The sequence below is a fragment of the Pectinophora gossypiella genome, chromosome 15 (genome assembly GCF_024362695.1).
Source record: "Pectinophora gossypiella chromosome 15, ilPecGoss1.1, whole genome shotgun sequence".
NCBI classification, from domain to species: Eukaryota; Metazoa; Arthropoda; class Insecta; order Lepidoptera; family Gelechiidae; genus Pectinophora; species Pectinophora gossypiella.
The window spans coordinates 1,498,687-1,737,952 of NC_065418.1; the positions used below are offsets into that span (position 1 = coordinate 1,498,687).

Consider the following 239,266-nt stretch of genomic DNA (forward strand, 5'->3'; position numbering starts at 1 on the left):
TAGGTACACAGAACTTACCTTGATATTATTTATACATTATACACTGTCTCGCAAAACTACGTCTTACACTTTTGAAATTATAATAACTGTTTAAATACACAAGATACATTTTCGAAATAAAAAGTACCAAGGTACTCGAAATGTTTAGTAATGGCCCCGATTCCTGCAGCCACCTCCTAATTTTATTTTAAGTTATACCTGTCATTTTCTTATGTGACGAAAAGGAAAGGGACGGAGGATTGACAACAGTTATTTTTTAAAATGAATGAGTGAATGTTTTAATAATCCGGGCGAATAAAATAGGCATCTCGCTGATATGTAACCTATTTGACGCGTGCTGTCTACTTAATTATGTCGGGTCTTTGGCCAATATATTTTTTTTAATTTTCTGCACAAAAGTGACGTATGTTCCATAAATTTTATGTCTGTCGATCGCAGTCTCTTTCCTTTTCGGCAGATAAGAAAAAGACAGGTATAACTTAAAATAAAATTAGATGGTGAGTACTGGAATCAGTACCAACGTATGGTTTAATAGTTACAACGAAAGCTGATAAAAATATCTATGAAACGTTTTTTTTTTTATTTTAAATCTCCGACTTCTGTTGTTTAGAAAAAAAAATACGATAAGGTGCAAAGTCCAATCAGTTTCTTGCAAAATAATATATTAACTGGTTGCACTTAAGACCTCCTGGTTACATGTCTTTTCTGTAATAGACCAAAAACACCTACAAAAACATAAATTTTATAATTACGACAACTAATGGTTCATAATTTCACCACTGTTTACAAACAATTTGCTGGGCTCATTGACTGCACTTACGCTCTTTGATTGTACTTGGTTTTGTAAGCCAGTGCATAATAAAATGTTCAACCTAAGACAAGGCATTTGTATGTTCAAAAAGTCTTTGTAGTTAATACACATACCAATTTAATGTTTCTTTACAGCAAAGGGCTTTGCGAACACAGGTCGGGAGGGGACGTGCTGTCATAAGAAAGCCGGGGGCCCTCTCGGGGTCTGCGAATATCAGTCAGACTTTTCCAGAAGTTTCCGAACTAGTCGCCAGTCTTCCATGATGTCTGCGTCGGGTAACATGTACACTACGTAAGGGGGGGTTACAGTGACCTGTCTCTTTCTCCTGCGTTTGCCCCATTCCGCTCCCGTCGACCAGAGGTCTACCGTCTGCCGTTCCTCCTCTAACTTTCTTATTTTCTCAAGGAACTCTTCGCGCATCGACTCGTACGTCAGCCATTTCTCGCTCTGTTGACAAAAAAGAAGGCTTTTGAATACTTACATATGTTTAAATATCCACCAACCCGCATTGGAGCAACGTCAAAATTCAAATTCAAAAATATCTTTATTCAATAGGTAACATAGTTACAGTTTGAATCGTCAATTTTTACATAACGAACGTCTCATCCGCCTAAAACTACTGCAGCTTCTCACAACCTGTATAGCCGGGGAAAAGAAGCTGCAAGAAAAACTTCGGCAAGGGTCCTAGACGTCGTTTAAAAAAAAAACACACACGTAGTAGACTATGCTCCCCCGTTGATTGGAGGAGATCCCTAGTTTGGTTAGGACATTACAGGCTGATCACCTGACTGTGCGAAAGTAAGATGATGTGCTTCGAAAGGCACATTGAGAGCCAAACATTAAAAAGTGAAGTGAAGTCATTGACACTGTAGATTAACACAAAAAACCACTTCGTATTAATTATTTAGACCCATTCCCGTTCTCGTCAAAAAGCCCTAGTGATGACCAAAGATTATATTAAATTGTATTTATTATAAACGGCAGTTAGCAAAGACAATTTGGTTAAACGGACTATCTTTAGAGGTCACATGAAGGTCAAATAAATACACGATTATTGCTAAAATAAACAACATCCGGCTGATTTGAGAGCTAAAAATAGAGAAATAAAGCTGATTAAGACGAAATCTCGAAATGGTTTTAGAATTAGCGTAAATATTTTTTTCCTTACCTATCGAATTAACGAGAATTAATATTATTTATAATAGGTACTCATATTCCATAATTCCTCGAACCTTTAACGTATCCTTAATGGCGAAAAAGATTGAAATGCGATGAAAATGTGACACTAATCAATAAACAAATGACTACTTTAGGAAAAAGAATTCCATGTTTTTAAAATAAAATTAATTTGAAATTAGAATTCTTAACCAAACAAAAAAAATATTTGAAATGGCCAGTACTGCAGAACGGCAATTCCATAAAGACCGAATATAAGAATAGTGCTTATAAACTGTTTTATTATTATATTATTTTGAATAATATCGCATAATATCGTTCTGCAGTACTGGCCGTTTCAAATCAAAATAATTTTTGTTTGGCTAAGAATTCCAATCTCAAATTAATTTCATTTTAAAAAGATGGAATTCTTTTTCCAAAGGTAGTCATTTGTTTACTATTTATATCTTTTCCTTATTGACATTTGGAAATATGTTTTCTATGAATCTTCCGAGCAGCGAGGACGCGGAAGCCAACAATAGATTAATATCTAATTATCATTAGATATATTGTTTATTAAAGATAACTTAGACAACTTCCAATATTTCTAGAATAACATTTCGGTGAAACCGCGATAAATTAAGTGATGAATGATGTAGAAAAGGTTCAGTTCGATCTATTCTGAACCGGCGTGCGTGTATGAAATGATTCATGAATGTAGAGGCAGCAAGAGAAGTGTGTCAAGATCGAAGCAAATGGATTCCCCGGTGGGAAATAGGCGTGAGGTTATGTATGTATGTATGATGTAGAATAAAAATTATACAACCTCTCCTCTCCAGCTATGTTGGCTATGTGCCTACATTTATTTCAATACATTTTGATAAGTAAGTAGGTAAGTACATAAAACTCAATTAAACTTATTAAAATTACATGAAACATATTTTACTTTCAAATGACTAATTAAGTTACTTAAGATTATAATTAAGATAGCCGTTATAAACAAAACGATAAACGCATCAAAAATACATTTCAAACAAAGAACGCTCAGCGTCATTCGAATTAAGAATACGTAGTTGACAAAGGCAAGCTGTACGGATCCGTTTGCGCGGGAGTGGCGTCGCAAGATGGCGGATGCGGCGTTTCCGGGAAACGCGTCGCGTTGGCCGCGGCGCATGCGCTGCGAGCCACGTGATCGCCGCCATTTTAGGCCAGTTAGGGGAAGGCGAAGTGAACGCAAGCGCTTGCGCTTATGCCGAGAGAATGCATCGTTGGTACTAGTTTGATACGTTATGCGCAAGCGACGGTTTCGTGTCAGAGCGGGTGTAATCGTTGCGAAGATGTTACTGGTGATATTTTTATATGTTTGAGCTTTTTATTTATCGACAATTAGGTATAATTAATAAATAAAAAGTAAAATGAATTTAGGTTCTTATTTATTAGTTCTTTCGGAAAGCAAATCCTAGTAAGTTATATTGCTTAAGTACATTATTATGCTGAAGAGGGAGACAAAATGTTTAGCTGATTATCTAAATAAGACAAGACGGATTGTGTATTTACTAACACAATTATAACAACCTCAATGATCTAGACTAGTGGTTAGAGCGATGGTTTCTAGATCTGGAGGTCCGAGTTCGGTTCCCAATTGGGACTCACTTTGTGATAAGTACTGTCTTTTGTTTGTCTAGGATTTTACAGGCTGAATTACCTGGTTGTCCGAAAAAGTAAGATGATTCCGTGTTTCGGGAGGCATGTTAAGCCGTCTTCACCTAACAGTAGAGGAGTAGCATGGTGCAGTATGCTCCATACCCGCTGCGGTTGCTTGAGAGGCCATTGCCCAGCAGTGGGATTTATATGGGTCCTTCTTTTTCATCGACAATAAAAAGTCATTTTCTCGATATATCGGGTTTAACATCTTTAAAATTATAACGGCAATAAATATTTTAAAACATGCTATAAAGATGTGTCTGTAGAGGACTATTTAGTGTTTCTCTTTATCTTGGTAACGTACATTTCTTTGCAGGGGCATTCCTAAAACGTTGTGACAGAGTGACCCTTTTCATCAGAGACAGCATTTCGATTTACCACTCTGTCACAGAATTTTGTGAAAAACAATCAAGCTACGGTAACCACTAATCGAGGAACCGATTAGTATTTTGAGTATAATAAGAATAAGTATATTTTTGGAGAATGGGAAGATTAAATAACATTCTAGGACAGATCTTTGTCGATAAAAAAGAAAATCGACTCATATAGGCTATTCAATAATGTTTATGTACCTTACTTTTCTCATCATTATCAGCCCATTAACGTCCCCACTGCTGGGGCACGGGCCTTCCCTATGGGTGGATAGGGAGATCGGGCCTTAAACCATCACGCGGTCCCAGTGCGGATTGATGGTTATTAACGACTGCTAATGCAGCCGGGACCAACGGCTTAACGTGCCTTCCGAAGCACGGAGGAGCTCGAGATGAAAACTGTTTTTGTGGTCACCCATCCTATGACCGGCCTTTGCGAAAGTTGCTTAACTTCAACAATCGCAGACCGAGCGCGTTTACCGCTGCGCCACCGAGCTCCTCCTTTTGGTTTACTTTTCTCGGAATCTAATAAGTTACAGTCGTTATGAAGTTATTAACTAACGCGATGACGTAAGTACCAATATCATAATAAGTACCAACACACGTAATATTTTTATGTCCCTTCTAGTATACAGGATGTTAGTGACATCGTAACAAAACCTTTGAGGGTTTATTCAGACCATGATTCTGAGTTGATATTGTTTGTGTGGATTGATTATTTCACCACTCGTAGACTATATTAAAGAAACGCTGATTGTTTTGCCACTTCGCATATAATTCAGTTTTACTAAATAATTACAAAGGTTACAAACACGTCCGACAATAAGAGAAGATCGATGAATACAAAATTAATTTTAAAAACAGTAAAGAATTAATATTTTTTAAAAGGTATTTTCACGTGAAATTTTCCATCGCAAAAGTATGGAACTGAAAATAATAAAACACAGAAATAGTCATGAATTTTCTGTCAGGAAATTCCACCTGATATCAACTCAGAATCATGATCTGAATCATCCCCCTCAGTATTCGTTGCGATGTCACTTAACACCCGTACGTACTTGTATGGCTACCTGTAGATACTTGTACATGGTGTTAGTGGCATCGTAACAAATACTGAGTTAATATAAAGTGGAATTTTCCATCGCAAAAATATATAGAATTGAAAATAACTTAATAAAACACAAAAAAATCGTGAATTTTGCGACGGAATGATATTAACTCCGAATCATGGACTGAATCATTATATTATGTTTATTGCACCAGTCCGTGCTCCAATGCATAAACTTCTTTCACCCTAAGGTTGCCTGGCAAAAATTGCTGTTTAGAAATAAGGCCGCCTATTGTGCTTATGTTGTTATTGGTATGTTTATGTCCTTTGTATATGTCGTTGTGCAATAAAGTATTATTGATTGATTGATTGAATCATCCCCCTCATTATTCGTTACCATGTCACTAACACCATGTACAAGTATAGTATTAAACAGAGAGTGATGATATTTCAATAACGATAAAGTTTTACAACAGCTTCAATGCACGATACGAGATAGATCTGTAAAAGCACAGAAGCCAGTGTTGTGGTGTTCATTAGCATAGTGATGTATCAATCGAGATTAGGTTAATCGATTCTGTTCTATCTAACAATGGCCCCAAATCCTGCATACACCTCCTAATTTTACTTTAAGTTATACCTGTCATTTTCTTATCCGCCGATAAGGAAAGGGACAGATGATTGACAGCTCTTAATTCTAGGAAGAATAAGTACCTAAATGAATGAATAGCCCGGGCGATTCAAAAAGGTATCTCGCTGGTATGCAAACCATTTGACGTGTGCTGTCAACATGATTCTGTCGGGTTATTGGCCAATGTAAAATTTTTAGACGTTTGTTTTAGATTTGTGCTTAAAATTGACGTGTGTTCCATAAATTTTGTGCTTGGCGATTACCAGTCCTTTTCCTATTCGGCGGATAAGAAAATGACAGACATAACTTAAAATTAGATGGTGGTTACAGGAATTAGCACCATTAGGTGTATAAAAGAAGAAACTGTACTGATTGATTGACAGACTAATCGACTAACACAAAGCCGAAACCTTTGCAATGTCCTAAGCAACCTGGGTATCTCAAAGCTACTTTTTATGATTCGAACCTAGAACCTCCGGATAAGAGAGCACAACGCTCACCTATTGCACCACAGGGGGCTTTTTATTTTTGTAAATATTTATTTATTTATTACTATAATGAGGAATAAAAATCGTAGCACAATGGAAGCTACGCCATTGCTACGTAGCTACGAGTTCAAAGGTTATTCCGAAAAATTACTACGTTTTCTAAATAGGCAATTAGAAATTGTGTGCGTCAAGCCAGCGGCCTCAAAAAAAAATGGGCACGAAAAAATAATTTGACAATACCAAAAATTAGTACTCTTATTGAAAAAAATAGTACCTGTTGTAAAAAAATTAGTACCATCACGGTTCTGGATTTATAGCCATGTTTTATTGCACTTGCTAGCTTGATGGTGAGCGAAATTTGGCGAGAGTTAACGAAAAGGTCTTTCGCTTTGATTTAAACGCCAAAAAATAGTACCGAAATAGTACTCGAAATTAGTACTTCAACGGTTCCAAAGTTATAAAGGCAGTTCTTTGATCCCGCTGGCTTGACGTTTTGAAAATACCTATTATCTGGGGAACGCTTGCATACTTCAGTATGTAACTAATGATTAGAAATTCGATATTTAAACATACATAAACTTACACCTATGGTCCTTATGGGGCTGGCCAGAGCACCAAGTCCGACCTTGTGGGCGAGTCCTTACTCGGAAGATAATTCGCAGACACTTATCAATGCGAAGTACTTGGGTCGTGTACTTAGGTTCAAGATAAATTGTGAAATTCTGATTACTAAATAAATCAAATCTAAAACTAACGAAAAGCTTTTTAATTTTTCTATTTAACTTATTAATGAATTTTAATCAAGAAAACGTAATAATAAATACGAAATTTTATCACGTTTTTCTATGACGTCACAGTGTGCTTATTCATAAAAATTCCAAAGTAATTATGTGTTTTGATGTTTAGTAAAAAGTAACTTATTTGACTAGTTGGAAACTACCCTATTACTCAGAGAACCAATACGCATACACACATATAAACAGCCTATATACGTCCCACTGCTAGGCACATGCTTCCCCTCAATCAACCGGAGGGGGTATGGAGCATACTCCACCACGCTGCTCCTCTGCGGGTTGGTGTACAGTCATGAGCAATATAATGTACCCCCCTTCAGGACTCTGTCGCACTAACATATTTGACATTTAGTGAGACTTACAATTCAATTTGTGAAAAAAGTTAATGTGACATGGTACCAAAGTGTATAAATATTAACGCTCGTGACCGTAGGTATTTGGGTTAGTAACCCGGGACCAACAGCTTAGCGTGCCTTACGCAGTACGGAATCATCTTACTTATTCGGACAATCAGGTGATTCAAGCCTGCAATGTCCTTACCAAACAAAGGACAGTCTCAGAGTAATTTCAACCATGTCCCCATCGGGAATCGAACCCGGACCTCCAGATCGTGAGCCCAACGCTCTAACCACTAGACCACGGAGGCTGTTGTGTAGTAAAACAATACTACTGAATAATTTGTAAGAGTTATACTGCTTTTAAAAATAGACACATAGACTACATAGTTATAAAACAAAGTCACTTTTTCTGTCCCTATATCCCTATGTGCGCTTAAATCTTTAAAACTACGCAACGGATTTTGATGCGGATTTTATAATAGATAGAGTGATTCAAGAGGAAGGTTTATATGTATAATAACATCCATTAAATAGTGGAGAAATACTGTTTTTTTTTGAGGTTTTTAATGTGATGTAGTAAACAATTTTAATTTTTTCTTCAGCATTGCACCCAAGCGAAGCCGGGGCGGATCGCTAGTAAAAAATAATACTTGAACGAATGAGTTACTGAAACCTAACACCGGGTGAAAGAAGCCTTCTATTAGCTGGATACCGAACGTTCAATAACTATTCTGAAAAGAACAGGCTAGTGCTATAGAATAAAGAACAATTCTACGTATAGAACGGACACTCCGACCTGCTCTAATTGTTATCCGTGCCAAGCTACATTTATTTGTGTACAGTTCTCATCAGAAAATCGAAACATCTCGCAAGTTTATGTATCGTGAGGATTACTTTATGTAAAAAAGCTTATTATAAGATTAATGACTACCTAAATGATCAAAATGTCTGGTATTGAATGTGTTCCTCTAGTTATTAAATAACTTGTAATGTATATCCTCATTGGTTTTTAAAAGATGTGTTGCTGTTGCAGTTTCTTGTCATTTCTTCTCCTCAGCCATAACACCTTGCGAAATGACGTAAATTCAAAAATGTTACATTAACCTTCAACAAGTTTATCCATGATAATTACGTTGAATAAATGATTCTGATTTCTGATTTCTGATACTAGAAACATATCAAATAGTAATGTAATACTAGTACAGATATTGGTCCCGATTCCTGCAGACAGCCCTAATTTTACTTGTCATTAGTCAAGTTATACCTGTCATTTTCTTACAGGCCGACTACGAATAAACCCGCCGAAAAGGAAAGGGACAGATGATTGACAGTGGAGCAACGTGGTGGAGATGCTCCATACCCCCTCCGGTTGATTGATAAAAAAAATAAAATAAAATAAAAAATCGTTTATTACCTCCACAACATACTAGTAATAAGTTACATTTTGACTTATATAACATATGTTTGTGGAGGCTGGAGCGTAAACTAGGTTACCCTGTACTATAGGCTCCAGGCCTCCACCTCCAGAATAAATATGGATACTAGGGAGTATGTTTCTGCATAGAATAATTATGTTTAGCAAACTGAGCAATAAACGTGAAAAGAAAGAAAAAAGAATATTAATAAAAAAAAAATCAGTTAGAGTTTAAGTAAAATAGACTATACAGTAAAGTGTGAGTAAGTGTGTGTGTATGTTTGTGTGTGAGTGTGTGTGTATATATGTGTGTATGTCGATGGGTTTGATGGGATTGATGGGAGGCCTGTGCCCAGCAGTGGGACGTATATAGGCTATTTATTTATGTATGTATGTTAGTAACATAGTACTTAATCCTACTGTTAGTAGACTAATATTTATTTATGAAAAGAAAATCGCAAATGAGATACTTTCTACGAGTACGAAACGTCAAAACGAAAGTTTTCTTTGGAGTTTGTACGGAAATACTGTCCTGTGACGTCATCAATAAAAGCGGTCAAACGTCGTACTCATTGTTACTTAATTCATAAATAAAATTCGAAAATAAGCCGAAAACTAAAATGAGATTGGTTTTGGTCATCTTAGACTGGCTTCTATTTCTAGATAAGCATTTTCTAATTTATCTTTGACCCAGTCAAATACCCTATTATTAATTTTGATAATACCAGCGTAGTGGTTCCGCGACTTGAGCTGAGTGAGGCCCTTTTATCCCAGGACGTCCACCATTACCTTATGAACATTCTAATGAACATCCTCCTATGCTTTTTAGGGTTCCGTAGCCTAATGGCAAAAAACGGAACCCTTATAGATTCGTCATGTCTGTCCGTCCGTCCGTCCGTCCGTATGTCACAGCCACTTTTCTCCGAAACTATAATAGCTATACTGTTGAAACTTGATAAATATGTATATTCTGTGAACCGCATTAAAATTTTTACGCAATAATAGAAAAAAAAAACAATAAATTTTGGGGGTCCCCATACATAGAACTGAAACTCAAAAAAATTTTTTTCATTAAACCCATACGTGTGGGGTATCTATGGATAGGTCTTCCAAAATGGTATTAAGGTTTCTAATATATTTTTTTTCTAAACTGAATAGTTTGCGCGAGAGACACTTCCAAAGTGGTAAAATGTGTCCCCCCCCCCCCACCCTGTAACTTCTAAAATAAGAGGAGGATAAAACTATAAAAAATATATATATGATGTAGATTAGCATGCAAACTACCAACGAAAATTGGTTTGAACCAGATCTAGTACGTAGTTTTTTTAATACATCATAAATCGTAAACCGTAATTTACTTTTATATTATGTTACTTGCTGTTACGGAACCCTTCATGGGCGAGTCCGACTCGCACTTGGCCGCTTATATTGTAATCGTTTTGTGAAAAATTTTAAGTGATGTTATTGTCTTGTCTTTGTGTGTGGCGTCCTTTTAGAATAAACAATTTCTATTCTTTTAGATACTTGGCTGCCTTGGATAAAGTAATCAAATCTTCAAGTATAGACGTGTGAATATACCATGTATTTACTTTAAAATCTTGTCGCATTAAAATGAATGAAATTTAGTTAGACTTACAGGTCAATTTGTCAATAAAATTAATGTGACATGGTACTAAAGTGAATACATATAACTGTTCGTAACCGCACCAGGTAACAAACGTCGAGTAGGTATGTAAATATAAATAGAGCGGTCATGTACAAAGTATATGAAAAGTATCTGCATGGCTCGCACATGCGCAGTACACGGATCGATTGTACCACGTCTGTCGATGGAAATCTTGCTCTGTGCCAAGTTATTATGTTGAATTGCTTATTTATATAGGTACATATATAGGTATATACATTTTGTACCGGGTGAGAGCCGTCAGCGCTCCCCATCTGCGCGGCCAAGTAGTTAATGCCATAAGACATTTATTGCATTCCTGATGTTACTACAGAGGTCTTAAAAATAGAGGAAAGTACAAGGAACCCTGGTAGGATACTACAACAAATTTCTGGTATAAATAATCAAAATTAGTTATAAAGACCTAAAATAGTTATTTTAGTCTTCTTCTATCGTGTGCGTTGTGAGGTGGAGTACCAGCTCCATCAACCCTGGTGTCAGAGGTACTATTGCTGCCGCCAAAGTCCCTTGGCATGGCTCATGTAACGACTCCAACTTACATACGTAAGTAGTACTAACCGGGACCAACGGCTTAACGCGCCTTCCGAAGCACGGATCATCTTACTTTCGGCCAATTCGGTGATCAGCCTGTAACGTCCTAACTAAAATAAGGATCACAAAGTGATTGTCCTGATACGTCTCCACCGGGATTTGAACCTGGGACCTTCGAATCGTGAGCCCAACGCTCAAACGACTGGACCGCGGAGGCCGTTAATTTAGTGATTTTTATTAACATTCTACGGATCTTTTTAGAAGTCGGGAATACTTATTTTTATACTTTTTTCTACTCCTCTACTTTAATCTGGCATTTAAATAACCAAAAAGTCTAATATAAGTACATACATAATTAAACTCTTTGAAAAAGTGTACGCTCTATGGCCTATAAAAGCATTGTTTACAAAGTGTAACTGTACTATAATGTCGCCAAAAAAGCATTGTTGTTGTTTTTTTTTTTTTGACCTGGAAACTGGCACCTTTACTTTGTTTGGTGCCATAGATATACTATAAAAAAAAAGTATACATTTGCCGCCATTTTCCCGCGCGTTGGAAAATAAATTGGAAAATTTTTGTGTTTCGTTTAAAATTACGTCGTCGTAGAAAAAGTATTGTATGCAACGTTGTATAACTAGGTCAAAAAATGCTCGTGGCGTCTCTTATTGCGATTTTCGCCAAGGCTCACATCGCAACTCACGCCACTCGCATTTTTTGACCCTTCTTATACAACTGTTGCATAAAATACTATTATTTACCAAAATAATTAATACATAGCGGTTGAAGTCTCTTTTAAGTAATTAAAACACTTGTGGTAGAGACTTCGCCCCTCCACTGACAATGTTACATTGCTTTTGGTTATATAGCCATAAAAATTAGAAAGTTACAAAACTTGTTATACTTACAAAGAAAAGTAAAAACGAAAATTTAAAGTTTAAAGCAAGTACATACGTGTGTGTGTGTGTGTGTGTGTGTGTGTGTTTGTGTGTGTATGCGTGTGTTTGTGTGTTAGCCCTACGACTATCATGTGTCTTGGGATCGGAAGCTACTGTCATAGGAGCTATAACAGCAGCTTCCACTAACTTCTTACACGTATGTGTGTGTGTATGTGTGAGTCCGTGTGTGTGTGTCACATTGTTAATGCCAGGAATAAAAATAAACTTGCTTTACAAGTCAGTCGATTACATAAGATTACTAAATCTTTTAAGGGGCAATGTATACGTTTTTACAATAAGATTCCCATTGACATTCAGAATTTGCCTTTCAACTGTTTTAAGACACTAGTTAAACAAAAACTTTACAAAAAAGGTTATTATAAAGTTAGTGATTATTTAGAAGATATGAATGCATGGGATTAACTGTCTGAGAACTGATATTAGGCAGCTAAATTACTCAATTGTATACCAATATTTTATGTTTATTTTTATTTTTTTAAAGAACGTCTAGGGCCCTGTGCCGAGGTTTTTCTTGCAGCTTCTTTTCCCCGGCTATACAGGTTGTGAGAATCTGCAGTAGTTTTAGGCGGATGAGACGTTCGTTATGTAAAATTGACGATTCAAAGTGTAACTATGTTACCTACTGAATAAAGATATTTTTGAATTTGAATTTGAATTTGTGGGTGTGGGTGTGTGACTCTTCTAACTTCATGGATAACAGACATAATGCATCTTTTATCTGTGTGATTGGGTATAAATGATGAACCTTTTTATTACACCAAGCCCCAAGGCGCAGTTACATCTTCCACCCATTATTATTCTGATCACAATAAAGAGAAGCAATATAGGTAGCAACTTCAGAACAGGTAGCAACATAATTCTATACATAATATAATCAAAATATCAAGCAACAATTTTTGTTTTAACCATTAACCTTATTATCCTAACCTTATAAGATTAACCAAACTAGGGACCAGAAAGTAATTTTTGTGATATGTCCCCACCGGGAATCGAACCCAGGACTTCTGGATCGTGAGTCCAACGCTCAACCATCGGAGGTCGTTACTTTCGCATTTATAATATTAGTGTGGATTATACTATAAATAATATATCGCTTGCATTCGCGTATGTAAGTCAGAGAAGAGTTTGTATGCGTGTGTGTATGTGAGTTTATTTATTAACATTCTTCGGGCGTCGCGTGAGAGCGCTCCGATTTCATTATATGAAAACATCTTGAATGCGTCTACTCTTGCGCAGGTTGGCAGAGATGTTATGGTGCGCCGTGACCGTAATCGAAACTATTGGATATCCGAAAAAAAATAACGGTAAAAAATAAATAATAAAAAAAAGAAAAGAAAAAGAAAAGGAAAGGTAATAAATAATAAATAAATAAAGGTCGGTGAGGTGTGGTTACTTAGTTTAACTTACGATGGATATTGGATGTACCTCTGACTACCCAATTGGTTGAGCTTATGTTACGTGGATATACGAAATAAATCTATTCATATCCGCAACCGAATCCGAAGTTTCGGTGATTTCTGGTAGGAGTGAAGTCTTTGCGACATATCTTTGTTTGCCAACACCGCTACCCATTCTGTTTATCCGACCAAATAGTTAATGCGTTTGAGCCAAACCTACAATTCATAAAAAAATCTTCGTTTTTTTTTCTTTTTCTTCATCATCAAAGACAGACCTATAAGTATTATACTTCCTTAAAAATCTAATGTCCGTAAACGAAACTAAAACAAAAAAACAATCACTAAAAGAGCCACGCTCTATTCGGTGTAGCATTCTCCATGCTACTTTTTAGGGAAAAGAGGGGAGTAGGTTCCCTGTAGCCAAATTGTGGGATAGGGCATGAAGGAAACGATTATTATTTCTTTAACTTTGTTTATTTTAAACGTTTTATAATTTTGTACGTGTTCTCTTATTCAAACAACCGTCCGCCATTTCCCTGTCATTCCGCAATCCTCTCTTCTCTCTCGCCCACTCGTCGCTCTCTCTTTCACACACCTTTACGTTACGTTTCATTCAGCCTACCGCCTGAACTAAAACGACAATCCGAAATAATTTCATATCCGTATCTAAAACTGATACAATTATTGTATTGCAACGATTACAACATATCATAACATAGCTGGCGAGGAGTGGGTTTACTTTACGCCTCTGCTTGCCCCTTTCGGGGAAAGCGTGATGCTATGTTACGTTGTTTACTACGATATTCGAATCTCTATCCGGATCCGAAAATTCATATCCGTAACATCCCTGGTTGAAGGTAATTATCCGACGCGAAGGGGCAAAACAAACCGAGAAAACAAATGAAATATGAAGGGGATTCTTTGACTCTTTACTAAGCGCTTAAGATAGATGTTTATGTTCCACAACAGCTATATTTAAACACAGCGGGGTAGGCAGGAGGTGGTGGTGTTTATTGCACCATCCCGTGCTCCAATGCATAAACTTCATTCACCCTAAGGTTCTCTCTCTATTTAAAAGCTGCGCTCTTGTCGGTGGAGTAATCGCCATTCTTCTCTTCTTCCCGCCAAAACCTTCACCTCCCGATAAGACAAGACCTGCACCTTCTCATTTATTTGTTTCATAAATGTTATCCTATGTCTACCCCTTCCTCACCCTAAGGTGGCCTGGCAGAAATTGTTGTTTAACAACAAGGCCGCCTGTTGTGCTTATTTTTATTCGTATGTTTATATCCTGTGTATATGTCGTTGTGCAATAAAGTATTATTATTTGATTGAGGTGTATATTTATATAGCAAAATACACCCACTCCAAGCGAGCTATGTTTTATCCCATCTGGTAGGTATTCCTATTGCCAATAACCGGACACTTTTCTGCCATAGAGACATAACATAACAATAATAGTTTTTTTTTACCTTTGATGGGTTTGCTCTTGGCCCCAGACTTGCCCGAAGCCATTGACGAGGCCAAAGATGGAGCGAGCTCGCCCAGAAGGTGCCTGTTCACTCTGGCCTTGAAAGCACCCGGGTTATATGCATTCGGAAATACAGAAGACGGCAAAGAATTCCACTCCCTAGCAGTGCGCATAAAGATAAATGAATGATGAATGAGTTTCCAACTAATTAAATCCATTACTTTTTACAAAACGTCAAAACACGAAATTACTATGTTTGTATGAAAAAGCACACTGTGACATCATAGAAAAACGTCATAAAATGTCGGACTTATTATTACGTTTGTCTTGATTAAAATTAATAAGTTAAATGGAAAAAAGAAAATAATTTTTTCGCTACTTTTATAATTGTATTAATATAATTTATTAGATATGGATATGTTAATCTAAATACATAAAAGGAGAAACTGACTGACTGACATATCAACGCACAGCCTAAACGGCTAAACGTAGGCACTTGAAATTTGGATGGGACGTAGCTTAGGTACACTACAGGTGCACTAAGAAAGGAATTCCCGAAATTCCCACGGGAACGGGAATTAGCGGGAAAATCCTTTTGTATGAGAAAAAGTTCTCTTTTATAACACGCCACGCGGACGAAGTCGCGGGCAAAAGCTAGTCTGTAATAAATGAATTTATTTATTTATTTATTTTATATCTGTCTACATTTGGTAATCAGAATTTCATAATTTATCTTGGACCTAGTACACGAACCAATTGTTGCGTGATACTTGGATCAGATACGTATATAATTATGTTGCTACCTATATTGCTTCTCTTTATTTTGATCAGGATAACAATGGGTGGAAGATGTCTACTGCCTGATTGTAATAACAAGGGTCATCATTTATACCCAAAAACAAATGGATATGTCTATTATCCGTGAAATTAGATGGTTAAACGAAGGCAAATCTGTACAGCGCCATCTGTATTTTTTTTAGGGAACGTAGCCTGGAGAGTCTCTCATGGCCATCAATCGGACACAAATCCTGGAAACCACGAAATATTAACTATCTATCTATCTAACTATCGTAGTCTCCACCAACCCGCAGGAGCAGCGTGGTGGAGTATGCTCCATACCCCCTCCGGTTGATTGAGGGGAGGCCTGTGCCCAGCAGTGGGTCGTATATAGGCAGTTTATGTATGATCCAGACATGAATTCAAACCCATAAAGTCGAATTCAGGGGGGTTAAAATGGCCACATCGAAGCAATCCATCTAAGAAAGCAATATTGCTATTTTTTATCAGTAGAAGAAGCGAAAGTATTGAGTCGGAATTGTAATAAGTTGAATTCCGTAATTTGTCAAGAATAAAGAAAGAAACTTTTATTATACAGGGTGTTAGTGACATCGTAATGAAAACTTTGAGGGATCTTGCAGACCATTATTCTGAGTAGTCATCCACTTCTTCTTCTATCGTGTGGGTTGTGAATTGCAAGCCTCATCAACCCTGGTGTCAGGGTTGTTATTGAGCCGCCAAAGGCTTACATGACTCGTGTAACAACTACGTACTTACATCAGTAAGTGGAATTTTGTATAATATCATGTGGATTTACGGCCTCCGTGGTCCACTGGTTGAGTTCCGAAAGCCCGGGTTCGAATCCCGGTGGGGACATATCAGAAAAATCACTTTGTGATCCCTAGTTGGGTTAGGACATTACAGGCTGATCACCTGATTGTTCAAAAGTAAGATGATCCGTGCTTCGGAAGGCACGTTTAAGCCGTTGGTCCCGGTTATTAGCCGTAAAACGCCTCCACCAACCCGCATCTTCCTTTTTCATTTTTTCGGACAATCAGGTCAAACTCAAACTGGTAAAATCGAATTCAGTAATTGAGAGGCAAAGCCGAGATTCATAGTACTCGTATTTAGAAATTTTTCATGCAATCCTTGGTGGTCTAGTTCGGAGAATGCGTGACTTACATCGTAAAGGTCACAGGTTCGAATCCCGTTTCCAGGTCTAAACCACTGAAGTGGACTTTATGTGTATGATTCATGATCTTACATAACTTTAATCTTAGTCATTTAGGGTGGTATTAATAAACTAATCTCAGCTTCGAGAGTGCCCTAAAGATCATGTCAATGTGACATTTCTCATCTCATATTATATAAACCCATGTACTCACTGACATAGTTGTTCTCCCAGAAGGAGCGCCGAGGGGTAAAAATGATGTATGGGGGTGTGGGAAAAACTTTCAGATCTTGGAAAACTGCTCCGCATCAGGGAGACACCCTTCGGCCTGGCAAAACTATCGCACCTGAACATTTTTTTTTTCCACCAAACCTATTTAAGTCTTAATCAAATTTTATCGCCGGTGAAAAAAATAAACAAAATGGAGGAAAAACAATATGGTCACCATACAAATAGGCAGGTGGGGCAGTTTCGAACAAATACAAGACCACGAACCACGCGAAATCTAGTTTCTCATATAAAAACAGAGACTTGAGCATGATCTTGAGGGCAGGGCAGTCTCAGCTGAGATTAGTTTATTAATACCACCCTTAGTTACTACCCAGAGTGTCAGGTGCCTTATATATATATATATATAATATATTGGTATATTGGTCCGTTTGGCGCGAGTAACAATAAGTAGGTTAAGGAGACACTAATAGGATGTGAGGCCGCAGCTTATGGCCTCCAACTTACACAAAGCCTTCCTTCACTTCCAATAGACTACTCAATATTTTTTGTATTACGTCTCTGGCACTATGCTATATGGGTAATTTGGTATCATATAAGCTATGTACTAATGCAATCCCAATCTCGCGAGATTACGTCAAATTTTTCGCGATCAATCCTGAAGCAAAATATGACGAGGTCCCATTCGAGATTGACGGGATTGGGCGAATCTCCTTGAATTATACTTATTTTTTTGTAATGCTGATTTCCAATGAAATCTTAATTATTTAGTTGGTAATATTGAAGAATAATGGTGTTTTTTTTCTTTTAATCAACCTCACTATCACAAACAAGCAGTTTTCATCGTTTTCAGCCATTCTAACTTCAAATTTTTTTTACGAACTAGACGAGATGCCGAAAATTTCGGTAACACATAAAGTCGAATTCATTGTTTTATAATGGTACGACTGATCACATAAGCTTATCTCTAAATAAATGTTTCTTTTTTCCTCTTTCTACTGTTTCCTTTGTTTGTTCCTGTTGTCCATCTTAATGTGTATATATGAATAAATAATAAGAACCGTACAACATATTGGTATGTATTATATAATACGATATACAGGGGGTCAGTGACATCGTAACGAAAACTTTCGAGGGATGATTCAGACCATGATTTTCAGTTGATATCAAGCGGAATTTTCCGTCGCAAAACGGAACTGAAAATAATTTAAAAATACACTAAAATTTTCAAGATTTTTCCGTCAAATCATTGTCTGAATCATCCCTCAAAGTTTTTGTTATGACGTCACTAACACCATATATAGAGTTAGATATACGTTGCATAAAAATGGCGGCGGCATAAAAAAATCAATAATGTGGTAACCTGTGTTCTCAATGAAAAATTTTACAGTTACTGCGGAAGGACATTTTTATTTATTTTTATTTTTCTTTATTAAGGAAACAAACAGCTTACACAATAGATACTTAAAGATATAAACTTATAATTAAACACATTAAGCCAAAGCAGTTTCCACCGATGTGTCTAACATATATTATATTTCGTTGCAAATTGCGGTGAACTAGTCTATAAATTATATTAAGTTATACTGTTAGGCCCAAGAATTAAATTAATAGGTACAAAAAGAAACCTCTGTAAACAATCCCTCTATATCTAAGCATTCATTATATATCTATCTATTACATGTTTTAATCATTTCAGCTACATTGTTTTACAGCATTGATAAAGGCATTTACCTTACTAGAAAATATATCTATATCACCATAAAATCCATCATAGTTTAAACATGCTCGTACAATAAATCTATTTCTGGCGTAATTGGTGGCTGCATTGGGAATAGAAAAAATTCTATTTGAACGCAATCTTGCAACTGGGCACCTAAACGCAATCTGACTAACCAGGTATGGGGAATCTATTAAATTATTAATAATTTTGTATAAATAAATTTGATCTCTATGTTCCCTTCGCTTTGCCAGAGATACAATATTTTCAAATTTATGGTTCTTAAATTTAAATTTTAACCATCTAATAAATTTATTTTGAATTCTCTCTACAGCGTCAATATACTTGGCGTATTGTGGACTCCAAACGGTTGATGCATATTCTAGCTGCGATCGAACAAGTGAATTATACAATAAAATCAGCGTCTTGGCCTTTTTGAAATTTTTGCCTTGACGAAACATAAAACCCAACATTCTGTAGGCTTTAGAAGTAATTTTGTTAACGTGTGAATCAAACAATTGCTGGACATCTATGGTTGTTCTTCTTTTTCAAATCCTTTTATCCTCTGTTGGGATGTACATACATACATAAACTCACCCCACCCACCCAGGTACAGTCATGAGCAATATAATGTACCCACTTTAGGACTCTGTACTAACATAATTATTTGACATTTAGTGAGACTTACAGTTCAATTTGTCAAAAAAGTTAATGTGACATGGTACCAAAGTGTATTCATATTAATGCTCGTGACCGTACGCAGAGACTACGGAATTCCATTTACTTCGATCCTGACACACTTCTCTTGCTTCCTCCACATTCATCAATTGTTTCATACATACACGCCGGTTCAGAGTAGATCGTACTAAACCTACATATATTTGTATATTACATTTATAAGATATCAACAATAAATTACAGACAGTAGGTACAAATGTGGTAAACTTGTGTATAGATAAGGTTATCAATAAAATAATTCGATAGCTGATTAGTCAATGCTAAGGTTAATTAATTCTGCTTGGAAGTGCCCTCAATTGACTGATATTTTTATTGTTAGCTAATATAATTACTTGTGACTCTGAATATCATATTTGATAATTTTCCTTACTCATATTTATTGAGAAATTATGAATGCAAAGAAATTACGTAAAATACACGAAATTAAATCTTTTATATTTCGGTCTTATGGGAAAAGTTTTAGCGAGTTATGTACGGCTTCTCATAGGGACCATAGCAGGAAAGAGAGTGCTTTTACATTGAACTAAGAAAGTAACGTTAATTATTTATTGTAACAAAAAAAACTGGCAAGCCAACTTGAAATGAGTGAAAATAAGTGAAACGTTGATTGAAATATTATTAAACGTTGACGATACAAAGATATGGTCAACTTAAGTTGGTTATTTCATTAAATGTGACCATTTCATGACATGGTCGAACACATCATGGAATGAACAATTTGAAGATCTGGCCACAACATATATATGTAATCTATGTCTGTAGTGTATTTAAATAATAAAATTTCTTTCTTGTTTTAAATGCATGGGTTGGTTTAAGGTCTCACTGAGTCCGGACCGGCCTTGTCCATCGATCCAGCCCTAATATTTTAATCCATTCATTACGCTCTGAGCGTTCAACGAGCTAACTTAACTACTTTAAATAACGAACTGTGTATTACGGACATATATAAACTCACGCATGTAATCCTTAACGGGGTGGGCAGAGCGACAAGACAACTCTTCCTTAAGAAATTGTCCATCATGTTAGAAAGGACACGCATCCTCTGACTAATATTCTAATCCCCCCCCACCACTGTTGGTAGCCTGGAAGAAATTGCTCATTAGCATTAAGGCCAGCGAGTGTGCTTCTTTTGTCCACTTCTAAAATTGTCCTATGTATTGTGTTATGAAGGTGCAGGTCGTGTCGTATCGGGAGGTGTGAAGGTTTTGGCTGGAAGAAGAGAGGAATGGCGATTACTCCACCGACAAAAGCGCAGCTCTTTAATAGAGAGAGAGATTGTGTTATGGGCAATGAATTCAATATGGAGTAAATAGCGTTGTTATGTTAGGTTAGAGAGACATATCTATAGAACAATAATTGTCAGTGGCTTCGTAAAGGTCTTTAATAGTGCAGGTGTTAGGGCACTTAGGACAGCACAAAAGGTGAGCCATAGCCACTGACAATGCCGTAAGCGTGGCCAATTATATTATTGGTCAGCAAAAATTTAGTATCGATCGCCATCGACTCGCAAAGAAGAACAATAATTGTATCAGATACGTATAGAATTATGCCGCTACCTATATTGCTTCACTTTTTTTGATCAGAATAATAATGGGTGGAAGATGTGTTGTGCCTGGGTGGAATAACGAGGGTCATCATTTATACAGAAAAACAGAGATAAAAGTTGCTTGTCTATTATCCATGAAATAAGAAGGATAAACGCCATGTGGAATGTACAGTCATGAGCAATATCATGTACCCACTTTAGAACCCTGTCGCACTATCATATTTGACATTTAATAAGACTTACGGTTTGATTTGTCAAAAAAGTTAATGTGACACGGTATCAAAGCGTACGGAGGAGCTCGGTGGCGCAGCGGTAAACGCGCTCGGTCTGCGATTGTTGAAGTTAAGTAACTTTCGCAAAGGCTGGTCATAGGTGGGTGATGGATGACCAAAAAAAAAAGTTTTCATCTCGAGCTCCTCCGTGCTTCGGAAGGCACGTTAAGCCGTTGGTCCCGGCTGCATTAGCAGTCGTTAATAACCACCAATCCGCACTGGGCCTGCGTGATGGTTTAAGGCCCGATCTCCCTATCCATCCATAGGGAAGACCCGTGCCCCAGCAGTGGGGACGCTAATGGGCTGACGATGATGGTATCAAAGTGTATACATATTAGTACTCGTGACCGTACCTTGATTTTTACATCTAAAGTACCTACCTACATTATTTATTTATTTAATTTAATAAACACACGTAACAGGTTACAGACATGAATCTTATGAAATAATACACTTTCTGAGGTTCAGACTGTAAAACCCAACTAAACGTATGCAAGTTATACAATACTATGGTGAGAAAAGACGACGAAAAACGAAAAGATATTACAATACTGTGTAATATATCTTCGCACAGCCTCCGTGGTCTAGTGGTTAGAGCGTTAGGCTCACGATCTGGAGGTCCGGGTTCGATTTCCGATGGGGACATTGTCGAAATCACTTTGTGAGACAGTCCTTTGTTTGGTAAGGACTTTTCAGGCTTGAATCACCTGATTGGCCGAAAAGGTAAGATGATTCCGAGCTTCGGAGGGCACGTTAAGCAGTTGGTCCCGGCTATTAGCCGTAAAAACACCTCCACCAACCCGCAGTGGAGCAGCGTGGTGGAGTATGCTCCATACCCCCTCCGGTTGATTGAGGGGAGGCCTGTGCCCAGCAGTGAGACGTATATAGGCTGTTTATGTATGTATGTTAAATATATCTATTCGAAAATAGCCTGTTTCGTAACTAAGCATGTATCTAAGTAGGTACTTTCCGATGCGATAGCACGCGTAAAGCAGAATACAGCGTGTTCACAAGTTCGTATATATATCTACATATAGACTCGTAGACTTTCTTGAAGTGTTCGCCGAGACGCGACGGCCCCAGTTAATAATAATAAAGAGAGAAAAAACGCGAGCAACCGAGGGGCGCGCTCCATCCATAATGTAAATAGACATAACCGCACAAAACAACTTATGTGCCCTAAACCACTCAACAGTTTTAACTCCGAAAATTATCGAAAATTGAGACAATTACTTGAACTTTTCGTCGTATTCTATTATAGAAGTGTCTGAACTAGTAAGAAATGTAAAATTGTTTGGTTTGGAATTGCAAATTCTTGTGTTTTTCGAGGACTGAATTGAGCGGTACGAAAGCACATACGCGTTGTTGCACGCGCAGTCGCCGCGTTCGGGCGCGCTCGGCAGTTTCCGTCGGCGTTCGGCTAACGGCTCTTTTCCCTGTGAGCTGCGCCAGCGACTGACTTTCGCTACAAAAATAACATGCTCCTTGGCAGAATATCAAGGCGAGCCTTCGGGTTTTAATGATATTAGTGCATGTTTATGGGCAGTTTACGTTCGTTCATTGGTCATTATGTTCGACATACTCGTATCTACGCATACGGGCAATGACTTCTGCTTATTTGTGTAAACTGACGCCCACCTACCTACCTACTTCAATATTGATAGCGATTAAAGGTCATTAGAATGTCAAACTGCTCTTTCAAATGACATCGGCTTGATATTTCGCAGTCAAACTTTTTAATCTCGGTTTTGAAAGAGCTATTATTTTGGACGGAAAGAGAATGATAATTCCTTTTATCGCGGTAGGGCTAATTCTAATTAAGAACGGACAAACTTGTTTTGACTAAGATCATTTTTAGGAGCCATTTTGAATCGGAAATATTCGGGAATGTTTTAACACATTCACTGTGTATGAACCACTTATGAGCAGTAAATTTGAAACTCCCACGTATATGTACCATATGTGGGACACTACGGAAAATGGGAAAATCCGACCGGAGGCTGTTAGATTGTTTTTTCTTGCCATAGTGTGTCTATGTGCTTAAATGCCAATGTGTTTATCAAAAACTAACATTGCACGTGAACGTGTTAATATAAACTAGGTAAGTAGGTCCCTTACTTTACATATTTGCAGCTAAGAGACGATTTTCTATGAGGAAAAGTAATGTTTAGCCAATTAAATAGGTAGGCACCTACCTACCTAGATTTATGTATTTGGGTAGGCACCTATAATAGGTAGGTAGGTACTTGAAATACAAGTGCTCTGAGGAATATCGATATTGTATTATTTCTAAAAAAAAAATAGCGTCTCTACTTACCTCATTAGGCATTACCTTATTCTTGTATTTATGCTAACCAGCGGAGGTGCTAGTTTTTTTATAAATAATAAAATTACCTACCTACCTATATAGGTGCCTACCCAAATAACTGAATCTGGGTAGGTAGGAATTAGGAATGTACCTATTTAATTTAATTGGCTAAACATTACTTTCGAAAATCGTATCGTAGCTATAAACACGTAGAATAAGGGACCTACCTATCCCTAATGAGGTATCATTAGGTTATTACCTTATTCATGTATTTATGGATATAGAATAAGAAACAGAATTGAAAATTACAGCAATAGCTGGTAAAGAGTGCACTTATATAGGTACTTACACTATACAATTCTGGACATTCGCCTCTACCTACCCCTTCGGGGATAGCGGCGTGATGCTATATTGTTATGTTTAAATAGACTATTGTTTGCCACTTATTTTTTTTGTTGAGAAGTGTGGCAGGATCGAAACAAATGGAATTCCATAGTCTCTGCGTACCCCGTTGGGAAATAGGCGTGAGTGTATATATGTTGTTGGTTTATTCTGCAACTCTGAATGTTATTCGGAGCACATTTCGCGAACTGGATGCATTTTCACAGTGTTGGCGCATGAAACTTTTACATTGGTTTGAAATTCGAATACGAAACAGATAATTCAAAAACTTTTAGATATTTTAAGCTATTGAAGATCAACGCAACATAACCTTTATGATTATAAAGGTTTTTATTTGGGATTACAAATCCACCAAACCGCAGTAGAGCAGCGTGGTGGAGTAGGCCCCATACCACCTCCGGTTGGTTGAGGGGAGGCCTGTGCCCAGCTGTGGGCACGTATGTAGGCGTATAAAAGCGTCATCATCATCATCATCAGCCCATTAACGTCCCCACTGCTGGGGCACGGGCCTTCCCTATGGTTGGACAGGGAGATCGGGCCTTAAACCATCACGCGGGCCCAGTGCGGATTGATGGTTATTAACGACTGCTAATGCAGCCGGGACCAACGGCTTAACGTGCCTTCCGAAGCACGGAGGAGCTCGAGATGAAAACTTTTTTTTTTGTGGTCACCCATCCTATGACCGGCCTTTGCGAAAGTTGCTTAACTTCAACAATCGCAGACCGAGCGCGTTTACCGCTGCGCCACCGAGCTCCTCTATAAAAGCGTATTAAAATACATTTTGAAAACGTTTAGTACGATCTACCCTGAATCGGCGTGCGTGTATGAAGCGATTGATGAATGTGTAGGAAGCAGGATCGAAGCAAATGTAATTCTATAGTCTCTTGTTACCCCGGCGGGAAATAGGCGTGAGTTTATGTATGTTTAAAAGTATTTTCTAGTATTTGGAAACCCTTTCGTTAAAACTATAGAAGTTTCATACAAACTTTGCCACCCCTTTTCACCCCTTAGGGGTTGAATTTCGCAAAATCTCGTCTTAGTGAGCACCTACGTCCTAATAAGAACCACAAGAAAAATTTGAGACTCCTACCACGTGATGAGTGAATCAGTCAGCAAGTATCCATTCGCTTTATATCTAGACACGCGGTCGCGTGTCAAGCCAAGTTCAAGAAACAGAACTGGCGAGCCGCACCGTGTGTAATATTACACGAACCATTTGGAGCCACTTTTGACCCCCTCATAAATCAAAAACTATTTCACATAAACGCATCAAATTTGGCTCATATATTGAGACTTGCAAGATACATATGTGTTCTAAATTTCATAAGCTTATCTCAAACGGTTATTTAGATATTAATGTTCAAAAATCCTAATTTTTATCATTGACTGACTGACTGACCTATAGATCAAAATTCTAACCCAGTTCCAGATGACCTAGAGAGTTAAAATTTAGTATGCAGATAGGTTATTAGATGAATACAAAGGAAAAAATAAAAAACTGGCAATTTTTAAATAATTAGATTCTATTATGAACGCTTAACATAAATACCTAATTAGTGCCTGTACCTAACTATAGATGTAAATTCTTACATCTCAGAATCAGTAAGTAATCAAAACTCATGACAGCGGGTCTTTATGTGATAGGTATGTGGATTAACTTAACATAACATAACATATAATCACGCCTATATGCCCTATCGGGGTAGGGAGAGCACTAAGTACTTTTAGTTTTGAATTTGTCTTTTTAAAAGGACCCACGGCGTTACGAGGATATGTACTTACCTACAAAAAGTAATGATATCCAATCAAAAACATAAATGTAAAATGACAGCCAAGTTCAATATTATGTTAAATGCCTTGGTTGTCGACATCAACGACAAAAGAAGTGAGATTTAAATGGGTGCCAAGTTCAATGGTCAGTCCTGAAATTTATTTATAAGTAACAGTATAACATATCATATCTTCTTATAACATAAGATAATGTATTGTAGCCTAAGGTCTGTCTTGGCTAGTTTTCATATATGAGTTATAGCCTTCGCAAGTTCTAAACCTACAAGTATTTGTCGGTTATTATTTTATAATTCCGAAAATTTGGATTGTTGGTAGAAACTAGCGATCGAACATAATAATTCGTTGGTAGGTTTATAAAAACTAGCCAAGACAGACCTTAGGCTACAATACATTATCTTATGTTATAAGAAGATATGATATGTTATACTGTTACTTATAAATAAATTTCAGGACTGACCATTGAACTTGGCACCCATTTAAATCTCACTTCTTTTGTCGTTGATGTCGACAACCAAGGCATTTAACATAATATTGAACTTGGCTGTCATTTTACATTTATGTTTTTGATTGGATATTTATTACAGAACCCTTACTATTTCTATAGAATAGAATAGAAATTGTTTATTATAAAAGGACGCCACACACAAAGACAAGACAATAACATCAATTAAAAAAAATCACAAAACCATGTATTACCTAATGTTTTTTTTTTGAACAGCATAGAGAATGTTCATTAGAATGTTCATATGGTGGTGGTGGACGTCCTGAGATAAAAGGGCCTCACTCAGCACAAGTCGCGGCGTGAACCACGACGCTGGTATTATGTGGACCCTGTTGGGTGACGCACGAACGTCGTGTTGCATAAATAATAAGGCGGTTTAAGTTTAAATTCATGTTTGGCCCATAGATAATTGATATCATGTGGTTTCCATGATTTGTGCCCGGTTGATGGCAATAGGCACGCCCCCTATCACACGTGGAGTTAAACATAACTGGCTAGGAGAGGGTGTTTACGAGTATACAGGGTGTTAGTGACATCGTAACGAAAACTTTGAGGGATGATTCAGGCCATGATTCTAAGTCGATATCAAGTGGAATTTTCTGTCGCTAAAGTATGGAACGGAAAATAATTTAAATAAGCTCTAAAATTTTCATGACTTCTCCGACAGGAAATTCCACTTGATATCGACTCAGAATCATGGTCTGAATCATCCCCTTCAGTATTCGTTACAGTGTCACTAACATCCATACCTACTTCTATGGCTACTGTATGTACTTGTATGGGGTGTAAGTGACATCGTAACGAATACTGAGAGGGATGATTCAGCTGATTATTCTGAGTTAATATCAAGTGGAATTTTCCATCGCAAAAGTATAGATTGGGAAATAATTTAAAAAAAAACTAAAAAAAACATGAATTTTGCGACGAAAATTACCACTTGATATTAACTCAGAATCATGGCCTGAATCATCGCCCTGAGTATTTGTTACGATGTCACTAACACCCTGTATGTACATATTATGTACACCTGCCTACCCCTTCTTCTGCTTACATCTGCGGAGATGCAGGAGTGATGCTATGGTATGTGTTCGTTTTCATACATAAAAAGTTTATTTTTTATAAATAATATAGGCGTTAAACGAATTGACTGTGTGCGAAACACGGGTCCGTGTGTTGCTAACCCGGTGTGTTTTGAACTTTTGAACCCGGGGTGTACTAACCCGATTTTCAACTAATAAATTTTATCGTACTAAAACGAAATCGGGTTAGTATACCCCGGGTTCAAAACCCACCGGGTTAGCAACACACGGACCCCTGTGCTCTAAATTTTTTTTTTTTGACGAGATTTATTGTAGATTTGCCGCAGATGATATTATAACTACTTGCCGGAAGAATGGGGAACGCTGAAGGCTCTCACCCGGTACAAAGTTTAAGACAACAGGCCTGAGGGTGCCCAGTTGGGCGCAAACATTGGCTCAGGGCGTCGTCTGAGAGGAAAAATATTTGAAAGAATTAATCGACCCTAGTGGGTCGATAGCGATAAGCGCTGATTGAGGGAAATCGTCGACCACGCCGGCTGGGTCGGTATCGGGGTCCTGAAGTGTTTGGTTTCGCGAGCAGATTGGCCGCCTCTATGGCTGGAGTAGTCGGGTCGTCGGGATCGTATATTACCATCACAGTATCACTGGTGTAGGGAACAAGTCCGCTAAACTGAAGTGGGACTGGGCCGGACACGTTTGTCGGATGCATCCGGAGCGATGGGCACGGGTCGTTACTCACTGGACACCTCAAAGTGGGCATAGAAGTCGAGGAAGACCACGTAACAGATGGTGTGACGACATCGACGCTGGAGAAATTGGCCGGAGATCGCGCAAAGTCGAGAGGAGTGGAAAAATCCAGAGGAGGCTAATGCCTAGCAGTGGCTATCGAATAGGCTAGATGCGATAAGATATAGGCTCGCATTTAAAAACAATCCCCCTGATGGTAAGTGACGATGTGGTCTAGGGTGAACCACGTTCACCTAGCCAATGCCTATTTACAAAAAAAGAAAAAATAAAATAAAATTAAAAATATTTTATAAAAAGTCTCCACGTCATGCGGTAAAACCCGAAACTAAATACACAGTAGGCAAACCCAATGTTTGCATATTTATAGCCGGCTTACAATCGGCTGCGTTTTGGTTATCCGGACCGCCTCTTTCGCGATTTTTCAGGGTTCCGAACCTAAAAAAGGAAACACAGAACCCTTATAGGATCGCTCTTACTTCTGGACAATCAGGTGTTCAGCCTGCACTGTCCTAACCAAACTAGGGATCACAAAGTGATTTGTCCCCACCGGGATTCGAACCCGGGTCCTCCGGATCGTGAGCAGAACGCTCAACCACTGGACCATGGACGCCGTGATCCGTGCTTCGAAAAGCACGTGAAGCCGTTGGTCCCGGTTGTAGTAACTGATGTAAGTACGTAGTCGTTACTCGAGTCACGACAGGGGCCTTTGGCGGCTCAATAATAACCCTGACACCAGGGTTGACGAGGTTGGTGATCCACCTCACAACCCACACGACAGAAGATAGGTTCGCTTTGTTGACCATCCATCTGTGAAGACCTATTTTCTTGAGAACGCAAGTTGAAATTATAATCGAATACTTATGTTTGCGGTCAAAATACACAACATTGGAATTCCTAAAACCATTAACAAGCGCAGTATACTGTAAATGGGTACATCATTTTGAAGTATTTTTCCCTAATACCTTTGTGGTTTTAACTAATGTTTTTGCTTAATAATAAAACAGGTACTAATACATTGGGGTGTGATACATTGCGCAAGGGCCTTAGTCACGTTGCAAACGATTACGACAATCGACAGTGACGGTGATAAAAATATATTACTGTACTGTAGCTGTGTTTCTATATAGGCTGACATTATGCAGCAGGTTTGGGCGGATAAGACGTGTGACAATAGTATTTTATGCAACAGTTGTATAAGAAGGGTCAAAAAATGCGAGTGGCATGAGTTGCGATGTGAGCCTTGGCGAACATCGCAATAAGAGACGCCACGAGCATTTTTTGACCTAGTTATACAACGTTGCATACAATACTTTTTCTACGACGACGTAATTTTAAACGAAACACAAAAATTTTCCAATTTATTTTCCAACGCGCGGGAAAATGGCGGCAAATGTATACTTTTTTTTATAGTATATCTATGGCACCAAACAAAGTAAAGGTGCCAGTTTCCAGGTCAAAAAAAAAAACAACAACAATGCTTTTTTGGCGACATTATAGTACAGTTACACTTTGTAAACAATGCTTTTATAGGCCATAGAGCGTACACTTTTTCAAGTTTAATTATGTATGGACTTATATTAGACTTTTTGGTTATTTAAATAGTCTAGAGTCTAGAGTAGAAAAAACATTATTTAAGTATACAAAAATAGACTCAAAGGGTACTCGAATATTACCCACAGAATTAATACACTTTTGAGTTACAGATTACACTTTAGTTTATCTTAATCGCTTTCACCAATGAGTTATTAATTTATCTGTGCTGTTTTCACTAACACGGTTGACTCGACCGTTATATACTGCGATACGGCTCACCACCTATCACGTTGGTCTAACAGATAGCTCGGTGAGGTGTGGGTACTTAGTTCATCTTGCGATGGATATACCTATGACTACCCCAATTGGCATATTTTTTTTACCTTTGTATGCCCTTGCCCGAAGGCATTGACGAGGCCTAAGATGGAGCGAGTTTGCCCATAAGGTGCCTGTTCACTCTGGCCTTGAAAGCACCCGGGTTATAGGCATTCGGAAATACAGAAGACAGCAGAGAATTCCACTAATATAAAAAATAGTCGTGTGTATATAGTCGTGATGTTATGTTAATCGATTTCAAGTCCTGCTGTCTATCTTTGGACAGAAAGGGTTACAAATAAGGAAGTGCTATTAAGAGTAAAGGAAAAGAGACAAATACTGAGAATTATTGAGGACAGAAGAGGCAAGATGATTGGACACCTAATAAGACACGACGAATTTATTAAAAACATCAAAGAAGGAAAGCTAGAAGGAAAGAGAGAAAGGGGAAGATCAAGAAGAGCTTACATGGAACAGATTAAAGAAAAGGTTAACGTCATGTCTTATAGGGAAGTTAGGGAATTGGCCTTTGATAGACTAGAATGGAAAATGTTACACCGACAAGAGCGTAGCTCTTAAATTGATGATGATGTCTATCTTTAGCAAAATTACGCTAACAGCCTTGCACCCACCCTACTGCTGGGAACAGGGAGTATAGAGCGTACTCCACGTTGCACTAGTGCCGGTTAGTTGTGTTTTACAGTTAGTAAAATTACAATGACAAAGACTACAAATTACACAAGGTTTCATGTGACATATTGTGATACATTGTAGAGCTTGTATAAATATGAATTATTACATTGACTTTTAATGTCATTATCAGTACTTTAAGTGCCGCCCTCTTGTCGGTGTAGCATTCTCCATGCTACTTTTTAGGGAAAAATAGGGCAGTGATTTCCCTCTTGCTTTTCGCCCCGCAGAATTCTGTCTGACGCGAGTGGGATGGCGCCCAGAGTAGTCTATTTCAAAGCCGTGGACTCTTGTCCTCCCCCTCTAAATAGTACTGACAGATACTGCTGCCCCTTGTCAGGTACCAGGTTACAGTCCCTGTGACTTGCCCCTTCCGTCGTGCATAGCCGTACCGATGGCTCCCATCTTCGCCTCTGCAACCGTTGAGGTCTTCACCCGTATCCCTGGGCAAGGGTTCTACGTTATAACCCGTAGGTCTGGGTAAATAGTACTGACAGTTACTGCTGCCCTCTGTCAGGTTCCAGTTTATATTCCCTGTGACTTGCCCCTTCCGTCCTGCATACTTGCATAGCCGTACCGATGGCTCCCATCTCCGCCTCTGCAACCGTTGAGTTGCGTTGCGTTGACCCGTATCTCAGAATGAATCTTTAATGAGAGTGGAAAAAGCGCAAGTGGTGTGTCAGGATCCTGGTAAGAGCAATTTGGGGAGCTCTGCCTACCCCAGCGGGAAATGGGCGTGATCATATGTATGTAATGTACATTTCCCTATTTCGCGTATTTAGACTCTCAAGTCAAATTGGAGATGTCCTTAGAAAAGGTTTAATACGATCTACTCTGAACCGGCGTGCGTGTATGAAGCGATTGATGAATGTGGAGGAAGCAAGAGAAGTGTGTCAGGATCGAAGCAAATGGAATTCTATAGTCTCTGCTTACCCCGGTGGGAAATAGACGTGAGTTTATGTATGTATGTATGTAGACTCTCAAGTGGTCCATTATGTGCCGAGGTTTTTCTTGCAGCTACTTTTCCTCAGCTATAAAGGTTGTGAGAAGCTGCAGTAGTTGTAGGTGGGTGAGATGTTCGACAAAAGTTACATTTAAGTATGTAAAAAATTGACGATTCAAAGTGTAACTATGTTACCAAATGAATTGATATTTTTGCGTTTGGAGAGGATTTCTGCGCTCAAGATACATGGAGGGCATGTTATTAATAATTTTTTCTACTCCTCTACTTTAATCTGGCATTTAAATAACCAAAAAGTCTAATATAAGTACATATACATAATTAAACTCTTTGAAAAAGTGTACGCTCTATGGCCTATAAAAGCATTGTTGTTGTTTTTTTTTTGACCTGGAAACTGGTACCTTTACTTTGTTTGGTGCCATAGATATACTATAAAAAAAAAGTATACATTTGCCGCCATTTTCCCGCGCGTTGGAAAATAAATTGGAAAATTTTTGTGTTTCGTTTCAAAACACTAAAAAGTATAAAATAAAAAGGAAAAATGACGTCGTCGTAGAAAAAGTATTGTATGCAACGTTGTATAACTAGGTCAAAAAATGCTCGTGGCGTCTCTTATTGCGATGTTCGCCAAGGCTCACATCGCAACTCACGCCACTCGCATTTTTTGACCCTTCTTATACAACTGTTGCATAAAATACTATAAATTTACAGTAGGTGTATTAATGTATTTTTATAGTCTAGTATAATAGGATCTGGTGTTCGTTACGTTCGCTACATTCGTGTCGAATATGCGCTCCGTGCTCAACACATTTAATGTCAATATTGTCACGTACAACACTTTATGATTCAATCGGTTAGTTTGACTAGTTGGAAAATAAATTTTACTAAACATCAAAACAAGATATTACTATGGAATTTGTATGAAAAAGCACACTGTGACGTCATAGAAAAACGTGATAAAAAGTCGTACTTTTTATTTTTCTTGATTAAAATACATAAAGAAGTTAAATAGAAAAAAGAAAATGTTTTTCGTTAGTTTTAGATCTGTCTTTAGTCTTAGAGCAGCATGTTGGAGTATGCTCCATACCCCGTCCGGTTGATTGAGGGGAGGGCTGTGCCCAGCAGTGGGACGTATATAGGCTGTTTATCTATGTATGTATTGGCAGTGGGCTCGCCCCCTATAACATGTATTAAACATAGCGAGGAGTGTGTGTAGATTACTGCTAATTTATGTTTTTGACATAACTTGTTCTATTTATTATACATTGTTTTAAGTTTACGCGGTTATTGTCATTATTAAAACACATAATAACGGGTTCTTACCGCGTTTGAAATAGGGATATGAGACTCCCGATATTTCGACACTGTTGCAAGTGCCACGATCACGGGATGACTGATGAGATTGGAGTGGAGTAGGTAGATCCATAATTTTCTACGGGCAGACATATCTGTCTACCCTCTTTCTTTGCCGCTTGTTTATGTATTTGATGTCGGAATGTTCGGTACCATCTGAACTCGCACAAAACTCACTACGACAAACTCACTGTGTCCTCCTGTTTTGTCACCCAGTTTTGTTCTATTTACCCGGACAAGTAGGGGCCTCTTGCAGTTTTCATTCGTTAATAATGCCAACATGTGCCGTGTCGACGTCACATCGAGTGTAATGGACTTTGAACGGTGATAAAGAGTGATTTAAGTCGGTTATTCTGAGCAAGTTGAGTAACATACGCTTTATGTCGTAATACCACGTAATATATGAAGATATATTAAAAAGTATATCTTAAGTGCCTCCGTGGCCTAGTGATTAGAGCGTTGGGCTCACGATCTGGAGGTCCGGGTTGGATTCCCGATGGGGACATTGCCGAAATCACTTTGTGAGACTGTCCTTCGTTTAGGCCATTGCACCTGATTGTCCTAAAAAGTAAGACGATTCCGTGTTTCGGAAGGCACGCTAAGCTGTTACTCCAAACACCTTCAGCAACCCGTAGTAGAGCAGCGTGGTAGAGTATGCTCCATACCCCCTCCGGTTGATTGAGGGTAGGGCTGTGTCCAGCAGTGGGACGTATAGGCTGTAAATGTTTATGTATCTTAAGTGCAGTTTTTACTAACACAGTTCGTTCGACCATTATAGACGTTGGTTAGACGGCATTAGACGGCTGTCAAATACTTAAACCCACGTTCATCCCTGGTTTGTTATTTTTATTTGTAAGGTGATAAGCCTTTAAGTAAGTATGTCGTTCCAAGAGCCATGAGTATTTGACGACTGAATAATAACCCTGATACCAGGGTTACTGATCTCATACACATTCGTGTCAAAAGTGGCTGCATGTTAACTTCTGATTACGTGTCTCTGCGCACCCCTTTCATCATCATCAGCCCATTAACGTCCACACTGCTGGGCCACGGGCCTTCCCTATGGATGGATAGGGAGATCGGGCCTAAAACCATCACGCGGGCCCAGTGCGGATTGATGGTTATTAACGACTGCTGCCGACGAATGAAGCCGGGACTAACGGCTTAACGTGCCTTCCGAAGCACGGAGGAGCTCGAGATGAAAACTTTTTTTTTGTGGTCACCTATCCTATGGCCCGGCCTTTGCGAAAGTTGCTTAACTTCAATAATCGCAGACATAGCGCGGTTGCCGCCGCGCCACCGAGCTCCTCACCCCTTTAGGAACGAGGATTTCTGTCTGTACGCGTATCTATATATAAAAACAAAAGGTCACTGACTGAGTGACTCATTCATCACGAAATCTCAGAAACAACAAATGCTAGGAGTCTCAAATTTTGCATGGGGGTTCCTTTTAGGACGTAGGTGCTCACTAAGACGGGGTTTTGCCAAAATCAACCCCAAAGGAGGGAAAAAGGGGTGACAAAGTTTGTATGAAACTTCTATAGTTTTAATAGTTGGGTTTCACGTTTACTCGAACGATGTCGCGGGTAACAGCTTGTCTATTATATATATATTATATATATACGTATATAAAAGCGCCCATGTATTATTTGGCCCGCCGTCGCTGTATTTCCGTCCACGAACCTTGGACTTTCATTATCTTTATGTCTGTGTGCCTGCGCGGGCGGCGACGCTACGTCACACACTATTAGCTCAAGCGCATATTATATAGACCATTTTTTATTAGCGACGTCAATTGGGAAGTGTCCTAGGTCAAAGCTACATACATAAAGGTCATAAACGGACGGAAGGAAAGAGGGAAACTACTGCACTACTTTTCCCTAAAAAGTAGCATGGAGAATGCTAACACGACAAGAGTGTAGCTCTTAAATTAGTGATGTTGATGATCCTTAAAAAAGTAGCATGGAGAATGCTACACGACAAGAGCGTGGCTCTTAAATTAGTGATGATGAACTTATTTATGAATTTGAATTAAGAAAAACTTTAAATAAGTACGACATTTGATCACGTTTGTCTATAACGTCACAGTGTGTTTTTTTATGCAAATGCCATAGTAATTCCGTGTTTAACGCCAAAACACATAAAAGTTCACTGATTTGACTAGATGGAATGGAAACCATTCTATCCTACGAGCTGGTTTCTCTGCCAATCCTCTTTTGCCCTAGGTGATTGAAGACCAATAAACCGTAGGGGTATGGAGGATACTCCACCACGCTGCTTCACGTCACGGGTTGAACATTCTATACAGCTACTGCACCGCCTCACCAAGCTGTCTGTTAGACCAACGTGATAGGTGATGAGGCGCATCGCCGTCTATAATGGTCGAGTCAACTGTGTTAGTGAAAACTTCACTTAAGATAAATTAATAACTCATTAGTGCCAGTCCGGTACGAACCAGCGCTTCTCGTTTGAGAAGCAAGCTGGCGAACAGGGCTACAGTGACTTCAAAAAGATGATGTCAGTTTATAAATATAAGAGAAGAAAACTCGACCTTACTTCTCCTTATTTGTTTTTGTGTGTCAGGGAGCAGATAAACTTCACATAACTAACCATAACCATAGATTACATTCTCCTTCTTATCGTGTGGGTTATGAGGTGGATTACCAACCTCATCAACCCTGGTGTCAGGGTTATTATTGAGCCGCCAAAGGCCTCTGACATGGCTCATGTAACGGCTACATACTTACATCAGTAAGTAGTAACCGGGACCAATAGTTTAACGTACCTTCCGATGATCATCTTACTGTCGGACAATCAGGTGATCAGCCTGTAATGTCCTAACCATACTAGGGATCACAAAGTGATGTTTGTGATATGTCCACACCGGGACATTTACATGCGTACAATCAAATTCCAATTTATATAGGTTTATATAAAGTCCATTTACATAGGTTAACTGAACCATTTTATTAAATGGTTCAGGTTATTACCTCTCCGTTCTCCGTTGAGTGCAGTCATGACGTCACTCCGCACTGCGAGGTAAACTGTTGACGTCAAATGTTACTATGACGTAGGCTGTGACCTGTTACATATAAGTCTTGGTCGAACGAATAGACACGTGCTAACATACATGCAAGTACAGTCATAAGCAATAATATGTACCCACTTTAGGACTCTGTCGCACTAACATATTTGACATTTAATGAGACTTACAGTTCAATTTGTCAAAAAAGTTAACGTGACATGGTACCAAAGTGTACACATATTAATGCTCCTGACCGTACAGAACTATCACCTTTGCATATATTTTATATGTATGTACCTACTGTGATAGACATACATACATAACAAAGTGATTAATTTTTGGTTTGTCTCACCGAGTTTTGTCCCACATCAAACAATAGCTTACTTCAGCCCAAAATATAATTTCAATCATTTTATGCCGGCTTTGTTCTATTATTTATTCCTTCTCCTAACTCGTTTTTATATGTCAAAGTTACCATATTGTACAATCAGCAAATAACTAAGCAATTAAAACAATTAAACTTTGTAAGGAAATTTGAAAGGAAGTTGATCTTGACTTGTTTAACACCGGTTTTGCAGCGGCGAGGAGATTACTCAGTCAAAGGTTTTTTGATGCCTAATCTTCTTTTTATGTTCTTTATTTTAACTTTAATTTGCCTGTGCACAACTCTCTGATATCATATTTACTAGTTTAGGGTTATCAGTGGAAACCTGTAATTAGTTTTCAACTGTTATGTTTTTTGTCTACTTTCTGTATTTTATAACTGTTGGTTTTCCTTAAATAAAATAAAATAAAAAATAAAATAAACAGACTTCAAACTCTATCTCATAAAAAGTATGAAATTATAAAAGGAATAATTCATTTTTAGTATAAATCGAAATCGTTTGTAATAGACTACTCTGGGCGCCATCCCACTTGCGTCAGACAGAGTACTGCGGGGCGGAAGACAAGAGGGAAACCACGGCCCTATTTTTTCCTAAAAAAGTAGCATTAATGCTACACCGACAAGAGCGAGGCTCTTAAACTGATTATGATGAGTATAAACCGAGTAGCATTTTTTTATTTACAGGGTGTTAGTGACATGGCAACGAAAACTTTGAGGGATGATACAGGCCATGATTCTGAGTAGATATCAAGTGGAATTTTCCGTCGCAAAAGTATGGAATGGAAAATAATTTAAAAAAAAAACACAAAAAAATTCACGAATTTTCCGACAGGAAATTCCACTTGATATCAACTCAGAATCATGGCCTGAATCATCCCCCTCAGTATTCGTTACAGTGTCACTAACACCCATACCTACTTGTATGGCTACCTGCTGGTACGGGGTCTAAGTGACATCGTAACAAATACTGAGGGAGTTCATTTAGCTCATTATTCTGAGTTAATATCAAGTGGAATTTTCGATCGCAAAAGTATAGAATTGAAAATAATTAAAAAATAATAAAAAAAATCATGAATTTTGCGACGGAAAATTCCACTCGATTATAACTCAGAATCATGGTCTGAATCATCCCCCTCAGTATTCGTTACGATGTCACTAACACACAGTATTTTGTTGATTACAACTTGAAAGTACTTGTAATTTGAGACGAAGCACAACTTCAATAGTGATATGGGACAAGCTAAGTTTTTTTTGGAATGTGAGATAAATCTTCTGGACGAACGAAAAAAAAATCATCAGAATGTCATCCGAAGTTTATACCCTAAAAATATCTTGAATAAAATCATTTTTTACATCCCTCCGTTTAAAACCAACTTGGGTTTACAATCACCGATACTACTAATACTTGGGTTTACTAGAATTTTAAACCAGTACAACTTTGCTATGGTCAGGTTGGAAACCTTGATGTGTTCCATAATAAATGTGTTCCCCTAGTTATTAAACAATTGTAATATAACCTACATTGATTTAAAGGTTGTGTTTCTGTTGTAGTTTCTTGACATTTCTTCTTCTCAGCCGTAAAACACCTTGCGAAATTAGGTAGATTCAAAAATGTTAAATTGACCTTCAACTATCTATGATAATTACGCTGAACTAATGATTTTGACTTCTGATATGTATTGAATCGAACTTTGAAATGTAAATAAACTCAATTATGGTGAAAAGAAGCAAATGGCAAGAAAATTAAATTAATGTTACACAAACAAAACGAATGTGTATTGTATGTACAATCAAAGAGCAAAAGTTCAGTCACTGAGCCCAGCGAATTATTTGTAAACAGTGGTGTTATGATATGAACCATTAGTTGTCATAATTATAAAATTTAAGTTTTTGTAGGTGTTTTTGGTCTATTGCAGAAACGACATGTAACCAGGAGATCTTAAGTGCAACCAGTTCATTTATTACTTTGCAAGAAACTGATTGGACTTTTGCAGCTTATCGTACCTAGATATCTAAATCTGTTTAATGATTGTGCGCATATAAAAGTAAGCACACAAGTGTCAAATAGCAATATTGTTTTTTTAGATATGGCCTTTTTAACCCCACAGTTCATGGTCCCCTTAGATGATCCATTATCACTTAACCGACTTTAACGACATGCGCGAAGGTATACTTACACATACACATACACAAACAGCCTATATACGTCCCACTGCTGGGCACAGGCCTCCCCTCAATCAACCGAAGGGGGTATGGAGCATACTCCACCACACTGCTCCAATGCGGGTTGGTGGAGGTGTTTTTACGGCTAATAGCCGGGACCAACGGCTTAACGTGCCCTCCGAAGCACGGAATCGTCTTACTTATTCGGATAATCAGTTGATTCAAGCCTAAAAAGTCCTTACCAAACAAAGGACAAGATACTTACTTACACATAGTATATTATATATACCTATTCACGACTGTGTCCCACGGGGGTAATACTTTCACGTAACTACGTAATTAATTTGTATACCTATTTACATTCTGTCCCGTGTAGGAATGAATAAATACTTAACTATTAACATAACATAGTATCACGCCTGTATCCTCAAAGGGGTAGGCAGAGGTGTAGTATACAGGGTGTTAGTGACATCGTAACGAAAACTTTGAGGGATGATTCAGACCATGATTTTGAGTTGGTATGAACTACAATGTTCCGTCGCCCATGATTCTGATTTGGTAAGTACTGGAATGTCCCGTCACCGGAGTGTGGAACTGAAAATAAATTTAAAAAAAAAAACAAAAATAATTCGACAGGAAATTCCACTTGGTGTCAGCTCAGAATCATGTTCTGAATCATCCCCTCAGTAGTCGTTACGATGTCACTTCTTATCGTGTGAATTGTAAGGTGGATTACCTCATCAACCCTGGTGTCGGGGGTATTATTGAGCCGCCAAAGGACCCATGGCTCATGTAACGACTACATACTTACATCAGTAAGTAGTAACCCCTCACACTCTATATATATTAAACCTCACCAGCTGTGTTTAAGTCTCTTGTAACAGGGTACGAGCACATCACCATTAATCGGCCAAAAATCCTGGAAACCACGTGATATCAATTATCTATGATTCAAACATGAATTCAAACTCATAAAGTCGAATTTAGTGGTTTAGAGCTTACATGGAACAGATTACAGAGAAGGTGGACGTCGTGTCTTATAAGGAAGTGCGGGAATTGGCCTTTGATAGACAAGAATGGAGAATGCTACACCGACAAGAGCGAGGCTCTTAAATTAGTGATAAGAGTTCGAGACGGGTTCCGAACACTTAATTTAGTAAGTTATCATCAAATCAATATATAACATAAACAGCCTACATACCTACTGCTGAGCACAGGCCTCCCGTCTATCCACCAGAGGGGGAACATACTTCACCACGCTGCTACCAGCTAACCAGGACCCACACAAAGTGCAAAAGTAATTGTATTAAAAATCAATTCTGATTCTCTAACCCCCCGTCCGCAGTTAATGATACAAAGTGAATTAATTACCAACCCTTCATAATTATACGCTTCCATGAGGGAATGAATTCATTAATACTATAAATTTATGTATGCGAATCACGGATTTATATAATTATTCGTCTCCCTGGCGTTATCCTGCTTTTAGAGTCCGCTAAGGTAAGCTACTGGGTTAGGTACATACATATATAAACACACGCCTATTTCCCATTGGGGTAACCCACCACCTTCCCATGGTCCTACCAACCTTTCCGTCATACGGACCTAAGGACAGAATCACGGGCGATGCGAGTGGTACTTGCTCGAGGCTCTTTCCCACCCGCAATTCTTGACACCCCATTACCCCATTGGCATAGTCTATGTTATTCCACTTGCTTCGATCCTGTCGTACTTATCTTGCTTCCTCCACATTCGTCAATCGTTTCATACACGCACGCCGGACCAGAGTAGATCGTACTGAATCTTTATCTAAGAACATCTCCAATTTGGTCGATGCACGTCCTTCTAGGTCTTCCTCTGCCAGCTCTACCACCAACCATCGCTTTATATACTGCTTTCGTAACCCTATTCCTTCACCCGCTCTACGTGTCCCAACCAAATTAACATTCCCTTCTTAATCTTAGTTACTATATCGTCTTCTACGACATCTCTCTCTTATCACACTTCTTCTATCGTGTGGGTTGTGAGGTGGAGTACCAACCTCATCAACCCTGGTGTCAGAGTTACTATTGGTTTTCTTATCACACTGTCTCTCACCCTATCATTGAATTTAACACCGAAGTTGATACAAAGTTTGTAACCTGAAGATTTGATAAGTCCGGTTGTTTACAGAAGCGACTGCCTGTCTGACCTTCCGACCCGCGAAGGGAAAACCAGCCCAATACAGGTGAGGTCACTTACCACGTGTGTCCCACAGTCAATGTAAGGTTTCTTCCTCTCTTTCACTCCTCCCTGTTTCCACTCTGGTCGTGTCACCGTTCCAGAAAACTATCAAGATCACAATCATCAAAAACAAACATAAATTATAAAATTTATTCAGGCTATCTAAAACGAATATCCAGCATCATATCCAGCTTACGACATCGTATCAACAGTGGCTACAAGTTGTCTTTGATTACTTGTGGCTCTGCCCAACCCATTGAAGATTACGGGCGTGAGTTTATGTATGTATGTATGTGTTTATCTAAAACGAAGCGGGTTCGACTTTATAAATTTAATTTCATGTTTGGATCATAGATAATTTATATCACGTGGTTTCCAGGATTTGTGACCGGTTAGTGGCAATACCCTACCCTGAGACCAGGGTTGATGAGGTAGGTATTCCAGCACTCTTTTTTTTTAAATGTATTCCACCTCACAACCCACACGATAAGAAGAAGTGGCAATAGGCTCGTCAATTATATGGGACTTAAATATAGCTGGTGAAGAGTGGGTGTAGGTACCTATATCGTCATAAGGCCGTGATATTCAGACATGATATTCAAACAATGTGGTTTGAATTTTAAAACGACTTAAGGCTTTACGACTATACATACTATTTACCTGTGTTATGTTATGTTCAATCTATAACATTATTTCCATTTAACAACATGGCTTTATTCCAGCCCTTGATAGATGCTCAACACTTGCACAGAACGCAGTAATTCTTATTTCTTTATTTTTCATTTTTTTAATTTGCTTTCAAATTTTTACATTTTTTAATTATTTTTTTAAACGGCCTCTGTGATCCTGGTTAGCACATTATAGGCTGATCACCTGATTGTCCAAAAAGTAAGATGATCCGTGCTTCGGAAGGCACGTTAAGCCGTTCTTGCAAAGTAAATATAAAAACATTGGTCGTGGATAATTTATTTTTTACGAACGGCAACGTAGGGTGGGACGTCAATTGAGCTAACCTTGAAATTTTAGCTGTCACTTTTGAGCATACCTGGTCTTCTTTTACCATGGCATACTGTACGAGCATTTGAATTCAGAACTAAATTTAGTGTTGTGTCGTTCACGCGGGAATTAAAACAAAACAACGTAGGTTAGTTCTGAATTCAAAATCTGATAAACAATAAATGTAATCAATCATTCATGAACATGGAAATTAGCATTCCCAATAAAGAATCCCATTGACATTCAGGATTTGCCTTTCAACTGTTTTCAGACAGTAGTTAAACAGAAACTTTGCAAAAAAGGTTATTATAAGGTTAGTGATTATTTAGACGATATGAATGCATGGGATTCTGTCTGAGAACTGATATTAGGCAGCTAAATTACTCAATTGTATAACAATAACAGAATGTTACATACAACATACATTTATGTTTTTTAAAGAACGTCTAGGACCCTTTGCCGAGGTTTTTCTTGCAGCTTCTTTTCCCCGGCTACACAGGTTGTGAGAAGCTGCAGTAGTTTTAGGCGGATGAGACGTTCGTTATGTAAAAATTTACGATTCAAAGTGTAACTATGTAACCTATTGAATAAAGATATTTTTGAATTTGAATTCGTTTGTATTCGGAAAAACGAAGGTAGCCGAAGGACACTAAGAAAATAGAAGCACTATAAATGTAATCCACGTATTCAAGTCATGCGAGTTACTTATTCTAACAAGTAACGCCATCTATCGCTTTCCTGCGAAGCGAGCGCATGACGTCAACTGAAGTAATAAGATACAAAATGTCTGAAATAAAACACTTACAGCAACTTTGATGGAACAGTTGTTATGTAATCATCTCTCTATTGAACTGTGTAAAGGAAAAATAGTCGTAAAAACCGACAGAACTGGCAAATACAAACAAAATAGACATGATAGATTACAGAATTGCAGAATCTTAACATTATATAACATAAGTTCACGAATATATCCCAATTGGGGTAGTCAGAGGTACATCCATAGCAAGATGAATTATGAACCCATGCGTCATCGAGCTTTCTGTTAGACCAACGTGATAGGTGATAAGCCGTATCGCCGTCTATAATGGCCGAGCCAAATATGTTAGCGAAAACTGCACTTAGGATAAAATAATAAGGAGCTCGGTGGCGCAGCGGTAAACGCGCTCGGTCCGCGATTGTTGAAGTAAAGCAACTTTCGCAGAGGCCGGTCATAGGATGGGTGACCACAAAAAAGAAAGTTTTCATCTCGAGCTCCTCCGTGCTTCGGAAGGCACGTTAAGCCGTTGGTCCCGGCTGCATTAGCAGTCGTTAATAACCACCAATCCGCACTGGGCCCGCGTGGTGGTTTAAGGCCCGATCTCCCTATCCATCCACAGGGAAGGCCCGTGCCCCAGCAGTGGGGACGTTAATGGGCTGATGATGATGATGATGGTGCAAGTCCGGTATCGCGGTTCGAACCGGGGCTCCCCGTTTGAGAAGCAAGCCGGTGAACCACAGGATATCAGACGGACATAGGTTCTTTACGGCTGATTACTTGAGGCTCAACAGTCTCCGTGGTCTATTAACAGCCTTCGTGGTCTAGTGGTTAGAGCTTTAGGCTCACGATCTCGAGGTCCGGGTTCGATTCCCCGATGGGGACATTGTCGAAATCACTTTGTGAGACTGTCCTTTGTTTGGTAAGGACTTTTCAGGCTTGAATCACCTGATTGTCCGAAAAAGTAAGATGATTCCGTGCTTCGGAGGGCACGTTAAGCCGTTGGTCCCGGCTATTAGCCGTAAAAACACCTCCACCAACCCGCATTCGAGCAGCGTGGGGGAGTATTTATTTATTTATTTATTATGGTACATCAACAGCAGTACATACACAAACACACAATATAAAATACACATAGGAAAAGTTCCGGTATGCCTGCCAATTATAGACGCACACAACACTGATAATAAAAAGTATAAACTAAAGTTAGCTTAAAAAGAACAATACTTAATTGAAAATAAAATTTAAAAAAGAAAAAACATAAATCGTCTAATATGTCGTCTTATATATGGAGTATGCTCCATACCCCCTCCGGTTGATTGAGGGGAGGCCTGTGCCCAGCAGTGGGACGTATATAGGCTGTTTATGTGATGTATTTAACTTGGAGCTCTAGCTACCCTACGGAATAGAAGTAAGAGGTTGGCCGTATGAGTCAATAGTTCATACTTCAACTTTGCACTCCACTCGTCCGCAAACAAGAAATACTCGTACAGAACAAGAAATCAAATATGAACTATAATTAAGTATTGAGTATGAGTATTTATTCGCATAACAATTACAAGAATTGTGTTCGAAATACTGAAATAGAATGGTAAAAAATAAGTTAAACGACATAATACATAAACTGCCTATATACGTCCCACTGCTGGGCACAGGCCTCCCCTCAATCAACCGGAGGGGGTATGGAGCATACTCCACCACGCTGCTCCACTGCGGGTTGGTGGAGGTGTTTTTACGGCTAATAGCCGGGACCAACGGCTTAACGGGCCCTCCGAAGCACGGAATCATCTTACTTTTTCGGACAATCAGGTGATTAAAGCCTGAAAAGTCCTTACCAAACAAAGGACAGTCTCACAAAGTGATTTCGACAATTTCCCCATCGGGAATCGAACCCGGACCTCCAGATCGTGAGCCTAACGCTCTAACCACTAGACCACGGAGGCTGTTGCGAATTGCAAGTGTATTTGTAAGTTTAAAAAGCAATCAAAAAATAAATGAACTTAACATAATAAAAATCTAAAAGAATATAATATAAAAATGCTACAGAATAAGTAGTCATAAGTAATTTTACAATTTTAGGTCACAATATTACCATCAAACGTGAAAGGAAAACAAAAGTAAAATAAAAAAAATACCGTATAACATTGCAAGGGAGTCGTTAATCACGTTTCAGTCTACCACAATCTCTATCACCAATAAAATCATGAACTGAATAATAACATTTACAGGAAGCATTTCATATCACAGGTAAGCTAAACACCTTAGTTTAAGCGGCTATTTATCACAAAAGTATTTTTCTACATAGTTACTTATTTGTAACTGTCAGTACTATTCAGAGGCGAAAGACAGGAGTCCTAGTACGGCTTTGAAATAGACTACTCTGGGCGCCATCCCACTCGCGTCAGACAGAGTACTGCGGGGCGGAAGGCAAGAGTGAAACCGCTGCTTTATTTTTCCCTAAAAAGTAGCATGGGGAATGCTACACCGACAAGAGCGTGGCACTTAAATTAGTGATGATGAAGTTATTTACTTATTCACAATTTACATAGTCATTACAGGCAATCCCAATTCGACTATGTAATGTAATCATTCTTAACTCAAGAGTTTTACAACTAAGTCACTACAGTTAACGAACACGTTAATAAACCGATGTCAGTATGGAGTTCGGAGATAGTATTAATAGTCTTTAATGTTCATAAGTCTATCTCTATCTGGACGGCCTCCGTGGTCCAGTGGTTGAGCGTTGTGCTCACGATCCGGAGGTCCCGGATTCGAATCCCGGTGGGGACAAATCACAAAAATCACATTGTGATCCCTAGTTTGGTTAGGACATTACAGGCTGATCACCCGATTGTCCAAAAAGTGAAAAGATCCGTGCTTCGGAAGGCACGTTAAGCCGTTGGTCCCGGTTATTACTTACTGATGTAAGTACGTAGTCGTTACATGAGTCATGTCAGGAGCCTATGGCGGCTCAATAATAACCCTGACACCAGGGTTGATGGGGTTGGTAATTCACCTCACAACCCACACGATAGAAGAAGAGTCTATCTACAATCGAAGATAGTATGAATAGTAATAATAAAGAAAAAATTGCAACCTACCATCACCTATCAAAATATACACATACATACATATATACATATATACATAAACTCACGGCTATTTCCCATCGGGGTGAGCAGAGACTATGGAATTCCATTTGTTACGATCCTGACACACTTCTCTTGCTTCCTCCACATTCATCAATCGTTTCGTACACACCGGTTCAGAGTAGATCGTACTGAACCTTTTCTAAGGACATCTCCAATTTGGTCAATGTACAGTCTCGTCACGAGTACTGATATATATACACTTGGAAACCATGTCACATTAACTTTTTTGACAAATTATACCGTGAGTCTCATTAAATGTCAAATATGATAGTGCGACAGAGTTCTAACAGGGTACATGATATTGCTCGTGACTGTACGTCAAAAGCACACTGTGACGTCACAGAAAACGTGGTAAAATGTCGAACTTATTATTACGTTAAAATTCATAAATTACTTTAATAGGAAAAATGAGAATGTTTTTCGTTAGTTTTAGATGTGTTTTTATTTAGTAATCAGAATTTCATAATTTATCTTGATATTAGTACACGTTTTAACAGCCTCCGTGGTCTAGTGGTTAGAGCGTTAGGCTCACGATCTGGAGGTCCGGGTTCGATTCCCGATGGGGACATTGTCGAAATCACTTTGTGAGACTGTCCTTTGTTTGGTAAGGACTTTTCAGGCTTGAATCACCTGATTGTCCGAAAAAGTAAGATGATTCCGTGCTCCGGAAGGCACGTTAAGCCATCGGTCCCGGCTATTAGCCGTAAAAACACCTCCACCAACCCGCAGTGGAGCAGCGTGGTGGAGTATGCTCCATACACCCTCCGGTTGATTGAGGGGAGGCCTGTGCCCAGCATTGGGACGTATATAGGCTGTTTTTATTATATTATTAGTACACGACCCAATTCCCAATATGGACATTATCGAATCACTTTGTGAGACTGTCATTTGTTTGGTAAGCACGTTACAGGCGTGAATCACCTGATTGTCCGAAGATGATTCAGTGCTTCGGAGTGCACGCTAAGCCGTCAGTACCGGCTGCTAGCCGTAACACATCTCTATCAACCCCCGTTGAATGGTGTACCTAGTAGTATGTTCTGATTATTTGTGGCTCTGCCCACCCTCTGCGGCAGATAGGTTGAGGCCTGTGCCCAGCAGTGAGACGTGTATAGGCTGTTTATATACATATCATGCCTGTATCGCTGTAAGGGAAGGTCTACAATATACACACCCACGCCTAGGCTATGTTTAAGTACCATGTAATAGGTGTCTATTGCCATTAACCGGGCACAAATCCTGTAGGCTGTGCACGGTAACCGCGCCGCGCGCGGCTCGAATCATATCGAGGTCTTCGACCAATAGCCGTTTGACGTCCATCTATGTAGATAGCATTCGTATCGTTTATTGGTCGAAGCGCTCAATATTATTGCGCCGCGCGCGGCGCGGATGTCATGCAGACCCGGCTTGAAACCACGTGATATCAATTATCCATGATCCAAACATAAATTCAAAATCGTTAAGTCGAATTTATTTCAAAACAAACCTCAAATACAAAAGAATGTATTCATTTTGTAGCAAAATTAAAATTACAGAAAAAGAGAGACAACTGTGATTGGTAGCTTTATCGTTTATCAACAACCAAATACTACCCACAGCTCCAAAATTGTCAATTACAAATATCCTGCGCGTGAGTTCCGGAACAATTGACTCACAAACCAAAAATGCAGTGGCTCAAATGATTCATGATTGACTAATAATTTTGGTCATGTTCCTCGGAAAATATTGTTGCTATCCGAACCAATTCAATGGACACTTTCAACATTAATATGACGTCATGGGTAACTTACCTATAAATTAAACTACAGATAAATGCGTCTTTTACTCGGACACATATATGTAGGAAAGTGAGAATACTATGGAAGGATACATAACATACATAAACTGCCTATATACGTCCCACTGCTGGGCACAGGCCTCCCCTCAATCAACTGGAGGGGGTATGGAGCATACTCCACCACGCTGCTCCACTGCGGGTTAGTGGAGGTGTTTTTACTAATAGCCGGGACCAACGGCTTAACGTGCCCTCCGAAACACGGAATCATCTTACTTTTTCGGACACCTGATGGTGATTCAAGCTAGGTGGTTCAGGTGATAAATTAATATAATAAGTTAATAACTCATTGGTGTATTTGTGTACTCTTGATATCCATGCTCGGACAACACGTGACCTACATTTGTGTGACGGGTTCGAATAACGGCTCGGGGTCCAAACCACTGAATTGGACTTTATGGGTTTGAATTCATGTTTGGATTATAGATCATTGATATCTCACGGTTTCCAGGTTTTGTGACCGGTTAATGGCGATAGTTGCGTCCCCCTTTACATGGGACTTAAACGTGGCTGACGAAGAGTGGGTATCTACTAGGGTCTCGGAAAATGTCGTCAAAGTTTTCGGGATCAATTCCGAAGCATAATATGACGAGATCCCATTCGAGGTGACGAATAACCGTAAGTCTTGTTGTTTTGAATATGCTGATTTCCAAAAATAAAAAAAAATAGTTAGTAACATTGAAGAATAAAGATTTTTGTTTTCTTTCAAGAAATATTATGTTTTCATTAACCTCAGCATCACAATCAGGCAGTTTTCATCGTTTTCAGCCATCCTAACTTTATGTTATAAACTGATTTTTTTATGGATTGATATTTCCAATCCCGCGGTAACTCGAATTTGCGATCTCGAGTCGGGATTGCATTCACTAGCATCTAGCGTACATTTCTGCCTACCCCTTCGGGGATACAGGCGCGATGCTATACTAGGTTATATATGTATTTGAAAAGCAAGCTGGTTACACATAGCATAAAGCAGGCTAACGTTTGTAATAAGAGAGAAATAAGTTACAACAAAAAAGGGAAGTAACCTCAGGGCTTCTGGGCGAAGGACTTTTAAAGTTTTGTACCTATTTTCACGTATCGTAATTCCCCAACACGGACTAGAATAAAGAGGCTGGAAGGGCCAAGTGAGCCCGAAATGCGCGCCATACAAGTATGAGCAAATAGTCCATAGGTACTTCAACTTTGCGCTCCACTCGTCCGCAAACTTTACGACGCACAGAGCTCTGAGATATTATATTAAAAGAGCGTCTTATGTATTATAACCTGCAGGGAAATAGGTCAAATATCGACTATCATGCAAGGAGATCCCTCCTTACATATTACATAAAAACCTTTAAATGATCGGCTATATGTATATCAAAAAGAAATAAAATTGCGTCCTGCCACATAAAATATACATTGCCGGTAAAGTGGCTATGGAATTTGAGAAGCAGTAGAGTTATCGTAGTTATCTGTTTGCAGGAGTAGTAGTAAAAGGGAGTGGGGTTGAACCGGCGACAGCGGTTCTCATACAAAATGCGCGTTAGGGTCATTCCAACAGTTTTGTACTATTCCGTGGTCACCAAAGTGCACGACAGAAGCAGTACATGAATAATGTAATATTAGTGATGTTATAGTTACCAATTACATACATACATACATAAACTCACGCCTATTTCCCATCGGGGTAAGCAGAGACGGGCGGCGGGGGCGGGGACGGCGGAGGGAGTTACTAATTATTTTACACATTATTTATATTATTAGGTTAAGGTACCTATATTTATATATATTGTTGGTAGAACGCTTGCCTCTCACTTTGAGGTCGCAGGTTCGAATCCAGCACAAGCCTAAACCAATGATTTTCGAATATGTTTTCGAATTCATGTTTAGATCATAAATGATTATCACGTGCTCAGCGGTGAAGGGAAACATCGTGACGAAACCCACATTAAAATGCATTTTCAGAGGTATGTGACCTAACCTGTATTGGGCTGGTTTTCCCTTCGGGTTGGAAGGTCAGACTGGCAGTCGCTTTTGTAAAAAACCTGTTAAATCTTCAGGGTAGGTAAGCGGACCCCGTAAACGAAATAATGCTAGGGAGATGGTGAAGGTCTTTGTCTGCAATAAATAAAAACCTAATAAAACGAACTAAGAATACTAAGTACCGAGTAACAACATTAGTGCTAATAAGCAATTATCTAGACGATGTGGTAAATGTAATTAATTAATACGCGTGACCTTATGTCACTCACACTCTAATTAGGTTAGTATACTCGTAATTTAATCAATATAGAGAAAAGGCACCTCATCTTTGCCCGGAGACCATAAATGTACGTTAGTAGGTACGGTCACGAGCATTAATATGTATACACTTTGGTACCATAACACATTAACTTTTTTGACAAATTGAACTGTAAGTCTCACAAAATGTCTAAAAAGTTTAGTGCGACAGAGTCCTAAAGTACATTATATTGCTCATGACTGTACCTACCTAACAACCTACTTACAAACTTCTAGTGTTCTATAATGTTGGCAATATTATGTAAGAATAAGTACCCGCCTTAGTTGCTTGATAAAGTGTTCACAATATTGTCATAAACTACAAAATGCACGAAACAGACAACATTTTAATACAAAGTGTATTAAACGTCGAAAGAAACATCGAAAGATGTTTCGCTCTATAACGCTCTATCTACTCTCTTCAGTATCTTGAAAGCGAGATCGATTGATATCTACCTGGTAGACATATTGACAAAGAAGCGGTAAAAGGTATGCCCTTTATTGCGCTTAGGGTACGCGCATTATTCAATACGAAGTAGGTAAGCGTCTATTCAATAACACAAGTTACAAAGGGGTTACAATTTCGAAATGCAATCGACAGATCCAAAACGCATCCCTATCGGAAGCTTTTTAAAAATCAATCGTCAGTTTTGAAAACGGAACGCTATGTAAAAAGAGTACATAAACAAAATGGCGGTTTCTGGCCGCCCAATGCACTCGGGTTTTATCGGCCGGGCGTATCGAGAGCCAAGCTGGCAACGTCGCGGCCGCATTCCTGCGAAGCGGCGGCAACGTCGCAAGCGCCTCGCTACCCGTGCCTTTGTTGATTGCGATGACGTAGCCACATCATGATAAAATATTTGCAACGTGAAAATGTCATTTCGTAAGCTAAAGCGCGTCGGTGTTAGCTACCACGCCATGTGCCATGGAATCATTCTAAACGTGTGCCCAGGCGCACGCTCCGCGCTATTTTAAGATAGAGGGGGTGGAAACTCTGCTTTCTCGCGCATAACTCGATTGTAATATCGAAATAAACGCTAGCCGTATTTTGGTTGAGTGTTTTAGTTGCTAGCTGTGTAAACAACATTAAGACTTAGCTATTTGACTTTAAAATGTTAAATTACCCGTGCATTTACATAGTTGGAGTATAAACGTTCTCCTAAAACGAACTGGAAGCGTGCCGAGCGCACGGTAGAAATTGCAAAACATTTTTGGATTGAGTCTTGACTCGAGACAAATCATTTTAAATGCGTACCTATAAATGGAATTCGATTTTTGATTCTTTAAGCATTGGCTGGAAAAAGTAAAAGCATTGACGTTTATTTTTTCTTTTTAATGGTTAAAGAGCTAGGTTTCGTTTCAGACAGGCCTTCGCATAAGTGAAAGCTGGTAACTAGGCTGATTGCGGAGAGACCTTCACCCCACTTCTAACTAAATAAAAGTAGCCGAGGGGAGTTTTTTGCCTGTGTTAGGGGAGACCTTATGTAAGGGCCGTTATTTTTTTACCTGCTCTGTAATTCTGTATCTATCTTAACTATGCAACGTGAAGTTATAGATAGATAGAGCTATCTCTAAAATGTTTTATCTTGGATAAGTATAGATAAAATTAATCTAGGAATATGTACTCTGGGTGTGTTTTTATTATAATTCAACGGGTACAAGTAAGTGCAGTAGTAGACAGGCGGTTGAAGGTCAGAAAACTGTAAATTTTATTAATGCTAGATAGAGCGCTGCGGCTTCGCTCGCGCCATCTAGTGGTTATTACATAACATTATAGTTATTAGCTAGAATCCGTGATAACATAGCTCTGTCCGGATAACGGGAGACTTATACTTATAACGCTAAAGTGATCAAATATTAAAAAAATATATACTTTGTATTCCTTTTATGTTTTCCTCTTTTACACACCCTCTCACACACACTCACGTACACATTCCACACAAAGAGAGGATTGTTTTGATAAGCCATTAATATAAAACTTCTGTATTTGTTTGTTTCGATAACATAATAATAATAAAACACTTTATTGCACACAAACACAAGTACAAGTAGTAAGTACGTATACTAGCTAGCTTAACATAACATAAATATCCAGGAGAAAGGCATCATAGGCTGTAATACAAGTATTTTTACACTTGGTCAGCTATGGTACCTACCTATTTATATCTGTGTCTAATACTAAGCTAAGGAAAGAATTGTACCCACTTTTTTGGCAATAAAAATTATTATTATTATTATCTTAGTGTTAGGGTTCGAATCCCTACGGGCTCTAAACCACTGAATTTAGCTTTGTAAGTTTGAATTCATGTTTGGATCATATACCTACAGGTACCTAATTGAAATCACGTGCCACTGGATGCGGGCAGCGCAGGACCGATCGTCGTGGAGATCCTTGGGGGAGGCCTATGCCCAGCAGTGGGCGTCGTACGGCTGATGATGATGATGATGATGATGGCGCGTGGTTTCCAGGATTTGTGCCCGTTTAATGGCAATAAGCTCGCTACCCTATTACATGGGATATAGCTGGCGAGGAGCGGGTATATGTACAAAAAATTCTGCCTACACCTTCAGGGATACTGACATGTTGCTATGTGTGCTAGGTATGTAGGGAATGCAATCCCGATCTCTCTAATTTTTCGGGATCAACCTCGAAGCATAATGTGACATGATCTCATTCGAGATTGACGGGATTGGGCGAATCTCCTTGAGTTATACTTTTTATTTCGATTATGCTGATTACCAGAGAAAACTTAATTATTTAGTCAGTAATATTAAACGATATTGAAAGTTCATGGTAGGGCTGGCAGAGGAAGACCTAGAAGGAGTTACATTGGCAAATTGGAGATGTTCTTAGAAAAGGTTTAGTACGATCTACACTGAACCGGCGTGCGTGTATGAAGCGATTGATGAATGTGAAGGAAGCAAGAGAAGTGTGTCAGGATCGAAGCAAATGGAGTTCTATAGTCTCTGCTTACCCCGGTGGGAAATAGGCGTGAGTTTATACATGGACTGAGGAATAAAGGTTAATGATTTCTTTCGAATTTTTTTTTGTTTTAATTGACCTCATATCGCTAACAAGCAGTTTTCAAATTTATATTTTTTTATGAACTAAACGAGATTCCGAAAATTTCGGAGTGAAATCCCGAAAAACAGTCCACGGCCTCTGTGGTCCAGTGGTTAAGCGTTGGACTCACGATCCGGAGGTCCCGGGTTCGAATCCCGGTGGGGACATATCACAAAAATCACTTTGTGATCCCTAGTTTGGTTAGGACATTACAGGCTGATCACCTGATTGTCCGAAAGTAAAATGATCCGGGCTTCGGAAGGCACGTTAAGGCGTTGCCGTTGGTCCCGGTGACTTACTCATGTAAGTGAGTAGTCGTTATGTCAGAGGCCTTTGGCGGCTAAATAATAACCCTGATGATAACAACCAAGGGTTGATGGGGTTGGTAATTCACCTCACAACCCACAGAAGAAGAGGCAACGGTACAAATTTGCGGCCTTATTAAACCATTTGTTTACGAATTCATGTTTTATGATCCAAGCCTAGAATAAATAATTATTATGGCTCTGTGGCCGTTGTGGCTCTATGTTATGTTATGTTAGTGGGCTCTGTTTTCCGCATTTAGACTCTAAGATGGCCCATTATGCGTGTAATTGTTGACTACGTAAGCCAACCTATCTCCTTCCAGAAGCTCAGAAGCCTCCTGGGGTTTTCACAGGCTTCGCGGAGCAACCCCATTCCTTTGAGGATTTTTACCCGTTGTGCTGACACTCCCGTGCATTCCAGGATTACATGGGGGGCAGTTTCTTCTGCGTCCAGACAGCCTCTGCAAAGTGGGCTGTTCGTTATCCCTAAGTTAAATAGGTGCTTGTTGAGTGGGCAGTGACCCGTAATACTGCCCACTACTATTCGAAGGTCATTGCGGTTTAAGCGAAGCAGTCGGCGAGTGAAGCTCTTGGATATCATAAGCATGATATCCTTCGACTGTCTGCATGTGGGCAGCTGTGCCCATCTGTCGTTGTGTAGTTGCTGGGTATGGTCCCGTACCCACGAGCGTACCTGACTGAAAGGTATCGGCAGGATTGGTTCGGGTCCATATACCCTGGTGTCTGATCCTCTCCTTGCCAGTTCGTCGGCGGCATCATTACCCAGCGATCCACTGTGCCCTTTAATCCACTGCAGGGTAACCTTGTTGGTTAAAGCCATCTTCTGCAGTTCTCTGTGGCACTCGTATATTAGCCCTGAGGTTATGTTGTCACTATTTAGGGCTTGTAAGACAGCTGCGCTGAGAGGATTCTGATGTTCCGTTGTGGCTCTGTTGGAAGAACGTTTGATTCGCACTGTGAGGTCGCAGGTTCGAACGGAAAAAAAGGGCCTGAAGTAATGTTTTTGGAATTTGTTTTCGAATTCATGTTTGGATCATAAATGGTTATACGTGCTCAGCGGTGAAGCAAAACATCGTGAGGAAACCCACATTCCCGAGAAATGCGTTTTGGAGCTGACCTAACCTGTATTGGGCTGTCGCTCCTGTAAAAAGCCGGACCTATCAAATCTTCAGGTTAGGTAAGCGGATCCTGTGAAAACGGGACAACGCCAACGGGGGTTTAGATTTCTAAAACCACTATACGGTTTCACTTACATACAATGGTGCTAATTCCTGTACACAACAGCCTCCGTGGTCTAGTGGTTAGAGCGTTAGGCTCACGATCTGGAGGTCCGGGTTCGATTCCCGATAGGGACATTGTAGAAATCACTTTGTGAGACTGGCCTTTGTTTGGTAAGGAATTTTCAGGCTTGGATCACCTGATTGTCGATTCAAAGTGTAACTATGTTACCTATTGAATAAAGATATTTTTGAATTTTGTCCGAAAAAGTAAGATGATTCCGTGCTTCGGAGGGCACGTTAAGCCGTTGGTCCCGGCTATTAGCCGTAAAAACACCTCCACCAACCCGCAGTGGAGCAACGTGGTGGAGTATGCTCCATACCCCCTCCGGTTGATTGAGGGGAGGCCTGTGCCCAGCAGTGGGACGTATATAGGCAGTTTATGTAATTCCTGTACACACCATCTAAGTTTAATTTAAGTTATACCTGTCATTTCCTTATCTACCGAAAAGGAAAGGGACAGGTAATCGACAGGCATAAAAATTATGGAACACGCGTAAATTTTAGGCAGAAATTTAAAACAGCCCTCCCAAAATGTTATATTGGCCAATAACCCGTCAGAATTAATTTGACAGCACACGTCAAACGGATTGAACGGATTGGATTGATTATGATTATGATTGCATTTATGAGCGAGATGCCTATTTTAATTAACAGTTGTCAATCATCCGTCCCTTTCCTTTTCGGCGGATAAGAAAATGACGGGTATAACTTAAAATAAAATTAGGAGGTGTCTGCTAGAATCGAGACGAATGTATACCTGTATATAAACAAATATGTTTTGTGGAATAACTCCTTAATATATAAAAGTGCGCTCGTTGATGTCTTTTGTATAAAGATTCGCTAAACTTAGCTTATTAACAAAAATGACTCTGCCTTCCCTGAAAAATTCAGGTCACATTGTTAAAAATGAAGTAATCTGGAAGTCTTCAATGCTAAAGTGAATAGGCATTTGGTAGGTAGATAGTATGCATAGGTAGGATCCACCCTAGACCTCATCGTCACTTACCATCACGTGAGATTGTGTTCAAACGCGAACCTTTATTATTTAAAAAAAAAAACACTTTTCTATCTACTTGTGCGTAGCATGTGTTATATGTATATTTTAAATGTATTCAAATTATATAAATTAACAAAATAAGAAAAAGCAACACCGCGCCGCCATGATGTTAAAAGGGTAGAAAAGAAAAACGCGGTGTTGCCATAATACAAAACATAAATTTTAGTATGTACACACTACTTTTTTTTCCTTTTGTGCCCGTGGCAAGTCTTTTTATGCTGGTCTCTAGGCTAAAGCTACATAGGCTTTAATGCGGCGGTGGTACGGAGCATATTTCACCACACACACTGCTCCACTAAGTTTTGTCAAGAAAACACCTAAACCAGGATTAATTTTAAAATAACATAAACATAAAATAACTTTAACACGTTAACTGTGTAACTGAAAAGCAGATATCAACATGCAATGTTATTTTTCGACAAACTCATTGGAATTTATGTACAATCAAAGAGCGTAAGTGCAGTCACTGAGCCCAGCAAATTATTTGTAAACAGTGGTGAAATTATGAACCATTAGTTGTCATAATTATAAAATTTATGTTTTTATAGGTATTTTAGGTCTATTACAGAAACGACGTGTAACCAGGAGGTCTTAAGTGCAACCAGTTTTGTTTTTTGGCAAGAAACTGGGGGGTTAAAATGGCCACATTGAAGCAATTCATGTGAGAAAGCAACATTGCTATTTGACATTTGTGTACATTGCGCACTTACTTTTATATGCGCAAATGTCAATTTGCAATATTGCTTTCTTAGATTAATAGTTTCGATGTGGCCTTTTTAACCCCCCTGATTGGAGTTGTGCAGCTTATCGTACATCGACTCATTATGGCAAGAAAAAATGTGGCCCACATGTGGGACATGCACTTACGTGTTTCAAAATTATTGCCCCATATGTGGTTCATACACAGTGAACGTGTTAATGCACGTTACACAAGAAATCATTAACCGAACAGGAAAACGAATCGGGCTTTCGTAGATGACACTCTAAAAGTCGACAAAAGGTATAAGGAAAAACCGTTTACGAAAAAAATAGTTTTCCCGAGAGACAACATAGCGCCTGTATCTCCGAAGGGGTAAGTAGAGGACAGAATCAGAATCATTTATTCTCTTTTTTTACATTTGATGGGTTTGCTCTTGGCCCCAGACTTACCCGAAGGCATTGACGAGGCCTAAGATGGAGCGAGCTCGCACAGAAGGTGCCTGTCCACACTGGCCTTGAAAGCACCCGGGTTACGAGTATATGCATTCGGAAATACAGAAGACGGCAGAGAATTCCACTCCTTAGCAGAGCGCATACTGAAGGTATTCAAAGTAATTATCACAGATAACCGTGTTAAAGGTCAATTTAACATTTTTGAATCTACGTCATTTCGCAAGGAGTTATGGCTGAGGAGAAGAAATGACAAGAAACTGCAACAGCAACACATCTTTTAGGGGTAAAGTTGATTCACCCACTCCTTGCCAACTATATTTCAGCCCCATGTTACTTGGCGATTTGCCTTGGGGACTTGTCTTTTGTCTTTGACACAAATCCTGGAAATCACGTGATAATATTTATCTGGGAATGACTATTTATTACATACACACGTATGTTCACACGTATGTTCACGCCTACGTCCCGCTGGGGTAGGCAGACACCACGGAATTCCACTTTCTATGATTCTGACACACCTTTTTCGCTAACGGCCTCCGTGGTCCAGTGGTCGAACGTTGGGCTCACGGCCCGGAGGTCCCAGGGTCAAATCCCAGTGGGGACATATCACAAAAATCACTTTGTGATCCCTAGTTGTAATTAAAGCACATAATAACGGGTTCTTACCGCGTTTAAATGGGGATATGAGACTCCCGATATTTCGACACTGTTGCAAGTGCCATGATCACGGGATGACGGGGTTATTATGTGTTTTAATTATGATAATAACCGCGTAAACTTAAAACAATGTATCCCTTGTTTGGTTAGGACATTACAGGCTGGACATTACGGATGCATACGGCAGACATGTCCCGCCCATTCCCACTTCAGTTTGACGTGATAATATGTCTGATTTATCTTCTTCTTCTTCTTGATGTCACAGTGCGCTTTTTATACAAAGTCCATAGTAATTTTGTGTTTTGACATTTAGTGAAAAATAACTGATTTAACTAGTTGGAAACTAGCCTATTTGAAGAAAACAGACACTTATTTAAGCCGCTTGAGGAAATCAGGAAATTATAGAGTAGGGTTAAGGGAGTAAATTAAACTCATCTTTTTTTGAGGTTATGTATACGTTTTTACAATAAAATACCAAGTATTTTTAATTTGTCAGTACTTCGCGCTCCCTTGGCCCTTCCAACCTCTTTCTTCTATTCCGTGTATAAAACGATTCCTGAATGTGGTGGAAGCAAGAAAAGTGAGTCAGGATCGTAGCAAACGGAACTCCATAGTCTCTGCTCAGCCCGGCGGGAAATAGGCGTGAGAGTTTATGTATTTATGAGTGTATTAATCTTGCACTCGTCGCAAATGAAGGACGCACACACCAAAATTAAGTTTTGCCTCCCAGAATCGGCCCCAATACTGAACCAAAAATGAAAACAAATTAACATTCGACATATTTGTTGCCATATTTATAATTCTTATATATTTTTTGACAGACTTTCTTTGTCGAGGAAGAATCACGAAATAAAAACTTGGCAAGTCCTACTTCAAAAGTCTAGCCGCAAAATCTCCTTAGCCTTCAAGTAGGTATCTACCCATTCTGTTTTATTCCGGTGGTCACTAACCTAAGCTTAAGTCATTTACAGATCCTGTTACCTATCTACTTATTTAAAACAACTACATCCACTCTAATCTTTAACCTGGATAAATCCTTAATAAACCATTTGAATACAAGAACCTATCTATCTATAAAAATATTCCAAAAGAAGCTAAGAATGATAAGTAATGTAAGGGTAACTTTGTACCAGCCAAGAGCCATTTTAGCCCAACAATAAGACCCATCATTAATCATAATAAAACTCAAAACCACTTCGCGAACGCTCAACGAATTTAATCTTTCAACGTCACAATACATCCGCCACATTTTCTCTTACATTACTGTGTTACATTGATGGTATAATTTTCAGTCAAGTACGAAACAAGCGTTGTATGTGCAGCAAGATTAATATTGTTCAAAATCGGAACGTTGACAAGCGCTCGCGCAACTTTACTCGTGTGCGAAGGGTACGACACTTTACCTCGAGGCCCCACGGGGTTCACTACCCGTCTCTCTCGCACTCGTACGTAATTACACTGTAAGAACGAGACAGCAACATCCGTAGACGCAGACGCTTTCAGAACGCTACGCGGGCCGCCATTTTGTTGCTCGATTTCTTGTTTTTTTTTTTAACCTTTTTCGAAGGCAAAGGATTTATGATGCGCATGTTTTTGTTATGATGTTCTGACGTCCTTTTTGGTATGAAGAACGTGTTCTGTTTTCCTTCTAATATTGTTTGTTTGTAACGTAATATAAAAGGGAAATACTTTGCATTATAAATGTATGTAAAAGTTAATGTTTATGGAATAAATGTTCATAATATTTCGATACGTTCTTATCGCTAAGGAAGCGTAGGTCCAGTTGCAATCACAAGAAACCTAACAATAGTCCAACATGTATTGGCTTGGCCTAGAACTATATTTAGTCCACCGTTTGTTCTTACGTAATCGTATAATAATCATTTAGCAATAAAACGCCTTTGTCTCTTATACATGGAGAACTTATCATTTTAACATCGATAAGATAATGAATTCGCTTATGTAAGTGTGATACATGGCTCAAAACAAATACGTCTTAATATTCACATTACAAATAATTATACTACAAGCGTAAAGTTTATATAAATAGAGTGGCAATTCGCTGCCAAATAGTTACATAATACTTGTACATAATCCTGAAAATACTAAAGCGTATTTGATACTTGTGGCGCCATCTGTGGGGTAACTTGGGCAACTTTACCGTAGTACGTACAAGGTTAGGTTAGGTCACACGGGAACGTATACTTCGTCATTGTTTGCTCGTGGGCTTATTTCTTTGTCGTAATACAGTATTATAGCCGGATTTGACTCGGAATAACTTTTATAAGCATCACATTATAGTTTTAGAACAGTCCAACGCTTGTAGCCGCTATTTATAAATAGCTAAATACGATTGCGTCTCATCATTAATTTAAGAGCCACGCTCTTGTCGGTGTAACATTCTCCATGCTACTTTTTTAGGGATAAATAGGGCAGTGGTTTCGCTCTTGCCTTCCGCCCCGGAGTACTCTATTTGACGCGAGTGGGATGGCGCCCCAAATAGTCTATTTCAAAGCCGTACTAGGACTCCTGTCCTCCGCCTATGAATGTTATTGACAGTTGCTGATGCCTTCTATCAGGTTCCAGGTTACAGTCCCTGTTACTTGCCCGTTTCGTCCTGCATTGCCGTACCGTTGGCCCCTATCTCCGCTATATAAATGTAGAAGAATGTAGTTCGATTCCCTATAGAAACATTGTCAAAATAACCGAAATTCAAGATCTCGTCTAGTTCATAAAAAAATATAAAGTTAGGACGGCTGAAAACGATAAAACTGCTTGTTTGCGATATGTGGTTAAATAAAACAAAAAAAAAATAAAGAGAACAAAACCTTTATTCTTCAATCCATACATAAACTCACGCCTATTTCCCACTGAGGTAAGCAGAGACTATGGAATTCAATTTGCTTCGATCCTGACACACTTCTCTTACTTCCTCCACATTCATCAATCGTTTCATACACGCACGCCGGTACAGAGTAGATCGTACTAAGCCTTTTCTAAGGACAAGGTACGTCTTTCTAGGTACAGAGCGTTGAGAGAGGACTATTGAGAATTTTGTTTTACTGGGAAGTTAAAATTCCCAGTGGTCCTACCAGTAAGTCTATTGGGAAGGAAATTCCCAATAGTTCAACTCGTAAGACTACTGGGAATAGGGAGAAATATGTAAGGTAAGACATAAAGACAGATAATTATTAAACCACTACGGGAGATCTTATGTAAATATATAAACAGTAGCTCGTAAAAAATAATCAATATCGGATTGGAGAAAGCCACAAGACATCAAAAGACAAACGAGTCAAACTTGAAATAGTAACCCTAACATCTGCTATCGTGTGGGTTGTGAGATCAATGTCTGACCTCTTCAACCCTGGCGACAGGGTGCTTAACTGAAACACTGCCCTAGACTCAACTATTGAAGCGTAAAAAATGAAAACCGTGTAAGGTATAATCGAGTAAATTCTCAAAGTAAAATGTTTACGAGACATTGCAACACTGGCCGGAATTAAAAATACGAAAAAAAGGAAAATGTTTGGAGGCGGGAGATTGTTTTTTTTTTGGTTGAGGAGTTTGGTTGGAGTTTCGTATGAGAGGAGTGGATGCAATTTTGATTGTTATAAAATTGCAAAATTGTATTATATGCTAATAAGTATTTGATTGAGGAGCTCGGTGGCGCAGCGGTTAACGCGCTCGGTCTGCGATTGTTGAAGTAAAGCAACTTTCGCAAAGGCCGGTCATTGGATGGGTGACCACAAAAAAAAAAGTTTTCATTTCGAGCTCCTCCGTGCTTCGGAAGGCACGTTAAGCCGTTGGTCCCGGCTGCATTAGCAGTCGTTAATAACCATCAATCCGCACTGGGCCCGCGTGATGGTTTAAGGCCCGATCTCCCTACTCATCCATAGGGAAGGCCCGTGCCCCAGCAGTGGGGACGTTAATGGGCTGATGATGATGAAGTATTTGAGTGTCAAAAGTAGAGGAAAATATATATGTTATAAAATTAAAGAAGGTGGGTTTTATTATATTTCGCAATAGACATACTTACTAGTTTCCATCCAGGTAAAAAATATGTTCTCTTTACTCGGATTGAAATTAACTGAATCTAATAATAAATCAACTTCTTTCACCCTAAGGTAGCCTGGTTGAAATTGCTGTTCAGCAATGATTCTTTGTTTTAAGATTTTCTACGTAACTACTACCTTACACACGCCCACTTCCTTAGGAATAGGTATGACGTACAATCAAAGAATTAATAAGAAAGAAACAGCGACAAAATAATGATTCCTGAATTAAGGTAGGAAATCTTGAAAAATTTACGAAATGGTCATATCTCCTAAACCGTAAATCATCGCTAAACATACATGGGGGTGTTTCTGGTAGCCAATAAGCTTCTATAATTTTTCATTTTGAACATGAACCTTTGGGCCACCCTCTATATCATAAAACACATCAACGAGCGCCACGTTCTAAACATCATCGATAAGTCAGCTCAAAAAGACATCAACGAAAAAAGGAACGCACAGACGAATTGATTTGATTTTGACGTCAAAGAAAGTTTTTGCCTAGCTTTCATTATACAGGGTGGCCCAGAAGTTCAGGTTCAAAATGAAAAATTAGATAGAGGGGCTCATTAGCTACCAGAAACACCCCCATGTATGTTCAGCAATTATTTACGGTTTAGGAGATATGACCCATTTTGTACCTTTTTCTAGATTTTCTACTTTACTTCAGAAATAATCATTTTGTCGCTATCCCTTTCTTAATAATTATTTTATTTTACTTCACAACTATGCCTAAGGCTGTGTACCGCTCAATCAAAGATAAATCAAAGTCAAATCAAGTATAAAAAAAAAAGTTATCGGAAGTCAAAGTGAGAATCCGACCAAAATTGTTACAGTTGTTAAAACTTCGCTGAAGAATAATAAACACATGAGATTGTCATGGACCCTGAAAGTATTTCTAAAAACTGCTCCATTTAATAGGCTTTTAGAAACATCCAAAAAAAGTACCCTTAATATGGGCAAAAAACTAAGTAATTTGACCTCAAATATTGCCAGACAGACAGATTTGAAGGAAAATTTGACATTCTCATACAATGTAGCTACTTCTTTCTAACGTTGTTAAAGGTGCTCAAAGACACATTTTCAGTTAAAAGTAAATAAAAATCACGCTTATAATCGCTAACAGGGTAGACATAGCAACAATCCGAAGACAAAACTTGCAGTCACTTTTGGCATTCGTATTTTAATGGAGGTACATAGATTTCAAGGAAAAGTTATCCCCAAACACTGTTGGTGATTCATACTATTTGATACTAAAATAAAATCTGTCTTTGAGCACCTTTAACAACGTTAGAAAGAAGCAGCTACATTGTATGAGAAGGTCAAATTTTCCTTCAAATCTGTCTGTCTTGCAATCTTTGAGGGCTAATTACTTAGTTTTATGCCCGTATTAAGGGTACTTTTTTTGGATGTTTCTAAAAGCCTATTAAATGGAGCAGTTTTTAGAAATACTTTCAGGGTCCATGACAATCTCATGTGTTTATTATTCTTCGGCGAAGTATTAACAACTGTAACAATTTTGGTCGAATTCTCACTTTGACTTCCGATAACTTTTTTTTTATACTTGATTTGACTTTGATTTATCTTTGATTGAGCGGTACACAGCCTTAGGCATAGTTGTGAAGTAAAATAAAATAATTATTAAGCAAGGAATTGCGACAAAATGATTATTTCTGAAGTAAGATAGAAAATCTAGAAAAAGGTACAAAATGGGTCATATCTCCTAAACCGTAAATAATTGCTGAACATACATGGGGGTGTTTCTGGTAGCTAATGAGCCCCTCTATCTAATTTTTCATTTTGAACCTGAACTTCTGGGCCACCCTGTATATGCTTCCTTTCTATGCTAGATTGAGTCCAAATAAAACACATAAACACGTTCTGTTAAAACATACATACATACATAAACTCACGCCCGTAATCCCTAATGGGGTGGGCAGAGCCACAAGTAATCAAAGACAACTTGCAGCCACTGTTGATACGAAGTCCAAAGATGAATATGATGAACCTTATGGTGATAAGGGATCAGCCTATCGCCCATAACATTAGTCCATCATGTTAGAGGACACAATCCCTCTGTCGGTTTTTACGAGATGCCCGGGAAGAGAAGCAGCTGAACGTGTTCTATGTTTTTTATATGCTCCCAGAACAGCATAGAAGCAAAACAAAAAACATACACTATAAAAACCAACAGAGGGTCCTTTCGTACAGGTCTATTGTATGGGCCGCCATACGGTTCATCATACTTAGACTTTACATCAAATGTGGCTGCGAGATAAATTGGCGAGTTTAAATTCTCATTACTAAATAAAGGCAGATCTAAAACTGTCAAAAAAACGTTTTTTATTACTCTTTAATCTATATAGTTACATAACTATTTAGTTTGACTGAAAATCTAGAGGCATTAAGTCATCAATGAACGTGGTCAAATGTCTAACTCAATGAGAGACTTTCCAGGCTACGTTTCCCAAAACAAATATAGATGGCGCTGCACAGAATTGGGTAGTTTCCTAGGTCAAAGATAGAAAAGGAATAAAGATTACAACTAAAGGTGACAAAAAACGTTTTCTTTTTCTATTTAACTTATTTATGAATTTTAATAAACAAAAATGTAATAATAAGTGCGACATTTTGTCACGTTTTTCTGTGACGTCTCAGGTTGCCTTTTCATACAAATTCCATAGTAATCTCGCGTTTTGACGTTTAGTAGAAAGTAACTGATTTGATTCGTTGGAAAATAGCCTATTCAGATAACAAACAACACAACCAAATATGATTTTTCAAAAAAGGCGCTTATGTTTCATTTTAAGGCGAGAATTTACTGGATTTAGGGAATTTGTTTACTAGCGTTTATGTATGAATGTCACATAAACATTGGCCTAAGTTCCTGCAGACACCTCCTAATTTTATTTTAGGTTATACCCGTCATTTTCTTATCCGACGAAAAGGAAAGGGAATTCTTTTGTGTTTTGTTAATTTAAATTCTATACTTTTCCACTTGATATTAACTCGGAATAATGAGCCGAATCATCCCCCTTAGTTTTTGATACGATGTCACTTACACCCCGTACAAGTAGCTATACAAGTACGTATGGGTGTTAGACACCTTAACGAATACTGAAGGGGATGATTCGGCTCGTTATTTTGAGTAAATATCAAGTGGAATTTCCTCTCAGAACATTAATGAAATTGTTTCTGTTTTTTTTTTAATTATATTCAGTACTTTTGCGACGGAAAATTTCACTTTGATATCAACTCAGAATCATTGGCTCAAAGTTTTCGTTACAATGTCACTAGCGTCCTGGGGGGTTAAAATGGCCACATTGAAGCAATTCATCTAAGAAAGCAATATTGCTGTTTGTCATTTGTTTCCATTGCGCAACTTTTTATATGCGCAAATGTCACATTGCAATATTGCTTTTTTAGATGAATTGCTTCGATGTGGCGTTTTTAAATCCCCTGTCCTGTAAAAACGGTTCTGAAGCGTGGATAAATAAATAAATTCAAAATCACATCCGAATGAGATTTTTCAAAAAAGCGACATTCAAAACCATTACCCTCCGTTGTAGTCGGGTATAAACGAGGTTTTCGCTATAAAATGACAGCATTTCTTTATTTATTTAGGTACATATACATCAATACACATAAATTTTACAGATGGCGTTATAAAAAAAAATGTATATAATAATAATATACTTGTGAATACATGCGTACAGAATATTTACCGTAAATGAAAACAAACTAAATAAATACTAAACTATATAATTAAAGGATGTTAACACATCTTTTTATAAACATTTATTATTATTTATTTATTTATGGATCACTTACAGCTATGCACATTATAACATTTAGTTAGAACATAATTAAACAAAGTAAAACAGTACTTATGTGTAAGCCTATTACAAGTGAACACAACATTCACCATAAAAAGAAAACAACATCTAGTCTGTTGAGACTAACTTCTCAACAGCTAAAATCTCACTATTAATAACACTAATATATGATATTATTGCACTAGATGGTACAAAAATAGTATTTTATGCAACAGTTGTATAAGAAGGGTCAAAAAATGCGAGTGGCGTGAGTTGCGATGTGAGCCTTGGCGAACATCGCAATAAGAGACGCCACGAGCATTTTTTGACCTAGTTATACAACGTTGCATACAATACTTTTTCTACGACGACGTAATTTTAAATGAAACAAAAATTATACAAAGAAAAATTTTATTTATAAAAATTATTTTCCAACGCGCGGGAAAATGGCGGCAAATGTATACTTTTTTTTATAGTATATCTATGGCACCAAACAAAGTAAAGGTGCCAGTTTCCAGGTCAAAAAAAAAACAACAACAATGCTTTTTTGGCGACATTATAGTACAGTTACACTTTGTAAACAATGCTTTTATAGGCCATAGAGCGTACACTTTTTCAAAGAGTTTAATTATGTATGTACTTATATTAGACTTTTTGGTTATTTAAATGCCAGATTAAAGTAGAGGAGTAGAAAAACAAATAAACTATACTATATTTTAAGCCACCTTATGACATGACACATTTCTCACGAACATTAGTCTTGCTATTTTGTTATTGTTTTGAGGAAATTTGATATAATATATGTTATTGTCCTGTTTTTGTGCGCCCTTTTATAATAAACTATTTCTATTCTATTCTATTCAAAATATAACTGTAAGTAACGCTTATGAGGATAACCAAAGTGATTTAACACTTTATTTTTGTAGCATCGAGGAGAATTGTTGAAAATATCGATGTCTCGGAATTTATGATAATTACGTTGATTAAATGATTCCGATTCTGATTATGTTCCTAACTATAGAAGCTACTCATCATCATTAATTTAAGAGCCACGCTCTTGTAGGTAATCATTCTCCATTCTTGTCTATCAAAGGCCAATCCTTTCACTTCCTTATAAGACTTGGCATCCTTTTTATATTTTACTATGTAATATGTGGATAGCTGCAAATTGGTCTTACATATTGTAAATGTAATCATACATTGTACAATCTAAATATATAAAAGGAGAAACTGACTGACTGACATATCAACGCACAGCCCAAACGGCTAAACGTAGGCACTTGAAATTTGGAAGGGACGTAGCTTAGGTACCGTAGAGGTGCACTAAGAAAGGAATTCCCGGAATTCCCACGGGAACGGGAATTAGCGGGAAAATCCTTTTGTATGAAAAATCTAAACCGCTTAAGTAAGACGCTTGAAATTTGGCATGCAGATACCTTAGTTAACTTTAAGCTTAGTTGCAACAGGATATTGCAAAATTCCCACGGAAACGGGAGTTAGCGGGAAGAAACATTTGTATGAAAAAATCTAAACTGCAAAAGTTAGATGCTTGAAATTTGATATGCACTCCCACACACACAAAGATCTCTCTTTTATAACACGCCACGCGGACGAAGTCGCGGGCAAAAGCTAGTTAGATATAAGACTGTCGTTGTCCCAAATAAAATAAATAAAAGAGCAATATTGCAATTTGACATTTGCGCATATCTAAGTAAGTGCGCAATGCAAACAAATGTCAAAAGGCAATATTGCTTTCTTAGATGAACTGCTTCAAAAGAAAAAAAAGGACACGACGTTCACCTTCTCTTTAATCTGTTCCGTGTAAGCTCTTCTTGGTCTTCCCCTCCCTCGAGAAGCTTCTAATTGGCTCAAATTTGAATTGTAAATTATAAAAAAGCTATGAGCTCTCCAAATTGTTTACTACTTACGAATTGTATGCAGATAAAATAGATATCTTCTTTACATCTGTTCCTCGAATCAAAAAGACTGTTTTATCGATAACAGATACTTTTTAATCATTGAAGTTGTTACTTTTTCTAGCTCTAATTTAATTTTTGTAATTAAGTACCTAAAGTATTAGTGCATGTTGTGTCCACCTGTAAGTGGCGAGGCGCTTAGTTTTTTTTTTTTTATACGTATTAACTGCAAACTCATGTATCAGTGTACTTGCCGTTGGTTGACCAAATAAATAAATAAAAAATAAATAAATAAATAAATAAATTAAAATAATTACACTGCTCTATTGCTAGTCACCCAGAACAATAAACATTTAATGAAAGACTCTCCATGCTACGTTCCCCAAAAATAATATAGATGCCGTTGGACAAATTTCACGTGATAATTACCTATTTTCTCATAACTCGGGCACGTAATTATTCAAAAATACAACGTTAAGGCAGAAGCATATATAAAAATAATCGTTACTTGATATTTGGATCGCATAATGTATAGAATTATGTTGCTACCTATATTGCTTCTCTTTATTTTGATCAGAATTTGAGCTCGGTGGCGCAGCGGTTAACGCGCTCGGTCTGCGATTGTTGAAGTTAAGCAACTATCGCAAAGGCTTTTCACCTCGAGCTCCTCCGTGCTTTGAAAGGCACGTTAAGCCGTTGGTCCCGGCTGCATTAGCAGTCGTTAATAACCACCAATCCGCGCTGGGCCCGCGTGGTGGTTTAAGGCCCGATCTCCCTATCCATCCATAGGGAAGGCCCGTGCCCCAGCAGTGGGGACGATAATGGGCTGGTGATGATGAATAATGTGTGGAAGATGTAATTGTGCCTGGGTGTAATAAAAAGGGTCGTCATTTATATCCGAAAACAAAGATAAAAGATGTATACGTCTGTTATCCATAAAATTAGAGGATTAAACGAAGACAACTCTGTATCACGAGCTTTAATATGTATACACTTTGGTAACCATGTCACGTTAACTTTTTTGTCAAATTGAACTGTAAGTCTCACTAAATGTCAAATATGTTAGTGCGACAGAGTACTAAAGTGGGTACATTATATTGCTCATGACTGTACAGAGCCATCTATGTTTATTTTTTGGGAAATGTCCCTTATTGGCCATGCGTTCGGTACCCTTAAAATAATTACAAAGATCATTGATATGACCCCTTAATTTGCGTGGTACAAAGTAGGTGCTGAGTACATCAGTACCCTGCCCCCAAATAGGTTCAACGCCCCAAAGGTCAACGACCTCGATACACCCAACATTATGTATTCTTTCAGCTTGAATCTCGATTTGTTATATTTATAATTCAATATGAGTATATTCCTCTTAACAGCCTCCGTGGTCTAGTGGTTAGAGCGTTAGGCTCACGATCTGGAGGTCCGGGTTCGATTTCCGATGGGGACATTGTCGAAATCACTTTGTGAGACTGTCCTTTGTTTGGTAAGGACTTTACAGGCTTGAATCATCTGATTGTCTGAGAAAATAAGTTGATTCCGAGCTTCGGAGGGCACGTTAAACCGTGGGTCCCGGTCACTACTTAATGATGTAAGTAAGTAGTCGTTACACGAGCCATGTCAGGGGCCCACACGATAGAAGAAGCCAGGGTGTGCGAGAAGTTAGTGCTAAATTTTCAGACATCGATATTTTCAACAATTCTCCTTCTTTTTTCAAAAATAAAGTGTTAAATCACTTTGGTTGTCCCCATAAGCGGTAAAATGTACTTGCATTTATATTTTGTTTAAATTGTTTGTAAAAAAATATATATAGTTTAATATTTATATAGTTTGTATTCATTTACGGTATATGCTGTGTACGCATGTATAATTGGCAAGCATATTATTATATACATACACATACATAAACTCACGCCTATTTCCCACCGGGGTAAACCGGGGTGGGGGTAGGGGGGTTCCCGGCTATTAGTCGTAAAAATAAATAATTATCACGGGATGACTAGTGAGATTGGAGTGGAGTAGGGTTGAATTCTGTAGTAGGCTGAGCTGTAAGCCATCTACGGGGTCCACAGGTGGCGGATAGTGGAACGGCCATCAGATACGATGGTTAGCTGCGAATATAAAAATAAGCAGTCCCCGACCAAACAGCGGCAGGATTAGCAGAACGTAGTGGGTAGCTCACTGGGACGGGCTAACCTGTAAATTCTACTTAGGTTCTTAACGATCTTGTGACATAGCGAGTAGGCGCCGCTACTTCAAATGCATAAGGAATTAAGGAAATGCATTCCTGTAGGACTCTAGCTAGAACATCACCGATTGAGAAATTGGTCGGTGTACTGCGGAACGGAAGGCGATTGGGGCAACCACCGTTCTACACGCCCTATCTATGGAGTAATGAAATGGAGGCGATTACTCCACCGACAAGAGCGCAGCTCTTAAATAAAGAGAGAGAGGGTTGAATTCATATTTGGATCATAGATGTCACGTGGGATTTTAACATAGCTGGCGAGGAGTGGGTGCATATGCTGTACCACCGCCAACCCCATCAGCGATACATGGGTGGAGACGCTATGTTATGTTAATGTCAAAATTTTGAAAAATAAGCAGATAACAGGAACATATTCTTTTAAACTACATACAAGGGATAGTAGGATGTTAGATGCCTATACGTTTACGATATTAGTGTTAGGTAGAAAAGAATCGATCTAATCTCTACTGATACATCACTATGATACATAATTGTATAACAATATATTTTTTTAAAGAACGTTAGGGCCCTCTGCCGAGGTTTTTCTTGCAGCTTCTTTTCCCCGGCTATACAGTTTGTGAGAAGCTGCAGTAGTTTTAGGCGGATGAGACGTTCGTTATGTAAAAATTGACGATTCAAAGTGTAACTATGTTACCTATTGAATAAAGATATTTTTGAATTTTGAATTTGAATATATCGTAACGTAACGTAATGAACATCAGAACACTAGCTTAAGTATTTTGACAGATCTAATCCTTACCACGCATTGAGACTATTGGAAAATTGTTTCTTTCTTGAAATATAAGCGTTACCTAATTGTACTGAAACTGGAGTTAAAAAGGCCAAATCGAAGAAATTCAGCTTGTTTGCATTGCGCACTTATTTTTATATGCGCTTATGTTAAATTTGTGACAAACCTTGTGACAAATATTGCTTTTTTGTGACAAACCTTTTTTTACCCCACGTTCGTTCGGTCGTTCTATTTAATATTAGTTACTATTTAATTACGCACTGGGCCGATTGGAGTATGCTCCATACACGCTCCGGTTGTATGGAGCATACTCCAATCGGCCTGCCTCCAGCCTGTGTCCAGCAGTGGGAAGTATATAGACTGTTTATGTGATGTATATTTTAGCTCAATATATTTTAAATTAGCTGATATTTCAAATTATAAACATGTTATAGAGATCTCTCTATAACATGCCCATCATAAAGTAGGTACGTAACAAGATTGTTACGTACCTACTTTATGATGGGCTACTTGTCCAATAAGATACTTTTTCGACGCGTCATAACGAAAGTTTTCTTTGCAGTTTGCAAGAAAATACTGTCCTGTGACGTCATCAATAAAGCGGTCAAACGTCGTACTCATTGTTACTTAATTCATACGTAAGTGACATTATATATTGTCTTTATAAAAAAAAAATGTTTATTCATAAAAACATAACAAAGTTCGTTGACGAGACTTCCCAGTAAGTAACAATAGTACTTGTAACAATAGTTATAGTACTTTATGTACTATCGAATCCCGGTATATCATAAAAAACATGTAGTGATCCCTAATTAATTAGCTCGGAGATTTGCAAAGCTGAAGTGGCAGTGGGCAGGACACATAGCGAGGAGAAACGATGGCCGATGGGGCGGAAGGGTTCTGGAATGGCGACCACGTGTCGGACGACGCTCAGTGGGTAGGCCCGCTACAAGGTGGACCGACGATCTGGTGAAGGTCGCGGGAAGCCGCTGGATGCGGGCAGCGCAGGACTGAACATCGTGGAGATCCTTGGGGGAGGCCTATGCCCAGCAGTGGGCGTCGTACGGCTGATGATGATCCCTAATTGGTTAGATCATTACAGGCTGATCACCTGAATGTCCGAAAGATGATCGCGGTGCCGGTTACTACTTACTGATGTAAGTTAGCAGTCGTTACATGAGCCATGTCAGGGACGTTTGGCGGCTCAATAACAACCCTGTCACCAGGGTTGATGAGGTTGGTAATCCATCTCACAAACCACACGATATGACATAACATAACATAACAAATACTTTATTGCACAAACAGGAAAAAAAACAAAAGAGAATATTTATATATGTTATGTTGTGTGTGTTATGTGTGTTGTGGCGATATATGGTTTTAATATATGTTTTTGTAATCTACTTACTTTTCATAGTTTAAATTTTAGTAAATATTATAAGATGTATTCATAGTCGATGTTGTATTTGTGGGAGACACGGTTTCCGTGCCTCACCTACCTGGGTCCGCATAATACCAGCGTCGTGGCTCGCGCGGCTTATGCTGAGTGAGGCCCTTTTATAAAGGACACCACCAGCATTGTTGACCAGTCCATAGACAAAATTACAATTTGCCTTAATGTTTACTGTCTATTTATTTGTACTCTCTTGTGTAAGTTGTTTTATTCCGTGTTTTGTTTTTTATCTGTTACTGTGGTGTCCCTTTATGATAAATGTTTCTTTCTTTCTTTTGATAGAAGAAGAATAAGAAAAAATATTTTATACCTCTGTATGTAGGTATGTTGACTAGCTCAGTAGCACTGCTACCTTGATTATGAAAGTGCGGCTCTCGCTAAATCTTGCATAATATATTGCACATGCACTGGTGAAGGTACGGTAGGAAATCGTGCTTCCAAAACGTCTCTTGTAAGCACATAAGCACTTTATTAAAAATCACATTAAAATGTGATTTTCTTAAACAAAACCTCGATTTGTTTAAATTAATTTATAGAATAGCACAGAAATAGTTTATTATAAAAGGGCGCTACACACAAGAGCAAGACAACAACATCATATCAAATTTACACTATACAATAACAAAAAAGCAAGACGGATGTTTGTCGAAATGATCATAAGGTGGTGGTATGGCGCCCAGAGTAGTCTATTACAAAGTACATACTAGGACTCCTGTCCTCCGCCTGAATAGTACTGACAGTTACTGCTGCCCTCTGTCAGGTTCCAGGTTAGGTCTTCTTCTTCATAGGATAAAAAATCCAGGAGGAAAAACAGAGCCACCAGAACCAGAGAAGAAAAAAAAATGTAGTTTGCAGTTCTACGGTTTGTAGGAAAGTAGAAAATAACCTCTTGATGGCCTAGAAGGACCTACATTGACCAAATTGGAGATGTCCTTGGAAAAGGTTTAGTATGATCTACTCTGAACCGACGTGCGTGTATGAAGCGATTGATGAATGTGGAGGAAGCAAGAGATGTATGTCAGGATCGAAACATATGGACTTCTATAGTCTCTGCTCACCCCGGTGGGAAATAGGCGTGAGTTTATGTATGTATGTAGAAAATAACCTCAACCAGCTTAAGCATTCATAAGTATTTTAATTATACATTTCGCACAAATTTATTCGATAGAAAAGTTGGTTTCACATCCATATAACGTGTGAAACTTAGATTAATTTATATGTCGAAAGTACACTAACCACATTGTGGTGTGGAGATCATTTAACTATTGAATGGACGTTCGTGCGCGTGCGTCTTTTAAAAGATAATACCATATTAGTGCTGATTCTTTTACACACTATTTAATTTTATTTTAAATATAGTTAGCCGAAAAACATCGCAAAACCCACGTTCCCGAGAAATGCATATTAGGTATGGGACTTAACCTGTATTGGGCTGGTTTTCCCTTCGCGGGTTGGAAGGTCAGACAGGCAGTCGCTTCTGTAAAAATCCTGACCACTGATCTGATCCGGACAGAATCTTTAGGTTAGGTAAGCGGACCCTGTGAAAAACGGGATAATGTTACAGATGATGGTAAGCGGTCTAACAGAAAGCTCGGTAACACGTGGATACTTAGTTCATCTTATGATGGATGTACAGTCATGAGTGATATCATGTACCCACTTTAGAACCCTGTCGCACTATCATATTTGACATTTAATGAGACTTACGGTTTAATTTGTCAAAAAAGTTAATGTGACATGGTTGCAAAGTGTATACATATTAGTATTCGTGACCGTGACCGTGACCTCTGTATATCCCAATTGGAATATAGCCGTGAACTTATGTTACGGTAAGTTTTCCATGGAGATTCCATTATAAGAATAATAATAAATGAGCAAAAGTATTTCGTATCGATATAATTACTTATATACAATGCTAAGTACGTATATGGCGTACAATGAGTCGCATGTCATCGACACGGCGGCCATTCATGAAGCTGTGACGTCACGTCCGGTCGAGCGCTGCGCCAGCGCAACATGCCTTTCATAAACGTCGCCCGCGCACTCGGCTAATTTAAGGGAGTTTGGCAACCGAAATAAAAGGCTTATTTATTTTATTTTTATGTTTGAATGCGTACAATTTAATCGAAATTGAAGTTGTTAATTTATTATTTTTCACGTGATATTGATATCACGTGGTCTCCAGTATTTGTGCCCGGTTAATAGCATTAGGCACAACTTGCACTATGGACTTCTGCCTACCACTTCGGGGATACAGACGTGATGCGATGTTATGTGTTATTTTTTATAAGAACGACGCAGAACTCTTAGTAATCAGAATCATTTATACAACTCTAATCATCATGGATAAACTTGTTGAAGGTCAATGTAACATTTTTAAATTTACGTCATTTCGCAAGGTGTTATGGGCGAGGAGAAGAAATGACAAGAAACTGCAACAGCAACACATCTTTTAAAGACCAATCTTCTTCTATCGTGTGGATTACCAACCCCATCAACACTGGTGTCAGGGTTACTATTGAGCCGCCAAAGGCCCCTGACATGGCTCATGTAACGACTACTAACTTACACCAGTAAGTAGTAACCGGGACCAACGGCTTAACGTGCCTTCCGAAGCGCGGATCATCTTACTTTCGGACAATCTGGTGATCAGCCTGTTATGTCCTAACCAAACTAGGGACCACAAAGTATTTTTTTTGTGATATGTCCCCACCGGGAATCGAACCCGGGACCTCCGGATCGTGAGCCCAACGCTCGAACCACTGGACCACGGAGGCCGTTTAAAGACCAATGATACATTACAAGTTATTTAATAACTAGAGGAACACATTCAATACTAGACATTTTTTATCGTTAAGCTAGCCATTAATCTTATAATATTTTTTTTTACATAAAGTAAGCTTCAGATGAGCAAATTTGAAGCTATGTATACAGGGTGTTAGTGACGTCGTAACGAAAACTTTGAGGGACGATTCAGACCATGATTCTGAGATGATATCAAGTGGAATTTTCCGTCGCAAAAGTATGAAACGGAAAATAATTAAAAAAACACTGACATTTTCGCGAATTTTCCGACAGGAAATTCCACTTGAGATCAACTCAGAATCATGGTCTGAATCATCCCCCTCAGTAATCGTTACGGTGTCACTAACACCCATACCTACTTGTATGGCTACCGTAATGTACTTGTACGGGGTATAAGTGACATCGTAACGAATACTGAGAGGGATAATTCAGCTGATTACTCTGAGTTAATATCAAGTGGAATTTTTCATCGCAGAAGTATAGATTTGAAAATTATTAAAAAAAAAAACTAAAAACAAATCATGAATTTTGCGACGGAAAATTTCACTTGATATTCACTCAGAATCATGGTCTGAATAATCCCCCTGAGTATTCGTTACGATGTCACTAACACCCTGTATGTTAGTAATTTTCGTGCATGTACAAACACAAACTACACAAACCGCTATGTAAGTATTCATTCTGCTATCAAGTTGTGCGACAAGGCGGGTTAAAATGGCCGCTTAGAGGAATTGCCTCAATGTGGCCTTTTGACCCCCAAGGTCAATCAATATAAGATCTAGTCGGTTTGCGATGGTCTTTAAAGTAGTCGTATTGCTACCATGACAATCAATCCCATAGTTTTTACAATAAAATACCAGATAATATTTTAAATTTTTCAGAAAGTAAATTTAAAGCTCATGTGAAGCTTACTTTATGTAAAAAAGCTTATAAGATTAATGACTACCTCAATGATAAAAATGTCTGGTATTGTATGTGTTCCTCTAGTTATTAAATAACTTGTAATGTATTGGTTTTTAAAAGATGTGTTGCTGTTGCAGTTTCTTGTCATTTCTTCTCCTCAGCCATAACACCTTGCGAAATGACGTTAATTCAAAAATGTTACATTGACCTTCAACAAGTTTATCCATGATAATTACGTTGAATAAATGATTCTGATTTCTGAGTATCTGCTTACCCCGGTGGGTAATAGGCGTGAGTTTATGTATGTATGTAAGACATACATAAGACATTACAAATACTGTACACAGTTAGACCCACGGAAAAGAAGAAAGAGGTTGGAAGGGCCAACGAACAGAAGTGAGAACGAAACGCGCTCCATGTAGTTAGCCTGACCAAGTAGTTAATATTTCAACTTTGCACTCCACTCATCCGCAAACTTTACAACACATGAAGCTCCACGATAGTATATTAAAATGTCGTCTTGTGCATTATAACCTGCACGGCAAAAAATCGAATATCCACTATCATACAAAGAGATCCCTCCTTATCACAGGAAAGATAAAAAAAATACTTTTGTATAAAGCCTATCACATAAAATATACATGGCCGATATAGTGGCTATGAAATTTAAGAAGCAGTAGAGCTGTCGTAGTTATCTGTTTGCAGGAGTAGTAAAAGACAGTGGAGTTGAGTTGTCCAATACAAAATGCGCGTTAGGGCCATTCCAATCCATTTCTTCTATTCCGTGGCTCATCATCAACCCATTAACGTCCCCACTGCTGGGGCACGGGCCTTCCCTATGGATGGATAGGGAGATCGGGCCTTATACCACCACGCGGGCCCAGTCCGGATTGATCGTTATTAACGACTGGTAATGCAGCCGGGACAACGGGTGACAGCGTTTTTGTTGTCACCCATCCTATGACCGGCCTTTGCGAAAGTTGCTTAACTTCAACAATCGCAGACCGAGCGCATTAACCGCTGCGCCACCGAGCTCCGTGGCTAGAGCTATCCAACTCCATCCTCATTATTTTTATTGTTCGCTGTAAGTGGCAGAGTAAAGAACTCAATACTAAATAACAGCATATTGAAGGCTGTACATCTCGGATAGCGACTCCGGTCCAGAATAGAAGACAATAAATATCGAGTAGAGTAATCTCTTACACCCCAGGGCAGCGAAACGGCGATCGCCGACACAACTACTAGACTCCTGACTACTAGAACAACGTGGTAGGGTAAGTCGAGTCAACTGTGTTTGTGTTAAAACTTCACTTAAGATAAATTAACAACTTATTGAGGTTAGTCCAATACCGAGGTTTGAACCGGCGCTACCCGTCTGAGAAACAAGTCGGTAGTCCATCATCACTAATTAAAAAAAATATTTAAAAACCCCCGACCAAAAATAGTACTCAATTATTATGACAAAAGGTTTAAAATGTTAAACCCTATAAAAAAAAAAACAAAAAATAACTTATCCCACATATGCTTGCAAGCAAACTGAGCGTGTAACATTCCTATCACACCTAACAAACAACCTGATGACCTTGAACACCTGAACACTCTCGACTGATATACCTTTCAAACAAAAAAAAACCGCATTAAAATCGGATCATCCGTATGGGAGCTACGATGCCACAGACAGACACATACACATTTACACAGACACGTCAAACACCCTAGTCGGGGGTTAAAATGGCTCTTAACGACAACGGTGTAACATTCTCCATGCTACTTTTTCAGGGAAAAATAGGGCTACAAGGAACGGAATGAGCTGCCGGCGTCGGTGTTTCCTGCATCTTGTAACCTGGAGTCCTTTAAGTCACCGGTGATCAGGCATCTTCTGGGTAAGCTCGCTCCACCGTCGACCCCTTCTTTACCTCGTGGAAGAATGGGATCAAGAGCAAACCCATCTAAACCCTTTCACGGGCAGAGACCATGGTATATTGATGGTTCATAATAGATAGTAGTTGTTGAGTAGCTCGGTGGCGCAGCGGTAAACGCGCTCGGTCTGCGATTGTTGAAGTTAAGCAACTTTCGCAAAGGCAGGTCATAGGATGGGTGACCACAAAAAAAAGTTTTCATCTCGAGCTCCTCCGTGCTTCGGAAGGCACGTTAAGCTGTTGGTCCCGGCTGCATTAGCAGTCGTTAATAACCACCAATCCGCACTGGGCCCGCGTGGTGGTTTAAGGCCCGATCTGCCTATCCATCCATAGGGAAGGCCCGTGACCCAGCAGTGGGGACGTTTATGGGTTGATGATGATGAATAGATAGTATGACACATTGGAATCGGAACGTCATTAGACGTTCTGTCCTTGAGAGTGTTAATTAAAAAAGGGCAGTGTTTTTCCTATTGCCTTCCGTCCCGCAGTACTCTGACGCGAGTGGTATGGCCCAGAGTAGTCTATTTCAAAGCCGTACTAGGACTCCTGTCCTCCGCCTCTGTATAGTACTGACAGTTGCTGGTGCCATCTGTCAGGTTTCAGGTTACAGTCCCTGCGACTTGCCCCTTCCGTCCTACATTACCGTACCACTGGCTCTCATCTCCGCCTCTACAACCGTTAAGGTCTTCACTTCAGCCGTATTATTAGGCAAATCCGCCCAAATCGTACTGTATTCATGTGTTATGTCTGTGGGAGGGAGCGGAGAAAAACATCCAAGCCCAATTCCCACTGTTTATTTTTTAAAGTTTTACAACAAAAATGCACTTAAATATTACTTTTGAGTAATTTAGAAAAAAACATTTCTAGTACCACGCGCACACACTTTCGCCATCTTTTCTAATCTCCCGTCCCTTTCACTCCTTACCTCTCACACTTCCGCTATATTCAGTTCCTTCCGTCTTCGCTCGTATCTTCCCTCCTTCTCGTACACCTGTACCTCGCATATCCTGTTTCTCTGTCTTTCAATTCCGTCTCATTCCTTCTCCTTTATCTTACCATCACCTTACTCTCTTACACCTCAAACACCTACACACACTCATACCCCACATGTCTAATTGTTGAAATTTAGTTCTGTGCAATAAAGTATATTTGATTTATTTCGGTCTTTGTTTTTTTTTTGGTTTTGTTTAGCTATAGTCTCTGCTTACCCCGGTGGGAAATAGGCGTGAGTTTATGTATGTGTGTATTTGGTTTGATTATACCCCGTAGGTCGTGATCTGTGACGGTGAATATCCAGGACTATAGTGTAGAAATAGTTTATTATGAAAGGACGCCACACACAAAAAAAAAGACAACAACATCATATCAAATTTCCACTAAAACAATTACAAAAAAGCAAGACGGTTAGTCGAAATGACCATAAGGTGGTGGTGGACGTCCTGAGATAAAAGGGCCTCACTCAGCACAAGTCGCGGCGTGAACCACGACGCTGATATTATGTGGACGCTATTGGGTGACGCACGAACATCGTGTTCCATAGTGTACATACATTAATAAGTGTCTAGGAAAACCCAACATTAGGTATCTATTTCGTTGTATCGCCGATGAAAATGGTGATTGCCGATCTCCCCCTACGCAGACGGTACGATATATACAGGAAGATGTTTGTATATGTTATGGAAAGGGGGCAATTGAAAACTGCCGAATAAATTAAGGTACCTACTAGCCAGTGCCATACACTAAGGAATAAAACTACGTATTGTCCGGCCCGATGAGGAGCTCGGTGGCGCAGCGGTTAACGCGCTCAGCCTGCGATTGTTGAAGTAAAGCAACTTTCGCAAAGGCCGGTCATAGGATGGGTGACCAAAAAAAAAAATTCATCTCGAGCTCTTCCGTGCTTCGGAAGGCACGTTAAGCCGTTGGTCCCGGCTGCATTAGCAGTCGTTAATAACCATCAATCCGCACTAGGCCCGCGTGATGGTTTAAGGCCCGATCTCCCTATCCATCCATAGGGAAGGCCCGTGCCCCAGCAGTGGGGACGTTAATGGGCTGATGATGATGATTGTCCGGCCCAGTAATGCCATCTGCGGCAAATCTACAATAAGTCACTTATAAAAAAAAACGATATTCTTCCAACTGCCAGAAACTAGAAAACAAAACATACAGTAAACCATTATAGACGGCCGCCGTGGTTCAGTGGTTTGAGCATTGGGCTCACGATCCGGAGGTCCCGGGTTCAAATTCCGGTGGGGACATATCACAAAAATCACTTTATGATACCTAGTTTGGTTAGGACATTACTGGATCACCTGATTGTCCGCAAGAAAAATGATCCGTGCTTCGGAAGGCCGTTATGTGTTAAGCCGTTAGTCCCGGTTACTACTTACTGATGTAAGTAAGTAGTCGTTACATGAGCCATGTCAGGGGCCTTTGGTGGCTGAATAATAACCCTGACACCAGGGTTGATGAGGTTGGTAATTCACCTCACAACCCACACGATAGTAGTAGTAAGTGGACACTTTATATTTTGATGATACAATGAAATCTTTATTCAAAACACCCTGCAAATTGTCAGTAAGAGGAAACTTCAGCGTAAACAACAAACGATAACGGGAAATGATAAACATTGATAAAAGTTATTTTTGGATATTGTTACTGCGTATCAAACGGTGAAACACGCAAGTAAGGAATGCAATCCCAATTCGAGATCGCAAATTCGAGATCCCGCGGGACTGGAATTATCAATCCCGCGAAATCCCGAAATTTTCGGGATCTCGTCAAATTCATATAAAATGGAAATTTAGGATGGCTGAAAACGATGAAAACTGCTTATTTGTGATAGTGAGGTTAATTAAAACAAAATATGTTTTGAAAGAAAACAAAAACCTTTATTCTTCAATATTACTTCAATACTAATAATAAAGTTTTTTTCTTTAAATCAGCATAACCAAGACAAAAAGTATAACTCAAGGAGTTTCGCCCAATCCCGTCAATCTCGAATGGGATCTCGTCATATTATGCTTCGGGATTTATCCCGAAAAATTATCGTAAGTAAGTAACATAGTTACACTTTGAATCGTCATTTTTTACATAATGCACGTCGCAGCCGCCTAAATGATGATGATGCTTCACAGTCGATTTCGACTACAGCGACAGCAGCTGGTGGATTCATTGACGGTTGCCATTCAAGAGCTTGGTAAGTCTGCTCTCTGGTGTGCTCTGTGATGGCTCGTATAGCCAATTTTATGTGAAAACGTGCGCCCACATTTTGGACACGTCAGCACCCCCCCTACGTAATTATAGGTGATTGCCGCAGGTGGTCGGGCTTTCAGATCATCACGTTTTCTATCCAGATCTGACCTTCTTTCTTTTTCGAAGTCAGACACCTTTTGTTGAACAAGGCGTCTCCACTCCGGGCGCTGGCTTGCTTGCGCCTCCCAGCATGAGGGCTCGATGTGGCACCGTTTCATGTGCCTTTGCAGCCGCCTAAAACTACTGCAGCTTCTCACAAACTGTTTTTTTTTTTATAAAATTAGGCTCGCGTTTGACCACAATCTCACCTGATGGTAAGTGACAATGTGGTCTAAGGTGGATCATGCTTACCCAGCAAACTGCCTATTCACTGTAGCCTAGAAGACTCCCAGATTATAACGAGTTCAAATCAAATCATTTATTGGACAAATATGGCATATTTGGCGATAACATAGGCATGCAAATTTTTTAGTGTACTACCAAGTCAAGAAAAGAAATTGGAAAAAAACAAAGGATAAACAAAGTTGGAAAATCAAACGCGGTAGGCAGTTCGAAACATAAAAAATTAATGAAAACCTATATAGCCGGGGAAAAGAAGCTGCAAGAAAAACCTCATTATTATTAATAGTTTTACTTATTTTAAACACCTTTTCTTATTATCAATAGGTGGGGTGGGTGGGGTGGTCGAGTAATAGCATGCTGGCCGCTCGCATTCGTCCTAGCGTATAGGGTATTCGAGAAACCGTCTATTTAGTTTTTACACATTTTCTTACTGAGTGAATAAGGATTGGTTTGTTTGACACGTAGAGCGGATGAATGATAATATAGAATTGCGAAAGCGATATTTAAGGCGAGAGTCTATAATCATTGGGTTTGTATTATAGTTAGCCCGCGTAGTGTTAGAAGCTTGGCTCTACATGAGATCTGATAAATTTTTGATATTGTAATCGAAGCACATAATAACGGGTTCTTACCGTCAGTCAGTTTCAGTCATCCCGTGATCATGGCACTTGCAACAGTGTCGAAATATCGGGAGTCTCATATCCCCATTTAAACGCGGTAAGAACCCGTTATTATGTGCTTTAATTATGATAATAATCGCGTAAACTTAAAACAATGTATTGTAATCGATATGATCTCGTCTTGGCCACATTTTACATGAAAACATTTTTGTTGGGATACTTACTTAAGTAAATAGACCGACTGCTTAACGTACCCTCCGAACTCCTGCATTGTCTTAATTAAACTACGGATCACATAGTGATTTTTGTGATGCGGAGGTTCTTGGGCAGAAGGGTCTGCCAGTTACATTGTATTTTTGAATAATTATGTACCCATTCAATGAGAAAAGAGGTAATTTTCATATTAAAACTGTACAACACCGACAACAACAACACAACAACAACAACTGTACAACTGCACTGTTCATCTTATTTTTTTTTTGGGAACGTAGCCTAGAAAGTCCCTCATTCAAACTGATCTTAACTAATCTTCGGTATCTATATCTGCTATTAAGTAAGTGAAATGTTGGTACAATAAAAACCCCACAAAACCAATTCCTCGGTTTGTCTGTGGGAGTGGAGTTCGCTTAAAGTTACTAGGTATGTTTTCTCTTCTCTTCTTCTATCGTGTGGGTTGTGAGGTGAATTACCAACCTCATCAACCCTGGTGTCAGGGTTATTATTGAGCCGCCAAAGACCCCTGACATAGCTCATGTAATAACTACTTACTTACATCTGTAAGTAGTAACCGGGACCAACGGCGTAACGTGCCTTCCGAAGCACGGATCATCTTACTTTTTGGATAATCAGGTGATCAGCCTATTTAATATATATAAAATTTTGATTTCCGGTTGATTGAGGGGAGGCCTGTGCCCAGCAGTGGGACGTATATAGGCTGTTTATGTTAATGTCCTATGTTTTAAAATACTTACAGTTAACTTATAGCTAAGAGATCTTTTGCATAAGATGTTTAAATAAAGATTATAGTGTTGTTACATGCTCGCTCGTCTATGTAACATTTTGAGGACAATGGACATTTTATGAAGCGGGTAATTAGGTTTCTATGTTATTTACCTCGTATAAAAATAGCCTTTGGCAGCGATGACCAACATAGAAACGCTCAAAATACAAAACAATGCCCTTGAAGATAAGTTTTTAAATCGTGATTTCACATTATTGTATAATAATTAAATAGTTAATTAAAATAATGGGATTGATTCTTGTACACGCTACCATCATCTCCCTAGCATTATCCCGTTTTTCACAGGGTCCGCTTACCTAACCTGAAGATTTGACAGGTCCGGTTTTTTACAGAAGCGAGAGCCTGTCTCACCTTCCAACCCGCGAAAGGAAAACCAGCCCAATACAGGTTAGGTCACATACCTCCGAAAATGCATTTCTCGGGAATGTGGGTTTCCTCACTAACCTAACCTAACCTAACCTGAAGATTTGACAGGTCCGGTTTTTTACAGAAGCGACTGCCTGTCTCACCTTCCAACCCGCGAAAGGAAAACCAGCCCAATACAGGTTAGGTCACATACCTCCAAAAAGGCATTTCTCGGGAATGTGGGTTTCATCACGATGTTTGCCTTCACCGCAGTACAGGCCGACTAATTTTAAAATAAGCTATACTTGTCATTTTCTTATCCGCTGAAAAGGAAAGGGACAGATATTTCCACAATAATAATTATTAAAAAACTACTACCGATGTTCGAAACCGGTCGTAACAATTGTTTTTTTTTTTTGTATTAGTTATTTAGGCGCGCTACAAGGTGGAGCGACGATCTGGTGAAAGCCGCGGGCAGCGCAGGACCGATCGTCGTGGAGATCCTTGGGGGAGGCCTATGCCCAGCAGTGGGCGTCGTACGGCTGATGATGATGATGATGATTATTTATTTACTTATTCAAAAAGATACACTGCAGTTTTACAAAAAATGTGTTTCGCCAAACTGCAAAACAGTTTGTTGGCGAGCAAAAACAAATAAATTATAGTTTTGTTAATTTAATAAGGGACTTTCCAGGCTTCGTTCCTCAAAAACAATATAGATGGCGCTGTACAGATTTTCCTTCGTATAACCTTCTAATTTCACGGATAACAGACATATGCATCTTTTATCTTTGTTTTCGGCTATACATGATGGCCCTTGTTATTACACCCAGGCACAGCACATCTTCCTCCCATTACTATTCTGATCAAAGTAAAGAGAAGCAATATAGGTAGCAACATAATTCTACACATAATATGATCCAAATCATCATCATCATCATCAGCCCATTAACGTCCCCACTGCTGGGGCACGGGCCTTCTCTATGGATGGATAGGGAGATCGGGCCTTAAACCACCACGCGGGCCCAGTGCGGATTGGTGGTTATTCTCTCTCTCTATTTAAGAGCTGCGCTCTTGTCGGTGGAGTAACCGCCATTCCTCTCTTCTTCCCGCCAAAACCTTCACCTCCCGATACGACACATGGTGGGCACATGGTGGTTATTAACGACTGCTAATTTAATGCAGCCGGGACTGACGGCTTAACGTCCCTTCCGACGCACGGAGGAGCTCGAGATGATTTTTTTTCATCGGCACCTATTATGTCCGGCCTTTGCGAAAGTTGCTTAACTTCAACAATCGCAGACCGAGCGCGTTTACCGTTGCGCCACCGAGCTTCTCAATGATCCATGATCCAAATATCAGTCGTCAATTGTTTTTATATATGCTTCTGCCATTACATTGTATTTTTGAATAATTATGTACCCGAGTAATGAGAAAATAGGTAATTATCACGTTAAATCTGTACAGCGCCATCTATATTATTTTTGGGGAACGTAGCCTAGGAAGGCCCTCATTGGGATATATTCGAGGATTTATGTTGTTATATTCAAGGTCGATGAAGTGATTAGCTTTCACCATCATATTCATATTTCATATATTCATATATTTATTTGTATTTATCATACTGTTATTATTTATCTATCATACATTATTAACATTAAGTTTAGTTGAACATCATTATTTTATAAAAAAAAAAAAACAATTTAAATTATATACTAAATTCAAGATATTTTGTGTAACAATAAGTAGTTAATATTTAATAAGAACTAGATCAGAACACTTCACTATTCATTCATCAATGAACACCATCGTGCATCATCGTTATCAACGGGCTTTGGAACTATCTCTGTCTACCCCATTAGGGATTACAGGCGTGAGTTTATCTATAGAATAGAATAGAAATAGTTTATTATAAAAGGACGCCACACACGAAAAAAAGACAACAACATCATATCATCATATTTCCACTAAAACAATTACAAAAAAGCAAGACGGATGTTTGTCGAAATGATCATAAGGTGGTGGTGGACGTCCTGAGATAAAAGGGCCTCACTCAGCACAAGTCTATCTATACATTTATCTAATATGCATTAATTAAACATTAATATTATAAACGAATTAAACATTAGAATTATCTACTAATTATGCATGCCCTATTATATTTTTTATATTATTAAAGATATAAATTTATTATTAATAATTGTCAGAATAATATAAAAGTCAAAGTATAAAACATTAAGTCATTTCAGGACAAAAAAATCGTCAACTGAATAGGTGTTGTTAACCAGAAACGTAAATAGTTCCTTTTTAAATGTCAAATCGCATGATATGTCTCTAATTGACTTACTTTACTTTTTTTCTTTAATTAATTGTCTTTAATGTATTTTTAATGTGATTTAAATGCAATAAAGAGTTTTTGTATTGTATTTTTGTATAAATACCAGCTATAAATAAATTAAAAAATCTCCACGTGTTACACTTCGCTCCGATAGAAAACGAGACACCTAGTGCCATCTAGCGGCAGACTCAGGAACTACAACGAGAGACAGGTTTGCTAGTGCTACGTGAATGCTACGTTCAGTTACGTTAACGTGGTTGTAACGTTAACGAGTTAAGTAGTGTGCGGCTTACGTGAGGGATTGAGTATTTGATTTAAAATTGATGAGGGCGCCACTTCTATGATGATATGATAAAAAAAAGTTAAAAAACGTTTATAATTCATGGTTGGTGAGTGTAAAATCAAAATGGCATTACAATTAATGGACTGTATTCTAATATTATGCCGGGCAGCAGCGGTATCAGTACTGGTTGGAGGCCGAGGAAATGGATTCTGGTAGGGCTCTAGCTAGAACATCACCGATTGAGAAATTGGTCGGTGTACTGCGGAACGGAAGGCGATTGGGGCAACCACCGTTCTACACGCCCTATCTATGGAGTAATGGCGATTACTCCACCGACAAGAGCGCATCTCTTAAATAAAGAGAGAGATTCTAATATTATACAATATCTTCATTTGTCTTTAATTTCTTTAGTCTTTGACCGCTCAATGATAACCCTGTCGCCAGGGCTGATTTGATAGGTCATCGACCTTACGTACACGAAAGATTTCATGAAATGACCTTTCTAAAATGTGTGTTATTGAAATATAATCACTAACTACAATTAATGATTGTATGAACTAGTCGTTCTGTCTAATAGTATATAAGAATAACTTAATAATTCCGTGCTTCGGAAGGCACGTAAAGCCGTTGGTCCCGGTTACTACTTACTGATGTAAATAAGTAGTCGTTACATGAGTCAATGTCAGGGGCCTTTGGCGGCTCAACAGTGACCCTGACACCAGGGTTGATGAGGCTGGCAATCCACCTCTCAACCCACACGAGAAAAGACTTACTAAGACACTTTCTGACACTGACATTTGCGCATATAAAAGTAAGTGCGCAATGCAAACAAATGTCAAAAAATTTCGATGTGGCATTTTTAACCCCCCTACACAACAGAACTAGTGGGTGTATAGGAATGTTAAGGATCTCCAAAAACTTAAAGATGGCCATGAACATATTCAATTACATTATTAAAATTAAATACAATAAAGTTTTTTTATCTTGTGCATAAATCTCTAATAATGTTGTAATTGTAACGCTGCTGCTCTCATTTTGTTATTGTTGGCATCCCCAACAAAATTATATTTCATATTTTAAGTATGGCAATACTGGCCTTCTTCTAGAATCTAGAATCTGCGTAACGTGTATCGTGTGTTAAAACTTTATAATATAAAAATTAATAAAAGTACTGTCAAGAACATTGTCCAGCTGTATCATTCATCGCATCGCCAACACCTAGATGCCCACAGTTATGATTTTTAGGTGGATAGCTTGTAATTTCGAGACTGTAATTTATAACTAATTATGCTGTTGTTGTCCCAAATAATAAAAATAATTCAGCAAAGCACTTACCTGCAGCCCCCTCCTTCGCTTTAAAGCAGAAAGTAACAAATATACACACGTGAAAATAATTCACTATTGATACCGTCAGCAACAAAAATATATACATATCATTATTACAATTTGATATCGGCCCCGATTCCTGCAGACACCTCCTAATTTTATTTTAAGTTATACCCGTCATTTTCTTATCCACCGAAAAGGAAAGGGACCGATGATTGACAACTGTTATTTTTTAAACTACTTTATTTTTTAAGCTAGTATGCAACCCGCTTGACGTGTGCTGTCAACTTAATTCTATCGGATTATTGATATTTCAAAAACATTACATAGAACTTTTTAGCAAAAGACGAAAGTAAAAAAGCATTTTTTGAGAATAGAAATAGAATTCACAAAATGTATTTTTGAATTATTTACAAATATTTTATAATTGCAATAAATATAGGTGCATTGCTCTAGTTAAACAAGTTATAAAACAAACAGAAAAAAATAATATACTTACATACAATATTTTACGTATTTTTCCCATAGATAACTTTTGTTGCTGACGGTACTAGCATAGCGTAGCTACGCGCTACGCCGTAGCAATGTTATATTAAATGCAATCAGAACCTGTTGATAACTTGCTGATAAATGTCAGATATCGCATCCAGAACTTATCAGATAGACAGAAGTGCTATCCACCTGTGATTGAACCCTAATTGTATTTCTGTATTGTATGTTTCGTTAATACAATAAGATATTGTATTGTATAATCGAAGGTTAACATTGTATGAGCATGTAATGAGGGATGAAAGGTATATAAGGAGGAAAAGTTATGAGTATGAATATGGAAGGATATAGAGTAGGGGACGACTAAGGAATGCAATCTCGACTCGAGATCGCAAATTCGAGATCCCGTGGGATTGGATTGGAATATCAATCCCACGAGATCCTGAAATTTTCGGGATCTCGTCTAGTCCATAATTTCAAATTCAAAAATATCTTTATTCAGTAGGTAACATAATTACACTTTGTTGTCAATGTCAATTTTTACATAACGAACGTCTCAACCGCCTAAAACTACTGTAGCTTCTCACAACCTGTATAGCCGGGGAAAAGAAGCTGCAAGAAAAACCTCGGCATAAAAAAAATTAAAGTTTGTGTGGCTGAAAACGATGAAAACTATTTGTGATAGTGAGGTTAATTAAAACATAATATTTTTTAAAGAAAATAAAAACCCTTATTCTTCAATATTACTATCTAAATAATGAGTTTTCTTTGGAAATCAGCATAATCAAAACAAAAAGTATAACTCAAGGAGATTCGCCAAATCCCATCAACCTCGAACGGGATCTCATCATATTCTGCTTCGGGTTCATTGGATTTATTTTTATTATTAATACTAGCCTCTGTGATCCCACTGCTGGGCAAAGGCCTCCCCCATAGGTCCCCAAAGGTCTTTCCAAGTATCCCGGTTCTGTGCGAGCTCTATCCAGTCTTTTCGATAACCGTCGAGATCATCGCGCCATCGTTTCCGGGGTCTACCACGTCTACGGTGGCCATCCTGGGCCAGTCCTTGGGGATTTATCCCGGAAAATTAGACGAGATCTCGCGAGATCGGGATTGCATTCCCTAGGGACAACCCAGTAAAGTGTGGATGGATTGTGTAAAGAAGGATATGTGTGTGGAAGGTGTGAGTACTGAGATGACGACTGACAGAGATGGATGGAAGAGGAATACATGTTGTGTCGACCACACCTATAGGATGGATAAGGACAGGAGGATGATTGTATAATCGAAGGACTCTCGAAAAAAGTAATCTCGGTCTTAGGAGGATATACGATCCTGACGACGAGGCAATCAACTCGCGGCAACACTTCCGGAGCTCGATACCGACCCCGCCGGCGTGGTTGATTTCCTCATTCAGCGCTAATCGGATATGGAACTACTCGAGACACTAGGGTCAAATATATCTGAGGTTCGCGCCCAACTGGGCATCAGGCCTGTTGTCTTAATTTTGTACCGGGTGAGAGCTTTTAGCGCTCCCCATTTGTCCGCCCAAGTAGTTAATGGCAAAAACAGTATAGTATAAGCAGTCCTACCTTGAAATGCTGATGCGCAGCCTGCTCCTCCGCCTCGTACTTGTGTTTGATGTTCTCTATCCGCATCTGCTTCAGCACACCCGCCACCTCGATCCTGCACCATAATATTTATTTATTTATTGGCCCCGATTCCTGCAGACACTTCCTAATTTTATTTAAGTTATACCCGTCACTAGCTTTTGCCCGCGACTTCGTCCGCGTGACGTGTTATAAAAAAAGAGATATTTGTGTGTGGGAGAAAGGTTAAAAATGCTTTATTTTATTTTAACAGCGAATAAATAGCCTTAGAAAAAAATTAAGAAATCGTAAAGACTTATAACCTACAATTATTTAAACAAAATTTAGAAATTACAACAGAAAATTATAAGGACTATAATTGATAATGCAAGGGCCGTGGAACGTCCGCCTGGAAAATTCAACAGAAAACTACCTACTAAAGATTTGAACCATCCAAATATATTGAAAAGTTCGCCGCAAAATTCAATATTTGACACGACTATCAACGTCGTCTGCCCTCACGCGTCTGCCGCGTTCCGGTTGCTCACTCAGGTATCTGCCCCCCTCCGCGCCTCGCCACCGCTGTCGCCGCCCACGACCGCCGCCGCGGCCGCGACGTTTCTTGGTTGCCGCTACCGTGAGCTATAAATTTCAAGTCTCTAACTCGCTTCCCTTTCCCAGGGGAATTTTTAACTTTGCATTGACTAAGGTATATGCATGTCAAATTTCAAGCATCTAAATTATGCAGCTTAGATTTTTTCATACAACATTTTTTTCCTGCTAACTCCCATTTTTCAAAATACAGCCATAACTAAACTTTATATTTACTAAGGTATATATGCATGCTAGATTGAAGACATCTATCTTACGCGGTTTAGATTTTTTCATACAAATGTTTTTTCCCGCTAACTCCCGATCCCGTGCGAATTTTGTAATATCCTTTGCAACTAATCTTTAAGTTTACTAAGGTACCTGCATGCCAAATTTCAAGCAACTAACTTAAGTGGTTTAGATTTTTCATACAAAAGGAATTTCCCGCTAATTTCCGTTCCCGTGGGAATTTCGGGAATTCCTTTCTTAGTGCACCTCGACCTAAGCTACGTCCCTTCCAAATTTCAAGTGCCTATGTTTAGCCGTTTGGAGTATGCTCCATACCCCCTCCGGTTGATTGAGGGGAGGCCTGTGCCCAGCAGTGGGACGTATATAGGCAGTTTATGTATGTTTAGCCGTTTAGGCTGTGCGTTGATATGTCAGTCAGTCAGTTTCTCCTTTTATATATTTAGATGTACAGATTATAAATAAAATAATAATAATGAAACAAAGTGGACAGTATGATAGTACTCGAGTATAAGTAAATAAAATTATCAGCATTAATGTAACTGCTCATCTAACCATTTCTTACTTTATTCTCCCTTGTTAATTGGCGATCCTTTTCATCAAGTATGACCCGGAATTTAAATTCATTCAATATGTCTAATATTTATAGAATCAGTATCTCTTTACATACCTAATCCTCATATTCTCCTGTAGAGACCTCAGAGGACCGAGGTACTCTTGCGAGCGTCCTCCACGAACTTCAGCCAGCTGGTACTCCACATGCTTCACTCTTTCATTGTACAGCTGCTCTCTTAGAACGGTGAACTGTCGTTCTAGGTTTGCTGGAATTTATAAAAAAATAATTATTTTTACGAAGCCATTTTGGTCCTGTGGTACATTGGCTTGCTTCTCAAATGGCACCTATGAGTTATTTTATTTATAGTTAAGTTCAGTTGTCACTAACACAGTTGGTTCCACTATTTTAGATGACAATAATGTATCCACCTATCATGTTGGCCAAACAGAGAGCTTGGTAAGGTGTGCGTACTTAGATCATCTTGCGATGGATGTAGCTTTGACTAACAATTGATGTAGGATGACAGAACTTCAATTTACTTTCTTTATCATACCTGGTGAGGAGAGGGTATTCTATACACCTCTGCCTGCCCTTTTAGGGATATAGGCGTGATGCTGTTATGCTTGCTTTTCCCTAGCAATTTTCAGTTTAGTATAGTAGTATACGGTCACGAGTACTAATATGTATACACTTTGAAACCATGTCACAATAACTTTTTTGACAAATTAAACCGTAAGTTTAATTAAATGTCAAATATTATTATGATAGTACGACAGGGTTCTAAAGTGGGTACATGATATTCCTCATGACTGTACAGGCTGGTTATGTTGTATTATTTCTTCTATGGTCATTATCTTTATTTGTATACTTTTTTTAAAGAAAGGTCATTGGGGTCAAATAAACTAAATAATCATCATAAGCATCATTTAGTCATTAAAAGTAACGATCTGCCTGCTTAGCTATCAGTATAATATTTTATCGGATCTGCACTGTACCACCTAGAGCGGCTGTCAATTTTATAACTTAACCTCCCAACTCAACTCAATTGCATGCATGCTCTTTGGTGAAAACTTAATTGGCTACTGTACTACCTAATGTGTGTATTTAATATTTAGATATAAAATATGTGTTATTATAAGCTGTATCTATTCCTTAAATAAATAACATAAAATGAACTTGTGGGTCTATTCCGCCCAATATTGACTAAGAACGTGAGTTAGTGAGACAGACATACGGCCATAGAACAGTTATGAACAGTGGTAATTTAGAATTATTCCTGCCATTGCGTTAACATTCTACACCGTATCGTATAATATACAACGAAAAAAAAACTACAATTCTCAAAACACTCAAAGCACTTATTATAAATACAAAATAAATGCTATTTTTTAGAAAGGAAAAATTGGTAGTACATAATACATACTATTGTTAGTAAACATAACCTATAATTGTACCAACCGAGATTGTCCAGGCATTCGTTCCTTCTGCGCTCACACTCGCCCTCATCCATCTCTGAGGAGTCATCGGAATCCGGTTCATCTGCTTCCTCAGCACTGGAGTCTCGATCAGGACCCCTGGAGGAACCCCCAGATCTTTCTGTATCACCTCCAGACAAATCGCCGTCGCCATCACTGTCACCCTCCACTCTCATCGAAGGCATTTTGACCTGGTTTTCTCTTCACTTCACTAAGCAAGAATAACTAAGATAACTCCAAGAATAAACAACTATCTTAGCGTTTCGCTCCGTTTTACACTTTTGGATTTGGAGAATATGAAACGTCAACGTCAACATCTGTCAAAAACCATAAACAAATTTCTATTTTTGTTACGTATTTAGCTACAAGGCTTTTAAGCTTTTTTTAAGCCATGGCCTTATTAGAGTAAATCAGCGAAACGATTTAGATGTATGGATGTTTGTAGATAAATATAAAATAATAGCAAATCTAGTTGTGTGTTTGCATTAGAGTAGAGTAAAAATACCTTGAATAATGTATAGTAATGGCTTGCGTGATTTGCATTGTGATATGGTTCGTAGCCTGCAGCAGTACCAGGGTAAGCTTAGAGGTGGCTAAACATTGTTATAGCGTAGTTCCTCACATACCGGAAGTCAACATTATTAACGGTTTTTGCAAATATCCGGATATAATTTACACTTACTTATATTTATATACCAATGAGATCAAAAATAAAGTGATGTAGTGGAGTATGGTAGAATGATGGAAAGGACACCATCTTTAATGAGGGACTTTCCAGACCACGTTCTCCAAAATCATGTAGATGGGGCTGTCCAGATTTAACATGACAGTTACCTATTATCTCATTATTCGGGTTCGAATGTAAGTAAAAATAATTGTTGCTAGATATTTGGATTACATTATGTATAGAATTAATTATGTTGCCTCTTCTTTATTTTGAGCGGAATAATATAGGTGAAAATAATTGTAATACCCAAAACCAAAGATAAAAGATGCACGTGTCTGTTATTTATGAAATTAGAAGGTAAACGAAGGAAAATGTTTACAGCGCCATCTTCATTGTTTTTGAGGAATGTGCCTTGGTAAGTCTCCCATTGCATTACGAGGTTATTGATTGCAGTTGATTGTTTAAATAAAACGAAAATTATATCTGATATTAAATTTAATAGGTATTCTATTATTTACATTAAATTGTTCTCTATTAACATGTTATTTATAGTATTTTATTATTCATTCAATTGTTAATAAATTATGTACAGGACTATTTATAAATTAGATAATAATATCAATACTGTGAAATCTCCAAAATCCACAAATCCATGTTTTGATAAATTGCATGAATGATGACTTTGATGAGGCAAAAATACTTTCATAATTAATAAATAATATTTAAGTACACAGTTAAGAACATGTTAATCAATTTACTTGAGAACAGGAACATCTTTCACATTAAAAACTGCACAAGAAGAAATAAAAACTCTTTCAATGACATAGTGTTACCATGATTTGTGAAATTAGTTTTACCCGCATCATTCATGCAGAAATCAACATAACTAGAAGATAAAACAATAAACAAGGTATACATTTAGCACCTGCCGGCTACACTGATCTTATATACTCAATTAGGTACAGAAAACCTTAGAAATAAACACATTATCATGGTGGAAAAAATAGGTACACATTTAAATTAATTAACAGACAGAAATAGAATACAGATTTGTTAGTAGGCGCTAGTAGTAAATTATGTACACAGTGTGACTAGCTGATAAAACTAGAAAATTATTAGGGCATTGAAGTCTCGCATGATAAGTGGTCTAAGCAGGAATTAATTATCGCATCGAATAAAAATATATGGAAGATTTTTTAGTTCCATTGACGTCTGTGGCCGCGCTGTGCAGATTTCCATACATTGTTACTCGAACTTAATACAATAACTTCACTATAAAAATTTTGCTTAAACCACTGCGTACTTTAAACTGACATTTGGCTCCGATTCCTGCAGACACAGCCTCATATTATTTTAAGTTATACCTGTCATTTTCTTATCCGCCGAAAAGGAAAGGGACAGCTGTTAAATTTATGAAGAATGAGTGAATGTATGAATAACCCGGGCGAATCAAATAGGTAGCTCGCTGGTATGCAACCCGTTTGACGTGTGCTGTCAACTTAATTCTGTTGGATTATAAAATTTTTAGAGGATTGTATCAAGATTTGTGCCTAAAATTGACTTGTGTTCCACATATTTTATGCCTGTCGATTACCCGTCCCTTTGCTTTTCTGCGGATAAGAAAATGACAGGTATAACTTAAAATAAATTTAGATGTTGTGTACTGCAATCAGCACCTGATCTTTACGAGTTTATTCGAGCATGAGTCCTAAAATTTTAAGTTTTAAATGCGACAGTTCGGTTGTTTCAAATCGCTCGGATAAACTAGGTGCCTATTATTTTCCACCATGCACAATACAAATAAAGACTCAATTCAAAAATCCCGTATGACACGATACCTCAATAACCACGACTTCAATGTAAATGGTATAACTACAACATACACGATAAAAATAATCTAAAAATTGTGATTATTACAAAAGAAGTATACTCTAAAAAACCGAAGCCTTATTTTTTGGCACTATATTATTTGGAATCCACAACTCTATCTACATATACATATTGTAAAAAAGTTAATGATTCTTTGTAATCTGAATATACAATAAACTGTATAAGTTCTAACGGCATATTAATTAAAAAGGTCAACTTTGATGAAAACTTAACTGTATACAGCGCTACATTAATTGTTTTGTAAGGCATATTTAGTGAATACGGTTTATTTATTACTTTATTTATTAGATAAAACTATATTTATTTTGTATTTCTATTATTGCTTTTTTTATTTAGAAAATTGTGATCATCAGTCGACATTCTCATCAAAGTTGTTTGGCAGCGTTCTAACGTGGCCTAGACGCTCCGAGACAAACGAACGTACAAACAGGCAAACTGGTAATAGCTCGAGAATTTTAAAGTCGAGAATATTCTATATGTTGAAAATTGGTAAATACGAACTTACTTTCTATGGACCTCTAGATGATGATAAATCATGATGAGTTGAACAAGTTGTCCAAGGGACGAAAACTATTAATTATTAAACTGGAAGGTACATTATAAAAACCAGATATGTCATTGAACAGTATGTAAATTTGATTACAGGGATATTATTAAAGTCTTCTACTCGCTACACTTCTTTAAGAGCAGACATGTCAACATTTATTACGTTTCTCTTGAGTATTTGAGCTTGATATCAAGTGAACTCATGTTGAATAAATATGCTACGAATGTAAAATTATCGTATAGAGTTCGAGTAAAAATGTATTGGGGAGCTTTACTTCTATTAGTTCCATTAACGGCCGCGGCGGCGCTGTACGAACTCCCATACATTTTTATCCGAATTAGTTTTTTATTATTCGAATTTGTTACCAGCAGGACGCCTATTATATCGAGGGCTTCGACCAATGGACGCAGCGAATGCTGTCTACGTGGGTAGACGTCGTATGGCTATTGGTCGAAGCCCATATAATTCGCGCCGCGCGCGACGCAATTACCATGCCGCGTGGGCTGGCGGTATTGCCATCCTACATAAGAACTTTCAGAGGGATAGTTTCATTTAAATCTAAAACATTGTTTCCATGTCTGCTTCATACCTCAGTTTATTACGGCGAGCCATCAATAAGACCCGTGAGCACTACAAGACGAGAAAATTTTCAAAAATCCCTATTTTTTTTAATCTACCGTACAAATTTGGCAATAGGATGAATATTTTATTGTTTCACTTATTATTTGTTTCCTAAGCTATCTATTCCCGTACATACGACATTTGCAAACTATAAATTCCTCGGCATCGTGGTTTAACAGCTGTAAAAAGTCAACGATTTAACAAGCCTATTTTTATTTTATTACTAGTTGAATCCCGCGAATTTACTCGCATACGTTGAAAACAGTTGAGCGCCACCTAGCGGACGCCGGTAAAAACGACAGACAAACCAGCTAACTCCAGCATGCAATGGCGCCGATCCCGGCGGACAAAACTTTTTATTTTAGTCTGACAACTCCAAAAATACTGCCGTCCTTCACTTACAACGAGCGCAAGACAGAGATATAACTAGTTTCAGAACTGTGAAGTTAAAAAAGTTTAGTATCCGCGGGAATCAACACCAATATTCACGTAATTAAAGATAAGAAGGAATATTCAATAGTGCCAATATACGAAATAAGGATTACTGTGACAAAATGATACATCCAACAGGCTAAGTATTATATAAATTTATTTGCACCTACTAGTAATGACTGACTCAACACATAATGCAAAAAATTTAATACAATTTAAGTGCCTAAAAACCTTTTTTTTTTAGTCTTTTTTACATTATTTGACTGGTGCTTTTAAATGAACAACAAAATTTACTTTTTGGCGCTCTACAGACGACAATTTTGTTGAACTTGAAATAAACCTTCATCCTCGGTGCAATTTGCCTATTGTTTACGAGAACATAAATATAAGTTTCTTAATACTAGCTTCTACGTCATGCGGTGTGGGGTTCAGCATAAATTCTGATTACTAAGTCTTTATTTGTCTTAGGTCTAAAGGGAAGCACAAACGTCTATCGTCTATAGAGCCCCAATTAATAAGATAAACTCACAAAGTCTAATCAACATATCATTCACATACGCAATTTCGGAAATATATTTCTCTCACAATTATAACTCTACAATCATCCTCTATTCAACTATCATAAGTATTCGCTTCTCACTTGTTCGAATTTTTATTTATTTTATTTTTTTAAATAAATAAGCTCGAATCTATTAAATGTATAATCGATCGATTCATACAAAATCGAAAATTAGAATCTCGGGAATTTTCACACAACAGAGTGGGGGAAAACATTGATTTAATATTTGTTTATGTACATAGGTACTTTGTGATTTATAATGGCCCCGATTCCTGCAGACACCGCCTAATTTTATTTTAGGTTATATCCGTCATTTTCGTATCCGTCGAAAAGGAAAGGGACGGATGATTCACAGCTCTTAATTTTAGGAAGAATGAGTAAATTAATGTGTCGGGTTATTGACTGACGTAAAATTTTTAGACGGTTGGTTTAGATTTGTGCTTAAAATTGACGTGTGTTCCATAAATTTTATGCTTGTCGATTACCCGTCCCTTTCCTTTTCGGCGGATAAGAAAAGGACAGATATAACTTAAAATAAAATTAGATGGTATTTACAGGAATTAGCACCATTATTGATTTAATTTGGCCAGTACTGAGCGGTTTTAACACTAAAAGTTCGAAAACGATTTGCAAGCAATCGACTCGCATTGCTGCCAACCTAACGAAACTAACGTAGGTACGCTGTTTGTTTAAAAACAACAAATCGATCGATTTGTTACCAACCAAACAGCATAAAATTGGCAGCTTTATTGATACGCGAAATGTCATACACACCTTTTATCATCGAAATTCAAATTCTGATTCGAATCTTTCAAACGTTTGCGGAACACATTTCTAAATTCTATATTACCTACCCTTTTAGAATCCCTACAGCTGCTACGATAATGCCTTCCATAATTTGCGAAATAGGCGAGCAAATGTAAAACCATTTGCAGGATAACTTGCATCAGCAAGGTTAGTTTGAGCATTCCGTAGTTCAGGGGTGTAGTTCTGGTTATCACATGTGGTGGGCCTGTGGAAGGCCCGGGGGGTGATTCCCGCTAGGTGTGCTTGAGCCAGTGCGCCGGGACCCACTGGGGCTCCCGCTCGAGGCTGTTGATCTCGTTGAGGAGCTGCTGGTAGGCCCTCTGCGTGTCGTTGTTGATGATGATCATGTCGAACAGGTGGCCCCAGCGGAGCTCCATGTCGCGCGCCGTCGCTATTATCTCCTTCAGCTCCTCCTCCTGGAATTATTATTTTTTTTTTTGTAAAATTTTATATTTAAATTAACGAGCTCTCTATAGATACTCGTATATTCGATTGGAATTAGTTTCTTTTTTTATATATTTAACGTCTTAGCATATAACACGCGTCAAAAGCTTGCGTATCGCCATCTTATAAACTTTGTATAAAAAAAAAAAAAAACATTTTTTGCACCGTTGGCGCATGTATGGGGAACGTATCGAATTTCATACATTTTTACTCGAATATGATAAAACGTAATTGGGTAGTTTCCTAGGTCAAAGATAAATTATGAAATTCTGATTAATAAATAAACACAACTCTAAAGGTGATATATTTTTTCTTTTTTATATTTATCTTATTTATGAACTTTAATAAAGGAAAATGTAATAATAAGGGCGAAATTTTATCACGTCACAATGTGCTTTTTCACACAAATTGCATAGTAATTTCGTGTTTTGACTAAGTGTTGTACCGGGTGAGAGCCTTCAGCGCCCCCATTTTTCCGGCCAAGTAGTAAATGCCATCTGCGGCAAATCTACAGTCACGTCAAAGAAAAAAATCGTGTTTTGACATTTAGTTAAAAGTAACTGATTTGACTTGTTGGAAACTAGCTAATAATTGTTTAAAAGGACATAAGTACTTTCTACTGAAGTAATGTGTTGTAGTAATGAGTAGTATGAGTACTCGTTACATGAGCCATGTATCCTTGGCTTAATAATAACCTTGACACAGGAGCTGGGGTCAACCTTCGGCCTTACAACCCACACGATAGAAAATGAAAATGTTTACCTTGAAAGCCTCTCCATTGCGAATCTTCTTCTGCCTGAGCTTCTCGAGGCTGGGCGGCGCCACGAACACAGTGTAGGGCTTCAAGTCGGAGCCCCGCAGGATCTTGAGCGACTGAGGATGCAGGTTCAACACGCAGATCTTGCCCGAGTTCACCACCTCGCGGATCGCGTCTAGTGATGTTCCTGTTGAGTCGAGAAAATGTATTAGAGTGCAAATCGATAAAAAAATGGCCGAAATCGATCGACTAGGCACTATCACGATGATCTAACAGAAAGCTCGGTGACGTGTGGGTACTCAGTTCATCTTGCGATGGACGTACCTCTGATTACTCTAATGGGGTTTAGTCGTGAGCTTATTTTTTTTTTAATAATATAGGCTCGCGTTTGACCACAATCTCACCTGATGGTAAATGGATCACGCTTACCTAACGAATGCCTATTCACTCTAGCCATGAAGACTCCCAGACTATAATGTCTGGTATTGAATGTGTTCCTCTAGTTATTAAATAAAAAAAAATGAAAATATTGTTTATTGTATCCGATATAGGACTTAATTAGTTACATTCATTTAATTATAAATACAGAGATATATTCAAACTTAGACCCAAATAAATCCATCTCTTAAAAACTGAGCAGAGGTCCCCAAACTAGGCAGAACAACTAACCACTGAATAACTTGTAATGTACCCTCATTGATTTAAAACATGTGTTGATGTTGCAGTTTCTTGTCATTTCTTCTCCTCAGCCATAACCTTGCGAAATGACGTAAATTCAAAAATGTTACATTGACCTTCAACAAGTTTATCCATGATAGTTACGTTGAATAAATGATTCTGATTTCTGAATAATGAGTTGAAAAAACACGACGGCAGGCCTTTTAAATCCTTCGCTGTAAGCATCAAAAAGGAAGTGACTACCCCAATTGGGATGTAGTCGTGAGCTTATTCTATGTTAGGTGTCCTACACGAACCGGGGATTGTCTTTGGATGCACTCCCATAGTGCATACAGGGATAATCGCCGGTTGGTGTCACACCACATTTAGATTAAACTGTCTTAAGGGGCCTCTACGTGTTGGCTTCGGCCCCACGCACGCCTTCCAAAAGTCCGGGCCTCCATAGGCCCGAGATATGAAAAAGACATACTTACAATAATGTTAATATTTATTTTGGCAACTCAGTCCCAATTGTTAGTAAATACAAAAAACACAATACAAGTAGGTACATCGTAATCAAAAGTACATTCATCTCATTTTAATGGGAAGCGATTAGCACCCCCATAAATTGCTTCCATATTGGCAGCTCCAATTTACATGCCAACGCCTTCAGAATACCATTGGAACTGGACCGCAACCTATAGGTTGTATACATCAGGGAAGCATTTTTCTTCCTGATCATAGCATAGAAATCATCGACTCTAGCTTGTGCGAACATGCGAACACAGAAACTGTAGAAGCTAAATATATTATTATAAATAAATAATTAAACTATTATACGCCCACGCAAATACACACACACGCACACACACACACACACACACACACACACACACACACACACACACACACACACACACACACACACACACACACACACACACACAAACGCGCGCGCACGCACGCACGCACGCACACGCTCACAAACAATTTTAAAATTTTTGTCTTATGTATCATCAAATCTCATCTCTGCTAATTTGTGTTATATAAACATAAAATAAGTAGCTATAGACACTAATCATCCGAGGGAGGAGCCTGGGGTTCTGTACTACAAGCTAACGCTTCTCACAGACCCCAGTCTCTCTCACCAACCACTGTATCATAATCTTGTTTTATTGTTAATTACCAATTATCGTGTTGATGTGAGAGTAATAAACATATTTTTATTTATTTATTTATTTAAACGCAGCAATCCTAATAGCATTCTGAAGTTGTTGTTGTACTGAACCCGGAGGGAGTTAAGAGCTGTTTTGGAGCCGCGACCATACATATGGTTACCACCATATGGTTATACTAACCATAATACGCCTTCTCATACTCTCCGTGTTCGACGAACTTCCTGTTCAGGATGTCAGCTTCGAACTGCGTGCGTGAGATGAAGTGATAATCCTGCCCCGGCACCTCATGGTCCTTCCTCGGTCGCGACGTGTCTGCAGGAAACCAGTTATCATTATTGCGTATGGCAGACAAACATATAAGATCCTGCGTGGATCATATATCCAGCTTAAGCTCCCCTAACCGAGTCTCTGCCGCATCCGTCACACAATGCAGCCCGGCTATGCCACCTGGGAACCGGCCCTAACACCTGCACTATTAAAGACCTTCACGAAGCCACTGACAATGCCGTAAGCATGGCCAATTATTGGTCAGCTAAAATTTAATATCGATCGCCATCGACTCGCAAAGAAGAAGAAGGGTAATTTGGCTACCTAATATCAATTACCAGACAGTTAATCAATGCATTCATATCTTCTAAATAATCACTAACTTTATAATAACCTTTTTTATAAAGTTTCTATTTTATTACTGTCTGTTTGGTTAGGACATTACAGGCTGATCACCAGATTGTCCGAAAGTAAGATGATCCGTACTTCGGAAGGCACGTTAAGTCGTTGGTCCCGATTACTACTTACTGGTGTAAATAAGTAGTTGTTACATGAGCCATGTCAGGGGCCTTTGGCGGCTCAATAGTAACCCTGACACCAGGGTTGATGAGGTTGGTAATCCACCTCACAACCCACATGATAGAAGAAGAAGCACGCCATCTTATTTGTTATGGGTGGGATTAGCTGGTCAACTAATTGGGTCCGCCACACTTCTATCTTTTTCGTCATGCGTTCTCCGAACAGGGCTACCACATATTCATAAAAGCCACGGATAAAAGAATCCTGACATGTCCAAATCAGCCCAGTATCCTGTGACCCAAAGAGCATTCTCGGCACCTTTAGCTCCTTCCGCATTTAGACTCCAAGTTGGCATATTATGCGGCTCCTCACTACTGACAAGATAGAAGAAGAGTCTTAAAACTGTTCGAAGGTAAATTCTGAAATGTAACGAAGACTTACGCGGCACTGCGGCGGCGAAGCGCGAGCTGTCCTCCATGAGCCGCTGGCGCAGCTCGTGGCGGCCGATGTTGGGTGGCCCGATGAGCACTATGGGCCGCTTGTGGCTCGCGCGCGGGTAGTACAGCGCCACCTCCTCGTACGTCAGGATCTCTTCCTGCTCGAAATCTGGAGACGACAAGATGCTAATTAGCTAAAAGACCGGGGGCCATCCAAGATACCGCTGGCTCATGTGCATGTTCGACTGGTCCTCCACTCGATTCGGCATCATCTGAGCATTTTTTTTTTACCTTTGATGGGTTTGCTCTTGGCCTCAGACTTGCCCGAAGGCATTGACGTGGCCTAACTGCAGGCAAGAACCCAGTATTGTGTTTTATAATGGAAATTTACCCTAAACCCGGGTATATTATTAAAAGTCAATTATATACAGGAAAAAAATAATAATTAAAAATAAAATTATATAAAAAATAATAAAGAATAATAATATAATAATGTCAATTATATTCGGGTATATTACCCATTTATAGGTCGGTCTTACCATCAGTTCCCGAGGTGGAGTACAGCGGGTACCCGGCCTCGCTGGTGGCCTTTTTGCTCTTCTTCTTCTTGGGAGGCTTCTTGGCGCAGAGCAGGGTGCCCCCCTTGCGGGGCTTGTCCCGCGCCGCCACCTCGCCCGCGAGCGTCAGCTTCATCGACTCGCGTCTGATGGAAATTGTTCTTTTACTATAGGCTCTAAGGACACTAATATAACATACTAGCACCCCTAACATTACAATGTACTCACTATAATTATGTATTATACTAGCTTTTGCCCGCGACTTCGTCCGCGTGGAAGGATTTTCCCGCTAATTCCCGTTCCCGTGGGAATTTCGGGAATTCCGTTCTTAGTGCACCTCTAAGGTACCTAAGCTACGTCCCTTCCAAATTTCAAGTGCCTACGTTTAGCCGTTTAGGCTGTGCGTTGATATGTCAGTCAGTGACTCAGTCAGTTTCTCCTTTTATATATTTAGACTAGCTTTTGCCCGCGACTTCGTCTGCGTGGAAGGATTTTCCAACTAATTCCCGTTCCCGTGGGAATTTCGGGAATTCCTTTCTTAATGCACCTCTACGGTACCTAAGCTACGTCCCTTCCAAATTTCAAGTGCCTACGTTTAGCCGTTTAAGCTGTGCGTTGATATGTCAGTCAGTCAGTTTCTCCTTTTATATATTTAAGATAAACAGCCTATATACGTCCCACTGCTGGGCACAGGCTTTCCTTCAATCAAACTGAGGGGTTATAGAACGTACTCCTCCACGCTGCTCCATTGCGGGTTGGTGGAGTCTAAGTCTAAGAACACTCCATATAAAAATCCTATAGTCCCCGCACTTGGTAAAGACGACCTTACTCCTTGTAAGCTCCAGAGGGGGTGAAGTCGGCGCCCGATCTGGTACACTGAATTGGTGCGGGGCAGAGAGTTACTGTTCTCTGAACAAAGCTAAGACGAGTAGCGTCCTTGAATAACAAATAACGTATTTCTCTCTTTCATTCAGTAGCGACCTTAGGGCGGTGCGAACGGTGCGACCGCACCGGGTGGCGAAATAGGGGGGCTTTGGACAAAATCATCAAGACTGATTCACCCTGGTCTGCAGCCTTGTATCTAGAGGGGAGCCACTGGGTTTTGTATTTTGAAGGGCGCCACTTTGAGGTTCCGCACCACCTAAATATTTTGCATTCTTTCAATAAACTGAAGTAGGACAAAGAATTATACACCACGAATCCGCAATGCATATACTTCTTTCACCCTAAGGTTGCCTGGCAGAAATTGCTGTTTAGCAATAAGACCGCCTATTGAGCTTCGTCTGTACATGTCCTGAGTTTATGTTACTGTGCAATAGAATAAATAACTAACAATTCGACAGTTATTTATTCTAAAGACATGCATTATCACCCACAAACACATATTAAATTCTGACACATATAAAGAACTGTTAAAAAAACGCACTTTCAGCGTACCTTTGCCGACTGTTAACACGGCTTTCGCGGGTAGATTTGGAGAGTTTGTGAGATCTCGCACTTACAATGCAGTAGCTAAGTCTTGCTGTATTATAGACTGCCCTATTCCGCTAGCAAAGTCCGTGTTAACAGACTGGTTACTCACCCTGGACTATACCACTACTGAAGACCTCGTAAAATAAATTTTCTACATACCTCTTCCTCAATTTACAATTATACTACACTTTATTTTGTAATGCCTATCTTTGTTTTCTTTTGTTTTTTGTTATAATTTTACATTGTAAGTAAAATTAAGGCTAATAAAAAATAAAAAAAATATCTGGTTCCCCAAGATTCAGGCATTGCCTAGTTTGGGGACCCCTGTACAACTCCTGAAAAGTAATTAGATTATAAGCACACCTTTAGTTTTAAGTAAACAATTTTTGTATTTCTCCTATTTTGTGCAATAAAGTTATTATTATTATTAATAATAATAATAAAGAATGATTGATTGAATTATACTAACTGATGCTGGAAGGCTTGACTAGGAATGAGTCCCGCGAGGCTCTGGTCCTCCTCTCCCTCTCGGAAGGCTTGCCACCAGTTGGGATCCTCTCGACTGATCACATGTAACACATCGCCTTTCTGGAAGCTGATACCTGGAACAAAAAAGATTGTCATTTATAAACCACATTGTGAACTTAAAACCCAGGACATTCCAAACGTTAGGGCAAGTAACCCACTTTTTACTCATTATGGGGCGGGTAAAGACCTTAATAAGGGACTTTAGGGGGCATTGCAGACTCAACAAGCAGACCCAGTACCGAGGTTTTGTTTTAAGGAGGACGTATTGTATTGTATTGAGAGTATATTTAAATGAAGGGACTTGGTTAGGTTAAGTTAGGTCACATACTTTCGAAATTACATTTCTCAGGAATGTGGGTTCTTGTAGGCTTGAATCACCTGATTGTCCGAAAAAGTAAGATGATTCCGTGCTTCGGAGGGCACGTTAAGCCGTTGGTCCCGGCTATTAGCCGTAAAAACACCTCCACCAACCCGCAGTAGAGCAGCGTGGTGGAGTATGCTCCATACCCCCTCCGGTTGATTGAGGGGAGGCCTGTGCCCAGCAGTGGGACGTATATAGGCTATTTATGTTTAATGTTTATGTGGGTTCGGGTTCCTGTACAAAACCTGTCAAATCTTCAGGTTAGGTAAGCCGACCTTGTGAAAAACTGGATAATGCCAGGGAAATGATGGTGTTATGGGTACTGACCGAGCTCGCGGCAGGGTATGTAGACGTCGTCCTCGGGGTCGTAGTCGAAGTGCGCCCGCACGTGCAGCACGCGCTGCTGGCGCGGCGGCCGCGGCCCGGCGCGCTGCGCCAGCACCACGGTCAGCGTGCCCGACAGCGCGCCCAGCACCTGGCACACCTCGTGCACCGTCTTGCCGCGCATCGGCACGCCGTTCACCTCCAGCAGCTGGGGACGGTCGATCGGTATTTTAGACAGGGTACACGAAATTAATAATTTGTTCACACTGCGCAAATTTCAAATACCTAGATCGCTTTTCAGATGAATAGGGTAGGTAGCTTCCAACTAGTCAAAACAGTTACTTTTTACTAAACGTCAAAACACGAAATGACTGGGATTTGTATGATTAGAAAAACGTGATAAAATGTCGGACTCATTATTACGTTTTTCTTGATTAAAATTCATAAATAAGTTAAATAGAAAAAAAAATTTTTTTTGTTAGTTTTAGGTCTAACTTTATTTAGTAATCAGAATGTCATAATTTGTCTTGAACATAGTATACGACCCAAATATGTTCTTTTTAGCCCTCCAGGAATGAGAGAATCAGAAAAATGCTACACCGACAAAAGCGTGACTCTTGGTTATTAATGATGGTAAAGAAGGTAATAAAGTGAGTCAGGATCGAACCTCGTCTCCTTCGTGGAGCAGCCCGGACTTCTCCGCCGCGCCACCTCGTACTATCCTGCCAATCACAACTGCATCCGCTTCATTTCTCACTGTAGCACCTGGGAACACAAGCACAGAAGTCTTTTATATAACTATTTTCTTTTAGGTTGATGGCAGGGCTGGCAGAGGAAGACCTAGAAGGACGTACATTGACCAAATTGGTGATGTCCTTAGAAAAGATTTAGTACGATCTACTCTGAACCGGCGTGCGCGTATGAAACGATTTATGAATCTGGAGGAAGCAAGAGAATGTCGGGATCGAGCAAATGGAATTCCATACTCTCTGCTTACTCCGGTGGGAAAAAAGGTGAGTTTATGTATATATTTATTTTATTCTAGGTGCAGTAAAGTACATTTATATTTGTAACACAATGATGGTTTGGCATCTAAAGGTAAACTATAACAACCTTGTAATGAAGCAATCAGAAAACGATGCATCAAAACTTTCGTATGGAGTATAGCCCTCTATGGATGTGACTTGTACACTGACACGGAAAGACAGAGAGAGACTCGAGGCTTTTGTAATGTGGTCAGGAGGATGGAAAGAATAAGTTGGCCAGAAAGGGTTACTAATGAGTAAGTGCTAGTAAGAGTCAGGGAAAAGACGCAAATATTGAGAGTTATTGAGGACAGAAGAGGCAAGATGATTGGACACTTAATAAGACACTACGAATTTATTAAAAACATCATAGAAGGGAAGCTACAAGGAAAGAGAGGAAAATGAAGACCAAGAAGAGCTTACATGGAACAGATTAAAGAGAAGATGAACGTCGTGTCTTATAAGGAGTCAAAGAATTGCCGTTTGATAGACAATAATGGAGAATGCTACACCGAAAAGAGCTTGGCTCTTAAATTAGTGATGCGATAAGATTTCTTATCGCCAGTGAACAGATGATATTAATAAATTGAACTTACCAAGTGGTTCATTAGTCTTTTCAATCTTGATAACTTTGATATTTTCGCTAGGATCATCCGGCGAGGTAGCCCGCGCCTTGTCCGCCGTATGATTGCTATTATTTAAAGCCTGGAAATAAAAAAAATATAATTAAACCCTGATTGTGTTCTGTTTGAGGGGGATTCTCTTTAAAAGCCTTTTTTAATGTCTCTTTGAATACAAGTCTGACCTTGTGGTTGTTCTGTTTGAAGGCCTGCGGGTGCAGCAGCGCCGCGGCCTGGTCGTGCGCCTGCAGCAGCGACTCCAGCTCGAGGGCCTCCAGCAAAGCCAGCAGCTCCACGCTCAACGCCGCCGTCTCCGCGCTCGCCCCCGTATGCCCGCTCACCACGTCTATACACTGGAACGAGAAAAGGAAGGTCATTTCAACCCATAAACCCACCCACTCAAATTCAATTCAAACATATCTTTATTCAGTAGGTAACATAGTTACAATTTGAATCGTCAGTTTTTACAACAAACGTCTCATCCGCCTAAATCTACTGCATCTTCTCACAACCTGTTTAGCCGCGGAAAAGACGTTGCAAGAAAAGCCTCGGCGCAGTGCCCTAGACTTTCTTTATATGATTAACAATTGGTTTGATTTGAGGTCTTTGCGTGGCATCTGCGGTGTTGAGTGATAGAGTGAGAAACAGTGTGATAAGACAGAGATGTGGTGTATAAGATGATATAGTGACTAAGATTGAGAAGGCAATGTTAGGTTGGTTTGGACACGTAGAGCGGATGAAGGGTAATAGAATTGCGAAAGCGGTATATAAAGCGAATATTGATGGTGGGGCTGGCAGAGGAAGACCTAGAAGGACTTACATTGACCAAATTGGAGATGTCCTTAGAAAAGGTTTAGTACGATCTACTCTGAACCGGCGTGCGTGTATGAACCGATTGATGAATGTGGAGGAAGCAAGAAAAGTGTGTCAGGATCGAAGCAAATTGAAGTCTATAGTCTCTGCTTACCCCAGTGGGAAATAGGCGTGAGTTTATGTATGTATTTATATTAGTAATTTGGCTGCCTAATCACGTCGTGCATGTCATTTATGAATCAAAACCTAAAAAACCAGACCAACCCTAAAAAATATAAGTTTAAAAACTAAAACCCAAACAATATTGAATGATGCATGTGTGCACTACACGCGTCGTACTGTTTGTATCTGCCTTAATATCGATAAATGCAAATACCTTTTTATCGCGTCGCGCGCGATATGCGAACAGTACTACTGTACTGGCTCTAGGGAAGTTATGACGTCACACGCACCTGTTTAAGCCGGTCAGTAGCGTGGTTGGTGTGTGGCGGGGCCAGCCCAGCTCGCTTGTGCCTCGTGGCGGTGAGCACCGCGGTCCTGGTGGCGATGGCAGTGCGCAGCGCGGGGCACAGCAGCGCCCCCGCCGCGCCTGCCACCCGCGCCGCAAGCGCAGCCTGCCCGTGCGCACCCAGCGCTTTCTGCACTCGCGACAACGCTGCGCATACTTCTTGATATTCTGTAAACAATATATTAAGTCCTGTTAGATGATATGCCCTGCTACAAGGTGGACCGACGATCTGGTGAAGGTCGCGGGAAGCCGCTGGATGCGGGCAGAGCAGGACCGTCGTGGAGATCCTTGGGGGAGGCAAAGGCCTCCCAGCAGTGGGCGTCGTACGACTGATGATGATGAGATGATATAAGACTTGGCCGGCCAAGTAGTTGATGACAATTGGCACTTGTGGCCAATCTACAATAAGTCACGTCAAAAAAAATGTTAGACGATCTTCTCGTGTGGTTTGAGGTAGATTACCGAACTTGTAAACCCTGGAGTAAAGGTTATTTATTATTATTGAGCCACCAAAGGCCCCTGACATGGCTTTTAACGACTACGTACTTTCCAATAAGATTGGCTATATAAGCCACATGCGAGCACATGAACGTCGGAGTTGAAGCAGTCGCCGTAGCCGAAATCGGCTACATCACATCATCATTCACGTACCTACCACTAGCAAGTAGTAACCGACACCAAATGGCTTAACGTGCCTTCCGGGTTTAAGACAAACGGGTCATCAACCTGCAATGTCCTAGTCTGAACCCGGGACCTCCGTATCGTGAGCCCAACGCTCAACTACTAAATACATTATTGTAAGTAATCACTTTGTGCCCTGTCCTTTGCTTGGTAAGGACATTACAGGCTTCAATCACCTGATAGTCCAAAAAAAGTAAAATGATTCCGTGCTTCGGAGAGCACGTTAATCCGTTGATCCCAGGTGTTAGATGAAGAACACCTTTACCAAGCCGCTGTGAAGGAGCGTGGTGAAGTATGATACCACCTCTGGTTGATTGAGGGGAAGCCTGTGCCCAGCAGTGGGACGTATATGGGCTGTTTATGTTCTATGTATGCAGGCTATCTGTTTATAGCTAGCTTGCTAGCTGACAAGAAGTGGGCGCTGGCGGGACCTGGCTACATCTCATCGAGAGAGTACGCGTGGCGCAGGAGCATAACGACATTCATCCGTCAGACACGGCCGCCTCCTGTACCGTAAGGACAAGGACACTCGGTCTTAAGAAGCTTGCCTCACACATTACAATAATTGTATTAATGTATTTTTGTAAAAGTAAAACCGGAAGAGAAATACTTGGGTTCGATCTAAAACAAGGTTAGGGATGTGGTAAATGTTGGAAACATTAAAATATTAATCGACAATACTATATGTAAGTCGTAACATAAGTTTTTTTTTGTATGGCAATACTGCCCTACCGGAGCGTCACGAGACACGCATATTTTTTGTAACAATTATATAAAACTAAGAAAACCCCAATAAATAGTGAAATAAATCAAGGAGTTTAAGTTTTCATCACCGCCAGCACCACGCCACGACAGGAGACACCTCCACTTATAGTGCGGCATGGGCCGTACATTGGTCCTTCGAGAAGAAAAAAATTTATCAGCGATACGTCGCTGCGTGGGAAAGGACAAAAGGAGCGCAAGATTTTACGTGAGTGCATCAAATTACAGCGATCCTGCGACTACGACATTGCAGCAACAAGCATCCCCGTAACATTCGCATCGTTCCTGTGTAAAAATTTAACCCTTCAAGAAAGTTACAACGTGTCATCGTTGGTGTTCCGGCAGCGTCATCGGCAATATTCAACACTGAAACACTCTGAAACATCGTAATTACAACAAGACAAAAGTTACTTCAAGGAATTTAGTGCATGCATACTGCCTTTTTGAGTCGATAATTACAACATATACCTAAAGGTTAGTCATTATTTTGCATTGCATCCGCCATTATATTTTTTCTACGTGTTTCGTCGTGTTCAACTGCTATCAATATCAAGGTCAACAAGATAAACTTTAATTTTGTGTGGTAACATTTTCAAAGTTGTATCCGCCATATTTTTCTGAGTGCTTATCAAACTTCCTTCAATCACGTCAATCAAGTCAATATACTTTATTTGAGCAAGCAACATTAAAAAAAAAAAAATTAAAAAATGGCAGATTATGCCACCTTAGTGAGTGCCAGAGGTTATGTGAAAGCATCTATAACGAGATTATACAATTTTGTGAAGTCTGATGCCTTTGATAAGGCTACGAAATCGATCCTTCTAGCCAAAAGGGAGCGACTTATTTCTGCGTTCAAGGATTACGAGGGCTACAACATGAAAATATTAACTACAAAACCGCAAGGCCCCGAGAGCGCGGAAGATGTCGGCGAGCAAGAAGATAAGTACGTCGAGATATTGGCTAGATTGAACGACGCCATTGCGGCTTTTGATAAAGAAAATGACCAACTCAAGACTAACAAAGAAGCTACACTACCTCTGGCCCAAATTAAACTGCCTAACGTGCAAATATGTACCTTTACAGGGAAATATTGTGAGTATACGCCGTTCATAAACATTTTCAAATCAGTGATCCATAATAACCCCAACTTGGACAACGTCCAACGATTGTATTATTTAAGAAATTTTCTTAAAAACGAACCGTTAGATCTCATTAAGAACTTACCCTTATCAGGAGAAAGTTACTCTGAGGCTTTGTCAATACTTACCGATAGGTACGAGAACAATACGCTCATCATGAATGATCATATTACGCAATTAATTGACCTGCCTAACATAAAGTCTTCTGCGACTAATATAAGGGACTTTGTTTCTCAAATAAAACAACATATAGCTGCATTAAAAAATCTGAATTCGAATGTAAGCAGTTGGGATCCTATATTGTTGTGCATTCTTTTGCGTAAGATAGATACCTTTACAGCAAAGGCCTTTCAGATGGAGAGGGACGTGAAAAAACAGCCTACGTTGATAGAATTCCTAGAATACATGGAAAAGAGAGCCATGGCACTGGAAACTGTAGACGGAGCTCAACAACAGTCGCCGTCGCCGGGCTGCTCTGCAAGGGCACCCGCTCCAAAGCCGCTGAGTGTCTCACCATGTGCTGCGCAACCTCCTCCATGCCCATTCTGTAAGTATACTGGAAATGGTTCCCATAAGCTGTTTGCATGTCCGAAATTTAAATTGATACCTGTAAAAGAAAGAACAGCATTTGTTAATAAAAATAAATTATGTAAAGTGTGTTTGAATGCACACCAAGGCCGGTGTAGATTTTTCTTCAGGTGTAATACCTGCAAAAAGGCTCACAGTACTCTATTACATGATGAAAGTTACACGAACGCCAACGTGCCGGAACAGGCTTCTCCTGTTGTCTTGATAGCTAAAAATAACCTTAATCAAACCTTACTTCCCACAGCACAGGTAAAACTGATGCGCAGTGACGGGACTGAACTACATATCAAGGCGCTGCTAGATACAGGGTCGCAGGTTTCTTTTGTTACTTCTCAGGTAGTACAGGAACTGGGTCTCGAGCCAAAAGAGAGCAACATTGACATTGTTGGAATAACAAATGTCAACGACAAAGTAAAATACAGCATTTCCCTCGAAGTCCATTCTCTCACTTCGCAATTCAGGGTAGCTGTAAACTGCAGTGTGGTCGATAAAATTACATGTAAATTACCACAACAACAGTTCAAGAAGATTACTCTGCCCCCTGGTATTAGGTTGGCAGACGAGAGCTACAATAATCCTAGCGACATAGATATGCTAATGGGATGTGACATATTTTTCCAGATCCTCCTGCCTGATCAAGAGCTGCAGAATGTGGACAGCGGCGCCGCTGCTTCCCTAGCTCCGTGCATCATCAGCACGCAATTTGGCCATATATTAGGAGGTACCATAACTAATACTCAAGTAAGTCATTCTCATTCACAAGAAAAAGTATCACTCTTATGCACTTCTTGTGACGAAAGCATCAGCAAAACAATGAAGCAGTTTTGGCAAACTGAGGATGTGCCTAAAATATTTAATGAGGCTTCAACTGAAGCAGAGTTTTGTGAAGATAACTTCAAAGGCTCAGTACAGTTAAATAATAAGCAATTTCAAGTAGATTTGCCAATTAAGGTGCCTCTAGAGCAAGTCAATGACCATTTAGGCGATTCTTTCAATCTTGCCCTGAATCGGTTTGTCAACTTAGAAAAAAAACTTCATAAAAACAAAGAATTGTTTCAACAATATAAGCATTTCATAGATGAAATCATCGAGCTAGGACATGGACAGTATATAGACATTGGGCAATACGATTTTAAAAATGATCCTATTTACTTTTTACCTCATCATGGGGTCATTAATGAAAAGAGTAAATCAACAAAATTAAGGGTTGTTTTTGATGGGTCTATGTTGACTAATAAAAAGGTGTCATTAAATGACATATTGCTCAATGGCTCTGTTGTCCAGAACGATTTATTCGAAATACTTTTATTATTTCGACTTGGTACTCACATGTTTACCACGGATATAAAGAAAATGTTTCGGTGCATTGCTTTAAATCCTACTCATGCCTCATTACAGAACATCCTGTGGAGAGAGGATCCCAACCAGGAGATCAAATGCATTCAGCTGACCACCGTCACCTACGGTCTCAAAAGCTCCAGCTTCCTCGCGACGCGGTGCCTGTATGAGCTCGCAGATATGCATGAGGGGGAGCTACCTCTTGCTTCCTATATTTTAAAAAATTGTACATATGTTGATGACATATTGTATGCAAACTTTGATCTGAATACTACAATAGAAGCTAAAAATCAAGTAACACAATTGTTAGAAAGGGGTAACTTTCACACACATAAATGGGCGTCCAATGTTCCTCAAATTCTGCAAAATATCCCAGAAAATGAGCAACAATTTGATAATATTGACTTTGAAAAAGATAATTTCAATTTAAAAACATTGGGCATTAATTATAATGTAAAAGATGACTGCTTTATCATAACCTGTCCCACAAAGTTCGGTGACAGGCCTGTAACTAAACGGGAAGTTCTCAGTTTCATATCAAAGTTTTATGATCCCCCTGGGTTTGTAGCCCCAATAATAATAACTGCAAAGAGCTTCATACAGACACTGTGGGCTGCGAATATCAGTTGGGATTCTCCCTTGACAGGTGATCTGAGGGAAAAATGGTTGTTGTTTGTTAAAAGCTTAGATAGCATGGCACCTATTACATTGCAAAGAAATATAAATACTTCACATGCATCGTCAACACAGCTCATTGGGTTTGCTGATGCTTCCAGCACGACGGCTTACGGCTGCTGCATTTATTTGAGAGTGATACATGAAGGTAATGCACGCTTATACTTACTTTGCTCCAAGTCCCGTGTTAACCCGCTTAACAAGCCACTAACTGTGCCCCGACTGGAACTGAATGCTGTACTACTGCTGGCCAAGTTAATGGTAAAAGTACATAAAGCTATTAGCACAAAAATAACAGTGGATAATACTTACTTGTTTACTGACTCAAAAATAGTCCTAGCGTGGATTGGCACACAGATAACGCAGCTTAACGCTTATGTGGCAAACAGAGTCCAAGTTGTAGCACAGTTAACGGCCGGGTGGACTTGGCACTACGTCCCTACTCATGACAACCCTGCGGACTGCATCACGCGCGGCGTGACTCCCCAGGAGCTCGCGGGCAACACCTTGTGGTGGCGCGGCCCTACATTCCTGCGAAATCATGAGTATAGGTTTGATGAAAATATTGACTTACCTGTTAATACTTTACCTGAAATGAAAGTGTCATCTTCAAAAGTTGAAGCTACAGTTTCCAGCTCCATCGCTCTCTCGGCAGCACTAGGCTCTCCTGACATATTTGATAAATATTCAAATATTCAAAAAATTACTAGAATATTCGCATATGTTTGGCGTTTCTATAAAAATTGTAAAACAAAAGATAACAATAAAAGAATTAAAAATAACTTCTTAACAAGCAGCGAAATAAAAAATTCATTGTTATTAATTATAAAACATGAACAAAATAAATATTTTTCTAAGGAAATAAATTCATTAAAAAATAATACAAAATTAAATGATAATTCATTAAAAATGTTACATCCCTTTCTGGATGAAAATGGCATGGTCAGAGTTGGTGGGCGACTCCACAATTCTGCTCTTCCCTATGCACAAAGGCATCCCGTTATTCTGCCTAAACAATCGCGTATAACTGATATGATCATTCATGGTGAGCACTTACGGTTACTGCACGCAGGCCCTAAGCTTTTACTATCAGTACTTAATGAGAGATATTGGTTAATAAATGGTTTAAGACATGTTAAAAAGATTGTTTACAAATGTAATGTATGTTTCAGATTGAAAGCTGAGGCTTCAAAGCAGATGATGGGTTCCTTGCCGTCTGATAGGGTTACCCAGGCTCTTCCATTTGATCGGGTTGGCATAGACTATGCCGGACCGTTCAACATTAAACAATCCAGGATAAGACGACCTGTGATATCAAAAGGTTATTTTTGCCTATTTGTTTGTTTCACAACGAAAGCGGTTCATTTAGAAGTCGTGTCAGACATGACAACCGCATCATTTCTTGCCTGCTTCAAACGTTTTGTTTCGCGGAGGGGTCTCCCCCATGACGTTTACTGTGATAACGCAAGTAATTTCAAGGGGGCAAGGAACCAATTAACTGACTTATATAGCTTAGTCAACTCTCAGAGCCACCAGGCACAGGTCAATAATTATGCTATTCAAAACAATGTTCGCTTTCATTTTATACCGAGCTATTCGCCTGTGTTCGGGGGGCTCTGGGAGGCGGCTGTAAAAAGTACTAAGCATCACTTAAAACGTACCGTTCAAAACGTTGTACTTACCTATGAGGAGATGTGTACTGTTCTCGCGCAGATAGAGGCGATATTAAATTCCAGACCTCTGGTACCTCTATCAAGTAATAGTGACGATTTTTCATACCTCACGCCTGGTCATTTCTTAACTGGCAGGGCGCTCGTTTCGTATCCTGAACGTGACCTAACTAATGTTCCTATTTCAAGGATAAGATTATGGAATGTCACTAATAAAATAGTCCAATCATTCTGGAGCACGTGGAGTAAATATTACTTAAATAATTTACAAAACCGACCTAAATGGCGTGACGAGTGCCGGAATATAAAAGTTGGCGATTTAGTTTTGCTGCGTGATGACGGTACACCTCCCCTCACATGGCCTATGGGTCGCATAACTAAAGTCTTTCCAGGTAAAGACGATAAAGTAAGAGCGTTTGAAGTGATGACTTCAAATAAGCATAAACATGTAAGGTCTATTACAAAAGTTTGTTTATTTCCTATAAACGACAAGTGATAAGTTTCACATAGTTCGTAGGCCATCTTAGGATGTGCAGTTAGTGTTATAATTAACCTAATTTGTGATGCCAAGAACAAAACTAGCTATAAGTACATAATTTTAAAATAATATTAAGTTTATAAGTTGCATAAAACTTTAAAATACTTACCTCATACTTACTTATTGATGTATTCATAAGTTGGTCATTCATAAAAAGGTACTTTGTGTAGGTGCTTTCACTTCATGTAGTAGGTACCTAAATTCTTATTTTTAAATGTTAAATTGTTTATCTGTATAAGTAACTAAGAGTTATGTTTCTTTAACCAAAATTTATTTAGCACTCAGTGTTATGTTAACTAATATGGATATCTTTTGAAATGTTAGTGGTTACCTTTTATGGCTATGAGGATATAAACAGCTAATGTTATATAATCTTAATAAATAGTTATGTGGTTATAAGCAGCTATTGTCTTATGGCTAAGTTATGAGTTAATTTTCTGCATTTAAAATGTATGTAACTTCAGTTATTATTACCGGTGGCCACAATTTTTCTGTTTTACTCGCGGCCCCCAATATGTTGGAAACATTAAAATATTAATCGACAATACTATATGTAAGTCGTAACATAAGTTTTTTTTTGTATGGCAATACTGCCCTACCGGAGCGTCACGAGACACGCATATTTTTTGTAACAATTATATAAAACTAAGAAAACCCCAATAAATAGTGAAATAAATCAAGGAGTTTAAGTTTTCATCACCGCCAGCACCACGCCACGACAGGAGACACCTCCACTTATAGTGCGGCATGGGCCGTACAGTAAAAGTAATTGCCGAACGCAAGTGGAGATGGGCGGGACACATTGCTCGAATGAGCAAGGAAAGATGGACCCGGAGATTGTTAGAGTGGCGCCCACGAGCATTCACAAGACCGAGAGGAAGACCACCAATGAGATGGAAGGACGACATTGTGCGGCACGCAGAATATGGCTGGATGTCGATAGCCCAGGATCGTCGGAAATGGAAAAACATGGAAGAGGCCTATGTCCAAAATTGGATATAAATTTAGGCTGATATAGATAGATAGATTTTTGTAAAAGTAATTTTATTTTTTTTATATAAGGGCGTCATCGAGGCGAGTTCCTGACTATACACTTTATGTACAGCTGTAAAAGCAATTACGTCTCTAAAAAAACAGTTAGTTCTTGGTACAGCGTCTTCGTCGTTTCATCTCCTTAACACACACGAGACAACAAGAGTTAAAGCCATATGGTCAGGAATGCAAGTTGTGTAGTAAGTATACATCATGCACCCTGTCGGCCTAGTTACCAGCTATTTCATTCACCTGGCACTAATCAGTTTCATCGGCCCAATAATAAATATATTACATAGGTAAATCTATGTATATTGCATCGGCCGCTTTAAATACCTACTCGCAGTTCTAGTTTGTATTATACAGGGTGTTAGTGACATCGTAACGAATACTGAGAGGGATGATTTAGCTCATTATTCTTAGTTAATATCAAGTGGAATTTCCTGTCGGAAAATTCTTTGAGTGGAATTTTTGTGTCTTTTTTAATTATTTTCAGATCCATACTTTTGCAACGGAAAATTCCACTTGATATCAACTCAGAATCATGGTCTGAATCATCCCCATAGTTTGCGTTATGATGTCACTATCATCGCTGCTTTAAATACCTACTCAAAGTTCGAGTTTGCATTATATACATTAAATAACAAAACATAAACAGCCTATATGCAAACATCGTGAGGAAACCCACATTCCCGAGAAATGCATTTACGAGGTATGTGACCTGATCTAACGCAGGTTCGAATCCAGCACAGGTCTAAACCAATGATTGTCGAATTTGTTTTCGAATTCATGTTTGGATCATAAATGATTATCACGTGCTCAGCAGTGAAAGAAGACATCGTGAGGAAACCCACATTCCCGAGAAATGCTTTTTCGGAGGTATTTGACCTAACATGTATTGGGCTGGTTTTCTCTTCACGGTTTGGAAAGTTAGACAGCTTCTGTAAAAAAACCGGACCTGTCAAATCTTCAGGTTAGGTAAGCGGACCCTGTGGAAAATGATGAGTTACTGGACTTACCGACAATAGTATAAAGTTGAGGCACATCGTCTCCAGCGTCACCTTCGTAGGCATCGTTGACAAACGCTGTGGTGGAGGGCGGGGTGGACTCCAAGGCCTGGAGCTTGTTGGACCCTCGCAGGGAGGTCCGGAGGAACTCATTCTGTGCCGCGATCCGGTCCTCTGCCTCCTTGCGCTGTCTTAACTGCTCCTGTGGACGAGGAAATGCGATGGTTATTTCGGGAACCATTAAAAAAAACTATTACAATACACATAACGTATTTAACACAACATAAGCTCACGACTATATCCCAATAGGGGTAGTCAGAGATACAATCAAAGAGTAAAATGCGAAATGTAATACTGCTTTCCTGACCACATTTCCCGTACTCTAATTCACAATGCAATGCCGTGAAACTAGCAAAGAATAAAACATTAAAACTGGACCCTCGGGTGTGGAATCTAAATATAAACCCGGCAACGATACAACACATAAATTCACGCCCGCTGTCCCTAAAGGGGTGGGGAGATCCACATGTACAAATTGGCGCCTTAGAATGACGTAAGCGGCTTTTTGAAAAACCACATTTTTATATGATTTTCATCAACAAAACCCACATTTTTACCATACACAAGAGCAATTGACACGATTAACAGTGTGGCAGAGAGGATTGATATCTTTGTTTGTAGTCTGAGCGAATTCCGATGGGTTACTTTATGTATTTTATGTACCGAGTGAGTGTATGTTACTTGTGTTTGTGTAATTATTCTTTGTAGCTACTATTCTATCGCATTAGGTCCTACCTGTAATGATAGTGTATTGAAGTTGAAAATAAATAAATAAATGTATTTTTACCAATTAATTTAATTCCAGCAGGATTAACATGCGCAAAATTGTGTGTAAGTGCGTAAAATTATCGATCGATTCAATACATTTCGTCGAAATCGATAAGTTTGTTTTTTCCTAACATGCGTGGCACGTTTTGTTCGTTTTGACAGAACGACATGACTTATTCACATATTAGCACCAAACAAGGTCCGTGTTGCTCTATGGCACCAAACTACGACGTGGCTGGGAAGGCAAACAGCACATCGCGTTTTATGTTTTTATTCAGTACCCAGTCCAGGGGGGTCAAAACGGCCACATTGCAGCAATTCATCTAAGAAAGCAATATTGCAATTTGACATTTGCGCATATAAAAGTAAGTGCGCAATGCAAACAAATGTCAAAAAGCAATATTGCTTTCTTAGATGAATTGCTTCGATGTGGCCATTTAAACCCCCCAGCATAGAAGTTACATCTCTCTTCTGTCTCTCTTTATTTAAGAGTCGCGCTCTTGTCGGTGGAATAATCGCCATTGCTCTCTTCTTCCCGCCAAATCCTTCACCTCCTGATACGACATGATATGACACGATTTTTAGAAGTTACATGCTAACATGAAAATAGCAAAGAATAAAACATTTGAATCGAACTCTTGGGTTATCTAAAATAAACTTTAACGGCATTTCGATGCAAAATTCAAATGAAACTCCCTGAAACTTGCACGCAATTTAGAAACTTTGGATACGAAAGAGATGCCAAGAAGGAAAACAAAGACAAAGTTGGCAACACTGGTTAAAAATTTAAGGAATTAGCAACTTAACAATACCTAAGGTATTTGATTTACAGTACAAATAAATAGGTACAATCAAAGAGCAAAAGTTCAGTCAATGAGCCCAGCGGATTATTTGTAAACAGTGGTGAAATTATGAACCATTAGTTGTCATAATTATAAAATGTATGTTTTTGTAGGTGTTTTTGGTCTATTACAGAAACGACATGTAATGTATACCTACTGTTCTGGTAAATAGCCTAAAGCTAAAGGCAGACTAAAATTCTTCTTTGGAATTAATATAATCACTATTAGTGCTTCGGAAGGTACGTTAAGCCGTTGGTCCCGGTTACTACTTACTGATGTAAGTAAGTAGTCGTTACATGAGCCATGTCAGGGGCCTTTGGCGGCTCAATAGTAACCCTGACACTAGGGTTGATGAGGTTGGTAATTTACCTTACAACCCACACGATAGAAGAAGAAGAAGACTATTACAGGACATCAGGAATTCGACTGTTACATAAGCCAATTATAGATGCACACACCATTTGCAGTGTAAGACAACGTAATCGTTTAGGTAGATACTTAACTAAATTAGAAAAATTGCAATTATACAGTAATTAAATAAAAATATATAAAAGTAAAAACAGAAGAAAAAAAAGTAAACTATATAAATATTATTATGCTGGAGGACATAAATATTTATATCCTCATAAGATGTAAGTCAAAAAAAGATGTAAGGAAATTATCATCAAAAATCCTTACTCTCACTAGGGGGCAGGTTAGGTTGTTGATACGAGCCCTCACAGGGCATTGTAGACTCAATAAGCACCTACACAAAATGGAGCTGACCGAGTCTCCTCTATGCAGATTCTGCTTAGGGGAAGATGAGACGCCACTACATCTGCTATGCAGCTGTGAGGCTCTCATACATAGTAGAAGCCGTACACTTGGGGGCCACATAATGGACCCCCAGGAAGTCATGGAGCTTTCTCCCAAAAAGACGTTGGATCTATTCGAACGGATCGGTCTAGAGGAGGATATTTAAATGTAGGGATTTAAGGTCACAATAGATCTGTCAAGGTCGCAGTGACCTCGCGGGCTGCATTCGGTCCGGCCCTCACAACTTTCAAATAATAATAATAAGATGTAAGTCGGTATTTAGTTTATCTTTCTGCATCTGATGATCAGCCTATCGCCCAGTATGAAGGTCCAACATCGTGTTAAAAAGGATACAGTCCCAGTGTCGGTTTGTACGACATAGTGGGCAAATGCTTGGGCGAATGCTTCCATAAAAAACATGTTATTTTATGTACTCGAAGGTACTTATTTTTTCCTTTTTTAAAATTGAAAATGGGTCTCTTTTTGTAATGAAGTGTGTTATGGTGTTGTTTATATTCTGTGGCTCTTGAGTTGCATATTATTAGGTAATTTGTGTGTACTATTTATATAGGTAATAAGTATATTATTATTTTTTTGTATCTATATTATGTGTTTATTGGTAAGTTGTACCTACTAGGTAATAGTTTGTACCAGCAATCTTCCAATTTCAATTTTTACATTTTTCCTCGCCTTATAGTTGTCTGGAAGAAATCGCTTTAAGCGATATGGCCGCCATTTGCCATTTGTTTTTTTTATTTTCTTGCAATAAGGTATATTTATATTTATTGTCATCTCGTCTACCCCGCTACAAGCGGTAAGTGCGTCACCTCAAACACCTCAAAACATCCTTGATTCAGTAGACATAAGTCAAAACAACTCAATTGGTACTAAGTAGTATTTTTTTTTGTAACTTCGGCTGGTCACACGAGGTCACAGTTAGTTAGTATTCGCTCTAGTGTTTGTTATGACATCATCTATTCAACAACACATGACAAGCAGTAGGTACACATTCAAAATTTTGTATTGCTCTTTAGTTCGCAGTAACCTGGAGTATGCGTCTCAAATTTGGAACCCCAGATACGCAACTTACATTGATCGTATCGAAAGTATACAGAAAAAGTTTGTTCGCTACTTATGTTATCGTAGTAACGACCGCTATGAGTCTGCTGGTTACCACGACCAGTGTAGAAAACATCACCTTCTTCCACTGATGAAACGTCGAGAAATTGCCGATCTGATATTTTTGCTAAAAGTTGCTTGTAATTCGATAGACTGCTCAGAACTTCTATCGCAAATCTCCATCAGAGTCCCTAACAGGACCCTCAGGTTCCACCAACCCCTTTCTCTACCTTCGGCCTCAACAAACTATAGACAGAACACCTATGTATGGCGAGCGTGTAATAATTTCAATAAACTTTGTAAGGAATAAGTTGATCTTGACTTGTTTAACACCGGTTTTGCAGCGGCGAGGAGATTACTCAGTCAAAGGTTTTTTGATGCCTAATCTTCTTTTTATGTTCTTTATTTTAACTTTAATTTGCCTGTGCACAACTCTCTGATATCATATTTACTAGTCTAGGGTTATCAGTGGAAACCTGTAATTAGTTTTCAACTGTTATGTTTTTTGTCTACTTTCTGTATTTTATAACTGTTGGTTTTCCTTAAATAAAAAAATAAAATAAATAAATAAATATTTTTAAGCATTTCGGTTGGCATTTCCGTCCGAATCCATGCAAGTGACAACCCTGTTTGGAGAAGGCGTGACAATTTTTTTGAACACCATCTAGCCTGGTCTAAGCAGCGATATGGTCTAAAGTGGAGCACGCAAACTCAAATAGTACATTTTTGCTCTTGCCTTGAAAATCCTCGAAAAAACATGTGGCGTCCTTTTCATTGTCTAACTTTTACAGGGTGTTAGTGACATCGTAACGAAAACTTTGAGGGATGATTCAAACCATGATTCTGAGTTAATAGGTACCAAGAGGATTTTTCCGTCGCAAAAATATGGAACTGAAAATAATATGTAGGTATATGTGTAGCACAATACGCGGCCGGGAACAAACAGCAACAACTCAAATATTCTAAATATTCGTGTCAAACGAAAAAAGGCTTGCGACTGAAAACTTGAAATTCTTACCTCGGTATGACTGAAGTATTTCTATATCTGAATATAATGTGAAGTTCCACTTACTTATAGCCTTAAATCTCGAAGGCCGGAAGATGAATCTTACTTATAGCCGAGGAGCTCGGTGGCGCAGCGGTAAACGCGCTCGGTTTGCGATTGTTGAATGAAGTTAAGCAACTTTCGCAAAGGCCGGTCATAGGATGTGTGACCACAAAAAAAAGTTTTCATCTCGAGCTCCTCCGTGCTTCGGAAGGCACGTTAAGCCGTTGATCCCGGCTGCATTAGCAGTCGTTAATAACCATCAATCCGCACTAGGCCCGCGTGATGGTTTAAGGCCCGATCACCCTATCCATCCATAGGGAAGGCCCGTGCCCCAGCAGTGGGGACGTTAATGGGCTGATGATGATGATGATAGCCTTAAATACTGATATTTATTTTTACTTTGGGCCTTCCCTAACCTCATCCACTCTTCTCTATCATAAGCTTGACGACGCTATCTTAGACCAGCCAGGTTTGCATGACAACCGCGCGGCGCGATTTATATTGAGCTCTTCCACCAACAGATCATCTGTAAAATAGGTTAGTTTTCAACTAATCAAATCAGTTACTTTTTACTAAACGTCAAAACACGAAATTACTATGGAATTTGTATGAAAAAGCACACTGTGACGTCATGCGAGAAACGCTTCGGTAACTAGATATATGTACCTAGTATTTTAGAAGACTACGATATGCGCCTGCGTGCAGTTCATTCGTGTTCACGCCGGATTCTTATCGGGGTAGTCAGCCATGTGAGCGCAAAATATTCACTTTCGACCAGATGATCGTCGAGTAACAATGTGAACACATGATCGCAATAAAACAATTCTTATACAAACATAAATACACAAAATACTTAATAAGACGAATTTATTAAAAATGTCATTCAATGGAAGCCAGAAGGAAATAGAGGAAGTGGTAGACCAAGAAGAGCTTACATGGAACAGATTAAAGAGAAGGCGAACGTCGTGTCAGAAACTGAAAGAATCGGCCCTTGATAAGCAAGAATGGAGAAAGTTACACCGACAAGAGCGTCGCTCTTAAATTAGTGATGATGACATACAGTCATGAGCAATATAAATATAATGTACCCACTTTAGGACTTTGTCGCACTAACATATTTGACATTTAGTGAGGCTTATCAAAAAGTTAATGTGACATGGTACCAAAGTGTATACATTAATGCTCGTGACCGTACATAATTATATTGTTTTATATTTACGCGGTTATTGTCATAATTAAAACACACAATAACGGGTTCTTACCGCGTTTAAATCAGGGATATGAGACTCCCGATATTTCGACACTGTTGCAAGTGCCATGATCACAGGGTGACCCCGACAACGACGATGACAAGTAAGAACCCGTTATTATGTGTTTTAATTATGACATACATACACACATTAACTCACGCCTATTTCCCACTGAGTTAAGCAGACTATGGCATTCCATTTGCTTCGATCCTGTCACACTTCTCTTGCCTTCTCCACATTAGGGAATGCAATCCTGATCTCGCGAGATGTCGTCTAATTTTTCGAGATCAATCCCGAAGCATAATATGACGAGATCCCATTCGACGGGATTCAGTTACTTATAGTTTTTGTTTTGATTATGCTGATTTCCAAAGACTTATTTTTTAGTTAGTAACATTGAAGAACAAAGGTTTTTGTTTTCTTTCAAAAAATATTTTGTTTTAATTAACCTCGCTATCACGAACAAGCAGTTTTCATGTTTTTCAGCCATCCTAACTATATTTTTTTATGAACTAGACGAGATCGAATTTACGATCTCGAATCGGGATTCCCTACTCCACATTCATTAATCGCTTCAGATACGCATGCCGGTTCAGAGTAGATCCACAATCTCTGCTTACCCAGGTGGGAAATAGGCGCGAGTTTATGTATGTTAAAGTGTAAGTACATTTTCCTAGTAGAAAATAAAGTAGCATTCCATTATTACAACTGTGAACATTCAAATGACCTACAAACGCTGGCATTATGTGCTACGAACAACGCGATTAAACTTTGCTTATTTCAAATAGAGTTACACTGTTATGTTTTATTTGAGTTTTACCTTACAACGGTGGAAAATAAACGGCGAAATTAGATTAAAACTTAAAACATTAACACAATTTGCCGTTGCAGCCAGGAATTAGTAGGAACATTCGCTCGCTAGAATCCGCAGTAGAGGAGCTATGCGATTCTCTAACCGTATCACAGGGAAACTCCAGTTTCCTGGTGACTATGAGGGACTTTACACACGCTTCTTCTTCAGGCGCCTCTCCAACTAGTGGAGGTTGGCCATCAGCTCCGAAATTGTATCCTTATCTCCCGCGAGGCGGAACAGTTCGACCGTACTCGTGATCCCGGTCCACTCCCTGATGTTACGCAACCAGGACTTCTTCCTCCGACCCACTTTTCTTTTTCCTGCGATCAATATGAGTTGCAGCAGCTGGTTTTTAACCCCCCCGGTGAGTGAAATAGACAGTATTTATCCTCATTCTTATCTCGATAACAGGCAGAAACAAAAATATCAATGCAAAGCATTGACGTCAAGTCGTTACTTGCGCCCGGTCGGCAATAATGCGCCATGAATATTCTAGCAGGGCAGATGATGAGACGGTTTCATATTGGTGTTTAAACGGCTTTCACTGCTGCTTCTTTCTCTGTTAGACCGGGAGTTAAAAACAATCATTTTTTTTAAACTAAACCGCCAACAATAAGTGGAACAACTAGTAAGTGGAATTTCTCTGCCTACCCCAATCGGAAATACTCGTGATTATATATCTATATGTAATATTTATGTACTATAGGTTGGCCCAAGAATACGGGTGTAGACCTCAACAGTTGCAGAGGTGGAGATGGGAGCCATCGGTACGGCAATGCAGGACGGAAGAGGCGAGTCACAGGGACTGTAACCTGGAACCTGACAGAGGGCAGCAGTAACTAACTGTCAGTACTATTTAGAGACGGAGGACAGGAGTCCTAGTACGACTTCGAAATACACTACTCTGGGCGCCATTCCACTCGCGTCAGACAGAGTACTGCGGAGCGGAAGGCAAGAGGGAAACCACTGCCCTATTTTTCTCTAAAAAGTAATATGGAGAATGCTACACGGACCAAAGCGTGGCTCTTAAATTAGTGATGTGTAATACTTCAATATGTCTTACTTCAATATTATATTGCATCGCATTATTGAAATGCATTCGAACCTTGAAACTTGAAAATAGACTGGAGAGCTTGCTAATAGAAAGATAAATGTCAGGCAATTCACACGTTATATTGTGACGTACATAATACATATACCTACAAACTCACGTCAATAATCCCAAATAGGGTGCAGGAGTCCTAGTACGACTTCGAAATACACTACTCTGGGCGCCATTCCACTCGATGGGGACATAGTCGAAATCACTTTGTGAGACTGTCATTTGTTTGGTAAGGACTTTTCAGGCTTGAATCACCTAAGATGATTCCGTGCTTCGGAGGGCACGTTAAGCCGTTGGTCCCGGCTATTAGCCGTAAAAACACCTCCACCAACCCGCATTGGAGCAGCGTGGTGGAGTATGCTCCATACCCCCTCCGGTTGATTGAGGGGAGGCCTGTGCCCAGCAGTGGGATTTGGCCATTTTTTTTTTGAGGCCGCTAGCTTGACGCACACCACAAACTAGGGAAAACATAAGTTTGACAAATGTAAGTAGTTAAAATAGTGGATCTCTGTGTAGCCAAGATCGTACCTATAGTCCTATAGAGCTCAGGCCGCAGTGCCCTATTTGTTAAAATGAGCGTAAACTGACCTCTTCGATGGCACGGCAGACGCCGTCTATGTTAGGAACATATATTTTTATTCTAAACGATATTGGTGCTAATTCCTGTAAATACCATCTAATTTTATTTTCAGTTATATCTGTCATTTTCTTATCCGCCGAAAGGGAAAGGGACGGGTAATCGACAAGCATAAAGTTTATGGAACACACGTCAATTTTAAGCACAAATCTAAAACAACCGTCTAAAAATTTTACATTGGCCAATAACCCGATAAGAAAATGACAGGTATTACTTCAATTAAAATTAAGAGGTGTCAGGCAGGAATCGGGGCCGGGGCCATTAATAAATTATATAAACTGTGATAAGTATGAGGAGAACTAAAGTCACCGACATAGCTCGGAGAATTGCCAAGCTGAAGTGGCAGTGGGCAGGACACATAGCGAGGAGCCCGCTGGAGCGGAAAGGTTCTCGAATGGCGACCACGTGTCGGACGACGCTCAGTGGGTGGGCCCGCTACAAGGTGGATCGACGATCTGGTGAAGGTCGCGGGAAGCCGCTGGATGCGGGCAGCGCAGGACTGATCGTCGTGGAGATCCTTGGGGGAGGCCTGTGCACAGCAGTGGGCGTCGTACGGCTGATAATGATGATGATGTGATAAGTATGAATCCGTGATACCCAGTGTCCCGGGTTCGAATCCCTGCTTGGACTCGAAATCAATGAATTCGACTTTAAAGAGTTCTAATTATTGATATCACGTGGTTTCCAGAAATAGGCTCACTCTCTATTGCATGGGACTTAAAACATAGCTGGCGAGGGGCGGGCGTGTATTCTACTTCTGCCTACCCATTTGGAGAAACAAGCGCGATGTTATGTTAATATGACCGACCTTAGTTTGGTAATGACCCTTGCATTGAGGGTGAAACTAATGATCAGAGCAATATAGGTAGCAACGTAATTCTATACATAATGTGATCCAAATATCAAGCAACATTTATTTTTATATTATGCTTCTACCATAATTTTGGAATAATTATGTACTTACACGAGTAATGAGAAAATAGTTAATTATCACATTAAAGTTGTACAACGCCAAATATATGGGTTTTGGTGAACGCAACCTGAAAAGTCCCTCATTGTCCTCATGATTAATTGGTGCTACAGCAAAATAAACAATTAGATAGATACCTGTATTTACTGTGCGAGTACGGTCACGAGCATTAATATGTATGTACACTTTGGTACCATGTCACATTAACTTTTTTGACAAATTGAACTGTAAGTCTTCACTAAATGTTAAATATGTTAGTGCTACAGAGTCCTAAAGTGGGCACATTATATTGCTCATGACTGTACAATATACCTGTTCTATGTGAACCCGTTCAATTGATAAAACACGTTGTTACATCATTTGAAGTGTGGCCATGAGAGTAGCGGTAGCATCGGACAGTTTCTTAGGTCACATATCATCAACATCACTAATTTAAAAGCCACGCTCTTGTCGGTGTAGCATTCTCCATGATATTTTTTAGGGAAAAATAATAATTAATATTTATAGGTCAAAGATAAATTATAAAATTCTGATTACTTACTAAATAAACACAAATCTAAAGGCGACAAAAAACGTTTTATTTTCACTATTCAACTTATTTATGTATTTTAATAAGAAAAAATATTTTGTCACTTTTTTCTATGAGGTCACAGTGTGCTTTTTCGTACAAATTCCGTAGTAATTTCGTGTTTTGACGTTTAGTAAAAAGAAACTGATTTGACTCATTGGAAACTAAGCTATTGCGGGTCCGATTAAGTAGGACGATTCCGTTAAGCCGGAGGGGAGGCCTATGCCTAGCAGTGGGACGTAAATAGGCTGTTTATGTACTTTATGTTTATGTCTATATTAAATATGAATAAATAATCGCCGTGTTGTTGGCCGCAAGTTGGGAGTGGAGTAGTCGTCGCGTGCTAATTCTGTCTTGCGAAACATTGTGATTACAACACGATTGTAGTTCCACCTCACTAACACAGGTATTCAATCAATCACAGGTTCATTCCTCGTTTTGTATGACATGATCAGTCAGTCGTTGAAGGGAAGAGAAGAAGGGGTAGACCTAGGAGAACATTTATGAAACAAATAAAAGAGAAGGTGCAACCCGCATTGGAGCAGCGTGGTGGGAGTATGCTCCATACCCTCTCCGGTTGATTGAGGGGAGGCCTGTGCTCAGCAGTGGGACGTATATAGACTGTTTGTGTTTGTGTTGTGTTGTGTGCAGGTCGTGTCGTATCAGGAGGTGAAGGCGGGAAGAAGAGAGGAATGACGATTAAATAAAGAGAGAGAATGAAGTCATCATGGACCATACCAGCTATCAATCGCCCGGAAAGAATAGGCCACTTTCCAACCAGTCAAATCAGTTACATGTTGCCAACTTTTTGAAAACGCAGGTTGTGCCGATGTTTTTAGTCACTTAGAGTGTTACTATCTATACGGCCACCTTGACGTCCCTAATTATTAGACATTCTAGATGTTGCTAACTATATGTATACCTTGACTGTTACTAACTTGCTTCTGACTGTACGTAGTATTATTGTACATACGATGCGGGTCTGACTGAACGCTCCCATACGACCTCATCTGTCAGTCTTCAAGCCCCGAGGTTCAGGCTCGGCTTATCAATACCTGCTATTGGGATGGACGGCTTGATGGATTGACATAAACCCATGACTATATTCCAATGAGGGACTTTCTAGGCTACTGTTTCTGACGGATTGACAAGAAAGAATAGGGGGGTTAAAATGGCCACATCGAAGCAAAATAATTCATCTAAGAAAGCAATATTGCAATTTGACATTTGCGCATAAAAAGTAAGCGCGCAATGCAAACAAATGTCAAATTGCAATAGATAGATAAAATACTTTATTGAGCACAATGGACACAAAATACAGAGATAAGGACAGCATATAGCAATATTGCTTTCTTAGATGAATTGCTTCGATGTGGCCATTTTAACCCCCTAGTTCTAGGCTTGACGCGAAAATATATAAATCATCAAAAAAAAACACCTCGAAACAGTTCTCAATTTTTGTTCAACGAACCACGAGTTTATTTGAATTTTAAATTTGAATTTGGAATGTTAACGTTAAGAATTAAAAACGTTTATAATACTCACTGTAAAATGTCATTTAATTTTTATTTTTAATAATTACTTGTATTTTTTTTCTGATAATACGTACGAAATATAAACTTGCGAGGGATTTTGATGAGAAGTGTAGTATTTCTTGTAGTTATGAAGTATTTTGTCAACATTTATCTAGGAATAAATATTTATTCGTAGACATTTATCGATTATAAATTGATTAGAATCTATGAAACAAAATGTTTAAGAAGATGTTGTCTAAAAAGTTACTTAGTATGTAAAAAGGTAAGTGTAACATAGTTACACTTTCAAACGTCAATTTTTTTTATAACTTTATATTTTTTGTAGACCGTCTCATCCCCCTAAAACTATTGCAAATTCTCAACCTGTAGCCGAGGATAAGTAGATAAAAAAAACCTCGGCACAAGGCCCTAGATGTTCTTAAAAAATATATGTCAGTGCTGTTCAAAAGTATCGGATATTAGCTACAAATGAATGGCGGAGTTCAAGAAGTCCCTAAGCCCACTTTGTAACTTTACGAATTATTAACACAAGGCATAAAAAAAGAGGTGTAGCTGAACACTATGGATATTCGATTCTTCATACCCTGGCAGCCCTGCTAGGAAGACACCGTAAAGAAAACATCCAAATGGCATAATACTCACAGAGTAAGCTCGAATTCTTTCTGGGTCGACTTCCAGAGGCGAGCGCGGTTGCGCGTGCGGCGATGACGACACCATGATCTACGGATCACGATCTATAGATCCGGACGGCTAACGGTCCGACAAGTTTTAACACACTCCATTCCAAATACGGAATAAATTCACTATAAATGTATACTTTTTGGTTTTTTACACTGTTCACTTGTCATTTTAGTTGCTGTACCGATTTTGATAAAGCTTTTTAACAACCATATAAAATAAATGTAGTTTAAACTGCACTACATTCAACATGTTGCCTTGTTTTATGTTTGGTCTAAAACATAGCTATGAGAAAATAAATATCAGAAATTGTTTCCAATAATAAAACCAAGTCTCCGGACCAAGTCAAAATAAGTATAAGTTATACTACAAAAAATATAATATTTGAAAATGGCTAGTCGTAATGTAACACGGCGGATTACACATACACAAATGTAATCCACGAAGTACAAAAGACTATAATATCGTCACCCAGTCTACGTTCGTCTACGGGGTGTAAGTGACATCGTAACGAATACTGAGGGGGATGATTCAGCTCATGATTCTGAGTTGATATCAAATGTAATTCTTGCGCAAAAGTATAATAATTGCAAGATAACTTAAAAAAAAAAACACGATAAAATCATAAAATTTGCGACTGAAAATTCCACTTGATATCAACTCAGAACCATGGCCTGAATCATCCCCCTCAGTATTCGATATGGTGTCACCAGCACCCTATACATAATATATTTTAAAAACACTAACGATTTTATAGTTTTTTTTTTGGTTGAAGAGATTGGTATTCCACCTCACGACCCACACGATAAGAAGAACGATTTTATTATCAAAAATAGCGTATATAATCAGATGGTGCTATAACTATACTTATCACAACTATTCCACGGATGTTGTGATAAAGAATACACATATGAATCAGAATCATCTATTCAACGTAATTGGGTCGTGTACTAGGTTCAAGATAAATTATGAAATTCTGATTACTAAATAAAGACACTTCTAAAACTAACGAAAAACATTTTCTTTTTTCTATTAAACTTATTTATGAATTTTAATCAAGAAAAACGTACTTAATAATAAGTCCGACATTTTGTCACGTTTTTCTATGACGTCACAGAGTGCTTTTTCATACAAATTCCATAGTAATTTCGTGTTTTGACGTTTAGTAAAAAGTAACTGATTTGACTAGTTGGAAACTAGCCTATTATCATGGATAAACTTGTTGAAGGTCAATGTAAAATACATACATAAACTCATGCCCGTAATCCCTAATGGGGTGGGCAGAGCCTCAAGTAATCAAAGACAACTTCACTGTTGATACGAAGTCCAAAGATGGATATGATGAACCTTATGGTGATAAGGGATCAGCCTATCGCCCATAACATTAGTCCATCATGTTAGAGGACACAATCCCTCTGTCAAAAGAAGCAGCAGCTGAACGTGTTCTATGTTTTTTATTTGCTCCCAGAACAGCATAGAAGAATCAATCAATCAATTGTAACATTTTTGAAATTACGTAATTTTGCAAGGTGTTATGGCTGAGGAGAAGAAATGACAAGAAACTGCAACAGCAACACATCTTTTAAATCAATGAAGGTTCATTACAAGTTATTTAATAACTAGAGGAACACAATCAATACCAGACATATATGTTATATGCTGTTGTAAAAACATTTTTTTTTTCATGTAAATAAGCAATATTGCTATTTGACATAAATTTACGTACATTAGGTAATCACTTACTTTTATACGCGCAAACGTCAAATTGCAGTATTGCTTTTTAGATGAATTGCTTTAATGTGGTCTATTTAACCCCCAGTACTGTTGCATACTAGTATGGGACAGGGATGTAAAGAGCATACTCCACCACGCTGCTCCACTACCGTTTGGTGGAGAAACACGAAGACACGAGTTACTTAAAAGATCGTTTACTAATTTCAGTCGACCTGGAATCGAACCCAGGAAGGAACCCTTACAAGAGACATTTTACTCAACGGATATTCAGATCTTAGTGTTATCTGTGCAAATATTCCAACTAGCTAAGATCCTTGTAATTGTGTATCTAGGTGAGATTTACATGGTGTTGTTTGATTAGCTGCGGTGCCTCGGAACGCACGGTGTTTACTTTAACAATACTTGTATAATACAAGCCCATTACATATAATGTTGCCTTGTAATGAAAACCACGTAAGTGCCTTTTTGAATAACCACAAACATAAGTAATTTTTCTAAAAAAATTTGAAGTACGCTAGTTTCTAACTAGTCAAATCACAAAATTACTATGGAATTTGTATGAAAAGCACACTGTGACGTCATAGAAAAACGTGATAAAATGTCGAATTTATTATTACTTTTTTTTTATTAAAAAACATAAATACGAGGGGAGGTCAAAAAGTTCGCGGAATGGAGGGGTTGGAGGGGGTTGGTTTGCTCGTACAGGTAGCCGCTAGTTGCACACCTCATTAACAGTATATGTACCAAGTTTGAAGCAAATCGGGTCATTAACGTTTGAACTATCGACCAGCAAACAAGTGAATCGGGAAGAACTCAGCGAATATGGAGAAAATTGAACACCGCGCCGTCATTAAGTTCGTCACCAAGCAAGGAAAATCCGCTCAGACGATTTTTCAAGAGCTGTTAACAGTTTACGCAGACTCTGCCCCTGGTAAAACCATGGTTTACAAGTGGCATAGTCTTTTCAAGCAAGGAAGAGAGTCGATTGAAGATGACCCCCTCTCCGGACGGCCCATTGAGGCCACCACACCGGAAATCATCGAAAAAGTAGAGAAACTTGTATTAGAAGATACCCGCTTGAAGAAGAAGCAGCTTGCAGCAATGGTCGGTGTATCCGAAACAAGTATTTTAAATATCCTACATCAACATCTTGGGATGACTAAGGTCAGCGCAAGATGGGTTCCAAGAATGCTCACGCCACTTCAAAAAAGCGAGCGTGTCGAGTGTTCTCGCCAGTTTTTAGAGCTCTGTGGAGAGAATAAGGAAGAAGTTATGGCCCGGATTGTTACTGGAGATGAAACCTGGGTTCACCACTATGAACCTGAGTCGAAGCAAGAGTCGATGCAGTGGCATAAAAAAGGCACACCTCCTCCAAAGAAGTTTAAGGTGTCACAATCGGCCGGAAAGATCATGGCCACTATTTTTTGGGATACAGAAGGTATTTTGCTGATTGATTATAAAGATCGTGGTGTGACTATAACGGGACATTACTACGCTTCTTTACTGGATAGATTGAAAGAGGCTATCAAGGAAAAAAGAAGAGGAAAGCTGTCAAGAGGTGTGCTCCTTTTGCACGACAACGCACCCGTCCACACGTGCCATGTTGCGACGGCTGCCATTCACCGATGCGGGTTCGAAAAATTAAACCACCCGCCTTACAGTCCAGACTTGGCCCCCAGCGATTATTATTTGTTCCCAAAAATGAAAAAGGAACTGCGTGGACGAAAATTTGGCGATGATGAAGAAGTCAAGTCTGCAATTTCGGCCTATTTTGACAGCAAAGAGAAATCTTTTTTTTATGATGGAATAAACAAATTATTTGATAGATCCGGAAAATGTGTTAAGGTTAAGGGAGAATATATTGAAAAGGAAAAATAGTTTCGTGTTTAATTTCGACCCCCTTCCCCCTCATTCCGCGAACTTTTTGACCTCCCCTCGTAAGTTAACTAGAAAAAAGGAAAATGTTTTTCGTTATTGGATCTCTAAAGGTGACAAAAATCGTTTTCATTTTTCTATTTAACTTATTTGAATTTAAAAAAAGATAATAATAATAAGCGCGACATTTTGTCACGTTTTTCTATGACGTCACAGGTTGCTTTTTCATAATAAATTCCATAGTCAGTTTGTGTTTTGACGGATAGTAAAAAGTAACTGATTTGACTAGTTGGAAACCGATAACGGTAGTCAGAGGTACATCTATCGCAAGAACTAAGTACCCACACCTCACCGAACTTTCCGCTAGACCAGGATAGATGGTGAGCCGTATCGCCATCTATAATGGCGCGCACGCACTATTGTCTCGCTCTTAATTAAGCACGGGATAAAGACGATAAAAACAATATCTTTGTATGGATATTCCGGGCTAAAACATTTCAGGAGAAACCCGAAAACAGAAGCAAATAAGTAGCGAACACTTTGGCCTTATTTTTGCGTTTTTTCCAGTAGCTCTGTAATAAATAAAATATGGGTGTCCATACTGTGGGTATTCTCTATAAATAGGCGAGACCCCTCTGGCTACAGCATCCTCTTACACAGTAAAGATACAACACACACAGGTACAGTTATGCAGCTAAGAAAATCGTTAAATCGGAAAGCTTTTGTTTTTTAACAATTACAAGAAACGTTCTAATAATAATGCGTTTCGGAGGCATATGACTACTGTATTGGGCTGGTTTTCCCTTCGCGGATTGGAAGGTCACAGGCAGTCGCTTCTGTAAAAACCGGACCTGTCACATCTTCAGGTTAGGTAAGCGGACCCTGTGAAAACGGGATAACGCTAGGATGGGCGAGACTTTCTAAAGTCATCCTCCATTAAGAATGTATTGGTTTTTATGCCATCTAATGAAAAAAATCCGCACCCTTGCTAACCAGAATGCGAGTCGGTAGCAATATTGCTATTTGACATTTGTTTGCATTACGCACTTACTTTTATATGCGCAAATATCAAATTGAAAATTGCTTCTTTAGATGAATTGCTTCCATGTGGCCTTTTTAACCCCGCAACTAAGATTTAAAGGAGACTCCAATCAACTTTATTACTGTAAATGTTTTCTAACAAATTAAATATTTTGTATTTTTTTTTATGTTTTTGTTCGTGATGTTTTTACTTAATTTACCACTATAGTAGGTCAAAGGCATAGTGTGTACATCTACTGATCAAGCAGTAAAACAACTCCTTATATAACCTTGCGAGGGCAACCACAGCTGTATGATTTCATTTTGTGTGATGTAATGACACAGCTGTACTAGAGAATATATATAGTACTACGGCTATACGCAACACAAGTCAATTGCCTTAATAGTATAATTTAATATCTAACCATAGTAAATTCGTAAACAACCATCTAAAACACATTACCATGGCTACTTGACAACCCAGTCAAATGATATACTTTTTACGAAACGTCAAAACGAAAGTTTTCTTTGGAGTTTTGATGGAAATACTGTCCTGTGACGTTATCAATAAAAGCGGTCAAACGTCGTACTCATTGTTACTTACTTCATAAATAAAATTCGAAAATAAGTGGAAAAGTAAAATGAGATTGATTTTTGATCGTCTTAGACTGGCTTCCACTTCTAGATTACCATTTTATAATTTAAATTTGACCCAGTTAAATAGAAATAGCATATTCTTTCAAGTGGTGTAAAAGGTCGCATTGAACCAATTCATCTAAAAATCAATTTGACATTTACGTATATAAAAAATTAATTACATTTTACAGTAGGTTTATTATATAGGTGGAAACCTGTTATTAGCTTAGTTTTTAAGTATGATTTTTTTGCTATAGTTGTTAAGAGCACTGTTGGTCTCCCAAATATAAAATAAATAAATAAGCTATTTAATTCTTAATATTAAAGGTGGGTCGAGTACTAGGTTCAAGATAAATTTTGATTTTCTGATTTCTAAATAAAGACAGATGTAAAACTAATGAAAAGCATTTTATTTTTTCTGTTTAACCTATTTATGAATTTTAATCTAGAAAAACGTATTAATAGGACCGACATTTTATCACGTTTTTCTATGACGTCACAGTGTGCTTTTTCATACAAATTCCATAGTAATTTCGTGTTTTGACGTTTAATAAAAAGTAACTGATTTGACTAGTTGGGAACTAGCCTATTGTGTCGATGTTTTAGGGATTGTGGCGCCCCCTAGTGAGTTACAGACATGACACCTGTCTAATAACATGAACTCATCAAACACAAACCCGTTATTGAAAACCGCATCAAAATCGGATCATTAGTTTAGAAGATAAGTGATAACATTACTTTGCACAAACGCACACACAAACATCTCTCACCCTAAACGCATATACCTGCTCCGTTCCGTCGTGGGTAAAAATGCTAATCTAGAAATAGAAGCCAGTCTATGATAATCAAAAATCAATCTCATTTTACTTTTCGACTTAGTTTCGATTTTTATTTATGAATTAAGTAACAATGAGTACGACGTTTGACCGCTTTTATTGATGACGTCACAGGACAGTATTGCTATACTTTATTTTTATTTTTATTTTATTTTATTTGGGTAGCTTACAGTATTTTTTACAAATACAAATTACGAAGAAAACTTTCGTTTTGACGTTTCGTAAAAAGTATCTCATTTGACTAGGTTAATTTGACTAGGTTAACTAGCCTCTTACTTATAAAAGTAGATGTATGTTTATGTATCATATAACTATGTAGGTTTTATTTTTATATATCTATGTATGGACTGACATGTTCCGACTGACATTTTCGGTTTGATGGACATGAAGGTAGGTATCACTTATTCAGACACGGAAAATACGAAAAAACAGAAGCATCTACGTACAGTCATGAGCAATATAATTTAGGACTCTATCGCACTAACATATTTCACATTTAGTGAGACTTACAGTTCAATTTGTCAAATAGTTAATGTGACGTGGTACCAAAGTGAGATATATGTACATATTGGCCCGATTCCTGCAGACACCTCCTAATGTTATTATAAGTTATACCCGCCATTTTCTTATCCGCCTAAAAGGAAAGGCACGGAAGATTGACAACTGTTAATTTTAAAATGAATTAATAACTCGGGCGAATTATATTGGCATCTCGCTGTTATGCAACCAGTTTCATTTCTGATGTGAACTTAATTCTGTCGGGTTATTGACCAATATATAAATTTGGGAAGGTTTTTAAAATTCCTGCCTACAATTGACGTGTGTTCCATAAATTTTATGCCTGTCGATTATCCATATCTTTCCTTTTCGGCGGATAAGAAATTGTCAGGTATAATTTAAAATAATATTAGATGGTTTTTACAGTAATTAGCAGCATTTTAAGTACACCTAAATACATCCTCTTAGGAAGAAGAAATATGACTAATTATAAGAGCCGGGGCTGCATGACAACCGCGTCGCGCGCGGCCCGAATTATATTAAGCGCTTAGACTAATAAACGATACGAATGCTATTAATCGTCAAACGGCTATTAGTCGAAGCCCTCGATATAATTCGCGCCGCGCTCGGCACGGTTGCCGTGCAAATCATACTGGCCACGACATAATATATAATGAGGCTGTACTTTATAAATAGTAAAGCTAGAAGTCCAACAAGTGACATTACGAGATGGGTTTAAGCCGACTACACATATCTTAACATGGATTAGACTCCATTACTTACCTATGTACTTACATTATGTACAAGTCGGTCCACGTTTCAGAATAGGTTATATATAGAGGTTTTTTTTGCAGCTTCTTTTCCCCGGCTATACAGGTTGTGAGAAGCTGCAGTAGTTTTAGGCGGATGAGACGTTCGTTATGTAAAATTGACGATTCAAAGTGTAACTATGTTACCTACTGAATAAAGATATTTTTGAATTTGAATAGCCATTGTGCCAGTCTAAGTGCTATTACTTATTAGGAATACTAAAAAATATAGAAATACAATCCTGTGACGTCATCAATGAAAGCGGTCAAACGTCGTACTCATTGTTACTTAATTCGTAAATAAAATTCGAAAATAAGTCGAAAAGTAAACTGAGATTGATTTTTGATCATCTTAGACTGACTTCTATTTCTAGATTAGCATTTTAGAATTTATCTTTGACCCAGTCAAATACCCTATTACATAGAAAACTTTCGTTTTAACGTTTCGTAAAAAGTATCTCATTGGAGTAGGTTGTCGAGTAGATATTATCACTCTGGCAGGAATTTTATCAAAACAAGATAATTCGAGATTGTGAAATCGATAGTCGTATTATGTAGGATATAGATTGATTTTCACACTAGTAACCGACAGAGGGATTGCGTCCTCTAACATGATGGACTAATGTTATGGGCGATAGGCTGATCCCTTATCACCATAAGGTTCATCATATCCATCTTAGGACTTCGTATCAACAGTGGCTGCAAGTTGTCTTTGATTACTTGTGGCTCTGCCCACCCCATTTGGGATTACGGGCGTGAGTTTATGTATGTATGTATGTTCACACTAGTCAGTAGTCACTTTATAAAAATATTCTTCATGTCACCTTATGTCACTCCCATATTTTTTTATCACTGCCTCTGCAGGCTTAGCACCGTAAGCGTGCGACTCTTTCTCGCCTCGACACACGTCACCCGTCACTCTCTCACAGTACTGCACAGAAAGAGACAGATGATCTCTGTCGCGGCGAGAAAGAGTCGCGCGCTTATGGTGCTAAGTCCACTGGTATACCTATCTCTTATAACCAAATCGAGCATTTGTTCTTGTGGGGTTTTAATTTAAATTAGATTTGTATACAGATACCAATATTCTATTCTATTTAAAATTCTAGGGTTAATTCTCATCACCAGCCCATTAACGTCCCCACTGCTGGGGCACGGGCCTTCCCTGTGGATGGATAGGGAGATCGGGCCTTAAACCACCACGTGGACCCAGTGCGGATTGGTGGTTATTAACGACTGCTAATGCAGCCGGGACCAACGGCTTAAGGTGCCTTCCGAAGCACGGAGGAGCTCGAGAACCTTAGCCATATTTTGTATCATTTTATCGTAAACTTATCTACTATCATTTTCATCTCCTTTATCAATTTGTTGAAGTGTTACCAATTTTCTTATCGCATGTCTACATTCAATCTATCATTCGAGCGCAATAAAAAAGTAAATAGGGATATATTCACGCCCACAATCCCAAAAGGTAGAAAAAAAACACAAGTAGGCTGATCAAGGTTTCAAATCGTTTGAACGATTTTGTGGTCTTTTTTTCCTATTGTGGACTAAGGGCGTAAGTTAAGTTGAGTTTTTTTTAAAGCGCAAATTATACACTTTATAAAAAAATAAATTAAAAAAAAATATATAATAAAAAGTAATTTTCACCTAAGGCTGTATGCTCCTCAGGTCTTTGCCTGCCTTAGTAAAGGCGAATTAAAACAACAACAAACAACGAAATAAAAACATTGCATTATAAAAATCATCGATATTACAAAGATAAGAGTCGACGGTTTCGCAAGTGAGTCATAGAGGTATTGTACTGGAGAGTACATATCGATAGCACATTGTCTTGCGCTGACACACTTACAAAGGTTGTCAGCTGTTCAGCCAACGTCACTTCACTATACTGTTCAATACACACTCTCTAATGCTGTTAATAAGGTTTCACTTAAAAAAATATATTTTGATGTAAGAAAAACGAGACAAGCATGCCAGAGCGCGGAATTTTGTTCGTGTTTTTATCCAAAATTTCGCTTTCTCGGTTGTGTGTGGAGTGTGCTCCAATAATCATGTTAAAAAAACTTTATATAAAGCTAAAAATTCTATCTACAAGGTAGGTAATTTATTTCAAGTAGGTCCTCGTTCGACTATAATCACATGTTTTTTATCCTTTTTGTACAATAAACGTATATTTTTTATTTATTTTTCACTATTGTATATTTTGTAATGAATAAATAGGCTAGTTTCCGACTAGTCAAATCACTTACTTTTTACTAAACGTCAAGTCACGAAATTACTATGGAATTTGTACGAAAAGTACACTGTAGCATCATAGAAAAACGTTTAGGACTTATTATGACGTTTTTCTTGATTAAAATTCATAAATAAATTAAATAGAAAAAATAAATGTTTTTCGTCAAGTTTAGATCTGTGTTTATTTAGTAAGTAATCAGAATGTTTCGTCTAGGACACTATCCAATTGTAGAGTTTCATCTGCGAATTCGGCGAATTCTAACCATTGATATAAAAATAATAATATGTTATTATATACTCTAACCTTTAACCTTTAGATCATAATATAAAGCTTTGTTTACGCCCGTTTTACCTACCAAGGGCGTCCCTATTTGTTTTATTTTAAACAATGGCTTTGTCTAGGCAATGGAGTATCTTTACACTGACACACATTGTCTATTACTTCATACTATACAACATATCGCTTTTAAAATTCTTTCACATAATTATGTTATATTGAAGAACAGATACGTCAATTTCCTTTACGCCTAAGAAGGTAACACAGAACATGAGGTCTATATTACGTGAAATGTAAGTGTGTATTTAAACAAATATTCGCTCAGCCGGTAATCAAGTGCGGGTTAGGGCCCTATTGGGCAAATAGATATATAAGTCACTAGCAGAAATAAGCTATGTATGTAGTTATATAAAGTCCCTGCCAAACATGTGCGGCAGGGGTACTAAAAAAAATCCAGTAACTAAAATTGTTTGACAACTTCGTTTCAAATTTCAAAGTAAGTACTTACTTATAACTATTGTCGCCTGAACGAAGTAAACACTCCTTTGCGCAAAACTCTATTGTCAAATCCTTTTAAAAAACACAGTGGCGGACATTTTTAAAAAGAAAACAGTTGACGATCGGGAACGTAAATGATTGGTTATGGTTGAACTAGATGTTTAATTATATTATTTCTATTAAATAAATACAGGTAAGTAATTTAATTGGTAGTTAATCGAAACAAATGTAAGTGTGAATAATTTTAGATGTTAATATAAAAGTTTAAGTATGTACTAATGCTGTTTTTATTTAATATAACTACAGGTTTTTTTTATAATCTCCACGGCCAATAAACATACACATAGTGTCAACCACATCTACAACGATAGCCAACGAGACAAAAGAAAGAGAAAGTAAAAAAAACTACTCAATATTACCTCATTGTCATTCTCAAGTCTACGACACAAGCAAAAATGTTTAAGTCTTTCCACGCTCACACAGCATTTTCGACTGTCCAATTTGAACGCATTCAATGTTTGGAAAACACCCGACATTTTCTTTTTGAAAATAAAACCGTAGCTCACATTTTTCGCACTGGCAATAACAATGACACAGTTGCACTATTTTTACTCTGCCTTTTTACTTTTTCGCACGATACTTTTTTCGTGACAGCTGTTTTTCTTTTTTCTCTAAACTTTATTAGTGGCCAGCGCGTTCACACCTATAGTTTTAGTTTTTTCACTAGTTTTTCTTTTTTATCGCTTAATATGTGAGTGGTGGCAATGGAAAACGCGTGTGTACTGCCGTTATCAGAGGCTGGCTGGCTATCTTTTGTCACGGCAGATTATTGTTACGCGCTGTGTGCTGTGATGACGATAACACACTGACTTTATCTGTTTCGTTGACGTGAACATATTTCCATGGGTTTTATTTTACATTACAATAACACCAGATGTTTGGAAACTATGGATTTTTTTATTTATCTACTTTGGAACAAGTACGTTCCAAAATTGAAGTAAGTAGTAGATAAATAAAAACTCCGTAGCTTTGAAATTATTTTTTGGATTATTTTCATTTTAAGTATTAAATTAAAACGTTTTATTTTTTAGCCCTATAATATTGAATAGGTTCACAGAAAGAGTCGCAAGCGGAAAGCTTGTTCATAATGACCACACCATTGTTTTAACATCTGTTCGGTTCCCGGTTTTGTTTGCAACTTGTAACTTAGATACTATGTAAAATCGTACGGGAAAGTATAGATCGGCACAAACTTCGTAAAATATAGATTGATACATTTGTCGGTCAGAACATTTTTTTCATGATACATCTTTGTCGCTCTATTAGTCTGTATATTGTACTAGCCATTACCCGCGCCTCCATTCAAGTGTAACTCAAACTTAACCCTTTCACGGGCAGAGACCATGGGTCATTGATGGTTCATAATAGATAGTATGACACCTTGGAATCATAACGTCATTAGACGTTCTGTCCTTGAAAGTGTTAAAACTATAGAAGCTTTATACAAACTTTTTACCCCCTTAGAGGTCGAATTTCGTAAAATCCCATCATAGTGAGTCATCACCCAGTCAGTGAACCTCTCGCTTTTATACATAGATAGAAGATTATATTTTACACTTCTGTCGTGCTAATCAAGGATCAAGATTATTATTATAGTTTCTTTAGATATGATTAGATTTTTTGTAAATATTATATTATATTAGTATAGTATTCTATGTATACAGTATTTCTTGTTGCATCATCCCGTATCCAAGTTTAGTGAATGTTTGTTTCCTGGTAGAGGTTGCCTGGAAGAAATTTCCTTTGGCGGCTCAATAGTAACCTCAGGTTCTTCCCTGGTGTCAGCACCAGGGTTGATGAGGTTGGTAGTCCACCTCACAACCCACACGATAGAAGAGGAGAATATTCTCAAAGACTATATAATCATGCATGTTCGCATGTTTAGAGTACTCTTCCTGGCATTTCTTTACAAAAAAATCTGCATTTCATCGCGGAATGTTCGCTAATGTAGGTACATATATCTATGTGTTTATTGCATTATCATTGACAATAAACTTACTGAATGGACCGGAAACGGAAATACGTGACGGCGTAACCATGGCAACGTGTTAAAAAACAAAGCAGGACCATTGCCCCCTCACTTGTTGAATATCGATTGTTAGGAAACCTATTTGTTGGGCTGTTAGGTTAATTTAATATATGGTATCCCAGTGAGCCGTAGTAGTTTAGTTGGAAGGACGCTTGACTCTCATTGTCAGGTCGCAGGTTAGAATCCCAACACGGGCGTAAACCTATTTTCGAATTTGTTTTCAAATTCATGTTGGGATCTTAAATGGTTACCCGATCTCGCGAGATCTCGTCAAATTTTTCAATCCCGAAGCATAATATGACAAGATCCCATTCGAGATTGACGGGATTGGGCGAATCTCCTTGAGTTATACTTTTTATTTTGGTTATACGGATGTCCAAAGAAAACTTAATTACTTAGTATTGAAGAATAAAGGCTTTTATTTCCTTTCAAAAAATATTTTGTTTTAATTAACCTCACTATCACAAACAAGCAGTTTTCACAGTTTTCAGCCATACTAACTTTACATTTTTTTTATGAACTAGATGAGATCCTGAAAATTTCGGGATCTCACGGGATTGACGATTTCAATCTCGCGGGATCTCGAGTCGGGATTGCATTCTCTACTCAGCAGTGAATGAAAACATCGTGAAATGTATTTTCGGAGGTATGTGACCTAATCTGAATGGTGTGTACAAAAAAAAAACAAAAAAAAGAAATAAAATCTGTATGGGGGTGGTTGTCCCTTCCACCGCTTGTTTCTGTACACAACCAAACCCGTCACATTTTTAGGTTAAGTAAGCGGACTCTGTGAAAAACGAAATAACGCTAGGGAGATAGATTTACATATCCAATACCAAGTTGATCATGGTAGTTGACAATAAATTAATTTTAATATTATAATATTATTTAAGTACATAAAAAAAGTTAAGTAAAGTAGCATGCAAAACGCTGCACCGACAAGAGCGTGGCTTTAAAATTGATGATGATGACATATCTATGTAATGTTGCACGCCCGATTGGGTTAAATTGTACCTAAGAACTGTATTTTTTTCTTTTATAATGTAACTATGACATCTTTTTTTGTTGTACTGTACAATTGCAATAAATCTCTTTTGATTTTATGTCTACTCCGATTGGGAATATAGCGTTATACTTGTTATTATTGTTATGATTTGAGACTTGCCCCAGAGGGAGTGACCGGATCTTAGAGGACAGAGTGACGTCATAATATTGCTCGCAGATAAAAATAGATTGTAACCAGTGATGAGCCGTTCCCGGGAAAATTCCTACAATTTCCTTTTGTTAAAAAACTCAATAGAAAGCAAATTGTTGTTTCTTGTACTTGGGGTAGTGATTCATCTAAAAAGCAATATTGCAGTTTGACATTTGCGCATATAAAAAGTAAATGCGCAATGCAAACAAATGTCAAATAGCAATATTGCTTTTTTAGATGAATAGGGTTGTGTCCTAGGTTCAAGAAAAAAAAAATTCTGATTACTATATAAAGACATTTTCTTTTTTCTATTTAACTTATTTATGAAATGTAATCAAGAAAAACGTAATAATTAGTCCGATATTTTATCACGTTTTTCTATGACGTCACAATGTGCTTTTTCATACAAATTCCTTAGTAATTTCGTATTTTGACGTTTAGTAAAAAGTAATTGATTTGACTAGTTGGAAACTAACCTATTGCTTTGATATGGTTTTTTTTAACCCACCATGAGAAAGGCTAGGTTATGATTAATTAATTTATTTTTTACATCACTTTTGCTTACGTAGTATTACCTAATCTGTGCGTTTGCGCCTTTTCTTCTAGGAACATTCCTGGTCGGCACATTACTGCTTGTAACGTAATAACTCGTCCAGGGTTGCCATCTCAAGGACCGATACGGACATGTCCGGTGTATAGATAATGTTGTGACGTAACCATATGAAAAGACAGTGTGTCTGTGTTTCTTTTTCGGCGTCCGCCTAATGATGATAACATTGTTTTAAGTTTACGCGGTTATTATCATAACTAAAACACATAATAACGGGTTCTTACCGCGTATAAAGCAGGGTGTCGAAATATCGGGAGTCTCATATCCCTGCTTTAAACGCGGTAAGAACCCGTTATCATGTGTTTTAACACTTTCAAGGATAGAACGTCTAATGACGTTCCGATTCTAAGGTGTCATACTATCTATTATGAACCATCAATGACCTATGGTCTCTGCCCGTGAAAGGGTTAATGATGGTCGAAAGGATTTCGCATGGACAGGAAGAGGACCCGGTGTAATGGTTAACACGCTCGTCCCGGCTTGCCAAGAGCTGCGGGTTCAAGTCCCGTCCGAGTCAGTTTCGATTTCATTTTCTCTTTATGATGGACTATTATATGGGTAATAGGCTAATGTCACCATACGGTTCCTGATCTTTGGACTTCGTATCAAGTGACTGCAAGTTGTCTCCTGGGCGGAAATTCGGCCGCGATTTTGTATATGTGTGTACATATATTATACTTATAAAATCATTGAGCAGATGACAAGCTGTCAAATCGACAACTTTTAAGTAAACGTCAAAACAAGTTGCGATAAAGATGCGAACTCAAAAGTTTACGACCTGTTATGTTCATGACATCATAAATAAACATGATCGAACGCGAACATCAAACTCAATGTTACGGAATTCCTAATTAAAATTCGTAAACAAGACAAAAATAATAATGGGATCTTTTGTCAATTTTAGACTTGCTTATGAGCAATTCTTGCTCTTGTTAGTGAGTAACCGCCATTGCTCTCTACTCTCCGCCAAATCCTTTACCTACTGATACGACACGACTTGCACCAGAAGGTCTGCACCTTTTATTTGTTTCATAAACGTTCTCCTAGGTCTACCCCTTACTCTCTTTCCTTAAATTTTTCCTTTCATGTACGTATCAGGTGCCAGTTTTAGTTTTAAACTGCGAACTGTCTCTCTCGCACTTAGGCGTTAGGCGGCCCACGGTAAGAATAAGATTTTTGTACGAAGTGTCCGGGGTGTGGTATTACATTTATACTCTTAAATGCACAACGAAATAAACATTTAACAACTGCACGGAAATGTAAAACCGATAGCGGAATTTAGTTTTAAAACTAGAAAAAGAAAACTTTGTATTGGCCAAAGGGTGGCTAGGCGAGTCAGGAAATAAAAAAGTTAGTTTAAATTCAAAACCGCGTTGCGACGCACTTGAATTTCTATGCGCATAGCAAGAACAAACTCGGAAGTAGATCAGATGCAAAAAAATCTCGAACCCTCTGAAGATTTCGCTCATGACACAGAAACATAAGACCGCGCCTATTTCCCGTTGGGGTAGCTAGAGATTACGGAATTCCACTTATTACGATCCTGACAAACCACTTTCGCTTCAACCACACTCAAAAAGACTTTTAAGGTTTAGAGTATCTTGATTTGGTCTTCTTTAAACATCCTAGATCAACTCGACACACACAGAGCCTTGACTAATCTGAGTAGTAGTAACCTGAGTATCTAGGATAGTAGGCCGATGTAAATGTCCAGTTGGTACCTATTCGTACCAATTTAGTCTGCCGTCGTTCCGGAATGAAATATTTAACGAGATTAATAAATATAACCTAATTTAACTTTATATAGAGTGTACTAGAGATTCTATTTTGTTCAGTAATACCCGTAACCTTCATTATATCGGTATTTATTTATTGTTACGTATTTTCGAATAAAAACGTCTGCTAATTCCATATTCAAATTTAAAAATTTCCATGTTCTTAAATCAAAATTTGAATTCAGAACTAAGTAGATATTTTAATGTTGTTTTGTTTTTTCATTCCCGCGTGAACAACGTGCAAGACTGCAAGTACATCTATACTATTTTTACTTTTTAGTTACAATTTTTACTTTTTTTTTATGTAACAAACCGCGCGAAAATTTTTAAGTCATGTCAGTCTTTATCATTTCAATCTCTCGTAACAATATCCCAATTTAACAAAGAGTATTATTTTATGCGGCAGCTTTTATCCCACAAAACAGGTTTCCCAAAATAATCTATTTTAAAATGCACAACACTTATAAATACGATTCGAAAATAAACACGAATGAGATGCGAATATTCTGATTTACTGAATAAATCCGGGAGAGACCGGAGGAAATCGACTCATTCAGCAATCAAGAGATGGAAGTCACCACACTCATTTCTAATATTCACTTTATTTCCTTTAAATCAGGGTTGCCAGGAATTGCCTAAAAATAAAGCTTGTTTGAAAAAGGAAAGAAATAAGTTTCGTTCATAAATCTAAATAACTATAGGTATCGTATTGTAGTAAGTATACAAGAAGTTCTGTAAAAGCAAGAGTGGTTTTTACGCGTTTAGAAAGTGCTAGTTTCAGGATTATCAAAATAAAACGTATTTGCTAGAACAGGCATCATTTTCAACATTACAATTTTAATTCCGCGGGATTTTAAAGTTGGCACATAAAGCGGCCATAGATGTCGCCGTGAGAGGTCCAGACTAGACAACCCATAAAACCTCTTTGGTCAATGAACTTTTTGGCACAGACCCTAGTGTGGATCCTTAGAATCTTTACGATATTACAACCCACTCCATAGCAAAGCGAAAACAGAATTTCTACAAAACTTTTTCAGAATGTCTACGGCCCTGTTCCGAGGTTTTTGCACCAGGCGAGCCTACTACGTGCACAAATCCTGGGAATCACATGATATTAATCTATGACCCATACATGAATTTAAATCATCCAACTCGAATTCAGTGATTTAGATTACGAAAGATTATTCGTGTATTATGAACTTATGAGCCACTAACATTAATTCACTCCATACACACATACATAAACTCACGCCTATTTCCCAACAGGGTAAACAGAGACTTTTGATACATTTGCTTCGATCCAGACACACTTCTCATGCATCCTCCAAATTCATCAATCGTTTCGTACACGCACGCACGTTCAGAGTAGATCGTACTGAACCATTTCTAAGGTCATCCCTAATTTGGTCAATGTACGGCTTTTTAGGTTTTGCATATTTCCATATTTCTTAATTTAATGTTGGTGGTACCTATTAATCACTTTGGGGTTATGTTGGAATGAATGTATGAACTGTAAAGTTTCGGAAAATAGCTTTGGGGTTTAGTGGAGTAACCATACAAAATACAAAGAGTAGTACCTACGTAGGTACTTGTATAAAACAACCGATCTCTGCAATTTAGAAAGCTCGACATACCTGTCTCTCTCTTACATCGGTGGTAAGAATAAGAGAGCACGAATAACAAAAGTAAAATTTGAAACCGGTTACTATGGGCGTCACGATTTGTTGAAACTAATAGAGCTACGGGAAGAAACTTTTTATTTCGAATAAGTCTATTTACAATGCTTCTATAGGGCTTATCTCCTTATAGGGCAATCCATCAAGCCCGATGCATCGGGGTCGGGTAGTGTAAAATAGCACATCAATTGGGAGGGTCTGCGATTTCGGCAAAAATATACCATCATACAACCAGAAACCGCGTTAAAAATTAAAAAAAAGAAACAAATATTTCGGACAATTTTATATCCATATTAGCTAAATGAAACATAAAATAAAAGAAAAGTGAAAAAGAAAAGAGAAGTGACAAGAGAAGTAGGTCAGGATCGAAGCAAATGGAATTCTATAGTCTCTGCTCACCCCGGTGGGAAATAGGCATGAGCTTATGTATGTATGTAATAAAAGAAAATAGATACTTAAAAACTAGAGTTATAAATTTATCATATGTGTAGTTGTCACTAACACAGTTGGCTCAGCAATTATAGACGGCGATACGGCTCACCACCTATCACGTTGGTCTAACAGGAAGCTCGGTGAGGTGTGGGTACTTAGTTCATCTTGCGATGGATGTACCTCTGGTAGCCAATTGGGTCGTGTACTAGGTTCAAGATAAATTATGAAATTCTGATTACTAAATAAAGACACATCTAAAACTAACGAAAAACATTTTCTTTTTTCTATTAAACTTATTTATGAATTTTAATCAAGAAAAACGTAATAATAAGTCCGACATTTTGTCACGTTTTTCTATGACGTCACAGAGTGCTTTTTCATACAAATTCCATAGTAATTTCGTGTTTTGACGTTTAGTAAAAAGTAACTGATTTGACTAGTTGGAAACTAGCCTATTGGGATATAGTCATACGCTTAATTATGCTGTGCATATGTTGTGTTGTTATGCAAAATAATAAAAAGCAATGAGAATCTTCAGCTGGTTTTCTTCCCGGGCATGGCGTAAAACCCGACAGAAGAATTGTGTCCTTTCTAACACGATGTACAGTCATGAGCAATATAATGTACCCACTTTAGGCCTCTGTCGCACTAACATATTCGACATTTAGTGAGACTTACAGTTCAATTTGTGAAAAAAGTTAATGTGACATGGTACCAAAGTATACATATTAATGTTCGTGACCGTACAATGGTTATGGGCGACAGTGGCGACCATAGCAAAATATTTAGGTGGTGTGAGACCTCAAAGTGGCACTCCTCATCCCCATAAATTATTTTTTTTTTTTCGATTAGTTTACGGTCATCGCAATTTTACATTGTCGAAATCACTTTGTGAGACTGTCCTTTGTTTGGTAAGGACTTTTCAGGCTTGAATCACCTGATTGTCCGAAAAAGTAAGATGATTCCGTGCTTCGGAGGGCACGTTAAGCCGTTGGTCCCGGCTATTAGCCGTAAAAACACCTCCACCAACCCGCAGTGGAGCAGCGTGGTGGAGTATGCTCCATACCCCCTCCGGTTGATTGAGGAGAGGCCTGTGCCCAGCAGTGGGACGTATATAGGCAGTTTATGTTATGTTATGTATCGCAATTTACCTGTATAAATCTTTTAAAAATATTGCTCACGGCCACTTGGTATGAGTTTTATGTGGCCGCAATCTAACCCGATGAAGTTTTAGTTTCCTGATGGACCAGTCTTCGTTGATTTTTGACACCCCCAAATGACCGCCCCTCAAAGGGAAGGTTCGTCATCCATCTTAGGACTTTGTATCAACAGTGGCTGCCAGTTGTCGTTTAGAAAGTGCTACTTTCAGGATTATCAAAATATAAAGTTATCTGCTAGAACCGGCATCATTTTCAACATTACAATTGAAACAGTGGCTGCAGGTTGTTGATAACTAGTCTCTGCCGACCCCGTTAGGGTTACGTGCGTGAGTTCATGCACATATATACCATGTACAATAAAACATAGCTTAGATAAAATTAACCTCGACAAATACGTAAGAGGAATTAATATTTATTATTTAACGTGAAGTAGGAGGTACTAATAAGGAAAATATATAGGCTTATGTTTCCTTGAAAATAATGTTCAGTGGTAACCTTTAAGGTAAAGTACGTATTTAAACTAATAAAGATAAATATGTTGTTAAATATACATACATACTTAAACTCACGCCTATTTCCCACCGGGGTAAGCAGAGACTACGGAATTCCATTTGCTTCGATCCTGACTATTCCTGACACACTTCTCTTGCTTCCTCCACATTCATCAATCGTTTTATACACGCACACCGGTTCAGAGTAGATCGTACATACATATATATAACATACATAACAGCCTATATACGTCCCACTGCTGGACGCCGACACAGGCCTCCCCTCAATCAACCGGAGGGGGTATGGAGCATACTCCACCACGCTGCTCCACTACTGTTGGTGGAGGTGTTTTTACGTCTAATAGCCGGGACCAACGGCTTAACGTGTCGTCCGAAGCACGGAATCATCTTACTTTTTCGGACAATCAGGTGATTCAAGCCTGAAAAGTCCTTACCAAACAAAGGACAGAGTAGATCGTACTGAACCTTTTCTAAGAACATCTGCAATTTGGTCGATGTACGTCCTTCTAGGTCTTCCTCTGCCAGCCTTAACACCAACCTTCGCTTTATATACTGCTTTCGTAATACTATTATCCTTCATCCGCTCTACGTTAAATATAAGTAAGTAGTTTTAACACGGACGAATAACAGTAGTCGAATAACTCTGTCTGTCACCTCGTCATGCCTGAACAGCTGGACTGATTTGGGTGAAAATTGGCAATAGAATTGAATCCCAAGGGTTCTTCCTAAAGAACTTATAGCCCTATCATACAAGCAACAAATTAGTTGCGCAACCAGGTGAGTTGCCCTTTATACAACTGCATACGTTTTTTTTTAGTACCGCAACCGTAGTTGCGTTTACACGCTCTATCTATGGAGTAGTGAAGGCGATTACTCCACCGACAAGAGCGCAGCTTTAAATAAAGAGAGAGAGAACCGTAGTTGCCCCACCATGGTGTCCTAGCTAGATAGGGCCCACAGTGTACCAGCGATAACCAAATTTCTCGCGAACGAAGTCCCACGGGAGAAGTCAGGTGTAAGGTAAGCGGACACCGTGAAAACGTTACGTAGTACACAAGGGGGGTGAAAATGGCCACATCGACGCAATTCATCTAAGAAAGCAATATCGCAATTTGACATTTGCGCATGTAAAAGTAATTGCGCAATGCAAACAAATGTCAAAATGCAATATTGTTTACTTAGATGAATTGCTTCGATGTGGCCATTTTAACCCCCCTGGTGTTAGTAACATCGTACCGAATACTGAAGGGGATGAGTCAGACTATGATTCTGAGTTAATATCAAGTGAAATTTTCCGTACATATTTTTTTTGTATTTTTAAATTATTTTCAGTTCCATATTTTTGCGATGACACATAAAGCAAGTACGCACAGGTAGCCATACAAGTACGTACGGGTGTTAGTGACACCGTAACGAAACCTGAGCGGGATGATTTAGACCATGATTCTGAGTTGATATCAAGTGGAATTTCCAGAAAATTCATGAAAATTTGATGTATTTTTAAATTATTTTTAGTTCCATACTTGCGATGGAAAATTCCAAAACAAAAATCACTTTTATCACTGTTGGCTAACCCCCCAGGGCTAGAGTGAATAGGCATTTGCTAGGTAAGCGTGTCCCATCCTTCCATTTGAGCCCACATCGTCACTTACCGATAGCTAAAGGGCTATGAACCTTTCTGGCATATCTCAGTGGCGCCACCTAGCGGATTTTTTAAAACTGCGGCGCACGATGAAACCTGTGCAAATCGATAGGGGACACTTGTCTGAACAAAAAAGCTTTAATGGACCTATGCTCTAAAGTGTCACGTTTTCAAGATATCTAGCTTGAAAGTTACGAAAAGTGTCGTATGGATAAATCGATTTTACTCTTTATCTATATACAATCGTAATATAGTGACAAAGTGATTGATTATACATGAAACATTATTTAATATACAACCTATTTATCTTATTGAAAAAATGAAATTAATAAATACTTGCAACAACATTAATGGTTTTTGTCTTTGCTACATTATATAGGAAGTACATAGGTACTTAACTGTGCACACCTTATCTAAGGTTACTAATTGCAAACTGAGTTTATCAGTTTGTGTTATGTATGATATAGGCGTCATTTACTCCTTAACTTGATTTTACTTGACACAACGACAGGATCTAATGAAATATAAAATAAAGTTTACATTTTTATATACGCTATGCGTTTAGTGCGGCATCATTAGTAGGTACTCGTTAAAAAGCAGAATTCTCGAAGTTTAAGAAATCTGTGTAAGAGAAACAAAATGGTGTACTTATTAACTGCCATTTTGCTTTCTCGTTTAATTCCAGGAACTACAAAAATGGAGGTCCTTTGTTTAAAGTTGCACGAATTTCTATTATTTCGGCGGAATCAACAAGGATAGCGAATAGCCATACAATAAGTGTGAGTGAGACAACATCATACAATAAATACAATAGGACGATTGGCAGCCGAGTGAACTTTCAGTCAGTTTGCCACTTTCATCTTCAACGTGCGCACGCGCTTTTCTCTGTTCTGAGACTCTATCCTGTTCATTCTGTTGTATTTGTTACCACTGTTGAGTTTGTTGATATTCCTCTTGAGTTTGTTAGTATTTTTGTTGACTTTGTTAGTGTTATTGTTCAATTTGTTGTTGTTGTCTTGGCAAGATGTCCAGTCATGTTGGTGCCAGGCAATGTTTTTTGTTGTGGTGTAAGCACTGTTCGTGGCCCGCGCCGAAGATCTCGGCGTCCTATACAGTCTTACATGACAACTGAAGATTATATTGCTAGGCACCCCAACATCCTGAATTATGCTCGCCACTTATTTGACGATCGAGAGCTAAGTAATCTTATTTGAATATTGCAAAAATTAAAAATCTCAGTATGCAGTGTATCTGGTATCTATATTATAGTCCCTGGTCAGTATAATACATAAAATGGCAATGTATAATTCGGCTCGTTTCTCAATCGTGCTTTTCATAATCGAAATGTCATATGAAAAAAATTCGTGTATGGAAATAATATATCCTACTTTATCGAAGCTCTCATTATGTAGCATCTTAGACGAAGTGTAATCAACGCAAAACATTTTTAACAGAAAGTCGTCAACTTATTATTATAATTAGCCAGAGATAGCTCTTACGCCAAGCATATCACTTGTGTACCAGACTTACGCTTTCAATAGATTTTATAGCCAACTATTACCACTTATTTATGTATAATAAATGATATTTGCATTTTTTTGTAACAGTAGAGAGTAATCAGTTCATATTAATGCAAGCACAACGGTAACGCTGTTTTTTCATCTGACATGTGCTACGTTGCTAGGTTTAATATCCACCAATCAGATAATTGGGTCCGATCAGAAGATCGGCACAATGAACCGGATTGTAGGGTATGCTACGTAGCATCTAGCATGTTACTGGTGGAAACGCAGTCTAAATGTGACGTACTTACTTCATTATTGATGGAACAGTATTCTTATCGTTTCCAGCTAACTACGCAATACCGAATATGCATATATGAAGTGAGGATTGCTTGCGCCCTAATAAATGCCTTCGGAAAACGGGTGACAGATCACCCACTCGTAAATGAAATAATCAACGATATATACCTTAAGCACGACGCGGCGACGCCCCAAACTATCTGTGCGAGTTTGTAATACAAAACAATTTAAATCAACGCAGAGCCGCTTTCCAAGCTATAAACTCAAGTGAAGGCTTTCAACAGTTTCCCATCTTATCATATGAGGATCTGTTGATAATGTCTCTAGGGCCGTATCAAGTGACGCAGGCAAGAAGCTACTATGGCGAACACCTAAAAGAAACGGAACGTTTTTCATTGAAGTGTATGAAGATTTTGAAGTTGACTATAATTTAAATCAATACAACATAGTAGTTTGTGATTCTTGGCTGACAAGAGCTAAAATACTCTCGAGGCACCAGAGCAGCAGAATTAGTTTTGTATATATCTTGCTAATTAATAGTTTGAAAAACAGAAATAAACTTGTCGGTCACTATTGCAGCTGTATAGTTGGAAAACGGACACTCGGGTGCTGTGCACATGTCATGTGCATAGTTTGGTATATGGGATGGGCTCGGCACCAAGAAATTCAACCCCCTGCTGCCTTTTTAGATCAAGTTATTATTTCTGATGAAGAAGAAGATTGATTATTCAAGAAGACTGATATTCATTATCCTAATAGGTACGAATTTGTATAAAAAAAGCCTATTTGTTATAAGTATATACACTGTATGTATTCAATAACAATTAGTATTGATTTCATTTTTAAGCAAAATATAAATAACTATATGACTACTTTTACGATGTTTTATTTCATACTAAATCGATGAATAATTGAACAATGTGTTCATGTAATATGATTGTTATGAACTAAACAGCTTAAGGTCCCGTTGCATTGAAGGCACACACCCCATTGGTGTGTCTATACGAACTAGGTATGTTCCATACACTGCTGTAAAGTAGTCCTAAAAGCGAATTTTCACACCCCACCTGCTTTCACTGTGATTAGACATTTATGCCTTTCATTGAATAAACATAAAAACTCAAAAAGTGTGAAATTGTTAGACAATCATAGCAAATAACTTTGAGTGTGATTACCACGAGAATAAGTCATGAGCTGTACATCTCACGACTCGTTTCTGGATTTCTTTTAAGTTACACATAAAAGTAAGTTAAGTATAGATATTTATTTTATATTTTCTATTTATTTATTTTTCAATAAAGTAAATATGTGGTATATTAAACACTAATATTCCATGCATAATCACTTAGTCACTGTATTCCAATTGCATATAAAAGTAAAATCGATTTGTTCATACAACACTTTTCGGAACTTTCAAGCTAAATATCTTGAAAACGTGACGCTTTAGAGCATAGGTTCATTAAAGCTTTTTTGTGCAGAAAAGTGCCCCCTATCGATATGCACAGGTTTCATCGTGCGCCGCAGTTTTAAAAAATCCGCTAGGTGGCGCCACCAGGCTATGCCAGCCTCCATAGTGAAATGTTCAATGCCCTTTGTGACTTAATTTAAAAAAAAACCAGGTGGAAAAATTATTATTGTCCATAGACAAACCATAAACAAGGCGAACGAGTAGTTGTCCAAGCCACAGTGCTTGTTTAGAACTGTCTAGAAACTATACGTACAGCTCATTATAGTTTTAAAAGCTGTTGTCTAAAGTTAGAACGAAACAAGTTTAACTACTGCTGCTTCTTTACTTGCTACAACAATGTTTCAGTCATAGGACGCCTTCCGACTGGTAGAACGGACGTGTAGGTGGTCTATAAAGGCCAGATTGAAACGTACATAACATACAAAGCCTATATAAGTCCCACTGCTGGGCACAAGCCTCCCCTCAATCAACCGGAAACCATTGCGCTGTGCATTGAAACAATAGGCTTTCCAACTACCTAGTCAAAACAGTGACTTTTACTAAACGTCAAAACACGAAATCACCATGGAGTTTGTTTGAAAAAGCACACTGTGACGTCATAAAAAAACATGATAAAATGTCAGACTTGTTATTACGTTCTTCTTCTTTAAAATTCATAAATAACTTAAATAGAAAAAAGAAAATGCTTTTCGTTAGTTTTAGACGTGTCTTTATTTAGTATAATCAGAATGTCATATTTTATCTTGAACTTAGTACACGACTCAATTCATGTAAAAAGCAATATTGCAATTTGACATTTGCGCTATATATTACAAGTAAGTGCGTAAAGTCGACAAATATCAAATAGCAAGAGAAGCTTCCCGTTCTCAGGACCTTTCTTCCTTTTATCTATAAGTAGTGATTAATTTATAACGACGAAATATTTTTTTTTAAAGTAAAGGCACTTATTGAGAAAATGACAAACATCTGGAATTTTATGCGTTTTCCTCATATTAACACTGGGCAGTTATTATTATTTTTTTTTTAAAACGAGTTATATTTTCATAAAGATACTGGTCAAAAAAACATTTCAAATTATTTTTCTTTTTGGAATTTAATAACCAAAAGTGAATAATTTGGAATTTAAAAGCCAAGGATTTTAAATTATCGAATTGTAAAATCCTAGTGACGTACACAAATGTCACTGACCCCTAGTATCGAGTACTGCTCCAATTCAGGAATTATAAATAATAAGTAATTATCTCAATACAATTCAAACATATCCATTTCATTATTTCAATACCAAATGTGGCTGAAAGTTGTTTTCTGGAGACCGATCGCTCTATCCACCTCACTGGTGCGAGTTATAATGTTTGTTTCACGCAAAACAATAAGATCCGGTTGATTACGGGGAAGCCTGTGCACAACAGTGGGACTTATACAGTGTTAGTGATAGTGTAACGAAAACTTCGGTGGATGATTCAGACCATTATTCTGAGTTGATAAAAAGTAGAATTTCCTATCGGAAAAAGGCTGTTTGTGTAATGTAGGTAGATAATCGTTTGGCACTATAGATACATCTCTGAAACGGAAGTAAAAGCATATGAAGTACCGAGCACTATACTTCACTCCACCATTTTCCGCCGTTCGATGTGCAAAGTGCTCAGGAGACCCATCACAGCGCTACAGTTTCAAACTGCATCGTGATAATTGTTAGTTCTGCAACAACATAGTACTGGGAGGTTAAAAAGGCCACATTAAAGCAATTCGCCTAAAAAAGGAATACTGCTATTTGACAGTTGTTGACATTTATTTTATACTATGCGCAAACGTCAAACTGCAATATTGCTCTTTAGATGAATTGCTTCGATAAGGCTTTTTAGACCCACTGTAGGTAATACAGCCGGACAAATTGGGAGCACAAAGGACTCTCACGCGGTACTAAGTTTATGACAACATACCTACGGATGCCCAAGTGGGCGCTAACCTTGCTTCGCCTGAAAGGATTGTATTTGACAGAACGAATAGACCCTAGTGGGCCAATAGTGCTGTACGGGGGATATCATCGACCACGCCGGCGGGGTCGCTAGCGGGATCCTGCAGTGTTTGTTGTTTCGAGCTGATTAAATTGACCACCTCTATGGCTAGAGTAATCGGGTCGTTCACGTAGGTAGTGAGGCGCCAAAACTCCCTTGAAATCGTGTAGTGTAAAAGAGGCATTAGGCTAGGCAGCCTTAGTGTTAGCGTACGTACCATTACCATCATGTACCTAAACATTTTAATGTACACGCTTTATAACCATGTCGCATTAACTTACTGAATCCAATGCACACCAATGTCTTATAAAGTCATCATAAGTTATCGTCAAATATGTAGGTAAGTTAATGTGAAATGATATCAAAAGTGTTGTTAGTTAATTCACATGACTACAGAAAATATTTCCAAATACTTATTATGATTTACGGAGGCAACACCGCACTAGCGATTTAATATGATAATCACCTACCGTGTGCATTATTCGTGTAATTATACTCAAAATTAATAGACTATAAATATCATGAATCAGCATTTTGGGTCGGATATGGATTTGCATATGGTAATAAACATCTATGGTAATTAGCAACCGTGATTAAAGTGCCATTTTATGTTTACACGTTTCCAATAAACAATATGTCACTGTTAAAAATACTAGGTACTGACGTACTTAGTACTAAAAAGTTGCATAATAACAACCTTAACCTGTGAGATATTTCACATCGAACGCTAAGATATTCAATACAAACAAATATCATCGGTAAGTACAATCCAATAGGTACACGTTGGTGTGACTAACGAAGCTATGTTTCGGATTCCAAACATAAAACATTCACAATTTCACAAATAAACAGGTTATAATTCGCACAAATTAAAAATAAAAAAGTTCACGCACTTCACTTATTTGTTTTTTGAAAATAGAACACCTGTGACCTGTGACGTTTGGGGTCAAGAACGAAAACGGTTGATAACGAAACGAAACGTCCGCGCGCGGCGAAAGAGCGCGGGAAACTAAACTGGCTGTATGGGTATGGTTGTACGTGTAATACCCGTGCCAGTTTGCTACCAGCTTCGAATGTTGGCCGTCAACTCAGCCGGAAAAGCGCTAAATTCCACCAGACGGATTACTAGAATGGATTTTAACAAGCGCTAATTAAATTCGAAAAGAAAATTCTATTTCCGCGCTCTATATTTTTTTTGAATACCCAAATAAACCGCTTCCCCGTGGGCAAAGGCTTTTATTTATAAACTTCTTTCCTGTGGGTTGTAATAGTTGTAACGTCCCGATCTTACCACCCCTGGAGTCAAGGTCATAAACTGCAGAAGTTAGAGCGGGATCACCAATAGACTAGTTTCCAACTATAGTCGAATCAGTTGCTTCTGACCAAACGTCAAAAAACAAAATTACCTACTATGGAACTTGTATGAAAAAGCACACTGTGACGTCATAGAAAAACGTGATAAAAATACTTAAAAAAATAAAGACTGTCTCTGGTTTGGTGTGCAGGCTGAAATCACCTGATAGACGGAAAAATAAGATGATTCTGTACTTCGGAAGACATTTTATAAGTAATCCATTATTTAACGATATGCAGTCGATTATTTGACAATAATTGACAACACTAATATAATCGTTAAAATAATAAGTATGCATGTCAGGGCCATAGGCGGCTCAATCATAATCCTGACAACAGGTTTGATGAGGTCGGAAATTGATCTTACAACAAGAGAAGAGGAATTCGTTTTATTCTTATTTACTGCATGTCAATGCAGTCAGTTTAATCAAACTAAGTAAGTATACAATAATTTACTTTAAAAGAAAATGCTATAAGTACTCGTATTTAATGTGAAACGTATTACATTAAACGCTACAAAATGAGAAATGTGGCAACTAAAAGGAAATAGCCTAGATTCTTTGTATACTATGATGCTTTTTCTCTAGGTTGGTAGTCTACAACCATTAGCAATAATAGGTAGTTATTTACTTTTTACGTATTATACGGATTTATACGTATATGTAAATACTAAGTATACTTTTTAAAAATCGAACAACTTTCGTATATTTACACGAGTTTATTTATTTTTTTGTTTTGGTTTTCCCCGAAGGGCAAGGCAAAGGGAACTATGCCCATACAGCCAAGGCTTATACAGGGTGTTAGTGACATCGTAACGAATACTCAGAGGGATGATTCAGACCATGATTCTGAGTTAATATCAAGTGGAATTTTCCGTCGCAAAATTCATGTTTTTTTTTTAGTTTTTTTAAATTATTTTCAATTCTATACTTTTGCGATGGAAAATTCCACTTGGTATTAACTCAGAATAATCTGATGAATCATCCCTCTCAGTATTCGTTACGATGTCACTTACACCCCATACTAGTACATACAGTAGCCATACAAGTAGGTATGGGTGTTAGTGACACTGTAACGAATACTGAAGGGGATGATTCAGACCATGATTCTGAGTCGATATCAAGTGGAATTTCCTGTCGGAGAAGTCATGAAAATTTTAGAGCTTATTTAAATTATTTTCCGTTCCATACTTTTGCGACGGAAAATTCCACTTGATATCAACTCAGAATCATGGCCTGAATCACCCCTCAAAGTTTTCGTTACGATGTCACTAACACCCTGTATATTTTTTCTTGATGATCATTAATGAAATGATGAAAGGTGATGACGATCAATGATAAAACCTACGTAGTATTATTCCCTATTTTATGCCTAAGTCCCCAAGGAGCAGATTCCTACTCCGAACCCCAAACGAATTACTTAACTCAAAAGTCCGCATAAACTTTCTAGTTATGAAGCGGCTTGTTGGCACGAAGCGAAAATAGATAGGTACACTTTGTTTATTGAATATTCCGATATAATAACACTATCGCGAATGTTATCCGACTAACTTAATACGATCTTAAACCACAAAATACGTATTAATTATTTAGATTATTCAATGAAGAAAGCAACCATGTCGTTCACGTTCCCGCTAAAAAGCCACACGCACGAGTATAATTAAATTTGAATTTAGAACTATGAATACAAGTAAGTATTAGAATTTTTTACCTTGAAAGGCTTTGCCTTCGCATTTAGCCAAAAGTATTAGAATGCATTATTATGTTTTTGTTAAAAGTAAAATGTCATTGATTTTTTTATTCATAATTAATTTGTAGGTAAGTAAGTACTTCCCCAAGAGCATAAGCGAGTTAAAAAAAGTAAGTATTCGTACTTAATACTTTATAATACTTGATAATCCTTACGTAACATAAACTTGCGAAATGTTTCGATTTTTAGATGACAAGTGTACGAGTAAATCAATGAATTTTTTGTTCTTTAGATGTGGCGACTTGATTGATTGATTTTTCTACAGGTTTTCTAGCTCGTATTGCATTAACTTTGATAGGTGCGTAATGTAGTATGACGCAGGTACAGAAAAACTTTTTTAAATCTGGCAACAAAGAGCTTAGGTGAACACCAATAATAAGATTAGCAATTATTTTATTCGTTTACTTTACTCACATGGCTTCGTTGTAGAGTAGGCTGATGGAAAAGTAATAAACTTGTTAAAAAAGCACACAAAATAAATAAAAGAAAAAGTACTCATTTTTATTCACGTTTAAAAACATGAGTGTAAATGCAGAAAATAATCCATCCCTAAGACTAAACAATATCCAATAGGGTAAACATTGTTTTAAGTTTACGCGGTTATTATCATAATTAAAATACATAATAACGGATTCTTACCGCGAGTCATCCCGTGATCATGGCACTTGCAACAGTGTCGAAATATCGGGAGTCTCATATGCCCATTTTGAACGCGGTAAGAACCCGTCATTATGTGTTTTAATTATCCAATAGGGTGGTTACCAACAAATCAAATCAGTTACTTTTTACTAAACGTCAAAACACGAAATCGCTATGGAAATTGTATGAAAAAGCAACCTGTGACGTCATAAAAAAAACGTTACATAATGACGCACTTATTATTAAATTTTTCATTATTAAAATTCATAAATAAGTTAAATAGAAGAAAGAAAACGTTTTTTGTCACCTTTAGATCTGTATTTATTTTGTGATCAGATTTTTTAATTTATTTTTGAACTAGGAAACCACCCAATTCTAAGGTGGTCGTTTAAATAGATTAAATAATTAAACAATGGATTGAAAACATCCGTTGATTGCTGTCTATACAGCAGTCTCCCCCGGAACCCACATACATACATAAACTAACGCCTATTTTCCACCGGGGTAAGCAGAGACTATGGAATTCCATTTGCTTCCCCGAGAAATGTGTTTTATACTACGTGACCTAACCTGATTAGGCTGGTCTTCTTTTCGGGTAAGAAGGTCAGACAGGCAGTCGCCTTTGTAAAAACCGGACCTGTCAAATCTTCAGGTTAGGTAAGTGGACCCTGTGAAAACTGGATAACGCTGCTAGGGTTATGAAGATGGTTTTCGAGCCCTCAGCGTTCCCCATTTGTCCAGTTAAGTTATAATAAGCCACGTCTAAAATAGTGGATCATTATAGACGGACCACCTATCACGTTAGCTCGGTGAGGTGTGGGTACATTATTCATCTTACGATGGATGTACCTCTGATTACCTTAATTGAGATATATTCGTGACCCTCTGTTTTTTTTTTCTGGTTATATCTGCAATCAGTATCTTTTTTTTTGTTTGCTATGAGCAGATTTGGTATAAGTGAGTGACCCTCTGTTTAAAAATAGTTTATCTACTTTATAACGGTTTGCCTATTACAGGGTAGGTGAACTTTTTTGTCTCTGTAATTGCTTTGTATCAACCTGAAGAGACCTGGCGACGCTCGGTTGACCGAGAATTGAAATCTCTCGGTATGTCATGGGAGCAAGCTACACAGACTGCAAAAGATCGCGGGGAGTGGAAATCTGTTATTCGAGTCCTACATCCCAACAGAGAATAAAAGGATTAGAAAAAGAAGGAGAAGAATTGCTTTGTAAGTAAACTTATACATAGGTCTCATGCTCTTGTCGGTTTTACCGACATGTCCGGGAAAATTATTTTATTTGCACCAGCCTAACATAGACGGAATACATAACGACTTTTCTTATTTTGTTTCCCGCTGCAAACATTTCGGCTTGTTCAAGTGAAACATTTTTAAAAACTCCAGCTTAAAAGTGAAACATTTCAACCACTTCAACTAAAATGTTTCAACGTCAGTTAAAAGCCAAAACATTTAAATAATGCGTTTTGTATCAATTGAAAACATACTTCCGGTTATGGGCACAAGCAGGTTTTATTTAAAATTTCAACATCACTAATGGAACGAGCAAACGGCTGTACAGACAGTAGAATAACGAATAATAACTACTTTGGCGGCGAGGATGTGCTGCCAAAGGATGTTTTTCGGAGTACCGGACAGAGCATAGTACCCCGCCGGCCACGAGTTAGTAAGATGACCAGGCATCGACAATCCACTTGAGTCATGTTGGAATATTATATGCGTCTCGCTGTGTAAACTTCGATATCGCGTTTCAGGACTGCTTCAAGACTGCATTATTGAATGTGGCGCCATCTGTTGCATGTGGGCGGAACTAGCTGGCCAATTAGTTGGGTCCGCCACACTATGTATAGAACGGCAACTCTCCACTCCCCACCAGCGGCTGAGCTAAGTTTACCTCACGCCCTCGGTCTTACTTTAGTCTTCAATCGTAAAATGTGTAGTGTTTGTGTAAAACGAGGTGTTTTGTATGAGGTGTCCGGGGTGTGCTTCAGGTTAGGTAAGCGGACCTCTTCTCGTCTCTCTTCGTCTGTGACCTCTTCCAAGCACACCATCCTAGCTGGTAAGTGCGTTATTTTAAAAATTAATATTTAATGTCTTATGACATCATGTCTACGGCGCCTAGCACGATGTGGATAGCTTAGATTTTTATACTTGAAATAATTCTCCCCTATCATTGTTTTTATGTTCAATAAGAAAGTGGAAAATAAAGTCGTTATTCTGCTTCCACTGTATTTAAAAACCTTCATACGTACGTATACATACTAAATATATATACGTATAAGTACATACGTATTTGTATTAGGTAGTGTGCTAGGTTCAAGATAAATTATGAAATTCTGATTACTAAATAAAGACAAATCTAAAACTAACGAAAAACATTTTCTTTTTTCTATTTAACTTATTTATGAATTTTAATCAAGAAAAACGTAATAATAAGTCCGACATTTTATCATGTCTTCTTAACGTCACAGTGTGCTTTTTCATACAAATTCCAAAGCAATTTCGTGTTTTGACGTTCAGTAAAAAGTAACTGATTTGACTAGTTGGAAACTAATGTTATACTTATTAAGTACCTATGCTAAAAATCACCAACCAAATTGAACCGGAAACCGGAAGTAGAGACAAAGAGAGAGACAATGCACACAAATAGGCATTCACCAAACATGTCCGTCAGTGTTGCCATGCGTGACATGTTTGATTCGCCAGTGTGACCAGCTGACGTCGATGTAAGGTAAATAAAATATTCCATCAGAAAGTAAGTAGTTACTCCCAACAGTATCTTCATTCTATTTTGTGTGTTCACTGCATATAAAAGCGTTAGAGCAAAAAATTCTCCATAAAGGTCATGGGCAGTAATTAAACATTCTTGAGTGGGCGTACAGTCATGAGCAATATAATGTACCCACTTTAGGACTCTGTCGCACTAACATATTTGACATTTAGTGGGACTTACAGTTCAATTTGTCAAAAAAGTTAATGTGACATGGTACCAAAGTGTATACATATTAATGCTCATGACCGTACCGACATGCCAATGAGAGACTTTCTATGCTACGTTCTTTAAAAACAATATAGAAAATAGGTAATTAACACGTTAAATCTCGACACCGCCATCTATATTATTTTTGGGGAACGTAGCCTGGAAGGTCCTTCATTAAAACCTCCTTGCAATCCGTGTAAAAAAACACTTTACTAACCTGATACTTCTTGATCGCCTGTTGTTCCTTCACGGCGTCATGCGCAGGCGGCCGCGGAGGGGCGACGCAGGCGGCTTCGCGGGGCGGCACGGCGGGGGCGGTGCCGTTCACCTGCGGGGGCGCAACATTAGTTCACACTTTGGGCTAGAGGGCGGCGGGACTGACTGATAAGGAATGAGCGAAAAAATATTTTGGAACTTTCGAACCTTCTAAGTTTCGAACCCGTGACCCGGGTCAAGTAAGCGAATGAGTTTTTCATGTGATAGATAAAGTGAAATACATATACATAATACGTCCCAATACTGGACACAGGCCTAATTAAAAAAATATATAAAGCTTAGTTTTTAAATGAAATATAATCAAAAGCATAGGCCTTTTTTCTTAAGGAGTGAGAAGAGGAGGCACAGCATAACATAAGCTCACGCTTATATCCCAATAGGGGTAGTCAGAGGAACATACTTCGCAAGATGAACTAAGTATATCACCGAGTTTTCTGTTAGACCAACGTGATAGGTGGTGAGCCGTATCCCCGTCTATAATGGTCAAGCCAACTATGTTAGCGAAAACTGCAACTGAGGCACAGGCATATAAATATTTTAATATTTGATTTTTCCCTGGTATATATGGTCCCAAATCTTTATTCCACTGCCTTGCAAAATTATAGATTCTCTTCGAAGTCGTTACGTCATTCTTTTTCTAAAGATATCTCTCAACATAGTAAGCAGAGACCATTCCTTATCTTTCAGTTTTTAAAATACCGCCTTTCACGGAAACATTCAATCCCTAACTAATATCAAAAATATCCCATTGTTAAAATCCACAATATCTTTAAAACAAAATACCCACATAATATATAAAAAAATGTAGTTCTGATTCCTGCAGACACCTCCTTTTTATTTTAAGTTACTAGAAAGGGACGGGTAATGGCATAAAATTTATTAATGACACGTCAATTTAGGCAGAAATCTTAAACAACCCTCACAAAATTGGCCAATAACTCCACAGAATCAAGTTGACAGCATACGTCAAACGGGTTGCATACCAGCGAGATGCTTATATTACTCGTCCGGGTTATTCATTCATTCTCTTTTTAAAATTAATAGATGTCATTCATCCGTCTCTTTCTTTTTCGGTGATAAGAAAATCGCAAGTATGTATAACTAAAAAAAAATAGTAGGTATCTGCAGGAATAAGGGCCATTATGTCCTACACGGTTTTGAGAACAGGCACTTTAACAACCATTTAACTTATTGCGAGCAGGTTAGCCAACATTACATTTATTTACTCATGCTTTTATCATTCAAACTAGACAATAACCCGTAAATACAATACAATGAAATAGATTTCATACACAACAAAATGTAAGGATGTTAATTATGAACATCCAAACTTATAATCTGATTTGTATACACCCTAATAGGGTAGTTGACAGTTTTTTTTATTGTATTAATGTACTGATGTGAACACGCGAAACATAGATCTGCAGGGTCAACATGGCGACTAGGGCTTCCACCAATCGACACAGCGAATACTATCTAGTTGGTGTTGGATAGAAAAGGATCGATCGACTTAACCTCGACTGATACATCACTATGCTAATAAACGTCACAACACTAGGTAACGTACTTTGACAGATCTCATTCTCACTGCGCATTGAGGCTATTATAAAATGTTATCTTTATTGAAATATTGTCATTTATTATACTGAACTAGTCGTTCCGTTTAATAGTAGATGTTGACAACCCCAACATTAAATTTATATTTTTATTGTAATATGTACTAGCTTTTGCCCGCGACTTCGTCAGAGTGGCGTGTTATAAAAGAGAGATCTTTGTGTGTGTGGGAGTGCATATCAAATTTCAAGCATCTAAGTTATGCAGTTTAGATTTTTTCTTACAATTTTTTTTCCGCTAACTCCCATTTTTCAAAATACAGCCATAACTAAACTTTATATTTAGGTACTAAGGTATGCATGCATGCTAGATTGAAAACATTTATCTTACGCGGTTTCGATTTTTTCATACAAATGTTTTTTCCCGCTAACTCCCGTTTCCTTGGGAATTTTGCAATATCCTGTTGCAATTAAGCTTTAAATTAACTAAGGTACCTGCATGCCAAATTTCAAGCGTCTAACTTAAGCGGTTTAGATTTTTCATACAAAAGGATTTTCCCGCTAATTCCCGTTCCCGTGGGAATTCCTTTCTTAGTGCACCTCTACGGTACCTAAGCTACGTCCCTTCCAAATTTCAAGTGCCTACGTTTAGCCGCTTAGGCTGTGCGTTGATATGTCAATCAGTCAGTTTTTCCTTTTATATATTTAGATCAACATTTATTGCGTCACTTCTGTTTTACGTGTGCTCCATTAAACTACTGTATGCTACTGTTTGTATGAATTTAAATTAAATTCAGTGAGTTTTGGCACTCTTTTTTTACATTTCTTCATAATTTCCTGATTTCGGATATCTGTCTGTAACTATTATAATCTGAGGGAGATACTTTTTTCTTTTTTTCTTTTTCCTATCGTGGCATACTTAATAGGAATATATCATTATTCCTCCTTTCTTCTTCTTTACATTTAGCTATCTATGTCTATTTCGAAAAGATATAAGAAAACGTTTATAATTTTAGATACATGTCAACTACCCCATAAGATGCAATAGATACATGATATTTTTAGAATTTGATACAAATTATATATAAAATATTACATGTTTAAAAATATATTTCCTTATGGAATTAAGCTTATTGGCAAGATGACAAAACCCAAACATGCAATAATAAATTATCCACCTGCAAAGAAAAATATATTAGTATTATACATTATATCTAGCCCGATATACATAAGAACTTTAAAATATTCGAAGAATATAAATGAACGAACTACAACCGTACTGGATTAGGGCAGGTGAGCTGCCCATCGCACAGATTTTCATGACGTTACATGCCCGGGAAGATAAGGGTTAAATACATCCGGCCGCGCCGCATCGCACTCTCCTATGCTTTTATCCTTTTCTGTCTGTCACACAGAACCGTCATTTGCTAGAACGAGATAATATACCCGCACGCCGAATGCACAAGGCGGTGGGAGTCGCACTCCTCTTATTCAACCCGCTCTAGCAAATTACAGGTCTGAGTGACAGAAAAGAATAGAAGCAGCCGGCGGGCCTTGTACCGTAAGCACGCGAGTCTTTCTCGCCGCGATAGATATCGTCTGTCTCTTTCTGTGCAGTACTGTGAAAGAGTGACGGGTGACGTATGTCGAGGCGAGAAAGAGTCGCGCGCTTACGGTGCTAAGCCCGCAGATGTTCAATCCTAAGCAGCTGAACGTAAGTTGCAGAGGACAACGAGAGCTATTAATAATAAGTAATTATAGACGACATGAAGACTATATCACTGTACCTAATATTGCAAATATATTATATATTCATAAAAACTATGACCAGTACAGTAAGGTTAAAAATATTTATGAATCTTAGGTATTTAAACGACAATACCGCAGACAGAAATATTAATGTGAAAAGCGTGAATTGATGAATTTTGTCAAATGATGTCGTGTTGTTAGAATCAATTACGAAAATGCCAAAACAAGAAAATAATTAGCAGTAGAAGATTAATAAAACTGGTTTGGTTGCAAATAGCTAGTTGTGTTTGAAAAATGCGATAAACCTTTAGTCAATTTGTGTTTTTTTGGTTAGCACTAACCCTGAAAAAACGTTTCGAACCCGTGACTCCGGCTTGATAGTCACGGGTTCGAAACCCGTTCAAGTCCGATTTTCAGCCTATTTATTTTGTTGAATATTTAAAAAAAAATTCTCTACAACGAAGAACTCTACCTGAAGACTATTCTTTAATAATTCATCATCATCAGCCCATTAACGTCCCCACTGCTGGGGCACGGGCCTTCCCTATGAACGGGCCTTAAACCATCACGCGGGCCCAGTGCGGATTAATGGTTATTAACGACTGCTAATGCAGCCGGAACCATTGGCTTAACGTGCCTTCCGAAGCACGGAGGAGCTCGAGATGAATTTTTTTTTGTGGTCACCCATCCTATGACCGGCCTTTGCGAAAGTTGCTTAATTTAAACAATCGCAGACCGAGCGCGTTTACCGCTGCGACCGATACCTGAAGATTATGCTTTAAAAAATATATATTAGCAATGCTGTTATGAGAATAAGATGATAGTCCGGGAACTCACATACCTATGCTCAACAATAGGTATATATTACACCGAGAGCCGACATCGCACCCATAACAATAAGATAACAAAAGACTAAAAGGAACAATGAAATCATCGTCACGCTATTGTCCTTCCGGCCTAGACAGATCACACATCATAAGATCATACTATGTACTTCCCACTATTGGGCATATATAGCACTCCGCTGAGGATCGGTAGGTATTTTTGGCGTGACTTAGGTATTGTAAGTTTGATGAACTGAAAGCCATCTTTTTTTTTATTAATTCCAATAGGCAGCCAATAACAGCCTCCGTGGTCTAGTGGCTGGAGCGTTAGGCTCACGATCTGGAGGTCCGGGTTCGATTCCCGATGGGGACATTTTTGAAACCACTTTGTGAGACTGTCCTTTATTTGGTAAGGACTTATCAGGTTTAAATCACCTGATTGTCCGAAAAAGTAAGATGATTCCGTGCTTCGGAGGGCACGTTAAGCCGTTGGTCCCGGCTATTAGCCGTAAAAATGCTTACACCAACCCGCAGTGGAGCAGCGTGGTGGAGTATGCTCCATACCCCCTCCGGTTGATTGAGGGGAGGCCTGTGCCCAGCAGTGGGACATATATTAAGGCTATTTATGTATGTATGTAATTCCAATAGAACATCTCTGTTCGCTCTTGACTACATTCTTCCTCATAGCGAGCTTACCCAGAAGGTACCCATAAGATAAACTAAATACCTGCACCCCACCGATAAAGTAACTGCAATGAAAGACGAAATCTATAACAGAATATCATAGCATAACAGCCTCACGCCTGTTCTCCTGAGGGGGTAGGTAGAGGTGTATAGTTCATACGGGATTCTCTTAAAATGCATAAATGGTTTTGTCATAATTTTAATTATCATAATCCTTTTCGCATAACGTTTTTAAGCATTAGTACTTTCCCATAATAACATCTAAGAATACTGGTTTTTTAGGTAAGTATAACTTATTTTTGGACTAATATTTTTTGGTATAAATTTGATTCGCATATAAATAGGTATCCATAATTCTTTTTTAGAATAATAGTGCTTTGTCATAATTTTTACAAGGCATAACAGTAGGTTAGGGTGCGGCGGGGGTGGCGCTTAGGCCACCCCTACGCCGCCAGCATGTATATCTTACACACGAAAAGTATGCTGAATGATGACCAACAGCATGAAATAGAGTCAAAAAATATAAAAGTCACAATCATGAACCAAATGCAGCCAAGGAAAAAGTAAGTTTCGGAAATGTTCAAAGTTGTGCCAAAACTTTTCTTATTCGGAGTAAAGTTTTTATGCTTATATATCATTATTGTCATTAAATATTATGCTTATAGTAGTTATGACTTTCAAAATTATACTTAAAAAGTTATGACAAATTAATTCTATGCGTAACTAATAATAGGACAAGTAATATTATGCCATGGTAAATTATTACATATAAATTTATGCGTAAAAATAGAGAACCAGTTCATACTACTACTCGCCAGCTATGTTTAATGTCCCATGTAATAGAGGACGAGCCATTAATCGAGCTCAAATCCTGGAAACCATGTGATATTATGCAGTATCTATGACCCAAACATGAATTCAAACTCATAAAGTCGAATTCAGTGGTTTAAAGATCATATACATACATAAACTCACGCCTATTTCCCACCGGGGTAAGCAGACTATAGAATTCCATTTGCTTCGATCCTGACACACTTCTCTTGCTTCCTCCACATTCATCAATTGTTTCATACACGCACGCCGGTTCAGAGTAGATCGTACTAAACCTTTTCTAAGGACATCTCCATTTTGGTCAATGTGAGTCCTTCTAGGTCTTCCTCTGCCAGCCCTACCATCAACTTTCGCTTTATATACCGCTTTCGCAATTCTTTTATCCTTCTTCTTAAAGATCATATCATTACAATAAATATTTACTTAGTCTTCTTTTTTGTGGAATGTGCGCGAGTTCACGAAATTTAGTTAATTATTTTTATATAGCATCTTAATTATCGCCATTAGAGAAACTGGAAAAGTGGTCTATACTTGTAATATTAAAATTATTAACTAAATTACCTATCTAATTATTTGTGCAACCTACTTTATCTATACATATGTATTTATAAACTGGAATGCATACGTAATTGTTTTAATTCCTTTTTCCGCCATTTTTCCATCTCCTTTTATGTCGATGGCGCATCATATATTTTATCACTTTTAAAGAAGTTAGAATATGTAAAGGTGATTGAACACATTTTAGTATACCTCTAACAATTACCCAGTCATGTTAGTAACTTTCTATGTTAGTAATAAAATGAATTAATTACCTTCCTGTGTTATTTATGTTAATCCTTTTTACCACTTGGACACCGTCAAACTACTTTTATTTTTTACAAATAAATCTGTGTTTGCTATCGCTAATATAATTATCGTTATAAAATTATAATCAAAGATTCGGTATAAATTATACAGGGTGTTAGTGACATCGTAACGAAAACTTAGAGGGATGATTCAAGCCATGATTCCGAGTCCATATCAAGTGGAATTTTCTGAAAATAATAAAAAAACACAAATGTTTTCATGGTTTTTCCCCCTCAGCATTCACCCTAACTCACTAGTCACTAACACCCTGTATAAGCTAGTGCGGTAGTCCGCAGTCAAATTTTAAACTTAATATAACCTAAAAACGCAAACAAAAACTCTAATTTTGCAGGCAAAAAAGTTATATGCTACCTGTGTAACACGAGAAAAACTACATTTAGTTACTTTGTTTAGTTTCGTAAATTTTTACTATCAAGGATGCTGCGGCAAAAGTCACAAAAAATAAATTAGAATAAATTAAGAAAGAAAATAAGACTAATTTTGTATCGATAGATTAAATAACTTTCTGTGATACACGTCTTCAAAGACCTAGGGTTGATAAGGTCGATCACTGATCTCACAATCCCCACGAAAGAAGATCATCAAAGATTTTTACAACTTAAAAAGTCCATCTGCAAAACTTAATTACTTACTTTAAAAATAATAATAATCAATATTATTTATTGTGTAAAAAAGTTTTTAGCCGACTTCAATTTGTTCGAAACCGAAAACGAAAAACCACCTCTATTGTTTACAAGTAAGTTTATAAACGATTTACCTACAGGTAAATTATCTTGAAAAAATGCAGCTACTAATATGATTCTAATCTTCTTATTATACAGCTAACCTAAAGTTACTTTTGCCATTCTCCAAAAAGTTCATGAAAGATTTAAAACTATATTATATTGCCTTGCTTTGCTAATGTCTAGTTATCGCCGATAGGTGTCGTCGTAGGCCGCCATTTGCCGTGTACTTAGTTAAGAGTCTTTTTATAATTATTTCTTTTTAATTTGGTGCAATAAAGTATATTAAATAGTTATTTTTTTTTGGGCGAAAAGTTTGACGGTATCCAAGACTACCTCAAGACGTATCCCGCTCCAATCTACCCGTCCATGCGATGATTGCGTGAACCCATTACCTGAGACACCACGTTCTTTCTGTCCGCGGTACTGGGGTATTTCGGAGTAGTTTTCACTATCTGCACGAATGTTTCTGGTACATCTACCGGCACCTCCCGCCCTAGCAGCACCGGGGTCGGATCGAACCCAGCCGGCAGCTGATACGCAGCGTACACTGCCTCTCTGATCAGAACTGAGTCGCTTCTAGCTGAATACGCCACGCCTTGGCAATCCAACAACGAATCTTCTCCGTTGGAAATCAACAACTGAATCTTATGGTCACTCAGCGTATGGGTTAAGTTAGTTAAATTCGAATTGACAGATTCTGAGCGCTCGGATGCGTCTCCGCACTTCGCCGTTTCGGAAGACCTCTTGCTCTTCTTGCTTCCGAAGGAGGTTCCTGAGCCGTCTGAGCTCTGCGGCAGCGACAACAGCTCTATGGTGCTGTTGTTCTTGAAGTCCTTGAAGTCTGATCCGTCGGAGCTCGGCCCGGAGGTGTCCACCGTGTTGTGGAGCACGGTGCTCTGTTTGGAGCTGAAGCTGGTGCTAGAGCCTCCAGAGGAGAGGAGGGGCTCGTCGTCTCTGGTGCGGAGGCGTACCTGGGGCGGTCGCGGAGGCGGGTACCGCGGGGGGGTCTTGTTCCTCGCGATGAAGCTGTCAGGGACGTCCACCGCCATCTCGCGGTGGGGGCCTGCAAGTGACAACAAGGTTTGTTTGTTTAATTCTTCTCTACATAATCTAAACGCAAAGGGCAATGACATACTAAAATAAAATATTTTGTATGAAAATTCAAAACGAAAATTTTCTATAGAATGCTTGGTTATGACGTCATCAATAAACGTCAAATAGGTACTTATTAGTAACTATCGTATGTTATTATTATATATTTAGTCGTACTTAATATTGCCTGATTCTTGATTAAAACTTGACATTAAGGAATCAACTAGAAAATTGTTTTTGTTTTTTGGTCACGTTTGTTCCATCGCAAGAGTATAGAATTTAAAATAATTTAAGAAAACACAAAAAGCATTAATTTTGCGACGGAAACTTGATATGCATGACGGCAGATGATATTAACTCAGAATCACGTGTTCAGTGGTGAAGGAAAACATCGTGAGGAAACCCAACTGGGTTACCACGGCTCAAATCCAGACTTTCATGATAATTTCATAACATGGAGCATAAAACCACTAGACCACGGAGGCTGCTAGTGGTTAGAGCGTTAGGCTCACGATCTGGAGGTCCGGGTTCGATTCCCGATGGGGACATTGTCGAAATCACTTTGTGAGACAGTCCTTTGTTTGGTAAGTACTTTTCAGGCTTGAATCACCTGATTGTCCGAAAAAGTAAGATGATTTCGTGCTTCGAAGGGCACGTTAAGCCGTTGGTCCCGGCTATTAGCCGTAAAAACACCTCCACCAACCCGCAGTGGAGCAGCGCGGTGGAGTATGCTCCATACCCCCTCCGGTTGGTTGAGGGGAGGCCTGTGCCCAGCAGTGGGACGTATATAGGCTGTTTATGTACGAGCACAAAACAGTATGACAAACAAAACGCAGCACAAGGTTTACCTCAACATGCTCGAGGATAATGGAAGATTCTCGTTCAAAGAAAATTGCATATTCTACCCGAGTGATAAATTCCAAGGCTGTGGCTATCTCACTGCATAAATTTCTCATAAATTTGCGTCCATTTACTGTAACTATCAACGTAATATGTTGTATATACAATACAACAGATGATTTGACCACTTATTTGTGTCAGATTGCTGCCTTGCCCATAAAATTATGTACTACAATAGTAACGTAGCCTGGAAAGTGTCTCATAATCAATTAGCTAGCACAACAGGCGACCTTATTGCTAACGTAGCAATCTTTTCCAGGCAACCTTTAGTTATAGGAAATGAATACACACTACTACTTAAGTTTGTGAGGAATAAAGTGGTTAGGTATCTATCTGCCTTGACCAAACCATAGAATAAGGAATAATACTACGTATAGAAGGGCAACTCTCCGCTCCCCACCAGCGTCTGAACTAGGTTTACCTCACCCCCCGCGGTCTACCTTAAGTCTTCAATTGTACGGCGTCAGACAACACACACACAGATGCACGTGTACGATAACGTCAATGTGTATTGTCTGTGTAAAACGAGGTGTTTTGTATTGGTTTTGTATGAAGAGTCCGGGGTGTGGCCAAACTGCGATCATAGTTCAATGGCGATACCACTAATTAGACGTATACGCTTCAGTTTTTTCTTCATTATTAAGTACTATTAGAAGGCCACAGACAAATTGCCAGCAAAACAATCTCGTGAAGTTTTTTATACATTTTGTTTATATGAAAAAAAAAGACGTATTTACCACGACGTAATAAGGTAAGTATACTTTTGTTGTGATAGATCAAATGTACCTGTACAATATCATCATCATCATCATTAATTCAAGAGCCACGCTCTTGTCAGTGTAGCATTCTCCATGCTATTTTTAGGGAAAAAAAGGGCAGTTACATTATCTATGGTCGAGACTTTTTGGCGGGAAAGGGACGATTGCTTTCTTCATTGAATAATCTAAATAATCAATACGAAGTGGTGTTTTGTGGTTAATGATCGCATTAAGTTAGTCGGAAAACATTCGCGAGTGTAATTACTTATATCGGAATCACTGGACCACACACTGGACCACGGAGGCCGATCTTCCAGTGACGATGTCACTGTAACACCCTGTATATAGTTACATCGCTTAGCGCGAAAGAGACAAAAGATATGCCACTCTAACCATGCTACGTCATAAAGGGAGTAAAGCGTCGAGAAACTGTCTATTAATAGAGATTAGATAAATATTTGTTCAAAGTCTGTGGGGGTTTATGGAAGTCTTTTATGACTCGGTCTATGTCATAATGTCATAAAAGAAAAGTGTCTCATAAAAATGATAACTGGGCTTCTGCTGCGGCTGCTTATGCTAATAATGATATTTTTTTGTTTTGGTTTTCCCGAAGGGCAAGGCAAAGGCAACTATGCCCATACAGCCATGTCTTATGTATTTTTTTCTTGATTATGATTAATGAAATGATGAAAGGTGATGATGATGAAACCTAAGCCACCACCCTCGGAGTAGATTCCTACTCCGAACCCCGAACGAATTAACTCAAAAGTCCGCATAAACTTTCGAGTTATGAAGCGGCTTCCTGGCACGAAGCGAAAATAGGCAGATACACTTCGTTCATTGAATACTCCGATATAATAACACTCGCGAATGTCTTACGACTAACTTAATGCGATCATTAACCACAAAACACCACTTCGTATTAATTATTTAGATTACTCAATGAAGAAAGCAACTGTCCCGTTCCCGTTTCCCGCCAAAAAGCCCAGCTGCTTATGCTAATAATGATATATTTTTTTTGTTTTGGTTTTCCCGAAGGGCAAGGCAAAGGCAACTATGCCCATACAGCCATGTCTTATGTATTTTTTTCTTGATTATGATTAATGAAATTATGAAAGGTGATAACGATGAATGATGAAACCCAAGCCACCACCCTCGGAGTAGATTCCTACTCCGAACCCCGAACGAATTAACTCAAAAGTCCGCATAAACATTCGAGTTATGAAGGTGCTTGTTGGCATGGCACGAAGCGAAAATGGATATATACACATTGTTTATTGAATATTCCCATACAATAACACTATCGCGAATGTTTAACTAACTTAATGCGATTATTAACCACAAAACACCACTTCGTATTAATTATTTAAATTATTCAATGAAGAAATCAACTGACCCGTTCCCGCCAAAAAGCCGTTTGTTGTTGTTGTTTAAATTCGCGTAATATAAGGCAGGCAGAGATCTGAGGACCATAGAGCTTTTTTTTTTTTGGTTTGGTTTTCCCCGAAGGGTAAGGCAAAGGGAACTATGCCCATACAGCCATGTCTGACGTATTTTTTTTTCTTGATGATTAATGAAATGGTGAAAGGTGATGAATGATGATGATGAAACCTAAGCCCCCACCCTCGGAGTAGACTCCTACTCCGAACCCCAAACGAATTAACTCAAAAGTCCGCATAAACTTTTGAGCTATGAAGCGGCTTCCTAGCACGAAGCGAAAATAGGCAGATACACTTTGTTTATTGAATACTCCAATGTAATAACACTCGCGAATGTCTTCCGACTAACTTAATGCGATCATTAACCACAAAACACCACTTCGTATTAATTATTTAGATTATTCAATGAAGAAAGCAACTGTCCCGTTCCCGTTTCCCGCTAAAAAGCCAGGACCATAGAGCCTTAACCGCCAAAAAGCCATTGTAACGGATTGACAATGTCACACCGCCACCTTTTTTTTTAATTTGCCCATTTAGGCAGGCAAAGGGAACTTAGCCCATACAGCCTATTATGGAGAACTCACCGGTGTCTGTTGAGATGGACAGCATGGTCAGCATGTCGGGCTCGTCTGACGGACGCTTCTCCTCCTCAGCGCCCAGCACCACGATGCTGGACCCCGACCTTCTTCGAGGCCTGGAACATAACGGTGATGGTTCGTCAATACATGCTAATAAATTGCAATAAAATTAAACCTAGGTTTGATATTAACTCAGAATCATGAGTCATACCACTCAGTGTTCGTTACGATGTCACTAACACCTGTATATTTTAAAAACATCAACGATTTTATTACATACTAGGTTATGCACGCGGCTTCGCTCGCGTTAATTGAGGGTAACGTGCTTCCCCTTTCTTTATGTACCAATTTTTAGCTTCCTACCTTGAAAACTGCGAAAAGTCACAAACAAAAAGTCGCGAAAAGTCATATACAATTTCATCCGCTCTTTGTAGAGGTTGGAGGCAGATTTAAAAAAAAAGAAAAAAAATGTGTTTTTGTTAATCAGAAATAGGTAACCCGCATACCAATTTTTAGCTTTCTACCTTGAAAATTGCGGAATGCTCCATGTTAACCACCACCCCTCTTTGTAGAGAAGAGGAGGGTTAGTTAGAACGAGACAAAAATAGCCCCTGACACTCTCTATCACTTCAACTATCTCCACTTAAAAAATAACGTCAATTCGTTGCTCCGTTTTGCCGTGAAAGATGGACACAGACAGACACACAAACTTTCGCATTTATAATATTAGTATGGATACAGATTATGTAAGTACCCTATGTTGGCCAATGAATAATCGTTCAACAATAACTATAATTTCATCCAAAATTAAACACCGAAACTGACCCTAAAACTGTCAATTTTGGCGGTAATATTTCGGATGTGAGCAATCTACGGAATCCGTTACGCGCGCGTGACGTCACGCCCGGTTGCGCGCACGCCGCTTACGCTACCTGTCTGCAACGGATGCCATTTCCTTTCTGCCATTGCGCATGTCATTAGCATTCTTAGACTTGCATGATATTTTAAACTTAGCTGTTATAATATGTTACTGCCGGTAGCTTAACAATAATAATAAATATTACATGATTTGTTTAGGTTCGAATCCCAGCGAGCTCTATGCCACTGAATTCGACTTTATGAGTTTAATTCATGTTTGGATCATAAATTCAAATTCAAAATATCTTTATTCAGTAGGTAACATAGTTACACTTTGAATCGTCAATTTTTACATAACGAACGTCTCATACGCCTAAAACTACTGCAGCTTCTCACAACCTGTATAGCCGGGGAAAAGAAGCTGCAAGAAAAACCTCGGCACAAGGCCCTAGACATTCTTTAAAAAAAGAAAACATAAAATATTGGTATACAATTGAGTAATTTAGCTGGCTAATATCAGTTTTCAGACAGTTAATCCCATGCATTCATATAATAGATAAATGATGTTCACCTTTTCCTCCGCTATCCAGGTTCAGAAGCTGCAGTAGTTTTAAGCTGATAAGACGTTCGACAAAAAATGTAGGTATATGTGCGTACCTGGTTATATGTAAATAAAAACATATGCTTAAATATTTTAAAATTAATTATTTACTTAATAAAAAAAGGAGAAAAAGCAACACTCCGTCGCGTCGCCATAATATTAAAAAGGAAAAGCAAAGAAAAACGCGGCGTTGCCATAATATTAAATATAAATTTTAATGTGTACTACACAGATGCAAATCGATGATTCAAAGTGTAACTATGTTAACCCGAATAATTTTTTTTTTAGTTTGAGTATATTTTATAACATAGGTATCTATAAAGATAAAATCACAAGTCAAGTTTCGAATAGTGTCGCCAACGACATAGACGAACAAACACATTCTCAGCCTACCCGACATGTCAGCCAGCAAGTCGGATGGCTGATAGCTGAGACGTGTCCGGTCTATTGTGCCCGACAGACATGTCGGGTCTGCCTACATTTATAAACAACCGTGTTATAAATAGATTCTATATATTTCTCTGTTCCATACAATACGTGGCCTGGTTTTGTAGTGACTTAGGGTGTATATAGTTGCCTGGAAGAAATGGTTTAGTAATAAGAGCGCCAATGACAGACTTTCCAGGCTACGTTCCCCATAACAATATAGATGGCGCTGTTCAAATTTAACCTAATAATTACATCTTTTCTCATTTTTTTTTACATTGTAGCAGTTTTATTTCATTATTGCCTCATTATATCAATAACAAAAATACCTCTAGAATAATTATTTACATTTTGTATGCAAAACACACATGTCATTACATAAAAACTAGATATTAATTAAACCTACGGCCTCTGTGGTCCAGTGGTCGAGCGTTGGACTCACGATCCGGAGGCCGCGGGTTCGAATCCCGGTAGGGGCATATCACAAAAATCACTTTGTGATCCCTAGTTTGGTTAGGACATTACAGGCTGATCACCTGATTGTCCGAAAGTAAGATGATCCGTGCTTCGGAAGGCACGTTAAGCCGTTGGTCCCGGTTACTATTTACTGATGTAAGTGAGTAATCGTTACATGAGCCATGTCAGGGGCCTTTACCGGCTCAATTATAACCCTGACACCAGGGTTGATGGGGTTGGTATTCTACCTCACGACCCACACGATAAGAAGAAGAATTAAACCTAAAGTTAGTCAAATAGCCCGCCTCGGAGCATACCCGGCTCAAATGTACCCATCACGCCGGCCGCGTTGGCGCGTTGGATGGCCAGCGAGATGTGCTGAACCAGGTATGATCCGGAGCGAATGTCGCCACCACGATCTCGCAGACATCGCCCTAGTTCTTTAACGAACTTTTTAGCTTCCTCGCGCCATGGTCCGCCCGATTCCACCGCAAAAGGGACAAACAAATATTTTTCTTATTTTTCGGGGTACATAATTATACAAAAATATAATAGCCGACATACATAAATATAAAAATAACTGTTGCTTGATATTTATATCAGATACGTATATAATTATGTTGCTGCCTAAGTATATTGCTTCTCTTTATTTAGATCAGTATAATAATGGGTGGAAGATGTGTTGTGCCTGGGTGTAATAACAAGGGTCATTTATACCCAAAAACAAAGATAAAGGTTATGTCTGTTATCCATTTTTTTTAAAGGTTAAACGAAGACAATACTGTACAGCGCCATCTACAGTTTTTTTGAGGAACTTAGCCTCAAAAGTTCCTCATTGTTCTAAAGGTTCATCATCATCAGCCGTAAGCCCACTGCTGGAGGCCTCCCCCAAGGATCTCCACGACGATCGGTCCTGCGCTGCCCCCATCCAGCGGTTAGTGCTAAAGTTTGTGTAGTATAAAATTAATTCATTAATAAACAGTGGAGAGTGGAAGAAGCGAAACTGATGTGTCAGGGTCGTAGTAAGTCGAATTCCATGGTTTCTGTCTCTGCCTACACCATTGGGAAATAGGCCTGATGTTATGTATGTATGTAAGTATGTATGTAAATAAATGGGCGAAGGAAGAGAATCACGACAGAAGGTTATTATAAGATTAGTGAATATCTAGAAGATATGAATGCATAGGATTAACTGTCTGGGAACTGATATTAGGCAGCCAAATTACTAAAGTACTTATTACAATATTTTATGTATTTTTTATAGAACGTCTAAGGCCCTGTAACGAGGTTTTTCTTGCAGCTTCATTTCCTCGGCTATACAGGTTGTAAGAAGCTGCAGTAGTTTTAGGCGGATGAGACGTTCGTTATATAAAATGGATATGTTACCCACTGAATAAATATAAATATTTTAGTGATCTGTTTTTTTTTAATTTCACGATCTGGAGCTTCAGTTCGATTTCCGATGCTCACACTGTCGAAAATCACTTTGTGGGCCCTTTCTTCTTCTCTCGTGTGGGTTGTGAGATGGATTACCAGCCTCATCCACCCTGGTGTCAGGGTTACTATTGAGCCGCCAAAGGCCCCTGACATGGCTCATGTAACGACTACTAACTTACATCAGTAAGTAATAACCGGGAACAACGGCTTAACGTGCCGAAGCATGGATCATCTTACTTTCGGACAATCAGGTGATCAGCCTGTAATGTCCTAACCAAACTAGGGATCACAAGGTACCCGGGACCTCCGGATCGTGTGTGTGGGACCTTTGTTTGACTATGACATTTCCTACGTCTTTTTAATTCCTAGTATGGTTAGGACTTTGCAGGCTGATCACCCGATTCTCTGGAAAGTGGTCCGTCTTTCGGAGGGCACGTTAAGCAGTCGTTATATATGGCTTATATATAACGACTACACATACTTACTCTTACTTAAGTAAGAGGCTGTTGGAGGCAATAGTAACCCTGACACCAGAGACCAGACGTTCATAGCCGGACATTGATGACAACCCACACGAGAGATGATTGCCTCTACCATAGGAGTTAAAAGTCATAACAAAACAAATTGAAATTCGTATTATCCACAATCAGCGTCACGCCCTTGCCGCAACGGGTATGCCAATGGTAACGAAGACAAATGTTCAGTAGCGGCGGTCAGCTAACAATGGAGTATTGTACTTCATTCTCACAGCACAATGGGTTTAAACTACAAACGAAATGAACTGATGACTGATAATGGAGAACTAACTCAACATTCACCATATCGTCCCTTAGCTTACAACACCGCTCAAGTCGAAAATTGGCGGTTTTTACATTTTAATGCCATTGGATGAAGAAAATAAAGGTTAAAATAAAGTAAATCGTCAAAATAAGTATAAATAATTATTTATTAACCGCTAACTAGAGTATGTATTAAGTAGCAATAAAAAAATATACAGATATTTTAAATAAGACATTTTTTTTCGTCTCCTGTAAAGTTGGTAAAAATGACTTAAGCGGTGTTGTAAGCTAAGGGACGATTATAGAATTTTCTTTTTAACTTATATAACAAACAAACACCACAACACATGCATTCGTACCAGGGTAAGCAGAGACTATACAGAGTGCAATGGACACCTTTTTTATTTTTTGACGTGACTTATGTTAATTAACAGCCGTACGACGCCCACTGCTGGGCATAGGCCTCCCCCAAGGATCTCCACGACGATCGGTCCTGCGCTGCCCGCATCCAGCGGCTTCCCGCGACCTTCACCAGATCGTCGTGGATTTTAGGCTTACTTTTAAATATAATAAATAATTATATATTTTAGACAAAACTAACTTAAAAGAAAACTACTTGTCATTAAAAATCAAAATAATTAGCGTTTCGTTCCTTGCAGTAACCATCCACGATCAACGCTATCTATCCGGCAGCTAGGAAAAAAAAAGAAAAAAAAGATAATCCCTCATTAAAGCTAGCACAAAGATGCTTAATTTTCAGTTTTTCTATTTATACTTACATCATGTTTCTGTGCAGTAAGATAAATTGCAATCTATACTTTCTAATACATAATGAGTGACATAGTGAATTTTAATCCGATACGACATGGAACAGATAAGCAACGTGCCTACTTTTTTTTACTTTTGATGGGTTTGCTCTTGGCCGCAGACTTGCTCGAAGGCATTGGAAAGGCCTAAGATGGAGCGAGCTCGCCCAGAAGGTGCCTGTCCACACTGGCTTTGAAAGCACCCGGGTTACATGCATTCGGAAATACAGAAAACGGCAGAGAATTCCACTGCATTATAATAATTCATTATAATAAAAAACAATAAAAAATTGGGTGGTTTCCTAGGTCAAAAATAAATTCTAAAATTGTGATTACCAAATAAAGACTGATATAGAGGTAACAAAAACGTTTCCTTTTTTTCTATTTAACTTAATATTTATGAATTTTAATGTGGAAAAATGTAATAATAAGTGCGACATTATGTCACGTTTTTATATGACGTCACAGTGTGCTTTTTCATACAAATACCGTAATAATTTCGTGTTTTGACGTTTAGTAAAAAGTAACTGATTTGACAAGTTGGAAACTAGCATAATGAATATCCAAGGCATAATGACAAATGAATATAATACATTTATGAATTACTAGCAGTCCATGCGTCCGCGAAAATTCATGAATATCGCTTTCGCTCTCTCTTTATTTAAGAGCTGCGCTCTTGTCGGTGGAGTAATCGTCATTACTCCATAGATAGGGCGTGTAGAACGGTGGTTGCCCCAATCGCCATCCGTTCCGCAGTACACCGACCAGATTCTCAATCGCTTAAAAAATTACAAATTTTCAACCCCTTTTTCAACCCATTGTGGGTCGAATATTGGAAAAATGCCATCTTAGTGAGCACCTACATCCTAAAAGGAACCCCCATGCAAAATTTGAGACTCCTAGCATTTATATTTTCTGAGATATCATGGTAAGTTAGTCAGTGACTTTTAGCTTTTATTTATGAAATTATTTCTTCTGTGTTAGACCGGGACCGAATTAAAAATATAGAACGTCCAGCTGCTTATCTTCCTGGGAATGTCGTAAAAACCGACAGAGGTATTGTGTCTTTTCTAACATGAGTTACTGTATTGATTAATCACAGTTGATCAGCCCATCCCATCGAGATAAAAGGAACACGATTTCTCTGTCGGTTTTCACGACAAGCCTCTCCCACACTGATCCTTGCAGAGCAGAACAATATTATCAATGTACAGTTATTAATATACCTACATAGCGAACCACAAGACGTTAAACCCACAAGCATTCCGCGACGGAAGATGAATGAATTATCATTGTATGCAAATCCATATTATCCGTTTTATTTAACAGTATACCACACCCCAGACACTTTATACAAAAATTTCATTCTTACCGTGTGAAACCCCCCACCCCCACTCCTTAGCGGCTAACGGCCATTTATACTAAAGTTGACCCAGAGGGGGTGAGGTAAATCTAGCGCGGCGCCCTATATAAATTGGTGCGGGGCGGAGTGTTACCGCTCTATACGCAATATTATTCTTTATTTGATGATCACATCATCATCATCAGCCCATTAACGTCCCCACTGCTGGGGCACGGGCCTTCCCTATGGATGGATAGGGAGATCGGGCCTTAAACCACCGAGCGGGCCCAGTGCGTGGATGGTTATTAACGACTGCTGATGCAGCCGGGACAAACGGCTATATAACGTGCGTAGCGAAGCACGGAGGAGCTCGAGATGAAAACTTTTTTTTTGTGGCCACCCATCCTATGACCTCAGTGAATGAATATTTAAGTCATGGTATCGCAGTTGGAAATTATAGTGTTAAGAGCTCAAGTTCACGACGCGGCTCTCCTCAATATGCCGGAATCGTGCCCTAAGCTTCTTTGGACATATAATGCGGTCTCCGAAGCACAGTCTGGAGAAGAAGATCATCGTTGGGCAAATGGATGGCAAACGTGGGCGAGGAAGGGCACCTGAAGAAGACGGTGGGCGGCGGCATACAGAGGGCGGTCCACGCAGCATATAGCCTGTGGTCGCGATCCTCAGCAGTGAGGGAACGACGAAGAAGAAGATCGCAGTTGGAAGAACGACTCTCACTATAAGGTCGCAGGTTCGAATCTTTCACATATAATTCCTTCTCTACCCGGTTCCTCATAGATGAACCGACGTAGTCACACGTCACATAAGCCTTACAGGGTATACAGTCATCTGCATCCCGCTCACGTACGACAAGCATAAGCTTATGTTGCCTGCCATCACGTACTCACAAAGGGTTGACAGAGATGTGAAACTGTGCTATTTGCGTTCTAATAAGTATGGCGCGTATGACAGCAGGACAGAAAGATACAGTACAGTCTAGTGCGAAAGAGACAGCCTAAGAAAACGAACTAATCTAATTCTGCCAGCTGCTCGCAACCATGATTTGCTGAAAACCAGCCCAATACAGGTTACCAGTGAGCACGTGATAAACATTTGAGAGCCAAAGATGTATTCCAATAAAATTCGAAAATCATTGGTTAAGGCCCAGGATGTTAGTGCGTATTGGGATTCGAATCTGTAACCTCACAGTGAGAGTTAAGCGTTCTTCTGATTGGGAGACCACGGCTCAATCAATGCCCAATAGCTTAATAGGCAATAATAAAAATACGTAAGTATATCTTCTTCTATCAACCCTAGTGTCAGGGTTATTATTGAGCCGCCATATGCTCCTTACATGACTCATGTAACGACTACTTACATAAATCGGTAAGTAATAACCGGGACCAACGGCGTAACGTGCCTTCCGAAGCACGGATCATCTTACTTTTTAGTGATCAGCCTGTAATGTCCTTACCAAACTAGGGATCACAAAGTGATTTTTGTGATATGTCCCCGCCGGTATTCGAATCCGGGACATCCGGATCGTGAGCACAACGCTCAACCAGTGGACCACGGAGGCGTACGTAAATAAAATAGAATGATTGACAACCCTACATACACGGCGCGACATTGCAAATGTATATGTAATGAACCCTTCATTTAAGATTCCTTTATTCCACTGGCGCTTGTTATCAGCCAGTTTATAACCAATTCCATGTTTCAATAAAATAGTACTCTTAAAAAAAAACTAAGGACGTCATCAGAAGAGTTCGGCGCGTAATTGCACTGGATGGATGACAAGCGAATTTTTCAAATGAGGAACTTTCCAATGAGCGTTCCCCAAAAACACGATAAATGGCGTTGTTAAGTTTTTCTTCATTTAAACTTCTAATTTCAAGGATAACAAACATAATATGCATCTTTTATCTTTGTTTTTGGGTATGAATGATGACCTTTTTTATTACACCAAGATACAATTACAACTTCCACCCATTATTATTCTGATCAAATTAAGAGAAGCAATATAGGTAGCAACATCATTCTATACATAATGTGATCCAATTATCAAGCATCAATTAGTTTTATATGTTTCTGCCATTACATTACTTTTTGAATAATTATACAGCACATAGGTACCTACAATGTGGAAGAATTTTGAGTTTCTAGGACCTTTGTGACACAGAAAGACAGAGAGAGACCTTTGAAATGTGGTGTTGGAGGAGGATGGAAAAAATAAGTTGGACTGAAAGGGTACTAATGAGGAAGTGCTATTAAGAGTAAGGGAAAAGAGGCAATTATTGAGGACAGAAGAGGCAAGATGATTGGACACTTAACAAGACACCAGTAATTTATTATAAACATCATAGAAGGGAAGATAGAAGGAAAGAGAGGAAGGGGAAGACCAAGAAGAGCTTACATGGAGCAGATTAAAGAGAAGGCGAATGTCGTGTCTTATAAGGAAGTGAAAGAATTGGCCTTTGATAGACAAGAACGGAGAATGCTACACCGACAAGAGCGTAGCTCTTAAATTGATGATGAGCGTCTTTGTATGGAAAGACTGAATGGAAATTACGAAAATCAAACCAGTTCCGTTCACAGTTCTCTTCCCCTCACTTCATAATAGCACTCCTTATGCAAATTGCCCAGTTATCAGACACCCTCGCATACTCAATTCTGGATACGCAAACACTTTTTACGGGTCATCCGAAAACGACAGTTTGCCTTTATGTCGGCAAAAGGTCTGACTATCTGCGTTTTTACGTCGATGTGCATAAATTAATTTGGTTTTTTGTTAGTATTAGTTACGTAGGTTGTTGGTAAGGCTGACAGAGGAAGACCGAGAAGGACATACATTGACCAAGTTGGAAATGTCTCCTGTATTTCCGAAGGCATATAACCTGGGTACTTTCAAGGCCAGAGTGAACAGAACCTTCTGGGCGAGCAGGATCGCCAATGGAATTCCATGGTCTCTGCTTACCCCGGTGGGAAATAGGCGTGAGTTACGTTATCCTACTTTCGCAAACGCCGGTCATAGGATGGGTGACCACAAAAAAAGTTTTCATCTCGAGCTCTTCCGTGCTTCGGAAGGCACGTTAAGCCGTTGGTCCCGGCTGCATTAGCAGTCGTTAATAACCATCAATCCGCACTGGGCCCGCGTGGTGGTTTAAGGCCCGATCTCCCTATCCATCCATAGGGAAGGCTCGTGCTCCAGCAGTGGGGACGTTGATGGGCTGATGATGATGACGTTATCCTACTAATATTATAAACGCGTAAGTTTGTGTGGATGTATGTACGTTTATTTCCTACCCTTTCACTCAATAACTACGAAACTCAGTAATATAGAATATTGCACGGGAATTAAATATGACAACTGGCCGCGTTTGCAACGCAATTAATTAATCAACATAACACATAATGTCACGACTATATCCCAATAATAATTGGGGTAGTCAAAAAAAGTTTTCATCTCGAGCTCTTCCGTGCTTCGGAAGGCACGTTAAGCCGTTGGTCCCGGCTGCATTAGCAGTCGTTAATAACCATCAATCCGCACTGGGCCCGCGTGGTGGTTTAAGGCCCGATCTCCCTATCCATCCATAGGGAAGGCTCGTGCTCCAGCAGTGGGGACGTTGATGGGCTGATGATGATGACGTTATCCTACTAATATTATAAACGCGTAAGTTTGTGTGGATGTATGTACGTTTATTTCCTACCCTTTCACTCAATAACTACGAAACTCAGTAATATAGAATATTGCACGGGAATTAAATATGACAACTGGCCGCGTTTGCAACGCAATTAATTAATCAACATAACACATAATGTCACGACTATATCCCAATAATAATTGGGGTAGTCAAAGGTACATCCAACACAAGATGAACTAAGTACCCACACCTCATCGAACCTTCTGGCAGACCAACATGATAGCTGGTCGTCTAATAAAGTTCGAGCCAACTGTGTTAATGAAAACTGCACTTAAGATAAATGAATAACTCATTGGTGCTAATTCCTGGAAACACCATTTAATTTTATTTTAATTTATACCTGTTATTTTCTTATCCGTTGAAAAAGAAAGGGACGGGTAATCCACAAGCATTTATGGAACACATGTCAATTTTAAGCACAAATCTAAAATAACCCTATAAAAATTTTACATTGGCCAATAAACCGACAGGATTAAGTTCACAACACACGTCAAACGGTTTGCATACCAGCGAGATACCTTTGTGATTCGCCCGGGTTATCCATTCATTTACTCATTCTTCCTAAAATTAAGAGCTGCCAATCATCTGTCCTTTTCCTTTTAGGCGGATAAGAAAATGACGGGTATAACTTAAAATAAAATTAGGTGTCTGCAGGAATCGGGGCCATTGGTATACTGATGGAATCTAAAAAAAAAACTGACTCGGACGGGGCTTGAACCCGCAGGTATTGTCAAGAGCGTGTTAACCATTACACCACCAGATCCCCCCTGTCCATGCCATTCAAAATTCTTCGATCTATGTATCGTTATTAAGCCGACGTCAGCGCTATCTATCGAAAATATTCAGTACTAATATTTCCTAGACCTAAGCACGAGTGCGTGCTATAGAAATAAAATTCATTAAAATGTATGATTCATAGTAGACATTCAAGTAGGCACCTACGTCAAACATGGTTGTCTAGCACACATATCAAACCCGTATGTCTGTCTGTCGGCTCAACTTTCACCGGTAACTCATACAATCACCATACATCTCTTATCTGTCGTACATAATGTAACATAATTATTATGCAGAATTGTATGGAATTCAATATTGCAATACTCTATCGAAAATACTATCATCATCCTTATAATGGCCTATCATGAAAAAAGAAAGGACACAACCTTTTTGTTGGTTTTTACGACATTAACCATCTTGATTTCTACCATGTCGATAGGCCAGGAGTATTTTTAATGGTTTTTAAGTAATTTCAGGCACCACCAACCCGGAATGGAGCAGCGTGGTGGAGTATGCTCCATACCCCCTCCGGTTGATTTAGGGGAGGCCTGTGCCCTGCAGTGGGACATATATAGGCTATTTATGTTATGTTATGTTTAAGTAATTTAAGAAGTCTTAGTTTAATTGGATTACGAAAGCAGTATATAAATCGAAGGTTGGTGGTAGGGCTGGCAGAGGAAGACCTAGATGGACGTACATTGACCAAATTGGAAATGTCCTTAGAAAAGTTCAGTACGATCTACTCTGAACCGGCGTGCGTGTATGAAACGATCGATAAATGTGGAGGAAGCAAGAGAAGAGAAGGATGAAGCAAATGGAATTCCATAGTCTCTGCTTATGACTTTTTGGCGGGAACGGAAGCAGGACGGTTGCTTTCTTCATTGAATAATCTAAATAATTAATACAAAGTGATGTTTTATGGCGAGGAGCTCGGTGGCGCAGCTGTTAACGCGCTCGGTCTGCGATTGTTGAAGTTAAGCAACTTTCACAAAGGCCGGTCATAGGATGGGTGACCACAAAAAAAAGTTTTCATCTCGAGCTCCTCCGTGCTTCGGAAGGCACGTTCAGCCGTTGGTACCGGCTGCATTAGCAGTCGTTAATAACCACCAATCCGCACTGAGCCCGCGTGGTGGTTTAAGGCCCGATCTCCCTATCCATCCGTAGTGAAGGCCCGTGCCCCAGCAGTGGGGACGTTAATGGGCTGGTGATGATGATGATGATGTTTTATGGTTAATGATCGCATTAAGTTAGTCGGAAAACATTCGCGATAGTGTTATTATATCGGAATATGGAATAATGAAAGTGTACATATCTATTTTCGCTTCGTGCCAACAAGCCGCTTCATAACTCAAAAGTTTACGCGAACTTTTGAGTTAATTCGTTTGGGGTTCGGAGTAGGGGGTAGGGGCTTAGGTTGGAAATAAGCTTGAGTTTATGTATGTAAGAAAGTCTTATGAATTGTTTGTGGCTCTGCCCGGCCCATTACAGATTGCGGGCGCGGCTTTATATATGTTTCTAGATTATATTATATTATATTAGATTTAACAAATAACATAGAAATAGTGACAGAGTCCATCTAATTGGATCAGACAGAAGCCATACAAATTAGCACTACCCTCAATAACACACTGCTTTAGTTATTTACATACACATACATACATACAAGAAGTGATAAGCAATTATCTGGAATGTTCCCGTTGTAAAAACTCTTTGATAGTAAGGGTAGCTGCTTTTCTTTTTCAAATTGTTCTTTCTTGTACTGCGGTCTTATCTGTCTAAAGGTTAGGTTAGGTTAGTTCGTAATAAAGTACATTTTCCAGTACTTAAAAATGTTCAGAAAATTAAATTTCGTACACGACCCATCACTGATACTCGGATAGAGAAATATCGAATTAGTCTTATAAGTAACTTACCTTGTCCAAACTTTGATACAGACATACTATTATCCATAAAGAATTTGAAAATAATTTTCCTCAAAAGGTAGTTACCAACAGTCAATCATTCAAGTTCAGTGACTGGGCTACCGTAGGCATTCGCAAAAGTAGAAATACTCTTTATTCTTTATATGAGGAAAAAACGTATACACACGCTGATAGTTTCAAAAGCTACGTCAAAAATTATTCTAAAATATTTCGAAGAGTGTGTTCTACAGCCAAACAAATGCATATTAGTAGTAAAATAAAGACCGCGGATAATAAAATAAAGGCAGTTTGGCAAGTAATAAATAGCGAAACAAAGGCTTCGAAACCGCGTGAATTAGAATATAATATAGAATCGGGCACTGGGTTAGTTAAACAAGATAAAGATGTAGCTGAATTTTTTGATAAATTCTTTACGAACATCCCTGTAAAAACTACAGAATCTCTCAGGTCCTCTCCTGTTCAAGCTGATATATTGTTGAAAAGTAATGTTACTGCTTGCACTGAATTATTTGATTTTAAACGCGTTGATCCGAGTAGTATTGTTAAAGTATTCAAACAGCTGAAACTTAAAACCTCGAAAGATTTATGGGGATTGTCTGTCAAATTGATGAGCTCTGTTATTGATATCTTAGCACCATATCTAGCTTACATTTTTAATATGAGTGTTGAAAATGGCACTTTTCCAAATTTAATGAAAATCAATAAAGTTATACCTCTTTTTAAATCGGGCACAAAATCAGACCCCACGAATTATAGACCGGTTTCTATTCTACCAGTACTTAGTAAAATTTTCGAGAAAATTATTCTCGACCAACTGCTATGTCATTTTAATATAAATAACTTACTTCACAGCCAGCAGTTTGGTTTTACTAAGGGTCGGTCTACAACAGACGCGAGTGTCACATTTGTTCGACACATTTTCGATGCTTGGGAGAAGTCGCAGAATGCCGTAGGAGTATTCTGTGATTTGTCTAAGGCATTCGACTGCGTGGATCACGAGACCTTGCTTTTGAAATTGAGGCACTATGGATTAAATAATGGAGCTCTCAGTTTGTTAAATTCATATCTAGGTGATAGGATACAAAAGGTACAAATCAATAGTACGACTTCTTCGGGCTCTCATGTTCAAATGGGAGTTCCTCAAGGATCCATTTTGGGGCCGTTCCTTTTTTTAGTGTACATAAATGATTTACCTTATGTAGTACAGAACCAAGCTGACATTGTACTGTTCGCGGATGACACTTCTCTTATATTTAAAATCGATAGAAAGTTAGAGGAACTTGACGAAGCAAACAGCGCTGTGTCGCAGGTTCTAAGCTGGTTTACAGTAAATAACCTAGTTCTAAATGCTAAGAAAACGAAGTGTATTAAATTTCTTCTACCAAACGTAAAGAAAGTAAATAATAACATTAAAATTAACGACGAGAAACTAGATTTTATTGCACACACCGTTTTCTTAGGAATTACTATAGATTCAAAACTTCAATGGGGCCCACATATTGTATCACTAGCGGGCAAGCTAAGTTCAGCAGCATATGCCGTCAGAAGAATCCGACAACTCACAGATGTACCCACTGCTAGACTTGTCTACTTCAGCTACTTCCACAGCATAATGTCTTACGGTATTTTATTGTGGGGTCGAGCCGCTGATGTAGAAACTATTTTCATTATTCAAAAAAGGGCAGTTCGCGCTATTTATAATCTGCGTTGTCGGGACTCTTTAAGGGAGCTGTTTAAAGAAATAAATATACTGACGGTCGCAAGTCAATATATTTATGAAAACATTATGTATGTGCGTAAAAATGTATCTCTCCTTCCGAGAAACTGTGAAAGGCATACTTACAATACAAGGAATAAAAATAAAATTGTTGTTCAAAATTCTAGATTAAGTAAATTAAATTCATCTTTTTTGGGGTTATGTATACGTTTTTACAATAAAATACCAGATAATATTTTAAATTTGTCAGAGAACAAATTTAAAGCCCACGTGAAGCTTACTTTATGTAAAAAAGCCTATTATAAGATTAATGATTACCTAAATGATAAAAATGTCTGGTATTGAATGTGTTCCTCTAGTTATTAAATAACTTGTAATGTACCCTCATTGATTTAAAAGATGTGTTGCTGTTGCAGTTTCTTGTCATTTCTTCTCCTCAGCCATAACACCTTGCGAAATGACGTAAATTCAAAAATGTTACATTGACCTTCAACAAGTTTATCCATGATAATTACGTTGAATAAATGATTCTGATTCTAAAGTTATAAAAAATATAGTTAGTAATAAAGTTCTTTTTACAAAGTTTTACGCCTTTTTACACGTAAACACTAACATTATCCACCCACTTTCTCCTATCAGCTAATTTGCACATTAAAATACCTATGCAATTATTGTAAATTGAACCCAAAAACACCTTTTTTTATTGCGCAGATATTAAAAACAAAAAAATATTGTATAAAAATAAATAGTCGACTAACCTCTTTGCTAAAAATCTTCTTTAAAAACACAACACCAAACCAAAACACCGTATTGGCAACACACTTTTTTAAACGAAAAAGAAAACTATTCGAAAATACAAGAGTTTTAAAATTAGAACGAGTCCGGTTGAACCAACTATTGTTAAAACATTAAAATAGGAACAATGATTAATTTTGATTTGGAAATAATGAGGAACAAACGACCACGCGCCGTATCAGGTGTGTAGTGAGTAATTGTTTTACCACAGATAACAAAAGTTGATAACGAGAGCAGGCGAGTTGCGCTGACATAGTGACGTAGGACGCGCGACAATAATTTCATTTGCTAGGATTTCACTACGGAAAGCTAATTAGGAGTAGTGACGTAATCTACCATGCGATACCCCTCCACTTGTACGGCCAAATAGTGCGTACTAATAATATTATAAATGCAAATATAACTCTGAACTGATTTAGATGAAATTTGATACGGAAATAGTTTAAGAACCAGAGAAGAACACAGGATAGTTTTCATCCCGGAAATCACCCCTTAAGTGGATGAAAAGGGGTGGATGAAATACGCAATATATTTATTTATTCTATGCTAAAAGCTAACATTAAAACGTATGTTCAATATTGAAACGTTCCATATCATTCAAGTCAGTTTACAATCGACGATAAGTAGAATGCATGACTGGAAACAACTCTATCGGAATTTCTGAGGTGATTCACGATTTTAGAATTCGGAACTATGAGAACTAGATATCTTTATCAAAAACAAAATTATATATTATACAATGTAAGTAGGTATTTGTTTATTTGTATTCTTTGTAATCTTCTTCTTCTATCATATGTGAGTACGAAATAGATATATCTTTCATCTCTTTCATACTAGACGGTGTACAGTCATGAACAATATAATGTACCCACTGTAGGACTCTGTCGCACTAACATATTTGACATTTAATGAGACTTACAGTTTAATTTGTCAAAAAAGTTAATGTGACATGGTACCAAAGTGTATACATATTAATGCTCGTTACCGTACAACATATCTGTCCTTCTGGCATTTTGATCATGTTACGTTTTTTTTTAATCTTTATTTAAAGAGCTTAGTCACTACCAACTATGTCGCTCTGTAACAACTTCATACAGAAAAAGACAGCAGGTTGGGCCTAAAGCCTAGAACAGTTTTAAACCCACCCTAACTAATCTATATAGTGCTTTAGCTTCCTTGGACAAAGGAAAAGCCAAAACACTGTTACATACTTCAACCTCCTTAATACTACAACATACAACTTAAGTATGTTACGTTTGTTGGACAATAATATGAGTATATTAGTACCATGTCACATTAACTTTTTTGACAAATTGAACTGTAAATATCACTAAATGTCAAATTATGTTAGCGCGACAGGGTTCCGTGCGTGATATTGTACATGACTGTACATTAAACGATTTGCTCAAAACAGATGAACCACACAACTCCGGTGATCCGTAACGGGGTGAACAGAGCTACAAATCACCAGTCACAGATGAGATAAGGGGCCTGTTTCATAAAACTTACAATTGTAAATTACAACAACAATTTGGTGTTCATTACGTAGCTAATATGAAACTGCAAAATATTCGTGATCACACGCTCCGCAACGTACATCAAATTGTCATTGTAATTTACAATTGTAAGTTTTATTAAACAGGCCCCAGGTCCTGGGTTCGATTTCCAGCGCACGTCAAACGAAAAATCACCTTGTTTGGTCAACTCAATGCATGTAATATAAACAATATGCAATGAGTAATGTATTTATAATGCAGGCGACACGCGGACTTGAGTAATTTAGTGCTGAGGACATATCTCCCTGTTCTATAATCTATGGTGTACCATTTAAACAACTAAGAGCCGAAACACAAAACAGAGAACAACAACAATTCCACTCTAATTAAGCGTCCTCTTGGACATAATCCCTCATTACCGTTACACAAGCCCTCCGGCCCTCAGCCCTCAGAGGACAGAGGGACTTGTAACTATTGTAGACAAGGCATAATGCCGTACGGTCACGAGCATTAATATGTATACACTTTGCCGCTCTAGGATTGGCTTGCACAGCCATGAAAGAAAGTGCATTTCTTCGAGGCAATGACGTCATAAATCGTCTGAAACAGACGTATAAGGCCAATGATGATGATGGTACCATGTCACATTAACTTTTTTGAACTGTAAGTCTCACTAAATGTCAAATATCTTAGTGCGACAGAGTCCTAAATTGGGTACATTATATTGCTCATGACTGTACGGACTGTAACCTGGAACCTGACAGAGGGCAGCATTAACTGTCAGTACTATTAAGAGGCGCAGGACTCCTAGTCCTAGTACGGCTTTGAAATAGACTACTCTGGGCGCCGTCCCGCGTTAGACAGAGTACTGCGGGGCGGAAGTCAAGAGGGTAACCGCTGCCGTAGTTTTACCTAAAAAGTAGCATGGAGAACAAGACCGACAAGTGCGTGACTTTTAATTCGTGATGATTAATTAAATAGTAGAAATAAATAGTAACATTTTATCACGTTTTCTATGACGTCACAGTGTGCTTTTAAATCATACAAATTCCATAGTAATATCGTGTTTTGACGTTTAGTAACTGGGCACCCTCAGGCCTGTTGTCTTAAGCGTTGTACCGGGTGAGACTTCAGCGCTCCCCATTTGTCCGGGCAAGTAGTTAATGCCATCTGCGGCAAATCTACAATAAGTCACGTCAAAAAAAAAAGACGTTTAGTAAAAAGTAGCTGATTTGACTAGTTAGAAACTAGCCTATTGCTTCCAAGTGGACTTTTTGACCCCCCTTAATGTTATGTATTTGTGTTATTAGTCAGATGTGTTGACAGAACCCATCCGTCTAATAAGGGGTCTAGAAGTTATATCGTCGATGTCCTGGCTTCCTGGGGCCTGTTTCATAAAACTTACAATTGTAAATTACAACGACAATTTGGTGTTCATTACGTAGCTAATATGAAACTGCAGAATATTCGTGATCGCACACTCCGCAATGTACATCAAATTGTCATTGTAATTTACAATTGTAAGTTTTATTAAACAGGCCCCTGGGCTACCGTCAATAGCGATCTCTGTCGAATTTAAATCACAATAGCCATATTCAATGATACGTCAGTATTATCATAATACGTACAATGGGAGCGGTAAGCTGTCTTTATATAACGAGTAGCGCCCCGTTCCCGGATTCGCACGGGTGGACATTTATTTTTTAAATTTTAGTAGGCTTCCCTAATCTTTTCTAATAATAAATGTAGCCTATGTTACTCGGGGATAATGTAGCATTCTAATGGTGAAAGAATTTTAGAAATCGGTCGAGTAGTTTTTGAGTTAATTCGATACAAATAAAAGTATACATCTTTCCTCTTTACGTAGTTTGAATGTGTGCGTCTCCTGTACAGACGCACACTAGCGCAAGATATTAGTCAACAAGTTACGTTACAGGCAGCACACCCTGGACACTCCATACAAAAATCCTTTTCTTGCGAGCGAAAGAGACTGAGCGCGCTCTCCCTTACTGTTTACCCCTAATAAAGTACAGTAATTCTTAACGCCAATATAATTAAAAAAATAGGATCAATACGAAAGATGTCTTAGAAATACTGTCCTGTGACGTCATCAATAAAAGCTGTCAAACGTCGTACTCTAATCATTATTAAAGTACTTAAATCATTAATAGAATTCGAAAATATAAATGCAAAATGAGATTGGTTTTTGATCATCATGGCTTCTATTTCTAGATTCACACCTCACTAATTTAAGAGCCACGCTACTTTGCATTCACCATGCTATTTTTTAGGGGAGAATAGGGCAGGGGGTGGAGTTTCTAGATTAGCATTTTATAATTTATCTTTGACCCAGTCAACTACAAATAAAAGTTACCGTTCTATACGTAGTATTACTATTTACTCTGTGTTCCGTGCTTCGGAAGGCACGTTAAGCCGTTGGTCCCGGCTATTAGCCGTAAAAACACCTCCACCAACCCGCAGTGGAGCAGCGTGGTGGAGTATGCTCCATACCCCCTCCGGTTGATTGAGGGGAGGCCTGTGCCCAGCAGTGGGACGTATATAGGCAGTTTATGTTATGTTACTCTATGTTTACAATAAGGGAATTTACCGTTGTGTGCGTGTGTAAAAGACACTCACACATCCAAGCAGTGATCGGTACCGTTCCATGAAGATATTACAAGTATCATTGTGCTGTTGTATAACTACCTATTATACAACCACGCTTAGCACAGCGAGCGTGGGAGAATTGAGAGATACAATGCCTATCGTCTGAACCATCCGCACATCCTTCGTATTATTCTCACTATTAAATGTTTGCTCTTTTCCTAAGCTCAGGTAGAATGGAGGAGACATTCCAGCGCATGACGTCATTTGTATTCCGGAAGTCGCTGGGTGCTTAGTACGAGAGCGGAGCATCAAAACTCAAACCCTGGGTCAGCGATTGATTTCCCTCATTCAAATTCAAATTCAAAAATATCTTTATTCAGTAGGTAACAGTTACACTTTAAATAGTCAATTTTACATAACGAACGTCTCATCCGCCTAAAACTACTGCAGCTTCTCACAACCTGTATAGCCGGGGAAAAGAAGCTGCAAGAAAAACCTCGGCACAGGGCCATAGACGTTCTTAAAAAAAAATAACATAAAATATTGGTATACAATTGAGTAATTTAGCTGCCTAATATCAGTTCTCAAACAGTTAATCCCATGCATTCATATCTTCTAAATAATCACTAACTTTATAATAATCTTTTTTGTAAAGTTTTGGTTTAACTACTGTCTTAAAACAGTTAAAAGGCAAATTCTGAATTCATTCAGCGCTTATCGCTATCGACCCACTAGAGTCGATTAATTCTTTCAAATATTCTTCCTCTCAGACGACGCCCTGAGCCGAGGTTCGCGCCCAACTGGGCACCCTCATGCCTGTTGTCTTAAATTTTATACCGGATGAGAGCCCTCAGCGCTCCCCATTAGTCCGGCCAAGTAGTTAATGCCATCTACAATAAGTCACGTCAAAAAAAACGGCATCGACTACCACGATGGGACCAGTTTATAGTTGTCACAGATTGAATAGGCTTACTTAAAATATAGGATTGCCTCAGCTATTTCTGGAGCGTTTTGTGTAGAAGGCAATTTATTATGTCATAGCAGTTTGGTGAAAATTACGTCATCGGATTGAGACCTGGGGGCTACGTATCTACCTATATTGCTTCTGATTGTTTTAATCAGAATAATAATGGGCTAAAGAAGAGCTTACATGGAACAGATTAAAGAGCGAACGTCGTGTCTTATAAGGAGGAGAAGGAATTGGTCTCATATAAAAGTAAGTGCGCAATGTAATCAAATGTCTAATAGCAATATTGCTTTTTAGATGAATTGCTTTGATGTGGCCTTTTTGACCCCCCTGGTGTGCGCGTGGAAAACGCAAAAGGGGGCAGCCCAAAGAGACCTGGCGACGGCATATTATGCAAGCTACAGAGGCTGGAAAAGATCGCGAGGAGTGGAAATCTGTTCGAATAGAAATTCGATCCCTACACCCCTAAAAAAAAGGATTAGAAGTATTTTATACCTATTTCTCAGTGATTGGCAGAAGTCGTAAAATACGTTCACAACCGACTGTTGGTTATGCAAGCAAGCTGTTATTGATGAATGACTTTCAATGTTGCATTGTGCATTGGTGATTGATCGCTTAGAAAATGCCTATTCAGCCTTCAATAGAGATTAACTTATTGGAAGATAGAACCCGGTAGTATTTCAATATTACACACTTATTCCGTAGGTTGTAACATTATGTATTATTATTACTTGTGTCGTGGCCAGATCTTAGAATTGATCATTTCATGAATTCATGAAATAGAATGTCACTCGTTGGGTGGCCATGCCAAAATCATGATGTGGATCATGATGTAGTCTGACCAGACCAATGAACACAAAACGGTTAACGATATGAGCAACTAAATACATGATTACTTCATGATATTGCCAAACGTTGGCAATCATATCGTAAAATTGATAACAAGCAAATGGAGTTCCATAGTCTCTGCTTACCCCGGTGGGAAATAGGCGTGAGTTTATGTATGTATCCACCGGCAGTGGCGCTGGTATCGATTATATTAAAAACTTGATTGTTATTAAAATCCACGAATCAATGTAATTGTAAAATTTTCCATGTCGGTTGTATCGATTTAGTTAATAATTTTGAACCTAAGAAATTAATCGACTATTCGCATTTTTATTACACCGCATAGCATGGACACCGCCTACATTAACGATATGGCCAAACGTTAATTGAAATATCATTAAACGTTGACGTTTCAACGATATGGTCAACTTAAGTTGACAATTTCAGGAAATATGACGATTTCATGAAATGGTCGAACACAACATTTCTAACTCGAACAAGTTTTGGCTGCATACACATTTATCCCTAAAATTTCGTAAAGCTTCAATTTCCAAATACTTGACAGTTGTAACAGTAACATATGAAATATATCGGATATGGTAGTTTATCATTTAACGATAATTAACCAATAGGTTTTTAATAAGATCATTTTCAAATAATTATTATATTTTTTTCAAAATAAGAATGCCATTTTTTATTATCTGTGTATTACAAGACCCGCAACACGGGCGGCCATGATTGAGCTTCGTGTGACGTCACATTCCACAAAATAAACAAAAACTATCTATTTCAAGTTATATTGTTTGTGTTTCTTTACTTATTGAAATGTGACGTCAAATGTCACGTGATCAACAGTTTACGCGCGAAATTTGAAATAAATGAAAAAATGTATATTTTTCTATTTACAAAGCTTTTTCGAGGAAATAAAATGTTTTAAGAGGTATAAAATAAGAGTTTGTAATTTTTAAAATACTTATCCGAAAACTGTCAAGTACCAATTGGGTAGTCAAGGTCAAAGACCAATTATGACATTGTGATTACTAAATAAAGACAGATCTGAAGGTCACAAAAACATTTTCTTTTTTTCTATTTAACTTATATATGAATTTGAATAAAGAAAATGTAAAAATACGTACGACATTTTGTTTTTCTATGACGTCACAGTGTGCTTTTTCATACAAATTCCATAGTCATTTCATGTTTTGACGTTTAGTAAAAAGTAACGGATTTGACTAGTTGGAAACTAGCTTATAGAATAGGAAAAGGAATGCAGCGTATAGAACGGTAACATTACAGGCTTATCGCCAGATTGTCCGAAAGTAAGATGATCCGTTCTTTGGACGGCACGTTAACCCGTTGGTCCCGGTTACTACTTACTGATGTAAGTTAGTCGTCGTTATATGAGCAATGTCAGGAGGCTTTGGCAGCTGAATAATAACCCTGACACCAGGGTTGATGAGGTTGGTTGCCGTTATTTTGGGTTCCTGGTATTTTTGGCCGAAAAATGGTGTCTATTTGAGCGGATACATTGGTGCTAATTCCTGTAAATACCATCTAATTTTATTTTAAGTTATATCTGTCATTTTCTTATCCGCCGAAAAGGAAAGGGACGGGTAACCGACAAGCATAAACTTTATGGAACACACGTCAATTTTAAGCACAAATCTGAAACAACCGTCTAAAAATTTTACATTTGCCAATAACCCGACAGAATTGAGTTGACAGCACACGTCAAACGGTTTGCATACCAGCGAGATACCTTTTTGATTCGCCCGGGTTATTCATTCATTTACTCATTCTATCTAAAATTAAGAGCTGTCAATCATCCGTCCCTTTCCTTTTCGGCGGATAAGAAAATGACAGGTATAACTTGAAGTAAAATCAGGAGGTGTCTGCAGGAATCGGGGCCAATATTAACCTGAAGTTTGACAGCTCTTAAACTAGTGCCGTCCTTCACTTGCAATAGGTGCTAGAAAGAGGTAGAGCTATTAGTCCTGTCAAATCACTAGTGAGTTAAAATGCGGTTGCCCGAATCGGCACTGGGTTTGATTTTGAAAACGCGAAGCAGTATAGCATGAAGAGAACGTGGATCCGAATTAATTGACTTTCACACAAGTCCATTGTTGCGACAGTGTGCTGAATTATAAAATTCGTCTTTCACTTTTATTACAGCTCCACTAATAAGAATAAATATTACGCAAGAAACTTACTGGTTTGCTTGTTTTACGACTGAAATGCCAAAACAACAGTACATACGCATCACGCCTGTATCCCCGAAGGGATAGGCAGAGGGTCAAAAGCAAATTCATTCAAAAACCCTTATCTAGGAAATTAATGCGGTTTGTTGTTACTGCGAAGCTGTAATCTTAACAAACATACATACATACATAAACTCTCGCCTATTTCCGACCGGGGTAAGCAGAGACTATGGAATTCCACTGTAATCTTAAAATCTAAATATATAGTATATAAAAAGAGAAACTGACTGACTGACATATCAACGCACAGTCTAAACGGCTAAACGTAGGCACTTGAAATTTGGAAGGGACGTAGCTTAGGTTCCGTAGAGGTGCATTAAGAAAGGAATTCCCGGAATTCCCACGGGAACGGGAATTAGCGGGAAAATCCTTTTGTATGAAAAATCTAAACCGCTTAAGTTAGACACTTGAAATTTGGCATGCAGGTACCTTAGTTAACTTAAAGCTTAGTTGCAACAGGATATTCCAAAATTCCCACGGAAACGGGAGTTAGCGGGAAGAAAAATTTATATGAAAAAATCTAAACTGCATAAGTTAGATGCTTGAAATTTGATATGCACACAAAGATCTCTCTTTTATAACACGCCACGCGGACGAAGTCGCGGGCAAAAGCTAGTGATGCATATGGCCGTAAATAGTTCAAGAGTAAGGAGCGCGGACTGCCCGTCTCGCTCGTACTTAAGCAAGGCGGCACAGTGTTGAAATGAGATATCTGTATACCTAATTTTAACCGTATTTTAGTATTAAAACATTCATAGAAACATACATAAGTAAAAAGAATATTTCAGAAAAAGGCAGAATTTACAATGGTCGAGTTTGTAACAAAACTGTCAGGTACAAGCACTCCCCCTCTCTACCGCCCCCCCCTCGAACACGGTTTAGACTTGAATCGTAGGGCGTCATACGTCACACACATATGCGCGTGTACGATAACGTCAATGTGTAGTGTCTGTGTAAAACGAGGTGTTTTGTATGAAGTGTCCGTGTTCTGCCGGATCGCTCCCGGTTACCGCTGTGTGTGTATTATTCCTTGGGTGTGAAGACCAAGGTCTGCCTCAGTTTCAGCTTACGACCCATATTATTATTTCAACAATCTCACATTTTACTCCGTTAGTGTTGTGTGAGTGTAACCGAATATTCTTTACAAGTAGTGCCATATATCCGATGTCTTCAATGTAAATGGACACTAATAACCCTTCGACCGTTGGTACTTTCTCATAGCTGTCTGTCTTGCTAGAAGGTACTTTAGACGACCTCTATTTAGAGCAGTGCAATGCCAAATTAAATTATTACAGGTTCTTCTTCTTCTTCTTCTATCGTGTGGTATGTGAGGCGAATTACCAACCTCATCAACCCTGGTGTCAGGGTTACTATTGAGCCGCCAAAGGCCCCTGACATGACTCATTTATAACGACTACGTACTTACACAGTAAGTAGTAACCGGGACCAACGGCTTAACGTGCCTTCCGAAGCACGGATCGTCTTACTTTCGGACAATCAGATGATCAGCCTGTAATGTCCTAACCAAACTAGGGACCACAAAGTAATTTTTGTGATATGTCCCCACCGGGAATCGAACCCAGGACCTCCGGATCGTGAGCCCAACGCTCAACCACTGGACCACGGAGGCCGTTTATTATATTATTACAGGTTTAAAACACATAATAACGGGTTCTTACCGCGTTTAAATCAGGGATATGAGACCCCCGATATTTCGACACTGTTGGAAGTGCCATGATGCTAGGTATTAGGTTTTTATTTCGAATTTATACCCGTGTGAAATTTCAAATTTTAAAAAGTAATAGTTCGGAAGACCGTCTACATTAAGAGAGGGAACTGTGACTCTCTATTTTAGTATCACAGACCCGGAGGTCCAGGGTACGAATCCCGGTGGGAACACATCACGAAAATGTGATCCCTACTTTGGTTATAGGACATTACAGGCTGATCACCTAATAGTACGAAATAAAGTTGATCCGTTCTTCGGAAGGCACGTTGGTCCCGGTTACTGCTTACTGATGTAAGTTAGTCGTTACATGAGCCATGTCAGGGGCCTTTGGCGGCTGAATAGTAACACTCACACCAGGGTTGATGGGGTTGGTAATCCATCTCACAACCCACACGATAGAAGGAAGAAGTATCACAGATATATAATACACATGTACATAATATAAACTCACGCCTATTTCCCACTGAGTAAGCAGAGACTATGGAATTCCATTTGCTTCGATCCTGTCACACTTCTCTTGCTTCCTCCACCACATTCATCAATCGTTTCATCGTAGCTGGTTCAGAATAGAGGTTTATACAGGAAAAAAGTCTGCGCCAAATAACTGTAACGCATTGCCAATTTAACTTACTAATTGGTTGAACAAATGACATAGACATTAATAGAGCATTCTTTAAAAAAAAGTGACGCACATAATGACAAGACATAAAAAGTCATCGGCGCCTTCGTCACCAATTAACTTTAAAAAGAAAAACGTCACGTGTGGGACTGTTTTTTTTACGAACTAGAGATGCACCGTCTAGACGCTGATTAGTCGGCCAATAGTCAGCGACTAGTCGGTAAAGGGGCCGACTAGTTGGTGTTGAATGAGTTAGCATCAAAATTTTAGAATAGAATAGAATACCTACTTGATAGGCTAGTTTCCAACTAGTCAAATCAGTTACACTTTACTCAATGTCAAAACACTAAATTACTATGGTATTTGTATTAGTATGAAAAAGCAACGTGTGACATCATAGAAAAACGCATTTTATTACTACGTTTTTCTTGATTAAAATTCATAAATATGTTAAGTAAATATAAAAAAGAAAATTATTATCGTTAGTTTCAGATCTGTCTTTATTTAGTAATCAGATTATCATAATTTATCTTGAACCTAGTACACGTTCAGCTGCTTGTCTTCCCGGGCATGTCGTAAAAACCGACAGAGGGATTGTGTCCTCTAACATGATGGACTAATGTTATGGGCGATAGGCTGATCCCTTATCACCGTAAGGTTCATCATATCCATCTTTGGACTTCGTATCAACAGTGGCTGCAAGTTGTCTTTGATTACTTGTGGCTCTGCCCACCCCATTAGGGATTACGGGCGTAAGTTTATGTATGAACCTAGTACACGACGGTTTTGATTGTAAAAGTTTTAAGCTCAATAAAAGTTATTTCTATCACTTTAACGTGTTGCGCCCGCGCGCACGGTGAGCTTGCCCATCTGTTTATTTTATTATCTACATTACTTTATTACCTCATTAGGGTGAATATCAAAATTTCAAGTTTGGTGGCGAAATTTCATATTATTTTTTCATGAAAAACCCAATTTTTCACGAAAAAAATATATGACAGTTCGCCACCAAACTTGGCAAATTGATATTCACCCATTACTAACATAGCATGTAAGTTAATTATACTAACATATCTATGGACTGTAGTCTGAACATAAATGATTTTTTTTATTTTTTATTCTTTTTTTATAAGTTCGTCAGTTAAAAATAACCTTACTGTTCACGTTTGTTTTTGGTTTACACGTTGTAACTAATAGAACACTCGACTGGAGAAACAACGAACCAAGCGCTAAAGGAAGCTTATCGCTTATCTGAAGCTGTTAGCCGATTAAGCCCACAAAGTGCCCAGGAATTTTTACCTCGAAACACTTATTAACCTTCCACTTACCGCTAAGTGGTTACAAGTTTAGTGAAGTTGGAACTTTCCAATATTGTGAACGTATAGACGTGTAGAGGTCTTAAAACAGGAGTATAATGTTTCGCTACGTTGTTGCCAGCTTTCGCTTCCCAACTAGCGTGGAAATTGTTGGAAAATCTTATAGGAAAGGTCAGCCGGAACCACGACATCATTCCATCGGATTTACTACAGACATATTCCTTTTTTCGCTACTTACACTTTCTACACCAAAAAGGAAAGATGCAAAAAAAACTACATAAAAAAGCAGGCTGTAAAATTTTAAAAGCAATAATCGACGGAAAGATAGCAATAAAATTAAAAGCATAAAATAGAATTGCAATTCAAAATTGATGGGATATTCTAAAACAGTCAACTGAGACAATGAATCCAAAAAGAAAAAAAGCGGTAACCTTCGATGACGTCATTGTCGGAACCGGGTTTTCTACCGGTTATTTTTTTATTACATTTTTGGGTACTTCGATTACAATGGCACGCGGGAACGGTTTTATTTTTCTTTTTAGTTCTTTGTCGGTTTAGGACGTTACTGATTCCATAAACTTTTAACCGTAAAATTAATTTGTGAGTAATTTTTGATGGTGGTATTTTGATTTGTGAAGTTTTGCTTGTAAAGTAAACATCGTTGGAACCAAGAGCACACCCGTGACACTCCATACAAAACACCTCGTTTTACACAGACACTACACATTGACGTTATCGTACACGTGCTTCTGTGTGTGTGACGTCTGACGTCATACGATTGCAGACTAAACTATACTCGAAGGGGGGTGAGGTAAACCTAGCTCAGCCGCTGGTGGGGAGCGGAGAGTTGCCGTTCTATACGTAGTATTATTCCTTATTCTATGCCAATAGTTAACATAGTTCACTAGTTCTATTTAATTTATTCGTATTTATTGAGGTAAAACCTTAAATATTTAAGTAGGTACAGTACAAACAAAGTTATTGAGGCCAATTACGCACAAGCTTCCAAATAGAACAAACAAAAACATATTTAAAAATTGTATAGATATTAAAAATTGTATAATTGTATATTTATAGATAGACAGATATTATATCAAAATAGGTTATATTATAAACTAATGAAATCATTAAGTTTTAATGAGAAACTTTTACACCGTACCGGGTTACCGGGTTTTACCTTTTTTTTTATATACATCTATTCAATACGTGTGGTTACAGTAGCTGGCAGCGGTACGAGAAACCCGAGTTCTAATCCCGATGACTTTTAATCTTTTTAGGTTTTGTTTTTTTAATATATTAAGCTATTGGTCTAGTTTATTTTGTACAAGGGTCTGTGTGCATTCTAATTTTATTATAGGTAGTTTTAGCTTACATAGTGAAGTTCTTTGGACGAAGTTGAAGTTTTAAGTAAAAAAACATGAGAATATTTTATATACTACAGGGTGTTAGTGACATCATAACGAATACTGAGCGGGTTGGGGGGGTTCCCTCAGTATTCGTTACGGTGTCACATACTCATACCTACTTGTATGGCTACCTGTATGTACCTGTGTGATTCTGAGGTCATATCAAGTGGAATTTTCTATCGCAAAAGTATAGAATTGAAAATATAAAAAAGAAACTAAAACATAATCATGAATTTTGCGACGGAAAATTCCACTTGATATGACCTCAGGAATCATGGTCTGAATCATCCCCCTTAGTATTCGTTACGATGTCACTAACACCTTGTATATTCACGTTACCCGCACAGTTAGTCCACAAAATTCGAGTTATTTGCAGACGACCTTACCCAAAGATAATGATGAAAAACTTGAGTTTTTCTTAAAGCATCATTGTGGCTTATAATTAAGGCTTAATCATTATGACGGTCAACATTTAATAGCGGCCTTGTCCCGTAATTACTGTCTCGTTATTCATCACCATTGTAAAATGTAAGAACTGTTCTATACCTTTAAGAATACACATCTACTTATGACAGAATGTATATTTAATTATGAAGTAAGTAGGTACTGTCCTACTGTAGGTGCTGGACTGAAATGGTGTCAAATGATAAAGAGTTGAAGAAACGAGAACCATAATGAAGACTATAGAGAACCGGAGAGGAAATATGATTGGCCACCTGATACGACACGATTCATTTATAACAAACATCATAGAAGGAAAAATTGAAGGGACGAGAGGAAGGGGTAGACCTAGGAGAACATTTGTGAAACAAATAAAAGAGAAGGTGCAGGTCATGTCGTATCAGGAGGTTAAGGATTTGGCGGGATGAAGAGAGGAATGGCAATTACTCCACCGACAAGAGCGCAGCTCTTAAATAAAGAGAGAGAGAGTTACTGTCGTTTTGAATACACTGGCCTGCAAAACTAAGTAGGTAGGTTATATACCTTCTACTCTTTTAAAAGTGTTGCTAATAACAAATGTTCAGAACCTCCGCGATACAGTGTTTCCTTAGTGCGGGGTCTGCCAGTAATATTTACATTTTATGTTATTTATGTCTAATACTATTTCCGATAAGTACGTGGTGCCTACACTCATCTTAAAACTTTACAATTATTACGTAGATACGACACGAGAGGTTAGGTAGGTAGGTTATCATATCTACAGTTACGACTAGGCACTTCACTACGGTCTCCGCGGTCTAGTGGTTGAGCGTTGGGCTCACGATCCGGAGGTCCCGGGTTCGAATACCGTTGGGAACATATCACAAAAATCACTTTGTGATCCCTAGTTTGGTTAGGACATTACAGACTGTTCACCTAATTGTCCAACAAGCAAGATGATCCGCGCTTCGAAAGGCACGTTAATCCGTTGATTCCGGTTACTACTTACTGATGTAAGTAGTCGTTACATGAGCCATGTCAGGGACCATTGGCGGCTCAATAATGACCCTGATACCAGGGTTGATGAGGTTGGTAATTCACCTCACAGCCCACACGATAGAAGGAGACCTTACTAGTTAGTGTCGTGGTGATTTTGAAAGTAACGTCTTCGCCTCATAAACTCATAGCTTTCAACTCTTAACTACTGGAACCAATTCTGAGAAGCGACGCTTAAAAGTATTCCGACTTTATTACTATCATTACTTTAATAGAGAAATGATTCCGAAACTAGGACATGGCAAATTACTTAGAATTGCTCAGAACGAACCACGCAACACAATAAAGCAAATAACATTATTGAAAACAACACTTGTTCAAACGGTACGCTTCAATCCAAGTTACCTTTTAAATAGCTGCTTGTAGTGCATAGCTGGTGGGTTTCAACCGTTCACATGACACAGAACACAGCACTAAGATTTACAAAACACAACGTTTCACACAGGTATTCAAAACATTCACTTAACTGCAATAAAAAAAAGAAACTTAAAAACACGTCCGCGCGGCAGGTAATTTTAAAAAATTCTAAAATGGGAAGAACGCGCAACCTTGCGCTTGAGTGCGTGGGAAAGGGACAGCAAAAACGGGTCTCGGTCGCGCGCACAGGTATCGCTACCCTCCTAGTGTTACCACAGCAAGGTACTTTTGCGGGACCAGGTAACTGCAAATACGGGACGGGTTATTTTTCGTTAAAATAGGCATGATTATTATGTCGGAAAATAAAAAATAAAACAAAATTAACATAAGAACAGTTACATTAAATATAAGTATAGATGTAATTAGGTAGTTACTCTTTTATACTAAGTTTGTACTAGCTATTGCACATTATTAATCATTATATATAAATTATCTATCTACATAGATACGTACTTATTTTGACCTTGGTTCCAAGAAGTCCTCTGATCGCTTATGGCTCTCCCATTTAGGGGCGTGAAGTAATATAAGCAATAATAAAATTAATTATTAAAAAAAAATAGTGTATTTTGTTGATATTTAAATAGGAAAATAAGAAGTCTTGTTTGTTTTAGGGACAAAAACGCGCGAACGTATTTATTATATAAAAATAGGCTAATAATAATGGGTGCGTTCTTAATTCCCGACACATTTGACCTCAATCCATCCTGGTCTTAAGCAGCTATGTATTCTAAGGTGCAGCACGTAAACTGAAATAGTGTCTATTCACTCTTGCCTTGAAAATCCCAAATTATATTTATCGGGGAACAGCGGTGGAAGAGAAGTCCATTCATTAGCAGTTCGCATAATGAAGAAGGAAGCGAATCTATTGGTTCGAAGAGGAGAAATGTCGTCCACATATCGATGGAACCCTTTCCCGCGTCGCATTGTCCTATGGTGGAACAAAACGGTTCACTAAAAATTAACGTAACATACATAAACTCACGCCTATTTCCCACACGAAAAGCAGAGAGTATTAAATTGCATTTACTTTGAATCTAACATACCTCTGTTGCTTCAAAAAATAACATTAGCGCAATAAAAAATACTGGAAGTCCCGTATAAAGCACAACACTAGTTCCCCTACCCTATATTGACCCTACCCATTTACAATTTTTTCAAACAAGTGTTTCCCAGTCAAGTGTGTACATCCACAGATTATATCAACACGAACAGGTACATTTACCCGTATTGCAAGAAGTAAAAGTTACAAAGAAATTAAAATAATGTATGGTAATAAATTACAAATAAATGAAAATTTGTATGGTAAAAAATTACAAAAATTTAAACTATGTATCGTGATAAATCCATAAGTGCTAATATTATTAATTGGAAAGTATACGTGTTTGTCTGTTTCTTAGTCCGCCTTTCACGGCAAAACGGAGCGACGAATTGACGTATTTTTTTATGTGGACATAGTTGAAGGTATGGAGAGTGACATAGGATACTTCTTGTCTCTTTATAATCCCCCACTTCCCTAAAATGAGGAGTGGAAGTTTGTATGGAGCATTTCGCAATTCTCAAGGTAGAAAGTTGAAATTTGGTAGACGGACTATTTGCGACTAACAAAAAATTGTACACCATTTTTTTAAAATAAGGTTCCCGAGCAATTAGAAAATAGGTAATTATCACTTAAATCTGTACGGTCACGAGCATTAATATGCACACTTTGGTACCATGTCACATTAACTTTTTTGACAAATTGAACTGTAAGTCTCACTAAATGTCAAATATGTTAGTGCGACAGAGTCCTAAAGTGGGTACATTATATTGCTCATGACTGTACATTGTTTCTTTACTAAGAAAGTTACTGCATTAACGTTCCTAGTACAAGAACAATGAAATGACGTGCTATAGAGGACTTGAGAAAAACATAATGTACCATCACGCCTGAATCCCTAGAGGGGTAGGCGGAGGGGATTTAAACTTTTAAACATGGTTGACGAGGATTGCATATACAGGGTGGCCCAGAAGTTCAGGTTCAAAATGAAAAATTAGATAGAGGGGCTCATTAGCTACCAGAAACACCCCCATGTATGTTCAGCAATTATTTACGGTTTAGGAGATATGACCCATTTTGTACCTTTTTCTAGATTTTCTACCTTACTTCAGAAATAATCATTTTGTCGCTATCCCTTTCTTAATAATTATTTTATTTTACTTCACAACTATGCCTAAGGCTGTGTACCGCTCAATCAAAGATAAATCAAAGTCAAATCAAAGATAAAAAAAAAGTTATCGGAAGTCAAAGTGAGAATTCGACCAAAATTGTTACAGTTGTTAATACTTCGCCGAAGAATAATAAACACATGAGATTATCATGGACCCTGAAAGTATTTCTAAAAACTGCTCCATTTAATAGGCTTTTAGAAACATCCAAAAAAAGTACCCTTAATAAGGGCATAAAACTAAGTAATTAGCCCTCGAAAGATTGCAAGACAGACAGATTTGAAGGAAAATTTGACATTCTCATACAATGTAGCTGCTTCTTTCTAACGTTGTTAAAGGTGCTCAAAGACAGATTTTATTTTAGTATCCAATAGTATGAATCACCAACAGTGTTTGGGGATAACTTTTTCCTTGAAATCTATGTACCTTCATTAAAATACGAATACCAAAAGTGACTGCAAGTTTTGTCTTTGGATTGTTGCTATGTCTACCCTGTTAGCGATTATAAGCGTGATTTTTATTTACTTTTAACTGAAAATGTGTCTTTGAGCACCTTTAACAACGTTAGAAAGAAGCAGCTACATTGTATGAGAATGTCAAATTTTCCTTCAAATCTGTCTGTCTTGCAATCTTTGAGGTCAAATTACTTAGTTTTTTGCCCGTATTAAGGGTACTTTTTTTAGATGTTTCTAAAAGCCTATTAAATGGAGCAGTTTTTAGAAATACTTTCAGGGTCCATGACAATCTCATGTGTTTATTATTCTTCGGCGAAGTTTTAACAACTGTAACAATTTTGGTCGAATTCTTACTTTGACTTCCGATAACTTTTTTTTATACTTGATTTGACTTTGATTTATCTTTGATTGAGCGGTACACAGCCTTAGGCATAGTTGTGAAGTAAAATAAAATAATTATTAAGAAAGGGATAGCGACAAAATGATTATTTCTGAAGTAAGGTAGAAAATCTAGAAAAAGGTACAAAATGGGTCATATCTCCTAAACCGTAAATAAATGCTGAACATACATGGGGGTGTTTCTGGTAGCTAATGAGCCCCTCTATCTAATTTTTTATTTTGAACCTGAACTTCTGGGCCACCCTGTATATCACTCACTATAGCGGACACTTAACGCCCTCTGTGGTCCAGTGGTTGAACGTTGGACTCACGATCCGGAGGCCCCAGGTTCGAATCCCGGTGGGAACATATCACAAAAATCAGTTTGTGATCCCTAGTTTGATTAGGACATTACAGGCTGATCACCTGATTGACCGAAAGTAAGATGATCCGTGCTTCGGAAGGCACGTTAAGCCGTTGGTCCCGGTTACTAATTACTGATGTAAGTGAGTAATCGTTACATGAGCCATGTCAGGGGCCTTTGGCGGCTCAATCATAACGCTGACACCAGGGTTGATGAGGTTGGCATTCCACCTCACAACCCACATGATAAGAAGAAGACTCACTATCACACTTCTACCTACCCCATCGGGGATACAGACGTAATAACATGACTAACTTTTTATAGGATTTCTAAGTAAAGTTCGTTTATGGAAAAAACAATAAAAAAATGAAACGTTGGGATGATAATTTCCGGTCGTGGCCCGTGGCACATCGAATGGAATGGCGAATCTAAATTCATGTCACGATCTTCAACAAATCCAATGTCAATCTGAATACAAATTTATAAATAAAACACTACTCATTACATTATGGCCACGCTGGTATCCTTATTGGGGTAGGCAGACCACAATCAATCAATCAATAATACTTTATTGCACAACAACATATACAAAGGACATAAACATACGAATAAAACATAAGCACAACAACCACACAACAACACCAATAAGACAATTTTTTTTTGTGACCCCGTGACCCTGAAATATATTGTAGATTTACCGCGAATAGCATTAACTACTTGGCCGGACAAATAGGGAGCGCTGAGGGCTCTTGATGATGATGATGAGGGACTTTTACTTGGAAAGTGCAAACCCATCTTAATTAAAAAAAAAAAAAAAAAAAAAAGTCTATCAAAACAAAAAAACAGTTGCAAGATTTACCTCCTCTTCATAAAAAAGACCCTATGCTTACTGTTGAAAGTTGTCTTTGATTGTAGTTTTGCCCCCAACATTCACCACTTGGCTAGCGAAAGTACTTTTACTCGAACTGTAAATAATTAATACCCTTACGGTCGTGAATTCGAAAGCCCTAGCGGGGCCAATAGAGAAAGAAAAGTTGTCTGAAGACAACTTGCGGCCTTCGTAATCTTCTTTTATCGTGTGGGTTGTGAGGTGACCAACCTACCAACCCTGGTGTCAGAGTTATTATTGAGCCGCCAAAGGCCCCTGACACGGCTCATGTAATGGCTACTTATTTACATTATTATTATTGCGTATGGCAGACAAAAAATATAATATCCTGCGTGGATCAAATATCCAGCTTAAGCTCCCTTAACCAAGTCTCTGCTGCATCCGTCACACAATGCAGCTCGGCTATACCACCCTACTGGTGCAGAGGGCACTCGTTCACTATGTGAGATATGGTTTGATCCGGTATGGTTAACATCAGTAAGTAGTACTACTGTGTTTGTATTGTTACTGTGACGTCCTCTAATAATAAATACTTTCTTTCTTTCTTTCTTTACTTTCTTAGTAACCGGGACCAACGGCTTTAACGGCAACGGATCATCTTACTTTTTGGACAATCAGGTGATCAGCCTGTAACCAGACTAGGTATCACAAAGTGATTTTTGTGATATGTCCCCACCTTGATTAAAAAAATTGCCCACCGGTATTCAAAAACGCCCCCCGTGGTCCAGTGGTTGAGCGTTGAGCTCACCATCCGGAGGTCCTGGGTTCGATTCCCGGTGGGGACGTATCACAAAAATTACTTTGTGGTCCCTAGCTTGGTTAGGACATTACAGGCTGATCACCAGATTGTCCGAAAGTAAGATGCTTCGGAAGGCACGTTAAGCCGTTGATCCCGGTTACTACTTACTGATGTAAGTATGTAGTCGTTAGATGAGTCATGTTACGGGCCTTTGGCAGCTCAATAGTAACCCTTACACCAGGGCTGATGAGGTTGGTAATCCGCCTTTCAACCCACACGAGAGGAGAACCTAACCTAATACATGGCTGGTTGGAAGGTGAGACAAGCAATCGCTACTGTAAAAATACAGCACCTGTCAAAATCTTCTTAAATCTCTTAAATATTGACACTTGTTACATGTAATTTACATGCGTAGTTTTGATAAACAATTAAACACATTCTTGTAATAATGAAAACTTTTACAAGTAAACTTGTAATACAGGGCTTGTAAGCCGGCACAGTGCCCTGTCAAAAAATCCGTCTACTTTTTTTGATAAACGTAATTACACGTCCTTGTGAGTCACTTGTAGCTTGTGAACGTGTAGACTTGTAAGTTTTGATAAGGGGCCGTCCATTAATCATGCGAGCCTCGAGAGGGGGGGAGGGGTCCATGAAAAAAAGTCACGAAATATCATAAGGGGGGAGGGTGTATTAATATGTATATCACGAGTATTTATTTTTTCGGCAAACGCGCGATACTGAACCGAAAAGAGCGGCGTTTCGTGGAATTATTTTTGTAAGGTACTAAAAAATACACGTGATATAGGATAGGGGGGGGGTAGCCTTGAACCTCACCATGTATCACCAAGGGGGGGTTAAAAATGTCTAAAAAAAATCACATAATTAATGGACGGCCCCTAAACACGGCACAGGTCGTAACTACCAGAGTAGTACCGCTTGCCAGATAACTATGGAATGCATGTTATAGTAAACAAACATCTATAGTACCTGCAGTATCAGTATGCTGATGTAAAGGCGCGGCCTTTGTACGTGTTCGAATGATGGTACAAGTACATATAAATACACGTGTATTACGTATAATGGACGAATATCGTGCCTTATAGTGTTACCGGGTGAGAGCCTTCAGCGCTCCCCATTTGTCCGGCCAAGTAGTTAATGCCATCTGCGGCAAATCTACAATAAGTCACGTCAAAAAAAAAAAAAAAATGCCTTATAGTGAACACCGCGTAAGCGCCTTATTGAAAAGATTGCGGCAAAAGAGACGATGAGCTCATTTGGAATTTACCACGAGGCATGAGGGAGCTCGCCGATGATCGAGCCCTGTGGAAGAAGCGTGTGCTCGATGGACGCGACACTCATGATCACACCTGGTTTGACACACTGGCGAGCAGGAGAATGAAACGCCATCAAACCGACAACAATCCACCAGTTGGAGACTTCTCCTGCAGAGTGTGCGGTAGAGTTTGCCGCTCTAGGATTGGCTTGCACAGCCATGAAAGAAAGTGCATTTCTTCGAGGCAATGACGTCATAAATCGTCTGAAACAGACGTATAAGGCCAATGAAAGAGTGAACACCGCGTAAGCGCCTTATTGAAAAATCACATTCGAATGTGATTTTTGTTAGCAAAACCTCGCGATGGACACGCTAGTTTCAAATCTAAGTAATTTGTGGTTTAATTTATTACTTAAACGGTTTTATTTAGCTCAACCCGTACGGTATTTATTTGGGTCATAATTAGACCCCAGACGTCTAACTTTAGTCTTCAATCGTATGGCGTTCAACGTCACACACACAGATGCGCGTGTACGATAACGTCAATGTGTAGTATCTGTGTAAAACAAGGTTTTTTTTGTATGACGTGTCCGGGATATGACTGAGGCCTAATTTGTCTTAAAGAGATGGCACAAAGACGTTGAAGTTTATCAGATAAGTACTAGAGTCTCCTGCGCCGGCTCATGTGCTGTAATTGCCAGGTAGCTGTCATAATGACTAGTAACGCCACGCGACGCTGCTCGCTCACCGGACAGGAAAATAAACTGGTTCTTAATCGGAGCACAGTTACTTTACTAAGGTTGCCAATAACATAAGGTAGCATCACGCCTGCGCTGTTGGGACTTCTAGCCATCATCATTATCATCATCAGCCCATTAATGTCCCCAATGCTGGGGCACGGGCCTTCCCTATGGATGGATAGGGAGATCGGGCCTTAAACCATCACGCGGGCCCAGTGCGGATTGATGGTTATTAACGAATGCTAATGCAGCCGGGACCAACGGCTTAACGTGCCTTCCGAAGCACGGAGGAGCTCGAGATGAAAACTTTTTTTTTGTGGTCACCCATCCTATGACCGGCCTTTGCGAAAGTTGCTTAACTTCAACAATCGCAGACCGAGCGCGTTTACCGCTGCGCCACCGAGCTCCTAGCTCCGAGCACCGGTCTTCTAGCCATAGATGCAGCCAATCAGCTCGCCAACCAAACCGACAGAAAATTCCACTTGATATTAACTCAGAATCATGGTCTGAATCATCCCCCTCAGTATTCGTTACGATCTCACTAACACCGGGTATAGTAAACCATATCAGGCGTCAAAAAGCCTTCCAGAAAGCTTTTTTTTTACGTGACTTATTGTAGATTTTACGATTTATTGACCAAGAGAAGTGTGTCAGGATCGAAGCAATGGAATATAGTATCTGCTTACCCCGGTGGGAAATAGGCGTGATGTATGTATGTACTTATTGTAGATATGCCGCAGATGGCGTTAACTACTTGGCCGGAGAAATGGGGAGCGCTGAAGGCTCTCACCCGGTCTTCCAGAAAGCGAGCCCCGCCCGAACGTACCAATTATACTTGCAGTGTTGCCTTTCTGGACCGCAAGTGAAATACGCTGCGCGAGGAAAAAGCCAGTTCGAGGATTAGGCTTCGAGGACCTTAATGTTACATACATTATTTCTTGACAGACAGATGTTTTTTTTTCTTTTGGTTTTTTCTAAATAGAATATGTCACCCTCATAGGTGCTTACAAATATGTCATACTTACTTATACAAATGAAATTAAATATAACATTTAAGATTATTCTCTACGGCCCAAAGCGACATCAACCAATATACAGGGTGTTAGTGACATCGTAACGAATACTCAGGGGGATGATTCAGACCATGATTCTGAGTTAATATCAAGTGGAATTTTCCGTCGCAAATTTCATGTTCTTTTTTAGTTTTTTGAAATTATTTTCAATTTTATACTTTTGCGATGGAAAATTCCACTTGATATTAACTCAGAATAATCAGCTGAATCATCCCTCTCAGTATTCGTTACGATGTCACTTACACCCCGTACAACTTCATACAGTAGCCATACAAGTAGCCATATAGGTATGGGTGTTAGTGACACTGTAATGAATACTGAAGGGGATGATTCAAACCATGATTCTGAGTCGATATCAAGTGGAATTTCTTTTCGGAAAAGTCATGATCATTTTAGTGCTTTTTTAAAATTATTTTCCGTTCCATACTTTTGCGACGGGAAATTCCACTTGATATCAATTCAGAATCATGGCTCGAATGATCCCTCAAAGTTTTCGTTACGATGTCACTAACACCCTGTATATAGTTTCCTCGCCTTAGCCGATAACGGGCAGGCGAGAAGACTACTTCGTAAGTATAGTTAATCAAATTGAAAAAAAATAATCGTTCAGCTTCGTTCCTCACACAGACAGAAGTTGTCAACCCTACTGCGCATGATTGTGGTATGTGTTCGATTCTTTTTTACAGCTTCAATATCATGTTAAGTTTTTATTCGCAGCGGATAGAACCCATTTGCCCGGAGCAGTGGCGACAAATGATAAGTTTACGAAGGATGTTTTGTTTTAATTTTACCATTAGTTCAGTTCCGCTGCCTGCTTAAAGGGCCCCAGTTCGATTCTCGGGTAAGCAATTATCTGTCAAAACACTTTGGTTGTCCTTATCGCGATTAAAATTTGTTATGTAAATTGTGTTAAGTAATATAATATTCTTAGTATAATTAGTTTAATATAGTTTAGTATGTATATCATTGTTTTTAATTGCGGTAAACGCTTTGTGTACGCGTGTAATAGTGTAGTTTCCAACTAGTCAAATCAGTTACTTTTTATTAAACATCAAAACACGATATTACTATGGAATTTGTATGAAAAAGCGACATTTTATCACGTTTTTCTGTGACGTTCCAGTGTGCTGTTTCATACAAATTCCATAGTAATTTCGTGTTTTGACGTTTAATAAAAAGTAACTGATTTGACTAGTTGGAAACTAGCCTATTGGTAAGTAATATTATACCAAATTATTCTTTATAATATGATGCTGTGTGTTTTTCTTTTTTGCTGTATGTGTACGGTCACGAGCATTAATATGTATTGTATACACTTTGGTACTATGTCACATTAACTATTTTGACAAATTGAACTGTAAGTCTCACTAAATGTTAAATATGTTAGTGCGACAGAGTCCTAAAGTGGGTACATTATATTGCTCATGACTGTACTTAAATAAATAATGGAGTTTTTCAGTTCTTGGTGTTTGACCCTGCCACTACTGCCATCTGTTGGTTATGAGCAGATCTAGATCGGTAACTAGTTTGTAATCGCGAAATGTTTGAAAATAAGGCTAAAAATGTTTATATCTTTGGATTGCATTGATATAGTAGCTTGATTTTTATACGGCTTCAAGACACCGCAGACCTTGATACCTCCACGCCTTTCTGAGAAAAAGGGGTTGACAGATAGACGGACGGACAAGAAAGTTATCCTATAAGGGTTCCTTTTGAGGTTAGGAACCCTAAAAAAAGGATATTTGATTTGATTTATATAACATTGTTTTAAGTTTACGCGGTTATTATCATAATTAAAACGCATAATAACGGGTTTTTACCGCGTTTAAAGCACGATCATGGCACTTGCAACAGTGTCGAAATGTCGGGAGATTCATATCCCTGCTTGAAACGCGGTAAGAACCCGTTATTATGCGTCTTAAATATCGATTTAAGTAAGTAAATAGACTCACCTGTCTCCCGGAGCAAGTTTATGGTTTTCAACGATGGCAGTGGCACGGATCCTGTGGTCTGGCTGTTCCCCCAGGAGCTTTTCACACCTGCCGTTACTCAGGTGCTCACGCGCAACGGTATACGCATCACTGTCCTTATCACTAGTCACTTCACTCTCCACTCTCACTTCTTCCACTTTCACTTTCTCACTTTGATCCTTTTCGTGTTTCTCTGGTTCTTCTGCTATCTCCTCCTTGACGATGCCGTTGGCAATTATCGGTGCTGGCTTCGCTTGTAAAGATTTGGGGGTGGATTTTGGAGACGATATCGTGGGTTTTGTCTCGATTGTGCCGTTCTCGTTTATCGATGTGACGTAGACAGTCGAGTTGGCGATGTATCCGTTCAGGTCCTGGCGGTTCTCTGGCTGCGGCAGTCTTTTTCGGTTTAACTGGAAACAAGGAAATGGTGGTATAATTTCTTAATTGACTACTTGACAGTTTTCAGATAAGTCATCCCCCTAGCATTATCCCGTTTTTCACAGGGTCCGCTTACCCAATCTGAAGATTTGACAGGTCCGGTTTTTTACAGAAGCGACTGCATGTCTGTCCAACCCGCGAAGGGAAAACCAGCCCAATACAGGTTACGTCACATACCTCCGAAAATGCATTTCTCGGGAATGTGGGTTTCCTCACGTGATGTTTTTAGATGTTTGACAGTTCTTATCGGATAAGTATTTTAAAAATTACAGACGCTTATAAAAGCTTGTATAAAAGAAAAAAACATGCAAAATAAGAATGCGACTTTTTATCTGTGTATTACAAGACCCGTAACACGGGCGGCCATGATTGAGCTTCGTGTGACGTCACATTTCACAAAATAAACAAAAGTTATCCATCAAGTTTCAAGTGACACTGTTTGACAGTTCTTTGTTGTTGAAATGTGACGTCTCTGGCCAAAATGTCACGTGACGTTTTCGCGCGAATTTTAAAATACATCAAGAAAAATATGTTTTTTCCATTATATTTATAAAGCTTTATCGAGATAATAAAATATTTTAAGATATATAAAATAAGCGTCTGCAATTTTTAAAATAATTATCCGAAAACTGTTCTAGCCAATTGTACTGAACTGTCGAATTGTCGCTCTGTTTAATATCAGATAGTATTCGCTGCGTTTATTAGCCAAAGCTCTCGATATAATTCGCGCAGCGCGCGGCGTGGTTGTCATGCAAACCCTCTTGGAGATCAAAGCTTGTTTCAGGAATCTGTGTCCAAAATCGAATATATTTATAAATTATTGTAACACCAAGATGGTAGCTGATGCCTATAGCACAAGCTTGAGTCTATCTTGAAATTATTAATTTGGTACTTGCTCCTTACTTATTTTATAACTTGTTGTAAAATGTTTTTTTTTTTTTGTGGAAATTATTTTTTATTTTATTATTATAAAGAGAGACTGGACTTTACAGAGAGCTGGGTCAGGGATTCTATGAGAGCCTCACCTCTACAGACAGCTTGGACATGTCGACGGGCGTGATCCGCTTGAGAGCTGACAGCCGCTGCAGCCGCTGCCGAGCCTGCTCTTCCACCGCGATGAGGAACGCATCCTGGACTATATTATGGCCGATGTCTGATACTGTGGACAAATGACACTTTGGTTAGTATTAAGTACTATTAGATAGAACTGGTGTTGCTATGTCAATATACAGGGTGGCCCAGAAGTTCACGTTCAAAATGAAAAATTGGATAGAGGGGCTACCAGAAACATCCCCCATGTATGTTCAGCGATTATTTACGGTTTAGGAGATATGACCCATTTTGTACTTTTTTTTCTATCTTACTTCAAAAATAATAATTTTGTCGCTATCCCTTTCTTAATAATTCTTGTATTTTACTTAATAACCATGCCTAAGGTTGTGTACCGCTAGGTGAAAAGAGAAAAACAGTCAAATCAAAGATAAAAAAAAGTTATCGGAAGTCAAAGTGAGAATTCGACCAAAATTGTTACACTTGTTAAAATTTCGCCGAAGAATAATAAACACATGAGATTGTCATGGACCCTGAAAGTATTTCTAAAAACTGCTCCATTTAATAGGCTTTTAGAAACATCCATAAGTATTTCATAAAATATCTCCTAAACCGTAAATAATCGCTGAACATACATGGGGGTGTTTCTGGTAGCTATGGAGCCCTTCTATCCAATTTTTTATTTTGAACGTGAACTTCTGGGCCACCCTGTATAATTGATTATTTTCTAAGCCGCTAAATAATCTAAATATCCTACATAATTATTATATCGTAATAATCGATTATATTGACAATAACAGCCTTCGTGGTCTAGTGGTTAGAGCGTTAGGCTCACGATCTGGAGGTCCGGGATCGATTCCCGATGGGGACCTTTGTTTGGTAAGGACTTTACAGGCTCGAATCACCTGATCGTCTGAAAAAATAAGTTGATTCCGTGCTTCGGAGGGCACGTTAAGCCGTGGGTCCCGGCTATTAGCCGTAAAAATACCTCCACCAACCCGCAGTGGAGCAGCGTGGTGGAGTATGCTCCATACCCCCTCCGGTTGATTGAGGGGAGGCCTGTGCCCAGCAGTGGGATGTATATAGGCAGTTTATGTATACATACATAAACTTCCTATGTTTCTCTCAAAAAATATTTTGTTTTAATTAACTTCACTATCACAAACAAGCAGTTTTCATCGTTTTCAGCCATCCTAACTTTTTTTTTATGAACTAGATGAGATACCGATCTCGAGTCGGGATTGCATTCCTTAGTGTTTCCAAGGAGGGAATATTCTCGGGAAAGGTACGCCAGTGTTCGGAACCCTAAAAAAGCCGTTTGCAGATGGAGCGGTCAAGGTTTCTTTCACTTAGCATTCTGAAGTGTTCTTTCCGATGTGGATTGCAGTCATTATTACATTCTTGCATTCTAGGTCTCGACCGGCCACGGTGTATTGCGAACAAGGAAGTTAGTTGGCTAATCCAGATTACGCAGACAACCACAGACTCCGGTCACGCCCGCAATATCTAATGGGATGGGCAGAGACACGTGTCAACAATAATTTAAAACTCATGGTCACTCCTGATGATCGTCGGTAGATGAATATATCACATAACATAAGAGAAACTGTGAAAGGCATACTTACAATACAAGGAATAAAAATAAAAATGCTATTAAAAATTCTAGATTAAGTAAATTAAATTCATCTTTTTTGAGGTTATGTATACGTTTTTACAATAAAATACCAGATAATATTTTGAATTTGTCAGAACTTAACTTATTGTACATTTGCCGCAAATGGCATTAATTACTTGGCTGGACAAATGGTTTCAAAGTGTAATCGTGACCGTACACAAATAGTACTATAAGTATAGTATAATTATCGCGGTATTGATATGGAGAACTCTTTCCTGCTTTGAAGGGAAGTTTACAATATACGATTAATTATAACTATAATACAGTTGAATCCTAATGTATGTAATGAACGACGGAAGGCGTTCAGGTGACCGCAGCCAATATTTTCGCTTATTGTAATTAAAATAAGTATGAAAGTGGCATAAAATGATGGAGGCAGGTTAATGGATCTACCTAACTTATTATACAAACATACATACATAACATAAACAGCCTATATACGTCCCACTGCTGGGCACAGGCCTCCCCTCAATCAACCAGAGGGGGTATGGAGCATACTCCACCACGCTGCTCCAATGCGGGTTGGTGGAGGTGTTTTTACGGCTGAATAGTTATAATACTCATCACTCGAGGCACTTTAGGGGCCTTTGGCGGCTCAATCATAACCCTGACACCAGGGTTGATGAGGTTGGTATTCCACCTGACAACCCACACGATAAGAGGAGAGCAGGTTAAAATAGGATCGAAACAAATGGAATCCCATATCTTCTTACCCCCGTGGGAAATAAGAAACAGAATACAAAATGTAGTCCACCGAAAAAATGCCAGAGTGCAGCGATTATTTGCCCAGAGGGCAACACTGATTTGCAATTGAAAATGAATACAAAACCATGACAAACATTAAAAAGCAAAAAGGTATTCCGACATAGGTGTTGATTCCTGTACACAACATTTTAATTTTATTTTAAGTTATACCTGTCATTTTCATATCCGCTGAAAAAGTAAGGGACGGGTAATCGATTGCCATAAAAATGGAACACACGTCAATTTTAGGCAGGAATTTTAAAAACCGTCACAAATTTATAAATTGGCCAATAACCCGACAGAATTAAGTTGACAGCCCACGCCAGACGGATTGCAAATGAGGGAGATGCCTATTTTATTCGCTCGGGTTATTCATTCATTTTTAAATTAACAGCTGTCAATCATCCGTTCCTTTCATTTTCAACGGATTTGAAAATGACGGGTATAACTTAAAATAAAATTAGGATGTGTCTGCATGAATCGGGGTCATAGCATACGTTGTGCGTATACTCATAGTACATGGTTTTCCTTCACTTGAGTCATAGGTTTACGCAATGAGTTGACACTGGTCATCATTGTCACACGCGCCGCGCCACATCACCATACCTAGGGTACAGTTTGACCGCAAGGAGTGGAAATCTGTTCTTCCAGTCACGGAATAGAAGAAAGAGTTTGGAAGCGCCCTAACACGCACATTCTCTTTTCTCTTTTACTACTACTCCTGCAAACAGATAACTACAAATTCAAAATCAAATTCACAAATATCTTTATTCAGTAGGTAACATAGTTACACTTTGAATCGTCAATTTTCACATAACGAACGTTTCATCCGCCTAAAACTACTGCAGCTTCTCACAACCTGTTACGATAGCTCTACTCCGGGTGAAAGCCATCAGCGCTCCCCATTTGTCCGGCCATATAGGTAATGCTATCTGCGGCAAATCTACAATAACTCACGTCAAAAAAAAAACTCTCGCCTATTTCCCACCGGGGTAAGCAGAGACTATGGAATTCCATTTGCTTCAATCCTGACACACTTCTCTTGCTTCCTCCACATTCATCAATCGCTTCATACACGCACGCCGGTTCAGAGTAGATCGTACTAAACCTTTTCTAAGGACATCTTCAATTTGGTCAATGTAAGTCCTTCTAGGACTATCTCTTTTATCTATCTTCTTATCTTATCTTCTTTTTATGTGATAAGCTGCAATTTTATCATTACCTTTCCGAAAATCATCATCATCATCAATTTAAGAGCCACGCTCTTGTCGGTGCAGCATTTTCCATGCTACTTTTTAGGGAAAAATAGGGCAGTGGTTTCCCTCTTGCCTTCTGCGCCGCAGTACTCTGTCTGACGCAAGTGGGATGGCGCCCAGAGTAGTATATTACAAAGCCGTACTAGGACTCCTGTCCTCCGCCTCTGAATAGTACTGACAGTTACTGCTCCGAAAATACTGCATAAAAAAGTATTTTTTTGATTACAGGGTTATTATTGAGCCGCCCCAAGCCCCTGAAGTGCCTCGAGTGATGAGTATTATAACTATTCTGTTTGTATAAGTTAGGCAGAAGTATTTAACAGAGGAGATCATAACAGACACGTTATTTTAATAACTTACCTCTAGCCATGACATGGCTGGTATGTGATTATTATGAAGGACCATCAATAGTTAATTCAAACATACAGGTTGGTACAGTCGGTAAGAAAAATACATCATAATCAGTGAAACGGCCTCCGTGGTCCAGTGGTTGAGCGTTGGGCTCACGATCTGGAGGTCCCGGGTTCGAATCCTGGTGGGGACATATCACAAAAATCACTTTGTGATCCCTAGTTTGGTTAGGGCATTACAGGCTGATCACCTGATTGTCCAAAAAGTAAGATGACCTGTGCTTCGGAAGGCACGTTAAGCCTGGTCCCGGTTACTACTTACTGATGTAAGTAAGTAGTCGTTACATGAGCCATGTCAGGGGCCTTTGGCGGCTCAATAGTAACCCTGACACCAGGGTCGATGAGGTTGGTAATTCACCTCACAACCCACACAATAGAAGAAGAAGATCAGTGATGTGTCCCGGGAATGTTTCCAAAGTGGGAATGAACTCATTATAAAAACTCTTTTATGGTAAAGACACTTGCTGTTAGTCTTTTTCATATTGTTATTTCTTGTACATACATACATACATAAACTCACGCCTATTTCCCACCGGAGTAAGCAGAGACTATAGAATTCCATTTGCTTCGATCCTGACACACTTCTCTTGCTTCCTCCACATTCATCAATCGCTTCATACACGCACGCCGGTTCAGAGTAGATCGTATTGAACCTTTTCTAAGGACATCTCCAACTTGGTCATCGTAAGTCCTTCTCGGTCTTCCTCTGCCAGCCCTACCATCAACTTTCGCTTTATACTTATACCGCTTTTGCAATCCTATTATCCTTCATCCGCTCTACGTGTCCAAACCAACCTAACATTCCCTTCTCAATCCTAGTCACTATATCGTCTTTTACACCACATCTCTGTCTTATCACACTGTTTCTCACTCTATCACTCAAATTTCTTGTACTCTGGTCTTATCTGCCTAAAAGTTAGGTATAACTCCCGGCAAACTTCTTGAGCATCGAGTGTCGTAGTGGGGGAAAGTTCGCGCACGTACACTTCCGTGCAAAAAAAATGAACTTTTGATTATTTTCTTAACTTCATTAAAAAAAACAATTATTATATTATTTAATTATGTAAATAAAACTAAACTTATATTATTATAGTTTATTAAAACTTATATTATATTATTATATTTAATAAAAATCTAATCGTCAGGTAAGTATAATATTGATTAATAAAGATTAATATGAGGTTGAAACCAGCAATACCAGAGCTAGTGCTAGGTTTTGGATCTGTAGACATAGACCTCGTGCTAGTAACTAATTCTTAAACTTAAAAAAATGAGCAATAACAAAAAAATCCAACAAAAGAGCAATAACAAAAACGTGACAGTTTCACTGCACGCAAGTGTATTCGGGAGTCAAAGGGACGAAGACAAGAGTGCGCGGGGGAAGTATCGACTGATCTACCAATAGCCGGTCGAAGCGGGACTCACCCGCCCCCGCGCCCCGTACCGCACCACCAAAGAGACCTAAAATTCGGTTGTGCGCAGTCAAGGTCGATGCTCAAGAAGTTTGCCGGGACCTATAATACATACGTTTTGCGCCTTTATACTGCCGGGAATATTTCCAAAGTGGGAATATTCTAATCATCATTTTAATAAATAAAAATATACATTTATTTTCAATAATAAAATTTACGTCTCTGGCATGTTGGAGATACCAATTTAATGGTAACACTTACGTCATCAATGGGCTAGCAATGGCGGCTTGTCATAGGATTGAGCATACCAGCCGGGTCTGCATGACAACCGCGAATTATATTCAGCGCTTCGACCAATAGCCGTTTGACGTCCATCTACGTAGATAGCATTCGAATCGTTGATTGGTCCAAGCGCTCGAAATAATTCGCGGCGCGGTTGTCATGCAGACCCGGCTGGTCTTCTTATACTATGGTGACATGTAAATATTTAGCGTCAGTAGCGTTTAATCACCAGTTTTTTTCCGGCTAGTTTAACGCCATTCGGCCAAGTACGCATTTACGGCAAATCTACAATAAGTAAAAAAAAAAAATCACTAGTTTTCTAAATGGTCAAAGGATAAAATTACTTCTAAGGACTCCATAGCGTGAGGACCTCATGTTTGGACCCCTGAAGTTATTTTTAACTGCGACACAGCCTGTGTTCATTGGGTCCGCATGATTCCAAGGCTAACTGGTTTTTTGCAGGCTTTATGTATGGATGTATGTATGATCATATTCAATACAAAAACGACGTGGTCATAAGATACATCATACATACATAGATATAGTCACACACCACAAGTAATAATCTGAAGACAACTATGGTAACTTTTGATACGAAACTTTTTTCTTTTGTTTTTCTTTTTTTGCTCTGAGAATAACCTAGTCGAAGATATTTTTTACGAAACGTCAAAACGGTAAGCACAAGGGTATTTGACTGGGTCAAATATAAATTATGAAATGCTAATCTAGAAATAGAAGCCTGTCTAAGATGATCAAATATCAATCTCATTTTACTTTTCGAATTTTATTTAATGAGTACGACGTTTGACCGCTTTTATTGATGACGTCACAGGACAATATTTCCATACAAATTCCAGAGGAAACTTTCGCTTAGACGTTTCGCAAAAATATCTCATTTGGCTAGGTTGTCAAGTAGCCTATTGTATGTAATTTGTATAGGTAGGTAGAAATATCAATGTTGTTTAATATAATATGTTACTATAGAGAAATATTTACAAATGACGTCATCAATAAATCGTAATGAATTGGGTAGATCCTAGGTCAAAGATAAATTATGAAATTCTGATTACATAAAGACAGATCCAAAGGTGTCAAAAAACATTTCCTTTTTCTATTTAATTTATTTATAAATTATTTTTTTATAAGTCCGACATTTTATCACGTTTTTCTGTGACGTGACAATGTGCTTTTTCATACAAATTCCGTAGTTTTCGTGTTTTGACGTTCAATAAAAAGTATTTGATTTGATTAATTGGAAACTACCCTACTATATTCTCTTTGGTCATCAATAAAGGTTGTCAAACGCTGTACTCTGTGTTATGTAATTGGGTAGTTTCCTAGGTCAAAAATAAATTTTGAAATTCTGATTACTAAATAAAGACAGATCTGAAACTATCGAAAACATTTTCTTTTTTCTCTTTAACTTATTTATGAATTTTAATCAAGAAAAACGTAATAATAAGTCCGACATTTTGTCACATTTTTCTATGATGTAACAGTGTGCTTTTTCATACAAATCCTATAGTAATTTAGTGTTTTGACGTTTAGTAAAAAGTAACTGATTTGACTAGTTGGTAACTAACCTACTCTTAAGAGGGACTTTCCAGAGTAAGTACATAAAACAGGGTCAGTAGTAGGTACAGTCATGAGAAATATAATGTACCCACTTTAGGACTCCGTCGCACTAACAAATTTGACATTTAGTGAGACTTACAGTTCAATTAGTCAAAAAACTTAATGTGACACCGACAGAGGGATTGCGTCCTCTAACATAATGGACTAATGTTATGGGCGATAGGCTGATCCCTTATCACCATAAGGTTCATCATATCCATCTTAGGACTTCGTATCAACAGTGGCTGCAAGTTGTCTTTGATTACTTGTGGCTCTGCTCACCCCATTTGGGATTACGGGCGTGAGTTTATGTATGTATGTGTACTTAATGTGACATGGTACCAAAGTGTATACATATTAATGCTCGTGACCGTACCTAGTTGGGAGTCAAAGTACTGTTTAAAGCATTTGTTGGCTTCACTTCTTATCTAATTATACACACATGTTAACACAATACACGCCTGTAACCCGTATTGGAGTAGGCAGAGATCTGTCACAATAAATTGCGGTTCAAAATTGGGAACGTCCTTTGAATAGGTTTAGTTTTTAGTACAATGGATAGTAACGCATAGTTAATTTCTGATAAATTGTTTGGGATTGACATAATGTGACGTAATCTTCCATCGTGTGGGTTGTGATGTGGATTACCAACCCCATCAGCCCTGGTGTCAGGGTTACTATTGAGTCAAAGGCCCCTAACAAGCTTTCCGAAGCACGGATCATCTTACTTTTGGACAATCAGGTGATCAGCCTGTAATGTCCTAACCAAACTAGGGATCTCAAAGCGATTTTTTGTGATATGGTCCCAACAGGATTCGAACCCGGGACCTCGATCCTGGGATTTTAAAATTAGGAGGTGTCTGCAGGAATCGAGGCTAATTTATAGTTAATTTGTCTATTTTTGAACAATGATGTGTAGTTTTAAAATAATGTAATTTATTGTAATGATATGATAGAATTGCGAAAGCGGTATATAAAGCGAAAGTTGATGGTAGGGCTGGCAGAGGAAGACCTAGAAGGACTTACATGACCAAATTGGAGGTGTCCTTAGAAAAGGTTTAATACGATCTACTCTGAACCGGCGTCCGTGTATGAAACAATTGATGAATGTGTAGGAAGCAAGAGAAGTGTGTCAGGATCGAAGCAAATGGAATTCTATAGTCTCTGCTTACCCCGGTGGGAAATGGGCGTGAGTTTATGTATGTGTGTATGTATCTTTTGAAATGAAAATGTTATCGATTTATTCTTAACTTGACGTTAGTCACGTCCTTATGCCTATCGGGGCGGGCAGACTAGTCTTCAATAAGAAAACCAGCAGCAACTCGTGATATTCAACCCAAGAAGAATAACCTGACACCAGGAGTCTGTTTCATAAAACTTAAATTGTAAATTACAAATACAATTTGATGTACATTGCGGAGTGTGTGATCACAAATATTTTGCAGTTTCATATTAGCTACGTATTGAACACCAGATTGTCGTTGTAATTTACAAGTTTAAGTTTTATGAAACAGGCCCTAGCGCGTCAAAAGGCCACATTGAAGCAATTCATCTAAACAAAAATACTTATTGCAATTTACGCGCATACTAAAATAACTGCGCAATGTTAACAAAATGAGCAATATCAGTATTGCCATCTTAAATTAATTACTTCCTGAAAAAGAAAACCACTAGGACCAGGGGGGTTAAAATGGCCACATTACATCGAAGCAATTCATCTAAGAAAGCAATATTGCAATTTGACATTTGTTTGCATTGCGCACTTACTTTTAAGTATAGGCGCAAATGTCAAATTGCAATATTGTTTTCTTAGATGTGGCCATTTGAACCCCCCAGGGTAGATAAAACTTTTTTTTTACTTGACTTATTGTGGATTTGCCGCAGATGGCAATAACTACTTGGGAAGCGCCGAGGGCTCTGAGGTAGGTACAACCAACCTTAAGACTTCGTATCAACAATGGCTGTTAGTTGTTTTTGATCATTTGCGGCTCTGTCCACCCCATTAGTGATTTGGCGTGAGTTTGTGTATGTATACGTATATGTATGAATGGATATAGTGTGCGTAATACCTAATTGTTCGTCTGAAAGATTCGTTTAGTGTTGTAACCAGCTACTCTCTCTTTTAGTGAAGACAGTTACTGGAACAAGTTACTATCACAGCCCGTACCACTCCAATGTGCTCTAGTGCGTTAGTACAGTTACACGAGCAGTTTCAACAGAGATCCTTGTCTTAGTATTTCAACTTTTGATCATGATAACCTCTCTTCAATTTTTTTTTTTTTTTTTGGTTTGGTTTTCCCCGAAGGGTAAGGCAAAGGGAACTATGCCCATACAGCCATGTCTGACGTATTTTTTTTCTTGATGATTAATGAAATGATGAAAGGTGATGATGATGAAACCTAAGCCCCCACCCTCGGAGTAGACTCCTACTCCGAACCCCAAACGAATTAACTCAAAAGTCCGCATAAACTTTTGAGTTATGAAGCGGCTTCCTGACACGAAGCGAAAATAGGCAGATACACTTTGTTTATTGAATACTCCAATATAATAACACTCGCGAATGTCTTCCGACTAACTTAATGCGATCATTAACCACAAAACACCACTTCGTATTAATTATTTAGATTATTCAATGAAGAAAGCAACTGTCCCGTTCCCGCCTCCCGCCAAAAAACACCTCTCTTCAAAGTCGGATAAAAACAGGAATTTTACGCGACTTTCTTCTTACTAGTAGTTTATTGCAAAGGAAACATTTCATTCGACCAAAAATTGTGTTTATATAAGGTTCATAAACGAACAAAAGGTTTATAAAGAAAGGTAGGGATTTTACAAACTTTTTTTAAAGAATAACGAGAGCTGAATTCAAGCGGTAACATATAAAAGGTTGGACCGAGTTACGGGCCCGTTCAGAGTTCACTCACCTCTGCTTCCACGGACTACCAAAGTTAATAAAACACTACACTACACCTCAAGAAACACCAATCACACTGAATAACACGTCCTGTTTTGTTCAAACACAGTTTTCGTGGCACAAAACATTCGCAAATGTTGTTAAATATAGCTGACGGATGCAAAAACACGACCGTTTCATTAGCTACTGTCGCTCGCGATGACTCGCTTCAAAACCTGTTTTCCCTCTCTCTTGCGCAGTTTTACTCGGTGTTGCCACAGCAGATTAAAGTTACCCACTTTACCCGTTCCGTGGAAAATTTAGGGGAGATTCGTACATACATAAATATCTATACTGTGGTTCTGTGGTACACCGGCTTGCTTCTCAATCGGGGGCGGGGACGCCGAATCAACCCCGATACCGGACTTAAACCAATAAGTTATTAATTTATCTTAAGCGAAAAAACCAACTCAGACAACTAACTTCATCGGGTTAGATTGCGGCCACTTAAAACTCATACAGGGTGGCCGTATGCAACATTTTTAAAAGATACAGGTTAATTTCGGTGGGCGTGAATTTTTCGATGATTTATGCTGAGGAGTACCATTTTGAAGTACCACGTAACTATGAATTCATGACAAAAACATGATTCCTTGACGTGGGTGTTCCACTATCACTGGTTATGTACCTACCTAAGTTCTCCTGTTACTAACCAACACATTCCAATGCGCAATTTAATAGGCTATATTACAACTTAGTCATATGAGACACATAAAAAGGACTTTGCACATTCTAAAACAATTTTTTTTATGCCGCTGAAGTATTTATAATGTTATGACGGAAAACGTTGGATAAATGACCATCCTTCAATGTTACTAGACGGAAAATACATACATACATACATACATACATAAACTCACGCCTATTTCCCACCGAGGTAAGCAGAGACTATGGACTTCCATTTGCTTTGAACAAACGGAAAAGAAAAATATTATGAAAAATCTGAAAATATTACATACGTGATAGAGGATTAGGTAAAGTTTAGAGGAGAGAGAAGTTGAAAAAACATATGTCAAAATCGAAGCAAATGGAATTCCATAGTCTGTGAAATAGGTGTGAGTTTATGCACGTAACAAGAAAAATAAAACGCTGTCTCTAGCTAACATAGTTGTAATGATTACCCGTAATTACGGGAAACAGTAAAAACTGGCAACACACAGAAAATTACCTCAAAGGCTGTCGCGTCACAGCAGAACGTAGTGCGCACAAATTACGAATGTTCACCACTGCTTCTCAATACGACAAGGTTCCAATAAGGCTGTTCCTCAACGTTTATACAACCTTGTTTAACTAACAACACATTCGTTGCTTTACACGAACATTTTGACGTGGAGCGTTCAGACAGTGAAGTACGGAAAAATATTCAAAGAATTTATGATATTTTATCGTTTAAATAACAATATTATATAATACAACATAAAGTGCATTATAAGTTTGTCATAAAGTTATTATTACGACAGAGTATGGAGCTATGAAATTGGACAACTTTATACGGGTTTTTATTATTAACTTTAACTTTGAAAGTCGTTACGATCAGCTGATAGCAACAGATTGCTGCGTTTTAAAAAGCGAAGATTGGTGGTAGGGCTGGCAGAGGAAGACCTAGAAAGACGTACAGTCATGACTTAATGTATCCACTTTAGGACTCTGTCGTACTAACATATTTGACATTTAGTGAGACTTACAGTTCAATTTGTCAAAAACGTTAATGTGACATGGTACCAAAGTGTATACATATTAATGCTCGTGACCGTACATTGACCAAATGACGGACTTTTCACGCTACGTTCACCAAAAACAATACAGATGGCGTTGTACAGCTCTAACGTGATAATTACCTATTTTATTATTACTCAGGTACATAACGCGGCCTCCGTGGTCCAGTGGTCGAGCGTTGGGCTCACCATCCGGAGGCCCCGGGTCCGAATCCCGGTGGGGACATGACACAAAAATCACTTTGTGAGCCCTAGTTTGGTTAGGACATTACAGGCTGATTGTTGGCAACATCAAAGTCTTAATTATAAATTTTACTGTAATATTTTTTACTATGGCAATATTACAGGACTTTACGCCACGGACTTTGCCTTTTTTTTTTTTTTTTTTTTTGACGTGACTTATTGTAGATTTGCCGCAGATGGCATTAACTACTTGGCCGGACAAATGGGGAGCGCTGAAGGCTCTCACCCGGTACACGGACTTTGCCGACGAGGCACGTTTCCTTATATCTCGCTACTTATGTAAATATTTCCTAGTTTTTTAATATAATACAGTCCACTTTAACATCTCGAAGGGTTTTATTTACCAAAGCAACCATCGCCTCCAAAACTGATCACCTGATTGTCCAAAAGTAAGATGATCCGTGCTTCGGAAGGCACGTTAAGCCGTTGGTCCCGGTCACTACTTACTGATGTAAGTATGTAGTCGTAACATGAGTCATGTCATTGGCCTTTGGCGGCTCAATAATAACCCTGACACCAGTTGTGAGGTGGAATACCAACCTCAACAACCCACACGATGTGAAGAAGAAGGTACATAACATTCCAAAATACAATGTAATGGCAGAAGCTATATTATTTTAAAATAATTGTTGCTTGCTATTTGGATCACATAACGTATAGAGTCTTAAACCACTGAATTCGATTTGATGAGTTTGAATTCGTGTTTAAATCAAAGATAATTGGTGTACTAATTCACCTCTGCTTACCTCTTCGGAGATAGAGGCGTGATGTTATGTTACGTAAATTAATATTAGGAACCTATGGGGAAAATCGTTTAAATCATTGTACTTAATATATACCCTAACATAGGTATATACTTTTCTAATAGACAGGAAAACCCGATGTTTAGATTTGTACAATGGTAATTCCCAATTGACAACTAAATTGAATTACTACATCATGCGTTGTAATTACGTGATCGCAGGCATTTTTCTGCTTGCATACCTATTTCTTTTATTTCTAACTTGGAAGTGTTTTTTTCTTATTCTCCTTATATGTATTATTATATTGTATAGGCTATTTGTATGTATGTATATGTATATATATATATATATATATATATATATATATATATATATATATATATATATATATATATATATTATATATTATTTATTATTACTATTTTCTTATTTTATTTTTCTTTTTATTATTGTTCGTATATGTTTATTGCACCAGCCCGTGCTCCAATGCATTAACTTCTTTCACCCTAAGGTTGCCTGGCAGAAATTGCTATTTAGCAATAAGGCCGCCTATTGTACTTATGTTTTTATTCGTATGTTTATGTCCTTTGTATATGTCGTTGTGCAATAAAGTATTATTGATTGATTGATTGGTTCTATTTGTGGGCGACTAGTTGATTTTTTCGTGAAATGTGTTTGTTATGTTTATATAGGTAACTAGATTATTTTGCTATCTATTGTTGCTGTATGACCAATACATAAACTTCTTTCACCCTAAGGTTGCCTGGTAGAAATTGCTGTTTAGCAATAAGGCCGCATAGTTGTGTGCTTTCTCAAACAAATTCCACAGTAATTTCGTGTTTTCACGTTTAGAAAAAAGTAACCGACTTGACTGGTTGGAAATTAGTCTAATGAAGTACGCGCAGTGAATAGTAAACTTACATAATTTGGTCTCGCTTCGTCTCTTCACCCGTAGCTTGATGAGGCATGATGATATGCACTGGAACAACAAAGCAATCATTAGAATCACCCTTGAGAAATTACTTATAAATTACACATCTACCACACAGCTCTAAGTCCTGCATTAAGGTTTACCCACACCTACAAAACGGCGATATGGGTAATGTTTTGTAAGGGTTATTTCGCATTCAATCCCAGTCTGTCAGTGTGGGACTTTCCAGGTAAAGATTATTATTATTATTTAGTGAATACGTAAAAAAAAATGAAAAAAATAAATATATAAAATACTTAAATAAATAATAAATATCGGGAGTCCCATATTCCCCATTTAAAACGCGGTAAGAACCCGTTATTATGTGTTTTAATTATAGTGAATACGTTCACTAAATAATAATAATAACTTTTATTGCACAAAAAAAAATATTTACATAGAATCACTTACAACTAGAATTATGTGCTCATACAAACTAATAATTGAGGAGCTCGGTGGCGCAGCTGTAAAAGCGCTCGGTCTGCGATTGTTGAAATTAAGCAACTTTCGCAAAGGCCGGTCATAGGATGGGTGACCACAAAAAAAAAAGTTTTCATCTCGAGCTCCTCTGTGCTTCGGAAGGCACGTTAAGCCGTTGGTCCCGGCTGCATAAGCAGTCGTTAGTAACCACCAATCCGCACTGGGCCCGCGTGATGGTTTAAGGCCCGATCTCCCTATCCATCCATACGGAAGGCCCGTGCCCCAGCAGTGGGGACGTTAATGGGCTGGTGATGATGACCACACAGCTCTAAGTCCTGCATTATGGATATTTTTTTTGTAAGGATCTTCTTCTCTTCTTCTATCGTGTGGGTTGTGAGGTGAATTACAAACCTCATCAACCCTGGTGTCAGGGTTATTATTGAGCCGTCAAAGGCCCCTGACATGGCTCATGTAACGATTACTTACTTACATCAGTAAATAGTAGCTTAACGTGCCTTCCGAAGCACGGATCATCTTACTTGTAAGTGTCGCAACCAATCCTACTCTGTCAGTGTGGAACTTTCCAGGCTACATTCACTAAAAACAATATTAGATGGCGTTGTACAACTTTAACGTGATAATTACCTATTTTCTCATTACTCGGGTAAATATATAATTATTCCAAAATACAATGTAATGGCAGAAGCATTATATTTTCCAATAATTGTTGCTTGATATTTGGACTACATTGGTGCTAATTCCTGTAAATACCATCTAATTTAATTTTAGGTTATATCTGTCATTTTCTTATCCGCCGAAAAGGAAAGGGACGGGTAATCGACAAGCATAAAATTTATGGAACACACGTCAATTTTAAGCACAAATCTAAAACAACCGTCTAAAAATTCGCCCGGGTTATTCATTTATTTACTCATTCTTCCTAAAATTAAGAGCTGTCAATCATCCGTCCCTTTCCTTTTCGGCGGATAAGAAAATGACAGGTATAACTTAAAGTAAAATTAAGAGATGTCTGCAGGAATCGGGGCCATTATGTATATAAAGTGAAGTGCTGAAGTGGCAGTGGGCAGGACACATGGCGAGGAGAACGTGCACGTGGCTTCTCCCACCATGATTGTTCTGTGTAGTATCTTTACTACCATAAAGAACTGTTAAAACAGGGCAAGACAGACAGATTTTTTTTAATTTTCAATTTATTTAATGAGTCGATTTTAATTGTCATTGTGTAATTTAACGCCATTAGTTCTATTGATTGACCAATTACAGTTCAAATTCGTTCCGTTTTGTTAAGTATTTTACGTTACGTTGTATTATTTGGTAGTTTCTTAACTTTTTTATTATTTAGTTAAGTACCTACAGTTGACCTAACTTCGCCCGGGTGCAATGAACTGCAATGTTTACGCTTCTTAAGGTGCTGATAGACTTGAGCATTCACTTGTAACAGAAAATCGAGCATTCGCCGTTTTTATATTTGTCGAACTGAACAACGAGCCGAGCCAAGCACAGAGCCAAACATTGCTATGAACGTTTTCATGAGCAAGAACGCTCGGTAGAATGCTCGCTAAAGTGTTCTCGTATTGTAACATTCTCGGAAGAGCTCGGTGGCGCAGCGGTAAACGCGCTCGGTCTGTAATTGTTGAAGTTAAGCAACATTCGCAAAGGCCGGTCATAGGATGGGTGACCACAAAAAAAAAGATTTTCATCTCGAGCTCCTCCGTGCTTCGGAAGGCACGTTAAGCCGTTGGTCCCGGTTGCATTAGCAGTCGTTAATAACCACCAATCCGCACTGGGCCCGCGTGGTGGTTTAAGGCCCGATCTCCCTATCCATCCATAGGGAAGGCCCGTGCCCCTGCAGTGGGGACGTTAATGGGCTGGTGATGATGATGATGAAGTAAAAAGTAGCTGATTTGACTAGGTACTTAGTTGGAAACTACCCTATTGTGTTTGAAGGAATTAATCGACCCTATTGGGTTGATAGCGTCAAACACTGAACGAGGGTGTAGATGATTTGTTATTTTATAATATAACCACCTCATGTATATGTCCCAGGACCTCTGTGCGGCTCATGTCCTCCAGCTTGGTCTCGTTTACATCCATGATCTCGTCAGCCAGCTCCAAGTTGTCCCAGTTGCTAGCGGAAGGTGACCCTGGAAACATACCATAGATTGCTTTATATACAGGCAGGATATATACCATACATATACATAGAAACGTATTCGTTACGATTTCACTAACACCCTGTATAGGCTAGGCTGTTTATGTTATGTATGTCTTCTTCTGTCGTGTGGGTTGTGAGGTGGATTACCAACCCCATCAATCCTGGTGTCAGGGTTACTACTGAGCCGCCAAAGGCCCCTGACATGGCTCATGTAACGACTAACTTACATCAGTAAGTTGTAACCGGGACCAACGGCTTAACGTGCCTTCCGAAGCACGGATCATCTTACTTTCGGACAATCAGGTGATCAGCCTGTAATGCCCTAACCAAACTAGGGATCACGGAGGCCACTAGGAATTGTCTGCTGTGCTGATAGGACAGGACAATAAATAAATACTCTTCGAAATGACTTCCTCCTTTGCTGAAGTCGGTTAAAAATGACAAAATCATATTGGTTGTCTATTATACGGACTTTTTGGCGGGAACCGAAACGGGACGGTTGCTTTCTTCATTTAATAATCTAAATAATTAATACGAAGTGATGTTTTGTGGTTAATGATCGCATTAAGTTAGACGGAAAACATTCGCGATAGTGTTATTATATCGGAATATTCAATAAACAAAGTGTACCTATTTATTTTCGCTTCGTGCCAACAAGCCGTTTCATAACTCAAAAGTTTATGCGGACTTTTGAGGTAACCAGAAATCAGAAATCAGAATCATTTATTCAACGTAATTGTCATGGATAAACTTGTTGAAGGTCAATGTAACATTTTTGAATTTACGTCATTTCGCAAGGTGTTATGGCTGAGGAGAAGAAATGACAAGAAACTGCAACAGCAACACATCTTTTAAAAACCAATGAGGATATACATTACAAGTTATTTAATAACTAGAGGAACACATTCAATACCAGACATTTTTATCATTTAGGTAGTCATTAATCTTATAATAAGCTTTTTTACATAAAGTAAGCTTCACGTGAGCTTTAAATTTATTTTCTGACAAATTTAAAATATTATCTGGTATTTTATTGTAAAAACGTATACATAACCCCAAAAAAGATGAATTTAATTTACTTAATCTAGAATTTTGAATAGCAATTTTATGTTTATTTCTTGTATTGTAAGTATGCCTTTCACAGTTTCTCGGAAGGAGAGATAAGTTTTTACGTACATACATAATGTTTTCATATATATATTGACTTGCGACCGTCAGTATATTTATTTCTTTAAACAGCTCCCTCAAAGAGTCCCGACAACGCAGCTTATAAATAGCGCGAACTGCTCTTTTTTGAATGATGAAAATAGTTTCTACATCAGCGGCTCGACCCCACAGCAAAATACCGTAAGACATTATGCTGTGGAAGTAGCTGAAGTAGACAAGTCTAGCAGTGGGTACATCTGTGAGTTGTCGGATCCTTCTGACGGCATATGCTGCTGAACTTAGCTTGCCCGCTAGTGATACAATATGTGGGCCCCATTGAAGTTTTGAATCTACAGTAATTCCTAAGAAAACTGTGTGTTCAACAAAATCTAGTTTCTCGTCGTTAATTTTAATGTTATTATTTACTTTCTTTACGTTTGGTAGAACAAATTTAATACACTTCGTTTTCTTAGCATTTAGAACTAGGTTATTTACTGTAAACCAACTTAGAACCTGCGACACAGCGCTGTTTGCTTCGTCAAATTCCTCTAACTTTCTGTCGATTTTAAATATAAGAGAAGTGTCATCCGCGAACAGCACAATGTCAGCTTGGTTCTGTACTACATAAGGTAAATCATTTATGTACACTAAAAAAAGAAAAGGACCCAAAATGGATCCTTGAGGAACTCCCATTTGAACATGAGAGCCCGAAGAAGTTGTACTATTGATTTGTACCTTTTGTATCCTACCACCTAGATATGAATTTAACAAACTGAGAGCTCCATTATTTAGTCCATAGTGCCTCAATTTCAAAAGCAAGGTCTCGTGATCCACGCAGTCGAACGCCTTAGATAAGTCACAGAATACTCCTACGGCATTCTGCGACTTCTCCCAAGCATCGAAAATGTGTCGAACAAATGTCACACTCGCGTCTGTTGTAGACCGACCCTTAGTAAAACCAAACTGCTGGCTGTGGAGTAAGTTATTTAAATTAAAATGACATAGCAGTTGGTCGAGAATAATTTTCTCGAAAATTTTACTAAGTACTGGTAGAATAGAAACCGGTCTATAATTCGTGGGGTCTGATTTTGTGCCCGATTTAAAAAGAGGTATAACTTTACTGATTTTCATTAACTCGTTTGGTGTTCGGAGTAGGAGTCTGCTCCGAGGGTGGGGGCTTAGGTTTTATGATGATCATTTCATTAATCATCATCAAGAAAAAATACATAAAACATGGCTGTATGGGCATAGTTCCCTTTGCCTTGCCCTTCGGGGAAAACCAAAACAAAAAAATGTCTATTATATCTGTCTTCCCCTCAGGCCTTCCCCCATCAACATTGGTTACCATTTGTTTTAAGAGGGGTTTTATAGTCAGAACTGGCCGCGTTTTTGAATGTATAAAACTTTTAGTACACTGGCTAGTATAAGGCCGATTTTTTTTTCTTTTTTTCAAATTTTTGTCATGATACCTGCGTTTCTCCGATAATAAGTGAGGTTTAAAAATTGAAAGAAAGAAAGAAAGAAAGAAACGTTTATTATAAAAATTGCTGAACCCTGGCCTTTATTCCGTGGACTGCTGCACCCATGCACATTTTATTTTGTGTGTTTTTATTATATTTTTAGGTTAAGTAATTAATTGTATAAGTAAATGTGTGTTATGGTTTGCCCGAAAAAAATATTTTTATTTTTATTATTTGTAATGTTCTTTCCATATCTCGGGACTATGGAGTCCCGGACTTTTGGGAGGCGTGCGTGGGACCGAAGTGAACTCATAGAGGCCTTAAAACAAGAAATAAAAATATTAAAAAAATTAAATCTAAATAATAATAGTTAGTTTATAGTTTTCTTTAGATTATGGTTAGGTATATTTTTAGTATATATGGATTATATTAAATTGAGTATTTATTAATATATGTACGTATAGTATAGAGTATTTATTATATTAACTTTAGTTTTACTTTTAGGTATTTATTTATTTATTTTTTGTTGCACCATCCCGCATCCAAGTTGTAAATGTTTGTTTCCTTTTGTTGGTTGCCTGGAAGAAATTGCTCTAGAGCAATAAGGCCGCCCAAATTGTACTGTATTCATGTGTTATGTCTGATTGTTGAAATTCTAGTTCTGTGCAATAAAGTATATTTGATTTGATTTGATAAACCAAACCTAAATGTAATCTAAAGGTATTTTTGGGCGGAAGGCAAGAGGGAAACCACTACTCTATTAATCTCTAAAAAGTAGCACGAGGAATGCTATACCTATATAATTCATCACTAATACAAGAGCGTGGCTCTTAAATTAGTGATGAATTATTATTAGAAATTTTGACCAAATGGCTTTGAGTAGTAGGGGTTACTTACCATATAGCTTGACCTTGTTATCCTTAGTTTGAACGACGATAATGACATAGCCTTCCAGGTCTACCGACTTGCTCTTCACAGTAGTTGTGTTACTATTCTTTTCTACCGCGTTTATCTGAGTTGTCGGCGCGTTAAAAGTATTCATTGTGACGACTGTACCAACCCCACTTTGCACTAACTCAAAAAAATTCGTCAAAAACAGATGTCGAAGCACACTACCCGAGTCCTTCCAACACCCAACCACGATTTAAAAAACAAATCACGAACAAAAAACATATTTACACCACACATTTTTAAACTAACACACTTAACTAAATGAATTATCCTGGTTTCGATAAATCCGCCATGGTTCCTTCGTTTTCACTGTGAAAATTTAACATTAGACGTTACACAACATAACATTTTAGTTATTTTGTATTTAATCAGCTATTTTAGTGAGTAATCAATTTTATTGGGTTATTTTATTTTGGGTTTTTAAGCGTTTACGTTTAATAAGTCACACAGGTTACATTTTTGAAGTCTTCGGTCGCGTAGGCACAGATTTTGATTTGTAAAACTTTCGGAATATTGTTAATGGCGAATTTTGGTTTGTTTTACGGTTTTTTAGTTATTAAAACTGTGTTTTTTGGCCTCCGAAACTGTGTGCGCGCTCGCGGGTCGCCCGCCGCAAGTGAGGACTCCCATCTTCAGCGATCAATAATGCTCCCCTACCCAGCATCCCTTAGTTCCAACTCCATTCGCACAATTTTCACTCTCGTTTTTAATCCGACTCTCTCAGTGGCTATTACAAAAAAATAACACAAGACAATATTATAAAATTACTTACTAAAGAAATAACGCAATGTCTTATTTAGACATTTTGCTATTACTAAAATAATAGGAGTTTGTAACTCGCGTATACAAGGCCCCATTGGAAACATTTTAAATTCAATTTAAGGTTTATTGTGTTTTATACATTTTGAGGCCTGTTGCCAACGATTTTTGTTCTAGTAGTAGTTTTTTTTTCTAATAGATACTAGTGTAAAACTTTACAATAATCTTGCAATAGGTACATAGCATCGATTACTTAGTCCTAAGTATGATTTCACCTGTCAATCTTACATCGATTCTAATTGCATCCGTTTCACAAGTTGTTTAAACTATAACCTAACAAATTTATGTTTTTACTATTGTAGTTAAATAAATATAAATAGGTTTGTTCTATTTCACGTTCCATGAATAAGAAACAGAAACATTTGACAAGTGTATTTTTCAAATGTGATAATTATATTCTGTTCAAATTTATAGTGCAATAAATTACGCTAAGAAAAAAATACAATAAAAAAAAAGAATCAAAAATGATTTTCGCAAGGTCCCACCGAGATTTGAACTCGGATCGCTGGATTCAAAGTCCAGAGTGCTAACCATTACACCATGGGACCTCTTGCTCAAAGTGACGAAATAATGACATAGGTAGGGAATTGCTTTAACGATTACCAATAAAGTTCAATAATAACAATAAATCGTTTAGGGATAAACTTGTATCATTGCTGCAATCGCTGCCAATACAATAAAAAAGTTGAAGCACGGCAATGTTGAGATACAACTATGTGTTTTAGTTTAGTACTAGACTAAAGTAGTACAGCGTGACCACGCTAGATGGCCATACATGCCATCTGTGAGAAGCGCCATCTATCTAAAAATTGTGAAAGGTCTGATGGTGTTGCTAGATAATAACAACATTTAAAATCTACCATTACAGTAGTAATTAAGAAATTTGCGATCTTTTTCATATTTGAGACATGGTTTATATATTTTTTATAAGAAAGCTTGTTTATTAGTTAATGTACTTTTTT

At 38.4% G+C, this 239,266-nt stretch overlaps 3 protein-coding genes and 1 non-coding gene across 9 annotated transcripts; 1 reads left to right on the top strand and 3 right to left on the bottom strand.

Moving 5' to 3' along the window:
* Positions 1-692: 692 nt before the first annotated feature.
* Positions 693-91,850, bottom strand: LOC126373197 (breast cancer metastasis-suppressor 1-like protein). The gene is made up of 4 exons (XM_050019245.1): positions 91,533-91,850; positions 90,189-90,339; positions 88,685-88,778; positions 693-1,258 (listed from the first exon to the last, which is right to left on the bottom strand). Exons 1-4 carry the CDS (start codon positions 91,732-91,734, stop codon positions 1,025-1,027), a joined length of 681 nt encoding a protein of 226 aa, XP_049875202.1. The 5' UTR covers positions 91,735-91,850; the 3' UTR covers positions 693-1,024.
* A 4,989-nt stretch (positions 91,851-96,839) lies between these two features.
* LOC126373074 (protein PALS1) lies at positions 96,840-227,834 on the bottom strand. Of its 4 annotated transcripts, none has more exons than XM_050019049.1 (18): positions 227,633-227,834; positions 217,294-217,427; positions 215,813-216,240; positions 175,012-175,121; positions 170,631-171,301; positions 162,947-163,057; positions 116,983-117,172; positions 107,485-107,708; positions 106,405-106,572; positions 106,196-106,304; positions 105,242-105,339; positions 104,578-104,782; positions 103,831-103,963; positions 101,871-102,034; positions 101,336-101,500; positions 100,289-100,420; positions 98,279-98,460; positions 96,840-97,488 (listed from the first exon to the last, which is right to left on the bottom strand). In XM_050019049.1, the coding sequence occupies exons 2-18, from the start codon at positions 217,312-217,314 to the stop codon at positions 97,306-97,308; spliced, it is 3,294 nt and encodes a 1,097-aa protein (XP_049875006.1). In that variant the 5' UTR covers positions 217,315-217,427; positions 227,633-227,834; the 3' UTR covers positions 96,840-97,305. The 4 variants fall into 4 exon arrangements, with proteins under 4 accessions (XP_049875006.1, XP_049875009.1, XP_049875007.1 ...); XM_050019052.1 differs by having other exon boundaries at positions 171,210-171,301; positions 227,633-227,833; XM_050019050.1 differs by lacking the exons at positions 215,813-216,240; positions 217,294-217,427; positions 227,633-227,834 and adding an exon at positions 205,673-205,877.
* Positions 109,726-115,263, top strand: LOC126373172 (uncharacterized). 3 transcript variants are annotated; one of them, XM_050019208.1, is made up of 2 exons: positions 109,726-110,075; positions 113,896-115,263. In XM_050019208.1, exons 1-2 carry the CDS (start codon positions 110,053-110,055, stop codon positions 114,887-114,889), a joined length of 1,017 nt encoding a protein of 338 aa, XP_049875165.1. In that variant the 5' UTR covers positions 109,726-110,052; the 3' UTR covers positions 114,890-115,263. The 3 variants fall into 3 exon arrangements, with proteins under 3 accessions (XP_049875165.1, XP_049875168.1, XP_049875167.1); XM_050019211.1 differs by lacking the exon at positions 109,726-110,075 and adding an exon at positions 111,408-111,451; XM_050019210.1 differs by lacking the exon at positions 109,726-110,075 and adding an exon at positions 111,602-112,694.
* A 10,946-nt stretch (positions 227,835-238,780) lies between the features above and the next one.
* Trnaq-uug (transfer RNA glutamine (anticodon UUG)) lies at positions 238,781-238,852 on the bottom strand. Its single transcript has one exon. It is a non-coding gene; the product is annotated as a tRNA-Gln (tRNA).
* Between the last annotated feature and the right edge of the window lie 414 nt (positions 238,853-239,266).

What these genes read in the sequence shown, in the direction of transcription:
- LOC126373197 (XM_050019245.1), bottom strand. Translation starts at nt 91,734, where the DNA reads ATGCCTTCGATGAGAGTGGAGGGTGACAGTGATGGCGACGGCGATTTG. An exon ending in CGAATGCCTGGACAATCTCG is followed by an intron (nt 90,340 to 91,532) that starts GTTGGTACAATT and finishes TATAAATTCCAG; the next exon opens with CAAACCTAGAACGACAGTTC. An exon ending in CTGCGCATCAGCATTTCAAG is followed by an intron (nt 1,259 to 88,684) that starts GTAGGACTGCTT and finishes TTTTGTCAACAG; the next exon opens with AGCGAGAAATGGCTGACGTA.
- LOC126373172 (XM_050019208.1), top strand. Translation starts at nt 110,053, where the DNA reads ATGTACCTTTACAGGGAAATATT. An exon ending in TACCTTTACAGGGAAATATT is followed by an intron (nt 110,076 to 113,895) that starts GTGAGTATACGC and finishes TGTATGTTTCAG; the next exon opens with ATTGAAAGCTGAGGCTTCAA.
- LOC126373074 (XM_050019049.1), bottom strand. Translation starts at nt 217,314, where the DNA reads ATGTCCAAGCTGTCTGTAGAG. An exon ending in AGTCAAGCCTTCCAGCATCA is followed by an intron (nt 102,035 to 103,830) that starts GTTAGTATAATT and finishes AATTTCCATCAG; the next exon opens with ACGCGAGTCGATGAAGCTGA. An exon ending in GCAATGGAGAGGCTTTCAAG is followed by an intron (nt 97,489 to 98,278) that starts GTAAACATTTTC and finishes TAATAATTCCAG; the next exon opens with GAGGAGGAGCTGAAGGAGAT.